The 288,358-nt window shown below is 42.5% G+C and overlaps 3 protein-coding genes across 6 annotated transcripts; 1 reads left to right on the forward strand and 2 right to left on the reverse strand.

Annotated features, from left to right (window-relative positions):
• Nucleotides 1-11,686: 11,686 nt before the first annotated feature.
• Nucleotides 11,687-154,570, reverse strand: pfdn1 (prefoldin subunit 1). Its single transcript, XM_068043545.1, has 4 exons — nucleotides 154,472-154,570; nucleotides 144,577-144,743; nucleotides 121,057-121,141; nucleotides 11,687-12,558 (listed from the first exon to the last, which is right to left on the reverse strand). The coding sequence occupies exons 1-4, from the start codon at nucleotides 154,502-154,504 to the stop codon at nucleotides 12,475-12,477; spliced, it is 369 nt and encodes a 122-aa protein (XP_067899646.1). The 5' UTR covers nucleotides 154,505-154,570; the 3' UTR covers nucleotides 11,687-12,474.
• Nucleotides 154,571-161,922: 7,352 nt separating this feature from the next.
• LOC137375897 (proheparin-binding EGF-like growth factor) lies at nucleotides 161,923-166,474 on the reverse strand. 2 transcript variants are annotated; one of them, XM_068043546.1, is made up of 6 exons: nucleotides 166,137-166,474; nucleotides 165,628-165,804; nucleotides 165,215-165,407; nucleotides 164,150-164,305; nucleotides 163,757-163,866; nucleotides 161,923-162,463 (listed from the first exon to the last, which is right to left on the reverse strand). In XM_068043546.1, the coding sequence occupies exons 1-5, from the start codon at nucleotides 166,177-166,179 to the stop codon at nucleotides 163,776-163,778; spliced, it is 660 nt and encodes a 219-aa protein (XP_067899647.1). In that variant the 5' UTR covers nucleotides 166,180-166,474; the 3' UTR covers nucleotides 161,923-162,463; nucleotides 163,757-163,775. The 2 variants fall into 2 exon arrangements, with proteins under 2 accessions (XP_067899647.1, XP_067899648.1); XM_068043547.1 differs by having other exon boundaries at nucleotides 163,757-163,851; nucleotides 166,137-166,470.
• Nucleotides 166,475-190,071: 23,597 nt separating this feature from the next.
• rufy1 (RUN and FYVE domain containing 1) lies at nucleotides 190,072-274,098 on the forward strand. Of its 3 annotated transcripts, none has more exons than XM_068043549.1 (18): nucleotides 190,072-190,338; nucleotides 192,485-192,658; nucleotides 192,751-192,868; nucleotides 192,947-193,048; nucleotides 197,740-197,863; nucleotides 207,115-207,179; nucleotides 216,541-216,606; nucleotides 216,888-216,957; nucleotides 217,071-217,172; nucleotides 222,986-223,102; nucleotides 225,668-225,835; nucleotides 234,212-234,309; nucleotides 235,277-235,396; nucleotides 247,495-247,624; nucleotides 260,826-260,920; nucleotides 262,251-262,299; nucleotides 262,653-262,730; nucleotides 273,043-274,098. In XM_068043549.1, exons 1-18 carry the CDS (start codon nucleotides 190,095-190,097, stop codon nucleotides 273,184-273,186), a joined length of 2,064 nt encoding a protein of 687 aa, XP_067899650.1. In that variant the 5' UTR covers nucleotides 190,072-190,094; the 3' UTR covers nucleotides 273,187-274,098. The 3 variants fall into 3 exon arrangements, with proteins under 3 accessions (XP_067899650.1, XP_067899651.1, XP_067899652.1); XM_068043550.1 differs by lacking the exon at nucleotides 273,043-274,098 and adding an exon at nucleotides 268,189-268,305; XM_068043551.1 differs by having other exon boundaries at nucleotides 190,227-190,304.
• Nucleotides 274,099-288,358: the final 14,260 nt, after the last annotated feature.

The raw sequence follows: 288,358 nt of genomic DNA on the forward strand, positions 1-288,358 counted from the left end.
TCGTGTCCCCTGATTTAGACTTGAGGGGGGGGACGATCTTACTGATGGTTGGCCCAAAATCTCTCTTAATGCCATCATACATTCCTCTGATGTTTCCGGTGTTAGAGGCCAGTTGAATACGACTGCATCGGTGTTGCCAGTAGTAACTTGCACAGCGCCTGGCTGTATTTGTGCAGCGCTTCTGGCTGCTTTAAGTGCTACGGATGTTAACTCGCTGGGGGCTTTCTTGTAGTTCAACAGTGCAATGCGCTTAGTGGCTATGAAAGGTTCCAGCTCTTCAAAGTGAGATTGAAACCAGTCTGCATTCTGCTTCACACGTTTGCCACATGTGGTCATTGCTGAGTCATAGATGGCGCCTCTGATGTGGGCCCACTTGGTCTCTGCATCCCCTGTAGGAGTGTTTTGAAGGCTTTTTCAAGTGATTTTAAAAATTATGTAACAGCTGTGGATAAGAATTTCTGTTAGTGTTGATACGTGGGCGGCCCTTCTGCTTGGAGTGATGCAGCTTCTTTGGTCTGAGTCTAACCTTGCTGCACACCAGGGAGTGGTTGGTGTCGCAGTACGCACTGTGAAGCTGCGTGTGATTTAATCGCTGTTTAAAGAGGCTCGCCTTGTGACGATGAGGTCCAGCTGGTGCCAACGACGTGATCTTGGGTGCCTCCAAGAAACCTGGTGACAGGGTTTAGTATGAAAGAACGAGTTGGTGATGCAGAGGTTATGATAGGTACACAACTCCAGCAGTCTCTGTCCATTCTCATTCATCCTTCCAATGCCATAGCGCCCAAGGCAGGAGGGCCATGAGTCATGGTCGGCCCCAACCCTGGGATTAAAGTCCCCCAGCAGGAACAAATGTTCGGTATTGGGGATGCTACGAATGATATTATGGAGTTCCTTGGAGAACTGGTCTTTACCTTCAAGTGGGGAGCAGAGTGTTGGAGCATAGATGCTGAGTAGGTGTACTGGACCAGAGGCAGTGAGCAGTCGGATGGACAGTATGCGTTCCGAGCCATTTGTAGGTGGCTCTATCATGCTGAGCCAAGAGTTTCTGATGGCAAAGCCCACTCCATGCTGTCTTGGTTCTTCAGGATCCCTACCCTGCCAGAAGGTGTAGCCTTGCTCTCTTAGAGATCCGCTCGCAGGGAGGCGTATCTCCTGAAGTGCTGCAATGTCCACATTGAGTCTACTGAGCTCATTGTTAATGATGGTGGTCTTCCGAGAATCGGTGATTTGTGTAAGGTCTTCCGACAGGCCAGGACACATAGTTCTGACGTTTCAGCATGCAAAACGAAGGGCTGGTACCTTCTTTCCTTTTTTTGTCGTGCTGTTTGGTGACGTGTTACAGTCCACTTGTCGGGCCATGACCCTGAGCTCCAAGCACCCATTGAAGCAGGTGGACTGTTATGGGACAGAACCTTACTGACCGGGGGCTGCCCGGTTTTGAGGCTGGCGGTAGCTGTCCAGTGAAATACGATGACCTCTCCCACCGACAAAGGCAACCCATGGCGCCCAATCGCTACGCCAATTGAGCTGGACTTATAACCCATAACTGCTGCCTTCTGTGTTGTTTTGGCCGCTGTGAGGCATCTATGGAGTGACCTCTCCATGGCGCATGCCTGGGCGGATGTATGGAGGTTGTGAATTGCCCAAGCGTCAAAGCCCCCCTCTCGGCCTTCCTGTTGGGGTCCAAAGGAGTGCAGAGCACGATGTTTGGTACTGGTATGGCTGCAGGAACTGCCGGAAACATGCCAAAGGTGGCTTTCGGGGTTCCGCTCCGGATTTTCTTTTAGGGTTTACTCCCTTCGCCTTGGTCTGTCCAGAGACACCCACAAGGCAGTGGGGTGTTAGGGTCCCAGCTCAAGGATAGGTGGATGCTGGTGGACACCAGGGGGAGGAGGTAGGGGGAAGGGGGTGCGGGGGAGGGGATGGAGGGAAGGGGGTGCGAGGGGGAATTGGGAAGGGGGGGTGCAGGGGAAGGGGGTGCGAGCGGGGGGAGCAGGGAAGGGGGTGCGAGGGGGTGGGGGAACGGGGTGCAAGGGGGGTGAGCTGGGAGGGGGGTGCAGGGGGTGGGGGGAAGGAGGTGCGGAGGGTGAGCTGGGAAGGCGGTGTGAGGGGGGAGGGGGTGGGACAAGGGGTGCAGGGGGGAGGGGGTGGAGGAAGGGGGACACTGGGGGGAAGGTGGTGTAGGGGGGAAGGGGGGAGGCATCCGGCAGGGTCCGTGGCCCTGGCGAGCGGGTCAGCCCACAGCCTGTGCAGCCTCCTCGATATCAGCATCCTTCAGGCTGACGCTGCGCTCGTGGTCGCCATCCAGCTGACGGTGGAGCTTCTTGCCCGGCTCCCAGTAGTGACGGCGGAAGGACGACCGAGGCCGGATTGAGGTCCTGAGTCTCAGCGACTGCCTCATGGGCACTTGGGCTGCCTTTCACGTCCCTGGCCAGTGCCTTCCGGGTGGGCGCGTCGTTCACATAGTGGCCGCACCAGGATGAGTAGAACACAACATTTAATGGGATATTAACTGCAAATATCTTAAACAAATCTTCCTCCTACCTTAGTCCCAATGAAATCCCCCTTTGAGTCCACCTTGCTGAAAAACTCAAACCTTAAGATGAATCTCTGATAATTATCTTGTTCTAGTTGAGTATTATGTAACTGTTATATTATGTTGTGTTGTGTGGCACTACCACCGTGCGAAATGGGATAGATTTCGAACAGATCTAGCAGTGCAAAACTGGGCATCCATGAGGCGCTGTGGACCATCAGCAGCAGCAGAATTGTACTCAACGACAATCTGTAACCTAATGGCCCGGCATATCCCCCACTCTACCATTACCATCAAGCCAGGAGACCAACCCTGGTTCAATGAAGAGTGCAGGAGGGTATGCCAGGAGCAGCAGCAGGCATATCTCAAAATGAGGTGTCAACCTGGTGATGCAACAACACAGGACTATCTGCATGCCAAACTGCGTAAGCAGCATGCGATAGAGCTAAGCGATCCCAGTACCAACGGATCAGATCTAAGCTCTGCAGTCCTGCCACATCCAGCCGTGAATGGTGGTGGACAATTAAACAACTAACTGGAGGAGATGGCTCCACAAATATCCCCATCCTCAATGATGGGGGAGCCCAGCACATTAGGGCGAAAGATAAGGCTGAAGCATTTGCAACAATCTCAAGTGCCGAGTTGATGATCCATCTTGGCCTCCTCCTGAAGACCCCAGCATCACAGATGCCAGACTTCAGCCAATTCGATTCACTCCGCCTGATATCAAGAAACAACTGAAGGCACTGGATACTGCAAAGGCTATAGGCCCTGACAATATTCCGGCAATAGTACTGAAGAACTGTGCTCCAGAACTTGCCGCGCCCCTAGCCAAGCTGTTCCAGTACAGTTACAACACTGGCATCTACCCTGCAATGTGGAAAATTGCTCAGGTATGTCCTGTACACAAAAAACAGGACAAGTTCAACCTGGCCAATTACCGCCCCATCAGTCTACTCTCAATCATCAGTAAAGTGATGGAAGGTGTCATCAACAGTGCCATCAGGCGGCACTTGCTTAGCAATAACCTGCTCATTGACGCTCAGTTTGGGTTCCACCAGGGCCACTCAGCTCCTGACCTCATTACAGCTTTGGTTCAAACATGGACAAAAGAGCTGAACTCAAGAGGTGAGGTGAGAGTGACTGCCCTTGACATCAGCATTTGACCGAGTATGGCTTCAAGGAGCCCTAGCAAAAGTAGAGTCAATGGGAATCGGGGGAAAACCCTCCACTGGCTGGAGTCATACCTAGTGCAAAGGTAGATGGTTGTGGTTGTTGGAGGTCAATCATCTCAGCTCCAGGACATCACTGTAGGAGTTCCTCAGGGTAGTGTCCTAGGCCCAAACATCTTCAGCTGCTTCATCAATGACCTTCCTTCAATCATGAGGTCAGAAGTGGGGATATTCACTGATGATTGCACAATGTTCAACACCATTTGTTACTCCTCAGATACTGAAATAGTCCGTGTAGTAATGCAGCAAGACCTGGACAATATCCAGGCTTGGGCTGATAAGTGGCAAGTAACATTCGTGCCACACAAGTGCCAGGCAATGACCATCTCCAACAAGAGAGAATCTAACCATCTCTCCTTGACATTCAATGGCATTACCATCACTGACTCCCCAACTATCAACATCCTAGGGACTACCATTGACCAGAAACTGAACTGGAGTAGCCATATAAATACCGTGGCTACAAGAGCAGGTCAGAGGCTAGGAATCCTGTGGCGAGTAACTCACCTCCTGAATCCCCAAAACCTGTCCACCATCTACGGCACAAGTCAGGAGTGTGATGGAATACTCTCCACTTGCCTGGATGGCTGCAGCTCCAACAACACTCAAGAAGCTCGACACCATCCAGGACAAAGCAGCCCGCTTGATTGGCACCCCATCTGCAAACATTCACTCCCTCCACCACCGACACACAGTGGCAGCAGTGTGTACCATCTACAAGATGCACTGTAGCAACGCACCAAGGCTCCTTAGACAGCACCTTCCAAACCCACGATCTCTACCAACTAGAAGGACAAGGGCAGCAAATGCATGGGAACACCACCACCTGCAAGTTCTGCTCTAAGTCACACACCATCCTGACTTGGAACTATATTGCCGTTCCTTCCCTGTCGCTGGGTCAAAATCCTGGAACTCCCTTCCTAACAGCACTGTAGGTGTACCTACCCCACATGGACTGCAGCGGTTCAAAAAGGCAGCTCTCCACCACCTTCTCAGGGGCAATTAGGGATGGGCAATAAATGCTGGCCTGGCCAGCAACACCCACATCCCATGAATGAGTAAAAAAAAAAATTTTTTTAACTGATTTACTTCTATGTACCTTGCAAAAACAACTACTCAAATGAATAGTCGTATATGTGTAAGGCATTTTCTGGTTTGTTCTGATATGTGTTTCAGCATTACATTTTCCTTTATATCATAATATATAGCAACTGACCTAACAATCTTTTTTAAATCTGTGTTCAGCAATTTCTGATGCACAGCAACACCATTTCCAAAAGAAAGCTGACACCTAATAATCAATCCACATGGTTAATGCTGTACTAATTTTAAAATGCACTACAGGATATAGAATCATTTGATCTGATAAGTTAGGTTTTTTTCCACCAAAGCTTTGCATCAAAGCTTATTGAAGGTTGGTAAAATATTAAAGGCTACAAAGTATTTATTAATTTCCTTGCATTCATATGGCACCTTTCATGACCACAGGATATCCAAAAGCACTTCACAGCCATTAAAATACTTTTGAAGTGTAGTCACGGTTGTAAAATAAGGAAATGTTGCAGTTAATTTGAGCATGAAAAGGGCCCACAAACAGCAATGAGATAAAAGACTAGTTCACTGATGTTGGTTGAGGAACAAATATGTGCCAAGAAACTAGAAGAACCCCGTTCTTCTTTTGAAAGGGCTGTGGGATCCATTTATGGCTCCCTGAGGGGACAGATGGCTCCTTAACTGGTGTCAACTATTTTTCATTTGGTCACAGGATGTGGGCATCACAGGCAAGGCCGGCATTTATTGCCCATCCCAAATTATCCTCAAGAAGGTGGTGGTGAAAGAGCCCGAATTACATCTTAGCCAAGACTGATAAACAAATTTAATTCTTCACATCTTTATTAAAATTAGGGGCACATTAACGTGGAGACATGCCTACCTGGAAACATTAAAATACTCTGCACTTTTCCGGTAGTTCTTATTTTAAAACAACTTATATTTATATAGCACCTTTAACATAATACAACACCCCAAGACACTTTACAGGAGCATTATAAAACAAAGGTATGACATGAGCCACAAAAGAAGATATTAGATCAGATGAACAAATGCTTGGTCAAAGAGGTAGGTTTTAAGGAGCGTCTTAAAGGAGGAAAGTGAGGTGGAGAGGTGTCGGAAAGGTATGCCAAAGCTTGGGGCCTAGGAAACTGAAGACATGGCCACCAATGATGGAGCAGTTAAAATCAGGGGTGCAGAAGAGGCCAAAATTAAAGGAGCACAGATACCTTGGAGGGTTGTGGGTCTGGAGGAGATTAGAGATAGGGAGGGATGAGGCCATAGAGGGATTTGAAAACAAGGATAAGCATTTTAAAATCAAGATGAGGCCTGACTGGGAGCCAATGTAGGTCAGCGAGCACAAGAATGATAGAGGAAAGGCACTTGGTGTGAGTTAAGACACAGGCAGTAGAGTTTTGGTGACCTCAAGTTTATGGAGAGTAGAATGTGGGAGACCAGTCAGGAGTGCATTGGATTAGTCAAGTCTAAAGGTAAGGAAGGCATGAATGAGGATTTCAGCAGCAGATGAGCTGAGATGGGGCAAAGTCATGCAATGTTACGGAGATGGAAATAGGCAGGTCTTAGTTGTTACAATCAACTAGTTCACGGTTTGCATTCATATTTTAGAAGTCACTTTTAATTTTGGGGAAATTAAATGTGTCGGTGTAAGATAATTGAAATTTGGAATACAAATGGTTGCAGGACCACCCAAAAGATTTTATTTCAAAGATTTTTCCATGTGTATTTACAAGACAGAGTTAGAAAGTTAAGAGCCATAAAACAGCAATTGAGCACATGTAGTTGGGGAACTGAAGCCAGAACGTCTGGAGAGAATTGTCCTGTCATTGTTAGCAATATTAATTTTTCATGTGTGTATCTGAAATCAAAGAGATGTTTTGGAGTTGGAGGTAATTAGCTAAATTGCTATCTGGGACATCCCACCTATACCATTTGCTGTGGAGATCGATGATGCAGGGAGATGCCTGTTGGTCAGAAGTTTTATCTTTGTGCTTTCTGACAGAAGGTCAGTTAGTTTTGAAATTAGCTGGACTTAGGACCAGGGAGGCCAGAAGGAACCAGGGGTGTTTCTGATTTGAGTGCAGCCTATATTCAGGTTGGGGAAATCTGAATACGTAAGGTTGAAGGAGAGCTGGAGGGTTGCCCAGCCGAATGCGAGAGGGAAAATCCCCAAGTAATCTCAGAAGATAGTTGAGAAACGAAGGAAAATCGAAGTGAATTCCGAAGAACTGTATGCTTTGCATTGGTCCCAAGAGCTAATGAACCGCCAAGAACCAGTAAAGTATAGGGGAACTCTTGGGTGGAAGTAAAAGTCAAACAGGGGTGTTCTGGTGAGATTTAGAGTTTAAAGTATATGTCTTCATGTTCTGTTAAGATTTTAATATAAAAAATGTGATTTCAAATTGTAGTGTTGTTAGTAGTGTTTACTTTGTTTAACTCAATGCTTTTTGTTTACAACATGAAATCTTGTGGCGTAATTCTTTCAGTAATAACTGGGAGCTCAAATTACTTTTTAAAAAGTTACTGGTCCCTAACGGGAACGTAACACAGTGATGGCACGAATATGAGGTCGGAAGCTCATCTTGGGGTCAAATGTGACACCAAGGTTGTGAACAGACTGGCTTAATCTCAGACTGTTGCTAGGGAGAGGGATGGAGTCGGCAACTAGGGAACAGTTTGGAGTGAGGACTGAAAACAATTACTTCAGAAATTTCTGCTTATCCAGTATTGGATGTCGGATAAAGACTATAAAAGAGAAAGGACTTGCATTTGTATGACACCTCATCATATCTCAGAAATACTCCAAAATGTTATGATATATTACATCATCAAGTATAAACTAAATACTCAGTGAAGTACTCTTCAACTTCCATTTACCTTCTGAATATTCCTACAATGTTTCAAGTACAAACTCATCCACAAAGGCAGTTACTACTCCTAGAATTTTTTCCAAATTCTTTACTATGTAAACTTTTCTTTCAAAAGCCTGTTAAACCTGAAAAAGATCTGCAGCCAATGCAATTGTATCTTCTCCATCTGTACTTAATACTCATTTAAATACTTCAATACAGATAGATAAAGTATTTGGATAATGGTTAATGCTGGTACTGTGCATGCATGGAGTCTTTTAACTTCCTACAGTTGGGCTCAGGAATATGGTTTTTGTATAAAATCCATTTTAACTATTAAAAACATTATAAGACGGGTATCTTTTTCTTAAAAGCAAAGTAAATTTTGTCCAATATTAGGTAACCCACCGGCAGGCATGACTTTCCTCATTATGTAGTGTTGAGCAGATCTTTTAATATAAATGCATCAATTAATTGGCTGTCTTTCCAGATATAGATGCACCCTGAAGAGTGGATCCATTTTCACATACAGTTTCAGATTAATCTAGTTTTATTTGTATTTACCTTATTCCTGAGCTTGTAGATGACAATATTTGGCAAGTAGGAGGAGCAGATTCAGTATCCCTTGTATTTAAAAAAAAATATTTAAACTCAAGTTCAAATCCAACCATGGCAATTTGAGAATTTAAATTCCGGAAATAAAAAGCTATCAAAAGTGGCCACGAAGCTGTCGGATTGTGGAAAAAAGCCAACTGGTTTACTATTACCAGTCTGGCCTATATATGACTCCTGTCCTGCACCAATGTGGCCGACACTTGAATAGATAGGTGTTTGATGGCTGGCACAGACACGATGGGCTGAAGGGCCTGTTTCTGTGCTGTATAGCTGTATAACTCTATGACCTCTGAAGTTGCCTAGCAAGCAAAAAGCAGCCCACTATCACCTTCTCAGGGCAACGTGGGACAAACAATAAATGTCAATCTTGCCAGTGACACCTGCATCCCAAGAATTAGTAAAATGCAAAGCTACAAGTAGCCCTGACATCACTGTCGAGAGTACACAATGCCATTCATCAGGTATAATGTTAGCTATCATTGTTGACTATTACATAGAGTCATTTTCCAGGCACAATGTTGAACAATGGATTTGCTCACAACATATGTCAGAGTTGGTTGAGGATTTACTCTGGAATCAACTATTCAAGTCTGAACTAAAAAAAATTTAAGCTCCTCTTTAAAAACTGAAAGAAATTAATGGAGCAAACCACAGTCTAATAAATGGTCAAAATGGGGATAGCCTGTTCATCACCAATGCCAAAATTATTAAGTAGTCCAAGACATATTCATGTCAGTATTATTTACATCCTGTAATGGCCACCTTAGTTACCATCATTCCATGACTCATGAATCAAACCATTCTTACTCAGGAACCTTGCAAAGGAGTTACTTTTTGAGGGACTTCCCAAAGCATTGGATTATCACAATTAAAGGCATTTCTTTTACACCTAGTTGAAGTCAGTATCAAATATACTAGCAGTCTCATTCAAAAGCTATTTGAATAACTAGGGTCCTACCAAATTCACAGTCAAATTTTACAAATTTCATTGTCATAGCATTTTGAGAATTGTGAATTTCACATATTTAAATTGTAAATTTCATGGTGTCGCAACAGACCATGAAAACAAAAAGGGGAGGTTTCGGCTTTCCAAATGGCATTTATTGTGTACTCAAAACTATGTAAAAAGCTGACTATAAACAGGTCACATTCTTTACTGACAGAAGTCAGTGGTTGAATGTGAGCATAGAGCAACCTGCAACTGTCTCTTTCTTCATTCCCTATCTCTGTGCTGTGAACACCTGTCCTTGTTTAGACACAGCTCTCTCCGTGTCCACAGAGTTTGCCGGAATTGTCAGACAGCGCTGTGTTAGCCTTGAAAGGTGGGGGACTCTGCATTCCACAGAGTTCCAAAATTGCAGCACAGTCAAAGTACAATCTGCATCTTTTGCAATGCTTATATGCAGGAGTCTCCAGCCTACAGTTCTTGTCAAAGGCTAGAATTGCATAAAACAAGTTTAAATCTAACCATTGACAGGTGTATTTGTGCAGGGTCAAAAATACGCACAGCTTTCAGGAACGCTGCAGGAAGTTGTTGAAACCTCAGCCGCTTTTTCTTCACCGCTTGACTCTGTCCCTGTAGCAGTAATATTGTTTGAGCTTTTTTGCCATGCATGAAAACACCTGTTGAGCACAGGCATTTAATTCAGCCTCATCAGAGTGTTGTTTGTTTGACTGTGCTTCAGCCCAGAACAGCACATTCATTACTTTATTGTAAGCTTTGTGGATTGTGATGTGTCGAGATTCAAATCAAGTGATTAAACCATCAGTCGTATAGCATTCTTGGCAACAAACTGAACGTCCTCATTAAGCTGAGCATCATTTAGAAGGGTTACAATGTCTGTTGGCACTTGTGTTTTTGGTGTCAGTGTGAGCTCTGAGACAAAGGCTGAGTAGTATTTCAGGTGAGCTGCATGATACTGTACTGCCCGAAACCAAGAATTCCAACATGTAATTTCTGGCTCTGGAGGAAGGGCGATGTTTTGTTCCCCAATTTCAGCCACATTTGCAATGTGTTGCCTGTACTGAAGCTTGCTGTTAAGGCAGTGTTTGAAGATCTTTTTATTGTAGCTGACCAGTTTGTTGACTTTACCAAACTTGCTTTTCCACAGCTCACTGACGAGAGAAATTATAGTGCATTACATGTGCTATGGACAGCATTAGGTATTACACCTTGGAGCACAGATTTGAAAGACTTTGTCATGTAAGTTGCATTGTCACTAATGAAAGCAGACCCACTTTGTTGAAATCTGCACTGTCTTTTGAAAGAGTTTAGATTATTGCTTGGGAAACTGTGGTATAATTAACAACTTTTAAGCAAGCACTATTGTTAGCTTTCCTGACCGTACATCTTCGGCCTTACCACACATAAAATCAAACAAAACATCCAGCACATAATTGTATGAAAGCAAAATACTACAGATGCTGGAAATCTGAAATACAAACAGAAAGTGCTGGAAATACTCAGCAGGTCAGGCAGCATCTGTGGAGAGAGAAGCCAAGTTAATGTTTCAGGTCTGTGACCTTTCATCAGAATTGGCAACGGTTAGAAAAGAATTAGGTTTTAAGCAAGTGAAGGTGGGGGGGTGGGATGGTGATATCATACACCTCCCCTTTTGTTCTCTTCCCCACCATCCTCCCCGTTGCCCACTGTGTGAGATCCAACAAAACATTGCAGCTCGTACAGAACAATATTCCACCATCGCCATGCAGAATTTGACTTCCAAATTCTTTCACTTTGCTGCAGTAAGGGTTGTGGCTGTTTTTGATTTGCTCATTCTGGCATTCTCACTTGTCTGCTAATACTTGAGACTGCTTCTCAAACTGCACTGGAAGTCCTCCCTCATCTACTAATTAGCAAGTTGAACCTTGTGTCAATCACTAAAACGCGCAATGTTCACAACGTGCCCAGCAATTAGCGAAGTGAGCCTTGGGTCAATGTATAAGACATGCAAAGTTCGCAAAATGGCCAATTTCACAGAGGACCCGAGATTTTACGGTCTGTGACACATTTTTCACAGCCATGTATTTTGTAAGGCCCTACTCATAACTAAGTGCGCCACAACTGTTTCATAACTTTTGTGTCTTTACTTAACTACTTGATGGTTTTGTAGGTCTGCAGGACAGCACTACATTTTATGTACAAGAGGATGAGAATTCAAGTTTTGCCTATTTTCACTGGCCACAAGTGGGAACACTCTATCATTGGTAGGGGTAAATTCACATGATTGAAGAACACTAGGACAAGTTTTTCTAAGAGTTAATCTCGTTGGCGGCTATAAAATGGCTTCACTGGCTGCAATAATGACATAGCCATAGCTATCTTAGTTGCTTGAGAAAGACAGTGTATAATCTGAATCTTTATAAAATTGGAGAATAGAACACCATTTTAAAGGATGATGTTTTATTTCCATTTTACCAGATTATTCTCAACATGTAAAACAAATAATGAGACTGTTTCAGAGCAAGACATCTCATATATTCACAGACACATTTATATAATCTTACATTCCAATGTAAAAACAGATGCCAGATTTAAGGAAGCAAGTGGTGGTGTATTATAAACCTGTCTCAAGATCAGTTTACCTATTGTCCATACTTCAGAAAACCAGACAGACAGAAAACACAGGACTGCTTTCTAAACAACACAGGCTGCCAAATGTTCAGTGTTAAAGTAACTGCCATAAAATGAAGTGAGGCTGCTTACATATACCACTAAAAAAGTTTTGCTTTTTTGATGAAGATACTGAATAACTGAACAAAAGGAATATGGTAATAAAACTGTAGGTGGATTTGGAGATCATACATGACAATCACAATACTACAGAGATCACTGGAACAATGTGCTCTTGCAAGCAAAATGATCATTTGTACAGGTAAGGTGTACCATTTCAGTTGCTTTTGTATTAACCCATGTTTTAGTTGGATTCTAGCAGACTGCTGACCATGCTACCACTTACACTACTAGAGCCAACTCCTTTCACCTGGTAGCAGGATCATAGACCCACAAAATAACTGGGTCTACAAAGTGTGCCATTGGAGAAGGATGACAGACTTAGTGTTAATGCGGGAACTGGCTGATGGACACCGGTCTCCAAGAATCCAACCTAGTGAGTACCAATATAAAAGTGGCTTCGGTTTAATTTTGAAAGCCAGTTCCCAGTAGCGTAAACTGTTATTGTCCTCTTCTGGCCATTAGCATTTCTCTGATGTTGTCTTCTGCATCTTTCACACTGCGTTCTAAGTAGGACTTTCGTTGCTGTTAAAAGAAGATAAGTACAGTTAGTTTGTTTTAAAATATCCTGATTTAGTTTTTCCTATTAATGTTTTTAAAGAGACCACAATAATTGCCAAATCTTCCTTTTAATTAAATGTGAGGATCAGTAACAAACTAAACCACTGAAAACAATGCTTCTATTCACACTCGAGTGTACAGGGCAAAACTAGTTGCCATTTGACACATCACACCAACACAGGTATTTCACTGACTGCTGAAGTGTAAACAGAGCCAGCTCAAATATTAACAATTCTGCAACCACGGGATATGTAACAAACTGCTTTGTCATCAGAGGTTAGTTTCTTTTTTAAATGTTCGCATAGAACTTTATTCTATCCAAACAAATTAGAGTTTAGTTCATGGATATTCTGTCTGAATAATTTACCCATGGTACATACCTTAATAAACATGATTTAATATATAAGCTCCATTACAAAAAAGCACAAAACATGTTTTGGCTTTCCTTTGATTTTCCAAAATTTACAGCCAGAATATACAATATTATCAACATTCTCATGTGTAATGTTATATTTTTCTATGCACGCATACACTTATTGTTTTATCTTGTTAATTCATGTAATATTTCTCATGCTATCTAAACACCTATGTTGTTTTTTCAATCTCCATCAGCTCAATTGTGATGTTATGCTGCACACCCAATTCCTGTTATGTTCAATTAGCAGATCACCAGTGCTGGAAAGTTCCTAAATCCAATGTTCCAGAAATAGATTTATTACCAACCAGTGAAAGCTACCCACCCACAGGACCCTCCTGACAATGCACAGATCCAAAAATCTTCACGTGCGCTGAAGAAGCAAAACATAGTTTCTCCGTTTGCCTATATAAGCTGGGCTGAGTAAACTATGGGTCTTGCTCTCCATCTTTGTTCGGAAAGCTATAAATTCCTTCTATTTTCCCTTCATTTCCAGAAGCCTTGCAAAACCCACAGAGAAGCGCATGTGGCCTTCAACCAGGCCTTCAGTAATGCCCTTTGAGTGGACGACTGGAAGGAGTTTCTAAGCATAGCATCTTCATGGGGCAGTGTAGAGCATAAACTTAGTGGAGGAATAATTGAACCACAAGCTACCATTCCAAACGAACAATAGCCTGGTTCTCTAATATAGCCAGCATCACAACAGTTTACTTTGTTTGATTAATAGATTCAATTAAAGACAGTCAATAGCGCTGTAGAAAATAGTTACAATTACTCTGAAATTTTTTAATAAGCTTTCATAAAGAGTGGTGTAATTAATTTTATACTTTTAACTCCAGATAAATTCATACTGGATCCCAGGAAAATTCTAAATCAAGCACAAAAGTTCAAGGTGGCAAATTACTTCCACATTTACTCCCATAGAATTTATTCCCGGTATCACACGTCAATGTATAATCCTAATTCAATTATAAAAATAATCACAAGTACTCAGGCTTTTTTTGCACAGTACACATCATCAGGCCAAAATTTTTTTAAATATAAAATAATCTGGTCAAATATTACATTCTGTATATTACAGATTTCCATATAGAATCAACTGAAATACGAGTAACTAAATTGACATTTAAATTGCTTACTCTTTGTGAACAATTATTTACAGGAATGCCTTAGCTACTAAGATCAAATTTGATTGACAGAGCGCAAAAGGGAGAGAGAGAGAGAGAAGGAAGTTGCATTTAAGCTCAATCACTATTCTAGACGACACAAAGTCACAGAATGTTGAACATCATGACTGATCAGGTAATCGTTTTTTGCAGTGGTGTCAGTTGAATGTTAGCTAACCATTCAATAACTCTTCATAATTCAATTCCACATGAAAATATATTAGTATTTGCAGTTAGACCAATTTACAATCGGATTCTACAATTATTTTAACACGGCTACACTATCATGTATTTCTGTACTTCCATCCATCAACATGTGTGAGTGAGGAAAGGCAGAACCTATCAGGCAGAAACCAAATGGACTAGGATTTTACATCTTAAATACCAGCTTCATACTGGAGATAGGGGCAACTCTGCATCAAGTAGTAGGTGGGTAAAGGAATGTGTCCCCCAGACACTATAATCTCCTGAAACTTGTTTAAATACCTTCAGGGGTCAGATAGAAACTTCCCAGAGATTCTTCTAAATTGGTCGTAGGTTTTCTCCCCCTGGTTTATTTGCCTCTCCAAGGAGATTGCGTGGCTTGTGGGCAGAGGGGAGAGCACAAGGGTGTTCATGTGTAGACAAGACATCGTCGGTGCACCAGTCAATCTTTTCATGTCCTCATTTACTTATGCTTGTAATTCAGCCTCTATTTCTTTTAAAGCTTACTGTCAATAAATTCCACTGTACACATCTACTTTTACCTGCATTTTTCAGCTTTCCGTGTATAATAACCTAATTCTAATGCTAGCTCTTACTGTGCCCATGCATACATAAATTTGGCTTTGACATGGTGCCACTCAGCTAGTTAATTTACATTCCTGCCTCGGAGGCTGCTGTGTTCTCTCATTACAGCACTCTCAGGGTTCTGTAACACTATTAAGTCCACAGAAAGATATTCATGAGAGAGAGACTGGGGAGATGCACGGATTCCAGAAAAGTAATGAGGAAAGATTAATGCAAAGATGAAGATTAGAAAAAGAGGATTTCAATGCAAAATAAATCAGCATGAGTATTATCAAACTAATTCAAATTTTACAAAATAATGCCAAAAATGAAAGATTTAAATAAACAGCATGCCCCGCCTTACTTTCTTGTCTAATTTTTCACTATGATGGCTATAACAAGAATTCAACAATATCACAGCATTATAAAGTGCAGAAGGAGGCCAGTTGTCCCATCATGCCTGTGCCAGCTCTCTGAAAAAGTTATCAATTAGTCCCACTCTACTGCTCTCTCTCCATAGCCCTAAAATAAATTTCCCTTTCAAGTAGAGAGCCTTTTGAAAGTTACTATTGAATTTGCTTCCACCACTATTCAATGTATTCCAGATCAGAACAACTCGCCGAGTAAAGAAAAAAATCTCAACTCCTCCGTGGCTTTTTTGCCTTACCTTACATGTAAAACATTATTTTCTTACCTGCTGTAACATTCCTGTTATTATAAATCAGAGCATCACGAGAGCCATGTGAAATGCCATGCAAGATCCTTGAGTTATTACATAAGCATATGAAGTGTGAAACAGAAAAATCCAATTATAGTCATAGAATCATTACGGCACAGGAGTCAGCCATTTGGCCCATTGTGTCCATGCCAGCTCTCTGTAGAGCAATCTAGTCAGTCCCATTCCATCACTCTATCCTCATAGCTCTACAAATTTATTTCCCTCACGTGCCCATCCAATTTCCTTTTGAAATCACTGATTGACCCCGCTTCCACCAACCTCATAAGCAGCAAGTTCCAGGTCATTACCACACGTAAAAATGTTCTTCCTCACATTCCCCTGTATTTCCTGCCCAAAACGTTCAATCTGCGTCCCCTAGTCCTTGTACCATTAGCTAATGGGAACAGCTTTTCTTTGTCTACCTTATCTAAACCTGTTACAATCTTGTCTACCTGTATCAAATCTCCCCCCAACCTCTTCTGCTCCAAGGATAACAACCCCAACTTTTCCAACCTAACCTATTCGTTAAAGTCCCTCATCTCTGTATTACGGCCATGTGGGTGGTCCCACTGTTCAAGTCCCCACCTGACCTCGGCAAGTGTTTTGTGATTAGGGTTTAACCTCTTTGGTGTATTATCTTTTCAAATAGACAGACAGTGTCAGGTTTTCTTGTAGGTTTTAAAAAACAGTTTATAGATCAATACGCCTTGTCACAACCGCATTCACTTACACATTCACGCGCGCGCACGCACACACGCAAGAAGACAGAGAGGGGAAAAAAGGAAAGTGACTTTTAGTGGGGTGGGTGGAGTGCAGTCACGATAAACCTGTTGAATTCTGTTGGAAATTAAGTTCTCAATGGGTGCAGGCCTGAGATGATTGTAGATTTCTCTCATGATTTAAGGTTCAGTTAAAGACAGTGGGGCACTTCTAGTTCACTGCTGTCTAATATAATCACAGTCTCATGGAGTTATACAGCACAGAAACAGACCCTTCAGCCCATCGTGTCTGTGCCGACCATCAAGCACCTATCTATTCTAATCCCATTTTCCAGCACGGCCTGCAGCCTTGTATGCTATGGCGTTTCAAGCGCTCATCTAAATACTTCTTAAATGTTGTGAGGGTTCCTGCCTCCACCACCCCTTCAGGCAGTGTGTTCCAGATTCCAACCACCCTCTGGGTGAAAAAATGTTTCCTCAAATCCCCTCTAAACCTCCTGCCCCTTACCTTAAATCTGTGCCTCCCGGTTACTGACACCTCCACTAAGGGAAAAAGTTTCTTCCTATTTACCCATCAATGCCCCTCAAAATTTTGTATACCTCAATCAGGTCCCCCCTCAGCCTTCTCTGCTCTAAGGAAAACAACCCTAGCCCATCCAGTATCTCTTCATAGCTGAAATGCTCCAGCCCAGGCAACATCCTGGTGAATCCCCTCTGCACCCTCTCCAGTGCAATCACATCCTTCCTATAGTGTGACGGTCAGAACTGTACACAATACTCCAGCTGTGGCCTAACTAGTGTTTTATACAGCTCCATGATAACCTCCCTGCTCTTATATTCTATGCCTCGGCTAATAAAGCCAAGTATCCCATATGCCTTCCAAAACACCTTATCTACCTGTGCTGCTGCCTTCAGTGATCTACAGACAAGTACAACAAGGTCCCTCTGACCTTCTGTACTTCCTAGGGTCCTACCACCCATTTTATATTCCCTTGCCTTGTTAGTCCTCCCAAAATGCATCACCTCACATTTCTCAGGATTAAATTCCATTTGCCACTGCTCTGCCCATCTTACCAGCCCATCTATATCGTCCTATAATCTAAGGCTTGCCTCCTCACTATTTACGCCACCATTAATTTTTGTGTTATCTGCGAACTTACTGATCATACCTCCTACATTCACGTCTAAATCATTAATGTACACTACACACAGCAAGGGTCCCCAGCACCAATCCCTGCGGTACACCACTGGTCACAGGCTTACAATCGCAAAAACAACCCTCATAATTTTGAACACCTTCATCAAGTCTCTTCTTGAACTTCTTTGCTCTAAGGAGAAAAAGCTCAGCTTCTGTACTCTGTCCATATATCTATAAGTCTCTCATTTCTGATGCAGTTCAAGTAAATCTCTGCAACCTCTTCAAGGCCTTGACATCCTTCCTAAAGTGTGGTGCCCAACATCGGAAGCAGTACTGCAGCTGAGGCCTAACCAGTGATTTACCAAGGTTTAGAATCACTCCTTCCCTCACTTACTTTTTTTTTTAAAACAGCCTTATCAGCTTGTCCTGTACAGCCTGCACGTCTGTACACTATATGTCATAGAGAGATACAGCACTGAAACAGGCCCTTCGGCCCATCGAGCCTGTGCCGACAATCAACCACCCATTTATACTAATCCTACATTAATCCCATACTCCCCACCATCCCTCAATTCACCTACCACCTACCTACACTAGGGGCAATTTACAATGGCCAATTTACCTATCAACCTGCACGTCTTTGGCTGTGGAAGGAAATAGGAGCACCCGGCGGAAACCCACGCGGTCACAGGGAGAACTTGCAAACTCCGCACAGGCTGTACCCAGAACCGAACCCGGGTCGCTGGAACTGTGAGGCTGCGGTGCTCGCCACTGTGCTGCCCGGTATCATGTCTATAGATGTTTTTTTTTACCTTGGTTCAATTCTGATTGATAACAGGTAGTGGTGCAGTAATTGGTCTTTGTGTTCAGGAAGAGGAAGGGAAAATCAATTTCAGGTTCATGCTCCTGAACATTGTCCTTTTTGACTTCTTTTGGAAAGGGTACATTTGTGGATGTCAAATGAGGAAGGATGTATTGAGTGAGATGTCCCAACTGTGAATCTTCTAAAGTCAAATAGCTTGCCAACGTGCAGTCTTGGCTCACAGCAAAGGATGGTCACAGTCCTTTGCAAAGTAAAGGGTGAGAGGCTGGGAATATTGAAAGAAAGTTTCTACTCCAGCTTACCTCCTAGTGCCTGGCATCAGCATAGCAAAAGCCTGAGTGTATTTTCTTGCATCAGGTTATGCTTTCCAGAAGAAGAAAAGGTGAAAAGAAGTGCAGTAAAAATCAGCAACTATGAAGGTCAAGTTACAGCAGTAATTTTATACTTCTGTGTTCTCTAACTGCTTAATACTGAGATTACAATCTCTTTTCATTATTGTTGCACTCTTTCTGACATTTTTATCAGGTGAGCAGACAAGATTCTGAAGTAGAGCTGGAAACGTACAAGCAAACCCGTCTAGGTTTAGATGAAATGTACAATGACGTCTGGAAACAACTAAAGGAAGAGAGAAAAATTCGAATGGTAAATGTTTGTAAAGGATAGTAGTGCTCTGTTTTTGAAACAAGTAGCTAATATAACTGGGGATATTAAAGTTGAGAAAATACAATTTTTAATTTGTATATTTTAGTACTGGCTTTAAAAATAATTCTTGAAAAATACCTCAACTTAACACTGGACAATTCTTTAGATACGACCATTCTTGGTTCTGATTGGCTATTCTATACAAGAATTCATATCTGTAACTGCTTCTGAAGAAAAAATAATTTCATTATGGCCAAACTCTTTCTTGGGTGAGAATATAGGTTTGAAAGCTGTTTGCATCTTTCAGTTCAGTTTTAATGGTTGAAGAGATACTTGTGGATAAGGATAAGAGTAGTCCTCGGGTGAAGGTGCTAAATTGGGGGAAGGCTAATTATAACAATATTAGGCAGGAACTGAAGAACTTAGATTGGGGGTGGCTGTTTGAGGGTAAATCAACATCTGACATGTGGGAGTCTTTCAAACGTCAGCTGATTAGAATCCAGGACCAGCATGTTCCTGTGAGGAAGAAAGACAAGTTTGGCAAGTTTCAGGAAGCTTGGATAACACGGGATCTTGTGAGCCTAGTCAAAAAGAAAAAGGAAGCATTTGTAAGGGCTGGAAGGCTAGGAACAGATGAAGCACTTGAGGAATATAAAGACAGTAGGAAGGAACTTAAGCAAGGAGTTAGGAGGGCTAAAAGGGGTCATGAAAAGTCATTGGCAAACAGGATTAAGGAAAATCCCAAGGCTTTTTATACATATATAAAGAGCACAAGGGGTAACCAGGGAAAGGGTTGGCCCACTCATGGACAGAGATGGGAATCTATGCGTGGAGCCAGAGGAAATGGGCGAGGTGCTAAATGAGTACTTTGCATCAGTATTCACCAAGGAGAAGGACTTGGTGGATGATGAGCCTCGGGAAGGGAGTGCAGATAGTCTCAGTCATCTCATTATCAAAAAGGAGGAGGTGTTGGGTGTCTTGCAAAGCATTAAGGTAGATAAGTCCCCAGGGCCTGATGGGATCCACTCTATAATACTGAGGGAGGCAAGGGAAGAAATTGCTGGGGCCTTGACAGAAATCTTTGCATCCTCATTGGCTACAGGTGAGGTCTCAGAGGACTGGAGAATAGCCAATGTTGTTCCTTTGTTTAAGAAGGGTGGCAAGGATAATCCAGGAAATTATAGGCCGGTGAGCCTCACGTCAGTGGTAGGGAAACTATTAGAGAGGATTCTTCGGGACAGGATTTACTCCCATTTGGAAACAAACGAACTTATTAGCGAGAGACAGCATGGTTTTGTGAAGGGGAGGTCGTGTCTTACTAATTTGATTGAGTTTTTTGAGGAAGTGACGAAGGTGATTGATGAGGGAAGGGCGGTGGATGTTGTCTATATGGACTTTAGTAAAGCCTTTGACAAGGTCCCGCATGGCAGACTGGTGCAAAAGGTGAAGTCACACGGGATCAGAGGTAATCTGGCAAGATGGATACAGAACTGGCTCGGTCACAGAAGACAGAGGGTAACAGTGGATGGGTGTTTTTCTGAATGGAGGGATGTGACTAGTGGTGTTCCGCAGGGATCAGTGCTGGGACATTTGCTGTTTGTAGTATATATAAATGATTTGGAGGAAAATGTAGCTGGTCTGATTAGTAAGTTTGCGGACGACACAAAGGTTGGTGGAGTTGCGGATAATGATGAGGCTTGTCAGAGGATACAGCAGGATATAGATCGGTTGGAGACTTGGGCGGAGAAATGGCAGATGGAGTTTAATCCGGACAAATGTGAGATAATGCATTTTGGAAGGTCTAATGCAGGTGGGAGGTATACAGTAAATGGCAGATCCCTTAGGAGTATTGACAGGCAGAGAGATCTGGGCGTACAGGTCCACAGGTCACTGAAAGTGGCAACGCAGGTGGATAAGGTAGTCAAGAAGGCATACGGCATGCTTGCCTTCATCGGTCGGGGCATAGAGTATAAAAATTGGCAAGTCATGCTGCAGCTGTACAGAACTTCAGTTAGGCCACACTTAGAATATTGCGTGCAATTCTGGTCGCCACACTACCAGAAGGACGTGGAGGCTTTGGAGAGGGTACAGAAGAGGTTTACCAGGATGTTGCCTGGTCTGGAGGGCATTAGCTATGAGGAGAGGTTGGATAAACTCGGATTGTTTTCACTGGAACGACGGAGGTGGAGGGGCAACATGATAGAGGTTTACAAAGTTATAAGCGGCATGGACAGAGTGGATAGTCAGAAGCTTTTTCCCAGGGTGGAAGAGTCAGTTACTAGGGGACATAGGTTTAAGTTGCGAGGGGCAAAGTTAAGAAGGGATGTGCGAGGCAAGTTCTTCACACAGAGGGTTTTGAGTGCCTGGAACTTTCTGCCGGGGGAGGTGGTGGAAGCAGGTACGATAGCGACGTTTAAGAGGCATCTTGACAAATACATGAACAGGATGGAAATGGAGGGATACCGTCCCCAGAAGTGCAGAAGGTTTTAGTTTAGACAGGCATCAAGATCGGCGCAGGCTTGGAGGGCCGAATGGCCTGTTCTTGTGCTGTACTGATCTTTGTTCTTTGAAAAGTAATCATTGAAAACCATGTCTACATCCTCCGGCTCCACACACAGATTGCCACTTTGGTCCCTAATGGGCCCTATTCTTTCTCTGGTTATCCTCTTGCCCTTGTAATACTTATAAAACGCCTTGGGATTTTCCTTTATCTAGTCAGTCAGTGCTTTTTCATGCCCCCTCTTCGCTCTAATTACTTTTTTTAGTATCCCCGCTACACTTTCTATACTCCTCTACGGCCTTCACTGTTTTCAACCCTCTGAATCTGCTAGAAGCCTCTTTTTTTCCCCTTATCCAATCCTCTATATCCCTTGACATCCAGGGTTCCTTGGACTTGTTGGTCCTACCCTTCACCTTTATGGGAACATGTTGGCCCAGAACTCTCATTATTTCCTTTTTGAATGACTCTCACTGCTCTGATGTAGACTTTCCTACAAGTAGCTGCTCCCAGTTCACTTTGGCCAGATCCTGTTTTATCATATTGAAATTGGCCTTCCCCCAATTCAGTACCTTTATTTTCGGTCCATCTTTGTCCTTTGCCATAACTACCTTAAATCTTTCAGAGTTATGGTCACTATCCCTGAAATGCTCCCCCACTGACACTTCTACCACTTGATTGGCTTCTGCTGTAGGACTTTCTACGTGCTGGCTCAAAAAGCTCTCCTGGATGCACTTTAAGAATTCCGCCCCCTTTAAGCCTTTTGCACTAAGACTATCCCAGTTAATATTAGGTAAGTTGAAATCCCCTATTATTACCCTAGTATTTTTACACCTCTCTGAGAATTGCCTACATATCTACTCCTCTATCTCTCACTGACTGTTTGGAGGCCTGTAGTAGACACCCAGCCAAGTGATTGCCCCCTTTCTGTTTTTAAGTTCTACCCATATGGCCTCATTTGAGGAACCTTCTAAGATATCATCCCTTCTTATTGCAGTAATTGACTCCAGAATCAATTGTTCAATGCCATCTCCTCTTTTACACCGCCCCCCCTGTCACGCCCAAAGATTCTATACCCTGGAATATTGAGCTGCCAGTCCTGCCCTTTCCTCAACCATAATATCGTATTCCCATGTGTTAATCAACGCCCTTAATTCATCTGCCTTACTTGTAAGACTCCTTGCGTTAAAATTGATGCAATCCAGCCTTGCATTATCCGCTTGTGCCTTAACAGGTCTATATTTATCCTGCCTTCCAAACCGACTTAGTTTCTCTTCCATATTTGGCTGTGCATCAGCCTACTGTACCTCCACTCTGTACCCCATCCTCCTGCCAAATTAGTTTAACCCCCCCCCCCCACCGCCACCACACTCCCCAACAGCACTAGCAAACCTCCCTGCAAGGATGTTGGTCCCGTTCTGGTTCAGGTGCAACCTGTCTGACTTGCACAGGTCCCACTTTCGCCAGAAACTGACACAGTGATCCAGGAAACTAAATCCCTCCCTCCTGCACCATCTCTTCAGCCACGCATTCATCTGCTCTATCCTCCTATTCCAATACCCACTAGCACGTGGCACCGGGAGTAATCCAGAGATTACAACCTTTGAGGTCCTGTTTTTTAATCTGCTACCTAGCTCCCTAAATTGTTGTTGCAGGACCTCATCCCTCTTTCTACCTATGTTGTTGGTACCAATGTGAACCACGACCTCTGACTGTTCACCCTTCCCTTTCAGAATGTCCTGCAGCCGCTCCGTGACATCCTTGACCCTCGCACCAGGCAGGCAACATACCACATCCTGGAGTCATGTTAGCGGCCACAGAAGCGCCTATCTGTACCCCTTACGATAGAATCCCCTATCACTATAGCTTTCCCACTCGTTTTCCTCCCTTCCTGTGCAGCTGCGCCACCCATGGTGCCACAGACTTGGCTCTTGCTGCATTCTCCTGAGAAGCTATCTTCCCCCAACAATATCCAAAGCAGAAAATCTGTTAGAGAGGGAAATGGACCCAGGGGACTCCTGCACTATCTGTCTAGTTCTTCTACTCTGCCTGACAGTCACCCATTCCCTTTCTGCCTGAGCAGTCTTTACCTGCGGTGTGACCACCTCCCTGTACATGCTATCCACGATGATCTCAGCCTCGCGGACACTCCACAGTGTCCCCAGCTGCTGCTCCAGATCCGAAACACGGATTTCGAATAGCAGCAGCTGGAGACACTTCCTGCACACGTGTTCGCCCTGGACACTGGAAGTCTCCCTGACTTCCCACATTGCACAGGAGGAGCACTCCATGCTGCCCAACTGCCCTGCCATTACTTACTGATATAGGATTCTACAGCAGGGTCTGTGCCTTCTGGCTTGCTGGATTACAAGCTGCTGGATGTTGCTTCCCAATCTCTCTCTCAGGCCTTAGGCTGTTTTTGTTTTTTTAAAAAGAAGTAAAGCTGTGTTACTTCTCATCTCCTGGTAGATGTTCTCATCCCTTCCCCATGGTGATCACACAATGGCCCAGGACGTGGCTACTTCAAACCATCTTAGTTTCAAAAGAAGACATTGAATTCTGGAATGTTTTAGGATGGGGTGCAATTGACACCTCTTCACTTTGATGATTTGTCCTTTGTCAGACAGTTTGAATACACAAAGGTCAGTCCCTTTTCCTTCAGTGGCCATTTTGGACCATTATTTATTTTTTAAAATAAAGGTTCATTTTTAAAAGACAGAGTCAGTTTTTAAATAACTCTTCAGAGTTAATCCATAGTTTGTATCATCGCACTTCCAGTGTGCGAGACACCTAGAACTATTCTGGTGAATCTCCTCTGCACCCTCTCAAGGACCCTCACATCCTTCCTAAAGTGTGATGACCAGAAGTGGACGCAATATTCTTAGTTGCTTCATAAAGATTCTGCATAACCTTCCTGCTTTGTACTCAATATCCCTATTTATGAAGCCCAAGATCCCATAAGGTATGCCAACTACACTCTCAATATGTTCTGCCACCTTCAAAGATCTGTGTACATGGACCCCCAAGGTCCCTCTGTCCCGGCACACTCTTTAGAACTGTGCAATTAAGTCTATATTACCTCTCCTTATTCCTTCTGTCAAAATGAATTACCTCACACTTCTCTGTATTAAATTCAATCTGCCACATGTCTGACCATTCTGCTAGCCTATTTATGTTCTGTCGCAGTTGATTTGTATCATCCTCACTGTTTGCTATACCTCCATGTTTTGGTCTTGCTCCTTCCAATAACCAAAGTATAGCCTGTGTCATCACAGAATCTACCCAACTTATTTTAACCTAAAAAAAAATGTCCAAATTTATAATTTCTCCCTATTTGGTGAAGGTACACAAGAAAAACCTGCAGGACATCAATATAACATTACAATCTATATGATTTAACCCGAACCAGTTGTACTCCAACAGATGATGACATTCCAACTGGACTGGAACCAGTCTATCCAGAGTAATTGACCTTTAAGCTTACAGACTTCAATCCTGTGTTTAACCAGATATTCATGCAACTCTTTTTAAAAAAAATAAAAACAATGCGCCATTAACTCCTTATGATGAATCTATTTTGTATATGTATAACTGAGAAGTTATCCTTCTGATCTCTAACAATAGTATCAGGCAAACCCCACACCTGCCAAGACTGAGGCACACATTATTTCGCCACATGAACACTAAAACTTAAAAATTACAAGTTCCTGATTAGAAAGACATTTGCATAGCACCAGACAGAGTGGAAACAAAGGGAGCCAGTCCCTGCCCCCAATACACAGAAACAGACCTGGTCAAACCAGTCAGTCACGTGACCACCTGCTGGCCAACTAGGGGAGTTTTAAACTGGAAAAACAGATTTCGAACTCAGTACACCCCTGTGCTCATGCAGTAAATATCTCTCCTGGAACTGAAGCAAGAATTACCTCCTTGCCTGTCCTGCTTGCTTTCATCACCTTCCCACGGAACTGAATCGTGTGAAAACACGTTAAACTCAAAGAGAGAAAGGTTTCCTACGTGAACAAAGTTTTAAGAAAGACTACTGGGCCCCAACGAAAAGCAAGACTACTTACAAAAGGACTACAGTGAGCTCAAAGCACCGTAATAAGATATTGCCTCAAACTGTTCTACTTAACTTTTCCTCTTCTCTTTTCTGTCCCTATCTGCACGTTTATATTGCGTGTGCCTGCATGCGTGGGCGCGTCATATATCCATATTAGAGTTTAAGTTTAAGGTTTAATAAATTTAATCTTTCCTCTTTAAAACCACAGAAAGCCTGTGTGAGTTGGTTTCTTTGTTTTATAATTGGAAAACTGTGAACAAGGATTGAGGGAAGGTGGGGATGGGAGAGGGAAATGGGATTAATGTAGGATTAGTATAAATGGGTGGTTGATGGTCAGCACGGACTCGGTGGGCAGAAGGGCCTGTTTCGGTGCTATATCTCTCTATGACTCTATGATTCACAAAAAGGGGAGCTCAAAACACAGTGTGTTTAAAATTAAACCCTGTTACAATAAGACCAGGTGAAGATAGTAACAGACCCCCTAGACACCTTTCGCATCTTGTCGTAACAATAGTTTGTTAATTTAATACAATACAGAGCTAGGTGGGAATGTAAGCTGTGAAGAGGGCACAAAGAGCCTGCAAAGAAATATACACAGTTTAAGTGAGTGGGCAACAAGGTGGCAGATGGAGTATAATGTGGGGAAGTGTGCTGTTATGCATTTTGGCCGTAAGAATAGAAAAGCAGAATTTTTTTTTTTAAAAAGGTCTGAAACTTCTAAATGTTGATGTTCAGAGAAATTAGGGTGTACTTATATAAGAAACAAAGTTAGCATGCAGGTATAGTAAGCAAACAGTAAGACAAATAGCATCTTGACCTTTATTACAGGGGGATTAGAGTACAACCATAAGAATGTCTTGCTACAATCCTATAGGGCTTTAGTGAGACCACACCTCGAGTACTGTGCACAGTTTTAGTCTCCATATTTAAGGAAGGATATACTTGCATTGGAGGCATTACAATGAAGGATCACTAGATTGGTTCCTGGGATATGGGAGTTGTCCTATGATAAGAGGCTGAGTAAATGGTAGCTATATTTTCTGGAGTACATGTAAGGTTCTGAAGGGGCTTGACCGGGTAGACACTGAGAGGTTGTTTCCCCTGGTTGGGGAATCTAGAACACTGGGGCACAGTCTCAGAATAAGGGCATCTATCATTCTGTGCTGAGATGAGGAGAAATTTCTTTAATCAGTGGGTTGTGAATCTTTGGAATTCTGTGCCCCAGAGGGTTGTGGATGCTCTATTGTTGAGTATATTCAAGGCTGAGATAGACAGATTTTTGGTCTCTCAGGGAATCGAGGGATATGAGGAGCAGGTAGGAAAGTGGAGTTGGGGCAGATGATCAGCCACGATCATACTGAATGGCGCAGCAGGCTCAAGAGGCCATATGGGCTACACCTGCTCCTTTTTCTTATGTATTATAGTTGTAGTTATGCACTCGCGATTTAAATCAATTTAATCCATTTAAACGTGCATTTTTTCTACAATACCCAGCCTTTCAACTTTTAAAAAACCCTAATCATGTTCCTGCTCAATTTTCAAATGAACAAAAGTTCAGTTCTGTAAGCTTTTCATTATTTTGAAGAGTTTTAACAATGATCCTGATCAATTGGATGATGTACATGCTCATCTTGTGTATCAGTAGGGGGCAGTCTTATTTCAGGAATTATATGTAAAACATGAAAATATTACTTTTCCAGTTTCAGAAAAAATGTTTGATATAAAATGGGTATAAATGCAGCCATGAGTGCTCTATTGTCTGCCAGCACAAAGAACTCTAAAGAACCTCAATGCTAAAAGAATCAGGATGACCATCAATTTCTTACAAAATATGTGCTCAACAATCTTTCCAGGAAATATTTAATTAAAGCCACAGCCTATGCAGCAGAACTTGTGAAATGACATTACAGATGAAGTGAATTCAAAGGGGCGTATTTTTGTTGTGAGGAGAGGACAAATTCACATTATTCACTAAATCAGCTCTTTATCTTTGTTCCTGGTTTCCTTAACATTACTTTTATTATTACAGGTATTTTCCATCCTTAATTTCTGTTTCCCCATCATTGGAGTATTGATACAGCTGTGTTAAAGGGAAATCTCTGAATTCTCAGAAGTACTTTTAGTGAGATTAGCTGTAGTTAGAGCTATTCTGATAAATAGCAACAACTCATGCCCAATTTATTCAGGCTCAACTAGTACCATTTATCACTCCAACAAAATTTGAGATCCCAACTAACTTACAACAAATGCTCTCAACTCCAGGATTGTGTGTTTACTGTAACATGCAAGTTGTATGTATGAATGATCAATGTGTAAAATCCATCTACAGAAAATAAAGTGGATGCAAATTGCTCATAATTGATAATCTTTTCAAGTTCATGTCCACACCCACACCAGCACTTTGCAGATTCAACACTCATCCTTACTGTACAGATTTAAATTTTATAAAATCGCTGCATTCATATTTTGTCAGATTTTAGTGCTCCAATTATTTTTTGTTTACTGTATGAAAATATAAAGTTCTAACAAAGTTGGATATGTAAACCAACACATTATTTACAATATATATTCCCAGATATATCTCAGAGGTATTTCAGCGAGATTTTGAGAACTACCCAAAAACAGCGTAACTTGATAGAACTGCTTCTCAAGCAGAAGTGCAAAATCAGAAGTGCAAATGATTTGAGTGAAACAAATTATCACTTGCTACTATGACTTTCAAATTGAAAAGAAAATCTACCATTTCAAATTAAAAACCTATTTTGTTTAAAAAAAACACCATTTTTGCGACTTCTAATAATTTCAAACGATGAAGACTACTTATTTGGCAGATAAAATTTCTAGAACTGCACTTTTCTTGGTCCTGAAGATCAAAGAATAATGCAGCTGACCTTTGTCCAAGGGCAAGCAGCTGCAGTCAACTGGAAATTAGCCAACCCAGTCACTGCCAATACATGTTCAGCTTCTTTTCACACATCTAACTCCTATTTAATGTTCCCACCCAATTCTTCAGTGATGCAACTTAACTGACTAGTGACAAAGTCAGGTACCCAACCTACAACCATATGGAATTTATTTCCTGCTGAAGCCTCCGAGCATACAATTCTGATACAGCTGCAGCATAGTAAGTCACCACATTCACAAGTCAAAACTCACACATGCAGGTAAGTAAGATTCTGCAGCATTCATATTTTGCAACCCAATGATTTGTCAAAATTAATGACAGGTCTGTTCACATACCTATGCTCATCAGATAAAACTCTCTGTAGTTGTGATGACTATCCCTAATTTACAAGCAGCTGTTCATGTGGTTAAAAGAGAAATAAATGTGCTGTCATACTGTCTATCCAGCAGGGATTTACCACCATGCATATTAAGCACATATTAACAATTGTTTAAAAAGAGCTCAAATTTTAGCCAATCCCAATGCATGTCACCACCAAGTTAGCATTTCATGAACGGCTCCCAAGACAAGCTCAGACTTCAGCAAGTTCACACTTCTGTATTTAATATTGGAAAAGGATACTGGACTTGAATTCAGTAGATTGGGGATACTAAATATTCAGATTTCAGCAAATGCACCCAGAACTTCAAGCAGGCCAAACTCCACTTCAGTCTCAAGTCCAAGGCACAAACCAACTCAGAGAAGGTAACTGCCCACAAACAGATCATTCTTGCATGTCTGATTCTCTCCTATTCATAGCCAGCTCACAGTTTGCATAGGATTTTCATGTACATACCTTGGCTGCCATGCATAATGCTTACACATGCCGAATGACTTAAAAAGTGTTAAAAAGTAAAGCTCTCACTCTTCAACAAGGCCCTGCAGCCAGCAGGGAACTGGGATAACTAAACAGTCATATTGAGGGAGGGGCAGCAGCCATATTTTCACCTCTGAAAAGAGCAATTCATGGAGGTAGGCCAACAAGGATACAAAATTCAAGTGAATTGCAGAGTCCAACAGCAAGTGTAAATAGCATTTTTCTGCAAAGCTGCATCTATAAACCTATTACATTGATTACATTGTCAACACATAATGAAGTGGTTATTTTTTGAAAGACAAAAAAAAATGAATAGTTTTGAATGCGGTAGCTCTCCTTTGTACCAGTTATACTGTTCTGCAATTACACCAACACCCAGTAAGTTTAACAGTGCTGTTCTGTATTTTGATTCAGTACATAGATACTGGTGCTGCCACAGCAGTGTTCCGAGTGAAACGTGTAATCAATTTCAATCATTCAAAGAAATATTTTACTCATTACATGGCATGCATGGAGGAAGTAAGGTTGAGTAATATCTTAGTCATGGCATGATTAAAGCTTTCAAATCTAGGTGGTAGTTACAATTGACAGGAAATGATTTATCAACCAAAAGAGACTGAATAAATAAATAATTTCTGCTTAACGGTTCAAGTCCCTCTAATTTCCAACTCTTCTGTATATGTGAATAAAAGTGACCTGAGTTCACAGTATAACCCATAAATAAATTGACAGTAAATATTGTGAATTCTACTACAAAAGCAAAATACTACAGATGCTGGAAATCTGAAATAAAAACAGAAAATGCTGGAGATACTCAGAAGAACAGAAAGAAACAGTTAACGTTTCAGGTCGATGACCTTTCATTCTGATAAAAGGTCATTGACCTAAAACGTTAATGCTGTTTCTCTCTCCACAGACGCTGCCTGACCTGCTGAGATCTCCAGCATTTTCTGTTTTCATTTGTGAATTCTAATAGGTTGGTCATCAAAAATTGTCCTTGTCTATTAGATGGTCAGGTCTTCCTATTCAACAAACATTATAACACATAGCAAAACATTTAAATGTAGTCACTAAACATTATATCCAATGGGTCCCAGTATATTTTTTATTTATTAATGTATGTCCTTTTCCATCCCAAATTTCTCCCAGCCTCTCCTCAATGCAGTTATTCTCATTAAGATATGAATGACTCCATGGGCTGAGAGTGCCCTTCACTACCTGACACAAATAACCATTTTTCACACAGGTCTAAACAGTCAGAATGGACCAGCCAATCGGCTGAGTTGAGTTCAGTATACCTCATCCAATGTCCACATAGACACTTTTCAGCACATTAGCGTATGATCGAGAAATGATCAAGAAAGAGTATGCACTGTGGTGCTGTCGATGGCCTCTGTTCCCTAGGCTAGAAAGGGGGAAATTGTTCAGTGTTTCTGCTACTGATCATTGACTAGCTTATGGGGATTTGATCAGCCTCAAGTGAGATACTGCCCATGATAAAACTGTCAGCTGCCTCATACTTGAGGGCCAAAGCACAGGATGGAGCATGAGCAACATCTGTGGGAACCATATCCAGCAAGTAGTCATGGAGAGGAGGAGGAAAGGACAGAATCATTGAATAGGTACAGCAGAGAAGGAAGCCATTCGGCCTGTTGTGTCCGTGCCAGCGCTCTGCAAAAGAAACTCAGTCCCACTACCCTGCCCTTTCCCCATTGCCCTGCAATGTTTCTCTCTTCAGGTGCTTATCCAATCCTTTTTCAAAGCCCTAAATGAATCTGCCTCACCACACTTTGCATTCCAGATCCTAACCACTTGCTACATATAAAGGTTTTTCCTCATGTCGCTGTTGGTTATTTTGCCAATCACCTTAAATCGGCGTCCTCAGGTTCTTGACCCTTTCGCCAATGGGTACAGTTTCTCTCTACACTGTCTAGATCCCTCACGATTTTGAACACCTCTATCACATCTCCTCGCAAACTTCTCTTCTCTAAGAAAAATAACCCCATCTTCTCCAATCTATCCACGTAACTGAAGTCCCTCATCCCTGGAATCAATCTCATAAATCTTTTCCACAGCCTCTCTAAAGCCTTCGCATCCTTCCTAAAGTGTGGTGCCCAGAACTGGACACAATACTCCAGTTGAGACCATAGCAGAACTTCATAAAGGTTCATCATAACTTCTTTGCTTTTGTACTCATTGCCTCTATTTATAAAATGCAGGATCCCTGTATGCCTTGCCACCTTCAATGATTTGTGAACCTATACCCCCCAGGTCTCTCTGCTCCTGCACCCAGTTTAGAATTAGGCCCTTTATTTTATGTTGCCTCTCCTCGTTCTTCCTACCAAAATATACCACTTTACACTTCTCTGAATTAAATTTCATCTGCCATGTGTCCACCCATTCCACCAGCCAATCTATGTCCTCTTCAAGTTTATCACTATCCTTCTCACTGTTCACAATCTTCCAAGTTTTGTGTCATCTGTAAATTTTGAAATTGTGCCTTGTGCACTCAAGTCTAGTCATTAATATGATTAAGAAAAGTAGTGGTCCTAGTACCGACCCCCTGGGGAACCCCACTATGTACCTTTCTCCAGTCCGAGAAACAACCATTCACTGCTACTCTCTTTCCTGTCACTCAGCCAACTTCATATTCATGCTGCCACTGTCCCTTTTATTCCATGGGGTTCAACCTTGCTGGCAAGTCTATTATGAGGCACTTCACCAAACACCTATCAAAAGCCCATAAACACCACATCAACCCCATTGCCCTCATGGGGCATCTCTATTACCTCATCAAAAAACTCCAGTTAGGAGAACACGATTTGCCATTAACAAATCCATGCTGGCCTTCTTTAACTAATCCACAAATGTCCAATTGACTGTTAATTTTGTCCCAGATTATCGTCTCTAAAAGCTCATCTACCACTGACGTTAAATTGACTGACCTGTAGTTGGGTTTATCCTTGCACCCTTTTTTGAACAAGGGTGTAACATTTGCAATTTCCAGTCCTCTGGCATCACCCCCATATTTAAGGAGGATTGGAAGATTATGGCCAGTGTCACCGCAATTTCCACCCTTACTTCCATCAACATCCTCGGATGCATCCCATCTGGTCTTGGTGACTTATCAAGTTTAAATATAGCCAGCCTTTCCAATACCTCTTTCAGTTTTTAGCCTATCCCGCATTTCAACTACATCCTCGTTCACTATGACTTTGGCAGTATCTTCTTCCTTGGTAAAGACAGATGCAAAGTAATCATTTAGTACCGCAGCCATGCCCTTGGCTCCCATGTGTAGATACCCTTTTTGGTTCATAAATTGACCCTATATCTCCTTTTACAATTTTTATGCTTATAGAAAACCTTTGCATTCCCTTCTGTGTTAGCTGCCAGTCTCTTCTCATACTGTCTTTGCCTTTCATTTCCTTTTTCACTTTCCCTCTGAACTTTCTATATTCAGCCTGATAGGTAAAGAAAAACCCCAGAAGCCAATTCTGAATGACAGAAAAAAGAATTATGAAATGTTTTCTTCTCCACCTAGAGGCGTCTCATTTATCTTCAATACTCAGCTGTTAAAGCAGTTCCAATATCCCCTTAGATGGCACCAACAGTATGACAGTCCTGACAGATTCATGAAATTCAGTGTAGGAAGTTTGTGGTCATTATCTTAATTCTCATATTTTGCAACAACTCTGACAAATGGGTCGTAGAAAAGGAAAACTACTCATTATTCTGCAGGTTGAGTTCACATAAGTTATTTTCCGTACAAAGCCACTGATCGCCACAAAAATAGATTGTTTTATCGGCTCAGTTGAGGTAACATAGGGCTGTAAAAAATAACAAGATGGGCTTCACTTTTAAGGAACTCTAAGTTTTATGGGGATAAGAAAAAAACAAATTACATTTGTTCCATTACAGGGTACTTCACAACCATGTTATTTGTTCAATCCAGCAGTAATGCCATGAAATGGAAAGACTCTTCGAGCAAGAACAAGCAAGCCTGAGCAACAGTCGAGTACGAAATCCATGTTACCACTATAGCTATGAAGCTATCCATTGATTTCAACGATGGTAACATTTTTACTTCACTTTTGGGAAGCAAGTATCATCAAAAAAGGAACATTTCAACAACTTATGGATAATGTCAAGTCACAACCACTGCAGGTTTTGTTCCAGAATTTCTAATACAAACAGAAATTAAGGATAATTGAAAAACAAAATCTAAACCTTCCCAGTAAGCGGAGTTGTTAAGAGGTCCCTTTGCTTCTGATCAACATGCTAACAAATTGATTTAATACATATTAGAATCTAATCCAGTCCAAACCAACAGGAAGGACATCTCTATCAGATAGCAGTACGATTTCTACATGAAATGAGTTACAGTAATCTCATTCCGCGGGCAAGGATCCACACCACTAAATTGTCTCCAAACGACAAAAATTAGCAATCTCACTTCAAAAGGCCACAGGATGCCTGGTGTGGCAAATGGGAAAATATCACACTGATGCAATAAAGGTTGCCTTTCTGAGACTCGGCTGAGGCACATTGGTGGGACAGAGTAGAGACAGCTTTACTGTGCATTCATTATATTATATCTTTCCTGGGAATGCTTGATGCCGACACTAGATGCCTAAAATTTAACATTCCATTCTCAACATTAACAATCCCCATCCTGATAAACACAAATAAACATTTATTTTATGATTAACAGCAAAGCCTCTATTGTTTCATTGGACTTGCAGCTTTTCATGTTTTTTCTTTATCCATTTCCCTCCTTCAGTTTGCATATAGCAAACAGTACCCAAACACAATCCACAATTTCCAAGACACAGAATACTAAAGTAGGAAAGGCCCTGCATTGAATCAAGAGTTTTCTGCAAGCTCCGTCATGCAGCAACAACTCCTGTGGTTTTAATGCCCTTGGTCAAACTAAGACAATTAGCAAGTCATTTCTTCATGAGAACTGTAGACCAGCTACGAGTGGGAATGGCTGAATTCTAGGAGTCAGTGAGCATTTGTCATCCCTGAGAAATGCCTATTAGGATGTTGAGGTTTGAGCCCAAATTTCAGTAAAAGATGTAGCAAATTAAGCTTACACTGGTTGAATCATATTTCAGTGGAGAAAGCTAGAAAACATAACAAAAATATCCCAAAAACTGGTATATGATATGCAGTTTGAAAAAATATGTGAAATAATTCAGCCACATCTATCCTCTTAGCACTGACCTATAGTTACTGACACACTGTCTAGCCTCAGGAAAAAGTGAAATGAAGGTCAGACTAAGCTCAGACTATTACAACCTCCACAATTATAAAGTTGTTCCACTGGAATTTTCTACCTCACCAACTTGAGCCACCCACTTTATTGCTGATTCAACCTTCTTTTAACCAGCTCTTTACTCAACATAAAGAACCTTAGGTTGATACAGCTGCTGAATTGAGCTTGGCACTGGAAATTTTAACATAGTTCAGGGTACAACACTGCAAAAACTGACAATATAGAAATCTGATGAAGTGGACAGAAATCTGACTACTTTGCAGACCCCTGGGATTCAACAAAGCTACTTCAAAAACTAATATCCTATGGCCTATCTCTGGAACTATTTTCCCAATCTGCATCACTTTCCTAACCTTCGCCCTCCCTTCAAAAGTCTCTTGAAAACCTGTCAATTTATCAGCTGGGCAATTAACAGATACAATATCAGGTGATAATATAATCACAACAATCTGATGGGTTTCATGACAATATTAATCATCATAGCCCTAGTTATCTAATTTGAATAATTAAGCATAGATATATGTGCTGCAAAAATAAAACATTTATCTATCAGAGGCTTGGAACAGTCCTATGTAAAACACAGTATTATACGGTGCTTCATGTACACTGTATAACTTGCCTTCTTCACCTACAGCATAACCCAGCCCTTTTGATACATTTTCAAGCACCAAGTTTCATTAAGTTCATGCAATGGAAAAGCACATGACTCATCAGTGTCAAAAAACATGAGCCTTCTGCTGTTAGTACTAGATATTTGCTATGAAAAATCTACAACAATTGGTGCTAAGAAGTAATCCTGATGAGACTTGGGTTGGGAAGGGAAAAATAACTATTAATGCTTAGTTAAAGGTCATTGACCTGAAATGTTAACTCTCCCCACAGATACTGCCAGACATGCTGAGTAAGATTTCCAGCATTTTCTGTTTTTATTTCAGGCTTGGTTAATGTTGTTTTAAGCTAACCACAGGTAGAATGGCCACATTTCATCACTGTTCTTCTAATATAAATTACAGTATGAGCTTTAAATTAACTTTACTATGATATCCATTCAACAAATGGTGACATTGCTGATCAACACATCAGAATGCAGTCCAAGAATGTGGTGGTATGAGTAGTCAATGAAATCATAGTCATACAGTCATTCATGGCCTAGAAAGAGGCAATTTGGCCCAACAAGTCCATGCCGGGTCTCCATGGTGCAATCCAGTCAGTCCCACTTCCCCACACAATCCCCATAGCCCTGCAAGTTTATTTCCCTCAAGTACTCATCCAATTTCCTTTTGAAATCACCGATTGTCTCTGCTTCCAACACCCTCAAGAGCAGTGGGTTTCAGGTCATTACCGCTCGCTGCATAAGAAAGTTCTTCCAATATTCTCCCTGCATCTCTTGCCCAAAAACTTGCAATGTGTTCCCTAGTCCTTGTACTAACAGTTAATAGGAACGGTTTTCCCTTGTCTAACCTAGCTAAGCGTGTCATAATTTTGTACACCTCTCAAATCTCCCCTCTGTCTCTTTTGCTACAAGGAGAACAACCCCAGCTTTTCCAACCTAACCTTGTAACTAAAATTCCCCATCCCTGGAAGCATTCTGGAAAATCTCCTCTGCACCCTTTCAAGGACCCTCACATCTTTCCTAAAGTATGAACCAGAATTGGATGCATTACTGTAGTTGGGGCCTAACCAGAGCTTTATAAAGTCAATGTTAATTGTATATTAATTGTTTAGCTGTGTGCAGATGATGGACATTAACTGGTTCACTTGTGCTCCCATAAATAGGAACAGACTGAAACTCTGCTGGCTAGATTATGAGGTGCATGTTTGTAATGTGTATCTCTATAAATAAATGCTTATAAGAGTGTATAAAGATTGCCTCCAGTTCTATCCTTCACCTCCTGGCTTTCTAGAATAGAACATAATAGGAGGATGTGTGCCTGAAGATGAAGGCTGGAAACGGAAAAAAAAAATTCAGACAGAAAATTGAAATCCTAGTGGTCATTGTGCAACATGGCTGAAAGCAAGTGCAAATTGTCTGGGTATGATTACCCTCCGATGTTCCAAGCAGTATGATCAGTGGAAGAATTAAGTTACATCACTACCAAAGAGAAAACGAGGTATGACCTTGGCGTTGTTGATTCATACAAGGAGTAAAATCAGAAATAAAGTATTTTGTGAGATGGATGCCCATCAGTTGGATAGTGATGAATATTTAAACCTTCTACGAAAGTTCTTAGATGAAATCTACAAGAAAGATGATTTGCTAAATGCCTATAAGGCATGGTCAGAATTTGATAGATTTCAGAAAACAGATGATGATTCCATGAAAGAATATATCATGGACTGTAACAAATTGTATAAAAGTTGTCGAATTTCAATTTAGGGACCCATGGATCAGTACTCGCATTTAAATTACTGGATTGTGCTATGGTGTTTCATACGGACGCGCAAATGGTTCAGTTCTCAGAGAAGGAGACCCTGTTGGATCAGATGTCTGCTGCCTTAAAACAAAATTCCTGGTGAATCGATCATTTCTTTGAGTTTTCATGGAACAAATGAGACATTCCGCAATGACATAAAGAATACAGGATTCAATGATTGTCAAATTTCAAAATTCTCCAGATAACGAACACAGGCATCAATACAATCAAAGGATTAAAGAGAAAGAGAATAGGAATGAAAGCATCTTTAACAGATCTAGTTCTTACAACAGGACACAAAATTGCAACAAAAATAATGGGCAAATGAATCCCAGGAATGCCAAGGAACAGGTAATAGGTGCTTTTAGGCATGATTCATTAGACATAGTATCATTATGCAGGGAACTGCTCAAAATGAAGAGGCAAAGTCCTTAAAATGACACAAGGCATGGAGAATTCTGAGGAAAAAGATGAACATAATGAATCTGAACAAATTATACTATACACAAGGAGCTTTAGTCCTGTGATGAATGTGTTAGTCACAGACTCCTTTAACTATTTAGTAGTAGGGTCATGAAAGTGCTTTCTAAAAACTTTTTTGATGACTTGTGTTTTAGAATTATGGACATTGGTTTATTTGGGAAAACTGAAAAGACTCCATGGATTTTTTTTTTTAACAAGTGTCACTGGAAGATCTTGTTTGAAAACAAACCTTTACTGGATGCCACATGCCTTAAGCTCAATAAGCAACAGACCTGGGAGAGATGTTTTCGGAGAAGTGACATGTCAAAGATTTATGAGGGTCAGGAGTTGATTTCACTTTTGAGATGTTTTGGTTCAGTTGGGGTGTGGTTTGTTGTTGAAAGCAGTTGGAGATCAGCCTGCTAAAAGAAAAACACACAGCTCATCTCGTTCCTCCCGTCACTGTGAAACCCTGCACAAATTCACTGTGCGAGAGCTAAAAACCCTGATGCCGCATTTCTTCTGAGAAGCTCCTGGAAGGCCTGCCAGATTAATTCTCGACGCTGCCTGAAAAGAACTGCTCCAGAAAAAATCCCAGTAACCCATCTACAGGTATCTGAAACCAGACTGTATGCCCTTTTGGGACACAACATATCTCATCCATTTTCTTCAAGAATGAGCAAGTATTTGGCCAAAGTATTCTTTTTTTGGGTTTTCTGTAAAATATCTTTGCAGAGAGAATTTCTTTTTATGTAACCAGTGTGTGTGTGTTGGGTATTTAAAAAGGGAACTTTCATATTTCAATCTGTGTGTTAATGCTTTGCTTCTTTATTGTATAAATCTTGTTTGATAATAAACTGATAATTTTGTTGTTTATTAAAGAAACCTGGTTGGTGTATTTTATTCGGGGATAAAGAGTAGAGTTTATGATTGACCGCATCGGTAACTGGGTAAACATTTAAATATAAGTTATGACCTGTGGAGAAGCGGAACCAGAAAAGACAGTGCACTCCTCCTGCCTCGATCGTAACACTAGACAGTGCTTGAACTTGAACAGTGGGGGACAGATTGGTTAAAATGTTATTTTGATTCACTAGGTAGTGAGGATTGACACATGGTTAAGGAATATAAAACTACTACTTGCTTTAGGTTTGGTAATGACACATTGACGTCACTAAGGAGAGTTATAATTTCATGTAAAATAGCTGGAGTAAGCCATTTTATAATGAAATACCTCTGCTGTTGAGTAAACCTATGAAAAAGACACAAATAAAACTTGACATGGAACATAAGGCAATTATTTTTGGAAAGTCAATTGATCTTCAGTTTACCCAGTCGGAATACTATTGTATCCCTTTAACAAAACCTGATGTTTCTCATCAGAGTGTTAGACAAGTATTAATGTCATCAGGTGATAAGAATCAGAGGGGGAAAAAACTGTCTCAAAGTACATAGACAATTTGCTAACCCTACTTGTCAAAGATTAAAAACCCTGTTAAAAATTGTAGGTGTAGTTAATGAAGTGATTATTAGAGATTAGTGATATGTGTGAAATGTGCAAAAAGTATCAAATGACACCACCACATCATATTGTAAGCCTTCCACTGGCATGTGACTTTAACAAGGTAGCTGACCTAAAGGTATGGGACAAAGCCAGAAATACTTTCATTCTACATTTTGTAGACCTGGTGACCACCTTTAGTCTTTCTACAAAATACATAGTAAGGACAAAATCATGGAGAAATGGATAAGGACCGGTCTTGGGACAGCAGCAAAGTTTCTGATGGATAACAGAGGAGAATTTGTCAATGAAGAGTTTGGAAAAATGTGTGAAAACAAGATCATGGTCATGAATATCACAACTGAAAGTCCTTTCAGCAATGGACTCTGAAAGGAATCATGCAGTGATCAATGAAATGCTGCATAAAATGTGAGACGATCAACCAAGTTGACAACTGCCCTAAATGGACAGCTCATGCAAAGAATTCACTCCAGATGGTTGGAGGATATAGTCCCTATCAATTAGTCTATTAGCAAAATCCCAAATTGCCTTCTGTTCTGTGTAATAGTCCTTCTGCACTAGATGGTAATACAATTAGTTCCATTTCCTTCTGCACATTTGAATGCTTTACATTCAGAGAGACAGGTTTCCATCAAGGCTGAGGTCTGTGGAAATTCAGAGAGCACTGAGACATCATATAAGACCATCTGAGATAGAGTTTAATTCAAGAGATTTGGTAGACTATAAAAGAGAGTGTCACAAGGAATAGAAAGATAATTGGTCACTATGGTAAGACAATACATATCAAACATGGCAATCAAACTGTTAAGGTTCATTCCTCACGATTAATTGGAACACATAACAAAATCTTGAACTCTGAACATCTGATAGAAGAAAACGAGGCATCTTGTACCTCAAACGCTCAAGTACTTTGTGCTGAAAACCCTGAGAAATGGAATGTGGTAGATCAAGGGCTGGATTGTGGTAACGTGAGTGATCATGACACAGCTATCACATTCAAAGGCCAATTGTCCAGAGTGGATGCTCAGGCAAATTTATTCCAGAGGGGTGTAGTCAAAGGAGGGACGTGACAATTGTGGGACGAGCAGGAAAAGCTACAAGCAAGTTTAACTAGTGGTTGAATGTTCAAGAAGTGAGGTGCATGGACTGTCAGAATGGGGTCAAAGAGTACAGAGTAAGAAAGCACAGTGCAAGTACTTACAATAAGTCCAGAAGTCATGGAGTCATAGAGTCAGAATTAATTAGCACAGAAACAGGCCCTTCGGCCCATCGTCTCCGTGCCGGCCAGCAAGCACCTAACTATTCTAATCCCATTTTCCAGCTTTAGGCCTGTAGCCTTGTATGCTATGGCGTTTCAAGAGCACATCTAAATATTTCTTAAATGTTGTGAGGGTTCCTGCCTCCACCACCCCTTCAGGCAGTGTTCCAGATTCCAACCATTCTCTGGGTGAAAAATGTTTTCCTCAAATCTCCGCTAAACCTCCTGCCCCTTACCTTAAATCTATCCCCTGGTTCTTGACCCCTCCGCTAAGGGAAAAAGTTTCTTCCTATTTACCTTATCTATGCCCCTCATAATTTTTATACCTCAATGAGGTCCCCCCTCAGCCTTCTCTGCTCTAAAGAAAACAACCCTAGCCTATCTAGTCTCTCTTCATAGCTGAAATGCACCAGTCCAGGCAACATCCTGGTGAATCTCCTCTGCACCCTCTCCAGTGCAATCATATCCTTCCTATAGTGTGATGGCCAGAACTGTACACAGTACACCAGCTGTGGCCTAACTAGCGTTTTATACAGCTCCATCATAACCTCCCTGCTCTTATATTCTATGCCTCAGCTAATAAAGGCAAGTATCCCATATGCCTTCCTAACCACCTTATCTACCTGTGCTGCTGCCTTCTGTGATCTATGGACAAGTACGCCAAGGTCCCTCTGACCCTCTGTACTTCCTAGGGTTCTCCACCCATTGTATATTCCCTTGCCTTGTTAGTCCTCCCAAAATGCATCACCTCACACTTCTCAGGATTAAATTCCATTTGCCACTGCTCCGCCCATCTTACCAGCCCCTCTATATCGTCCTGTAATCTAAGGCTTTCCTCCCCACTATCTATGACACCACCAATTTTCATGTCATCTGCGAACTTACTGATCAAACCTCCTATATTCACGTCTGAATCTTTAATGTATACTATAAACAGCAAGAATCCCAGCACTGATCCCTGCGGTACACCACTGGTCACAGGCTTCCAATCACAAAAACAACCCTCAACCATCACCCTCTGCCTCCTGCCACTAAGCTAATTTTGGATCCAATTTGCCAAACTGCCCTGGATCCCATGCAAAGGCCAGCTTGGGTCTGCAAATGAAACCCAACCCGAGCCCGACAGAACCACATCCAACCACGAGCCCGACACAGCCAGAGTCCTTCCACTTTTTCCTGCGCCCGACCCAACCATCAGTTAACCTTACCTTCTGTTTTTCACGTTGTTGCTGATCTGCACAAGCTTAAAATAATTCTAAGAAAACCATCTTTCTAGTCCAAAATTTACATCAACAGTGGAGCCACTTACCTGAAGTTGTGATAGAGCATGTCCGACCCGACCTGAGCCCGAAAGCCAGACCCGGAAGTTCGACCCAACCCAAACACGACACGTCATCGGGTCCCATCAGGTTCGGGTCGGGTAGCCGGCCTTTTAAGCCATGGGCTCTTACCTTCTTAACCAATCTCCCATGCGGGACCTTATCAAAAGCCTTAATGAAGTCCACGTAGACTACATCAACTGCTTTACCCTCATCTACACACCTAGTCACCTCCTCGAGAAATTCAATCAAGTTTGTTAGACATGATCTCCCCCTGATAAAACCATGCTGACTATTCTTAATTAATCCCTGCCTCTTCAAGTGGAAATTAATCCTGTCCCTCAAAATTGTTTCCAATAGTTTTCCTACCACTGATGTTAGACTCACCAGCCTGTAATTACCTGGTTTATCCCTACTACCCTTCCTGAATAATGGTACCATATTCACTGTCCTCCAGTCTTCTGGCACCTCACCTGTGGCCAGGGAGGATTTGAAAATTTGTGTCAGAGTACCTGCTGTCTCCTCCCTTGCCTCACATAATAGCCAGGGATACATCTCATCTGGGCCTGGGGATTCATCCACTTTTAAGCCCGCTGAAGCTGCTAATACCTCCTTTGTTTCAATGCTAATTTGTTCCAGTATATCACAATCCCCCTCCCTGATCTCTACACCTACATCGTCCTTCTCCATAGAGAACACAGATGAAAAGTAATCATTTAAAACCTCACCTACGTCCTCCGGTTCCACACACAGATTGCCACTTTGGTCCCTAATGGGCCCTACTCTTTCCCTGGTTATACTCTTGCCCTAAACATACTTATAAAATGCCTTGGGATTTTCCTTTATCTTGCCCGCCAGTGTTTTCTCATGCCCTCTCTTTGCTCTCCTAATTACTTTTTAAAATACCCCCCTACACTTTCTATACTCCTCTAGGGCCTCTGCTGTTTTCAGCCCTCTGAATCTGCCAGAAGCCTCCTTTATTCCCATCCAATCCTCTATATCCCTTGACACTCAGGGTTCCCTGGACTTGCTGGTCCTTCCCTTCACCTTAACGGGAACATGTCGGCCCTGAACTCTCACTATTTCCTTTTTGAATGACTCCCACTGGTCTGATGTAGAATTTCCTACAAATAGCTGCTCCCAGTCCACTTTGGCCAGATCCTGTTTTATAATATTGAAATCAGCCTTCCCCCAATTTAGTACCTTTATTTCCGGTCCATCTTTGTTCTTTTCCATAACTACCTTAAATCTTACAGAATTATGGTCACTTTCTCCGAAATGCTACCCCACTGACACTTCTATCACTTGTCCGGCCTCATCCCTAGGATTAGGTCCAGTAACATCCCTTCTTCTGAAGGACTTTCTACGTGCTGACTCAAAATGCTCTCCTGGATGCACTTCAAGAATTCCGCCCTCTTTAAACCTTTTGCACTAAGACTATCCCAGTTAATATTGGGGAAGTTGAAATCCCCTACTAATATTACCCTATTATTTTTACACCTCTCTGAGAATTGCCTACATATCTGATCCTCTATCTCTCCCTGACTGTTTGGAGGCCTATAGTACACTCCCAGCCAAGTGATTGCCCCCTTTTTCTTTTTAAGTCCTACCCATATGGCCTCATTTGAGGAACCTTCTAAGATATCATCCCTCTTTACTGCAGTAATTGACTCCTTGATCAATCGTGCAATGCCACCTCCTCTTTTACACCCCTCCCCCATCCCCCCGCCACTCCCCGACACACCTGAAAATTCTATATCCTGGAATATCAGGCTGCCAGTCCTGCCCTTCCCTCAACCATGTCTCTGTGATAGCATCAGAAAACAATCAATCAATCACGTACCGGACAAAGAACCTCTGATAGCAAAAGGGAGATCTTGCTGTATTAGTCCTGATACACAAAAAAGTGAAAGTGGCGGCCGCAGCTTGAATAGATTAAACAATGAAATAAAGACCACAGAGCAGTTACACAACAGAACAAGAAGCAGATGTCTTGACGATCATGAAGTTTTGGTGGCTGCTAATAAACTTGAGGATAGACTAATAAGAGAGACAAAACAAAGGGAGTTAGATTGTTGGGAGAGATTTTGGAGTTTATTCTGAGGTAGTAGATAAGGGTCAATCAGCTTTGTTGCATGGGTGGATTTCTACTGAAGAGGTCCTTGCAGATGGGTTTGATAAAGCTAAAGTGAGACTAGTTGCTAGGGGTTTTGAAGACCAACTGGGAGATATAGCTATTAGAGTAGTTTCTCCTACAGCTGCAAAAGTAATCTTAAAAGTCTTTTTTAGCTCTTTAGGCCACAGATATTTTTCAGTGTACGTCAATCAATATAAAAGCCACATTTCTGCAGGGAGATTTGTTTTTGAAACTACCCATAGAGGCAAGAGATTCAGAAGGAAAACTACTGAAATTAAACAAATGTGTCTATGGCTGGATGATGATTCCAGGGTTTGGTATTTTTTGGTGACATCTGTTTTGCTGAAAAAATGTTGTGTTCAACTAAAAGCAAATCCCAAAATGTTTTGTTGGTATCATAAAGGAAAACTTTCAGGCACCTTCATGATACATAATAATAAAAGCAAAATACTGCGGATGCTGGAAATCTGAAATAAAAACAAGAAATGCTGGAAATACTCAGCAGGTCTGGGAGCATCTGTGCAGAGAGAAGCAGAGTTAATGTTTCAGGTCAGTGATACATGTTGATTTCTTACGAGGTGGTACTGCGGGATTTGATAAGTGTGTTTTAATAACATTACAGTAGAATTTAAAATTGGGAGTAAGTTGGGGCCTTTAGAAATATTAGTTTAAATATTGAGCAAAGTAGATCTGGAATAACTTGAAATCAACAAACCTATTTAGAGAATGTTACTCCCATCAGAGAGTGTTACTCATGACAACAGTGACTACACTTGAAAGTGACTTCATTGGCTGTAAAGTGTTTTGAGATGTCCAGCTGTTGTGAAAGGCGCTACATAAATGCAAGTTTTTCTTTCTTTCTAGGTCATCACAGAAAGATGATGGTATCTTAAAAAAGAGACAGAGCAGTTTCAAAGCTTGACTGATCAGGTGAACTGGTTGGGCACTCAGACTAGATCAGATGCTAGTTTTGATGTATTGGAGTAAAATGAAACATGGTAGAGAATGTATTAAGGGGGAATAAAACATTAAAAAATTTAATCTGGATAAATGCATACTCAGGTTCCCATCCTTAAGTGACCAAAAGAACAAGAAACTAGTCATTTTCAGCGATGCTTCACATCTTGATGGGTATTCTTGTGCAGCTGGTTTCATTATATTTTTCATGGGTATGAATGGGAAATGTTGTTTAGCTTGCGAAGCTAAAACAAAAGGGTTGTTAAATGTACTCTGGCTCTTGTGGAGGCACTGGATATGGGATTCTATTTGTCAAATATTTTAAGTGAGATTCTGTACAATGAGCATACTGAAGATAGTACACCTATTGAATGACTATGTAGACATGGTTTCTTGTGAGATAATGTACACTTCATGAAAAATAAGAATGCAAAAAGGTTACAGATTTGCTGACTTGAAACAATTGCTGGAGACAAAGACAATCTCTAAAATTAAATGGGTGGTTGCAAGTCATGAATTGTCGAATTGTTTTACAAAAAGAAATACAAAGAAATTATTAGGGCTTCTCGAGGAGGAGTGTCTCTCAATGTAATGCTTTGTACTGTATATGGAGGTTTTTGATTTAATTTGTTTCACATTTTTGTTTGTAAACATAAACTCTAATTTTTATCTAGAGAGGACATTTGTTAATTGTATATTAAATATGCTTAATTGTTTGCAGATGGTGGAAATTAACTGGGGATTCACTTGTGCTCCTAGAAATAGGAACAGACTGTAACTTATTTTTAGTTATTTTTTCTTTTTACTTTATTATTTGTTTATTTTATTTTAATTTGTTTCTTCTTTTTTTTAATCATGTGCCTATCCACTTTTTTTAATGTTTGTGCCTTGGGCCAGGGCTGTTCATTTTTCTGTGCCCTCTCTGAACTAATACTTTGTCTTTCAGCACACCATTAACATACAGTTTGCCTTTGCTCCATGACCTTCTGGTCAGTTATTCTCTCTCACCCTCTGTCCTATCAATCTGTCCTTTTGTTATCTCTTGCCCCACTCCGCTTTATTTGCTTAAAACCTATTACATTTCTAACATTTGCCAGTTCTGATGAAGGGTCACTGACCTGAAACGTTAACTCTGCTTCTCACTTCACAAATGCTGCCAGACCTGTTGAGTATTTCCAACATTTCTTGTTTTTATTTCTGAAACTGTGGTTGTTGGGTCAGGAGTTTCATGTTTGTAATGTGCAACTCTGTAAATAAAACTTTATAAAAGTGTGTAAAGATTGGCTCCAATTCCATCCTTCACCACCTGGCTTTCAAAAATAGAAGTCAGACGCTCGTGTTCCGAAGTCATGGGATCCTTGTATTGGGCTTTTAGTTATTTTGAAAGCAAACTACAGAATGTCACTATAAGAATCATTGTTACAGTATATTCGATCTACTGGGGTACAGAAATCAATCAGTTTTAAAAATCCTACCGGATGGAACTTTCTGAAAGCATTTCTAAAGAAACTTGGTTTCATTCAAACCCTAGTACAGCAATTAGTGTGTCCAATTTGCTGAACCAAGCTCCCAGATTGATAGAAAATTCTAATTTCAATTATTTTGATTTGCATCTTTTCCCCATCATCCTTCAGTCTATTTTATTATGCTTCACCAATGGTGAATGGAGCAGGATTGTGGATATATAGGACTACAAAATGTAGTCACTGTGCAGTATGGTCAGAGATTAATTATTCCTCAGGCTGTAGTCAGAAGGTCTGGAACTCCCTTTCTTAAACGTAATAATGAAGTCAGTCAGAGGTTACATATTTTCTGGCTCCTGTGCAAATTATCATTTTTAATTGCTAGACAGCTTTCCCTGTTATTCCGAATAACTGCTTTGGTTTGGATTAACAAAAGTCTGACTTGTAGTGTGACGGGTGCAAAATATGTGCTGAATGTACTATTTTTGTTTTATACCTGAAAATCGCTCCCTCTGTACCCAGCACCTCTCCCTGCCCGCCCCTCACCCCCACCCCGACTATAGCATTCCTAACAGTGAGTCAGGTATCGAATTGCTGCATGGGTGGTGCTATGATGTGCTCTGGCAGAGCAGTACACATTTTTAGTGAATTTAGAAAGAAATTTGTAACGTTCCTCCCAGTGTAGCAGTGTTTTCCCTGATTGGTCCTTGGATAATAAAGTGTTTCTTTTTAACAGTGCAGCTGGATAAATAGCTATCACTCCTGCAGAAACAAAATGTTTTTTTCTAATTCTCAAAAGAAAACCAACTGTAGAACCCCTGTAGCTTCCTTGCCTTATCTGAGGTTAACTGACTCATCAAAGACCCGGAACTGACCATGGGGGGCATTCTTCATCTGTATGACTCAACACCACAAAATGAAGTGCATTTAACCTCAGAGTCATCCAAGTAGCAAGCATATCATTTGGCATATGGAATATTTCTTTTCTAAGCTCACCTAAATTAGTTAATTGAGACATAACTGGGTTACTGGCTTCTCTATGGGAATCAGCATATATATACACGTCATAGCTCAATCTGATAAATGCAAGTTAAGTGCGAGGAGCTCATGGATGTCATTGTCACTTAGATTGAGACATCAGATCATCTACCTCGGCCACCTCCTTCCCTTCCCATAGTCCACTGGACCCAACTTCCTCCGAGACTCTCCTGTCCTAGCCCTGAACTTGTTCCCTAGTTTCGGCCCCATCTCCCCTTATGCCTTCTCCTAACTCATCTGGTCCATGAGACTCAAACCTGCTCCATCGACCCTACTCCCACTAAACTGCTGACCAGACAATCTCCCTTCTTGGCTCATCTTAGTGGGTATAGGTAACGGTTCTCTCTCCCCTCAGGTCCTGTCCCCCTCTCCTTAAAATCTGCCATCACTCCTGATTGAAAAAAAAACCCTTGACCCCCCCCACCCGCCTTCCTGCAAACAATCACCCCATTTCCAACCTTTCTTTTCTCTCGAAGTCCTTGAATTTGTTGTCGCCTCCATGCCCATCTTTATCAAAATTCCATGTTTGAATCCCTCCAATCAGGTGTCCACCCATTACAAATAAAATCCTATGTGACAAATGCAAACTATCCCACATTGCCCACCTGGGTGGGACTGCATTCACCTTGTTCCATTCTTATCCATCGCCCAAGTATGATAAAAAAAAAATGTTCTCACCAAGATATCTTCACTGCTTACCACCCTCAGCTCAGGGGCACATTTCAGGGATAGTAAGATTTAAGGTAGTTATGGAAAAGGACAAAGATGGACCAGAAATAAAGGTACTGAATTGGGGGAAGGCCGATTTCAATATGATAAAACAGAATCTGGCCAAAGTGGACTGGGAGCAGCTACTTGCAGGAAAATCTACATCACATCAGTGGGAGTCATTCAAAGAGGAAATTGTGAGAGTTCAGAGCCAACATGTACCCGTTAAGGTGAAGGGTAGGACTAACAGGCCCAGGGAACCCTGGATGTCAAGGGATATAGAGGATTGGATCAGGGAAAAAAAGGAGGCTTATAGCAGTTCCCAAGCGCTGAAAACAGCAGAGGCCCTAGAGAAATATAGAAAGTGGAGGGTGGCACTTAAAAAAGTAATTAGGAGAGCGAAGAGGAGACATGATGGGCAAGATAAAGGAAAATCCTAAGGCATTTTATAAGTATATTAAGGGTAAGAGGATAAACAGGGAAAGAGTAGGGCCCATTAGGGACCAACGTGGCTACCTGTGTGTGGAGCCGGAGAACACAGGTGAGGTTTTAAATGATTACTTTTCATCGGTATTCACTATGGAGAAGGACGATGTCGGTGCAGAGATCAGAGAGGGTGATAGTGATATACTTGAACATATTAGCACTAAAAGGGAGGAAGTATTAGCTGTTGCAGCGGGCTTAAAAGTGGATACATCCCCAGGCCCAGATGAGAAGTATCCCACACTGTTACGTGAGGCAAGGGAGCTTCGACACAAATTTTTAAATCCTCTCTGGCCACAGGAGGGATGCCAGAGGACTGGAGGACAGTGAATGTGGTACCATTATTCAAGAAGGGTAGCAGGGATAAACCAGGTAATTACAGGCCGGTAAGTCTAACATCAGTGATTGGGAAAATATTGGAAAAAATTCTGAGGGACAGGATTAATCTCCACTTGGAGAGGCAGGAATTATTCAGGGATAGTCAGTATGGCTTTGTCAGGGGGAGATCGTGTCTAACTAACTTGATTGAATTTTTCGAAGAGGTGACTAGATGTGTCGATGAGAGTAAAGCAGTAGATATAGTATACATGGATTTCAGTAAGGATTTTGATAACCAGTCTCCCATGCGGGACCTTAAGATGGTAAGAGCCCATGGGATCCAGGGCAATTTGGCAAATTGGATCCAAAATTGGCTTAGTGGCGAGGGTAATGGTCGAGGGTTGTTTTTGCGTTTGGAGGCCTGTGACCAGTGGTGTACCACAGGGATCGGTGCTGGGACCCTTGCTGTTTGTAGTGTATTTTAATGATTTAGACATGAATATAGGAGGTATGATTAGATTAGAGATACAGCACTGAAACAGGCCCTTCGGCCCACCGAGTCTGTGCCGAACATCAACCACCCATTTATACTAATCCTACACTAATCCCATATTCCTACCAAACATCCCCACCTGTCCCTATATTTCCCTACCACCTACCTATACTAGTGACAATTTATAATGGCCAATTTACCTATCAACCTGCAAGTCTTTTGGCTTGTGGGAGGAAACCGGAGCACCCGGAGAAAACCCACGCAGACACAGGGAGAACTTGCAAACTCCCCACAGGCAGTACCCGGAATCGAACCCGGGTCCCTGGAGCTGTGAGGCTGCGGTGCTAACCACTGCGCCGCCCTAATGATTAGTAAGTTCACAGATGACATGAAAATTGGTGGTTTAAATACTGAGGAGGAAATCCTTAGATTACAGGGAGATATAGATGGGCTGGTAAGATTGTCAGAGCAGTGGCAAATGGAATTTAATCCTGAAAAGTGTGAGGTAATGCATTTTGGGAGGACTAACAAGGCAAGGGAATATACAATGGATGGTAGGATCCTAGGAAGTACAGAAGGTCAGAGGGACCTTGGTGTACTTGTCCATAGATCACTGAAGACAGCAGCACAAGTAGAAAAGGTGGTTAGGAAGGCATATGGGATACTTGCCTTTATTAGCCGAGGCATAGAATATAAGAGCAGGGAGGTTATGATGGAGCTGTATAAACACTAGTTAGGCCACAGCTGGAGCACTGTGTACAGTTCTGGCCGTCACACCATAGGAAGGATGTGATTGCACTGGAGAGGGTGCAGAGGAGATTCACCAGGATGTTGCCTGGGCTGGAGCATTTCAGCTATGAAGAGAGACTGAAAAGGCTAGGGTTGTTTTCCTTGGAGCAGAGAAGGCTGAGGGGGGACATGATTGAGGTGTACAAGATTATGAGGGGCATTGATAGATTAGATAGGAAGAAACTTTTTCCCTTAGCGGAGGGGTCAAGAACCAGGGGGCATAGACTTAGGGTAAGGGGCAGGAGGTTTAGGGGGGATTTGAGGAAAAATGTTTTCACCCAGCGGGTGGTTGGAATCTGGAACGCACTGCCTGAAGAAGTGGTGGAGGCAGGAACTCTCAACATTTAAGAAGTATTTAGATGAGCACTTGAAACACCATAGCATATAAGACTACGGGATTAGAATAGTTGGGTACCGGATGGCCAGCACAGACACAATGGGCCGAAGGGCCTGTTTCTGTGCTGTATAACTCTATGACTATGACTCTGCACCAAATGACTTCGCATCCTCAGTGATTTCAACCTCCATCTCAATTCATCATCTCTCGCCTCTGAGTTCACTGCCTCTTACTCTCCCCAAATCTCTCCACATAAACTCCCCAACCCATATTCATCCCTTGACCTTGCCATCTCATGTGGCCTTGCTAGTCCCATCATATCAATCATAGATAAGGCCATCCCTGATCAATTTCTTGCATCACTCTCCACACACATCCCCCTTTCATGCTGCAAGCTTACCTCCTTCCGTATCCACCCCAGAAAAAAAACTAACCCCAATTCACGTACCATTGCATTTCCAAAATCCCAGGCCTTCCATTTGCCACAATATTTCTGCAGCTACTGATTTGCTCAACTGAGCCCACTCCTTCACTTTTGATGTCGGAGTCCCCAATTACTCTCTCAAGTAATGGAGTCCCCATTACTCTCTCTCACCTGGGCTATTCTCCCAGTACAGCCCTCAGCTCCGCTCCCTTAAGTCCAAGGGGCACATACTTGAAAGAATATGGCAGCCAACAGATTTAGCATCCGCCACCACAGACTAGTCAAACAACAGCCTGACAGTCATACTCACCGAAGCATACCTGACAGCCAATGTCCCAGACTCTTCCATCAGCATTCCAGAGATGGCGGCATACAGTTGAGAGGGAGTGGCCCTGCAAGTCCTCAAAATTGACTCCTGACCCCATGAAGGCCCGTGGGACTTCAGATCAAACATAGGTAAGGAAATGTCTTGCTGATTATCACCTACCACCCTCCCTCAGCTGATGAATCAGAGCTCCTCCACGTTGAACACCACTTGAAAGAAGCACTGAAGATAACAAGGGCAGAGAATGTACTCTGGGAGGAGGACTTCGATGTCCTGCATCAAGAGTGGCTTGGTAGCACCACCACTGGCTGAGCTAGCCAAGTCCTGAAGGACATATCTGCCAGACAGGGCCTGCAGCAGGTGATGAGAGAACCAACAAGGAAAAACCTACTTGACCTTGTCTTCATTAATCTAGCTTTGCAGATGCCTCTGTCCATGAAAATACTGGTAGGAGTGACACCATACAATCCTTGTGGAGATGGGATCCCATATTCAAACTGAGGACACACTCCATCCTGTTGCGTGGCACTACCAGCGTGCTAAATGAGATACATTCAGAACAGATCTAGTAGCTCAAAACTGGGCATCCATGAGGCATTGTGGCCGATCAGCAGCAGCAGAATTGTATATAATCACAATCTCTAACCTCAAGGCCCAACATATCCCTCACTTTACTATTACCACCAAGCCAGGGGATCAACCCTGGTTAAATGAGGAGTGTAGTAGAGTATCCCTAAAAAAGAGGCGCCAACCTAGTGAAGCCACAACACAGGACTACGTGCATGCTAAAGAGGGAAGCAGCACGCTATAGACAGCTAAGTGAATCCATAACCAACAGATCAGATCAAAGTTCTGCAGTCCTGCCACAACCAGTCTTGATTGCTGGTGGACAATTAAACAACTAAACAGAAGGGGAGGCTCCACAAACATCTCCGTCCTCAATGATGGCGGAGCCCAGCACGTCAGTGCAAAACACAAGGTTGAAGCATTAGCAACCACCTTCAGCCAGAAGTGCCGACTGGATGATCCATTTTATCCTCCTCCTGAGGTCCCAACATGACAGATGGCAGCCTTCAGTCAATTCGATTCACTCCGCATGGCATCAAGAAACAGCTGAAGGCACTGGATACTGCAAAGGCTATGGGCTATGGAAAGTAGCAAATATAACACCTCTATTCAAGAAAGGGGGGGTGGGGGGAGGCAGAGAACAGGTAACTATAGGCCAGTTACCTTGACGTCTGTCATGGGGAAGGTGTCAGAATCGATCATTAAAGAGGCTACAGCTGAGCACTTCGAAAAACTCAAGGTAATCAGCAAGTCAGCCTGGTTTTGTGAAAGGGAAATCATGTTTAACCAATTTATTGGAGTTCTTTGAAGGAGTAACATGCTCTGTGGATAAAGGGGAGCCCGTTGACGTCCTGTACTTCCAGAAGGCATTTGACAAGATGCCACATAAAAGGTTATTGCGCAAAGTAGGAGCTCATGGTGTAGGGGGTAATATATTAGCATGGATAGAAGATTGGCTGGCAGAAAACAGAGAGTATGCATAAATGGGTCCTTTTCTGATTGGCAGGATGTGACGATTGGAGTCCCTCAGGGGTCTGTGCTGGGGCCTCAACTTTTTACAATTAATATCAACGACTGAGATGAGGAGAGCTTTGGCATGGTAGCTAAATTTTCAGATGACACAAAGATAGGTAGAAAAGTATGTTGCGAAGAGGACATAAGCAGGTTGCAGACCAATATAGATAGGTTGAGTGGGCAAAAATCTGGCAGATGGAGTATAATGCCGGAAAATGTGAAGTTGTTCACTTTGGCAGGATGAATAAAAAAGCAGAGTATTTCTTAAACAGGGAACGACTGCAGAATTCTGAGTTGCAGAGGGATCTAAGGGATCTAAGTGTTCTAGTGAATAAATCCCAAAAGGTTAGTATGCAGGTACAGCAATTAATAAAGAAGGCTAATGGAATGCTATCCTTTATTACAAGAGGAATTGAAAATAAAAGTTAGGATGTTATGCTTCAGTTATACAGGGCATTGGGAGACCACATCTCTAATACTGTGTGCAGTTTTGGTCTCCTTATTTAAGGAAGGATGTGACTGCATTAGAGGCGGTTCAGAGGAGATTTACTAGATTGATACCTGGAATGAGCGGGTTGTCTTATGAGGAAAGGTTTGACAGACAGGGCTTGTTTTCACTGGAGTTGAAAAGAGTGAAGGGAGACTTGATTGAAGTATATAAGATCCTGAATGGTCTTGACAGGGTGAATGTGGAGGGGATGTTTCCTCTTGTCGATGAGTCCAGAACTAAGGGTGACTGTTTGAAAATTAGGGGTGGCCCTTTTAGGGCAGAGATGAGGAGAAATTCTCTCTCTCTGAGGGTTGTGCGACTTTGGAATTCTCTGCCTCAGAAGGTGGTGGAGGCAGGGTCATTGAATATTTTTAAGGTGGAGGTAGATAGATACTTGTTAGGCAAGGGAATCAAAGATTATCGGGGGTAGATGGGAGTGTGGAATTCGAGACAGAAACAGGTCAGCCATGATCTTATTAAATGGCGGAGCAGGCTCAACGGGCTGAATGGCCTACTTCTGCTCCTAATTCGGATGGTCGTATGGGCCCTGAAAACATCCTAGCTGTAGTACTGAAGACTTTTGCTCCAGAATTAGCTGCACCGCTAGCCAAGCTGTTCCAGTACAGCTACAACACTGGAATCTACCCGACAATGAATAAAATTGCCCAGATATGTCCTGTCACAAAAAGGCAGGACAAATCCAATCCAATTAAAACCCCATCAGCCTACTCTCAATCGCCAGCAAAGTGATGAAGGCTGTCGTTGACAGTGCTATCAAGCGGTGCTTATTCAGCAATAACTTGCTCACCAATGCTCTGTTTGGGTTCCACCGGAGCCACTCATCTCCACACCTCATTACAATCCTGATCCAAACACGGACAAAAGAGCTGAATTCAAGAGGTGGGGTGAGTGTAACTCCCCTCGACATCAAGGCAGCATTTGACCGAGTATGGCATTAAGAAGCCTCAGTAAAATTTGAGTCAATGGGAATTAGGGAAAAACTCTCCACTGGTTGGAGTCATACCTAGCACAAAGAAAAATGGTTGTGGTTGTTGAAGGCCAATCATCTCAAACCCAAGACATCACTGCAGGAGTTCCTCAAGGTAGTGTCCTAGGCCCAACCTCCCTGCTCTTATATTCTATACCTCAGCTAATAAAGGAAAGGATTCCATATGCCTTTTTAACCACCTTATCGACCCTGTCCTGCTACCAAGATCTGTGGACATTCACTCCAAGGTGACTCACTTCTTCTACACTTCAGTATTTTCCTATTAATCGTGTATTCCTTTGCCTTGTTTGACCTCCCGAAATACATCACCTCACACTTCTCCAGGTTGAATCCCATTTGCCACTTTTCTGCCCATCTGACCAGACCATCAATATCTTCCTGCAGCTTGCAGCTATCTTCATCGCTATCTACCACATGGCCAATCTTTGTGTTGTTCCCAAACTTCTTGATCATGTCCCTGATATTTACGTCCAAATCGTCAATATACACCACAAAAAGCAGGGGACCCTGCGGAACGCCACCGGAAACAGGACCCAGGGAGCCCTGCAGAAACAGCCCTCCAGTCGCAAAAACACCCGACAACAATTACCCTGTGTTTCCTACCACTGAGCCAATTTTGTATCCATCTTGCTGCATTTCCCTGGATCCTATGGGATTTTTTTTTTAATAAGTCTGCCATGTGGAACCTTGTCAAAAGCCTTGGCAAAATCCATGTAGATCAACTACACTACCCTCATCTATCTTCCTTGTTACTTCTTTAAAAAGTTCGATCAGTTGGTCAGACAAGATCTTCCCTTAACAAATCCATGCTGACTATCCTTGATTAACCTGTGCCTTTCTAAGTGACAGTTCATCCTGTCTCTCGGAACAGATTGCAATAATTTTCCCACTACTGAGGTCGGATTGACAGGCCTGTAATTATTTGGTCTATCCCTCGCTCCCTTTTTAAACTGAGGTACAACGTTAGCAGTTCTCCAATCCTCCAGCACAACACCTGTATCCAGTGAGGACTGGAAAATGATGGTCAGATCTTCCGCTATTTCCTCTCTTGCTTCTTTTAATAGCCTGGGGTACATTTCATCCGGCCCTGGTAATTTATCAACTTTCAAGGATGCTGATCCCATTAATACTTTCTCTCTCCTTATGTTTCTCACATCCAATACTTCATGCCCCTCTTCCTTAACTACAATATCTACATCGTCAGGTCTAAGTTTCAAAATGCCTGCTCTTTGTCCAACACACTGATTTTTAAAAAGTCCAAAGTGAAAGCAAAAAGCCTTCCTGAGCTGATCACGTGACCATACACAGTCATTCAAAGCGTTGCCTTGAGGAGGTCAAATCCCTGGCTGGCTTCCTTGAAACTGCATGCTGTCCTATTATTATATACAAAGTCAACATCCAAAAATTCCAGCTATTTACAGGTGCCCAAGTCCATTGAAAATCCTTTTTTTCAGTTTATAAAACACACAGAAGTCTAAGATTTTAGTACAAAATAAAACCTTTTGTAACAAAATGCAGCAAAATCTGGACAACATCCAGGCTTGGGCTGATAAGTGGCAAGTAATGTTGGCACTACACAAGTGGCAGACAACGACCAACTCCAATAAGGGAGAATCTAACCATCTCCTTTTGACATTCAATAGCATTACCATCGCTGAATCCCCCGCTATCAACATCCTGGGGGTTACCATTAACCAGAAATTGAACTGGAACAGCCATATAAATACTGTGGTTACAAGAGCAGGTCAGTAGCTGGGAATTCTGTGGCAAGTAATCTAAAAGTAATCTAAAAAAAAACCTCTTGACTCCCCATCTACAAGGCACAAATCAGGAGTGTGATGGAATACTCTCCATTTGCATGGAAGAGTGTAGTTCCAACAACACTCAAGAAGCTGGACACCATCCAGGACAAAGCAGCCCACTTAATTAGCATCCCATTCACCACCTTAACCATTTACTTCCTCCAACACCAGCACACAGTGGCAGCAGTGTGTACCATCTTGCACTGCAGCAACTCGCAAAGGCTCCTTTTGCAGCATCTTTCAAATTCGCCACCTTTATAATGTAGAACAAGGGCAGCAGACACATGGGAACACTACCACCTACAAGTTGCACACCATCCTGACTTGGAACTATATCACTGTTCCTTCACTGTCGCGGTGTCAAAATCCTGGAACTCCCTCCCTAACAGTACTGTGGATGTATCTACACCACAAGGACCGCAGCAGCTCAAGAAGGCAGCTCTCAAGGGCAATTAGGGATGGGCAATAAATACTGGCCTCACCAGCGATGTTCATATCCATGAATGAATTTTTAAAAAAAACAAAGCACTGTCAGGTTTGCCTCTCGTCTGCTAAAACTGTTGACTATTCCAGGATCATCTTGGAATGCGAAGATAACACCAGGCTTCTTTTCTCTACTGTGTCTTCTAAAACCCCGCTCCCTATCTCCTCCAACCTCATGTCCAACAGCAGGTGCAAGGAGCTCATGGACTTCCTTATCACTAAGATCAAGATCATCCGATCAGTTACCTTTAACCCAAACCTCCCTTCCACCAACTGGGCCAAACTTCCTCTAAAGATACACCCTGCCCTAGCTCTGAACTCGCATCTTTCTCTAGTTTCTCTTCCATCTCCCCTCATGCCCTCTCCAAGCTCATCTTGTCCATAAGACCTACCTCCAACTCCCTCGAACCTATTCTCATTAAACTGCAGACCATCCAACTTCCCCTCCTGGTTCCAACATTATCCAATATTGTCAACGGTTCTCTCCCAAAGAGTTGCTACTCTCTCTTTTAAATCTGCTGTCATCACACCTCTCAAAATACCAAACCTTGGCCCCACCGTCCTTGCAATCTACTGCCCCACCTTCAACCTTCCTTTCCTCTCCTAAATCCTTGAACATATTGTCAACTCCCAAATCCTTGCCCATCCTTCCCAGAACTCCATGTTTGAATCCCTCCAATCAGGTTTCCACCCCTGCCACAGTACTGAAAAGGTTCCATCAAAGTCACAAATGACATCCTACATGACTGTGACAAGCGTAAACATTCCCTCCACATCCTTCTCGACCTGTTCGCAGCCTTTGATACACTTGGCCAAACCACCCTCCTCCAACGTCATCTAACTGGGTGGGACCAATCGCACCTTGTTCTTTTCTTATCTATCTAATCGTAGCCAGAACATCAATTGCTTCTCTTCCTGCTCCCACACTGTTACCTCTGGTGTGCCCCAAGGATCTACCCTTGGCACTCTCCTTTTTCCCAACCTCATGCTGCTCCTCGGCAACATCATCCGAAAGCCTAGTATTAGTTTTTACATGTAAGCTGACAACACCCAGCTCTACCTCACCACCATCTTTCTCAACTCTTCCACTATTGCTAAATTATCATACTACTTATTCAACATCTCATGCTGGATGAGCAGAAATTTCCTCCAATTAAGTATTAGGAAGACTGAAGCCATTGTTTTCAGTCCCAGTTCCAAACTCTGTTCCCTAGCTACCGGCTCCATCCCTCTCCCTGACAACAGTTTAAGATTAAACCAGTCTGCTCACAACGTTGGTATCATATTTGATCCCCGAGATGAGGTTCTGAACACATATTCGCGGCATCATTAAGACCGTCTATATCCACCTCCATAACATCGCCAGCTTCTCCGGCCCAGTTGCTGTTGAAACCCTCATTCATGCCTTTGTTACTTCCAGACTATTCCAATGCACTCCTGGCTGGTCTGCCACATTCAACCCTCCGTAAACTTGAGGTTATTCAAAATTCTGTTGTCCATGTCTTAACTCGCACCAAGTCCTGTTCACCTATCACATCTGTGCTCTCTGACCTACAGTGGCTCACAGTTAAGCAACACCTCAATTTTCAAATTCTCATTTTGTTTTCAAATTCCACCATGGCCTCATCCTGCTCCATCTCCACATTCTCTTCCAGACCCACAGCACTCAAATATCTGCGCTCCTTTAATTCTGACCTCTTGAGCATCCCCGAATTTAATCACTCCACCATTGGTAGCCTTCCTTCAGTTGCCGAGGGCGTAAGCCCTGGAATTCCATCCCTAAGCTTCTTCGCCAGTCTCCCCTCCTTCAAAATGCTCCTCAAAACCCACCTCGTTGACCAAGCTTTTGCTTATCTGCCTTAATATCTCCTTATGCGGCTCGGTGTCAAATTTTGTTTTATAATGCCCCTGTGAAGTGCTTTGGGACGTTTTACTACATTAAAATTGTTGTTGGAAATATAGTATCATAATCTACATATTGGTTATGTAGTATATTATTCCTGATGAACTTATACCTAAAGTTTTATCTGGAGTTTCTTTAAAAAGGTACATTGAACATTGTGTTCTAGTTTTCCGATTCAACCCATCAGGAATCCCACTGAGCCAGTGGTGGGCTTTGCGCCCACCCTTTTTCACAAGAGCTGACCCCATTGGAACTTCTGAGATCATGCTCACTTAAGTTTTTTGGCAGGTTCCCCCCTCAGGTAGGAAGGAGCAAAACAGCTCCAGCACTTGCCACAACAAAGCATGGCCAGCATTCTCAGAGGCTGGAAATATTTGCTGTCTGAAACTTGTTTGAATGTAGTCAATGCCTGCTATCACTCTGTTCCACAAGTGACAGACACCAGGAAGCAGGATGAACATTTCATGCTTCCACCACCTTATGTAACAGGTAAGAAAATTCTGCCCTGTGTATCAAACGGACAGGGAGACTGGCCCTTCATGACCATCTGCAACCTGGAAATCAGATTAAATTGGCTTGTTTTAAACAGAGTATGAAAAACAGTATTAAGTAGTGTTCTTTGTAAAGCTTCCATTGCGGTGACGATCCCCAGCATTTATTCTGACAGACAACAGAACACAGGGTGTAACATTACCCCTCAAACTTCTCAGCACTGGTGACCAACATATAAAAATATAGCTGCACAACATATTTAAAAAGCAGTTCAACTAAAAGACCACTCCAATCTTTCCCCTGATGAAACAACAGAGGAATGTCTCAGCATACACTTCTTTTTCAAGTATTCTGATGTCACTCTGTCCTGTATGCATGGCATGCTAATAAGTTCTCAGTTTCAGAAGAGTTAATCATGTGTGACAGAGACGTTATATGATACAACCAGAATATGTGTATGGCAATTAATAACTGCTTACATTGTACAATGTAATACACCATGTAACACTGACCAATGCAGGAAATATTTATTGCTCTGTAAACAATCCCACCAAAAATGCTTATTTGGGTCTGACATGTAATGAGTTTGGATAGTCTCAATCCAGTAGTGTGATGACCATAGTACAGGCCTGTCCTCAAACAGGAAACCTCAGAGAAATCATCTGGATTCCTGGTGTGGGAAAGGAAGAAGGGGGTGTAATGTCTGATAAACATGCAAGTTGGTGTGGAAAGTAATGGCTGCTTTTATTGCAGCCTCTGGAACATTTTCTCCGGATATAACATGCAATATGAGTGAGATCCTAGATTGCAAGTGCTATGGAATACTTGTTCCAAATGGGGGCTTTCTAGTGTTTAACTAACAATATACAAGGAGGTATAGTATGAGGTGCTCTTGAGAATTTGCAGTTAAGCCACATGGTAAAATGGAGCGTACATTAATTTTCATCTACTCACTTTGTGTATCCTGGACAACCACATGTTCAGGAAATATCATCAGCTGCAGCAGCTCGAGCTCCAGGTCATTGTGGCGAGGCTCAGTGTTTTGTGGATCACGTGTATAAAGATGTGGTCACCCCGCAGCTTAAGAGTATGCAGGCAGAGTGCAGAGCTCCCCCTCAATGCATCTCATTCTCAAACAAGTATTCAGTTCTGAATACTGGTCAGGGTGATGATTCCTCTGGGAGCTAGGTCCACAAAACCACATGTGGGGCGGAAGAAGATTGGGAAAGCAATAGTGATAGTTGATTCGATAGTTAGGGGTACAGTCAGGCATTTCAGTGGCTGTAGTTGCGAGTCCAGGATGGTATGCTGCCTCCCGGGTGCCAGGGTCAAGGATGTCGCTGAGCAGCTGCACAGCATCTTGGGAGTGGGGAGGAAGAGGGTGAACAGCCAGCGGTCGTGGTCCTTCACAGTACCAACAGCATAGGTAGAAAGAGGGATGAGGTCCTGCGGGCTGAGTTTAGGGAGCTAGGAACGAAAGTAGCAAGCAGGATCTCATACATAGTAATCTCTGGATTACTCCCGGTACCACATGCTAGTGAGTACAGAAATAGGAGGATAAAGCAGATGAATGTGTAGCTGGAGAGATGGTGCAGGAGGGAGGGCTTTAGACTCCTGGGACATTGGGACCAGTTCCAGGAGAGCTGGGACCTATACAAGAAGGGCAGGTTGCACCTGAACAGAGTTGAGACCAATGTCCTTGCGGTGCAAGTTGCTATTGAGGAGGGTTTAAACGAACCTCGCAGGCGTGTGGGAACCAGAGGTAATATTAGAGAGGGAAAACAAGGTGTGCAGAGAATTGGGAGAAACAGATAGCATGAACGTATGAAATAATAAGGTATAAGATGAGGTTTAAGTAAGAGGCAACATAATAAGGTTTAAATGAGGTTTATTCTGCATGTATGTAAATACATAGAGTGTGGTAAATAAGGTTGGTGAATTGCAGGCACAGATAGCCCATGGGAATATGATGTGGCGATAACAGAGACCTGGCTCAAAAAAGGGCAGGAACTGGGTACTAAATATTCCTGGATAGAAGGTGTTCAGGAAAGATAGGGTGGGAACGAAAGGGAGGAGGGCAGCAGTATTGATTCAGGAGAACATTACAGTGCTGGAGAGAGAGGATGTCCTAAAGGGGTCAAGGGCAGAATGTATTTGATTAGAACTAAGTAACAATGGAGGTCCATTACATTACTGGGTGTATACTATAGGCCACCAACTAGTGGGAGAGATATAGAGGAACAAATTTGCAAGGAATGTAGAGAGGTGCAAGAAGTAGTTATAATGGTGGGCTTTATCCTAATATAGTCAGGGATAGCAACAGTGTAAAGGGCAGAGGAGTGAGGCAGAGTTTATGAAATGTGTTCAGCAGAATTTTCTACATCATATGTTTCCAGTCCAATGAGGAAGCAGGCATTGCTGGATCTGGGGATTCAGGTGGGGCAAGTGGATCAAATGTCAGTCGGGGAACATTTAAGGGACAGGCATCATACGAACATAAGGTTTAGTTTAGCCAGGGAAAAGAACAAGGAACAACCCATAGGAAAAATAATTAATCGGAGGAGGGCCAACTTCAACAGGGTGAGAACAGATCTGGCCCAGGTAAATTGGAATCTAAGACTGGCAGGCAAAACTGGAATTGAACAATGGGCTGCTTTTAAAAAGGAGATATTTTGGGTACAGTCGAGATACATTCCCACAAGGGGGAAAGGTAGGACAAACAAATCCAGAGGTCCCTCAATGAAGAAAGAGATAAAGAGTAAGATGAAGCAGAAAAAGGGTGTATATGACAGATGCCTGGTGGATGATACAAGTGAGAACCAGGCCGTATATAGAAAGTTCAGAGGTGAAGTGAAAAAAGAAATAACAGCAGCAAAGACAGTGTATGAGAAGAGACTGGCAGCTAAAATAAAAAGCAATCAAAAATTGTAAATAGTAAAAAGGTGGTAAAAGGAGAAGTGGAGCTTATTAGGGACCAAAAAGGGGATTTACACATGGAGGTAGGGGCATGGCTGAGGTACTAAATGAGAGTACTCTGCATTTGTCTTACCAAGGAAGATGCTGCCCGAATCACAGTAAAAGAGGTATTTGAGACACTAGATGTGCTAAAAATTGATAAAAAGGAGGTATTAGATAGGCTGGCTGCACGTCAAGTTGCTAAGTCACCAGGACTGGATGAGATGCATCCAAGGATACTGTGGGAAGGAAGGCTGGAAATTGTGGAGGCACTGACCATAATCTTCTAATACTCCTTAGATTCAGGGGTGGTGCCAGAGGACTGGAGAATTGTAAATGTTAGAGCCTTGTTCAAAAAAGGGTGTAAGGATAAGCCCAACTACTACACACCAGTCAATTTAACCTTTGTGGTGGGAAAGCTTTGAGAGACAATAATTCGGGATAAAAGTAACAGTCACTTGGACAAATGACAAAAAATAAGGAAGGTCAGGACGGATTTGTTAAGGGCAAATCATGTTTAACTAACTTGGTTGGGTTTTTTGATGAGGTAACAGTGGGTTGATGAGGATAATGCAGTTGATGTGATGTACATGGACTTTCAAAAGGCATTTGATAAAGTGCCACGTAACAGGCGCGTCAGCAAAGTTGAAGCCTGAGAGTGTGGTGAAGGCAGATTCAGTCAATGCTTTCAAAAGGGAATTGGATATTTATCTGAAGAGAAAAAAATTGCAGGGCTACAGGAAAAAGGCTGGGGAGTGAGACTAGGTGAGTTGCTCTTGCAGAGAGCCGGCATGGGCATGATGTACCGAAAGGCCCCCTTCTGTGCTATAGCCATTCTATGGTTCTATCTTATACTATACAACAGACGCTATAAGCCAAATCGACCGAATTTATGCTGCCTCAATTATTAGCTCTCCGTACTGTCTCTAGAGTACTTTATATGTAAATCTTGCATGGTAAATTCAGTGCTTACAAGTCAATGGCTAGGTGAATCAGAGATGGGCTACAAAACTGTTGCATTGATTCTCCAAGATGTTCTCCCTTTTAGATCAGTGAACTTAGCTCAATAGCTACATAAAAGTATTTGAAAGAATTTTACAAAAAAAATCTTCCTTATCCAATTTTCCATCCTTACATTTTCTGACTCAATCAGACTCCGATAAATAATTGATCTCTCAAATTGTCTTTCTTACCTCTAAAACTGATGAATTGTTAAAGTCACTCTTATATGTAGTTGCATCACAAATGAGTGTTAATTACAGTAGGAATGTTACAAAAGGCATGATGGTGAGGTCGCGTGGGGTAGGGAAATGAACCAAGGGGTCCCGCTCCTGATTATTATCCAGCAATGTTGTTCTGGGATCAATTGGTCAGCCAATATTGACTTGTCCAAACTTGTACATGAATAACTGCCCTTCCTGGTGTATGGATGGTAGAATTATACTTTAGAAAGCAACCTGGATGAGTTGCTCACTTAGTTTGGGCTGTTGGTCATTTGATTACAGCACGAGAGCTAGTGATTCAGAAAAGTAAGGGCAGATGGGTGAAATTTTACAAAGTTACATCAACTGGGTGGAACCATATAAGCAATCTACTGAGCTACCCCAACTCAATTTCCTAGAAGGAACACTGATGGGTGTGCAAGATGAACAAGAGACACAGTTCTAAGTATAGAAACCTTACGTGCTATAATTAGCAAAGCAGAAACAGAATGGGGAATTTCCAATGTAGTATCATTAAAAGCACTCGGAAGGAAACCATGACAACAACGCAAACATAATAGTTCACAGAAATGAGAACGATCCCAACTAGATACGCCAAACAAGCCATGCATAACACTGGAGAGTTGCTGTTATATGTAATAGGTAATCATTAAAATGTCTTGAGTTAAAGACTACCTGGTAACTCAAAGATAACGGCCTGGATTTTATAGAGGCCTCGATGTCGGGGTCTGTGGCGGGAGGTGGGGGGGGCTTGAAGATTGCCCTGGATGAGGCCACCACAGACCTCAATGCCTATGACAACAATCCTCGTGGCAGCCTCCCCAGCCCCCACGATGGGACTGTAATTTAAATATTCAAATTCATTAACTTACCTAATGTGGGGACAGAGCAAAAGTAAACTAACCAACTAACAAACTAACTGTGGAGCTGTGGAGACAATTTATAAAAAACTGACAAGCAGAAGCTAACAGGACAGCTGCAGATAGCTTAATAGTAGCCTAATGTTTAATAATCAGCCTAACGTTTCAAGGAGGGGGGATGTGAAACTACTGAAATAAAACGCAGAAATAAAATGCTGGGACAAATGAACCAATCAGGAACTGACAAGAAAAGTCTGCAAACCAATCAGAAACAAAGGGGGGGCTTTACTAGTTTTGTTTGAATAACTATAAGAAAGGCTTGCTGTAGTGAGCATATGTTCTTTTGTTTTGTTCTTTTGTTTGTCTTCTTGTTCTTTTTGTATCCTTGCAATGTAACAATTACATACTGCAATAAAGTTTCTAAAAGTTACTGTCGGACGTCGTTTCTCTTTGTAACCGATGGGATCCAACAACTTGACGTAGTCGGTAGGATCACTGGAGGATAAAGACCGAAGCCCTGGACATCGGACCTATAATCGGCCCCCAGAGGTAAGGACTCCTCTTTACTTTAAAAAGTCCTCGGCCGTTGTCTAGTTTCAGTACCCCACCAAGCGATCCCGAACTTTTCCGAGGCTCGAGACCCCCTTTATAGACGTCTGACTCGGCGGTGTTCGACTGTAATACACTGGCCCAGCTGAAACGCCTCACGGCTCGAGACCCCCTCCCTACTCGAATCGATACAATGACTGTCGAAGGCAACCGACAACTACCAACCACCGTCAAAGGCGGGCAGGCCCCGCCAGACGTTTCCAAAGATGACATTCTTTGGCAGTTAAAAGGATATATAGAACAACAGTTTAATTTGGCTAAAAACTGTACTAAAATTGAACAGAAATACGGTGCCTCCAAGGGACAGAGGTCCCTGGAAGATATAAAGAGAGCTTGGGGAAAAACGACCCGTTTAAAGGATAAAGAACGGACCCAATGGTCCTTAGCCGTAATAGGCCAGATCTGACAGCGTAATGAAATTATCCAACAAGCTCAACTGTCTCAACGCAACCGCGACCTGACTAATGCGAAGGACCAATTGAAGGCGGTCTGCGAACAACTGAGTAAGGAAAAGCTTAAATTAGAAAAATTAGAGACTGAAAAACAATCTGAAAAGGAAAGTCTGGAGACTGAAATTAAAGAACTTAAAAAACAATTACGAGACGGACAGACGACCCAACCGAAGGGACCGGGAACGCCCTGCGGACCCCGCCGACCACAACCGTCTCGCCTGTACCCAGTTCTGGAGTCGTTACTAAAAGAACTACGGAAAACGCAACGGCATGAAGCCGGTATAGAGGAAGCTGAGTCCTCCAGCGAAGAAACTGATACTGATAATGAGTTTCCTTTTGCGCAGCTCGCCCCCCTTAAACAGAAAAGCGTTAAGGTCAAGCAGGAAAAGAAGACGGTAACGAGGTGATCACGTCTGAGCACACTTATTGGATGCATGTCCTGGCGGATTCTGAGAAAATTAATAAACGGTCCAAAGAATTGCCTGACCCGAAAAAGGGGGGTCAGAAGATGTGGGAACAGTTGGAACGTCTGAAGGGAATTTACCACCTCCACCCGTTGGACGGGGTACAGATGCTGACAGTGATGGTGCCCAGGCGAGCGAGGCGAATGCTAAACAGAGAGGTCCAAACTGCTCTGGGCGAGGACGAGCAATAACTAGATGCCGGATGGGTTGCGATTAGTCGGTGGCTGCGAGCGTTCTGTCCCGTAAAGACGGATTGGAATAAAATTACAGCCAGTCAGCAAAAAGGTACCGAAGAGGTGCGGGAGCATGAAGAGAAGTTTAGATCTGCTTGGCTGGAACACTCGGGGATAACGGACATTGACCCAGAGGATCTGGATGATACCCATTTTGTGTCTTTGAAGTCTGCCTTTATTGCAGGACTAAAACCAGAATTATCCAAGATGCTGAAGGCAACCTTACCAGGTTGGGAAGGCACAGGAGTAAGATACGCGCAGTTGATTGATCGATGCAGTCAGCTGGACAGGGACATGGGAGCAAAGCTCTGAGCTCTGCAGGTGGGTTGGGCACCCAAAGGCCCTGATGGGGCGCAAGACAGGCGACCCAGAGCATGCCACTACTGCGGGAAGGAAGGCCATTAGGCTAAGATGTGTAGAGTGAGGGGACGGGGAAGAGGACGGCAAGGATACAATCCGGCACCAAGACCAAGTCCTTCCCCTGAGGACGATGACCTAGAAAAATTCAAACAGTTGTCACCCCAGCAACGGAAGGAGATACTGGCGTTACTTGGTGCGGCAAAAAACTAGCGGAGCCCTCACTCGCCCCTCCGGTGCCCCTTCTGGTGCTAACAGAACAAAGAAGAGATGGATTGTATATAACTGCGAGGGTGGGTGATCAAGATATAGACTGCCTATTGGATACCGGGGCCAAATTGATGTGTCCACCTCAACGATACAGGAACTCTATCCAATGGACGGTAAAGTTAAGACCGTCTATGGGGAGAGTGGCCAAGGGTTGGTGATCAGGAAAACTCAGCCCATACGCATTGGTCTTGGTCCACACGAATTGATAACACCAGTCTGGATAGGTCCGGTGGACCAGGCCCTTTTGGGTATGGACATTCTTACCCAGCTGAACTCCTCATTTCATTTTGAAGGCAGCCAGGTAATATGGTCTATCAGAAGTCTGAAGGAGGAGGAGCTGAGGGAGCACCCAATATGGGCTCGGGATTGTGGTTACTTCAAATGGAACCAGCAACATTTACGGGATCCGCTCCGCCCTGTACTAAGCATTTATTGCAGGAATCTTACCCGTAATTAGACAATTAGAGGAGCGAGGTGTGCTGGTTAAAACACACAGTACCTCCAACAGCCCTGTGTGGCCAGTACGGAAACCAAACGGGACCTGGTGGCTTACTGTTGACTATAGAAAGGCTAACCAGTGTATTGATCAAAAGGCCCCTCTGGTAGCTGACCCCTCCACGATATTCAATGCCCCAAGGCCGGAACATGAATGGTTCTCTGTTATAGACATAGCCAATGGATTTTGATCGGTGCCACTGGCACACGAGGTCCAACCGTGGTTCGCCTTTACCGTTCAACAACAACAGTACACCTGGACCTGGCTGCCACAGGGTTTCCACAACAGCCCTACGGTATTTCATATGGCCCGACAAAACCATTTGAGGGGGTTACCTCCCATGCACTCCACAGTGATCCAGTACGTGGACGGCATCCTGTTAGCCTCTGAAACGGAAGGACAACACGGACAAGATCTGCGTACCCTGCTGGACCACATCCACCGGAGAAGACACAAGGCCAGTATCGACAAAGCCCAAAAAGAGGTCGTGTACCTGGGACAAAAGATTTCGAAAGGAAAGAGGGAACTTACCCAGGACAGGACCACAGCCATCCGAGCTGCCAAACAGCCCACCACTATCCAGGTGCTGCTGACCACCCAGGCAGCAGTTAAGGTGGAAGGGAAGAAAGCCTGGATACACGTATCTCACGTCAAACGAGAGACCCGTGACTAAACTCCGACCTGCTATCAGGACAATTACAATTTGCCAATATGTTCAGAATTTTTATTATCCTCTTTGCATGCATTTTAAGTATCTGCTTACTTTTGGCTAACCAAACCTTTCCACTTTGGGAAACTAATCGAGTGTCCAGGGAAATGCACGTTAACACTTTCCTTTACATGTTTTATACCTATGCCAAGGCAGCTAACATCTCTAGCTGTTGGGTATGTGCACACGTGCACATCCATTCCAGAGGAGGCATTCCGTTATGGCCCATACCTCTTAATACATCCCAGATGGGATGGTGGCTTCCAACCCATACGTTGGGACAGGGGGCTTGCGACCCCCCCCTTCGTATAGGTTCGGGATCCGCCAAAACCTGATATCATCCGGGTATAACGATAGCATGTGGGGCTCGTATACACCTTCCTTTAATGGTTCGAGTACAGCTCCTTATCTTGCATTGACCAATACCTCAGGAGTGGGATGGCCATTGGGAATAGTGTGCATGTCCCATGATCTGACCGATGGCTACCACCCCGTCGGTAATAGCATTTGAAACTATACAGTGCTCAAAGACGCCCCCCCCCCCGCCACCCAGGCGACAACGTCTCCATTTCCCTTTTTAATCACACAGGTCAAAGCCATTGGAATCTCACGTTTCTGCCCAAGGCACTAAATGCGTCCAAATTCACCTCCTATAATGGCACTTACTTTATTTGCGGCCACAAGGCCTATCCCTGGTTACCGAAACTTTGGACGGGATCATGTTATTTGGGTTATGTTACACCTTATATCCGTCATTTGACCTCCCTGCCTGTGCCACCTCACTGGCAAAGGATGAGGCGAGCTATCACGGAGACGGAGAGATTCTTTGCTTCTCTGGTATCGGACAGCTAAGCTGGCCAGGGAGTCCATTAACATGGCCTCTGTCCTAGAGAAGGTGGCCAACGACACCTCCGAAGCCCTGGTTAAGATAAATGCCAAAATGGTAGTCACTCAAACGGTGGCCCTTCAGAACCGAATGGCCCTAGATTTTATCCTTGCAGAAAAGGGGGTACATGTGCCTTGATAGGGCCCGAATGCTGCACCTACATTCCAGGTAGCTCCAAAGAGATCTCTAATCCGGCGGAGCACATCCAAAAGGAGATAGAGAAACTCAAACAACCCCCAACTCCAACCTTATGGGGTTGGGCAACCGGGTGGTTGGGCTCAATAGGGTCCTCATTAGTACAGGGTTTGATCTTTTTTGTTATAATTATCATTTTGTATTTTACGTTTTTGCTTATTAAGTGCTGTTGTAAACAAGTAACTGAAGCCCCTGCCAAGCTTATGCCCTTACAGAGCTCCCACCGTCCCCTCTTGTGGCACAAGCGGGCAGCATATTAAGCGCAACCCCTCCGGGTGTTGAAGGCTGTTTCTAGACAAGTAGAGACCATTAAAGGCACCTAGGTGGGATTGATGGAATGATTCTTAAAGAAGTTTGAAGAATCAAAGGGGGGACTGTGGGGACAGATCAAAAGTAAGCTGACCAACTAACAAACTAACTGTGGAGCTGTGGAGACAATTTATAAAAAACTGACAAGCAGAAGCTAACAGGACAGCTGCAGATAGCTTAATAGTAGCCTGTTGTTTAATAATCAGCCTAACGGTTCAAGGAGGGGGGATGTGAAACTACTGAAATAAAACGCAGAAATAAAATGCTGGGACGAATGAACTAATCAGGCACTGACAAGAGAAGTCTGCAAACCAATCAGAAACAAAGGGGGGGGTTTTACTAGTTTTGTTTGAATAACTATGAGAAAGGCTTGCTGTAGTGAGCATATGTTCTTTTGTTTTGTTCTTTTGTTTGTCTTCTTGTTCTTTTTGTATCCTTGCAATGTAACAATTACGTACTGCAATAAAGTTTCTAAAAGTTACCATTGGACTTCGTTTCTCTTTGTAACTGATGGGATCCAACACCTAAGTTAATGACGCTTCCATTGCCTCGTGAAGTGCCGCCGCAATCTTCATCACGGCGGCCAGCATTACCATGCCTTCGAATCGCCGTCCGGGGAAACGAGGCGCAACACCTGTGGGGGTGGGAGGTGAGGAGGTAAGTTTCTCAGTGCGGGAGGTGGGGGAGCGGGGTGAAACTGTTCTGATCGGTGGAGGGGATGGTGAGAAAAGGTAAAGTTAAAAGTTTGTGAACTTTGGGGGGGCGGAAAACGTCTGGTACACAAGTTAAGTATTTTTTGGTGGGGGGAGGGCAAAGGAGTTTATTGTTACTGGGCGGTGGGAGAGGGGCTGGAAACAGTATTACATTTAATTAAAATGATTGAAGGGAAAGTGTAAGGGCTGGAAATCCTTTAAAAATGGTGCAGTGGCGCTGGACAGCGTCATTGTGGGGGACGATCTGCCCCAGCCATGTAAATGAGCCGCCGTGTATAATATTGCAGAGTAAAACCCACTTGCGGGCCGCCATCTTTTATGGCTGCTGCCGTAATCGGCGGCGGCAACATAAAATTCAGCCCAATAAATCTATAAATTCCTGATGAGTTTCCTTTGAAAACACATCTCTGGCATAACTTCTCCAGGTTTATCTTTAACCAACTCCTACATATATAGAAGATACCACCAAAACACCAATGCTATTTCACTGTAAAAATAATAAAGATTTAAACAATTAAACTATCTATTCATTGCTACTTTTTGATTCTTACTTGCAGGTAGACATCATAATAAAATTACTTTCTAACCTTTCTTTGCTATCCACACAGTTATCATGGCACAGAAGGCAGCCATTCAGCCCATTGTGTCCACATCAGTGGAGCAATCCAATTAATCCAATTCCCCTGCTCCTTCCCCATCACCGTAAAACTTTATTTCCCTCAAGCGTCTACCTAATTTCCTTTTGAAATCATGAATTGTCTCAGTTTCCACTATCCTCATAGGTAGTGAGTTCCAGGTCTTTAAGCACTCACTGCATAAAAAAGTTCTTCCTAACATCCCCCTATATCTCTTACCCAAAACCTTAAATCTGTGCCCCCTAGTTCTTGTACCATCAGCTAATGGGAACAGATTTTCTTTGTCTACCTTACCTAAATCTATCATAATTTTGTACACCTCTATTAAATCTCTAAATGCTCTGAGAACAATTCCAGCTTCTCCAACCTAACCTTGTAACTAAAATCTCTCATCCCTGGAACTACTCTGGTAAATCTCCTTTGCATCCTCTCACATACTTCCTAAAGAACTGGACGCAATACTTAAGTTCTCTAGTTGCTTTATAAAGGTTCAGCATAACTTCTCTGCTTTTATACTCAATACCTCTATTTATGAAGCCCAAGAACACATATGCTTTGCTTACTACTCTCTCAATATGTCCCACCCCTTCAAAGATCTATGCAAATGAACCCCAGGTCCCGATGTCCCTGCAAGCTTTTTAGAACTATGCCATTAAATCTATATTGCCTCTCCCTGTCCCTTCTGCCAAAATGCATCACTACCCTATAAAATTCCATCTACCAGTTCTGCTAGTCTATCTACGTCCTGTTGCAGTGGATTGGTATTATCCTCACTGTTTGCCATACCTCTACGTTTGGTATCATGGCAAATTTTGAAATTTTAACTCTGTAATCCCACCAATGTCGATTTGAAGGACCACTCATAGGATGGCTGCACCGTGGCATGTTGGAACATAGGACTGAACTCACGACTCCCTATACAGTGGGAATGATTTTCATATGAGCGACCGACTGGTGTTGGCTGGTTGTCCACTTGTCCCCGCAGTGAAGAGGTAGCCATGATTATGAGGCCCCAGCCTCATTCAAATTCGGCAGGTAAGCGGCAGATGCCAAACAGGCGGCCCAACACAGCTCTCCGCTCTTCGGCCTCATGAGTGTCAGTGGCCAAGTAGCCAATACAGTCCTTCAGAATGGTCCTTGGAAGGGAGAGACATCAATGCGAGAGAGGCCAGTAGCAGCCAAGTTTTCTGGGGAGCCAGAAAAAATACTTCTGCTCCTTCCAGTTGCACAAAAACTTACTGTTTAAAAACTTTTGCAGTTGTTGTTGCCCCATACAAAAATAGTACATATTTCTTGTTAATTTCTTGTTTTATATTTAATTGCCCTTCCAATATATCCTAACGCTCTTGTTTGCTTTTACAATCACCTCACATCACAGGGTCATGAACCTTCAATGAGTCGTGTGCTATAAAAGAAAGTCGTTTCATTTATATACCGCCTTTCACAACCTCAGGACGTCTGAAAGTGCTTCAGTCAATGAAGTACTTTTGAAGTGTAGCCACTGTTGTAATGTAGGGAAATGCACCAGTCAATTTGCATTCATTAAGGTCCCAGCAAGATAAATGACCAGATATTGTTTAAGCAATATTGTTTAGGGATAAATATTGGCCAAGACACTAGGAGAACTTTTATCTTTTATATCCATCCGAAGGGGAAGATGGGGCCTTGGTTTGAATGACAGTATCTCCACCATTACAGCACTCTTTCAGTACTACACTGAAGTGCTAGTCCAGATTCTGTTCTTAAGTCTCTGGAGTCGGGCTTAAAGTCAGGGTTAAACCCACAATCTTACACAGGCAAGATTACTATCACTAATCCAAGGCTGACAAGTATAACCCCCAGTGTTAAGCGTGTTTATCGGGTGTTTAAATGCTTCAATACTCCCCTACCTAACCGCATCATGCTACATTTTTACATATGAAACGACATTCCCAACTGAATTTAAGTCTTCTCACAACCTACTTTTCTCATTCAAAGTCCTTATACCCACACATCATCACATTACCCACAAACCTTCAAGTGGAACCCCCAATGCCTTTAATCAGATTGTTGAAGAACAATGGTCCCAACATATGGCACTGCAGGATTCCACTAGTGGCCTGCCCTCTCTCAGAACCATTACCATTAATAATTACATTCTGTCCACAGGAATGAAACCATTTCTTTATCCAACCTAATCTACTCACCAATCTCGTAAGACTCAACTTTATTTAATAGTCATTTGTTCAATACCTTGCCAAAGACGTTTTGAAAGTCTAGATACACAATGTTAACCAGGCTTCTAACTAACAGCCAATAAATCTGTAACTTACACAGAAAAAAAAGTAGGTTTTTAGGGATCTATAAAAGCAGGTCCTACGGTGGGGAGATGTGTGGACAAATGATCTTGGGTGTCATTACATTTCTTGGCTACTCATGAACTTTACGATAATCCTGTTGCAGATTTGGATCCCATTTTGCACCATTTTGTATGGCAGCAGCACCCAAGAATATTGAAGCTAAGTACAAAATAAAAAAAATGTAAGACTGCAAATATATATTCGAAGTTTTTTTGTGGTGTGTGGCCAATTTAAGTGAGTCAGCCCTTTAAATCTTTTTGCGCGGCTATACACATGCGGTAATTTAAAGGGGCCGACATGCGCGCAGCCTGCGTGGGAACCTTCGGGTTGCTACACAACCGTGTGGCTTAGAGGGAACATTGGAGACTGTCCAAAGATAATTACTGCAAGCATTAAAAAGATTTTGAGATACTCAAAAAGTGCCTTTAAGAAGTCTGCTTAATTAGGCAGCCTTAGGATTATCTACATATCATCAGCATGCTGCCATTGCCTGTCGCCTTCCTGCTGCTGCTGGAGGTATTTTGCCAATGGCAGATGGGCACATCACCAACTAGGAAGGCTGCCCAGTTAAACCTGGCAGCCTCCCTGGGGGCTGGGACCACGACCCCCATTCCCCTCGCCAAGGCCTGACTGATTGATCCCAGCCCCACTTACCTTCTACTCCAGCCTGCATTGCTGGCTGGGTCTGGGGCTTGATGCAGTCCCAGCAGTGGCTACTGCTCCCGTTGGTGCTGCTGGGAGAGAAGAGCTGCTGGCCCTCTGATTAGGTAGCAGCTATTGGAAGCGGGACATCCTGCCTCAGAGGGGCAGAAGCCACGACTGCAGGCAATTAATTGCCTAAGCCATGCAAAATAGCATTGTGGCTTCCAGGGTTGGCGAAGGCGGGCTCACCCCCAGCTTTCTAGCCAGTGGGCGGGGCCACCACCTCCATGTTAAACTCTGGCCACCGTCTGAATTACCACTAAATTTTCCTTCAAAATAAAGAAGTTGAAGACCATTAGGCGCTGGATGGATTGCAAATCTCTTTTGGGCAAAGTAATGTTGCTGTAATTTTTTTTGAACCCAAGGGAACTTTATTGTTTAAGAAAGGTTAAGGTTCTGCTCCTCTTCAGCTAAAAATTAATCGTTGGGAGCTGGTGGCATAGTAGTAGTAATGTAACTGGACTATTAATCCAGATGCCCAGGCTAATACTCTGGAGAGCTCTCCCACAAACTAGTCAAGCAACAGCCTGACATAGTCATACTCACGGAATCATGCCTTACAGACGATGTCCCTGACACCACCATCTCCATCCCTGGGTATGCCCTGTCCCACCGGCAGGACAGACCCACCAGATATGACAGCACAGTGGTACAGTCAGAAGGGAGCTGCCCTGGAAGTTTGTAACATTAACTCCAGACTCCATGAAGTCTCATGACATCAGGACAAACATGAGCAAGGAAATCTCCTGCTGATTACTACATACTGCCCCTGCACCCCCCCACCCCCACGTTGAACAATAATTGGAAGAACCACTGAGAGTAGCAAGGGCACAAAATGTACTCTGGGTGGGGGACTTCAATGTCCATCACCAGCAGTGGCTCGGTAGTACCACTACTGACTGAGCTGGCCGAGTCCTGATGGACATAGCTGCTAGACTGGGTTGCGGCAGGTGGTGAGAAAACCAAGAGGGAAAATCCTACTTGACCTTGTCCTCACCAATCTACCTGTTGTAGATGCATCTGTCCATGACAGCATTGGTAGGAGTGACCACCGCACAGTACTTGTGGAGACAAAGCCCTGTCCTCACACTAAGTGTACCCACCGTTGTGTTGTGTGGCACTACCACCGTCTTAAATGGGATAGATTTAGAACAGATCTAGTAACTCAAAACGAGGCATCCATGAGCCACTGTGGGCCATCAGCAGCAGCAGAATTGTATTCAACCACAATCTGTATCCTCATGGCACGGCATATCCCCCACTCTACCATTACCATCAAGACGGGGGAACAACCCTGATTCAATGAAGAGTGCAGGAGGGCATGCCAGGAGCAGCAACAGGCATACCTAAACATGAGGTGTCAGCCTTGTGAAGCTACAACACAGGACTACTTGAAAGCAAAACAGCAGAAGTAGCATGTGATAGACAGGACTAAGCGATCCCACAAACAACGAATCAGATCTAAGCTCTGCAGTGCTGCCACATCCAGTTGTGAATGGTGGTGAATATCCCCAGCCTCAATGATGGGGGAGCCCAGCACATCAGTGCAAAAGATAAGGCTGAAGCATGTGCATCCATCTTCAGCCAGAAGTGTCGAGTAGATGATCTATTTCGGCCTCCTCCTGAAGTCCCCAGCATCACAGATGCCAGACTTCAGCACATTCGATTCAGTCTACATGATAGCAAGAAACAGCTGCAGGCACGGGATACTGAAAAGGCTATGGGCCCTGACAACATTCCGGCAATAATACTGAAGACTTGTGCTCCAGAACTAGCTGCGTCCCTAGCCAAGCTGTTCCAGTACAGCTACAACACTGGCATTTACCCAGCAATGTGAAAAATGGACCAAGTATGTCCTGTACACAAAAGGCAGGACAAATCCAACCCAGCCAATTACTATCCTACCAATTTACTTTCGATCATTAGCAAAGTGATGGAAGGGGTCGTCGACAGTGTTATAAAGCGGCATTTGCTCAGCAATAACCTGCTCACTGACACTCACTTTGGGTTCTGCCAGGGCCACTCAGCTCCTGACCTCATTACAGCCTTGGTCCAAACATAGGCACAAGAGCTGAACTCCAGAGTTGAGGTGAGAGTGATTGCCCTTGACCGAGTATGGAATTAAAGAGCCCTCACAAAACTGGAGTCAATGGGAATCGGGGGAGAAACTTTCTGCTGATTGGAATCATACCTAGCACAAAGGTGGTTGTTGGACGTCAATCATCTGAGCTCCAGGACATCACTGCAGGAGTTTCTCAGGGCAGTGTCCTAGGCCCAACCATCTTCAGCTGCTTCATCAATTACCTTCCGTCCATCATATGGTCAGAAGTGGGGATGTTCGCTGATGACTGCACAATGTTCAGCACCATTCGCAACTCCTCATATATTGAAGCAACCAGTGTCCAGATGCAGCAAGACTTGGACAACATCTGGGCTTGGGCTGATAAGTGGCAGGTAACATTCGTGCCACGCAAGTGCCATGCAATGACCATCTCAAACAAAAGAGAATATAACCATCTCCCCTGGATGTTCAATGACATTACCATTGCTGAATCCCCCACTATCAACATCCTGGGGGTCACCATTGACCTGAAACTGAACTGGACTAGTCACATAAATACTGTGGCTACAAGAGCAGGTCAAAGGCTGGGAACTCAGCAGTGAGTAACTCACCTCCTGACTCCCCATTGCCTGTCCACCATCTACAAGGCATGGACCAGAAGTGTGATGGAATACTCCCCACTTGCCTGGATGCATGCAGCTCCAACAACACTCAAGAAGCTCAACACCATCCAGGACAAAGCACTCCAAGCACCACTTTCAACATTCACTCTCTTCACCATCGACGCACAGTGGCAGACAGCAATGTGTACCATCTACAAGATGGCGCAGTGGTTAGCACCGCAGCCTCACAAGCTCCAGCGACCCGGGTTCAATTCTGGGTACTGCCTGTGCGGAGTTTGCAAGTTCTCCCTGTGACCGCGTGGGTTTTCGCTGGGTGCTCTAGTTTCCTCCCACAGCCAAAGACTTGCAGGTTGATAGATAAATTGGCTGTTATAAATTGCCCCTAGTATAGGTAGGTGGTAGGGAAATATAGGGATAGGTGGGGATGTGGTAGGAATATGGGATTAGTGTAGGATTAGTATAAATGGGTGGTTGATGGTCGGCACAGACTCGGTGGGCCGAAGGGCCTGTTTCAGTGCTGTATTTCGAAATAAAATAATAAAAGAAAATAATTAAGGATGGGCAATAAATGCTGGCCTAGCCAGCAACGCCCGTATCCCATGAACAAATTTTTAAAACTGCCTAACTTGTCTTAACAAGGTCACTTCATGATCATTAGTATGGAAAGTAAACTTCCAAGACATTCTTAGTCACTCATCAACCATCAAACTACATAACTAATTTTCAAAATGTTATTTGCTTTTTGCCCACTGATAATTGCATCATTGATGAGAGAGTTGGTGACAGGATGCCACTCTTAGGATGTAGATGCAGTAGCTAATACTGCTTTCAATCTTGGCCACTACTGCTCTCCCTCCCTAGCTCTTTTGAATTCAGTTGTGAAAACTCTTTTACCATAAAATCAAGTCTGTATTTTTCAAAAGGGCAAGAGCTGGACTGCATTTAGATCGATTCAGGCTGCCCAAGAAGCCATGCTGAGGTTTTTCTGAATCCCTAAAGGCACTTTCTCTTGAAACTCTTCAATATCACCACTACCTGCTCGCTGGAGATAATGTTTCATTTATCAACTATTTTAACTATGTGCATAGAAATACATGTATTTTATTCACTCAATTCGTTGTGGGGGATTGGGGGTGGGGTGGGGGGAAGCATTATCTAAGTAGCATTGCCACTAATTTTACCAGAGTATTCCATTCAAAAACACAGTGCCGCAGTGGTTAGCACCACAGCCTCACAGCTCCAGCGACCCGGGTTCAATTCTGGGTACTGCCTGTGTGGAGTTTGCAAGTTCTCCCTGTGTCTGCGTGGGTTTCCTCCGGGTGCTCCGGTTTCCTCCCACATGCCAAAGACTTGCAGGTTGAAAGGTAAATTGGCCATTATAAATTGCCCCTAGTATAGGTAGGTGGTAGGGAAATATAGGGACAGGTGGGGATGTGGTCGGAATATGGAATTAATGTAGGATTAGTATAAATGGGTGGTTGATGGTCGGCACTGACTCGGTGGGCCGAAGGGCCTGTTTCAGTGCTGTATCTCTAAATAAAAATAAAATAAAAATTGTGAAACTAAATATTCTTTTACTGGAAAGTATCTACTGACATTGAAAAGAAAACCTATCTTAAGGGTATACAAACTGTTGTGGCATACCTACGGCAACAAGATTTATCATCAGTATTTGTATGAGTCACTGTGGAAAGGTGAACAAGTATTCAAGAATGTTGCGTCATTTACTGTGTCACCTCGCTACACCTACAAGATATATAACAAAGGGCTCTGTACCATAGCCAAGTTAAAAACTATCAACTGCTACACATTCCTAAGTTATGTTTTCACACTAAGGGGAAAAAAATACAAAACCACAGAATTTGTACGGCAAAATCTTTTAAACTTCGCCAAAGGACAAGAAAAAAAAATTAGGTTAGCCTCAACTCTAAATAAACTATAAAGAAGAAATTATTTTCCTGCTACTGCAGATGGTTTAAAATTTAAAATAATTTAGAAGCATCTCAAAATGTTTCTCAAATCACTTGAAAAAGATGAATACCACTGACATGATACTTCGTCTAGCCAATCCGCCCCCAGTTAGTCTCCTAAAGGCATTAGTTCATGTTATGATACAGTTCCATGGATAAGGAGCCCTCAGACACTTAACACAAATTACTAATCTTAATCAGTATTACAGCGAATATCACTACTCAAATCATTGGATATATCTTTCCAAATTTTGATCCTGGTTTCATCAAATACCCACATAATTTCCAGATGGCAGAATATAATATCGATCAAGGACAGGAACAGTAATTGAGTTTATCCATCCTAGCCTAGGGATATAGATGCTAAGTGTCGTACATTCACTGGTGCCCAGCTGAGAAGAAATCTTCCTCAGCACAGACCAAGGATCAAACCTGCTCTGTGCATTTCAGTACAGCAACAATAATACAATAAATAGCTGAGCCACTGGAGCAGCCAGAGAAAGTTATCAGAAAAAAAAATGTGCAGATCATATTTAAGCTTCTACAATCTCTTGTGCATTACATTATTCACTCCTGGCATTTCTTTTGTGCATTAATTTTTGTTATAGTTTCATCGGATGTGAGCATCACTGGCAAGGCCAGCATTTGTTGTCCATCCCTAATCGCTCTTGAGAAGGTGGTGGTGAGCCACCTTCTTGAACCACTGCAGTCCATCTGGTGCAGGTACACCCACTGTGCTGTTAGGAAGGGATTTCCAGGATTTTAACCCAGCGACAGTGAAAGATCTGCAATATAAATCCAAGTCACGATAATGAGAGACTTGTAAGGGAACCAGCAGGTGGTGTTGTTCCCATGCATCTGCTGACTTTGCCCTTCTTGGTGGTAGAGGTTGCGAGTTTGGAAGGTGCTGTCGAAGGAGGCTTGGTGAGTTGCTTGTAGATGATGCACACTGCTGCTACTGTGCACCTGTGGTGGACAGTGAATATTTAAGTTAGTGGATGGGGTGCCGATCAAGAGGGTTACTTTGTCCTGGATGGTGTCGAGCCTCTTGAGCGTTTTTGGAGGTGCACTCATCCAGGCAAGTGGAGAGCATTCCATCACACTCCTGACTTGTGCCTTGTAGATGGTGAACAGGCTCTGGGGAGTCAGGTAAAATTCTCTCTTGTTGGAGATGGTCATTGCCTGACAGTTGTGTGGCGCCAAAGTTACTTTGTTACTTGACGCTCATCGGCCCAAGCCTGAAAGTTGCCCAGGTCTTGCTGCATGTGGACATGGACTGCTTCAGTATCTGAGCAGTTGCGAATGGTACTGAACACTGTGCAATCATCAGTGAACATCACCACTTCTGACCTTATGATGGAGGGAAGGTCATTGATGAAGCAGCTGACATTGGTTGGGCCTAGGACATTACCCTGAGGAACTCCTGCAGCGATGTCCTGGGACTTAGATGCTTGGCCTCCAACAAGAACAACCATCTTCCTTTCTACTAGGTATGACTCCAACCAGTGTAGAATTTTTCCACGATTCTCATTGACTTGAATTTTGCTAAGGCTCCTTGGTGCCACACTCAATCAAATGCTGACTTGACTTTATGGGCAGCCACTCTCACCTCACCTCTTGAATTCAGCTTTTGTACATGTTTGGGCAAAGACTGTAATAATGGTCTGGAGTCAAGTGGCCCTGGCAGAATCCAAAATGAGCATCGGTGAGCAGGTTATTGCTGAGTAGGTGCCACTTGATATCACTGTTAACAACACTATCCATCACTTTGCTGATGACTGAAAGTAGACTGATGGGGCAGTAATTGGCCAGATTGGATTCACCTGCTTTTTGTGGACAGGACACACCTGGGCAATTTTTCACATTGTCAGGTAGATGCCAGTGTTGCAGCTGTACTGGAACAGCTTGGCTAGGGTTACAGCTCGTTCAGGAGCACAAGTCTTCAGTACTACTGCCGGGATGTTGTCAGGGCCCATAGCCTTTGCTGTATCCAGCGCCTTCAACCGTTTCTTGATATCACGTGGAGTGAATCAAGTTGGCTGAAGACTGGCATCTGTGATGCTGGAGACTTCAGGAGGAGGGCGAGATGGACCATTCAAGATGCCACTTCTGGCTGAAGATGGTCGCAAATGCTTCAGCCTTGTCTTTTGCTGGTATCAAACATCGAGCAACAGGGAGAATTGTACCAGGGAAGTCACTTAAATGGGAGACAGTGATCAATTTACAAGGAATAGGTAACTTTGTGGTCGGTAAGAGATTCAAGGAGGTGGTTACAAAGTTCAAATTAAGAGGAACTGCGGGAGATGAAGAAGTTGAGAGTTGAAATGAATGGTAAGATTAAGGAAAGACAGGAAGACATTAAAGTCAAGGTACAGTGAGGGTAACTGAGGAGGCAGCTAACATAACTAAAAAAGGAGAGAGACACAGAGTTAACGTTTTAGATCTGTGACCTTTCATCAGAATATCCAGGAACAGTGAGAATTGTACCCGGGAAGAGACTAAGTGGGAGACAGAGATCAACTTGCCAGGAACAGGTAACTTTGCGGTCCGTTAAGAGAATCATAGAAGTGGTTACAAAGTTCAAATTAAGAGGAGCTGCGGGAGACGATGAAAGATGATGAAAGGTCACAGACCTGAAATGTTAAGTCTGTTTTTCTCTCCATAGATACTGCCTGACCTGCTGAGTATTTCCTACATTTTTTGTTTTTATTTCAGATTTCCAGCATCCGCAGTATTTTGCTTTTATAAAAAGGAATTGATGGAAGAATAAAAGCTGATATGGGGCTGGGTAGGTGGGAGCAGGAAGAAGGACTAAACAACAAGGAATTTAAAAGAGCAAAGATAGACAAGGGCAAAGTGCACAAAAGGAGAAAATACTGAGCAGAGACAGAGAGAGAGAGAAAGCAGTTTGGGTGGGGCTGGTGGTAGGAATGTAGTCAACCAAGGAAGATTCTATAAGAGGGAAAGAGCTGTTGCTGACTGAGGCAGTAGCGGAAGAAATGAGTGGGGCAGGGAATAGAGGTTAACCACATTAACCAGCTTTCTGCTAGGCAACAAAGAAATATATATTTGTGCGCATTTTCAAATTAAATACATAATCTGATTTTTCACACTTTAATGCAAACCTTTAATTAAGTTCTGAAAGGGTAAGTAAAATATGCCATAGTCATAACATGCAAAACATCAAAAAATAAGGATTGCTGGTTATGTTTAAAAAAATGTAGTTTCCTTGCAATGCTGCAATTTGGTCAAAATATCAAAGGCTGTTCATAATGAACAATAGGTTCTCAGATAAACTCAGCATTCATCAGTGTGTGTTATCAAATTCCATTCCACCCACATTGAACAATTCAGCATTATCAATGGCAAATGTGAAGACTAAAAGGCATCTTCCTGACTCATGGTTTTGGAACTCTAGCGAATTCTACAAAAAACACAAAATTAATTTGGATTTGAACACGACAATTTATTTTCCAGTTTCCCTTTTGTTCTTAAGCCTGAATTTTGTAATTGAATATTGGTGACACTGATTTGATTTACAAGCAAATGATAAACTACATCATTACCATATATGAAAACAATTTAGTCCATTCATATTAAACATGAAGACGGAATCTGCATTTTTCTTGATTTTCTCTGAAGTAAGCTGTTTTTGCCAGCTTCATTTCTTGTAAAGTTATCAAAAAATATGTACATCCTGACATATGGATGGCAAAAATTCAAATAGTTAGTAATTTAAGTACAGTTTTGTTGCAAAATGATATGGTCTCCCAGTGTCTTCAAACAATAAAGAGCATATTTTAAGCTGCCTGCTTTATAATGGATAGGTAAGGACAAGAACAAACGACAGCAAAGGGAATAAGAAAAGTGATGGGCAGAGAAATCAAGGGCCAGAATCAAACAGGGCCACAGTGAAAAATAGTGAGAAGGGGACAGGTAATGTTAAAAAGACAAGCCATAAGGCTTTGTGCCTTAACGCGCAGAGCATTCGCAATAAAGTGGATGAATTAATCGCGCAAATAGATGTAAACGGGTATGATATCGTCAGGATTGCGGAGACATGGCTGCAGGGTGACCAGAGATGGGAAATGAACATCCAGATGTATTTAGTATTTAGGAAGGACAGACAAAAAGTAAAAGGCGGTGGAGTTGCACTGCTGGTTAAAGAGGAAATTAATGCAATGGTGAGGAAGAACATTAGCTCTGACGATGTGGAATCTGTATGGGTGGAGCTGAGAAACACTAAGGGGCAAAAAACATTAGTGGGGGTTGTATATAGACCCCCAAACTGTAGTGGTGATGTTGGGAATGGCAATAAACAGGAAATTAGAGACTCATGTGATAGAAGAACATCTGTAATTATGGGTGACGTTAATGTGCATATAGATTGGGCAAATCAAATTAGTCACAATACCGCAGAGGAGGAATTCATGGAGTGTATACAGGATGGTTTTCTGGACCAATACGTTGAGGAACCAACTAGAGAACAGGCCATCCTAGACTGGGTAGTGTGCAATGAGAGGAATAACTGACAATCTAGTTGAGCGAGACCCCAAGATGGAGAGTGATGTAGTTGATTCTGAGACTAGGGTCCTGAATCTTAATGAAGGAAACTATGAAGGTATGAGGCGCAAATTGGCTATGATGGATTGGGAAACATTAGTTAAAGGGATGACGGTGAATAGGCAATGGCAAACATTCAAAGAGCGCATGGATGAACTGCAACAATTGTTTATTCCTGGCTTCTTACCCGCTCTTGATCTCTTCATTGAAAACTGTCGGCGAGACATTGGTCGTCTCAATTTCTCTGCCCCCCTCACTCACTCTAACCTGTCCCCCTCTGAACTTGAGGCACTCCGTTCTCTCAGGTCTAACCCCGACATGGTCATCAAACCTGCAGACAAGGGTGGTGCTGTTGTTGTATGGCGTACCGACCTCTACCTTGCAGAAGCTCAACGCCAACTCACGGACACTTCTTCCTACCTCCCTCTGGACCATGACCCCACCACCGAACATCAAGCCACCGTCCAAAGGACTGTCACTGACCTCATCTCCTCTGGAGATCTTCCCTCTACGGCTTCCAACCTCATAGTCCCACAACCCCGGACAGCCCGCTTCTACCTCCTTCCCAAAATCCACAAACGGGACTGTCCCGGCAGACCCATTGTGACAGCCTGCTCCTGCCCCACTGAACTTATTTCTTCCTATCTGGACTCTGTCTTTTCTCCGCTGGTCCAGTCTCTTCCCACCTACATCCGTGACTCTTCTGACGCCCTACGTCATTTTGACAATTTCCAGTTTCCTGGTCCCAACCGCCTCCTCTTCACTATGGACGTCCAATCGCTCTACACCTCCATCCCCCACCAGGATGGTTTGAGGGCTCTCCGCTTCTTCCTGGAACAGAGGCCCAACCAGTCCCCATCCACCACCACCCTCCTCCGCCTGGCTGAACTTGTTCTCACATTGAACAACTTCTCCTTCAACTCCATGCACTTCCTTCAAGTAAAAGGTGTCGCTATGGGTACCCGCATGGGTCCTAGTTATGCCTGTCTTTTTGTGGGATATGTCGAGCATTCTTTGTTCCAGTCCTACTCAGGCCCCCTCCCCCAACTCTTTTTCAGGTACATTGATGACTGTATCGGTGCCGTTTCCTGCTCCCGCCCCAAACTAGAAAACTTTATCAACTTTGCTTCCAATTTCCACCCTTCTCTCACCTTTACATGGTCCATCTCTGACACTTCCCTTCCCTTCCTCGACTTCTCTGTCTCCATCTCTGGGGATAGGTTGTCTACCAATATCCATTATAAGCCCACTGACTCCCACAGCTACCTTGACTACACTTCTTCACACCCTACCTCCTGTAAGGACTCCATTCCATTCTCCCAGTTTCTCCGTCTCCGACGCATCTGCTCTGATGATGCTACCTTCCATGACGGTGCTTCTGATATGACCTCCTTTTTCCTCAACCGAGGATTTCCCCCCACTGTGGTTGACAGGGCCCTCAACCGTGTCCGACCCATTCCCCGCACCTCTACCCTCACCCCTTCCCCTCCCTCCCAGAACCGTGACAGGGTTCCCCTTGTCCTCACTTTTCATCCCACCAGCCTCCATATCCAAAGGATCATCCTCCGCCATTTTCGCCACCTCCAGCGTGATGCCACTACCAGTCGCATCTTCCCCTTCCTTCCCCTGTCAGCATTCCGAAGGGATCGTTCCCTCCGCGACACCCTGGTCCACTCCTCCATTACCCCCACTACCTCGTCCCCGTCCCAGGGCACCTTCCCCTGCAATCGCAGGAGGTGTAATACCTGCCCATTTACCTCCTCTCTCCTCACTATCCCAGGCCCCAAACACTCCTTTCAGGTGAAGCAGCGATTTACTTGTACTTCTTTCAATGTAGTATACTGTATTCGCTGCTCACAGTGTGGTCTCCTCTACATTGGGGAGACCAAGCGCAGACTGGGTGACCGCTTTGCGGAACATCTCCGCTCAGTCCGCAAGCAGGACCCGGTTGCTTGCCATTTCAACACTCCCCCCTGCTCTCATGCTCACATCTCTGTCCTGGGATTGCTGCAGTGTTCCAGTGAACATCAACGCAAGCTCGAGGAACAGCATCTCATCTACCGATTAGGCACACTACAGCCTGCCGGACTGAACATTGAGTTCAATAATTTCAGAGCATGACAGCCCCCCATTTTACTTTCATTTTTAGTTATTTTTTCTTCCTTTTTTTTTTACATTCCTTTTTACATTTTTTACAATCTTTTTTTGCATTTATTTCATTTCATCTTAGTTTGTTCAGTTTGCTTACCCACTGTTTTTTTCAGGTTGTTTTTCTTCAGGTTTGCACTTGCTGCTGTTCAATATTCAGTGTATTCACACCTAATCTGTACTAATGCTTTGTCTTTCAACACACCATTAACATATTGTTTGCCTTTTCTCCGTGACCTTTTGGTCAGCTATGTGGCCTGGTCCAATCTGCACCTTCTCCTTTGTTATCTCTTGCCCTACCCCCACCTCACTTGTTTATAATCTGACTTTTCTAATATTTGTCAGTTCCGAAGAAGGGTCACTGACCCGAAACGTTAACTCTGCTTCTCTTTCCACAGATGCTGCCAGACCTGCTGAGTGATTCCAACATTTCTTGTTTTTGTTTCAGATTTCCAGCATCCGCAGTATTTTGCTTTTATTTAATTGTTTATTCCTGTCTGACACAAAAGTAAAATGGGAAAGGTAGGCAAACCATGGCTTACAAGGGAAATTGGAGATAGCATTAGATCCAAGGAAGAGGCATATAAATTCGCCAGAAAAAACAAAGACCTGAGGATTGGGAGCAGTTTAGAATTCAGCAAAGGAGGACCAAGGGATTGATTAAGAAGGGGAAAATAGAGTATGAGAGTAAGCTTGCGGGGAACATAAAAACTGACTGTAAAAGTTTCTATAGGTATGTGAAGAGAAAAAGATTGGTGAAGACAAATGTAGGTCCCTTACAGTCAGAAACAGGGGAATTTATTATAGGGAACAAAGAAATGGCTGGCCAACTAAATGCATACTTTGGTTCTGTCTTCACAAAGGAGAACACAAATATCATACCAGAAATGTTGGGGAACTGAAGGAAATCAGTATTAGTAGAGAAATGGTGTTGGGGAAATTGATGGGATTGAAGGCCGATAAATCCCCAGGGCCTGATCATCTACATCCCAGAGTACTTAAGGAAGTGGCCCGAGAAATATTGGATGCATTGGTGGTCATCTTTCAAGATTCTATAGACTCTGGAACAGTTCCTACAGATTGGAGGGTAGCTAATGTAACCCCGCTATTTAAAAAGGGAGGTAGAGAGAAAGCAGAGAATTATAGACCAGTCAGCCTGACGTCGGTAGTGAGGAAAATTCGAGAGTCCATTATCAAAGATTTTATAGCAGAGCACTTGGAGAACAGTGGTAGAATCGGACAGTGTCAGCATGGATTTACGAAAGGGAAATCATGCTTGACAAATCTACTGGAATTCTTCGAGGATGTAACGAGTAGAGTTGATGAGGGGGAGCTAGTGGATGTGATTTATTTGGACTTTCAGAAGGCTTTCGACAAAGTCCCACATAAGAAATTAGCATGTAAAATTAAAGCACATGGGATTGGGGGTAGTGTATTACAATGGATAGAAAATTGGTTGGCAGACAGGAAACAAAGAGTAGGAATAAACGGGTCTTTTTCCAAATGGCAGGCAGTGACTAGTGGGGTACCGCAAGGATCGATGCTAGGACCCCAGCTATTCACAATATACATTAATGATTTAGATGAAGGAACTAAATGTAATATCTCCAAATTTGCAGATGACACAAAACTTGGTGGGAGGGTGAGTTGTGAGGAGGATGGAGAGAGGCATCAGGGTGATTTGGACGAGTTGAGTGAGTGGACAAATGCATGGCAGATGCAGTATAATGTGGATAAATGTGAGGTTATCCACTTTGGTAGCAAAAACAGGAAGGCAGATTATCTGAACGGCTATAAACTGAGAGAGGGGAATATGCAATGAGACCTGGGTGTTCTCTTACCCAAGTTGCTGAAGGTAAGTATGCAGGTGCAACAGGCGGTAAAAAGGGCAAATGGTATGTTGGCCTTCATAGCGAGAGGATTCGAGTACAGGAGCAGGGATGTCTTGCTGCAATTATACAGGGCCTTGGTGAGGCCACACCTGGAATATTGTGTGCAGATTTGGTCTCCTTATCTGAGGAAGGATGTTCTAGCTATAGAGGGAGTGCAGCGAAGGTTTACCAGACTGATTCCTGGGATGGCGGGACTGACGTATGAGGAGAAATTCAATCGGTTAGGATTATATTCGCTGGAGTTCAGAAGAGTGAAGGGGGATCTCACAGAAACCTATAAAATTCTAACAGGACTTGACAGGTTAGATGCAGGAAGGATGTTCCTGATGGTGGGGGAGTGCAGAACCAGGGGTCATAGTCTAAGGATACGGGGTAAACCTTTCAGGACTGAGATGAGGAGAAATTTCTTCACCCAGAGAGTGGTGAGCCTGTGGAATTCGCTACCACAGAAAGCAGTTGAGGCCAAAACATTGTATGTTTTCAAGGAGTTATATATAGCTCTTGGGGCAAAAGGGATCAAAGGATATGGGGGAAAAGCGGGAACAGGTTACTGAGTTGGATGATCAGCAATGACCATAATGAATGGCGGAGCAGGCTTGAAGGTCTGAATGGCCTACTCCTGCTCCTATTTTCTATATTTCCATGTAAGTAAAAACTACCGCACAGAGTTAAAAAAAAAAGTGACACATATTTTCGATGAACAAATTTGATCTCGGCAAGGGCCAAGTTGAAAGAATCTAGGCCTGTTACTAGACTCATCACTTAGCCACAACTTGCAATAATATAGCACCTTTTAACACAATAAAACGGCCCATAGCACTTCACAGGAGCATTATCAAACAAAATTTGACACTGAGCCACATAAGGAGATAGGAGGACAGGTGACAAATAATTTGGACAAAGGTAGGTTTTAAGTAGCATCTTAAAGGAGAGAGAGATAAAAAGGCAGGGAGGTTTATGAAGAGAATTATATTGCAAAATCAGTTCAATATAAGTCAGATTATAAAAACATAAGAAACAGAAGCAGGAGTAGGCCATACGGCCCCTTGAGCCTGCTCCACCATTCGATAAGATCATGTCTGGTCCTCGACATCAGTCTTAAATATACTCAACAACTGAACAATTCATGGGGCACTGCCATCAGTACTGGGGAAAGTGGTGGCTGTACCGTTGGGATGGCCTACACCCGAACCATGCTGGGGTCAGTGTTCTAGCGAGCTGCTTAACTAGGGAAGTGGAGGGGGTTTTGAACTGAATAGTGGGGGCAAGGGATCAAATCTAGGAAGATAAGGTAAATCAAGGAGTAGAGACAAGGCATGAGAGGAAGGTATTAATATGGGAAATGATAAACAGACCGTGACAGGAAGGGACAGAGCATACAAATCTAAGAGTAAATCAACAGATAAGGCTAGAGGTTACAAAAATAATAAAAGAACAAATCTAAAGGCTCTGTATCTGAATGCACATAGCATTCGAAACAAAACAGATGAACTGAGCGCGTAAATAGAAACAAATAAGTACGATCTGATAGCCATTACAGACATGGTTTCAGGATGACACAGATTGGCACCTGACTATTGAAGAGTGCAAGGCATTTAGGAAGGACAGGAAGCTAGGAAAAAGGTGGAGGGGTGGCTCTGTTAATTAATGATGGTATTAGCACAATAGAGAGAGATGACCCAAGTTCAGGAGACCAGGATGTAGAAGCAGTTTGGGTAGAGATGAGAAATCATAAAGGCAAGAAGTTACATGTGGGAGTGGTGTACAGGCCCCCTAATGTTAACCACACTGTAGACGGGGTATAAAAAAAAATAATGGCAGCTTGTCAGAAAGGTATGGTGATAACCACGGGGGATTTTAACCTGCATATTGACTGGAAACCTCAGATGGGCAGAAGTAGCCTAGATGAGGAATACGTAGAATGTTGTTGGGATAATTTCTTGGTACAGTATGTTCTGGAGCCAACCAGAGAGCAGGCTATACTAGACCTGGTATTGTGAAACGAGATAGAACTAACTAATAACCACATTGTTATGGTGTCCCTAGGTAGCAGCGATCATAATATGATTGAATTTTACGTTCAGTTTGAGGGAGACAAGAGTGGGTCCAAGACTAGTATTTTAAACTTAAATAAGGGCAATTATGAGAGCATGAAAACAGAGCTAGCTAAATTAAACTGGCAAATCAGGTTAAGGGATAGATAGAAATGCAGTGGCAGACATTTAAGGGGATATTTCAGAATACACAGAATAGATACAATTCAACAAGGAAGAAAAATTCCAAGGGGGGGAACCCGCCATCCATGGTTAACTAAAACAGTTAAAGATAGTATCAAACTTAAAGAAAAAGCATAAAATTGTGCAAAGATGGGCAACAGGTCAGAAGAGTGGACAGAATATAAAAAACAGCAAAGATTGACTAAAAGATTGATAAGGAAGGTAAAATTAGAGTACGAGAGAAAGCTAGCTAGAAATATAAAGACAGATAGTAAGAATTTCTATAGATATTTTAAAAAGAGTCAACAAAGTGAGCATTGATCCTATAGAAAGTGAGTCTGGGGAATTAATAATGGATAATAAGGAGATGGCAGATGAATTGAGCAGGTATTTTGCATCGGTCTTCACTATTGAGGATACAAGTAACATCCCAGAATTAGCTGTAAGTCAGGAAATGGAAGGGAGGGAGGAATTCAAGAAAATTACAATCATCAGGGAAGTGGTACTGAACAAATTGTTGGAGCTGCGGGCTGACAAGTCACCAGGTCCTGATGGACTTCATCCTAGGGTCTTAAAAAAAGTGGCTAGTGGGATAGTTGATGCATTAGTTTTAATTTTCCAAAATTCCCTAGATTCAGGGAAGGTTCCGCTAGACTGGAAAATGGCAAATGTAACTCCTTTATTCAAAAAGGGAGACAGAAACCAAGAAACGACAGGCCAGTTAGATTAACATCTATCTTAGGGAAAATGTTAGAAGCTATTATTAAAGATGTTATAGCAGGGCACTTAGAAAAATTCAAGGTAATCAGGCAGTGTCAACATGGTTTTGTGAAACAGAAATCATTTTAACCAATTTATTGGAGTTCTTTGAGGGAGTTACATGTGCTGTGGATGAAGGGGAACCAGTGGATGTATTGTACTTAGATTTCCAGAAGGCATTTGATAAGGTGCCACATCAAAGGTTATTGCAAAAAAATAAAAGCTCATGGCATGGATAGAAGATTGGCTAGCTAACAGGAAACAGAGAGTAGGCATAAATAGGTCATTTTCTGGTTGGCAAGATGTAACAAGTGGTGTGTCACAGGGACCTGTGCTGGACCTGAAACTTTTTACAATTTACATGGCTTAGACGAAGGGACCGAAGATATGGTTGCTAAATTTGCTGATGACACAAAGATAGGTATGAAAGTAGCTTGTGAAGAGGACATAAGGAGGCTACAAAGGAATATAGATAGGTTAGTGGGCAAAAATCTGGCAAATGGAGTACAATGTGGGAAAATGCGAAGTTGTCCATTTTGGCAGGAAGAATAAAAAAAGCATATTATCTAAATGGTTAGAGATTGCAGAGCTCTGAGATGCAATGGGATCTGGGTGTTCTAGTGCATGAATCGCAAAAGGTTAGTATGCAGGTACAGCACGTAATTAGGAAAGCTAATAGAATGTGGTGCAGTGGTTAGCACCGCAGCCTCACAGCTCCAGCGACCTGGGTTCAGTTCTGGGTACTGCCTGTGCGGAGTTTGCAAGTTCTCCCTGTGACCGCATGGGTTTCCGCCAGGCACTCCGGTTTCCTCCCACAGCCAAAGACTTGCAGGTTGATAGGTAAATTGGCCATTGTAAATTGCCCCTAGTGTAGATAGGAGAATGGTGGGGAATATGGGGTTAATGTAGGATTAGTATAAATGGGTGGTTGTTGGTCGGCACAGACTCGGTGGGCCAAAGGGCCTGTTTCAGTGCTGTATCTCTAAAAAAAATGTTATCGTTTATCGCGAGGGGAATTGAATACAAAAGTAGGGAGGCTATGCTTCAGCTATACAGCGCATGAGTGAGACCACATCTGGAGTACCGCGAACGGTATTGGTCTCCTTACTTAAGGAAGGATGTAAATGCGTTGGAAGCAGTTTAGAGAAGGTTTACTGGACTGATACCTGGACTGGGCGGGCTATCTTACGAGGAAAGATTGGACAGGCAAGGCTTGTATCGGCTGGAATTTAAAAGAGTAAGAGGCGACTTGCTTGAAACATACAAGATCCTGAGGGGTCTCGACAAGGTGAATGTGGAAAGGATGTTTCCCCTTGAGGGAGAATCTAGAACCAGGGGTCAGTGTTTAAAAATAAGGGGTCGCCCATTTAAGACAGATAAGAAGACATTTTTTTTCTCATAGGGTCGTGAGTATTTGGAACTCTCTTACTCAAAAGGCAGTGGAAGCAGAGTCTTTGAACATGTTTAAGGCAGAGGTAGACAGATTCTTGATAAGCAAGGGGGTGAAAGGTTATCGGGGGTAGGTGGTAATGTGGAGTAATCAACTCAGCCATGAACTTATTGAATGGCGGGCAGGCTCGAGGGGCCGAGTGGCCTACTCCTGCTCCTAATTAATATGTTCGTATCCACAGCTCTCTGGGGTAGAGAATTCCAATGATCCAAGACCGTTTGAGTGAAGAAATTTCCCCTCATCTCAGTCCGAAATGGCTGTCCCCTTATTCTGACACTAGGCCCCCTAGTTCTAGTCTCACCAGCCAAGGGTGACAGCATCCCAGCATCTGCCCTGTGAAACCCTCTCAGACTCTCATATGTTTCAATGAGATCCACCCTTTATTATTCTAATCTCCAGAGAATATAGGCCCATTCTACTCAATCTCTGAGAATTATAGAGTCATTTAAGGCCATTTGGCCCATCAAATCCATGCCAGCTCTCTTTGGAGCTACGCAGTCAGTCCCACTCCCTGGCTCAATCCCCATAGTCCTGCAAGTCTATTTCTCTCAGGTGGCCATCCAACTTCCTCTTGAAGTTACTGATCATCTCTGCTTCCACGACCCTTGTAGGCAGCGAGTTCCAGGTCATTACCACCCACTGCGTAAAAAAAGTTCATCAGATTCCCCTGCATCCTTTGCCCAAAAACTTGCAATCTATATTCTCTAGTCCGTGTAGCATCTGTTAATGGGAACAGTTTTTCCTTGTCTAATTTATCTAAGCCTGTCATAATCTTGTACGCTTCTATTAAATCTCCCCTCAATCTCCTTTGTTCTGAAGAGAACAAACCCAGCTTTCCCAACCTAGCCTTGTAACTAAAATCCCCCATGCCTGGAACCATTATGGTAAATCTCCTCTGTACCCTCTCAAGGGCCCTCCTTCCTAAAGTGAACAGAACTGGACGCAGTACTCCAGTTGGGGCCTAACCAGAGCTTTACAAAGGTTCAGCATAACTTTCCTGCTTTTGTACTCAATGCCTCTATTTCTAAAGCCCAAGATCCCATTTGCTTTACTAACCACTCTCTCAATATGTTCGGCCATCTTCAAAGATCGATGCACGTGCACACCCAGATCCCTCTGTTCCTGTACACTCATTAGAACTGTGCCATTAAGTATATATTACCTCTCTCTATCCCTTCTGCCAAAATGCACCACCTCACACTTGCCGGTATTAAATTCCATCTGCCATCTGTCTGCCCATTCTGCTAGCCTATCTATGTCCTGTTGTAGGCGGTTCACATCATCCTCACTGTTTGCCTTACCTCCAAGTTTGGTGTCGTCAGCAAATTTTGAGATTTTACCCTCACAGGACAATACGCTCATTCCAGGAATTAATCTGGTCAACCTTCAATGCAGCCCATCTAATGCAAATATATCCTTCCTTAGGTACAGAGACCAAAGCTATACACAGTACTCCAGATGCAATCTCACCAAAGCTCCATACAACTGCAGCAAGACTTTCTTTCTCTTCTACTCCTTCCAATAAAGGCCAATATACCGTTTGCCTTCTTAATTACTGGCATGTTAACTTTCTGTGTTTCTTGCACAGTAACACCCAAATCCCATTTAATATCCAGCATTTAACAGCTTCTCACCAGTGAAAAAAATATTCAGTTTTTCTATTCTTCCTATCCCACATTTCGCCCACATTATACTTCATCTGCCACCATCTTGCCCACTCACTTAACCTATGTTTCCCTTTCCAAACTCTTTGGGCAGAATTTTCCTTGCCAGGCAGAACCGTGTTTCGGAGCGTGCAGGGTGGGAAAGTCCTGGAAATTGATGTTGGGTCGGGATCGCAACGTGATTACGACCTCTTTCAGTTTTCCCTCAGTGGGGTGCCAGTCCAGCAAGTAGTTTTTCCTCATGTCGCTGATGCTTCTTTTGCCAATCACCTTAAATCAGTGTCCGCTGATTCTGAATCCTTCCACCAATGGGAACAGTTTCTCCCCATCTACCCCATCCAGATCCCTCGTGATTGTGAACACCTCGATCAAACCTCCTCTTCTCCAAGGGGCATTTTCTCACACTAAAGGCACTATACAATTGCAAGTTGTTTTTGAATTGTGATGGGGAGGTGAGAAGAGAATCATAACATCTAAAAGTGGGAAAATATGGTACAAAAAAGGATATAGTAAGGGTTTTTATAAGTAAATTAAAAAGTTAGAGAGGGACTGGTTAGGATTGAAGGAAAAAAAGGATATAGTCAGGGTTTTTATAAGCATATTAAAAGTATAAGTTTGAGAGGGGTAAGGAATGAAGAAAAATATAGTTTTGGAGGATGAGAGAATGGTGAAGACATTTAATAAGGTCAACCTTTGTAAATGATGGTGAAAGTGATTAAACAATCCATTTTCATTTGTACTCCTGATGGAAATATGCGTGATTCAGCATTTTCTGTTTAGTTTAGATTTCCAGCATTTTTTTGTTTACATATCGAAGATCTTTAGTGATTTAAGAGAGGCAGTGTTGATAAGTACTCAAACTCTCCCAATTCAATGAAGTCAAAAATTGACAACTTAAACTAATTTTAAGAGAATCTATAGAAACATATTCATTACTTTTGTTTATTCCTGCTTTTGCTATGGAAACATACAGAGCAGGCATATCAGCTTCCAGATCTTTACTCTGGAAACACAGTGTACTACCAATCTCATAAATCAAATTTCTTAGAAACATCTAAGGCAACTGGCCTAACATGCAAAATGCTTAAGCAAAGCTTGTTCAGACAAGTTGCAATGACACACCGCACATCTCGACTACTTATCAACAACACGTAAAATGAAATGATAAAAAGAGTTTAAATAATTGGGAAAAAACTACATATACAGGAAATCAGAAACAGAACATGCTCAGGAGGTCTATGACTTTCTGTGGAGAGATCAGACAGGTTCATATGTAGGATTATGCCTGAAATGTTAAATTGTGTTCCTTTCACAGATACTAACTGAACTGCTGAGTGTTTTCAGATAAACTTTATTGTATATTATACCAATAGGATAAATTTGCCAAATAAAAGAAAGATTCCAGGAAAAGAGGAAGAGACTATGTGGACACCTGTGTTCATATTTTACTTGATTTATGCTTCACCAGCTTTTTTTTGGTTGTGGGGGGGGGGGGGGGGGGGTGAGGGGAGAGGGAAAACAGTATTCATAAAATGTGTTAATGTCAGGATGGACTTCCTATTGCAACATGCATTTATTATAGAAGGATCAAAGACAGCTTGCTAATTGAAGAATGCTTAGTGACACCTTGATGTACTATAGATATCAATGTAGCAAATGATAAAATATATTTGCTAAAAGCATAAATTATGAGTCATACAGAATCGTCAGCCTCAAAATGTCTGGGCTTCAGAAGCATAAGCCAGGCATGTAGGGGTATTAGAATCTGAGGTGGGACCTAATTCTATTGTCTCTCTGCCCTTTTTTTTATATATACACAGAAAAATATTATCAAATCAAACGGGCAGTTCTAGTGGCTGCTCCTTCTGTATAGACATCAGAAGAAGCAGAGGGCTGGCAGCACGACACCATCTGGCAGACATCCTGCCTGTTTCATCTCCTTTGGTGCTTACATAAAGTATGCCTGCATGATGCCAACATTCTGTCAGAAATGGGGCACAAAATGCCAGTTTCATAACTGTAACTTCCAAATCGATACTTATTCAAAGAAATCTTATGGATGTTCTTCAGTCAGAACAGTCCATCTCTGATGTAACAAGGTGCCATTCAGAAATTCCAGTGCCCCAAAAGGGCAGACACGACGATCCCCCTTAAGTGGTGTCAGCATCCACCTTTTTAGTTTAGAGATACAGCACTGAAACAGGCCCTTCGGCCCACCGAGTGTGTGCCGACCATCAACCACCCATTTATACTAACCCTACACTAATTCCATATTCCTACCACACCCCCACTTGTCCCTATATTTCCCTACCACCTACCTATACTAGGGGCAATTGCTAATGGCCAATTTACCTATCAACCTGCAAGTCTTTGGCATGTGGGAGGAAACCGGAGCACCCGGAGGAAACCCACGCAGACACAGGGAGAACTTGCAAACTCCACACAGGCAGTACCCAGAATTGAACCCGGGTCGCTGGAGCTGTGAGGCTGCGGTGCTCACCACTGCGCCGCCTTCTGTAGTATAAGGCTCTGAAAGGGTTCATGTTTGTGACAATGAGAGTAACACCTCCCACTGTGATGATATGAGAGATCACATGTGTAATGGGTTTGGGGAGAAGCAAGAAGCATCATGCAGAGTAAGAGCCAGACAAGCTTATGGAACGTGTAGGTAATCCATGTAAAAATAATCAATGAGTTACTGTTTAAATTTACGACCACTCTGAGATCTCTGTTAACCAAGCTCAACCAAGCGACTGAAATGCTAGCAAGAATATACAACACCTTCCTAAAAACGAATGCAACCCCAGGATTTTGGACATAGGTCAGGGTTTTAGGAACAAGAGGCCCTTCCAGCTGCAGAGCAGGCTCAATAAGTCCTTTTCTTCTAATAGTTAAAACAACTATAGTTTAAGGATTATAAGACACAATAGCATGTAGCTGCCTAAGCCTACAGACACATCTGTGGCCACATTTGTTACAGTAATTAATTGTAAGCTTTGTGACGTCCCAAGCATGGAAGTTATTTTTAAAATTTCTGGTCACAGAATTTTTCGCTAACATCTCACATTTCTACAGTTTTATCACACTAATTTCAAAAAGCAGAAAATGCTGTATTCCGATAAATCTGGCAAGAGAAACAATAGGCCAACATTCATATAGACACCTTTCATCAGAGTAATTTTCTTTTCCTGTGTTAACCCTCCATTTTTTCCCCTCTAGTCACCCTAGTCCACGCACTGCCTATAAACGAGCAGATCAACAACCAGATCTCCTCTTTCACCAATTTCAGTATGAAGATGCATGCAAATGGAAGATGCATGTAACTGATCTTCCTTCTGAGAGAACCTCCCCAGTGAAAGAGTTCCTTGCTTCTGTTTATTATTTTTACCTGATGTCTTGGCTGAGAATATCAGCTTTACATTTGTGGAACTGCAAATGCAAAGCTGTACTCTATCAATTTGTGCCATTTCATTGGTACTTTTACAGCTCTTATAATAACTTTGTTGCAACTTTTTTTGCATTCGCTTCACTTTACTGGAGACAAAGTGGTTACATTTTGAAACTTGGTGACTGGTTAACTGCCTAGTGGCATGAAAATTTACTGATTCACAGGAATAGGAGTACGCCATTTAGCCGCTTGAGCCTTGATGGGCATGGTGAATGTCCCACCCACCATTCAATGAAATCATGGCTGATCTGCGACCTAACTCCATATATATGTGTTATGGCCACGTGGTGTGAAGTGGGTGGTTCCTACTGTTCAATGCCCCACCTGACCACAGCAAATGTATCTGTATTAAGGGTTTAGCCCCTTTGCATTTTATTTTTCAAATAAACATCCAGTGACAGGTTTTCTTGCAGGTTTTTTAAAAAACAAGCAAGTCAATTGTTTATTGATCAATATGCTTCATCCCGAAATTGTCGCAACGGCATTCACTCGCACACACACACGCAGAAAGAAACAGATACAGAAGGGAAAGAGGTAGGTGTTTTTGTGGCGGAGAATGGTTATGATAAACCTGTTGAATTCTCTTGAGACTCAAATTCCAGATTGATACAGGCCTGTGGTGATTGTAAATTTCTCTCTCTTGATTGAAGATTCTGTTGAAGTTGGTGGGTCACTTCTAGCTCTTTCTGTGCTGTATGATGTAGATATCAGATTCCTTCCAGGAGGGCATGTGCTTTCTGGAATGTGAGCAGTTACAAGTAGCTTCACCTTCTGGGTCAGTCTCTCTCTCTCTCTCTCTCTCCCATCTCTCTGTCTGGCTATATTAATTAAAAGGTAAAATTGTCACTTCTCACCTCCTGTTCGGAGACATTCACATGGTTTCTTTCACATGATGATGGCACAATGGCCCAGGACATGGCTACGTCACACCTCCTTCGTTTTGGAAGTAGACATTCAATTCTGGAATGTTTCCATGATAGGTGTGAGATGGGTTCCATTATCAACTTTTGGCTTTTAAGATTTGTCCTTTGACTTTGTCAGGCTATCTGAATATGCAAAAGATTAATCCCCTTCTCTTCAGTGGCCATTTTGGACCATTGTTAACTTTTTAAAAAATAAAGGTTTCTTTTTTTAAAGACAAAGTCCATCTTTTCATCACTCTACAGAGTTAGTCCATGAATGTTGTATCATCGCACCTCCGATGTGCATGACCAATGCCTTTGCACCATAACCCTTAATAACTTTGGTTAACAAAAATCTATCACCCTCTGATTTAAAATTAACAATTGACTCAGCATCAATTGCCATTTGCAGAAGAGACTTCCAAACTTCTTCCACCCTTTGTGTGTAGAAGTGTTTCCTAACTTCGCTCCTGAAAGTCTAAAAATTAGAGCCAGACCTATCTTCCAGTCCCAGACTCTCCAACCAGTGGAAATAGTTTTTCTCTCTCTCTACCCTATCAGCTCCCCTTAATATCTTGAAAACTTTGATCAAGTCACCTCTTCACCTTCTAAATTCCAGGGAATAGAACCCTAGTTTGTTTATTCACTCCTAGTAACTTAACCCTTGAAGTCCAGGTATCATTTTGGTAAATCAACATTGCACTCCCTCCAAGGCCAATATCTTTCCTCAGGTGTGGGCCGGAATTCTTGATTGGGCGGGAGGACCCACCCACTGGCCAAAAAGTTGGTGGCGAGCCTGCCTCCGCCGAACCTGGGGAGCCAGGCTGGGATTTTTCGCTCCCCAGGCCCTTAACTGGTTTTGGGCAGGACTTCCACCTCCTGGAGGGAGCGGTGGCCACTGCTGGGACTACACCCAGCCATTGTAAGCGAGGTGAAAGACAGCCCCAGAAGACAGGTAAGTTTTTAGGTCCTCACCGAAGACAATCAACTGGGACCCAGTGAAGCAAGGGGGGTCTGTTGGGGGGGTGAGGGGAGTGTTGTGCATTGGGGGTGGTTGAGGCCTCAGGGGCAGCTTTCCATGGGGCACAGGGTGCCCAATCAAGAGAGCCCCCCACCCCAGCCTGCAAGGCGGCTGCCTGGTTTTACCAGGTGGGCTTCTTGAAGTTTTTGCCATCCAGCCGCTAAGAGTACAATACCCGCAGTGGTTGGAGGAGGCCCTTAGATGGTAGTTAATTGGCCGCTTAAGACCCTTGATTGGCCTGGGGCAGGCAGGCTGTTTCTCGCTGCTGCCGCCACCCCATGTAAAATTGCCCCCCTCCCTGCCTCCCACTCAATTTTATGCCCTCCTCCCACCCACCACCAGCCCACTTGTTTGAGGGCCGTAAAATTCCAGCCGTGGTATCCAGAACTGTTCACAGTACTCCAAGTGTGGTCTAACCAGTGCTTTAAATTGCTGTAGCATAACTTCTACCCCCTTGTATTGTCGTCCTCTAGATATGAAGACCAACATTCTATTAGCCTTTTTGATTATTTTGCTCTACCTGTTCATGACATTTTAATTAGCTATGTACATGGACCTCAAGTCTCTTTGAACCTCCACTCTTTTTAGCGTTTAACCATTTAGAAAGCATCAATTTTATCCTTTTTAGGTCCAAAGTGGATGACCTCACATTTGCCCACATTGAAATCCATGTGCCACAGTTTTGCCAATTTACTTAATCTATTAATTTTCTCTTTGTAATTTTATGATTCCATCTACACTACTTATACCACCTATCTTTTTGTTTCATTGGCAAACCTGAATATGTGGCTTTCTATCCCATCATCAAAGTCATTAATAAATAGTGAATAGTTGAGGCCACAACACAGATCCTGCAGGACACCACTAGTCACATCCTGCCAATTACAGTACCTACCCCTATCGTACTCTCTGTCTCCTGCTGTTCAGCCAATTTCCTACCTCGGTCAATAATTTGCCTTCAATTCCGTGAGCTACAACTTTAACTAAAAGTTTTGTATGAGGGAGTTATCAAATGCCTTCATTCCTATAAAATACTTTAGTCCACTACTTTAGTCACCTCTTCAAAAATTCAATCAGGGTTGTCAGCCATGACCGGCCCTTTACAAATCCATGCTGGCACTCTTTGATCAGCTGAAATTTTTTAACGTGTTCCGTCACCCTAACCTTAACTACAGACTTTAGTAATTTCCCAACAACAGATGTCAGACTAACTAATCTATAATTCCCTGGCTTCCCTCTCTTGCATTTCTTAAACAGCAAAGTGAAATGCGCAATTTTCCAATATAAAGGAATGGTTCGCATGGAGAAAATTTTGGAAGCCTGTATTTAGGGCACCTGCAATATTCTCACCTACTTCCTTTAAAACCCTGGGATAGAAACCATCTGGTCCTGGAGATGCGTCACTCTTTAGTGCCATTATTTTCTTCATTCGTTATTTTGCTTAAATTAACTTTGATGAGTCCCCATCCTTGATTCAATATTAGTTTTCTTCAGATATTTGGCATGCTATTCGTTCATCTACTGTAAATACTGACACAAAGTAACTTTTCAACAGGTTCGCCATTTCCTTATTTTCTTTGACAGTATCACTTAAGAGTGGGACCAGTCTCTTTTGCTTAATACAATGGTAAAAATGTTTTGTGTTGAATTTGATATTCCTTTCAGGTTTCTTTTCATGCTCTTTTTTATAATCTTAGTACCTGTCTGTCACCCTCTGCATTTCTTCGTATCTCTCCCAGTTGCCAGGATCTGTGCTAGTTTTTGCATTTTCGTAAGCTTTTCAGTATTCTGTTGTCCGTCATCTGCGTTGCCCATAGTTTTATTTCTGGCTGTTCAGGTTCTTGCCCCTTAGGGGAATAAATTGGTACTGTATCATATCAGCTGTGACGCAGTTGGTAGCACTCTCATCTCTGAGTCAGACGGTTGAGAGTTCAAGTTCCACTCCAGGACTTGAACACAAAAATCAAGGCTGACTCCAGTGCAGTACTGAGGGAGTGCTGCACTATTGGAGGTGCGGTTGTTTCGGGTGAGATGTTAAACCGAGGCTCCCTCTGCTCTCGGTGCCGTGGGATCTTTTACATTCGCTTATTTCAAAGAAGAGTAGGGGGGTTATCCTCAGCGTCCTGGCCAATATATTATCACATTGCTATTGGTGGGAGCTTGCTGTGCGCAAAATGGCTGCCACATTTCCGACATTACCACAGGGACTACACTTCAGAAGTATTGGCTTTGGCATGTCCTGTGGTCGTGTAGGGCACTACATAAATGCAAGCCTTTTTCTTGAATTCTTTTTTGAACATTTCCAACTGATATTTTGTCACTTTACACATGAACAGATTTGCCCAGTTTGCTGTGGACAATCTCTATCTCATCACACTGAAGTCAGTCTTTCCTAAATTTGAAGTCTTGGTAGCCATTTTGCGTTTCTTCATTTGAAACACTATGCTCGGGTTGAGCTGTGAACGAAATCTGGCTCATTACTCATTCGTGGTGCTGTTATTTCTTGCATCATCGTGTACTTATCCAACTTCCCTGTAAACGCATCTATGCTAATCATGTGGAAGTGAGATCCACATTTTCACCATAAGATTATATTGTAATTTCCTCATCGCTGTTTGAGAGATCTTGCGGTGCACAAATTGGCTGCCACCTTTCTCCACATTGCAACAGTGAGTATACTTCAAAAGCACTTAACCGGCTTTGAAGCTTTTGCAAGTCCTGAGGTTGTGAAAGGCACTATATCTCCAACGTGATGCCACTACCAAACGCATCTTCCCCTCCCTTCCCCTGTCAGCATTCCGAAGGGATCGTTCCCTCCGCGACACCCTGGTCCACTCCTCCATTACCCCCACCACCTCGTCCCCGTCCCATGGCACCTTCCCCTGCAATCGCAGGTGGGGTAATACCTGCCCATTTACCTCCTCTCTCTTCACTATCCCAGGCCCCAAACACTCCTTTCAGGTGAAGCAGCGATTTACTTGTACTTCTTTCAATGTAGTATACTGTATTCGCTGCTCACAATGTAGTCTCCTCTACATTGGGGAGACCAAACGCAGACTGGGTGATCGCTTTGCGGAACACCTCCGCTCAGTCCGCAAGCAGGACCCTGAGCTTAAAGTTCCTTGCCATTTCAACACTCCCCCATGCTGTCATGCTCACATCGCTGTCCTGGGATTGCTGCAGTGTTCCAGTGAACATCAACGCAAGCTCGAGGAACAGCATCTCATCTACCGATTAGGCACACTACAGCCTGCCGGACTGAACATTGAGTTCAATAATTTCAGAGCATGACAGCCCCCAATTTTACTTTCATTTTTAGTTGTTTTTTCTTTTTACTTCTTTTTTTCTTTTTTACATTTTTTACAACCCTTTTTTTTTGCATTTATTTCATTTCATCTTAGTTTGTTCAGTTTGCTTACCCACTGTTTTTTTTCATGTTTGCACTTGCTGCCGTTCAATATTCAGTCCATTAACACCTTTTCTGTACTAATGCTTTGTCTTTCAACACACCGTTAACATATTGTTTGCCTTTGCTCCATGACCTTTTGGTCAGCTATGTGGCCTTGTCCAATCTACACCTTCTCCTTTGTTATCTCTTGCCCCACCCCCACCTCACTTGCTTATAACCTGTGACATTTTTAATATTTGTCAGTTCCGAAGAAGGGTCACTGACCCGAAACGTTAACTCTGCTTCTCTTTCCACAGATGCTGCCAGGCCTGCTGAGTGGTTCCAGCATTTCTTGTTTTTATTTCAGATTTCCAGCATCCGCAGTATTTTGCTTTTATATCTTTAGCAGTACTGAGGTGAAGGGGGAGAGGATTGTTGGAAACTGGCCTTCCACCACCCTTCCTAAAAGAAAAATTGCAATTATTTAGCACCTTTTTCATCCTCAGGATATCCCTAACTGCTTGGATTGAAAATAAACTAAGCAGAGTTAAAAGTTATAGCTGGTTTGAATATGGTTAACCTGCCAGGTTTAAATGAGAATATGAAAATGTGGGAAGTTTCATATAAAAGAATAAGTAGCTGGTTTTCCGTGATGCTGCTTATAAACAAAAAGGTGTTGCTCAAATGTGTCTAGCCTTGTGATTTTAATACAAAATACAAACCACAATACACCAAATGCAAAACAAATTCCACAAAAGGAAATTGAACAGATATTGCCCAATAAAATGAATTAAAAAGTCATTTTAATATAGCCTGAGGACTATCAAATATCTAGCTTATTTCACTATAAAAGTAATAATGTGCTCTGCACTACTTTAATTTAAATTAATTGAACACAATGGCCATAGTTTTATGGCCCTCCCCACCCCCAATGGGAGCGGGCTGGTGGCGGGCAGGGAGCAGGCAGTATAATTGGGTGGGAGGCAGGGGGTGCCATTCCCGATGCCTTCCCACACCCGCTGCAATTTTATGAGGAGCGACGGAGGCAAGAAACGGCCCACCCACTCCAGGCCAATCAAGGCTCTTAAGTAGCCAATTAACTGCCACTTAAGGGCCTCCACAATGCTGCCACTGGTATTTTACCAGCGGCAGGCATGCAGCTGAGGCCCCCACAACAGCGGACTGAGGGTGGGGCCCTCCTGTGCCACACGGAGGGCCGCCCCCGAAGCCCCAACTGCCCCCACTGAAAAAAAGCTTCCCCCTCCCACCCCCAACTGAACCCCCTTGCCTCGCCGGGGCCTGGCCGATTGTCCCTGGAGAAGCCCCAAAAACCTACCTGCCTTCTGGGGCCCTCGTCCCTCTTGCTGCTGTGGCTGGGTTGCAGTCCCAGCAGTGGCCACTGCTCCCAGTGGCACTGCTGGCCTGCTGATTGGCCGGCAGCTCCATTAGGCGGGACTTACTGCCTCAAGGAGGTGGAAGTCTCACCCAAGGCCAATTAAGGGCCTTGGGAGTGTAGAATTCTGACATGGCTCCCCAAGCCTGCGAAGGTGGGCTCGCCCCTGCATTCTGGCCCCGATCTCCTGCCCAATGTAAAATTCCGGCCAATATATTTAATAATAAAAGCAAAATACTGCAGATGCTGGAAATCTGAAATAAAAACATAAAATGCCGGAAATATTCAGGTCTGGCAGTATCTGTGGAGAGAGAAGCAGAGTTAACATTTCAGGTCAGTGACCTTTCATCAGAAGTTCTTTACAGTGTTCATTTGGAGTCTCTCTGCAAACAAGTACAAAATATGCATAAACCTTACAGTACTCTTTAGGCCTGGCCTTTAGTAGGAGACTGGCTTCTCTGCTTTGACCTCACTAGCCATCCCAAATCTTCCAGTCACTCCTTCTAGGAGAGAGCACACAGGAAGGGCCATAGAAAACAGGAGTTTCACAGCTGTAGTAGGATCTGGTCACTGGTAATATTGTGGCAATAATACTAATAGTAACATGATTCCTATACAAATGAAAAATCACTGGAAGGATGGAGCCTTGGACCATAATTACTATAGCCAACCACATTTCTAGGTGACAAGGACTGAACAGGTCAATCATGTCATCAGAAGACCATCTAAGCTCAACATGTTTGCTAAGATATCAATGCATCTGTATGCTAGGGTTAAAACAATGATGGGTGTTTCTCAAAAGAACTTAATAGAAATATAAGAATCACATTGGGCACAGAAAGAAGGATCCGAAGGACTCCCCTCTCTTTAAAGCTAAGGGTGCAGTAAGAAATCTTGATAGAGTCAAAATTAAAGTGACCAGCTTCATGAACATAAAGATGAAAGTATACAGCACAGAGCATTGCAAATCAGCTCACATTTTGTCCCCATTTCAATGCTTAAATTAAATTCCATTCGACACCCTGGAGCCTTTGGAAAGAAAGAAAATCTACCCACATGATAGGATTAACAGGACATGTTAGATAGTGGGAATGCATTCTGGCCTAATGACACTGCACTAATCCACATCTCATCTGTTCTGTTGCAGGAAATTTTAGACCACAGAATAAAAGATTCCTATTTTATCTTTCACGTGGTGGTGGCAATGGGGGTGGGGTGGGAGAGAAGAGCACTGAAGTTAATAACAATTCTAGGTAGTTACAAACAAACATAATCCCAATACCAATGTCTGTAAAACTTAAAAAGCATAAAGTTCCATCAGAAAATGACTCTACTGTTACAAAGCATTATCCCATTTTTAAGATAATCAGTAGAGGACTCAAACAAAAAAGAACTTCACACAAGTACTACAGCTTTAAATAAAACTTGCAAATTCTCCAGCCAATTACAGAGGTAGCTTTGTTCACTTTAGAAAGGAATCAGTGGGGGAAAACATTCTGGGTCCAGGCTTTTGGGAAGAGACAAATACAAACAGCTGAATGCGTCAGCAGTTTAAAGAAATGCCACTCCTACCAGAAATGCGTTACTTCCCCTCTGCCCTTTTGCAAAGAACTACATTCAATGCATTACATCAGTAACCACCACCAGCCTAAAGCCCCCGCAAAGGAGATTATTTTTAGTAATTCATTCTGCACACGTCTGCCAAATCAAGTGCCGAGCATAGCTTTGTACAGAAAAGATCATGTGAACCGAACCAGCCACTGTATCAGGATCCCTAATAATCACTTTCTACACTCTTCAACATTACAGTTTTAGACAGTGACCTAAACATTAAACTAAGGAAGACCAACATTATAAGCAGTATTTATAAAGTTGCAAAACATAGATTCTTACCATGGGTCAATCATGGGATTATATTAAAAAAAGGGATTTAGCAAATTTAGCAAGTATAAAACTAGTCACTTCACAGATATTAGAAAACTGAGATTTTATCCAAAATAATTACAGGCAGGTTCAAGTTTATAATAAAAGGTAAAACTTGAAGCGAATTGATGATTACAATCATGATTACATTGTTGTACCTGTCAGTGCATACAGTGCTGTCAAAATTTGATCAGCGGTGGGCCAAGCTATTAAACTGACATATGTCAACTCACAAAAACTTGAAAACCTTTTTACAACATTGAGTTTACAAAATGTAGAGATGCTGCACTGTATTTTCTTTCCCCAAATACTTTCAGTATTATACTATATAACTAAAGTAGTCATTCCAAATGTTCCAACACCTAAAATAACAGCACGTTGAAACTTCATTTACTGCAATTTCTACATGTCGGGAAAAAACAATGCAGCACACACTCACATTTTTCAAATCAATCTTTAAAGAACGTTACAATCAAAACGTCTTAAGATGTTTGTCTATTTCAGGTAACTCACTCATTTTAGACAAGGTGTCCAACAGAATACATTAACGTGGGAATAAATGGTATTGTGCTCAATTAGTATAATTAATACTCGTAATTTGTCAAAGGCAGAAGCTACTGGGCATTAGGCTCAGAAACACAAAGAGCATCAACAGAATCTGATATTTTACTAATTTAATATCTTTTGTTAATTCAGTACCTAATCACAGCCTCTTGGAACTGCATTTCTGTGATGAGTCTTAGCTTCTTGTGAAAATCTTGTCTTAAAAATAAATCCATCTCCATTTTTTTTCTATTTGTCATGAGATATGAGCATCACAGGCAAGGCCAGCATTTATCACCCATCCCTAAATGTCCCCGAGAAGGTGATGGTGACCCGCCTTCATAAGCCGCTGCAATCCAGATATTGTTGGTGCACCCACAGTGCTATTAGGGAGCGAGTTCAGGATTTTGACCCAGTGACAGTGCAGCAACTCACCACGCCTCCTTCGAGAGCACCTTCCAAACCCACGATCTCTACACCTAGAAGAACAAAGGCAGCATATGCATGGGAACACCATCACCTGCAAATTCCCCTCCAAGCCACACACCATCCTGACTTGGAACTATATTGCCGTTCCTTCACTGTCGCTGGATCAAAACCCTGGAACTCCCTCCCTAAGAGCACTGCGGCTTTACCTGCACCAGACAGACTGCAGCAGTTCAGGGCAGTTCACCACCACCTTCTCAAGAGCAATTAGGGATAGGCAACAAATGCTGGCCTTGCCACATCCCATGAAACAAATAAAATATAGTTCCAGGTCAGGATAGTGTGTGACTCGGAGGGGAACTTACAAATGGGGTGTTCCCATGCATCTGCTGACCACCTTCTTCTGGATGGAAGAGGCCATGGTTTGGAAGGTGCTGTCGAAGGAACCTTGGCGAGTTGCTGCATTACATCTTGTAGATGTACACACTGCTGCCATTGTGCACGATGGCGGAGGGAGTGAATGTTTAAGGTGATGTAAGGGGTGCTGATCAAGCGGCCTGCATTGTCTTGAATGGTGTCAAGCTTCTTGATTGTTGTTAGAGCTGCATTAATCCAGGCAAGAGGAAGGTATTCCATCACACTCCTGATTTGTGCCTTGTAGATGGTGGAGAGGCTTTCGGGAGTTAGGAGGTGAGTTATTCACTGCATAATTCCCAGCCTCTGACCTGCTCTTCTTGTAGCCACAGTGGTCTAGTTAAGTTTCTGGTCAATGGTAACCCCCACACCCACCAAGGATGTTGACGGTGGGGAATTCAGCGATGGTAATGATATTAAATGTCAAAGGAGATGGTAAGATTTTTTTTGTTGGAGATAGTCGTTGCCTGGCACTTGTGTGGTGTGAATGTTACTTGCCACTTATCAGCCCAAACCTGAATGTTGTCCCGGTCTTGTTGCATGTAGGCACTGACTACTTCAGTATCTGAGGAGTTGCAAATGGTTCACTGTGCAAACATCCCCACTGCTGACCTTCTGATGGAGGGAAGAGCATTGATGAAGCAGCTGAACATGGTTGGGCCTAGGACACTACCCTGAGGAACTCCTACAGCAATGTCCTGGGGCTGAGATGATTGGCCTCCAACAACCACAACCATCTTCCTTTGTGCTAGGTATGACTCCAACCACTGGAGAGCTTCCCTGCCCCCCCCCCCCACCCCGATTCCCAATTACTTCAACTTTGCCAGGGTTCCTTGATGCCACCAGTTCAGCTCTTTGTTCCATGTTTGGACCAAGGCCGTAACGAGATCTGGAACTGAGTGCGCCTGGTGGAACCCAAACCGAGCATTGGTGAGCAAGTTGTTGCTGACTAAGTGCTGCTTGACAGCACTGTTGACAAACCTTGCAGCACTTTTGTGATGGAATCTGCGGTCTGCAGGACCCATGGGGAAACGTGTATGAACTCTTATCTGAACAGATGGTTTGTCGAATGCTCTGGCAGCTGCCCTGACCCTTGTTGCAAAAATTTTTTGGGGGGGCAGACAGAATTTCCAAACAGAAATTGAAAACAAATACTTCAGGTTGCTGAGCTAACTAAAACTGGTTGCAACCAGATGAAAGGGGGAGACAATGCCATCCAAGGATATGGCAGCAAGTTCTTTTTTATACAGGCAGGCTGCAGAAAGTGAAGACGGGATCTAGGAACTGTTCCTGTTATTTACAGGAACCGATTAACCAGACCTGCCATACAGTGCACAGAGTTATGGGTAAAGGGCAGGGTAACACTGGGAATCCATGCCGTCAAGCATGTTGTGAGGAGAACTGAAGATTCTGGAGAAGTACGCGGTTTTTCTTTTGGTGAAGACTGTAGCTGTGGAGTTTGGGATTAGCGAAACTGCTCTCCATTGGGAATTGTGGCTGTATCTTGGAAGAGAGGATCTGGAGACCTACCTGAGGAATTTCAGTGTTTTGAAGAACTGTGTGACTGCAATCTGGTGCCATACATGCTGAATGGACTGCCTAGTAAATCTGAGAGATCCAACTTTGTTGTATCTGATAGTGAATGTGTAATTTGTAATAGCTTGATCATGATATACTGGTACTCCCAAGTTTAATTTATGCTGATTTTGGTTCGACTGTTAAAGTATAAGGTTATAAAAGTGGAATCTTGTCCATTGGGTATTTTTGGGATCGTTCAGTAAATTCAGTTCTTCTGGTTTGTTGGTCTCCACAGGGATCATAACACTTTGCTGATGATTGAGAGTAGACTGATGGGGAAGTAACTGGCTGGATTGGATTTGTCCTTTTTGTGGACAGGACATAGCTGGGCAATTGTCCACATGTTGGGTAGATGCCAGGGCTGTAGTTGTACTAGAACAGCTTGGCTAAGAGTGCAATTAGGGGTTCTGGAAGACAAATCAATGTTGAACACTGCTCATCTGGATTCCACCTTTCCAAATGCTGACTATAACTTCAAAATCTATAATCCAAGAAAAAAAAAGTCCAATCTGTGCATTAAAAAAATGATAGCACACAGCAACATGAATCATCCCAGACTAACTGCTCTTTCTCTCTCTCTCTCCCTAGTTTGAAGACTTCATTAATGAATTGTCATGGCAGAAAGCAAGAAAGAAATCACAAATAAAAACAAGAAATGCTGGAACCACTCAGCAGGTCTGGCAGCATCTGTGAAAAGAGAAGCAGAGTTAACGTTTCGGGTCAGTGACCCTTCATCGGAACTGACAAATATTAGAAAAGTCACATGTTATAAGCAAGTGAGGTGGGGGTGGGGCAAGAGGTAACAAAGGAGGTCTAGATTGGACCAGAAATCACAAAGCTGGTTTGAATTCTACAAAAGTATCACTTTGACATTCAAATTCTGTGTCTTTTCAGTTCAAAGTGTCAACCCAGCAGCAATATACTCGCCTACACTGTTAAAAGTCATAGGTTCAAAAATTACAACTAACATGCACTAAACTTTTAAATTTACCACACTTGTCATTTTAATTGCCTTTGATCTTTTTAAAACTTCTTTCCCCCCCCGCCCCCACAAGAAATTACGACATGGAAATAAACCATTTGGCCCAAACAGTCCATGTTGCCTTATTCTCTGAACGAGCAGTAGTTTATATTCCGATTTGCCTTACCTGTTCCCGTATGCCCTTTTCCTTCAACCACCTAACAAAGTCTTAAATGTTGAAATGGTCTCTGCTTTAATCATTCACTCTTAAATGTATTGCACAGCCTCATGTGTAAAACACTTACTCCAGTTCTCTGTCCTAACTCTCGTGCATTAAATCTTAGATCTACATTCTTTCATTCTAGCCCCTTCAACCACTTGTTGCTATCTACTCTATCCCATCCTTCAGCTTTTTGATAGAATGCAGATTTACACTTGCAATTCCATAAATGTAAAACTCAGCCAGGGAAGCAGGGAAAATGATCAAACATAGGCAAGGAATTTTTCCTATCAGAAGAAAAATTATTAGCATGCATTTTCCAACAGCAAATTCGTACCGAAATTGGGGAAGAGTAGATCAAGCTGCCAACCTGCTCATTCAGCTGTAGGCAGTGCACTGACTACGGTGACAAGAAGGGAAAAATACAGATGTTAAACACAGAAAAAGAAAACAAGAGCTGAAGGGTTTCTAACTAAATTGTAATTCTATCTTTTCTCTTACTAATTGTTTCAGAAAACAGCATTTTCTATATTTTTATAAAAGTCATAAAAAGTAATAAATGTTATAAAATTTATGTTAAAAATTCAGAAATACAAGGCCTGGATTTTGCATTGATAATAATGGTGAGCTAACAGTGTGCACTGTAACAGCAGAGTAAATTGGGCAGCAACGACAGGCATCGGCACATGCGCAGTTAAATACGAAAATCTAGTAACCCTGCTACTCCACAGGGTGCCCTGTGACAGTCCTGAGCAATAGATTATGCTCTCCAGTAAAAAATGCCAGAAGAAGTTACAGCTGGTGCATTCAGGAATAAGTGAAGTTTTAACGGCATAATTAATGACAGTCTCACTGGCCTGAAAATGTAATTTTACAAGTATGGAGTCTCATTCCTTCATAAGTTAATTTTATTTTTATTTATTTATTTTTTTATTTAGAGATACAGCACTGAAACAGGCCCTTCGGCCCACCAAGTCTGTGCCGACCAACAACCACCCATTTATACTAACCCTACAGTAACCACCTACCTACACGAGGGGCAATTTACAACGGCCAATTTACCCATCACCTGCAAGTCTTTGGCTTTTAATTAGTATTGAAGATCTTAAAATAAAAAATAAAATAACTTTTTTTTGCTTTTGCTGTGTCTCTTCTAGCTTTCTCTCTCAATCCCATTTGCCTTTCTTAACCTTTATTTTTCTTTCTGCACATGACCACCACTTTCTCAAGGGCAATTCGAGATGGTCAACAAATGCTGTCCGAGCCAGCAATGCCCACATCCCATGAATGAAGAAAAATTTAAATTTACTTTATGCTTCCTGATTTAAACTTTGCGTGGCTCAGTGAGGTTTCTTCAATCTGATTGGTTGATGAGACATTGTTTCTTGTCCTTGCCACAGAACCCCTCTAGAGAGCATCACACTGAATCAGGCACCAGATTAGAGCAAGTGTCTGCTTAAAAGTGAGCACCATTCCTTCACTGCCGACCACAAAATCCGGGCCAAGGTGTTTGACCATAAGTTTTTAAAAACTATGTATTTATATAGTAGCTTACACATTTTCAGGGCATACCAAAGCACCTTTACAAATGATTTGTCTGCTAAGTATGTAAGCGAAGTTTGCAACCAATTTGTGCACAGTATTATCTTGTTTTTGGTGTCAATGGTTGAAGGATAAATGTTGGCCTAGACACCAGGAGAATTCCTCTACTCTTTTCCAAGTAGTTCCATAGGGTCTTTTACATTCACTTATGCAAGAAAGGCTTCAGTTTAATATCTCACTAGAAAGTCAGCGCTTCTGATGGTGCAACATGGAAGAAGTACTGCATCAAACTAGATTACGTGCTGTCATGCAATGGAACTTCAGCTCACAATCTAACTGACTCAAATGGAGCTTTAGAAGGTCTACAGGTAGATGACAATACTGAGGGAAAACAGCTCTAGAATGCGGAAGCATATTAGCTGCAGGAGTGGACGCTGAGGGCAGAGCAGAGCTTGTGGCCAGCAAGAATGCAAGTGGTTTGCTTCTGAACGGAAAGAGATTGCTGAGGTATGATGGAAGGAAAGACTTACAGAACAGAACAAAGACGTAAAAATTAATTCACTGAAGCCCATGCAGCCAATAAGAGTTTTACGAGAAAGGGAATGGTGCAGCAAGAACACAAATTCTGAATATGTTGTAGTTGTGGAGGGGGGGAACTAGCAAATTGAGCTCGAGAACAATCTGATCTTGTGGCATATCTTTAAAACTGCTGCATTAATTTATATGGAGCAGTTACTAAGTTTCTTCACAGCTAAAATCTTTATACAACTCTAGATCAACTTTCCATATCCAGAAAGCCACCCACATCCAGTATTACTTACAATTTAAGTCACCAAGGTAACCTCTGAACTGGAGAAGGGGAACTCAAATCTGTATTTAATCCTAATCTCATGAAAGAGCTATCTACAATTTTGAATATCTTTCTGGTTAATAATCAGTATCTTGGGATGGCATTTTAAAAAAAACAGCACACAGCTGTGCAGTTCTGTTCCCAAATCACAAAGTTTTACTGTCATTACAACAGAATTTCCTCTGACAGGATGCTGGCTTCTGCAAACATCATTCGACCATATGATGTGGTACATCCAAACTGCAGATCATGTTTACGGAAAGGATGTTTAAATTTCAAACCACACCACTGAGCATCACTGAAAAAAAATTAGGAATAGATTTGTTGTCTGAATGAGTTCAGAAAGGAGCCACATAATAAACTTTTTCAACGTACATAATGATTCATAAGATGATTTTCACTAAATTCACAATGCAATTAAATTGTCGTAACACAAAGGATATGTCATGAGACTTGCTGGAATAGATGCAATAGATGTGTCCCATAACTGATCATTTACCTGCAAGTTTTGATCAGTATCATAGTAAAATACATATTATACCCCACCTATGTGTATAATGCTTGCGTTATACATTTTAACTTAATCAGATGATGATTTAGGTAGTTAACAAAAGTGATTTTCTAAAAAAAAGTTTGCTAATTTACAAGGCTCCTTTGTGGATTTGTTCCAGTGTGCCTGGAAGAAATACAAATTTTTGTCTACTGTTGTGTGATGTGGGTTTACAGGATTTGCACTATGAATATTTTCTTCAAATAAACATTTTCTTCAAATAAAAGCCAAATAGCTCCAACTATGAGGTTCTGATGTGATAATAAAATGTGAAAAATATTAAATGGAATATTATGCATGGTATTCCTTTTATTATACCAATAAGTTGAACCATATGAATACGCATAGTTAGTCTATTTTCAAAAAATGCGCTTGAATTTTAGTTATAAAAATTTTCAGCAATAACTAATGCTTAATAATATTTTCAGAAAATGGAACAGTTAGATCGATTTTGTTATTGGCTACCTTGCTACTTAAAAATTAATATGAATAGAGAAAGCAAAGAGGAGTTGCACAAGGATAGGTAGAAGGCAATTTGCAAAATGACATGGGGCAATGCTACAATTGTTATGAATTGCACATGCTACAGACTTCATCCCTTATGGTTTACTTCTACAGGTAAGTCCATACACCACATACGCTAAAATGTGAAATAATCTCAGGTAGCAAATCGTATGGTCACAATTAACCTCCAATGAGACATACTGGAAATACTATGGATTACCACTGTACACTCACAATCTCTCCAACTGACAGAGAAATAGCGCTCAACCAACCCACATATTTCAGGCTACAACCACAGATCAAGTTTGTAGTCAAATTAAACAGAATCAAGAGTAAACAGTAGATTTAACTAGGTTGCAACACTTCACTCAACTTGCAAGACCTGCTTGAAAATTGTCATGCAGGCCCCCACCTGTCAAGAATGAGGCACACATTATTTTGCCACATGAACATTAGAACTTAAAATTGTTGCTGGGACGAAAAGAGGGCCTATCACAAAGAATTGCCAGGCCCCTCGCCGGAAAGACCTTTTTTGCATACTAGCAGACAGTGTTGGAACAAAGGAACCAGTCCCTGCTTCCCCAATAGACAGAAAACGTGTTTAATCACATGACTAACTGGCTGTTGGAGTTTTTTGAACTTGAACTTGCCACAGAGTTTTAAAACTCAGAAAGCTGTTTGCTCCCGTACTGAAAAAACCTCTCTCCAGTCTGCTCTCATCTCGCTCTCACCAGCTTCGGAAACTATTGAAGACACAGGAACTTCAAGAGAGAAAAGTCTCCTACAGTGAACAAGGTTTAAGAATAATACTGGGCCCTAACGATAAGCAAAAATTACCTACAGGCAAGAACAACCTACAAAAGGACTACAGTGAGCTCGAAGTACAGTAACAAGAAATTCTTTGGACATTGCCTCAAACCTCTCCATTATTTTTCATCTGCTCTCTTCTGTCTCTATTTGCATGTGCGCGGCATGTATTCGTAGGCATTAACCAAATTAGAGTTTAAGTTTAATAAAAATTCACTTTTCTTCTTTAAACCTAAGAAAACCTGTTTATGTTCATTTCTTTGCCTTATAATTGGAAAGTGGTGAACAAAGATTCACCAAGGGGGGGCTCAAAACACTGTTTAAAAATTAAATCCTGTTACAGTAAGACCAGGTGAAGGTTAAAAGAGACCCCTAGACACCTTTCTTACCTGGTCGTAACAAAATAAATATCTTGAAGCTGTCCTAGATCTTGGAAGTTACAAAGCTGTCTGTTTGCTGATGATTTAAAACATAGGGGCTGCAATTAGTAGTGATCAAGCAGATCACACAAAGAGGAACCCACATAATTTGGGGGACTGTGCTGACAAGTGGTGGATGTGGGAAAATGCAAGATGATAGGGAAGGTATGAAGCACTGGTTATGAAGAGTGTTAATCTGTAGGGCATAACACAGGACAGGGATCGAATGGTACTGACGGATAGCTTGTAAAAAGCAACAGCAATATAGATGGGAAACAAGATCTTGGCGTATATAGCTAAAGGGAAAGAACATAGGTTGCAAAGGCTTGTACAATAAGGCACCAATTCCACCATACCTAGAAGTGCTATGTGCAATTCTCATCTTTGTAGTACAATGGGGAAATTCTGGCATCAGAAAGGATATAGAGATGGGTAATGAAACTGGTACCACTGATTAGTTATCTGAGCTATGAGGAAAGACAAAATGACTCAAAATTGCCACCAACAGTTGAAACGACACCTTATCGGAGGTTTTCAAGATTCTAAGAGGTATAGTTAAATTGAATCCTGATAAATTGTTTGACATAGGCCAAGCCAAGGACGTAGGCTCAAATTTAGATGAGGGAAAACAAACACAAGTGACGTTAGTTGAGGGATATATATATTGACCAGGGCCCCAGGAGAACTGCTCTGTTTTTCTTTGAATAGAGCCATGGGATATTTTACTCCTTCTGCTGGTTCCAGTAGTTATAAGCAATTTCATGGAATTATCTGAAGGAGGGCTTAGAGTTCTCCAGTGCCCTGCACAACATTCCTCCCTTAAACAGACTAATCATTCATCTAATTTGTTGTTCTGGGATCTTGCTGTGCAGAAATTGGTGGTCATATTTACCTACATAACAGTGGCTCAGGTCAAAAGTAATTCATTAGTTGTGAAGCACTTTGGAACATCCTGTGGACATGACAAGGCGCTATATAATTGAAAGATCTTTTTTTCTTCACTCTCATTTCAGTTCCACACCATAAATACATTACCTCAGTAGGCCCTGGGGAGCATCTCAGAGAAAGCAACCTTAATAACTACTAGTAACATCCTTCCCTTTCGTGTTAAATATTCTTTTTAAGCAAGCACAAATACAAAATTATATTCAAGAAATAGGTTAACATTTTAAATTAGTTATTTTCAATATACTTCCTATAACACATAGCAACTGATACAAAAAAAACAAGTTCCATTTTGTCATCATGACATTCAGTCATCACAATCATCTAATCCAAATAATAATGGTTAATAGCATGATATCAAGTTTTCACCAGTCTCTGAGTGTGTCTCGGTCTACAGCTAATTATACCAGAACTTCATATAGCTACTCCAACAAATACCATGACTAATATTACCACAGAAAACTGGAAGAGCAAATCATTGTGGAGCTTCCCTACAATTATAGTCAAGATTGAAAAGCGCTTCAAGAACTTTAAAACTCCTTTTACAAGTCAAGTCACAAAAGCAAGCGGGAACAAGAAAGGCCATTATGTCCAATAAGCCTATACCTTTTCAACGGATCTCAAACCCCCTTACCTGCCATATCCATCATTGTTAATATTTCTCCAGAATAATAGCTAGTTGCTTCTTGAACTTTTGTTTATATATTATTCCCTTCAATTACCTTCTATGATAATTTATTGCACAAGGTTATTACCTAATTTTACATGTCTCCCTGGATTTGAATATTTGAAGAGCAGGTGAGTTATCCTCAGACTCCTGGCCAATATTTATCCCTCAATCAACATCATTGGTCATTTTCGCATTGCTATTTGTGGGAGTTTGTTGTGTACAAATGGGTTGCCGTGTTTCCTACATTACAACAATGATTACACTTCAAAAGTATTTCATTGGCTATAGAGCATTTTTGGACTCCATGCGGTCATAAAAGGCATTATATAAATGTAAGTCTTTTAGACCAACTTTATTACACACGTCATAAAAATTGAAATTAGGTTGCACTGATGTCTCTCTTCCACAGAAATTAGACAACTGAATATAAGAACATAGGAAATAGGAGGAGTAGGCCATTCGGCCCGTTGTGCCTGCTCTGCTATTCAAACAGATCATGGCTGATCATCTACCTCTACGCTGTTTTTCCCCATTATCCCCATATCCCTTGATGTCATTATATCCAGAAATCTATCGATTTCTGTCTTGAACATGCTCAATGATTGAGCTTCCACAGCCCTCTGGGGTAGAGAATTCCAAAGATTCACTACCCTATGCGTAAATAAATTCCTCCTCATCTCAGTCTTAAATGGCCTACCCCTTATTCTGAGATTGTGTCCCCTGGTTCTAGACTCATCAGCCACAGGATACAGGCCCAGTTTCTACAATCTCTCCGCAGAATACAATCCCGCTATCCCAGGAATTAGTTTGGTGAACCTCCATTCACCCCCTCTACGCTATGTATATCCTTCCTTAGGTAAGAAGAACAAAACTGTACACAATACTCCAGGTGCGGTGTCACCAAAGCTCTATACAGTTGCAGAAAGACATCTTTACTCCTGTACTCAAACCCCCTTGCAATGAAGGCCAACATACCATTTGCCTTCCTCATTACTTACTGCACCTGCATACTAACTTTTAGTGACTCATGAACAAGGACACATAGTACTCAAAGATGTGGTTCGATAAATGCCACTTATACTGCATTAATAAGCCTTCTTCTGATTTGTCCTCTATCCCTCTAATAAATCAACCAGTACCTTATTTTCCCTTTTCGTTATCGCAGTAGGCCAACAGTTTCAGAAATTAATCCACATTAACCCATGGCGATCTTTCCTGTGGAGCATGTACGACGCCTCCATACTCCCTCTCGATTCATTGCTGCCATGCCATACTACATTGATCCGCACGAACCTGCTACCTGCTGTCTCAGTTACTTACAGGATCCAAATACTTCTGAACATGATTCATGCTTCCTCATTAATTTTTCAACCTCCTCTTCTGGTATCAGGAAACCTGGAGACTTTGCTCATGCCTTCAAAATGTGTTTACATTGATCTCAAGGGTCCCAAGATTACATCCCAGGAACACATCCCACTTATAACCACTTCTCAGGGTCAAAGTGTCTCATTTATGGCTGTCCTGTTTTCCGATCCTAAGTCAATTATCTATCCAAAATCATATTTTAACCCCTATTCAGTGATTCCTTAGCTTAGCTTTTAGTCACTAATTGAATTGTGAATAACTTCCTGAAAAAACAAATATGCCAACCAACTGCACTTCCTATGACTCCATTTTATACCCTGTGTTATTCGGTCACTCAATAAATCATATCCAGCATTACCTGAAGTCAGTAATTAGCTTTAACAGAAAATTGCTTCCAGCTGGCAATTACAAATTAATTGCATTTAAATATGTTTAAGCCTACTGGTTATTTTGCTGTTTTGGTTCTGGAAGAACCAAGGTTAATAACCAAGTAACAATACAACCTTCAACATAAAAGAAATTCCCAAGGCACTTCACAGAGACAAAATAACCAGACATCGTGCAGTGCTGGAAATTGGAGTGGTGACCAGTTTTGAGGAGACTTTTGAAGACCAGATGAGCATTAGCAAGGCAGAAGGTAATAGTGAAACAGCCAAAAGAGGTGTGAAAAAAGGATGCTAATTAGGACAACGTTGTAAGAGTGCAAGGGTTATGTTGTAACAAAAGAGCTGAAGAAGGTTGCTGTGGTGAGGGAAATAAAGAACTTGTTAAAGAGGGCAAGGATATTGAAATTAATGCACTGGCGGATAAACAGCCAACGAAGTTTGCTGAGCACTGGGGGTGACAGGGAAGCAGGAATTAGTGTAGGATAGGATGCAAGTAATGGAGTTGTAGAAAAGTTGCAATCTGTGAAGGGCAGAACTCGATATTCAACTGCATTACTATTGCTGAATCCCCTATGATCAACATCCAAGATGTTATCATTAACCAGAAACTTAACTGGACCAGCCACATAAACACTGTGGCTACAAGAGCAGGTCAGAGCTGGGAATTCTGTGGCATGTATCTTACTGCTGGACTCCCCAGAGACTGTCCACCATCCACAAGTGCAGCTCCAACAACAATCAAGAAGCTCGACATCATCCAGGACAAAGCAGCCCACTTAACTGGCACCCCATCCACTTAAACATTCACTCCCTCCACCACAGGCATGCCGTGACTGCAGCATGTATCATCTACAAGATGCACTGCAGCAACTTGCCAAGACTCTTTCGACGGTACCTTCCAAGTCCACAAACTTTACCACCTAGAAGAACAAGGGCAGTAGGCGCATAGGGGAACATTGTCACTAGCAAGTTCCCCTCCAAGTCACACACCATCCTGACTTGGAAATAGATCACATTCCTTCACTGTTACTGGGTCAAAATCCTGGAACTCCCTCTTCACCTACACCACATGGACTGCAGCAGTTCAAGGAGGCAGCTCACCACCACCTTCTCATAGACAATCAGGGATGGGCAACAAATGCTGGCCTTGCCAGCAATGCTCACATCCCATGAATGAATTAAAAACGACAGCGAGGAAGTTGTAGGATTGATCAAGTATAAATATATAAGATAGGAAGGAACTTAGGAGCAGGAGTAGGTCTTTCAGCCGGTCGAGCCTGCTCCGCCATTCAGTGAGATCATGGCCGATCGTCTACCTTAACGCCACTTTCCCACGCTATCCCCATATCCCTTGATGGTAATAGTATCCAGATATCTATTGATTTCCATCTTGAACATGCTCAATAATTGAGCTTCCACAGCCCTCCGGGGTAGACAATTCCAAAGATTCACCACCATCTGAGTGAAGAAATTTCTCCTCATCTCAGTCTTAAATGGCCTACCCCTTATTCTGACACTATGTCCCCTGGTTCTAGACTCACCAGCCAAGGGAAAATCCTATCCACATCCACCCTTGCACATCCTGTCAGAATTTTGTAAGTTTCAATGAGATCAGCTCGCATTATTCGAAACTCTACAGAATACATGCCCAGTTTCCTCAATCTCTCCTCATAAGACAATCGCACTGTTCCAGGGATTAGTCTGGTGAACCTCCATTGCATTTCCTCTATGGCAGGTATATCCTTCCTTAGAGGAGGATCTCACCAAGGCTCTACACAAGTGCAGCAAGACATCTTTATGTCTGTACTCAAATCCCCCTGGAATGAATGCCAACACACCATTTGCCTTCTTAATTGCTTGTTGCACCTGCATGCTAGCTTTTAGTGACTCACGAACAAGGACACCAAGGTCCCTTTGGACATCAACACTTCCCAACTTCTCACCATTTAAGAAATACTCTGCATTTCTGTTTTTTCTACCAAGTGGATAACTTAAGTCACATTATATTCCATCTGCCCTGTTCTTGCCCAATCACTTAGCCTGTCTAAATCCCCTTGAAGCCTCCTTGCATCCTCCTGTAGTTCCCTGTTTTCTGTCTCCCTCCCTTCTTAAAGAGTGGGGTTACATTTGTTACTTTCCAGACATATAAAAGACCCAGATAAGGATTTCTGGGACAGTGGAGATGATGCAATGCAAGGTTGGACAATATTGCAAAGTTCAAAAACGTTGTCTTGTTGATGACCAATATCTGGGGTTTGAAATGCCAAGGTTATCCATCTTTGGGTTCAGTATGAGAGCAGCTGGAAGAAAGATGGAATTGGGGAACAGGGGAAGCTAAGGACTGAAAATTTTAGCAGGTCTTATCATTGGTGAGCTAAAGGAAGTTTCTGTTCATTCACAACAATATCAGCTAAGTTTTATGATTCCTGTGAAGACCACTGTTATGACCAGGTGAGAAAGGGGTCTAGAGTTCCTTCTCAACCTTCACCTGGTCTTAAAGTAACAGGTTTTTATTTTTAACGCACTTTTTTTAGCTCCCCCTTAGTGAATCCTTGTTCACTAAACTTCCAATTATAAGGCAAAGAAACTAGCCAAACAGGTTTTCTTAGGTTTAAAGAAAAAAGGTTGAACTTTATTAAACTTAAAATCTAATTCGGTTAGCGCTTACGGATACGCAACGCGCCCACGCTAGTATGCATACGCGATACACACATGCAGTTAGAGACAGTAAAGAGAATAAAGTGGGAAAGTTTAAGGCAATATCTGAAGATGGTTTTGGTTACTGTTCTTAGAGCTCGCTGTACATTCATTGATTGCAGGTAGGTCTTGCTTTTCATTGGGGCCCAGTATTCTTCTTAAACCTTGTTCGAAGTAGGAGACTTTTCTCTCGAGGTTCATGTGTCTTCAGTGGGTTTGGAGTTCCGTGAGAAAGAGATAGGAGCAGACAGGAGAGGTCTTTACAGTCCAGGAGCAAAAGTCTTTTCTCAGTTCAAACTCTTTGTACAATTCAGAAAAACCCAGGTTGCCAAGCAGGTTAGTCATGTGACTAGCTGGTCTGACCATGTCTGTTTGTGGATTCTCTGTCTTAGCCGACCCTGGAATGTCTCTTCTTCCACACAATACCTGGTGCTCAAAGTCCATTGTGGGTTAAATTGGAGCAGGGAATAGCTCCTTTGTCCCTCCAAGCACTGTCTGTTAGTATGAAAATGTTTTTTCCAGACACGGCTGATCTGTTTAACAAGTCATTTCCTCACTCCAGCAATAGTTTAAAATCAACGGTCATATGACAAAATTAATATATTTCATTCTTGGCAGGCGGGGTTCTGCACGACAACCACCAACAAACGAAAATAATCAAATCTACCGACTGACGCCAATTTAGGAAACCAAATTGATAAGAATTCACTTTTATAAATTTTACTATAACACTTAGACTAAAACCAACATAAATTAAACATGAAGCAACAGACGGATCACTGTATATATTACAAATTACATCTTAACTATCACTGGGCAATCCACCCAGCATATATGGTAACAATTACAGTCACATAGTTCTTTACAACTCTGCAGTTCCTCAAGCAGATTTCAACTCCTTTCTTCAAGGATTTAGTTATTGTACTTCTTCCAACAACAGTTCCCTATCACTCTGAACTCCAATGGTAGTCTTCACCACAAGGCACACTTCTCCAGAACCTCCTCAGCTCTGTTCACAACAGTCTTGATGGTGTGGATTTACCAGTCTTTGCTTTATCCAAGTCCTTCAGTGACAACCTGTGCACTGTATGCCCGTGTCTGATTAGTCAGCTACTTTCAGTAACAGAAACAGTTCTGTCTCCTTTTACCTGGTTCTAACCAGTGTCAGTTTCCCTAAAAACCTGAAGTTATTTTTTCAGCTTCTGTTTCAGTTTTGGTTTCCGTTTCTGCTTCAATTCTAGTTTCATTCTTAGTTAGGTTCTAAAAAAGAAATAAGTTTTGCAACCACGGATTCTATCACACTGAGCATATGAACAATAAAGTGACGGTCCACAAATCAAGTTAGCAAAAGTGTTGTCCTCAGCACGTGAAAACCTATGAATGATATCACCAAGAAGGGCACCAATTAATTAAGGATGGAGCCTTGAGACATACAGAAGTAGCCTTGCAGGGGCAGGAGGCACAACCATAATGAGAAATGCAATTCACTTGTTGTAAAAAGTGCTATTTCAGCATTCTTCACTCAAGTTCTATATTGAAAGCATGGTTGATCAGCACTCACCTCAAGCTCTTTGATCTTTTCTTCTGCTACTTTCTGTTTTTCAAGGAGCTGATTGTGAATTACAACCTTTGGCTGAAGAATAAACCTAAAAACAGCCAAAAAACATGATGTTTTAATTTGCAAGGACAGATTTAAAAGCGTGAGCTGAATATCACTTAACCATGAAACTTTACCCACTACCCACCCGTGCCCCCCCACCCCAGCCCAAGACCAAAACTTGCCAAACTTCCATAATCAGAGCACAGACGTTAGATGCAACTTTTCAAACATATATATGTGCGCCTCTAATTGTTACATTGCATCAAATTTCTATGCTACATGAAAGGATTTAATTTGTAGCAGCAAAAAGAAATTATAGAGCTAATGAAGCAAAAATTAACACTGGACAGACCTAGCAGGAAATAATACGTGGCATGTACTGCGTACAGCTCTGCTACTGTTTAACAATGCACCTGATCTTTTTTTTGAGAGTTTTGATTAAACCCTGCAGGACACGGGAAGTACTGTCTGGAATTAAGGTCGTAACTGGATAATCTGTTTAATATTGTGGACCGAGTCATATTACCTCAATCACTGTTAAGATATTGTATGTACAGAATGAATGCCTCAGCAAAACTATACTGCCATAGAAATGGCTTCCCCAATATTCCACAACAAAAATCTTTGAAAGTTTGATTTTTTTTTCAGCATTTTCATCCAAAATGAAGGGCTCTTGAATTTATATACAAGACATAAATCATAATGAGCATAAGAATCTATCATTTAAATTTATGTCAAAAATCAAACTATTAGGATATTTCCATCATATTCTTACCACCTTTAATTGTTTTTATTATAACAATCACTGATGATCCAGATGCCAAACTGCATTCCTAGACATTTCATAGGCAAATAAGTTTATACTATTGCGCCATACAGCTCTCCAGGGAAAAGGGGCATTTGTTACACTGCAAGGAATTTCAATTAAATTCAATTAAATATTATCCAAAAAAAAATAACATACCACTAACTATATGATTACACTAACAAGTTGTATGTTTTCATGTTTTACACAAATAATCTGACAGTACAGAGTTTCATCTTATTTCTTGACCAGACAAGAATTGGTTTAAATCTTTATATTCAAGTACTAACTTTTTGCCTAATTTTCTCAGTTTTCTCAAAAAGTGAAAACTGTATATTTTAATGAGTTCCAGTAGCCCCCTAGTACCTCTCAAGTGCAATTCTTCAGTTGTAGACAGTAAATAACAATTTGACTATGTGGACATCACAGTCAAGCTCGATCCTGTCATAAAATAGCATCCCCATGTGATTTTTTTTACTTTAAGTCACAGGTTAGTGATCAAGAGTGAAACCCTTGCCTGACTTTTCCTCTCCCTAACTCAGGGACACTAAGACCAGCCAGCCCTGATCTGCTAATTCAGCACTGTTCAGTTCTTGAACCTAGAAACTTCCTGGTCTGCATGGCTCAGCGTCACTCCAGCAAGTATACATCATAAAGTCACACAGACACATATGACAAGACCAATATGCAGACCTTATGTCGACTCTGAAGAAAATATGAAATTCTAATTTAGGTTTGGACACAGCACAAAAATGTTACTGCAGCTGTTGGATGTCCTCCAAAAATACTATAAAAGAAAAACAAAATGTTTAAACTTTCTAAGTTTTATTTTAATAAATCAGAGGATGGTGTTAAAATATATGCTTAAAATACAATAAATCATTCATTTATAGCGTGCAAGTTTATTTTAAATAAAAAAGAGGGGTTGCATAAAAGAGGATTGTATTACAAATACAAGAATTTCAGCGAGTATCACTAACAAAATATGGTCATCATGCAAGATGAGTCAAGTGATTCAGAATCTACTGGCACATTGCCAGAAGTAAGTATACTGTTATTTTTGAGTGATATTTATTTATCACCAACTCTGCAACATACTGACTTCAGGAATTATTTTTCAACCCTAGATCCAACTTGTTTTGCTGTAGTACTAAATATACAGAGCCAGGAATGTGGCTGTGTGAACAAGAATAGTATTTGTTTTTGTTTACCATCCACTTCTATCCATTTATAGCGTATTGTATTCATGTCCTTTGAGAATATAATATATTAAAGTCTTGTACATTGCATGCACATCCCATATAGGTAACACATTTACTATTTCTGTTGCACTTCACTATTGATTTTACTTACCTATTATTGAGTCAATGGCAGTTTGGTTTTCACTTACCTGTGTCCTTCCCCCATCAAAGCTGCCTTTTGTACCACCCACCCCACCCCCAAATATTCCAGAATCTGGCAACCCCAAACACCTTTAGACTTTGGACCTTTAGTAGTCCAAAACCCCTTTCCAGATCCTGCTGGACCCAGGACCCTCAAACCTAGACTTTCCCCCAATCTTAGAACCCCCATCTCAGTGGTCACATGCCCAATTTCACTTATCTCAGAGCCATCCCAATGCTCCCAGATGACAGAACTCCTCCCCCAATGATCCTAGCACCTCCATATACAGTGTTTCCTTACAAAATATAACTAGATCTGAAGACCCTTTTCCAGTACAACTGGACCCTGGCCTTCTTCCCAGTGTTTGCAAGTCACAGGCTCACTCGCAATGCTAGGTCAACCAGCATGCACTAATAATACTACTTGTCATACCATCTTTATACTTATAAAGCCTCCATCCACCATGAGCAATGCCATCGTAGATCTACTACTTAGTAAATAAAAATAAAAGACTTGCACTTATATAGCACCTTTCAGGACCACCAGACATCTCAAAGTACTTAGCAGTCAAGTACTTTTGAAGTGTAGCCACTGTTAATCAAACTTTGTTTATATCATTGATAAACAGCACCATAAATAGTCAGAGTCATTTAAGGCACAGTAGGAGGCCATTCAATCCATCGAGTCCATTCCGGCTCTCCATGGAGCTATTCAGTCAGTCCCACTCGAACCCCATAGCCGTTCAAGTCTATTTCCTTCAAGCGGCCATCCAATTTCCTTTTGAAATCATTATCTCTGCTTCCACCACCCTTATGGGAAGCGAGTTCCAGGTCATTACCACCCGCTGCGTTAAAAAGTTATTCCTCATATTTCCCCTCCATCTCTTGCCTAAAACCTTCAAACTGTATCCCCTAGTCCTTGCACCACAAGTCAATGGGAACAGTTTTCCTTGTCTAACTTATCTAAGCCTCTCATAATCTTACACACCTCCATCAGATCTCCCCTTAATCTCCATTGTTCTAAGGAGAACCACCCCAGTTTTTCCAACCTAACCTTGTAACTAAAATCCCCATCTCTGGAATCATTGATAAATCTCTGCTGCACCCTCTCAAGGACCCTCACATCCTTCCTAAAGTGTGGTAACCAGAACTGGGCCCAATACACCAGTTGGGGCCTAACCAGAGCTTTATAAAGGTTCAGCATAACTTCCGCGCTTTCGTGCTCAGTGCCTCTGTTAATGAAGCCCAAGATCCCATATGCTTTACTAACCACTCTCTCAAGACCCAAGTACCGAAGACCTTATCACTCAAAATGTTTCAACTCATTACCATAAAATCATATACAGGACAAAGTCTGTTTTTCTACACCAGAGGTTCCCAAACTTTACTTATTGTGTACCCGCTTCCAGATCTACCACCTGCCCACATATTTGTACCGTTGTTGCAGCTGTAGTCCCAAAGGACCATAGGCCTCTCTCTCTATTAGAAACACAAAGCTGGTAATGTACAGTTTGAGGGGCACCATTCCTTAAGCATGGAGCAAGGCAAGCAGGCAAGCCTTCAAGAACTACCACAGCCAGTACAGGGATTTTAGTTTAGTTTAGTTTAGAGATACAGCACTGAAACAGGCCCTTCGGCCCACCGAGTCTGTGCCGACCGTCAACCACCCATTTATACTAATCCTACACTAATCCCATGTTCCCTACCACATCCCCACCTGTCTCTTTTCCCTACCACCTACCTATACTAGGGGCAATTTATAATGGCCAATTTACCTATCAACCTGCAAGTCTTTTGGCTTGTGGGAGGAAACCGGAGCACCCGGAGAAAACCCACGCAGACACAGGGAGAACTTGCAAACTCCACACAGGCAGTACCCAGAATTGAACCCGGGTCGCTGGAGCTGTGAGGCTGCGGTGCTAACCACTGCGCCACTGTGCTGTCCCAAATTGAACCCGCGTTGTTGGCGTCTTTCTGCAACACGCTCTAGCCAACTGAGTTAACCAACCCCCACACCCGTAGCAGCATGCTGGTTTAATATTTTAACCCCTTTAATTCCAAGCATTGTACAAATTAGAATACACATATACAACTTAAACAATACTTTAATAGTATTATTCACCATTAATGAGGCGGGTGAGGTTGTTTGTTCGAGCATAGACGTATAGTGTTTGGAGTGATAGGTGATGGTTTGAAACCTTGCTTTACAAATTGGATTCTGAAGCAAAACAGCAAATTTTTGTGCATTCCACAGCTGGGCGAACAATACTTCCATTAACCCTCTGCACTATCACTCTCCTCACATCCCCAGACTATCCTTAATCTTCAATTTCTTTCAATTACAGTTTTTTGAACTGTTGGCAATGGTCTGACTATGGGAACACTTTCACTGTTTGCTATCACTCAACGCCATGTTATGGGCACAGATAAAGATGAAAGCGGCAGCCATAAACTCCACTCCCTTAGATTAATTGAATCTTACAGCACAGAAGGAGGCCATACCCAAGTCCAGGTCATTTATATATAAGAAAAGCAATGGTGACAATATAGAGGCAAAAGCAAGATACTGCAGAAGCTGGAAATCTGAAATAAAAACAGAAAATGCTGGAAATACTCAGGTCAGACAGCATCTGTGGAGTGAGAAATACAGTTAACCTTTCAGGTCTGTGACCTTTCACCAGCAATGATAAAAGGTCACAGATGTGAAACGCCTGACCCCATATCCTAACCATCATCAACACAACCTGTTTCCACTTTTTCAACATGCCCCTCTGCCACTGAAAGCCTGATCCTATCATATCTAGGCTTGATTATTCCAAAGACCTCCCATTCTCCACAAACTCCCACACGTATACAAAACACTGTCACCTGTTCTGCACGAAATCTCATTCACCCATTATTGGCCTACACCTGCCCCTGTCCCATAACACATTCAATCTGAACTACTCATTCTTATCAAATTCCTTCATGGCCTTGCTGCACTCTCCCTCTACAAAATTTTCCCAGCTTTAGATTACTTTCCGTGGCATCCTTCAGTCATTTGATTCTGATTTTAAACAGCCTCACCAGTGGTGGATCCTTTGGTGGCATGGCTCCAGTCTCCCCATAGCCTTGTCAGCGTGTCCACTGGGCTCTAATCCTTTAAAAGTCTGATAAACCAATTGTTTTGGCGAACCCCTAATAAACGCTCCCTCAAAGTCCTGCATCCCTTTCCCTGCCAAATTCAAATTTGTGAAGTCCCTCGGGGCATTCTTTTTATAACGTTACAGGTACAATATGAATGTTAACTTGTGTTTGAATTTGCTATTCAGGTAATTGTGCTATATCTTGCACATAAATCTACTAAACTTCTTTTCATTAATACAATACCCTTCTATTCATGCCATCATGCACACATTTATATAACATGTACATGATATAGTTTGTTAATGGAGTGTTAGTTAAATGATGTGATTTTCTGATTTTGTGGTAGTTAGATTAATTTTAAATAAAATGTATGGAAACTGAATTTCTTGCCTAAATTAGTGAAGTTGGCAGCAAAGGAAACTGGCCAGTCTCGCCGGCTGCTCTTGGCTCCTTTGCACAGATCAACAGTAGCGCATGCCAAAAGAACTAGACTCCTCTAGGGGGTGGATGACATGCTCCTCAGACCCCAGAGGGAGCAGCGGGTCTCCCAGTGCCGACATTGGCAGTTGAGATCAGTGGGATGAAGCTGTTGACCCGCCGCCCCTCTAGACCTTATGAAGTTTATCTCCAGCCAGGAGTCCTGCACTCTTAGGAAATGGCCAGTTGTCTCGCTTCTCCAGGCAAAAGGCCAGGTAAGTGCCGGTGATGGTCTCCTCCTCGCGAAAGATGCACGGCTCCAGATGTCCCTGCCAGTTCCAAATAGTGTGCAAGATGCCATGTCCTCCAACCCGTGCTCGAAAGCTTAAGCAACAAGCTGAGCGGTAGTGGCGACCAAATATCACAAAGACCTGTTCCCCGAGTCCCCTAAATCCACCAGCCTGTCCCTGGGCCACACCTCATGCACTTGAATTTGGCAAAAGCACAACAGGAAGAGCAAATATTGACTGGGAAGCCTCCTAACTTTTTTTTCACACAATGAAAAATAAAGACATTTTTTTAAAGAGTACGAAACAAATGTTTGCATTCGGCCTTAAATCCACCATTAGATAATCTCTTCTGCTTACCCCCAGAGATGTTTTGCGTCTCCCCAAGGGTACACGTACCACAGTTTGGGAATGCTTGTTCTGCACACTCGCAACAGATTGTGCAACTTTCAAATTGTGGAAAGAAAAAGACCAGTGTTTTAAGTTAAGGGCAAATGCTCCATTAAAATGTTTGGGGGAAATATATAGTCCTGTAGCATTATCAGCTGAATTTCAGAACAGGACTGCAATTAAACATTGCTGGTTTCCAAGAGGTTACTGTAAACAGCAACTCAAACACTGAATATCCACAAAGGAAGTTTGCAGCACATAGGCTATTGCCCACAGAGAAAAAAGAAAACTGATGTTGAAAGTTGAAGGTTAGCAAAGGCAGAGAACTCAGAGCCAACCACCTGCTCACAGTCTTGGTTGGAAAAAAGTGTATGCAAGGGAAACCTAAAAAGCAATATAAATCAACAGGAAAGGAGGCAGCATATCGGAGCACGAGCACATCTTCCCAGCCTGCCAAGCCCCTAGACCAAGGGTCCGCAAAGCGTGGCACTGGAGCCGCATGCGGCTCTTTAACATCTCATTTGTGGCTCCCAACCTTTTCCAGTTGGATTGCATTGACATGAAAAAAGCCTTGCAAAAAATTTGTGAAGATAAGTACGAGCCATGTTTTTATTGTGGGGATAAAAGGCTAATTGTTATGCTACACTTTATGGTTTCAAATGATTATTTTAACAAAAAACATCATCGCTCTCGAAATAAACCTGTTAGAGTGGTATAGGAACAGGTTTTATGGTTGCAATCATTATTGTTTCTAATATAGCTGATATGATAAATTCCGAATTTGCTATGAGCTTTTTTTTTAAATCACGAGAATCAATACTAAAAAAACTGTCGTAATTTTACTCATCTTATGTTGAAGTTTATTTTAAAGATGACTTTACTGCCAAAATTATAGTAAATAAAAAGTAAAAAAACACAATAATTCAGAGTTATGGTCTTTTTTTTTTCCTATTGATACATAAATTCAAAACATGTAGTTTATTATATATGCAAATTACACACTTCACCAGAAACACTGGCAATTTGCCATGCACTTGGGTTTAGAAATGCCAAATTTTTATCTTGCGGCCTCCACTAGTTTTGATTTTATGCAATTTTTTTTTTAAAGGCTGTTCAGGTAACAAACGTTCTAGACCCCTGCCCTAGTCTAAGTTTTACTACTATAGAGAAGCACAGCCTTCTGAGAAAAGGAGGGGAAAAAACCAGAATTCTCATCGTGTTGTGTCACATGTCTACTAGAACCAAGCCAAACACAGCACTAGAAGTAGTCTTGGAGCAAGTTATTTGCCTGCTCTCTTGATCACAACTTGGTAAGGAGGGATTGGGGGCGTGGAAACTGAAGGAATTTCATACCATTTAAAAATTGGAGATTAAAAAAAAATTACCCATGTTTAACAAAAAACAAATCCCTTGAGCTTTGTATAAGCCTTTTTATGATGTTATGTATGGGAAAGACACTGATTAAGTGCAAAAAGGACTACTCAAAATGTCAAATTTTCTTACTAATCAACAGGAGAACAAGATACAAAACAATCTTTCAGGGCTCTCAAAGCAGCGCCAACAAATGGCTAGCAAGCATGTTAACTACACTGTGTCTAGTATGATAGAAAGGAAAACACTGCCAAAAAACATAAGGTGGGGTCAATATAGCTGTATAAATGATAACACTGTTTTCTAATATGTGCACTTCCAGCTTGAATCTAAAGGGACCAGACCAACTATTTTCAAGCATGCATCAATATGATAATGCTTCTGAAGTATCTTAAGCTGCACAACTCGTTTATATATTTGTATCAGGAACCATCGGTAGTCTGTGTTCATGAAAAAAAAGCATACAATGAGATATAAGAGTCACCATATTTCTTCACATACTACTATATCATACCTGTATTGGCCACAAGCAAGGAAGCCGAATTTCAGTGTTGCCATTTGAACTGTTGAACACTCTACTCCGCGCAAAAGGCCACTTTCAGAAGGCAACCTGGACCTCTTATAACAGAAATTTAACCTTACATGTACAGTCAATGCAAACCAGCTTTCCTCACAGCTAACAATCTACCCTTTCACTGTTAAATTATACTGGAAGCAATACAGGATCCACACTGAATACTCATGATCCCTCCAAGAAGCAAGAAAACACCACAGATCGACCAAATATTTCAGGTTACAATTACAAATTGTTTATTACAGAAAAGAAATTTACTCAGGAGGTAAAAATCAGCAGATAAAATTAGCAATAGTTCTGACAGGTACATTAGACTTTTTTTATACCAGCATAATTCTTAGTTTCTTATTCATCTAAATAAGCTCTCAATAAATGTAAGCCTTCACATTCATGGAGTTCTGACTTGTCAGCGACCTGGAAATGTGTGTTAAACTGAAGAACTGCCCAACAGCTTCCTGTATTTATCGCAGCTGAAAGAGGCCTCAAAGACAGTTTCTCAAACACAAGGGAACAGACTGAGCATGACACTATTAACTGAATAATGGTTCACATTTCTTTGAGGCATTGCATACCTAATTAATTCCTTGACAAATTATAAAAAAAATATAAACAGAAAATGTTGGAGTATCTGTGGAGGTAGGAAGGTATGGTTAGTGCTACAGGTGTTCTAACAAAAGGCCACTGACCTGAAACATTAACAGAATTTCCTCACTCCACAAATGCCGCCTAGTCTAAGTGTTTCCAGCATTTTGTGTTTTCTTCAGATTACCAGCATTGGCAGTATCTTAATGTTGAGGTTACAGATTAGTTGTGGGAAAAACAGTCTGCACCTGACAAATTTGAAAATCATTCCTTCACAGTTTATTTTTTGATGTCACAACCACTGATAATAATGATGATGTCTGTAAGCGCTCTTTCCCTTATACTTGGCAAACTGAAACTTACAAAATAAAAAGCTACCTTCCAAAGATTCACAACTTGATCAGCTATAGTTCATAATGGGTCAATTCGAAGTCCACATTCAGAACAGAATTATTGTTGCTTTAGACAGGGCAAAGGTTTAGGCACCAAAGTCACCCTTAGTGCCTCTAGATCAAGAGTACAGGTCTCTCTCCCAGGGACACTGAAGGTGACTATGGTACCACACAATTGTCCTGTCTGTGAATAGCTCAATCAACACAGACCAGTTATTGAACCTGGGACCTTGCTGGTCAGTATAACGCGGCACCAATCACAAAAACGCTTTACCTACTGGCTGTCCGAAGAATCTTCAAACTAGTTTGTTGTGATTCTTTTTTCACTATTTTAGTAAGTACAAATGAAAAAGTTTACTTTTGCACTTTTATTTGAATTTCATCTGCACCACTCATGCTGGCATATGAGCGGTTCTCTAGATTCACCAATATCTGGAACACCAGCTGCTCTCATTGCTCTTTCAATTTACAAAACGACTTAAAAAGCATAGGAAATAGCTTGTTCAATTAGATCAGTACAGCAGGTGATAAAGTTTCAACTAAATACAGCTATTAAAAACAAAGCCAAAGAACACTGCAAAGAAATGCATTATTTTATTGGATCATTTAATTTATAGTTCATCATGCATTTTGTCATAGCTTGATTTACTGAGCATATGCATTTCACTGTTTATGGTACCTTCACCAACTGAAAAAGTGTCTGCTAACTTTTCATAAAATATTGCAATGATCTTTGTAAATTACTTTTCAAGTTCTGTCTGTCCCTTTGCTATCTACCCCTCCAATCCTTGAAAATAGTCATGGTATGCCCATACAGATTAATGCAATGAAGCATCATTTTCTTAGTATAGCTACAATGATGTAATTATCTCTCTGAATAGAATATTCCCAATTGGAGTGTAGCCAAGGAGATGACAAGTACATCAACTTCATATTATGTTTCGTAACATTTGTTGCAATCCTATATCCCTCGACATGTTCTGCAGCTTTCATTAAGTCCCTACATTATTTGTTTTAATTTTTTTCTCCCCATACTTTTACTTCCCACCTCCAATTAATCTGGAGAGTGGGGCATTTCTAGAGAAACCAGCAACTGGATAGTGATCATCCCATAAGGAGGAGTGACATATATGCACACCCTTCCTTCCCTGCCACTTTCTTTCCTCTATAAATATTAATTGAAATTTCAACCAAAAGCTCCTCTTTCAAAAGGAGAGTACTTCAATCCGGATTGGTGTAACAACTATAAACCTGTAATGCATGCACCCATTACAAAGATCAGCCACAAAAGCTGCTTCTAGAGGTTGTATAAATCATTCAAAAAGGCAAAACACTATAAGAATCAAATACACAGGCATCCAAGTGGTGCTGTAAAGATTGTGCTATTTTTGGAGTGCAAAATACATTGACATTTTTGCGCACAATTTTGAATTGCGCTATTTGCACTACCATTTAATGTTCAAAAAGACATGATTACACTACAAACAGAATATATACAAGTTAGTCCTTCATGCATATTGAGAAATTAAAAGGCATTTAAAAAAATCATTTATCAAATTTAATGAAACATTTTTATTTGACAAGTTAATTTTCATATAGAAGGGACAGGCACTGGCAGAATATATATCCTCCTCACACTCAAACAGGATTAAACTTGAACAGATAACAGCTTAAAACACTTACAAAAGTTAGCTTTTCCTGAGAACACATTTCTTTATTCAAGCCAGTTTCAATGTTCATTATTTATGGACACACAATGTTACATCCTTAGTTTCCAGCTTACTCATTCTTTAAACAGGAACTAAGACTCTAATGAGAGGAAGCCTCTGATCATGTCTATTTAAATATAGACAGTATTTGGCATTCCCATTGTTTGTGTGCTCAAAAGGTATGCAAATATAAAAATAAAAATGTACCTGCCCTGGGTCATGTTGGAAAACAAAAAAAACTACAGCTGCCTTGATCATTTTCTTTAAGTTCTCAGTTGAATTCAAAGTCTAGAACTAGAACCTACTTCCTAAAGCTGATAAACATTCTATATAAAAAAAAAATCACTGGCCCTGGCAGGATGTACGCAAACAATACCAATCAAAAGCTACTAAAAGTATGTAATCACATTTTAGCATTTCAACCAACATGTTTTTACCGAGAATAAAAGCAAAATACTGCAGATGCTGGAAATCAAATAAAAATAGAAAGTGCTGGAAATACTCAGCAGGCCAGGCAGCATCTGTGGAGAGAAAAGCAGAGTTAATGTTACAGGCCTGTGGCCTTTCATCAGAACTGCCACCTGGATCTGGGTATTCTAATGCATAAATCGCAAAAGGTTAGGATGCAGGTACAGCAAGTAATTAGGAAAGCTAATTGAATGTTATTGTTTATTGCGAGGGGAATTGAATACAAAAGTAGGGAGGTTATGCTTCAGTTATACAGGGCATTGGTGAGACCACATCTGGAGTACTGTGTACAGTATTGGTCTCCTTATTTATCCGTTCTGATGAAAGGTCACTGACCTGAAATGTTAACTTGCTCCACAGATGCTGCCAAACCTGCTGAGTATTTCCAGCATTTCTTGTTTTTCCATCATTGAAATACATTTTTTAAGGAGTGGACACGTGCAGCTTCTCCAGATGTATTCAGAGGCAAACATCCCTCTCTACTTAAATTTCTGCAATGTGTTCTGGCGGTGGCGTAGTGGTATTGTCACTGGACTAGTAACCCAGAGTATTGCTCTGGGGACATGGGTTTGAATTCCACCACAGCAGAAGGTGGAATTTGAATTCAATTAATAAACCTGGAATTAAAAGCTTGTCTAATGATGGCCATGAAACCATTGTCGATTGTTGTAAAGACCCATCTGGTTCACTAATGTCCTTTAGGGAAGGAAATCTGCTGTCCTTATCTGGTCTGGCCTGCATGTGACTCCAGACCCACAGCAATGTGGTTGACTCTTACATACCCTCAGAAATGGCCTAGCAAGCCACTCCGTTGTATCTAACCACTACGAAGTTAATAAAAAGGAATGAAACCAGACAGGCCACCCGGCATCGATCTAGGCGCCGGAAACGACAACAGCAAACCCAGCCCTGTTGACCTTGCAAAGTCCTCCTTACTAACATCTGGGGGCTTCTGCCAAAGTTGCGAGAGCTGTCCCAGACTAGTCAAGCAACAGCCTGACATAGTCATACTCACGGAATCATACCTCAAAGATAATGTCCCACACACTGCCATCAGTGTCCCCGGGTATGTCCTGTCCCACCGGCAGGACAGACCGAGCAGAGGTGGTGGCACACAGTAGGGAGGGAATTGCCCTGGGAGTCCTCAACATCGACTCCAGACTCCATGAAGTCTCATGGCAAAAGGTCAAACATGGGCAAGGAAACCTCCTGCTGATTACCATCAACCACCTTCCCTCAGCTGATAAGTCAGTACTCCTCCATGTTGAACACCACTTGGAGGAAGCACTGAGTGTGGCAAGGGCGCAGAATGTACTCTGGGTGGGGACTTCAATGTCCATCACCAAGAGAGGCTCGGTAGCACCACTACTGACCGAGCTCTAAAGGACATAACTGCTAGACGGGGTCTGTGGCAGGTAGTGAGGGATCCAAGAGGGAAAAACATACTTGACCTCGTCCTCACCAATCTGCCTGCCGCAGATGCATCTGTCCATGACTGTATTGGCAGGAGTGACCACCGCACAGTCGTTGTGGAGACGAAGTTCTGCCTTCACATTGAGGATACCGTCCAACGTGTTGTGTGGCACTATCACCGTACCAAATGGGATAGATTTCGAACAGATCTATCAATGCAAAACTGGGCATCCATGAGGCGCTGGGGGCCATCAGCAGCAGCAGAATTGTACTCAACCACAATCAAAAACCTCATGGCCTGGCACATCCCCCACTCTACTATTACCATCAAGCCAGGAGACTAACCCTGGTTCAATGAAGAGTGCAGGAGGGCATGCCAGGAGCAGCTCCAGGCACACCTCAAAATGAGGTGTCAACCTGATGAAGCTACAACACAGGACTACTTGCGTGCCAAACTGCATAAGCAGCATGCAATAGACAGAAGTAAGCGATCCCATAACCAACGGATCAGATATAAGCTCTACAGTCCTGCCACATCCAGCTGTGAATTGTGGTGGACAATTAAACAACTAACTGGAGAAGGTGGCTCCACAAATATCCCCATCCTCAATGATGGGGGAGCCCAGCACATCAGTGCGAAAGATAAGGCTGAAGCATTTGCAACAATCTTCAGCCAGAAGTGCCGGGGTGATGATCCAACTCGGCCTCCTCCTGAAGTCCCCAGCATTACAGATGCCAGACTTCAGCCAATTCGATTCACCCCGCATGATGTCAAGAAACAACTGAAGGCACTGGATACTGCAAAGGCTATGGGCCCTGACAATATTCCGGCAATAGTACTGAAGACATGTGCTCCAGAGGTTCCCACGCTCCTAGCCAAGCTGTTCCAGTACAGCTACAACACTGGCAGCTACCGGAAATGTGGAAAATTGCTCAGGTATGTCCTATACACAAAACGCAGGACAAGTCCAACCCGGCCAATTATCACCCCATCAGTCTACTCTCAATCATCAGTAAAGTGATGGAAGGTGTCATCAACAGCGTCATCAAGCAGCATCTGCTTAGCAACAACCTGCTCAGTGACGCTCAGTTTGGGTTCCGCCAGGGCCACTCAGCCCCTGACCTCATCACAGCCTTGGTTCAAACATGGACAAAAGAGCTGAACTCAAGAGTGACTGCCCTTGGCATCAAGGCAGCATTTGACCAAGTATAGCATCAAGGAGCCCTAGCAAAACTGGAGTTAATGGAAATCAGGGGGAAAACTCTCTGCTGGTTGGAGTCATACCTAACGCAAAGGAAGATGGTTGTGGTTGTTGGAGGTCAATCATCTCAGCTCCAAGACATCACTGTAGGAGTTCCTCAGGGTACTGTCCTCGGCCCAACCATCTTCAGCTGCTTCATCAATGACCTTCCTTCAATCATAAGGTCAGAAGTGGGGATGTCCGCTGACGATTGCACAATGTTCAGCATCATTCGTGACTCCTCAGATACTGAAGCAGTCCATGTAGAAATGCAGCAAGACCTGGACAATATGGGACAGCGTGGGCTGATAAGTGGCAAGTAACATTCGTGCCACACAAGTGCCAGGCAATGACCATCTCCAACAAGAGAGAATCTAACCATCTCCCCATGACATTCAATGGCATTACCATCGCTGAATCCCCAACTATCAACATCCTAGGGACTACCATCGACCAGAAACTGAAGTGGAGTAGCCATATAAATACCGTGGCTACATGAGCAGGTCAGAGGCGAGGAATCCAGTGGCGAGTAACTCATCTCCTGACTCCCCAAAGCCTGTCCACCATCTACAAGGCACAAGTCAGGAGTGTGACGGATGGGTGCAGCTCCAACAACACTCAAGATGCTCGACACAATCCAGGACAAAGCAGGCCACTTGATTGGCACCCCATTCACAAACATTCACTCCCTCCACCACCGACACACAGTGGCAGCAGTGTGTACCATCTACAAGATGCACTGCAGCAATGCACCAAGGCTCCTTAGACAGCATCTTCCAAACCCGCGATCTCTACCAACTAGAAGGACAAGGGCAGCAAATGCATGGGAACACCACCACCTGCAAGTTCCCTTCCAAGTCACACACCATCCTGACTTGGAATTATATCGCCGTTCCTTCACTGTCGCTGGGTCAAAATCCTGGAACTCCCTTCCTAACAGCACTGTGGGTATACCTACCCGAAATGGACTGCAGCGGTTCAAGAAGGCAGCTCACCATCACCTTCTCAACGGCAATTAGGGATGGGCAATAAATGCTGGCCTAGCCAGCGGCGCCCACATCCCATGAATGAATTTTAAAAAAACTTATTTTTACATTTCACAACATGAAATATTGAGATAATCAAGAAGATATATTCTCCTTGATATCAGCTAGTAAGATAAATGTCAATACCACTTCCAGCCTAAGTCAACTAGTACAACCATGACTCATTTTCACAGTTGGCAATCAATGATCTGTTCCTGTTAGCCATAGCACATGTCAGCAGAGAAAAAAAGTCTGAACTTGAGTTAAGTAATTGATACAATTCTGTACATTCCAGAATAACACACTTCAGTGTATTCTAAAATAGTACTAAATTTCAGGGTTGAGTTGACGTTATTTCAATTATTTTAATTACTAACAGTGAAACACTATTCCCCCAATCTGCCCACAGGCCCTGACCTCTACCAGGGCAGATCCTCACCCAAGTGGCCATATTTCATTTGTGAGTCCAGGCCATAAGTACTGGCAATTCAACAGTATAAGACATCAGATCCAAGCTCAATCTCATTTTCAAATAACACATACACAGTTCAGCAATTACGAATCGGAAGCATGGCAGTATTTTTATCCCCTTACGAACCCCACCCACTACCATTTCTAGTCAAGGAGGTCCATGTAATGCCTAAAGTGCCACCCCAGCTAGAATCATTTAACTCAGCAAAGGAAAGAAACTGAACTTGAGACATTTAGTCTTATGGCTTACACTGGGTACTATCCTCATTCCCACTGGAGAGTTTCCTCAAAATCCTCACTGAATTCAGATTACGTCACACTCAGCTGAATGCAGCTTTGATGTCAATGGCAATCACTCTAACCTCACCTCTGTAATCACACTCGTGACAATAATTGAGCCATGACTTTAATCCGGTCTAGAGCTGAGTGGTCCAGAACTCAAACTATCAATTCACTGTGAGTTATAGCAAGTTACAGTGAAGGGTCACCAACAGTACTGTTGACAACTCCTTCCATCACTTTGATGATGATTGGGAGTGAAGTGATAAGATTGATAATTAGCCAGCTCTGTCCTGCTTTTTGTGAATGGGACTAACCTAAGCAATTATACGCATTATCAGGTAGATGCCAGTGTCGTATCTGTGCTGAAAGTTTAGTTAGGGCCCATGCCTAGTTCTGGAGCACATGACTTCAGCACTGCAACTGGGTTGTTGTTGAGGCCCATAGCCATTGCTGTCTCCAGTGTACTCCGTTGTTTCTTGATATCAAGTGGAGTGAATCGAACTGGCTGAAGATTGGCATCTGAGAACAATATGCACTCCAGCTGAAGATAATTATAACAAATGCCACACTCCATTAAGATTTAGGATGGGATGTTCATGGAGCCGATATCTCTTGTTTGTTGCTCTATCTAAGAATTGCATTCACAATTGGGTCTGGCAGGGCTTTGGCCTTGTCCATTGGTTTTGTGAGACTCACTTAGCTTTGTCTACAGCATGCTGATTTTGTTGTTTAGTATCCATGTAGTCCTGTGCTGTAGCTTGAGCTGGTTCACAACTCAGTTTCAGGTATGATTTGTGCTTTTCCTGGCATGCTCTTCTGCACTCACTGAATCAGGTTGGTCATCTGGCTCAATGATGATGGAGTAGTGAGGGCATGAGGTTACAGATTGTGCTGGTATACAATTCTGCTGATGGACAACAGCACCCCATGGATTCCCAGTTTTGAGCTGCTAGATCTGTTCTTAATCTATCCAATTCAGCATGGTGGTAGTGCCACACCACAGAACGGAGTGTGTCCTCAGTGCAAAGACAGGACCTGATTTCCACAAAGACTGTATGATGATCCTACCAATACCATCATAGACAGCTGCATCTGTGATAGATAGACTGGTGAGGTCAAGATCTTAAGTTATTCCCTTCTGCCGGTTCTCTCACCACTTACTGCAAGCCCTGTCTGGCAGCTATATCGTTCAGAACTCAGTCTGCAGTGGTACTGCCAAGTCAGTCTTGGTGATGGATAGGGCCCTACCAAATTCACGCCCAAGAAAAATGCGTCACGGACTGTGAAATCTGCCATTTTGTGAACTTTGCGCGTTCTATTCATTGACACAAGGCTCACCTTGCCGACTGCTGGGCGTGTTGTGAACTTCACGTGTTTTAGTAATTGGCACAAGGCTCACCTCACTGATTGGTACACTGATTGGTACACGAGAGAGGGCTTCCAGTGCAGTTGAGAGAAGCAGTCTCAAGTATTACCAGAAAAGTGAGAATGCCAGAATGAGCAAATGAAAAACAGCCACAATCACTACATCGAGTGAAAGAATTTGGAAGCCAAATTCTGCATGCCGATGGTGGAATATGGTTTTGTACAAGCTGCAATGTTTTGTTAGATCACAAACAGTGGGCAACAGTTCAGCGCCACTTCGAGTCTGAAAGCCATCGCAGCAGAAAGAGAGCATCCGACACCGCACTGCTGGAAAAGGAACATGGAACAGAACAAGCAACAATTTCATCTCTTTTTAAGAAATCGGAGAGCTCAGCAAATCATCAGTTGGTTACAATGGAACTTGTGGATGCCTTTTGCAAGTGCTAACATACCATTGGAAAAACTTGATCACCCGAAGCTGCAGGCATTCATTCAACGCAATGTGCAAAACCCAGCAATGCAGTGTCAGATGCTCTCTTTCTGCTGCGATGGCTTTCAGACTCTTGTTTTAAATTGATAATTTTCATGGTTTGTTGCAACACCGTGAAATTTACAATTTAAATATGTGAAAATCGTAGGGCACTAGTGACGGATACTGAAGTTCCCCTACCCAGAATACATTCTATGTCCTTGCTATCCTCATTGCTTCCTCCAAACATTCATTCATCAGCTGAGGAAGCTCAGTAAGTGGTATTCAGCAGGAGGTTTCCTTGCCCATATTTGAACTGAAGCTACAAGATTTCATGAGGTCCAGAATAAATGTTAAGGAGTCGCAAGGCCACTCCCCTTAACTGTATACATTGTGCCCACATTTCTGGGGATATGTGCTGCCGGTAGAACAGAATATATGCAGGGATGGTGATGGGAAGACTCGAGTGTAGACTTATGGGTGAGTATGGCTATATCAAGCTATTGCTTGACTAGTGTGTGGGACAACGCTCCCAACTTTGGCACGAGATGTTACTAAGGAGGACTCTGCAGGGTAAATTGGGCTGGTGGTGCCTTTATTGTGTCCTGATTAAAAGCCTCGGTCTCAGCCAAGTTTTGCATCCAGTTTTATTTCTTTCTAGTAATCTGATACAACTAAATGTATTTCTAAGGGACTTCAAAGGGCAGTTTAAGAATTGGTAGTTTAATGGTGTTGGACTAATCACACATTGGCCAAACAGAACAAGGACAGCCGATCTCTGTCCCTAAACAACATTAGTGAACCAGGTGGGTTTTTGCAACATCCAACAGCTTCATGGTCCTTTTACTGGCACCAGCTGTTTACTTCCAAATTTTACTTTCTTGTAATAAATTTGAAACACAGAAAATTATATTTTCTTCTGTTTTCCCTGTTATGCACATCTCCTGTCAAGAAGATCTGGTGTGAAGCCTCCATAAATCCTGCTTTACACCAAGAGATGCGCAAGAATAGGAATTAACAGCTGGTAATTTCCCCCGATCCGCTAATGAAATACCTATTCTCTTCTCAGCAGTACAGTTGAAACTAGAAACTCTCTTCTTGGTTCATAAGTAAAGCAAGGCAGAGGAAAAACTAAAAAGGGGAACAAACTTTTAAAAAGCAACAGTAGGATAGGAGATAGGCGGGATAGAGGGGGATGTAAAAGGGGTGGGGGTGTTGCATTACTGGTTAAGGAGAATATCACAGCTGTACTGCGGGAGGACACCTCGGAGGGGTCATGCAGCGAGGCAATATGGGTGAAGCTCAGGAATAGGAAGGGTGCAGTCACGTTGTTGGGGGTTTACTACAAGCCTCCCAACTGCCAGCGGGAGGTAGAGGAGCAGATATGTAGACAGATTTTGGAAAGATGTAAAGGTAACAGGGTTGTAGTGGTGGGTGATTTTAACTTCCCCTATATTGACTGGGACTCACTTAGTGCTAGGAGCTTGGATGGGGCAGAATTTGTAAGGAGCATCCAGGAGGGCTTCTTGAAACAATATGGAGATAGTCCATCTAGGGATGGGGCGGTACTGGACCTGGTATTGGGGAATGAGCCCGGCCAGGTGGTCAAAGTTTCAGTAGGGGCACATTTCGGGAACAGTGACCATAATTCCATAAGTTTTAAGGTACTTGTGGATAAGGATAAGAGTAGTCCTCGGGTGAAGATGCTAAATTGGGGGAAGGCTAATTATAACAATATTAGGCACGAACTGAAGAATTTAGAATGGGGGCGGCTGTTTGAGGGTAAATCAACATCTGACACGTGGGAGTCTTTCAAACGTCAGCTGATTAGAATCCACGACCAGCATGTTCCTGTGAGGAAGAGGATAGGTTTGGCAAGTTTCGGGAACCTTGGATAACGCAGGATATTGTGAGCCTAGTCAAAAAGAAAAAGGAAGCATTCGTAAGGGCTGGAAGGCTAGGAACAGACGAATCCCTTGAGGAATATAAAGACAGTAGGAAGGAACTTAAGCAAGGAGTCAGGAGGGCTAAAAGGGGTCATGAAAAGTCATTGGCAAACAGGATTAAGGAAAATCCCAAGGCTTTTTATACGTATATAAAAAGCAAGAGGGTAACCAGAGAAAGGGTTGGCCCACTCAAGGACAGAGAAGGGAAGCTTATGTGTGGAGCCAGAGGAAATGGGCGAGGTACTAAATGAGTACTTTGCATCAGTATTTACCAAAGAGAAGGACTTGGTGGATGATGAGCCTAGGGAAGGGAGTGTAGATAGTCTCAGTCATCTCATTATCAAAGAGGAGGTGGTGTTGGGCGTTTTACAAAGCATTAAGGTAGATAAGTCCCCAGGGCCAGATGGGATCTACCCCAGAATACTGAGGGAGGCAAGGGAAGAAATTGCTGGGGTCTTGACAGAAATCTTTGCATCCTCATTGGCTACAGCTGAGGTCCCAGAGGACTGGAGAATAGCCAATGTCGTTCCTTTGTTTAAGAAGGGTAGCAAGGATAATCCAGGAAACTATAGGCCGGTGAGCTTTACGTCAGTGGTAGGGAAATTATTAGAGAGGATTCTTCAGGACAGGATTTACTCCCATTTGGAAACAAACGAACTTATTAGCGAAGGGGACGTCATATCTCACTAATTTGATTGAGTTTTTTGAGGAAGTGACAAAGATGATTGCTGAAGGAAGGGCAGTGGATGTTATCTATATGGACTTTAGTAAAGCCTTTGACAAGGTCCCCCATGGCGGACTGGTGCAAAAGGTGAAGTCACAAGGGATCAGAGGTGAGCTGGCAAGATGGATACAGAACTGGCTCGGTCACAGAAGACAGAGGGTAACAGTGGATGGGTGTTTTTCTGAATGGAGGGATGTGAGTAGTGGTGTTCCGCAGGGATCAGTGCTAGGACCTTTGCTGTTTGTAGTATATATAAATGATTTGGAGGAAAATGTAGCTGGTCTGATTAGTAAGTTTGCGGACGACACAAAGGTTGGTGGAGTTGCGGATAGTGTTGAACAAAGAACAAAGAAAAGTACAGCACAGGAACAGGCCATTCGGCCCTCCAAGCCTGCGCCGATCTTGATGCCTGCCGAAACTATCACCTTCTGCACTTCCGGAGCCCATATCCCTCTATTCCCTTACTATTCATACATTTGTCAAGATGTCTCTTAAACATCGCTATCGCATCTGCTTCCACCACCTCCCCTGGCAGCAAGTTCCAGGCACTCACCACCCTCTGTGTAAAGAACTTGCCTCGCACATCCCCTCTAAACTTTGCCCCTCGCACCTTAAACCTATGTCCCCTAGTAACTGACTCTTCCACCCTGGGAAAAAGTTTCTGACTATCCACTCTGTCCATGCCGCTCATAACCTTGTAAACCTCTATCATGTCACCCCTCCACCTCTGTCGTTCCAGTGAAAACAATCCGAGCTTTTCCAACCTCTCCTCATAGCTAATGCCCTCCAGACCAGGCAACAACCTGGTAAACCTCTTCTGTACCCTCTCCAAAGCCTCCACATCCTTCTGGTAGTGTGGCGACCAGAATTGCACGCAAAATTCTAAGTGTGGCCGAACTAATGTTCTGTACAGCTGCAACATGACTTGCCAATTTTTATACTCTATGCCCCGACCGATGAAGGCAAGCATGCCGTATGCCTTCTTGACTACCTTATCCACCTGCGTTGCCACTTTCAGTGACCTGTGGACCTGTACGCCCAGATCTCTCTGCCTGTCAATACTCCTAAGGGTTCTGCCATTTACTGTATACCTCCCACCTGCATTAGACCTTCCAAAAAGCATTATCTCACATTTGTCCGGATTAAACTCCATCTGCCATTTCTCCGCCCAAGTCTCCAACCGATCTATAGCCTCCCGAATCCTCTTGACAATCCTCATAAGTATCCGCAACTCCACCAACCTTTGTGTCGTCCGCAAACTTACTAATCAGACCAGCTACATTTTCCTCCAAATCATTTATATATACTACAAACAGCAAAGGTCCCAGCACTGATCCCTGCGGAACACGACTAGTCACATCCCTCCATTCAGAAAAACACGCATCCACTGTTACCCTCTGTCTTCTGTGACCGAGCCAGTTCTGTATCTATCTTGCCAGCTCACCTCTGATCCCGTGTGACTCCACCTTTTGCACCAGTCTGCCATGCAGGACCTTGTCAAAGGCTTTACTAAATTCCATATAGACAACATCCACCGCCCTTCCCTCTTCAATCATCGTCACTTCCTCAAAAAACTCAATCAAATTAGTAAGACACGACCTCCCCTTCACAAAACCATGCTGTCTCTCGCTAATAAGTTCGTTCGTTTCCAAATGGGAGTAAATCCTGTCCCGAAGAATCCTCTCTAATAGTTTCCCTACCACTGACGTTAGGCTCACCGGCCTATAATTTCCTGGATTATCCTTGCCACCCTTCTTAAACAAAGGAACAACATTGGCTATTCTCCAGTCCTCTGGGACCTCACCTGTAGCCAATGAGGATGCAAAGATTTCTGTCAAGACCCCAGCAATTTCTTCCCTTGCCTCCCTCAGTATTATAGGGTGGATCCCATAGGCCCTGGGGACTTATCTACCTTAATGCTTTGCAAGACACCCAACACCTCCTCCTTTTTGATAATGAGATGACTGAGACTATCTGCACTCCCTTCCCGAGGCTCATCATCCACCAAGTCCTTCTCCTTGGTGAATATTGATGCAAAGTACTCATTTAGTTCCTCGCCCATTTCCTCTGGCTCCACGCATAGATTCCCATCTCTGTCCTTGAGTGGGCCAACCCTATTGAGGATGGTCAGAGGATACAGCAGGATATAGATCGGTTGGAGACTTGGGCGGAGAAATGGCAGATGGAGTTTAATCCGGACAAATGTGAGGTAATGCATTTTGGAAGGTCTAATGCAGGTGGGAAGTATACAGTAAATGGCAGAACCCTTAGGAATATTGACAGGCAGAGAAATCTGGGCGTACAGGTCACTGAAAGTGGCAACGCAGGTGGATAAGGTAGTCAAGAAGGCATACGGTATGCTTGCCTTCATCAGTCGGGGCATAGAGTATAAAAATTGGCAAGCCATGCTGCAGCTGTACAGTACCTTAGTTAGGCCACACTTGGAATATTGCGTGCAATTCTGGTCGCCACACTACCAGAAGGACGTGGAGGCTTTGGAGAGGGTACAGAAGAGGTTTACCAGGATGTTGCCTGGTCTGGAGGGCATTAACTATGAGGAGAGGTTGGATAAACTCGGATTGTTTTCACTGGAACGACGGAGGTGGAGGGGTGACATGATAGAGGTTTACAAAGTTATGAGCTGCATGAATAGAGTCGATAGTCAGAAGCTTTTTCCCAGGGTGGAAGAGTCAGTTACTAGGGGACATAGGTTTAAGGTGAGAGGGGCAAAGTTTAGAGGGGATGTGCGAGGCAAGTTCTTTACGCAGAGGGTGGTGAGTGCCTGGAACTTGCTGCCGGGGGAGGTGGTGGAAGCAGGTACGATAGCGACGTTTCAGAGGCATCTTGACAAATACATGAATAGGATGGGAATAGAGGGATATGGTCCCCGGAAGTGCAGAAGGTTTTAGTTTCGGCAGGCATCAAGATCGGCGCAGGCTTGGAGGGCCGAATGGCCTGTTCCTGTGCTGTACTGTTTGTTCTTTGAGATAGCTGGAACTCAATATTAATTCCATTCTAGATGATCAAGAAAATATTACTTACATTCTACCAACACCTTCGTACATGCGCGCTTCTGCTGGCATTGTAGATATCTCTCCATCTGTTAAATGCGCATGCTTCTTGGTCCTATTTAATTGTTCAATCTGCAAATCTGCAAGTTTCACTTTCTGCTGCGTATCAAGCACCTTGGTCTGCAATTCCGCAAAAGCCTGAGGAAAGTACACAGCAATGAATTTAAAGTGTGACTGTATTTGGCTTTAAAGTTAATAACAACATTAATTAGCATTACAGTTTATGAAGATAGTATTTTGTTTTAGACATATCCTCCAATAAGTTTACCGAGTTAAAATTCCGCCTGCCCATAATTCTCTTGCCATTAATTTCTGATTATTTCTCTGCAAACTTGCAGTAGCTATGTCAAAAATACCTTTATGACTTAAGTATCACATGACATGACTGAACTTTCAGCTTTTCACAGAAATCCATAAGGAATTGAACATGATGCCAAGGATCAATTGTTTTCTTTTCATGAATCTCTGGAAATCAACCCAAGTTACTTTAAGCACACCTAGGAGAGCGTATTCTTAGTTTCTGATGGAAGATAAACCACCTCCTCACTCAACCAACTCCTCAATTTAAACTAGTAAGTCATAGGCATTAAAAGGACCTAACCTTTTTCATCTTGCATTTAAATTAAAACACAGTACATTAGTCAATGCATCCAACCAACTGGCCAACGTTCTGCAAAAGACAATGCTCCTGCAGTAAAATAGTCTCGTGACACAAACAACGTCCACAAAGATAAGCTGCCAGAGGGGGCACACCACTCATGGGAGGAATCCACACCTCCAGAAGGAGGTAGAGAAAAAAATATATAATTTTTAGAAGAAGCCATAAAACATTCAAGAGCTGACTTGTCTAGGTTACAAAAAGTCGTTTACTTCCTGGGAGATAATAGAAGTGAATAGAACAGGTATAAATGTAACTTAGTTTGGTTTTCAATTCATATTCATTTAAAGGATGCATTTGTTTGAACAGTTTAATGTCTAAGTTAACAACGGTTAATTGATCTTCAAGTTTATAAGCTTGCAATAACTCCCTGATATTTCTGACTGTTGGCAAAATATGCAGTTTTAAGCGATAAGGTTTTTTTATTCAACTTTCTTGAGCCAGTGATTGGTTGTGCTAATATGCATCCTTGATGCATGATGCATTTCAATGCCCAAAGTAACTGTTTTGGCTTTATTATTGCAGCTGTGATGTAATCCATCTAGCACATATACTATTTATTCTACCGTGCTTCAGCTAACTGAAATAACTCATTGCACACTACAGTTGACTAAATGGGTCCCCCACGACTGGAGTGAATATCCACCTATTCCATCACTGTAACACTGAAGCCACAGGATGCCAATCTACATAATGCACAACAGCAGCGTGCCAATGTTACATTGACAGTGCTCCCTTTCCCTGCAACCTCTACCACCGAATAAAGCAAAAGCAGCAACTGAAACACTATCGCCTCCAAGTTCCTCTCCAGGCCTGACACCATCCTAAGACACACAAATATATCAGTATTACTGGTTAATATCCTGGAATTCTCTATCCAGCACCACTGTGGATGTACCATCACCAACAGACTGCAGCAATTCCAGGGGAAAGCCATCAGTTTCTCAGGGCAATGAGGGATGAGCAATAAATGCAGCCTTACTGATGTCATCCACATCCTGAGAAGAAAAGCTTTTAAAAAGTTAGGTAGTTTGTCATTGTTACATGATCTTCTCAGGATCAAGATCATTGAATGCATCTTTTAAAGTGAGTTAATTAAGAACTTAATGAAACATTAAGAGCACGAAATAAACACTGATGGGAAAATATAGACCTGCTCTAGCACAAGCGAATAATGTAAGGCTGAATTGCATCTATTTTAATGCAAAAAGTCTTACAAGTAAAGCAGATGAATTGAGGGCATTGATTAACACATGGGAATATGATATTATTGCTATCACAGAGACATGTTGAGGGAAGAGCAGGCCTGGCAGCCCAATATTCCGGGGTATAGAATCTACAGGCATGACGGGGGGGGGAATGGGTGGCGTAAAAGAGGAGGTGGCATTGCACTATTGACCAAGGAATCAATTCCTGCAGTAAGGAGGGATGATATCATAGATGGTTCCTCAAGTGAGGCCATATGAGTAGAACTTAAAACAGAAAGGGGGCAATCACTTTGCTGGGCATGTACTACAGGCCTCCAAACAGTCAGGGAGAAATAGAGCAGCAGATATGTAGGTAAAGCTCAGTGAGGTGTAAAAATAATAGGGTAATAATAGTAGGGGATTTCAACTTCCCCAATATGAACTGGGATAGTCTTAGTGCAAAAGGCTTAAAGGGGGCAAAATTCTTAAAGTGTATCCAGGACAGCTATTTGAGCCAGCACGTAGAAAGTCCTACAAGAGAAGAGGTGATACTGTACCTAATCTTAGGGAATGAAGCCAGACAAGTGGTAGAAGTGTCGACGGAGGAGCATTTCGGGGATAGTGACCATAACTCTGTAAGATTTAAGGTAGTTATGGCAAAGGACAAAGATGGACCAGAAATAAAGGTACTGAATTGGGGGAAGGCCGATTTCAATATAATAAAACAGGATCTGGCCAAAGTGAACTAGGAGCAGCTACTTGTAGGAAAGTCTACATCAGACCAGTGGGAGTCATTCAAAAGGAAATAGTGAGAATTCAGGGCCAACATGTTCCCGTTAAGGTGAAGGGTAGGACCAACAAGTCCAGGGAACCCTGGATGTCAAGGGATATAGAGGATTGGATAAGGAAAAACAAGAAGCTTATGGCAGCTTCAGAGGGCTGAAAACAGCAGAGGCCTTAGAGGAGTATAGAAAGTGTAGGGGGGTACTTAAAAAAGTAATTAGGAGAGCAAAGAGGGGGCATGAAAAAACACCGACGGGCAAGATAAAGGAAAATCCTAAGGCGTTTTATAATTTGTATATTAAAGGCAAGAGGATAACCAGGGCAAGAGTAGGGCCCATTAGGGACCAAAGTGGCAATCTGTGTGTGGAGCCGGAGGACGTAGGTGAGATTTTAAATGATTACTTTTCATCTGTGTTCACTTTGGAGAAAGACAATGTCGGTGTGGAGATCAGGGAGGGGGATTGCGATATACTCTAAAATTAGCATTGATAGGGAGGAGGTATTAGCAGCTTCAGCGGGCTTAAAAGTCGATAAATCCCCAGGCCCAGATGAGATGTATCCAAGGCTGCTATGTGAGGCAAGGGAGGAGATTACAGGGTCTCTGACACAAATTTTCAAATCCTCTCTGGCCAAAGGAGAGGTGCCAGAGGATTGGAGGACAGCGAATGTGGTACCATTACTCAAGAAGGGTAGTAGGGATAAACCAGGGAATTACAGGCCAGTGAGTCTAACATCAGTTGTAGGGAAACTATTGGAAACAATTCTGAGGGACAGGATTAATCTCCACTTGGAGAGGCAGGGATTAATCAGGGATAGTCAGCATGGCTTTGTTGGGGGAGATCATGTCTAACAAATTTTGATTGAATTTTTCAAGATGACTAGGTATGTAGATGACGGTAAAGCAGTTGATGTAGTCTACATGGACTTCAGTAAGGCTTTTGATAATATCCCGCATGGGAGATTGGTTAAGAAGGTAAGAGCCCATGTGATTCAGGGCAATTTGACAAATTGGATCCAAAATTGGCTTAGTGGCAGGAGGCAGAGGGTGATGGTCGAGGGTTGTTTTTGTGATAGGAAGCCTGTGACCAGTGGTGCACCGCAGGGTTCGGTGCTAGAACCCTTGCTGTTTGTAGTGTACATTAATGATTTAGACGTGAATATAGGAGGCATGATCAGTAAGTTCGCAGATGACACGAAAATTGGTAGTGTCGTAAATAATGAGGAGGGAAGCCTTAGATTACAGGCCAATATAGATGGGCTGGTAAGATGGGTAGAGCAGTGGCAAATGGAATTTAATCCTGAGAAGTATGAGGTGATGCATTTTGGGAGGACTAACAAGGCAAGGGAATATACAATGGATGGTAGGACCCTAGGAAGTACAGAAGGTCAGAGGGACCTTGGTACACTTGTCCATAGATCACTGAAGGCAGCAGCACAGGTAGATAAGGTGGTTAGGAAGGCATATGGGATACTTGCCTTTATTAGCCGATGCACAGAATATAAGAGCAGGGAGGTTATGATGGAGCTGTATAAAACGCTAGTTAGGCCACAGCTAGAGTACTGTGTACAGTTCTGGTCACCACACTATCGGAAGGATGTGATTGCACTGGAGAGGGTGCAGAGGGAATTCACCAGGATGTTGCTTGGACTGGAGCATTTCAGCTATGAAGAGAGACTGGATAGGCTAGGGTTGTTTTCCTTAGAGCAGAGAAGGCTGAGGGGGGGTGGGGGGGGGGGCCTCATTGAGGTATACAAAATTATGAGGGGCACAGATAGGGTAGATAGGAAGAAACCTCTTCCCTTAGCGGAGGGATTAATAACCGGAGGCATAGATTTAAGGTAAGGGGCAGGAGGTTTAGAGGGGGCTTGAGGAAAAATGTTTTTCATGTAGAGGGTGGTTGGAATCTGGAACACACTGCCTGAACAGGTGGTAGAGGCAGGAACCCTCACAACATTTAAGAAGTATTTAGATGAGCACTTGAAATGCCATAGCATACAAGGCTACAGGCCAAGAGTTGGAAAATGGGGTTAGAATAGATAGGTGCTTGATGGCCGGCACAGTCACAATGGGCCGAAGGGCCAGTTTCTGTGTTGTATAACTCTATGACTATGACTCTATGAAAAATACCCCATGATGAATATCTTCCCTTCATCAAGGAGATAAAAGTAGTAAATGCTTTAAGAAATAAAGTCAATCAGCATTTAAAACAGCAAAAAGCCACGAAAGGTCCCGCCCAAAATGATCTGTTTTCTCTTTCAGATACTGATCATACTGATAAACTCCGCAAGCATGACCCCGAGCTTCCGGTTCCTTGCCATTTCAACTCACCACCCTGCTCCCATGCCTGCATTTCTGTCCTTGGCCTGCTGCAGCGTTCCAGTGAACATTGTTACGACCAGGTGATAAAGGTGTCTAGGGGTCCCTCTCAACCTTCACCTGGTCTTGCCGTAACAGGGTTTAATTTTAAACACACCGTGTTTTTAGCTCCCCCTTGGTGAATCCTTGTTCATCGCTTTCCAATTATAAGGCAAAGAAACCAGCACAAACAGGCTTTCTTAGGTTTAAAGAAGAAAAGTTGGAATTTGTTAAACTTAAACTCTAATTCGGTTAACGCCTACGGATACACGACACGCCCACGCTAGCATGCATATGCAATACACACATGCAAATAGAGACAGAGAAGAGCAGAAGAAAAATAATGTAGAAAGGTTTGAGGTAATATCTGAAGTTTTTGTTACGATTCTTTGAGCTCATTGTAGAGTCCTTGATTGTCGGTAGATCTTGCTTTTTATTGGGGCCCAGTATTCTTCTTAAACCTTGTTCGCTGTCGGAGACTTTTCTCTCTTTGAGTTCATGTACCTTCAGTGGATTCAGAGGCATGTGAGAAAGAGAAAGGAGCAAACAGGAGAGAGATCTTCTCAGTCTAGGAGCAAACAGACCTTCTGCCCAAACTGTTTGCACAAATTCAAAAATCTCAAGTTACCCAGCAGGTTAGTCATGACTAGCTGGTTTGACCATGTTCGTTTGTATATTCGGCCATCTTAGCAGTCAACCTGGAATTTGAACTCCCCCACCTTCAACGTCTGGTGATCAAAAATCCATTGTAGGTTGAGTGTGTCAGGGAATGGCTGTTTTGTCCTTCCAAACACTGTCTGTTAATATGCAAATGTATTTTCCAGCCACGGCTGATCTGTTTTAACAAGTCCTTTCTTCACTCTAGTAACAGTTTAAAATCAATGTTCTTGACAAAATCAATAGGCCCCCACTTGTCAAGAATGACGCCAACATGACAACATCAATGCAAGCTCGAGGAACAGCACCTCATTTTTTGATTAGGCACTCTACAGCCTTCCGGACTGAACAGTGACTTCAATAATTTCAGAGCATGACTGGCCTTTTGTTATTATTTTATTTCATCATTTTTTACCATTTGCTTTTGGACAGAGCTGTTCATTATTCTGTCATTAACACTCTCTCTGCACTAATGCTTTGTCTTTCACCATACCATTAGCACACTCCCTTTGCCCCATGACATCACTGTCAGTTAATCTCTCCTGCCCTTTGCCCTATCACACACCTTCCCTTTTGTTTTTTTCCCCCACCCCTGCTTCACTTGCTTAAAACCTGTTACATTTCTAACCTTTGCCAGTTCTGATGAAAGGTCACAGACCTTAAACATTAATTCTGCTTCTCTCTCAACAGATGCTGCCAGACCTGAGAATTTCCAGCACTTTCTGTTTTTATTATATTGATAAACTAATTGTGTGCTTCCAACATTTTGTTTTTAAACAATATTTGCATGTAAAAATAAACATTCACAGAATCATTACAGTGCAGGTGGCCATTTGGCCCATCATGTCCGCACCAGTTCTCTGAAAAAGCAACTCCCTCAGTTCCATTCCCCTGCCTTCTCCCCATAACCTTTCACATTCTTCCTTTTCATATAACTGTCTAATTCCCTTTTGATTGCTTCAATTGAACCTGCCTCTCAGGCAGTGCATTCCGGACCTAACCACTCGCTGTGTGAAAAAGATTTTCCTCATGTCACTTTTGCTTCTCTTACCAAATACGTTAAATCTCTGCCCTCTTGTTCTCGATCCTTTCATGAACGGGAACAGTTTCTCTCCATCTACTCTGTCCAGATCCCTCATGATTTTGAATACCTCTATCAAATCACCTCTCAGCCTTCTCTTCTTCAAGGAAAACAGTCCTAATTTCTCCAATCTATCTTCATAACTGAAATTCCTCATCCCTGGAACCATTGTCGTGAATCTTTTCTGTACTCCCTCCAATGCCCTCATGTCTTTCCTCAAGTGCGGTGCCCAGAATTGGATGTAATACTCCAGCTGAGGCCGAACTAGTGTCTTATACAAGTTCAACGTAACTTCCTTGCTCTTGTACTCTATGCCCCTATTAATAAAGCCCAGGTCACTGTATGCTTTATTAACTGCTCGTTCAACCTGTCCTACCACCTTCAATGACTTATGCATATATACACCCACCTCCCTCTGCTCCTGCACCCCCTTTAGAATTTATTCTATATTGTCTCTCCATGTTCTTCTTACCAAAATGAATCACTTCACATTTCTCTGCATTGAACTTCATCTGCCACCTGTCTGCCCATTCCACCAACTTGTCTATGTCCTTTTGAAGTTCTACACTATCCTCCTCACAGTTCACAATGCTTCAAAGTTTCGTATCGTCTGCAAACTTTGAAATTGTGCCCTGTACACCAAGGTCTAGGTCATTAATAGATATCAGGAAAAGCAAGGATCCCAACACTGACCCCTGGGAAACTCCACTATAAAGCTTCCTCCAGCCCGAAAAACATCCATTAACCACTACTCTTTGTTTCCTACCATGCAGCCAATTTCATATCCATGTTGCTACCATCCCTTTCATTCCATGAGCTACAGGTTTGCTCACAAGTCTGTTGTGTGGCACTGTATCAAATGCGTTTTGAAAGTCCAAGTACACCACATCAACAGCATTGCCCTCATCAACCCTCTCTGTTACCTCTTCAAAAAACTCTAACTAACTTGCTGAATATGATTTTCCCTCAAGAAATCCATGCTGGCTTTCCTTAATTAACCCGCAGTTGTCCATGTGACTATTAATTTTGTCCCAAATTATTTTTACCAGAAGTTTTCCCACCACCGAAGTTAAACTGACTGCCCTGTAATTGGTGGGCTTATCTTTACACCCTTTTTTGAACGAGGGTGTAATGTTTGCAATTCTCCAGTCCTCTGGCACCACCCCCGAGTCTAAAGACGACTGAAAAATTATGGTCAGTGCCTTTACGATTTCCACCCTCACTTCCCTCAGTATCCTTGGAAGCATCTCATCTGGTCCTGGTTCTTAATCCACTTTAAGTACAGACAGCCTAATACTTCCTCTTTATCAATTTTAAACCGCTCTAGTGTCTGACTTACCTCCTCTTTCAACATTGCCTGGGTTGCATCTTCTTCCTTGGTAAAGACATATGCAAAGTTTTCATTTAATACCTCTGCCTCGACATGTAAATCCCCTTTCTGGTCCATAATCGGCCCCACTCCTCCTTTTGCCACCCTTTTACTATTTATATACCTACAGAAAACTTTGGGATTTTCTTTAATGCTAACTGCCAGTCTCTTTTCATGCACTCTCTTTGCTTCATTTGCTTTTTCATTTCCCCTCTGGACCTTCCATATTCAGCCTGGTTCTCAATAGTATTTTCTATTTGGCATCTGTCATAAGCACACTTTTTCTTCTTTATCTTAATCTCTACCTCTTTTGTCATCCAAGGAGCTTTGGATTGGTTTACCCTACTTTTCCCCTTCGAGGAAACAAACCTCGACTGTGCCCGAACTATCTCTTCTTTGAAGGTAGCCCATTGTTCAACTGCCAGTTTTCCTGCCAGCTTTTACCTCCAATTTATTCGCCCCAGCTCCATTCTTACCCCATTGAAGTTGGCCTTCCCCCAGTTAATTATTCTTACCCTGGATTGCTCTTTGTCCTTTTCCATAGCCAGCCTAAACCTTAAGATACAATGATCACCCTCCCCTAAATGCTCTCCTACTGATACTTGATCCACTTGTCCCACCTCATTCCCAAGAACCAGATCTAGCAGTGCCTCTTTTCTCATTGGACTAGCAACATACTGTTGTAGAAAATTTTCCTGAACACAGTCTAGGAACTCTTGCCCCTCACTGCCCTTTACAATATTATCCCAGTCTATGTTTAGATAATTAAAGTCCCCCATTATAACTACCCTATAATTTTTGCACCTCTCTGTAACTTCCTTGCAAATTTGTTCCTCCACGTCCTTCCCGCTAGTTGGTGGCCAAAAGACAACACCGAACAATGTAACTGCACCTTTTTTGTTCCTTAGCTCTAGCCAAATTGATTCTGTCCTCGACACCTCTGGGACATCCTTTTTCTCCAGCACTGCAATGCTCTGCTTAATCAATACTGTCACCCCTCCCCCTTTTTTCCCTTTCCCATCTTTCCTGAACACCTTGTATCCAGGAATATTTAAGAGTCTCTGTTATAGCCACAATATCATATTTCCACATTGCAATCTGCACCTATATCTCACCAGTCTCATTAACAGCACTCTGTGCATTCACATACATGCACATTAATCCTGATTCAGACTTTATTACTTTCTCCCTTAATCTGACCCCACCTAATAACTTACCATTCCCTACTCTCGTGCTATCTATCTCCCCCAGTATTCTGTGCACCTTGGTATTCCTCTCTGATACTTGCTCCTGCTTCCCACACCCGACAGGTTACCAGTTTTGCTTCCCTCCAATCTGAGCACTCTCTCAGGTTCCCATCCCCCTATCAATTCAGTTTAAACCCTCCCCAACGTTAAGTCAACAGCTACATTGACATAAAAGTGGTCTGTTTTTTCAACAGTTCCTTAGAGAAATGAATTGCGCTTTTGCCAGAACGCGGCAAAACCTTGTAAACTTAAGCTCTTAGAAATATCTCGGTCCAGGAAAGTCAGAAGTACTGTTGTTGCTGGTGTTGATTATACACACATAGAATATTTCTACTTGACAGCGTGAGGAAGCGTTCACTGTAAACGGGCCTGCAACACCTACATGCTTTTAATGCCGCCGAACACAAAGCAAATGATAAAAACGCTCCCTGACAGGTGTATTTTTACTTTTAGCAACTTAAAGACAACAATGAATCATCGAAAGAGAATACAAATGCCACGCTATAAGCCACCACAGCCTGTCTCTACCTTCTTCAACTCAAGGTCCACGGGAGCCGCCATCTTTAGAGGATGTGAGCATGCGCAACTCCTCAAGTGCCAGACTTCCTCCAAACGCAGTCGGGGAAGGAAAGGTTTGCAGCAGAACAATGCAGTTAGCTCAAGATAGAGTTTTGTTAAGCTTTTTTTGTGTTTATCCTTTTCCCATTAAGAACAACACAAAACTGAGCTTGAAACAGGAAGATTCCCACGTTCAGTTAGCATTGTGGATTGAGTAGGATGGCTTCAACTAAGACAGTAGTCGTGGCCCCACGATTCAGACCTTCTGAGCTGGCGAGAGGACAAAAGTAAGCGTTCTAATGGTCCCTGGATGTGGGTGTCGTGCTTGAGTACAGGAACGGACTCAGTTATCAGCTCCCTACAGTTTAATAATCTGTTGACACTGTTTAGGTCTATAGAGAATGGGACACTCACGTGAAGTAAATGGAGTTGGCTTCCATATGTATGCTATTGACTTCCACCACTTTTTTCAGCTGTCACTTCCTGCTGTAAAATTGCATGTCTGAGATGAAGGAGCCACCATTTCCTCCAATTAAACATTGGGAAGACTGAAACCAGCATATTTAGCCCCACCAAGAATAACATTTTACTAATGTCCTAGAGGGAAGGAAATCTGCCATCCTTACCTGGTCTGGCCTACATGTGACTTCAGATCCACAGCAATGTGATTGACTCTTAAATGCCATCTGAAACGGAAGCTCGGGTTCGTGCTTTCTTATCAGACACCAAGAGGGAAATAGAAAGCACGACCCCGAGCTTCTGGGTTGCTTGCCATTTCAACACTCCCCCCTGCACACATCTCTGTCCTGGGATTGCTGCAGTGTTCCAGTGAACATCAACGCAAGCTCGAGGAACAGCATCTAATTTACCGATTAGGTATGCTACAGCCTGCCAGACTGAACATTGAGTTCAATAATTTCAGAGCATGACGGGCCCCCCATTTTACTTTTGTTTTTAGTTTTTTTTTTTGTGTTTATTTTATTTTATCTTAGTGTTCAGTTTGCCTACCCACTTTTTTTGTATGTTTCTGCTTGTGGCTGGTAAGTTTTCAGTCCATTAACACCCTATCTGTACTAATGCTTTGTATTTCAACACACAATTAACATATTGTTTGCCTTTCTCCATGACCTTCTGGTTGGTTATTCTCTGTGACCTTGTCCCATCTACACTTCCTTTGTTATCTCTTGCCCCACCCCCACTTTACTTGCTAAAAACCTTTCACATTTCTAATATCTGCTCATTCTGAAGAAGGGTCACTGACCTGAAACGTTAACTCTGCTTCTCTCTCCACAGATGTTGCCAGACCTGCTGAGTATTTCCAGCATTTCTTGTTTTTATGTAAATTGGGATACCTTTTTTACAATAATGACAACATCTTGTATTTATATGCCTTTAAAGTAGTAACATCCCGCGGCACTTTACAGGAGAGTTATCAAACAAAATTTGACACCGAGCCACATTAGGAGATGTTCGGACCCATGACCAAAAGCTTAGTCAAAGAGGTAGGCTTTAAGGAGTGGCGTAAAGGAGGAGAGCGAGCTGCAGAAGCAGAGAGAGTTTGAGAGGGAATTCTCGAGCCTAGGGCCCAGGCAGCTGAAGGCACAGCCAACAATGGTGGAGCAACTAAATTGGGGGTGCAGAAGAGGTCAGAGAGTTGTAGGGCTGGAGGAGGTTACCGAGATAGAGAGGCCATGGACAGCTTTGAAAAGAAGGATGAGAATTTTAAAATTGAGGCATTGCTGGACTGGGGGTTAATGCAGGCAAGCAAGCATAGGAATAATGAATGAACAGGACTTGGTGCAGAGTTTTGGATGAGTTCATGTTTATGGAGGGTGGGAGATGGGAGGCCAGTCAGAAGAGCATTGGAGTAGTTAAGTCTAGAGGTTTCAGCAGCAATGAGCTGAGGCAGAGGTGGAGACTGGTGATGTTTTAGAGGCGAAAGTGTGCAGTCTTTGTGATGGAGCAGATATGTGCTTGGAAACACATCTCAAATAGGACACCAGGATTGTGAATGGCTTGGTTCAGCTCAGACAGCGACTGGAGGAAGTGATGGAATCGGTGACCAAGGAATGGAGTTTGTGGTGTTGGATCGAAGACAATGTCTATGGGCTTCCCAATATTTAGTTGGAGGAACTTTCTTCTCATCCAGGACTGGATGTCGGACAAGCTGTGTGATAAATCAGAGATAGTTGTGGAATCAAACGTGGTGTTGGTGAGATGAAGCTGGATGTCGTCAGTGTACATGTGGAACCCAACCTCATGTTTTCAGATGATGTCATCAAGAGCTGCATGTAGATGAGAAATAGGAGGGGCAAAGGATAGGTCCTTGAGGAACTCCAGAGGTAACGGTACGGGAGCAGGAAGAGAAGCCATTGCAGGTAATTCTGAGGCTACGATTAGATAGACAAAAATGGCACCAAGTGAGGGCAGTCCCACTCATATAGATGACTGACGAGTGGAGTTGGAGGTGTGGTCAACCATGTTGAAGACTGCAGAGAGGTCAAGAAGGATGACCACAGTCACATAGGATGTCATTTGTGACTTTACTAAGGGCCATTTCAGTACTGTGGCAAGTGCGGAAACGTGATTGGAGGGATTCAAATAAGGAGTTGCAGGAAAGATGGGCACCGATTTGGAAGGACTTTGGCAAGGAAAGGGAGGTTGGAGATGGGGCTACAGATTGCAAGGACATAAAGGTCAAGGGTGGGTTTTTTGAGGAGAGGGGTAAGGACATCAGATTTGAAGGGGAGGGGGAGCAGTAGCAGAGGAGAGAATCGTTAACAATATTCACTAACTTGGGGCTAGGAAGGGAAGTTGGGTGGTCAGCAGTTTGGTGGGAGTAGATTCAGGAGAGTAGGAGGTGAGTCTCATGGACAAGATGAGCTTGGAGAAGGTATGAGGAAGATAGTAGAGCAATTAGAGCAAGAATCAAGTTCAAGGCAATGGCAGAGGGGAACCTTGATGGGAAGTTTGGCTTGCTGGGCTAGGGGAAGGGAGGGGGGCAGCTGAACCAATAGTCTCAATCTTAGTGACAAAGAAGTCCATGAACTCCTCACACTTGTTCTTGGAAGTGAAGATGGAGAAGGCAAGGGAGAGGGCTCTATTCCACCACCAGTGACAGAACTATCAACGGAGCACCCTTTCTAAACTCCACCTACTCATTCCTCTCTGCCTGCTGTAAACAACATCTCAAAACCTAATCTATCAGACAATTTCTTTGATTACTATTCCTAATTCCATCATTTAAGATGGTGTTTCTATTATCTGTGAAGCGTCTGGGACATTCTTTGCATTAAAGGAGCTATATAATTGCAAAGTTGTTGTTGCTGTTGCTATCTTCTTCCAAAAAATCTAATGTTTTCATGCTTAACTTCATAAATGTCCTTAACTTCGTAGATAAATGTCAAAATAAATTTGAAAAGTTTATGAATTAAGATCTGTTTCATATCAAACAACATTTTCAATGCACACCATTTAAAACTACAATTTTTCAGTGTGGAATGAGTGTTTTCTGTATTTCATAACACATGGGTGTGGGTGAAATCTCATTGTCACAAATTTATGAAGCCAACAAACTCATTCTTATCAAAGGTTCATCTGACAAGGTTTGCTTCGTGTGTTAATGTTAAAGCTTTAGCTGGTGCCAACAAGAAAAGATTTACTAAAATGGGAAATTCCTAGTTTGTTGTAACATGGTTCAGCTTTACTGCTCCTTTAAGCAGTTTAGGATTGCACTACAATTGGAGCAGTCGCTTTGATCATGCAGAAAGTGGTTCCTTATTACACATGTTTCTAGATGAGGCCCAATTGCTCAGTCTAACAAAATGTTCTTGAGCTAGCAAGGCAACTCCTATAAAACAAGTTAATATTTGGTGAAGTTTTCAAGAGATATTCAACCCACAGCACAAAGATAATTGCTGCTGACCTTCCTATTGATGGTTAGAAGTCTGGAGAAAGATGCAGTCACATTGCAACACCAGCATCTCTGCTAAGCAGTTTTCACTGTTCCAGTGACACTAAAGTTGTACTATGAATTCAGAGTTAGGACTGACTTGGTTTGACACTACATAGGGTATAATTCCAGTGCAATGTCAAGTTGGATTTAAAAAGTCTTTTGAAACCTACCTGCACTTAATTTAAATGTTTAGACAATGCAGACTCTGTTGCCTATATGCACAAAATATTTTCATTTTAATTGCTTGTGGAGGAGGTCTCTCCTGAGTTTAAGAATCAAAGCTCCAGCTCGACCATACGAACAGGATATCGTCTAGCTGGAAGCCGTGAAATAATGAGTAGGTGTAGGACAAATGCCACATTTGACATATCTGAACAAGTTACCACTGAATGTCTGAAAGTTTCCAAAATATGAAAAGCCCCCAAAGTTATGCTCAAAAGGGAGCAGCCATAGGGCAAAACATTGGGGCGGCGCAGTGGTTAGCACCGCAGCCTCACAGCTCCAGGGACCTGGGTTCAATTCTGGGTACTGCCTGTGCGGAGTTTGCAAGTTCTCCCTGTGACCGCATGGGTTTTCGCCGGGTGCTCCGGTTTCCTCCCACAGCCAAAGACTTGCAGGTGATAGGTAAATTGGCCATTGTAAATTGCCCCTAGTGTAGGTAGGTGGTAGGGAATATGGGATTACTGTAGGGTTAGTTTAAATGGGTGGTTGTTGGTCGGCACAGACTCGGTGGGCCGAAGGGCCTGTTTCAGTGCTGTATCTCTAAATAAAATAAATAAATAAATAAATTCTAATTACTGACATACACACTCAATAAGTGTTTTGTATCAAACACGTTTTTCCTCAATTTTTTCCCTTTTCTCTTACTGACTCGGGCTGAAATACAGTTCTAGGCACACCTGCAGCTTTCCAACATTTTGCCTAAGTGGTCATTTCTTCTTTAAGGAACCTTGACCAGAAGTGCCCAAGCCTGTGGGCCACAAACATGTGTATCGTGGAGCTTCAGGGACAAAGAAAACTCCATATTCTCATTAATAAAAAATACAGAAAGTACTGGAAATACTCAGGAGGTCTGGCAGCATCTGTGGAGGGAGAAGCAGAGTTACCATTTCAGGTCTGTGACCTTTCATCAAAACTGGCAAAGGTTAGAAATGTGATAGGTTTTAAGCAAGTAATGCAGGGGTTGGGGGAAAGAGAGCTAAAGGACAGAGGGCCAGAGAGATTAACTGACAAGGAGGTCAGAGGGCAAGGAGACTGTGCTAACGTTGTGGTGAAAGACAAAGCATTATTGCAAAGAGTGTTAGTGACAGAATAATGAACAGCCCGAGCCAAAAGCACAAACATTGAAAAACCCAGTTTAAGGAACATGGTAAAAAATGATAAAACAAAATAAAATAAATAAAAAAGGCACCAGTCATGCTCTGAAATTATTGAACTCAATGTTTAGCCCGGAAAGCTGTAGAGTACAGTGCATGACTGGTCTCTTTTTTATTATATTTTATTTTGTTTTATTCTTTTTTTACCGGGTGCCTGTCTTAAACTGAGTTTTTCATGTTTGTGCTTTTGGCTCGGGCTGTTCATTATTCTGTCATTAACATTTTCTCTGCACTAATGATTTGTCTTTCATCACACCATTAGTACACTCTCTTTGCCTTTGCCCCATGACCTCCTTGTCAGTTAATCCTTCTAGCCCTCTGTCCTATCACACACCTTCCCTTTGTTCTCCCCCACCCCCACCCCCACCCCCACCCCCACCCCCACTTTACTTGCTTAAAACCTATTACATTTCTAACATTTGCCAGTTCTGATGATAGGTCACAGACCTGTAACGTTAACTCTACTTCTCTCTCCACAGATGCTGCCAGACCTGCTGACTATTTCCAGCACTTTCTGTTTTTATTTCAGAATTCCAGCCTCTGCAGTATTTTGCTTTTATTCCATATTCTTATTAATTTACTTATATCTTAAGTTGCTGATAACAGATTTTGATGGTCTGATTTAGAATTAATTAGAGCAATGCTTTGAAAACTTTAAGCTCATAAAATTTTTACAGGACAAACTAGTGAATCAGAAATTAGGACCGAGTTCCCTGGGCTTCAAGAACCAAGTTTCCAGTGCTTGGCTTGCATATGGCTATGGAACAGAGTTCGTCAATACATTATTGAAACATGAGGCATCCAGCTAAACTTAATCCTGTCCTCATCTGCTGTCCACATGCAAGCACATTCCAGCAAGGATCATTGGAAAGTGATCAGGAGTGGGAACCCTCCCTGCTTTTTCTACTTACTAGCCCAAGAGACCAATTGCAATGCTTCTACAGCTATCCAGGGTGAGATCAACAACTTCAGCACAGACAAGGGATCAAATCCTGCTTTTGCTTCAAACACCATCTCTTTTGGAAAGTTAGCAACTATTAGCTTCTAAAATTTTCATGTGCTATTTTATGTTAGTTTATATTCTGTCACATTCACCATAGTATGCAGCTTATTATTACCTGAAAAGTCTTGACCACCAAAGGCCATATTATCAGCATGCACAATAACATGTTTAACTCCTGCAGTTATTATAATAGAAGGGGTTGAATGCATGAATCCCTGGATAGCAGTATATTGTGGTAGTTAATTCTTCCAAGCCAGCCCAAATATTATAGCTATCTTCAATAGGAACCCAAGCACATGGAGGTGCTTATAATATAGGATGAGCAGACTGCAGACAAATGTAGACACTTGTGTTTTTAACATGTGACTTTTTTGCATTTTGCAGACAATAATCTACATAGTTAAATTTCTGTTCTCTCTGCCCCCTTCTGTCCACCATTTCCACTTCTATTTTAACTCCATGTCCTCCTCTCCTGAAGATGGCAACTGTTAGTGGTGATGATCCGACAGACTCCACTGGTAGTCTGGTATCTCATCCAAGTGACCATTCTTCATGCCTAGGTCTAGACAGTGAGTGTTGGAAGGCTATTTGAATCTAGAGAGTGGTGCCCAATTCTATCCTCACCCAACATCCATGCATGCACTGTTCCAATAGCAACTGTTCCATAGCTAACAGAGTAGGAACTTTGACTGCATTTTTCTCTCCTTATCCTGTATTTATTGAGGCCAACAATAGCGTCCCCAGCTTTAACTGGCTAATATAGCATAGAACCAGAGATTCGGCTTTCCAAGCCGATTTGTCTAATGGACATATTAAATGGTGCATTTACCAATTAGCCATTGAGAGAGTAGGCTTGCCCCACGTCCTTCAGATGTGCATGCATATAGAGTTCATTTACATTATTACTTTATTGAAAATAACCAATACAAAAAAGCTTTGCGCATTGGAGTATTTCAATATCCAGTATTATGATTTAACATTATAACAAAATATAAACCAGTGGTTTTCCCTCTCTGCACTTGTGTTACATCGGCTTTCTTGGGCGATGATTTCTTAAATTGTTATTAGTAAAATAAAGCCAGTCATATTTATACAAAAAGAACAAATTTATTTTACACCAGCAATTCATATTGTTCACTTGTTTTAGGATGGGTATGGTTCTTGAGAAACTCATTTAAATATTTCCAATGAACACATATACACAGAACTAAAGCAAGGACATAACACACATTGATCATTTAATTAAAAGGTGTGCTTATAGACTTCAATGACACTGTAATGCAAATACAGCAGCAGAAATCACATGCTTTAAATAATAAGCTGCAAAAAACCTAAAATAAGTTAAAATATAAAATACTAAAATAAATATATACTGACAATTTAAGAACAGGATATAAATAAGTTGCTATAAATATTAACAGCATAATAGGAAAATGTAAAAGATGGATACACCTCTACATTTCCAGTCTCCCCAGCTGCTGGAGAATAGATATGCACCCAATGGATGCAGTCATTTTACTCATTCAGTACATGAACAATTTGACTTTTTGTTTGTTGTCTTTTTATGTCACTTCTATTCTTCCATGATTTCTTCCATCAATGAGGTAGATTTTGTAGCCATTTTGTACCTGCAATTAAAAAGTACCCATTGAATAGATCATTCTAAAACAGTGATAGCTTGTATTTTAATTTGATACGCTGACATACTGCCTTATACATATTTTTGCCCTAGCACTGCGGTTATGGGTGCAGCTAGAAAAATAATTTGTCACCCTACCCACCCAACCAGCCCGCCTTGCAGCAATAATTTTTTGCAGCTTTAAGTTTCCATGCTGTTGCAAAATGTAAGCACTACCACAGTGGAATATGCATGTTAACCATTGAATATTGCCTAAAACTGGGATCAGTCAAAATGCAATAAGTCTCATCCCTCAGTTTTAAGATTATTACTTTCTATGAAAGCAGTACCATCTTTTGCTTTATTTCAAACATCTATATGATCTATAGATCACTTTGATTTACAAGAAAGTCACTTGGATAAAACCCTATAAAAACAAAATTAGATTTGTGTAATCTTACTCTAACTTGAAATTAAATAGACCACCAAAAGCTTGATATTGGGCTGGAGAATTAAAGCAAGGACATTAACACATATTGATCATTTAATTAAAAAGTGTGCTTCCAGACTTCAATGACACTAATGCAAATACAAAACAAGCTGATATTATCCCACATCAGCAAAAATGTTCAATATATCTGTGGTTCTGTGATATAAATATATATTTCAAAAGAGGAAAGTGGAACTCATGAATGTAGTCAGAATATCAGGAATTGTTGATTAGAACTGTACTGATTGCACAACTATATCGCAAAAAGGAAATACATAGACAGATGCATTTTGGATAAAGTGGGCCATTCACAGCCTATGAGCCTCAAGTTCCACATTGCTGATTCTAACCTTTGAACAGTAAAACAGTGCATTATGGTATATGGTACTGTTTGTCTATGCCCAAGGCTATGTGACATTCTTGAACTTTTTTATGGACAAGATGCCTGCTTTATAAAAGTAGCTTTCCTGCACCATGTGTCTTCCCATCCCAAAAAAGATCATGAAGCAGCTTTCTCTCAGTCATGCTGTGCTGCTACTCTGGCACTGACTGCCAAGTGACATGCAATGCTAACAATCCTTAATTTTCCTTGAGCTGTAGTGAAACACGAGGTCTTTGCTTGAATCCTCCCCATAGCAGCATACTGGGTTTAGGAACTCATTGTAATGAGGGTAACAGGCATGAATCCACATTTTTTAAAAACTCTGTGGCACAACATATTGATGCCACAGTACTTTGCACCACACATCATTTTGCACGTAATTTCTTTTAATTGTATTTCTTATGATTAACACTAAACCTCAGACCCAATACCTTATCATTTCTTTTGAAATCAGTGACTGTTGTTATTCCCAAGTTTAATCTTTTCTTCATTTTTTACATCATAACTGGCAACTCGCCTGTGATACCTATCAAAAAACAGACTGTAAAGATTTATAAACCAATAACAGTAGCATATTAAAAATATAGCTTTTGTTTTTACACACGAGCATTTCTTCTATCAAGCTTACATTTGATTTTTTTTAAATCCATTTTAAGGACCACTTATACTTATCAAAAACTATTTTGATGCACATTTTTTAAATATTGAACAGGTTGCTTACTAAGATTTCATTTTCTCTGTTTAAACAGTACATTATAGATTTTAATGGTCATTTTACAATGTACTAGAATTAAAACCAGTTTTAAAATCCTAAGATAACTCACCCACGAACCAAAAGGACAAGGATTACAGTGAGACTAAGGGAGGAAAGCACCACTGCCACAATAGCCAGAGTTGTTGTGTTGTCATTTGGATCTTTTGGATGTTCCACAGCTAAAATGAAGCTACTACATCTTACTCCTTCATATCCTGAAAAGCATCTATAAAGAAATCAAGAAGTACATTTTATCAAAATATAAAAATAAATTATATGCAACTATGACATGCATTTGGTTTCTTCAAAAAAGAAATTGATTTGAAATATCTCTGGTAAGTACATTAAGTCATCAAAACTTCTTGAAATCTGTGTAGATACAGTGGAAAATCACGAACTAAAAGTCTGTCTGGATTTTTGTCTTAAATACAGTATCCATACATATATTAATGCTGCAATATTTTTGATTAAATATTAAGCTTTAATGTAATTTTAAAGTACATAATATATTAAATAATGCGATTAAAATATTTTGAACAAAAATCGTTGTACTTTAACATGAAGGAAAAAATAAAGTTTATCTGAGGACCACCACTGATCCAATTATCCTAAGCGGAGTGTGAATTACCTGAACAGCAGCATTTCATTCTACTCGTAATGAAACACATTTGTTCTTTCCGCATTTATGGAATTTGATTTCATCAGGTGCAACATTCATTTCTAGCCTTTCTGTTTGTTTAAAAATTATCCTTTTAATTTTCAGAAGCTTGTACTTAAAGGTATGTGTATATATCAGCTTGAATAGTTCCAAGTACGTACTTCCAATTAAAATACCTGTCTTTTTGCATCAACGACAGCAGGACAAATAAAACTAAATTGGCGTTGTTAAACTTCAATGGTTATCAGTTTCTTTGTTTACTTCGGGACTCTGAAGACATCCGCTTTGTCCGGACATGTTGGGCACAGGTATATGTAACGTTAGCTATCTACTGTCGTCATTGTTTTACACTCACAGCAAACCTTTTGATGGTATCTACGTGGCCAGATTTACCTGAACTCCCCATTCCCCAGCGAATACACGAAATCAATACTTCAACTACAAGATGAAACAGGGGGGGAAAAAATGACCAAATACCTGCATGCTACCTCTTTGATATGTTTCAAGTATCGGCATTCACCATGAATGCAGAAATCCTTGTATTTTCTATAGCATGGATTCTTTTTACCCTTTCCCTTGCCACGTCTGTTTTTTCTTCCACGTTTTCCTTTGCCTTTGCCTTTCCCCACTTCAGTCGCAGTCGAGTTTTCCGCAGATTTATAAAAGGCCACTAGTTAAAATAAACAAAGCATTGATGTCTATATGATTTTCCTAAAAGAGACAATACAAACGGCTCGAGTTTCCCGGAGCTTTCACCACCACCACCACCACCACAAAAAAGCGCTTTGTTCAACTTTGTTCAGGCAGAAGAAATAAAATCAGCACTTTCTGACCGTATACATTTATGACTTCCAGTAATGAAAGTCGCGGAAATCTTCCTCTAGCATTACCTTGTGGTATTTCAGGGGCTCGGTCACTGGGTGGACGCTCGACTGTTTGTACAGTCGGTTCTCCTTCAATAACCTCTCCGAGGATTGTCAGAATATCCTTCTCCCCTCTCCCGTGACTCCGAGTTACTTCACTCTCATAGCCTTCAATCGCCGCTCCCACCGCAGTACGGCAAGAAACTGCACGAAAACAATGCGATCCATGAAATAGCAACAGTAATGGAAACTCGTGCAAAAAATATCCTTTCTTATAAGCAGGTAGAGAGAGATGCAGCAGCTGCTGTTAGTGTAACGTGAACTAATAAGTGCCCCAAAAATGAAAGCATTAAACACAGTTATTCCGGAGATCCTCTACTCAGAAAAGCAGCCGCTTCTCTATCTGATAAGATGTCCTCCTTTGCCACTGCCACGTTCTGATCAAAATTCAAGCATTACAGCCTCGCCCAGTCGGTTTAACACGACGACTCTCCTACTTTGAAGACAGACGTTAAGTTTGAGTAAAAGTCACTTACCTGCGGCTAGAACAAGAAGCACTGCTGCTATCGAAATCCTCATGTTGAGCTGCGACCACTTGGAAATTACAAACTATCCGTTTCCTTCCAAGTTGCTCAACACAAATCAGAAGTATCTGCCCGTTGGTTTGATTGAAGTTGCTGTAGTTCTCAGAAGTTGCCGAAAGAAGTCCTGCTCCCTAATAACCAGTGCAGCTTTGGCACCTTAATTTAAATTGAGTTTGCGACGGCAGTCAGGGGCCGGGGCAAATCCAGACAGGCGATTTGTTAAATGTCTCGAGTACTATTCATATTCCTTGCAGCCTGGCGGCGAGTTAAGAATAACTGCAGCCTTCTGGATATATAGGCAGTGAGCCGAACGAAGATGACGCCAGGCTGACGTGCCTCTTTTGGAAAGCACAGCACAGTGTGAAGCTTTGTTGGGGCTGGCAGTTCCTACCGGGCCTTTGACCAAAATGATCCTGTTTGTTTCAGTGCAGCAAACCTTTACACTGTCAAATTATTTGAGGGAAAAGCTACTTGACACTAAGAAACCGAACCAAAGTGAATAAATATGGAAATACTGCAGTTTAAATACTATTTCTGTTAAATGATAAATACTGGCAGTTTCATAGCTAGTTATTACTCATTTAAGGTATATGAAATAGCACTAGCCTTCTAGACTTGGTGTAGCCCACTGCTCCTGAGTGGGAGTACTGTATGCACTGAGATTAAATTTATGTAGTTGGGGGCGGGGAGGTGTGTTGATCCTATGCAGAGCAGAGTTTAACCAGGGTTTTCCTGTGCATTTCTGTGGTACCTGGGCGCCCTGCCATAGTTTATCCAAGGTTATTTTCTTAATTGTAGTATTGCTGTTTATTTATTTAGGTACAAAATATCCTGTGAGCATTGGCATGGGAAATGCTGGGCACAACTTTTCTGAAGCCCCACTCCACTGCTGTCTTGAAAGTTTCAATTGATCCAGCATTCATGGCCTTTTGGGTAGAAGAGTTCCATTTTGCCGCTACCCTTTGAATGGCCTAACTACTTATAAGATTTTAAAAATTAGTTCTTAGGATGTGAGAATCACCGGCAAGGCCAGCATTTATTGCCCACTCCTAACTGCCCTTGAGAAGCTGATGGTGAGCTTGCCTTCTTGAACAGTGGCACAGGGGTGGGACAGTGGCACAGTGGTTAGCACCACAGCCTCACAGCTCCAGTGACCTGGGTTCAATTCTGGGTACTGCCTGTGTGGAGTTTGCAAGTTCTCCCTGTGTCTGCGTGGGTTTCCTCCCACAGCCAAAGACTTGCAGGTTGATAGGTAAATTGGCCATTATAAATTGCCCCTTGTATAGGTAGGTGGTAGGGGAATATAGGGACAGGTGGGGATGTGGTAGGAATATGGGATTAGTGTAGGATTAGTATAAATGGGTGGTTTATGGTCGGCACAGACTCGGTGGGCCGAAGGGCCTGTTTCAGTGCTGTATCTCTAAAAAAAAAACTGCTGCAGTCCATGTGGTGTAGTTATATCCACAGTGCTGTTAGGGAGGGAGTTCCAGGATTTTGACTCCGCAACAATGAAGGAACAGCAATATAGTTCCAAGTCAGGATGGTGTGTGGCTTGGAGGAGAACTTGCAGGTGATGGTGTTCCCATGCATCTGCTGCCCTTGTCCTTCTAGGTGTTAGAGCTCGCGGGTTTGAAAGGTGCTGTCGAAGGATCCTTGGCGAGTTTCTGCAGTGCATCTTGTAGATGGTACACACTGCTGCCACTGTGCACTAGTGGTGGATGGGATGCCGATCAAACGTGCTACTTTGTCTTGGATGATTTTGAGTTTCTTGAGTATTGTTGGAGCTGCGCTCATCCAGGAAAATGGAGAGTATTCCATCACACTCCTGACTTGTATCTTGTAGATGGTGGACAGACTTTAGGGAGTCAGGAGTTGAGATACTCGTCACAGAACTCCAAATATACTTGTTACTTACCAACCCAAGCCTGAATGTTGTCCAGGTCTTGCTGTAAGCCGGCACAAGCTGCTTCTGTATCTGAGAAGTTGTAAATGGTACTGAACATTGCTCAATCATCAGCGAAGATCTCCACTTCTGACCTTATGTTGGAGGGAAAGTCATTGATGAAGCAGCTGAAGATGGTTGGGCTTAGGACACTACCCTGAGGAACTCCTGCAATGATGTCCTGTGGCTCAGATGATTGGCTTCCAACAACCACAACCATCTTCCTTATTGTGAAGTATGACCCCAACCAGTGGAGAGTTTTCCCCCGATTCCCATTGACTTCAATTTTGCTAGGGCTCTTTGATGCCATACTCGATCAAATGCTGCCTTGATGTCAAGGGGAGTCACTTTCACCTCACCTTTGGAATTCAGCTCTTTTGTCCATGTTTGGACCAAGGCTGTAATGAGGTATTGAGCTAAGTGACCTTGGGGGAGCCCAAGCTGAGCATCAGTGAGCAGGTTATTACTAAGAAAGTGCCACTTGATCGCACTGTCAACAACACCTTCCATCACTGTGTTAATGTTTGAGAGTCGTCTGCTGGGGCGGTAATTGGCCAGATTGGATTTGTCTTGCCCCTTGCTCTGGATTGCCCCACCAGAGGAAATAGTTTTCTGTATCAACTCTATCAAACACTTTGTAATTTTAAAACATGTCAGTTAGATCAGCCCATCAATCTTCCAAACTCAAGCCAAGAAAGATAAGTTCATGCAATTCAGTAGGAAGTTGAAGGGGTAGGTGAGCAATGGGAGTGAGAGAGAAGAAGATGACTGGGGCAAGGGATGGGAAGAAAGCTGTTGAGAGCCACATTTTCCCACTGCCTTCACCTCAAAAACAGCCTGCAACCATTGATGGCTCCTTTCACAACCACATGGCACCATATTACCTACCACCTCACACTCAAAAGGAAAGAAGAAATGAAAAAGACAGCGAAATAAATAGAAAAAGGACAGAGGATAGGGTTCCCAATCCTCATGGAATGACTGGGAGTTTCTTGAATCAGGGTTCCTCGCTGCCTCCAGCAGCATGGATGATCAGCAATTTAAATCTCCTACCACAGTGCATCCTGCTCCCCCCAACTCCGTAAACTGTTAGAGCAGCCTCTGTCTTTAATTATGTCCCTGCACCATAGAGAGGCTCAGCCATGTGCTGCACTGTCAGGAGGGGACTAGATAGTTGGAGTCAGGGATGTCAGGAATTGTGAGTGTGCTCTGAGATCGGGAGGAATCTCTGAAATCAAGGAGTCTGTGAAATCGGAGGTCTTTGGAATTGGGGATCTCTGAAATCAGAAGGGCCAAGAGTGGAGGAAGAGAAGAAGACTGGGAAATGGGGGCTTGGGTGAAGAAGACTGGGAAATGGGGATCAGAGGGAGAGATGAAGACTGGGGAATGAGGTGGGCCTGGGCCCAGAATTTCCCACAGAGCTGGGAGCAGCATCAGCACCATGGTGAGTGGAAGTGTCATCAAGAGAGGAGCAGCCAATAGAGGGGTGAATAAATCCTGGAGACTTTACAGTGGGTAAATAGTGAAAGACTATTTCCATTGATGGGTTAATGGGGAACTAGGGAATGGAAACCATGGATTCTCACTGGAAGAAACCAGGACAAGGCGGGAGGAAGGCTCATGAACTGAGGGCTATTAGACTGTGGGATACTTCACATGTAGCTATTGAGGTACAGATTAAAATGCAATTTCAAAAGGAATAAGTTAATTATTTGAAAAGGAGGAATATAAAAACATCTGGAGAATGGGGTTACAGGAGAGAGTGCCAGCACTGGGTGTCAAATGTCCTCCTCCTGTGCTGTAATTTCTGTAATTCTATGAAAACTGCCATTTGTTGAGTTTGAGCTCATGGATGGGTTTAGAAATGTTGGTGCTTGTGATGTGCACTGTGGGAAATGCCCCAGATAGGGAGCATGCTGCCCTTAGTGTGATCTCTCAGTTTGGTTCCGATCAGTCTGTGCAGCCCGGTATTGACATGTGAAGTCCAAGTACAGATCAGCTGACAGGTTCCCAGTTCAGAGCTGTCATCTTCACACTGAATTGGAGTCCAAGCCAGAATCCAAGGAGAGAGAGAGATAGACTGGGTCTGATAAAAGTGACATCGACTGGGAGCCTGACTGCACCTTGTGCAATGCAGGGGGATTCTGGCTATGGTTTCAGGATGAATATCAGCAGGCTATAAGATTACTGCTTGTTACAGGTAGGATATAAAGACTTTACACCTATTACTACCAGTTACTTATAGACTGTTACTGGTGGTTATGAGGGGAATCTGAGTGTTACCATGATTACTATTAGTTGTCAGTGCAATTTCAATGAGTTACCATTAGTCACTGGTGGAATCAAAGTTCCTCCCACCTCTGGTTTTCCCTCTGTGAATCGGTCACCACCCAACCTCCCCCGCCCCCCCCCCCCCAACCACACCCACTTGGTTTTCCTTTTCCCCAGACTCGGTTTCCCCTCTTTGCCTTCTAGTTCTCAGATCTTGACCAAAACAGTTGCTGGCATGAAACTCCAAGCAAAAATACTCAACCACAGGGGTCCCAACCATTATAAGGTCAATGCAATAACATTCGTAGAAGTGATCAGATGTCACGTAGGCAGAATGTCACATGATCAAACTTCCAGGAATGCCTCCAGCCAGAGTTGGAAACACTAACAGAGACAGTAACAAAAGAAATTAGAGGAAAAGAAGCAACCAAGAACAGAAAGAAACAGAGCAAAAGAGGAGAGACAAAGAATATTTGCAACAGAAAGACACCAGAAATAGTTAAGAGTGTTTCCATTCTCCAAATTATCTTGAACAATGCCATGAGAGATTGAATAGCATATAAAACAATATTTATATGTGATAGTCCAGATGCCAGATTTTGTTACAGATGCAAAAATAAACACTGACTTGCAGCCTGAAATTTCCATGCAATTTCCAGCTTCTTCACCAGAGAATTAAACTCGTGATTGACCTGGAACTTTATTTACTTAGTAACAGTTAGATATTGATACATTAAAGGGACATATTTTCATTCTAGTAACCGATTAATACATTGTGGATCACAAGGTATAACTTCTTACAAAATTACACATGTACTGTGTGCAGTGCTACAGGAGATGCATTAATATGTATTGAAATGGTCAGCTGTGGGAAGTGTTAACTTTCAGCATCAATTTATACCAAATATTAATATAAAATGTGCTAACATATTCATCATACATTAAGATGTTTTGAAATAGAATTGGGCTTCAGCGTTATTTTATTCAAACACAATCTAATCAATGTTTGGTTAGTTTCATGAAAAAGAAATAAACTGACTTCTCCCATATCTGACAAGATTGTAATTATTGAACTATAATAGAATTCAAAGGGTTGTACCTTTGAATTTAATATCTTGGTTATGCTTTAGCACAAAATGAACTAATTTTCAGATGTTGTGTATAGGGTGAGCCCTAAAGATAGCACCTCTACATGGCAAGCAACCACACCCACCCAGCAGTTGGTCCTGATGACTCAACAAGCTCTCACTAGTGGCTCCCAGTGCCACACCTTCCACAACCTTGCCTTAGTTGGCATGCTAAACCTAGAAAGTAGACAAGGAATACTGGTTGAACACCTGACAAATTCCAGACCTCTGAAACTGAATGAATTCTGAAAGATGAGAGATAATTCACACCATTAAGTAATTGTCAGATAAACACGGACCAAGGTGGCAGCAAAAATATTTTAATTAGTATAGTGCTAAGTACATTTATTAGGCTGGATGAAAAATCAAGAATATTAATCATGACAGTATCCCACTAAACTTTGGTTTAAAATAAAGTATTCGTCTTTCTATGTTTTCCTATGCAACAAAAATCTGGAATACGATATACATAATTTTTTTTGGTACGCATCCTTGCGTATATCATACACTATTCAGTATAACCTCATCTACATGTATTGTAGATGGTTGGGCCAGGATTCTGGCTTTTTCTAATATATGCAAATCAAATGAAAAGGTATGGATTTATTCTTTGGCTTAATAATTTAAATTCTATTTGCATTTATCACTGGAATCAGTTTGTAGAGCCCTATTCTGCAAAAGATCTTCATGTTTTTTATAACTATATCTTTATTTCAAACACATTCATTTTGAATTACAATAGTTGCTAAGCAGTCACTGTAATTTTTACTACAACCATTTTCTGTTGTTACGCACAACATATACAGCATTTACATAATAAATAGTACAGAGAAAAAAACAACAATTAAACTTTTTGAGCCAGGAGAAAGGTTTTTCCTTCCTCTTTTTCCACCAGTTTTCTCTAATCCCCTTCACGTCCCTGAAGGCACTGACTTCTTGCTCAGCTACCTTTCTGCAAGTAAACTTTGACAATAATTGCCAGCAGGCTTTCCACTGCCGATGTTTCACAGCTTATCTACAGCCTATCTTCACCCAAAGGGGATAAATTTGACTTTGAAAGATTGTGTAAAACGACGATATTGGATCAGCCAGCAACATGAAGTGGAAACCAGAGTTAAGAGGAAGTTTGATTTCACCAGTAACAATAACCTAATAGTAACTCATTGAAACTGCACTGATAACTAATAGTAATCCTGCCATAACCAACAGTAACACAATTATTCACTGACAGTCTGCACGTAACTGGCAGTAATAGGTATAATGCTCCAATATCCTACCTGTAACTAGTTGTAATCCTATACGTTATATTCCAGAAAGCCAGTTTTTAAAATTCATTTGTGGAATCTGGGCTTCTCTGACTAGGCCGGCATTTATCGCTCATCCCTTATTGCCCTTGAATTGAATGGCTTTCAGCAGACATTTTAAGTGTCAACGACATTTCTGTGGGTCTGGAGTCGCATGTAGACCAGACCAGGTAAGGACAGCCGATTTTCTTCCCTACAGGATATTAGTGAACCAGATGGGTTTTTACAACAATCAGCAATGGTTTCATGGTCATCATTAGACTAGCTTTTTAATTCCAGATTTATTAATTGAACTCAAATTTCACCATCTACCATGGTGGGATTCCAACCCATGTCACCGGTGCATTAGACTGGGCTCTGGATTACTAGTCCAGTGACATTACCACTATGCCACCATTGAAGACTTGCATCCACCCATTTAATTTTAGAGATTGCCTTTCCAGCATTTGTTTCAAGCCAGCAAGGTCAATCTGTAACCTCTTCTCACTCACTTTTCATAGAGTGCATCTTATCCCACAATTATCTACATAACCATTCAATGGGCATATTATTTTCAGTATGCCCAATGACAGAATCTCACTTAAAAATTTTGACAAATAGAATCCCATATCCACTGCCTGCACAAGAGCTGGTGTTTCAGTGTCCAAAGTACTTTTAACCCCTTTTTATTTTCTTAGCTTCTCGAGCTAAAGGACAACATTTCCCATTCTCACCCATAAGAAATATGCATCCATCTCACAAAATACTTTATTTCTGACTTTACTTCTTGTAGAAAGTGACAACACCAAGGCCATAACCTTGTTTCCTTTTTGGTAGGGATGAAATCCTTTTCCACATACTCACTTCATTCTTTCACTGGTTATATGGTTCAGACTCCGAGAATATCAATGGTAATCATACCCAATTTACACTTGCTTTCTGCCATTTTCCACAATGGCCACTAAGATTATAGTGTTTGGTCTGAATTTTCTTTTCTTAGTTTCCACCTTCACCTTTAGGCAACCATTCTCTGCTGCTATGTGATATTCCAGAAAGCCAGTTGGTGAATGATAGAACTGGAGCTAATCTTTACCACTTTTATAAACATTTATTTATAGAGTTACACATTACAAGATGCACCTCCAAATCCAACAGAGTATTAGTCTGTAATAAAAGCAAAATATTGCAGATGCTGGAAATCTGAAATAAAAACAAAAAGTGCTGGTATTACTCAGCAGGTCACGCAGCATCTGTGGAGAGAGAAGCAGAGACTTTTCATCTGATGAAAGGTTGCAGGCTATTAGTCTGTGTCTATCTATAGGGCACAAGTGAATTCCCAGTTAATGCCCACCACCTGCATACAATTAAACACAATTAATATACAATTAATGCTATATCCCTCTGATATTCACCTCGAATTCCCCCAAAATCCTCCCTCAATTCCTGAGGAGTGGTGAATTCACTGACCTTGAGATTTGTCGAAGCAGCAACTAATGACATCACAAAACAGTGGGGAAATTTAAAGTGTAAAGATCTTCTGGAGATCCATGCTCCATTCCAAGAGACTCCTAGGCGATCCGGGAAGCTTAGCAACCTTATGTGGGACCCTTGGAGCACTCAGGCCAATTGAAGTGCTGTTACTACTGTCAAGTGTTATTTATTTTTAATGTAGATTTTTTAAAGGATATTTTTCATGTCATCTGAACAGTATTCCAGCATTAGGGGATTTGTCAGCATTGTGCGTGTTTGTGAACTGTTACAATGGGGGGGGGGGGGGATTTTTAACCCAAAGGGCAGCATATTCCCTAAATTTGGGAGTAGTCTAAGAGTTTAAGCTGTTTTTCCTGGGTTTATTTCTTCTCATGCTGTTTGTGCCTCAAAGCATAAAATGGTGAGAAAACGCAGGGATTTACCTAAAGGAACTCCTTCAACCTCCAAATTGGCGAGTGATCTGAGCTGCAGATACAATGTTGAGCACCCTCTGCTGGTTAATTTTCAAACAGACACCCAATAGTATTCATCTTAATATACGAGAGAAACAATATCGGGCTTATAGTTCCAAAAAAGGTGAATTCCCAACTTAACCAGGATATCAGGAGAGGCATTGAGTAAAAGAAAAACAAATGAGTTCAATTTTGAAAGCAAGCAAAGGCTCCACTTCTCACATTATAACCTGTATTTGTGAGTAAACATTCTATTAGTTACCTGCAAGACAGAGAAAAAGACAGTTAGACAGAAAGATACACACAAATAAAGGGCAGCATATAGACTGAGAGAGATAGACACAGATACACGTCCAGAAACCTATTACAAAACACCAAGTTTATTGTTTGTTATGATCTTTTAGAAAGTTACAAACTAGTGTCTGCCATACCTGGAACCATCTGCTCCCAAGACTGTGTGAAGCCCATGCTATCCTTCTCCCCTCACTGCTAACAGACACCAAGAGGTTAAAATTCCAGAATGCATTGGAGATTCATGGAGTGGAAGTGCCACAAGCTCACTTACCCTCACTTTTGCTCAGTCCCAAATTCCGGGGACAGGGAAGTTGAATATTAGATGAGGATGCTCACACCAATACCAGTGTTACTAAAGTCCCATTTCATGGCGCTAGCAGGATTGCAGAGCAGCACCTGGTTAGTCTGTTGAGGGGAGCACAGATCGGTCTCACCATTAATATGTAATGATCTTCTTTGATGTTGCTTCTTCACTGGTCTCCTGATATCCTAACTGCAATCGCTCTCTTGGATCATTTGCCACATGGATATGCCATTCAAGGGCCCCCTTACTACCTGGTATGCTCATGGATGTTCAATTTGGGTTCCACCAGGACCACTCGACTTCAGACCTCAAAAATGGACAAAAGAGCTGAATTCCAGAAGTGAGGTGAGGTGATAGTGACTGCCCTTGACAACAAAGCAGCATTTGACCAATACCAAGGAGCCCTTGTAAAATTAGAATCAACGGGGATCAGAGTGAAACTCTCGACTGGTTAGAGTCGTACCTAGCACAAAGGAAGATGGTTGTGGTTGTTGTAGGTCAATAGTTTCAGCCCCAGGACATCACTGCAGGAGTTCCTGAGGACAATATCCAAGGCCCAACCAACTTAATTTGCTTCATCAACGACCTTCTCTCCATCATTAGGTCAGGGATGGGGATGTTCGCTTAAGATTGCACAATGTTCAGTTCCATTCACAGTAACTCAGATAATTTATTTTTATTTAGAGATACAGCACTGAAACAGGCCCTTTGGCACCGAGTCTGTGTCGACCATCAACCAGCCATTTATACTAATCCTACACTAATCCCATATTCCTACCACATCCCCACCTTCCCTATATTCCCCTACCACCTACCTATGCTAGGGGCAATTTTTATAATGGCCAATTTACCTATCAACCTGCAAGTCTTTGGCTGTGGGAGGAAACCGGAGCACCTGGCGAAAACCCACACGGTCACAGGGAGAACTTGCAAACTCCACACAGGCAGTACCCAGAATTGAACCTGGGTCGCTGGAGCTGTGAGGCTGTGGTGCTAACCACTGCGCCACTGTGCTGCCCAAATGATGCAGTTCATGCCCGCATGCAACAAGGCCTGGAAAAACACCCAGGCTTTGGCTGATAAATGGCAAGTAACATCTTAGCCACACAATTGCCAGACACTGATCATCTCCAACAAGAAAGAGTCTAACCACCTCCCCTTGACATTCAATGGCATTGCTATCATTGAATCACCCATCCTCAGTATCCTGGGGGTCACCATTTACCAGAAATGTAACTAGACCAGCTACATAAATATTGTAGCTAGAAGAGCAAGTCGGAAGCAGGAGTGATTCACATCCTGACTCCCAAAGGCTTTCCACTACCTACTAAACAAAAGTCAGTATTGTGATGGAATGCTCTCTACTTGCCTGGATGAGTCAACTTGATCGGGCACCCCATTCACTACCTTAAACATTCACATCCTCCACTGCCGGTGCAATGTGGCTGCAATGTGAATCATTTACCAGATGTACTGCAGCAACTTTCCAGGATTCTCTGACAGCACCTCCAAAACCTGCAACTTCCACCACAAAGAAGGACAAGGGCAATAGGCACATGGGAACACCACCACCTGCAAGTTTCCCCTTCAAGTCACACACCATCCAGACTTGGAAATATACCGCCGTTCCTTCATTGTCACTGGAATCCTGAAACTCAGTACCTAACAGCACTTTGGGAGGACCTACACCACACGGACTGCAGCGATCCCAGAAGGTGGCTCACAGCCACCTTCTCAAGGTCAATTAGGGATGGGCAATAAATGCTGTCCTTGCCAGTAACACTCCAGTCCCGTGAATTAATATAAAAAAAGCACCAGGGAAACAGATGGAACTCAAAATTCCTAAACCCTACCCAGATTACACTAATTCCACAGTGAAAGCAGCATGGGATATCTTGGCCATGAAATTCATCATTGAGTCAAATTCAAACCTGCCCCTTTCCTACCAGTTTTGTTAAACCTTAGGTTCAGTCGAGTTTGGCTCATGCTCCCCCTCCTGCGATGCTGCCTTATCAGCCTGCTGTTCCTTCTCTCCTTCCTTCAACAAATAAATGATTAAGAGGGGAATCCCCATGAGAAAAAATATTTTGCAACTTTCTCCTTTATTTAGGGAGTTTCCACAAACAAGAAATTGTTTCCAGGGAGACTTCTAAATGAAACTTGAAATTCTTTCCAATAAAAATACTCTAAATTAATGTTTTATATATAACATCTAAATGAATCATAACAGATAAACTTTAAGATGCTAGAATTAGCCCTTCTCAGCTGTTGTTCTAAGTTATCACTAGTTTATAGTGTCATAAATTATATCAGTGGAAATGAGCTAATTTAGGTTGGATTATGTCATCCAGGCCTCAACCTATCATTTGCATGGCTGCACTCTGGCTAGGACTCATGCATCTTACACCCTCCCTCACTTCTAACAGAATTTAGGCAGAACTTAAATTGGGAATAAAACCAGCAAATCCTCTCTCCACCATCTTCTGACGTTGCCCGCCACCATATATATCCAACAGGTATATGACTGCCCAGGGGTTAGGACCACTGCTTTTCTTGATTTATATTAATGATTTAGACTTGGGTGTACAGGGCACAATTTCAAAGTTTGCAGATGACACAAAATTTGCAAGTATTATGAACTGTGAGGAGGATAGTGATAGACACTAAGAAAGATCATACACAGGCTGGTGAAATGGGTGAAACAGAAAAATAGGAGCAGGAGTAGGCCATTCGGCCCTTTGAGCCTGCACCGCCATTCAATACGATCATGGCTGATCGTCCAAACTCAGTACCCTGTTCCCGCTTTCTCCCTGTATCCTTTGATCCCATTAGCCCTAAGAACTATATCTAACTCTTTCTTGAATATATTTAATGATTTGGCCTCAACTGCTTTCTGTGGTAGAGAATTCCACAGGTTCACCACTCTCTGGGTGTAGAAATGCCTCCTCATCCCAGTCCTAAATGGCTTACCCCTTATCCTTAGATTGTGACCCCTGGTCCTGGACATATGGTGGACATATGGAAGGTGAAATTTAATGTAGAGAAGTGTGAAGTGAAAAATTTTGGTAGGAAGGACAAGGAGAAGCAATATAAAATAAAAGATACAATTCTAAAAGGGGTGCAGGAATAGAGTGACCTGGGGGTATATGTGCATAAATCGTTGAAGGTGGCAGGGCAGGTTGACAAAGTGGTTAAAAAGGCATACAGGATCCTGGGCTTTATAAATAGAGGCATGGAGTACAACAGTAAGGAAGTTATAATCATCTTTTATAAACCACTGGTTAGGCCTCAACTGGAGTATTGTGTCCAATTCTGGCCACCTCACTTTAGGAAGGATGTACAGGCTTTAGAGAGGGTGCAGAAAAGATTTACAAGAATGGTTCCAGGGATGAGGGTCTTCAATTACGTGGATAGGTTGGAGAAGTTGGGGCTGTTTTTCTTAGAGAAGAGAAGGTTGAGAGGAGGTTTGAAACAGGAGTTCAAAATCATGAAGGGATCTAGGCAGAGTAGATAGAGTAAAACTGTCCCCACTGGCAAAATGGTTGAGAAGCAGAGGGGTAATTGGCAAAAGAACTAAAGGTAACTGAGGAAAAGCTTTTTATGCAGTGAGTGATTAGGATCTGGAATGCACTGCTTGAGCATGTAGGGGAGGCAGATTCAAAAGGGAATTGGATAAGCACCTGAAGAGAAAAATGTTGCAGGGCTATTGGGAAAGGGTGAGAGTAGGGGGTGGTGGAACCAGCTGAGCTGCTCCTGCAGAGAGCCAGTTTGGACATGATGGGCCCAATAGCCTCCTTCTGTGCTGTAACCAATCTATGATTCAATGACATACCTGGACAATTTTCCATTTTGTTGGGTAGATGCCAGTGTTGTAGCTGTTCTGCAACAGCTTGGCTAGAAGCATGTCAAGTTCTGGAGCTGGAATATTGTCAGGCTCTTGGTCTTTGCTGTATCCAGTGCACTCAGCTGTTTCTTGATATCAAGTGGAGTGAATCGAATTGGCTGAAGACTAGCATCTCTGATGGTGGAAAACTCAGGAGAAGGCCGAGTAGGATCATCCACTCAGTACTTCTAACTGAAAATGGTTGGAAACGCTTCAGTCTTGCCTCTTGCATTCACGCGCTGGCTCTGCCATCATTGAGTATGACGATATTCATAGAGCCTCTTCCTCACGTTAATATAAAATGAAAATACTGCAGATGCTGGAAATCTGAAATAAAACCAAAAAAAGTGCTGGAAATACTCAGCAGATCTGGCAGCATCCACATGTTCTGATGAAAGGTCACCAACCTGAAACATTAACTTTGCTTCTCTCTCCACAGATGCTGCCAGATCTGCTGAGTATTTATGCACTTTTTTGGTTTTATCTCTTCCTCACATTAATTGTCCACCAACATTCATGACTGGATGTGGCAAGTTTGCAAAGTTTGATCTGTTCCATTCGTGGTGGGATCACTTAGCTCTGTATATAGCATATTGCTTAAGCTGTTTAGTATGCATGCAGTCCTGTTGTAGCTTCACCAGGTTGGTATCTCACTTTTGGAAATGCCTGGTGCTGCTTGTGGCATGCTCTCCTACACTCCCCATTGAACCAGGGTTGGTAATGGTAGAGTGAGGAACGCGCTGGGCCATGAGGTTACAGATCGTGGTGGAATACAGTTCTGTTACTTCTGATGGCCACAGCACCTCATGGATGCCCAGTTTTGAGCTACTAGATGTATTCTGAATCTATCCCATTTACATGGTGGTAGTGCCATACAACACGATGGAGAGTGTCCTCAGTGTGAAGATGGGGCTTCGTCTCCACAAGGACTGTGCAGTGGTCACTCTTGCAATACTGTCATGGATAGATGTGTCTGCAATAGGATGATTGATAGGATACAATATACAGGAGGAACTTAGACTAAGATATCACAGAAGAATTTTGTTTCCAACATATGGATATCAGCTCTACATGTTTTAGATATGACACTGTATGTGATAGCTTTCATTTTTAGGGATGAATAGTAGGGTGGAATTGTCTTGGTGGTAGTACCTGGGAGATTGTTTCATTAGAATGTGAGTGGGGAGAAATTGAAAGTGGGAAGAAAATTTTAGCCTGGTGGGTGAGAACAAAAATAGAAAATAACCAATTAATAAGAAGAAAACCACAGGGGCCCAAATGTACACGACAGACCCAAAAAATGTTGGACACAACAAATTATTTGAGGTGATCAGCAAATTAAAACATTGAATCAAAGGTTCTGCAAGCTTGTGTAATAAATAGGATACTGTGCCAAATTTTGAGTAAGTTGCTCTGGAATTTCTGGAATGTGAATTGGACTACAAAAGTCATAATTTTATTCAGAGTTTTACTTTTGTGTCCATTGATGTGGAAACATCAATTACTATGGTTGTTAATTAAGTTTTATCAGAAAAGAAATGTCAGAACTGATGTTGCATAATATAATTAACAAAATAACAAAGGCCCAATAATCTCTCATCTGTCCCTTCTACCATGCCCAAATCAGTTTGGATTTGGCAAAATGTAGCAATAATAGCCAGCAACTAACTCTGTACATCACTGAAAAGTCATCATCAAATGAATAATGATAATGACAATCTTGATCAATGGAATGTTCATTTTGGGATCCTTCACGTCACCAGCGGGAACTTGGGGTGAAAAATACTCCATGAAGCTATGACATACAATCCATTTCTATTTCACTGATGTTATGGCTATCTATTCATTTTACAGTGAAAGCCATATGGTTTTCCATATGTACTTACAGTACTAAAGATTGCAAACTTTTTGAATGTATTGTTTTTTGACTTATGGTTCTTTCTCCCGACGTTTTCAGTCATCCTGCCTGCAGGTGGAGAACCTCTGAGACTGTTTGCTCCTGGCCTTGGCAAAATCAGCCTTCCACAAGTCCACAGTGGGAAAATCGTCAGGAAATGTATCTCTGACTACTTGCCTGCAAACATATGATGCCTACAAGTTTGCCAGAACATTCTGTGATCAGTGGTGCCATGCAAACTTAATGATAGTATCGACCCAGGTTTGATATAACTGGACACTGATTCTAGTTTGGACTGACTACACATTTCAATTTATTACTGATATATTACTTTTCAGAAACAGTTGCAGATGTTCAGATGGGTCTTGGCTTTGTCTAATGCCACAGCCATTAATTATGTACAAAACAGTGATTTTGATCTAGTGCAAATGTGGGCCACCAGGGGGAGATGTCTACACAATCATCATCAAGAAACCTGCCAAGTCTATAGATTTTACATACCAAGGTCAATTCAACCAAAATGTAAGAACTGAGATGGAAAACTAAACAATAGGACAAATATATTCTTCCTTACTAGATCGATGTATAAGAAGGAGAACTCTAAGAGAAGAAGTGGGAACTTTAAAAGATGCAAAAGGACAGAACTGATGATGAGCATTGGATAATAAAAATTCTGAATTATTAATTTGATAAGATAGGAACAATATTCCTTTGCCAAAAAGAGTGCCAAGACATAATTCAACTTCATTATAAATGAGATTGACGTCCTACAAAAGCTAAAAGAAATTAAAGCAAATAATTCCCCAACGTTAGATGGTAATAATCCCAAAGTGTTGAGAAAGATGAGAGGAAATTTATGATGCATTGACAATTATAAGGGAGTCCGTGTACACTGGGAAGGTTATCAGTAGATTGGAAGTAGGCTATTAAGATTGCCATATTCAAAAAAGGTGACAAAACAGACACAGTTAATTATGGACGCATTACTCTTACTCTAATTTCATGTAAAATTATGAAATTGATTATCAGGAGTATATTTGATGATTATCTTTTTATTTGTTTTCAGGATGTGGGCATCACTGGCAATGCCAACATTATTGCCTATCCCTAGTTACCTGGGAAGGTGGTTTTGGGCCTTCTTGAAATATTGTACTGCGTGCGTTGAAGGTGCTCCCACAATGTTGTTAGGTAGGAAGTTCTAGGATTTTGACACAATGACAATAAAGGAACAGCGATAAATATTCATGTCAGGATGGTGTGTGACTTGGAAGGAAACTTGAAGGTGGTGGTGTTCCCATCCGGTTGCTGCCCTTGTCCTTCTAGGTGTAGAGGTTTCAGCTTTGGAGGATGGTGCCAAACAAGCCTTGGAGAGTTTTTTTTCATTCATTCATGGGATGTGGACTTTGCTGACTAGGCCAGCATTTATTGCCTATCCCTAATTGCCATTGAGAAGATGGTGGTGAGCTGCCTTCTTGAACCGCTCCAGTCCTAGTGGTGTAGCTACACCAATAGTGCTGTGAGGAAGGGAGTTCCAGGATTTTGACCCAGCGACAGTGAAGGAACGGCGATATAGTTCCAAGTCAGTATGGTGTGTGGCTTGGAGGGGAACTTGCAGGTGGTGGTGTTCCCATGCATCTGCTGCCCTTGTCCTTCTAGGTGGTAGAGGTGGCGGGTTTGGAAGGTGCTGTCTAAGGAGCCTTGGTGTGTTGCTGCAGTGCATCTTGTCGATTGTTCACACTGCTGCCACTGTGCATCAGTGGTTGAGGGAGTGAATGTTTGTGAATGGGGTGCCAATCAAGCAGACTGCTTTGTCCTGGATGGTGTCGAGCTGCACCCATCCAGGCAAGTGGAGAGTATTCCATCACACTCCTGACTTGTACCTTATAGATCAAGGACAGGTTTTGGGGAGTCAGGAGGTGAGGTACTCGCCGCAGAAGTCTCAGCCTTTGATCTGCTCTTGTAGCTACAGCATTTATGTGGCTGGTCCAGTTCAGTTTCTGGTTAATGGTGACCCCCAGGATGTTGATAGTGGGGGATTCAACGATGGTAATGCCATTGAACATCAAGGGGAGATGGTTGGATTCTCTCTTGTTTGAGATGGTCACTGCCTGGCATTTGTGTGGTGCGAATGTTATTTCCTGCCATGCATCCTGTACATTGCAGGGAATGGACAACAGCCTAGTTGTCAACTAGTTCTCAATGTGACTTTAGATAGGGAAGATCCTGCCTCACCAATCTCCTTGATTTCTTTGAGGCAGTGACAATCTGTGACTCACAAGGGTTTGAGCCTCACTCCAGACTTGAACATATGCGGAAACATCTTGGCAAATATTTCAGTGTCATACTGAGGGGAGTTCTATCTTTCAGATGAGTCATTACACTGCCTGCTCATGTGGATGTAAAGATATCTGATGGCACTATTTGAAAAAAAGCAGGGGATTTCCCTTGGTGTCCTAGCCTACATTTATCCCTCAAATAATATTCCTAAATCAGATTATCTGGTTATTTATCTCATTGATGTTTGTGGGGTTTTGATGCGTACAAATTGGTGACTGTGTTTGTTTATATTCAACACTAACTACACCTCAAAAGCAATTCATTGGCTGTGAACGCTTTGACTTTTAAAGTTCTTTTTCTTTAACTTTTAAAGTTGACTGTGGTAATCTCCAACAATGTTGTGTTCTAAGACTTCCAAAAGGCATTTGATAACATGCCACACAAAAGATTACTGATTAAGTATTAAGCTGTCAGGATTCAAGGCAAAATGTGGATATGGATAAGAAACTGGTTGAAATGTAGAAAACAGTGGGGCACTGGTTAGAGAAGTAATGTTAGAGTGGGGAAGGGATGTACTGAGCAGGGTTCAGCAGAGCCAATATTGGGACCACTACTGTTCTAATTTACATTCAAGAGTCAATACAAATTGGTTACATTTACAGATGGTACCAAACTCGGAAGCCTATGGAATCAAAGAAGCAGCCCAAAATCTGCAGAATTAGTTACAGTGAGCCAAACAATGTCAGATGAAATTGAATGCCAACTATGAACTACAACAACAGTTCGTATGTATATAATGTTTTTGGTGTAGTAAAACGTCCCAAGGTGCTTCACAGGAGTGTTGTCAAACAAAATTTGACACCAAGCCACATAAGGAGATATTAGGAGAGATGATCAAAAGCTGGGTCAAAGAGGTAGATTTTAAGGAGCATCTTAAAGGAGGAGAGGTAGAGAGGCACTTTGTACCAAAATAGTAGAATATAAGTCAGAGGAAGTCTTGACCAAACAGCTCTGGTCAGGTCACACCCTGAAGTCTGTGTCCAGTTTTGGTTACCCTGACATGGGAGACATTCAAGCACTGGAGGCAGAAAAATGATTAGAAGGTTGATTCTTATGCCCAGTCATTCCACACAATGAGTCACAGTAGATTTGAGCCCAAGAGTCATGAGTTGCACCAGCCAATGCTCTGCAGAACTAAATCCATCAGAATGTTCTCAGTCAGCTTATTTGCACATCTCTTGGAAGATCCACTGGCACATAAATAGGGTGTTTGGAAATTGGAGAAACTGAGCAATTGTCACCTTTGTAATAATAGAGAGCAGTGCAGACAGATGACTGTGGCTACAGGCCCTCATGCAGTACTGGCAGAGCTCCCCTACTGCTTCGTTGATGAAGTATACTTGCCCAATGCACATCTTCTTGCTCACATCCTCACATGACTTGCCCAGTTTATTCTTTTGAGTGGAGGCAATTTCTGGTAGCATGAATCCACCTTAAATACTGACATATTGCCTTTTTCTCAATTCTCTCCTGCTCCTCTTCATGATAAATATGACATACCTGCTCCTGAGAAGCCCTCACTGTGAGTAGACGGGTATCAAAATCTCCCAAAGGTCTCAAACCCCCATAAGCAGTCACAAACAACTTTAATGGTGTCTGGGTAAAAATGTTGTTCCCAGCGGCATTAGTTGCCATTCAAACATTCATCAGTTTTTTGGTTCAGGAACTCCTCACTTCCACCTGTCTCAGCTGATCCTGGCAACAGCTACACTTTACATTTCTCATTCTGACTTATCCCTAGTGTTGTTTGAAATTCAGGGCTGCAGTGCTAATGTGCTCATTTATATATATTAAAATTAAAATGACAGAGTCACAGAATTATTACAACCCAGGAGGCCATTCAGCCCATCGTGTCTGCACCGGCTCTCTGAATGAGCAGTTCACTTAATGCCATTCCCTGCCTTCTCCCCATAACCCTGAAAATTCTCCCTTTTCAGATAACTGTCTAGTTCCTTTTTGAATACCTCGAATGAATCTGCCTCCACCTCACTCTCAGGCAGTACATTCCAGACCTTAACCACTTGCTGCGTGAAAAAGATTTTCCTCATGTTGCTTTTGCTTCTTTTGCCAATTACTTTAAATCTGTTCCCTCTAGTTCTCAATCATTTCATGAATGGGAACAGTTTCTCCCTATCTACCCTGTCCAGACCCCTCATGATTTTGAATACCTCTATCAAATCACCTCTCAGCTTTCTCTTCTACTAGGAAAACAGTCCCAACTTCTCCAATCTATCTTCATCACGGAGGTTCCTCATCCCTGGAACCATTCTCTTGAATCTTTTCTGCATTCTCTCTAATCTTTCATAAAGTGTGGCATCTAGAACTGGACACAATACTCCAGCTGAGGTCGAACTAGTATCTTACACAAGTTCAACATAACCTCCTTGTTCTTGTACTCTATGCCCCTACTAATAAAGCCTAGGATACTGTATGCTTTATTAACTGTTCTCTCAATCTGTCCTGCCATCTTCAATGACTTATGCACATATACACCCAGGTTCCTCTACTCCTGCACCCCTTTAGAGTTGTATACTTTATTTTATATTGTCTCTCCGCGTTCTTCCTACCAAAATGAATCACTTCACATTTCTCCGCGTTGAACTTTATCTGCCACTTATTCGCCCATTCCACCAACTTGTCTATGTCCTTTTGAAGTTCTACACTATCCTCCTCACAGTTCACAATGCTTCCAAGTTTTGTATTATCTGCAAATTTTGAAATAGTGCCCCGTTCCTCAAGGTCTGGCTCATTAATATATATCAGGAAAAGCAAGGATCCCAACACTGACCCCTGGGGAACTCCACCACAAACCTTCGTCCAGCCTGAAAAACACTGATTAATCACTACTCTCTGTTTCCTGTCACAAAGCCAATTCCGTATCTATGTTGCTACTGTTCCTTTTATTCCATGAGCTATAACTTGCTCACAAGTCTGTTGTGTGGCACTGTATCAAATGCCTTTTGGAAGTCCATGTACACACATCAACAGCATTGCCCTCATCAACCTTTTCTGTTACCTCTTCATAAAACTCCAGCAAGTTAGTTAAACACGATTTTCCCTTAACAAATCCGTGCTGGCTTTCCTTAACTAACCTGCATTTGCCCAAGTAACTATTAATTTTGTCCTGAATTATCATTTCTAGAAGCTGCCCACCACTGAGTGGCCTGTAGTTGCTGGACTTATCTTTACACTCTTTTTTGAACAATGGTGCAACATTTTCAATTTTCCAGTCCTCCGGCACTACCCCTGAGTCTAAGGAAGACTGGAAAATTATGGCCAGTGCCTCTGTGGTTTCCCCTCCCACTTCCCTCAGTATCCTTGGACGTACCTCATCCGGTCATGGTGCTTTACCAACTTTATGTAGAGACAGCCTATCTAATACCTCCTCCTTATCAATTTTAAATCCTTCCGGTGTATTAATTACCTCCTCTTTCATCGTGGCCAGGGTAGCTACTTCTTCCTTGGTAAACACAGATGCAAAGTATTCATCTAATACCTCAGCTATTCCTCCTGCCTCCACATGTAATTCCCTTTTTGGTCTCTAATCGGACTTACTCCTCCTTTTATCACTTTTTAAATATTTATATGCCTATAGAAGACTTTGGAATTCCCTTTTTTGTTAGCTGCCATTCTCTTATTTGCTTTTTCACTTCCCCTCTGAACCTTCTATATTCAGCCTGGTTCTCCATTGTATTATCCAACTAACATGTGCCATAAACACACTTTTTCTTCATCTTAATCTCCAACTCTTTTGTCAGCCAGGGAGCTCTGGATTTGTTTGCCTTACCTTTCCCCTTCAAGGGAACATACCTTGACTGTGCCCAAACTATCTCTTCTTTGAAGGTAGCCCATTGTTCAGTTACTGCTTTTCCTGCCAACCTTTGATTCCAATTTATTCGGCCCAGATCCATTCTTACTCCATTGAAGTTGGCTTTCCCCCAGTTAATTATTCTTACTCTATATTGTTCTTTTCCCTAGCCAATCTAAACCTTATGATACAACGATCACTGTCCCCTAAATGTTCTCCTACTGATATATGATCCACTTGGCCCACTTCATTCCCAAGGTCCAGCAGCGCCTCCCCTCTTGTTGGACTGAAAACATACTGCTGTAGAAAATTTTCCTGAACACCCTCGAGGAACTCTTGCCCCTCTCTGCCTTTTACATTACTACTATCCCAGTCTATATTCCGTTCCAATTATTTTTTTAAAGCCTGCCAGAAAACCGCAAATCTGTCCGAAGTTTGGAAATCGCTGTTTCTGCTCTCAGCACCTGTCAGCTGTGAATATGGAAGGAGTGTTAATGAGCATTAGATAAGGATCTGAGCTTAGAAATTCCAATTCAGCTGTGAAATTGACAGTGCAACTTTTCAAAAAAGTCAGTCTGGTGGGAAAGAAGAAGCCAATGGGAAATTTCTCATCCCTGAAATTACCAGTCACGGACCCCTGGCAAGGATGAGGAATAGCTGGGTACAGTTTACATCCATGGGCCAGATGGAAACTTTTGGCCCATAGGCTGTATGTTGGAGAATACTGCTCTACATCCATTCCACTACTTGGTGGCCTATAAACAACTCTGAGCAATGTAATTGTACCTTTTTTGTTCTTATTAGCTCTAGCCAAATAGATTCTGTCCTTGGCCTCTCTGGGATATCCTCTCATTGCAGCACCCTAATGCTCTCCTTAATCAATACCGCCACTCCTCCGCCTTTTCTTCCTTTCCTATCTTTCCTAAACACCTTGTATCCAGGAATATTTAACAGCCAGTTGTGCCCTTCTTTGAGCCAGGTCCCTGTTATAGCCACAACATCATATTTCCACATGTTAAATCTGCACCTATAACTCACCAATCTTATGAACCACCCTCCATGCATTCACAGACATGCACATTAACCCTGTGTGTCGGAAACCCCACATACCAAACGGAGATATTAATTCCATCGTGTGGAACTTTGCCTGAGATTTTTACTGGACATTGTTGCAAATAACTTTTAAAAACGGAGCAACTAGCAGCCAAGATGGCCATGCACAATTTGCATATGAAAAAAACAAAGAATCAGGCTGGAGACAGATCTGATTATTCAGCCTAGCCAGAAAAATGGGGTGCTTTTTGATTCACTTATCTGAGATAGCCTTATCAATGGGGGTCGTCGAACGCCATCGACACCCATTGACTTTGGAAGAGCCAAACCACCCCCACCTGCCGCCTCTACCAAGTATGTCTGAACAGCCTTGAATTTCAAAGATCATTCCAGAAAATGCTAATTCAAACACAAAAAGGTGGTCACATCACATGACTGGTTGGGCCACTCTGGAGATTTGTGAGTGGTGACTCAGAAGTCAGACAGTAACTGAGATCCAGCAAGAGAACATCCCTCCTCTCTCTCCAGTAGAGATCCTGAGAAGCCTCAAGCTGCAGCTGATGGAAGATAAGTCTGCAGATCCTTACAATCAGCAACCAGGGGACAAGGAAAAAGCCCCTCTTCTGCCTTCCGGAACCTGGGAAGCAAGCCCGAACTGGGTGTGGCCCAGCGAGGACTTTAGGATTACAACTTCAACTATGGACTCTGGGACTAAACATCAGTATTAAATTCCATTTTTATTAAGGACTCCAGTTCAATCTCCCAACTCTTTTTTCTCTTTATAATCTATTTGTGTGCGTGTGTGTGCCTCTCGTGTGAATGTGAGCATGGGTGCGTTGTGTATTTTAGTCATTTTAACTGTTTTAGAGCGATAAGGTTAATAAACTTGTCTGATTGGTTCATTTGCAATTATTTTAGAGGAACAGGAGCAAGTACTCACTGAGGTGGTAAGTTAAATCACTGTGTTAAAAGGATAAACTCTGTCGTGGTCAAACCAGAGAAGGGGTGAAAGGGGAGCCTGAGACCCCCTTCCTCACCTGACCATAACACCTAATTTAGACTTTATTACTTCCTCCCTTATTCTGACCCCACAATAACTTACTATTCCCTACTCTAGTGCTATCTATTGCTCCCAGTATTTAGTGCACCTTGGTATTTTTCTCTGATATTTTTTCCTGGTTCCATACCCCTGCCAAATTAGCTGGCTGTTGACTTGATTGGTGGATTATGGAAGGGTCAAGTGGCATTTGGAAATTTTGGGTTGGTGAGGAGAGCAGGAGGTTGGAAATGGCTTCTGCCTCAATTTGGTGTCCTAAAAACAAGTTGTCTTAACTTTAAAAATTATAAACACACTGAAAACAACATGTAATTTAGGGGTGGACAGCCTTAGTGTCAAAGTTTTGAATTAAGAAGGAAGATCATAGAAACTTCACTGTGGAAGTTAGGCACCTGTACTTATAGGGAATAAGGAAACGACTTTAGTTAAAATGTAAGAGCGGGACCAAGGATGGGCTCCTTCAAACTGGTAAATAATCTTAGAACTGATATCAAATAATTCTTCTTCAGGGAATAGCAATCAATGTGCGGTGTACACTTCCAGATACACTGGACGCGCGAAATGCCGGAAATGATTCGCAAACCTATTTTTCTTATTACGCCTGCGCAGCTCCGCCGATTGGTGAATTTCTCTGGGCTCCACTGTCGGGGCTGCGTGACTGTCGCTCGATTTCTTGGGGAGCGATTGCACGTGTCTGTGTCACGAGTGAAGATGGCGGATGAAGTTGAGGATTTGAGTAGCGCCCTGAGCAAGACGGAATGGGAGACTGAGTTGCCCTCGTCACCGGCTACAAGTGGTAGGGGCGCGGAAGAGGGCGGCTGGTCGATCCCCATTCTATCGTTGGCCAAGAAAGCGTCGGAGACCCTGTCGGTGAACTACGGAAGTGCTTTGAAATCTGCAGCAGTGGGATTCGCGACCAAGGCGAGCGGCGGTGACAACAACACTATGAGCAAAAGTAGGGTTTGATTGGGTGCGGCCACTAGTGGGGGTGGGGCCAAGAGGGGCAAGAGAGAGGAGTGTGAGAGCGGGGCGGAACGAAACGAGCGAGGCGATGGGCAATGATGATCAGGGGCGGGACGTTCAGCAGCCCTTCCACTCCATTCCAGCTGCTGTGGAACTGGCTAGCTGGGAGACCGTGCGTTATTCATAGCTGTCAGGCCGGCGCAGTGGTTAGCACCGCAGCCTCACAGCTCCAGGGACCCGGGTTCGATTCTGGGTACTGCCTGTGTGGAGTTTGCAAGTTCTCCCAGTGTCTGTGTGGGTTTTCCCCGGGTGCTCTGGTTTCCTTCCACACGTTTCAGTTCTGAAGAAGGGTCACTGACCTGAAACGTTAACTCTGCTTCTCTCTCCACAGATGCTGCTAGACCTGCTGAGTATTTCCAGCATTTCTTGTTTTTATTTCTGACCATGCATCTGTGCCATTGCTATGATCACCTACTTCTATCTCTGTAATATCACTCAACTCTCTCCCCGCCACAGCTCAGCTGCTGAAATCCTCATCAATGCCTTGGTTACTTATGGACATAACTATTCTAATGCACTCCTGGCTGGCTTCCCACATTCTATCCTTAGTAAACTTGAGGTCATCCAAAGTTGTGCTGCCCATGTTCTAATTTGCACCAGGTCCTGTTCACCCATCACCCCTGTGCTCACTAGCCTACATTGGCTCTTGATCAAGCAATGGCTTGATTTTAAAATTCTCATTCTTGTTTTCAAATCCTTCCATGACCACATATTTCCCTAACTGTGTAATCTCCTCCAGCCCACAACCCTTTGAAAAATCTAATCTGATTCTGGCCTCGTGAGCATCCTTGATTTATTGCTCCACCATTGGTGGCTGTGTCTTCAGCTGCCTGGCCCTAAACTCTGGAGCTCCCACCCTAAATCTCTCCACCTTTCTACTCTTTCCTCCTTTGACACATATTGAAACTTGCTACTTTGACCAAGCTTCTGGCTATCTACCCCATAATTGCCTCGGTTGCAAATTTTGCTTCATAATGCTCCAGTGAAGTGTATGAGATGTTTTATTACATTAGATAGCTGTTGAAGATGTTAGAAACCTTTACTGTTGAGTCTTTATATTAGTTGAGGGTAACAATGCATCACGCAATGTAATTGAATTTAATTTAAGGATGGATGCATCTAATTATTTAGGGTTACATTTGGCATAAAATCTTTGCTCTAAATTCATGTTTGTTTACTTACAAAGTTGCGGACTTGCATCTTTTCTCAATGGAACCCATGCAAAATGTACAGTCGTATTTCATCTTTAATTGGATGACAGAAAATGTCGGTGAACTGGACTGGGTATAAAGTAAAGGAGGAAATCTGTTTGCTTTTTTGTTGGGGAAATATTGATGGATTTCAGTGATTTGCAGCAAAACAAGCGTGTAGTCATGTGGTTTTGATAATTCACAGGTAGCAGAGCTAATGGTACATTGACAGCTGTGTCTATCGTGTTCAAGTTACTCTTGTATCTTTAAGCCCAGTTACTACCCTCTTTCTACAGGTGAGATGATCTTTGTAATGCATGTGTGTAAGTGAGAGAGACAGACACTAGTTTTTTGTAGTTTAGCATTGGAAAAACTGGCGAGATGGGCCTTAATAGATGAGAACAGCTGTCTATATTCAGTGCCTGGCAACTAGTGACAGAAATGAATGGCCTCAGCAAGGATAAGTGGCACTGCAAATTAGATGAGGATTAGTGGTTTTTTTGCAACAATGGGGAATGGCAGATTACAACAATAGAGAAAACTAGGCCTGAAAGTTGAAGGAACAGTGAGGTTTCTGCGCAAAGTTTTTATGGTGGTTGGTTCTACCAGCAATATGCAATACTTTTAATGTGGTATAAATGTGTTCATTTCAGCAGATTATGATAATGCTTTTAGTTATCATCTTCTCTTCTTTGGCCTCCTTGTCTCGAGAGACAATGGGTAAGTGCCTGGAAGTGGTCAGTGGTTTATGGAGCAGCGCCTGGAGTGGCTATAAAGGCCAATATTAGAGTGACAGACTCTATAACTAAAAGCATTATCTTAATCTTTGCTTTGCGTTATAGCGAACAATTATCTGCTATTTCTAATTAGTTTTTATTCTTTAATTAGATGTTAATGAGCATGCGAAAAATGAGCGAGTCAACCTCATGAATATGATGAAGCTAAGTATTAAAGTGCTTATTCAGTCTGCATTAAGCCTGGGAAGAACTTTGGATGCAGATTACCCTCCTCTTCAGCAGTTCTTTGTGGTAATCGAGCAGTGTCTCAAACATGGACTGAAAGGTACAGAATGATTGTTATTTTAGTGGGCTGTACTTCAATTACCAAAAGATCACAAGACTAATAAAATTTTGTGTTTTTTTTTTACCTCATAGTAAAGAAGACTTTTCTTGGTCCGAACAAGTCATTTTGGGGTCCTCTGGAGCTAGTGGAGAAACTTTGTCCTGAGGCTGCTGAAATAGCAACTAGTGTTCGAGACTTGCCAGGGCTTAAGTAAGTTTTTGTAAATTTTTTTGTGTATGGTGCTTCATTTTGATTGGAAAGCATTAAACATAAATGTTTACCTTTCAGAACTCCAGTAGGAAGAGGAAGGGCGTGGCTTAATCTTGCTTTAATGCAAAAGAAAATGGCCGATTATTTGAAGGCCTTGATTGATCGGAAAGATCTGCTGAGGTGATTTTGGCTTTTTTTGTATGAAATTATGCCTTTGCTGGGATGGAGTTGGTAGTTGTCACTCTGGCAAAAATCTAGTAGAGTGGAATGATTGCTGGAATACCTTAACACCTGGTTAATAAAATAAAATGTAATCATAGAATGTTACTGCACAGAGACTGGCCATATCCCATCAAGTCTGCACTGGTATTTTTCACCATAAGCCACCTGGTCTAATCCCATTCTGCTTGATCACATACCCCTTAATATACCTTATTCACGTAACTACTTTTTCAAAGAATTTATGGGTCTTTGTTTCAACAACATGGGGCAGAAAAATCTACATTTTACCCATTCTTAAGAATTTTTTCCAATTGATTTTGTTAAATTTGTATCCTCTGTTACAATCTTATGGAGCAGTAAACAACCCATCACTATTTCACATACCCATTCACTGTTCTGAAGAATATCAGGTCACCCCTTGTCAGGATGGGGCGCTCTAAATTCTCAAGTCTCTGGTTGATTTGTAAGCCCTCATTCTCTATCCTCTGTATACTTCAGCTCACCTAATACACTGCCCATATCCTGTCCTGCACTCTTTATTGCTCACCTATCATCCAGTCCTTGCTTTGGTTTCTGGTCTCCCAATGCCTCAAAGTTAAAATTTTCACCTGTGTGTTTAAATCCTTTATGGTCTTGCTCCTCTATATCCCTCATCTTCTCCAGCCCTACAACCCCTACCACCCAGCACTGTGTTTCTTTGAACCTGGCAGTGTTTGTTTGGTTCCCCCCCCCCCCGCCCCAGTCCTCCAATTGAAAGCTGTTCCTTCAGCTACCTAGGCCCCAATCTCTAGAAGTTGCTCTTTTCTAAAGATCCTCCTTTAAAACTCATCCCTGATCAAGATTTTGGTCACTCTTCCTGGTACTGCCGCCTATGTTTTGACATTCATTTCTTCCTTACACCTCTGAAATGCCTTGGGACATTTTTTTTTCCTACATTAAAGGAGCTATAATGTAAATTGCTCTTTAGCAACTCCACCTCCGTTGGATCTACAGTTTCACTTCTAAATATTGAAGCAAAGTACTCATTTAATCTGACATACTCACATTCTGCTGCAAACTTGTTTCTTAAGCAGTCCTATCTCTAGCTTGATTATCCTTTTGCTATTAAAGTTCCTGTAGAAACTTTAGTTCCCCTTCTGTTTCACTAATCCGCTTTTGTACTTTCAGTAAATCTAATTTTTTGTAGATTTTCTATATTTTTTTTGTCCCAAGATAAACATGTGAGGAAGGTCTTCCAGTCTTCCTAAGTTAATAAAGACCCTACAGTTTCTTTGACATTCACCCCCCCCCCCTCCCCCCCCCGCAGCATTGTGGCACCTCATTGTAAATAACGTTTTGCCTGCACTACTTGTTCCCATGTGTCAATCACTGAAGATAAAAGTCCTGACTTTGCTTTAATTGTTTCCTTGTACTACTCTTGCAAAAAAAATTCAAACTAAATTGCATCAACCTTTTTCATGCCATTTACTGTGTTGCATCTCTATGAAATTGCCAGACAATCACCCCCTTTTTATGCTGAAAAGCGCAAAAAGTCTCGCCTTGCACCTCAGTCCTGACGCTGAACTCTTGTGGTTTTTCTTTGAGCTGTTTCCAGTGCCTGAATGTCCCTCTGCAGTCTGACCAGAGCACTATACAGTTTAAGCATAACTTCTCTAACTTGTACTCTCTTTTGGCTGTACATGGGTGGCGCAGTGGTTAGCACCGCAGCTTCACAGCTCCAGGGACCCTGGTTCGATTCTGGGTACTGCCTGTGCGGAGTTTGCAAGTTCTCCCTGTGACTGCGTGAGTTTTCGCCGGGTGCTCCGGTTTCCTCCCACAGCCAAAGACTTGCAGGTTGATAGGTAAATTGGCCATTGTAAATTGCCCCTGGTGTAGGTAGGTGGTAGGGAATATGGGATTACTATAGGGTTAGTATAAATGGGTGGATGTTGGTCGGCACAGACTCGGTGGGCCGAAGGGCCTGTTTCAGTGCTGTATCTCAAAATAAATAAAAATAAAATAAATATAGTTTGTTGATAGCTGCTCTGCAGCGATTGGAGAATTTTAGCAGCCATCCTACGAGAACCCCTAGGGCTCTGAAATTCATCCTTGGCTCATATGGTGCCATTCGTGGACTAATTGTCTTGCCCATTTTCTTCATACTCAGCAGTATAAAGTTGCATCTTCCATGATTCTACCCACTAAAATACCTGATCCACCTCCTATATTTGCCATATTACTTCCACAATACTGAGGGAATGATGCACTATCAGAAGTGTTGTTTTTCGGACGAGACATTAAACCAAGGCCCCATCTCTCAGGTGGACGTAAAAAATCCCATTTCACTATTTCGAAGAAGAGCAGGGGTGTTAACCCTCGTGTCCTTGCCAATATTTAACCCTCAGTCAACATCACAAAACAGATTATCTGTTCAATATCACATTGTGTGAGCTTGTTGTGTGCAAATTGGCTGCTGCGTTTCCTACATTACAATAGTGATTGCACTTCAAGAATACTTCAGTGGCTGTAAAGTGCTTTGAGATGTCCAGTGGGGGTGAAAGGTGCTAAATAAATGCAAGTCTTTTCTTTCCACCGAATTATGCTTTGTAATTTGATATCTGGAAGCATAACTGATTAGCAAGTTGAGTTTCTGAATGCAAGTAGTTTTTCTAAATTAAAACAACAGACCCACTACCGTCCCTGGGATGCCTCATTCATTCACCATAGTGCCTCTCTCCAACACCTGTGATTGTCTACCTGTCTGCATTTTGATGGTTTACTCAGAGCTCCTGATACTAAATTTAAATAGTAGACTTTCATGCAAAACATCATACAATTGCTTTTTTGAAGTTAGGTACACTGCATTGTAGGACCTTCTAATGTCACCTTGGGGGGGGGGGTGGGTTTAGTAGTCTTCATTTCTATTCTCTTTCAGTGCAATTTTTTTTGTTCAAATTTAATTGTTCCCCTATTCATAAAACTTCAACCATTGCACTCCACAGTATTTTATTACTGGGATATACTTGACTCATACCCATTTTCACCTCGATTTATGGTTCTGCTGACCATTTGTTTGCTTTAATTTAGGCAAGGTATCATTTTATTTCACTATCACTTACTTATTAATTTTTTTTCCCTTTTTTAATACTTGGCATTTAATTGTGGTTGCTGCTTCCCAAATGTTCCACTTTTACATCGCCTACTTTCTCTATTTTATTCCCCAGCACCAGGTCAAGTAGTGCTTCCTTCCATTTTGGAGCAGCAGCATATTGACTCGGGCTGTGGTGGGGGTGAGGGAAAGCTTCCCTTTTTTATTGTAATTATTTTCCCTCTCCTATCTTTTTTGGATAATTGAAGTCTTTTACATTTATAACTGTTGTTACCTATTACTCTAACTTGTCTATAATTTCATTCTTTTCCTTCCACTATTTGGCAGTCAGCTTCCAATAGTTCATCAGATCAATGCAAAACAATTCTGTTCATACCATTTCACACTTTAAATCCTTACTCTGCAGTGCTCTACCCACCCCCTCCTGAGAATTTTACACTGATCTATATTTAATTGTTGATCTTCATGTAGATGCAACCATGCTTGTTGTGTGTGTGTGTTCCTTTTCAGTTTTAATCAGCTACTCTAGTTCCTCGTTTTTGTTATACTTGGATATAATTGAACAAGGCAAGCTAGTTGCCCAGTTGAAACTACAACATTTAAGAATGCTAGTTAATCTCCCATGCATTTCACATGGACCGTTCAAGACTAAATGCAATATTCTGTTCAAGTGGGATTAGAAATATTTGGCCACTGGTTGAGGGGAATGGAGGTGGTGAATAAGTAGGTGGTCTGATAGGACATTTTGGGGTGGGGTGGGTAGAAAGAGGCTCTAGTTCTCCCCGTGCGTGCTATATGGTTCTCTTCAGCCAGATTTATTAACAGCTTTTTGTTGGCATACCTTTTTAGTATTTGAAGCTGATTGAACATCTTCATTTTCCTCCTTTTACCATCAATATTGGCTTCCGTTTCCACCTCTGCCTCGAGCATCTGTCTCTGTGTCTCCATTTTGATATTCTCCACAAACAGCAGCCTTTCAAATACCTGTGCAATCTTCCTGAAATGTTTTAGCTTTAGAATTTTAAGGTGTTCACCATTAATGAGCACTTATACTGTTCAGCAGTCTTTTTTGCTTGTCCTGATGGTCCCTGTGCTGCTGATATTGCTGAATATTTTGGAAGAGGTAGAGGTGGGATTTATGTAGGGTGCTGTTTGGTTATCGCACATCAGGTTTGGTTCTGTTGATTAGTGTCATAATGCTACATTGAGAGCACCACATACTGATACCACATCTTTGGAATCTTGAGATCATTGTTTTTGTTATTAGATATGTGAAAGATGACATGGACTTTATGTTTTGTAATGTTAAATTTTAAAATTCTTAATTGAGATCAGTTATTAACCCAATGCTGTGCATGGATACAACTTTGCTTGGTTTAATAGTGGTGTATTTCCTCAGTGAAATAGGAACATGTAAGCTGCTAATTTTTAAAAAATAGAACAAATGTTGCCTTTTTTGGCTTGTTAATACTGTTCAATAGTAACATGACTGCCAGTTGTCAAATGTAAGTTTGTAACTATGTACTTTGTGTGAATTAAATGATGTATTCTTTTAATGCAGTGAATTCTATGATCCAAATGCACTGATGATGCATGATGAGGGAGCAGTTATTGTTGGTCTACTGGTGGGCCTAACAGTTATCGATGCAAATCTTTGTTTAAAAGGAGAAGACTTGGATTCTCAGGTAATATTTAATATGGTGTCCTAGCCTTTAAGAAGAATTTGTTAATGTTGCTGAAGTATTCTGGAATTTACGAACTATTCAACAATTTGTGAATAGCTGCTTTACAAAGAGTTTATTTCTAATTATCTAGAATTCTGTGTCACAAAGCCTTGTCACCAGCATACTGTTCGATTTATCCAGGGCAAGAAAAAAATCATTAGGCCCATTCGTGCTTGCTCCCATAAAATGTGGTAATTAGCAGTGTTCAGTGACTTAAGGAAGGAGCTTATACCTTTTTAAAAAACTTTTTTCCAACCCTTTTAGGGATATGAAAAATATAGGGATATTAATGAAGAATGTTGCATTCTATAGTTGTGCTATCAGCATCTTAAAATAGCTTAAAGTGCTCCAGCATTTAAATGAGATCAGTGAACAAACCTGATATGTATTAGTGAGATGTTCTCTGATTAATTTCATTTGAAGGTTTTCTTTTAGTTTGAGTGAGTGTGAAAACAATTTCAGATGAACATACTGAGTTAGAGTAACTGTAAATATGCAAAAATAATTTTTTTATTTTTGACTATGGATTGTCACTGAATAATCAGAAGCAGAACTTTTTTATTCACCTCTGTCTAGCCTGGAATACTGAGATAGTTGTGCATGTACTGGTGACATGGTTCAGATCAACAAACCTTGCATAGACCAGGGGTTCTCAACCATTTTGCTTCTGGGGTTCTCGTTCCCATGTTATAAAAATTTCATGGACTTGATGTGAAACGTGTTGCTGGCTCTGAGCAAGAATTCTGTCGAGACTTGGAAGTATATTTGACAAGCACATGCGCACATCATGATCAATGTTCATCCTGGCTCGGTACTTTGTTCTCATTTGATGTTGCTGAAAATCCAGCTTCGCATAAGTAGTTTATACTAAATGGAATGAATATCTTTCAGTGCTGCAGAAGAAGCAACGTTGTATTCAGTTGCCCCACAGGATAACATGGTCCTGTTTTATGTGATTTTGACATGTGCACTTTGCCATTCAGTAACCTTTGCTGGAATTGGGAGAGTGAATCTTGGCTGATTTTACTTTACCCTTTAACAGATGTTGGAGGTACATTTATTGCCATTTGATTCAGGATAGCTAACTGAGCACAGCCCAGGGATCCAACCAGGACACTCCTGCACTAGTATCACATTAGGTTAGTGCGTTTACCCTGAGATTCATCCATGAAGGCCTGTATATTGGCTGTATATTTACATGTATTACGCAACACACTCTGCCAGTGTGGGCATCCCATTTAACAGGATGTAATGCCAAGCATTACTTTGGTTAGACTGTCTGAGCACATCAGCTTTGTTTTTTTTGTTGGTGAAAATGTCTAACCCATGCACACCAGGAGCTCCTATACCACATCTGGCATTGTTTGTACCAATAGTTACACCCTGTCTTTATCCCCCATATATATCTTATATGCACTCCACTGTGTATTTGCATTGAGGCGTATCCATCAAACAAAGAAAAATCGAATGAGAGAAAGAAAATGAAAGGACATATTCTAATTTGGGAAAAGGATAAATGATTGGATTGAAAATATATAGTAGACTTTGAGAAAATGGAAAAGATGGGCGTTTTTTGGCTTGGTCCCTGTGTGTTTTTTTTTCATGCAAAAGTAATCTGAACATTGAGAATTTTTTAAAACAAAAAAAGTCATCGGTGATCAAAGATTGTTGAACAGATATTAAGGGTGGAACGGGTTGTCAGGAAGGAGGGGAAATTGTACATTTCCCTCCCAAAGAAAATGATTGGTTAAAAACAGGCACATGTTTAAAGCAAGTTTTAGAGGGATACAATTAAACCAGCAAAAGCAGAGGTGAATGGGTAAACTTGGAGGAAACAGTTAACTGTAGCTTGGGGGGAGGTGGGTACAGGGAAAAGTTTGTTTTTGATACCCAATCAGAACAGCTTTGCTGATATTTCTGGTGATTGGAGAAAGAATGCAGAGGGAAATATAGCAGTTTCGTAAGTTTTTAAAAGACGCTCCTTGTAGCTGGGGAAGAGACAAAGTCATGATGAAACCAGTTCTGGGACTTGTAGATAGGGCTTTCCATTTACAAATGAAGATCTGTCTCCTGTAATTATTTCTGATGGACCCCTGGGGGCCACAGAACCTCAGTTGAGACCCCTGGCATAGACCTTGGTTCTTGCAATCAATATGCCTCTGCTGCATCTGGGTTTTACCAAATCAGCCATTGGGATAACTTTTGTATACAATAAATGTTGATGGGGAGTCATCAATGTTTTGATTCTCTAAGGTTTCAGAACCCTTGCGTTTTGAAGGTTATGAAGCTAAACTTGTAGCTTCTGCATCTACTCCTGCAATTAATAGCTTGCAGAAGAACGATTGTAAAAGGCCTAGAATCTTTAGTCCTTTTTTTCAGGATATCGCACACCTACATGATGGACGTGCTTTCCAAAATGGGGTTTGGGGAGGGAATCTGAAATTGGATCAAACTGCTCTACACAAACATCAGTAGCGCAGTCTCAATCAATGGGTGGGAATCGGAAAGTTTCCCGATCCAATCTGGAGTCGGACAGGGCTGTCCTCTCTCCCCGGTCTTGTTTGTTTGCTGTATTGAACCCTTTGCTGAGTCTATTAGGAAGGATGCGAGCATAAGAGGGGTGATGATCCCAGGCAGCGGAGGCATTCAGTTTGTACAAATGCAAAAATCTCAGGTTGCCCAGCAGATTAGTCATGTGACTAGCTGGTTTGACCATGTCCGTTTGTTTATTCGGCCATCTTGGCAGTCAACCTAGAAAGTGAACTCTCCACCTTCAATGTCTGGTGATCAAAAGTCCATTGTGGGTTGAATGTGTCAGGGAATGGCTGCTTTGTCCTTCCAAACACTGTCTGTTAATGTGTAAATGTATTTTCCAGCCGCGGCTGATCTGTTTAACAAATCCTTTCTTCACTCCAGTAACAGTTTAAAATCAATTTGCCTCATTCTTGGCAGGTGGCGGCCTAGCATGACAATCCAATTACAATCCGTTTAAATAACTTGACCTGTTTCTTCCATCAGGATATGCATGCTTAACATTTACTTTCATTAAAAAAAAAATCTGAAATAGTCATTGGATGCTGATAGGTGAACAACAGGTATGTCAGCATCTGTAAAGAGAAGAGTTGAATTAATGTTTCAGCGTTTCTGTTGAAAACTTCCAATTTTCAGTTATGAAGCATTCAGCAGCATTTCGTTTTAACCTATTTACTATCACTGTCAGCTGTCATTCCATTTCACTCCACTTTTGTAGTGCAGTGATATTTACATGTTAATTTTGTTTCTAAACTCCTGATTGATTTTTGTTTTATATTGGTTATGGTCCAACCAGATGAATGCAGAGAAAGGACATTTAAAATCAACAAGTGGTGGGGCTGAAATCTGGCAGGAGAGTTGCCATTTAAATATCAGTACATTGGAGGAACTTAGAAGTACTGGTTGAAATGAGAAGGAATTTTGAGAGAATTTATTTGTGGATGCCAGTTGACATGAAGGTGTGCCCTGGAGGCTTTGTAATGGTGACCCTCAGTTTTAGAGTCATAGATTTTTTTTTTTGTTTTGTGGTTGGGATTTTGAGTGTTGCCTTGTATGTGGACATCTTGTACACCAGTATATATGGTACCACTAAGTCAGTGGTTCTCACTTTGTTTTTTTTTTTGGTTGAAGGACCCGTTTTCAAATGAATTAATAATCATGGACGCCCATCTAAATTATACCATGTAATAGTCAATGGGAAAGTGCTGCATGTATACAGTGTTTTAATGCTGTTTAAAGTAATTTACAGTAGCAATTTTGAGAACTACTTCACTGATGTAAACAGTGATGGAACAAACCAGACAAACCAGAGATAAAGAAGTGTGACTCCACTAACATTCTAGTGCATGCCAATCGAACTGCTTTTAATATGGTTAAAGATTGGGTATGTATGCCGTTGGTAGGTAATCAGTTCACAGATCACATCCAATACAAACAGCTATTGGTAAAATCAATATTAACAACAATCTCAGGATTTTTAGATATTTAATGAGCTCAAAGCAGGTTGCTATTTCATTCTTTAAAGAAGCTTCCTATAAACATATGAGTTTTGTCCATTCATGCCTTCATTACCTATTAACTATTCCAGTGCACTCCTGGTTAGTCTCCCACATTCTACTCTCTGTAAACTTAAGGTCATTCAAAACTCTGCCTGCGTTTCAACTCATACCAAGTCCTGTTCCCCTATCACCCCTGTGCTTGCTGACCTACATTGGCTCCTGGTCAAGCAACATCTTGATTTTAAAATTCTTATCCTTGTTTTCAAACCTCTACATGGCATCGCCCCCCCCGCCACTATTTTTTTCCCCAAAAATATGCTTTATTCAAAAAATTGATAAAATACATTACAAAACAGTTCAAATTGGACATTTGGAGAAAATGCAATGAAGATCAGTTTCTTTCAATACAAAACATGAGGTGCCTCACTACTCTTGCCATTCCGTTATATAAATCTCCTCCAGCCCCACAACCCTCCAAGATATCTGCCCTCTTCTATGTACTGAGTTCTTTTCTGTTGTCTGATGCAACATAAATGAGTTGCATGGAGCCCAGTTTTACTGAAGATCTCAAACAGGTTTATTGCATCTAAATATTGTATACAGTACAGAGCTAACTACAGAATATTACTCTGGGTGTTACAGTTGCAGAGTGACTCTGGCACTGAGTCACATGACTGCATTCTAGGACTTGGCTCATTAGCATACTAAGATCTTAAAGGGACATCAGTTTTGAAGGCAATCATCCAACATCCCCCTTGTTTCCAAAGATAAGTCTTGTATGCTAAAGGTAAAAACACATAACCTTGGATAACATCAAAATTATTTACACAGGTATAGAGATTATGAACTTTAGAAGTGCAGAGGCTTAAAAGTCAGTGACAATTCTTGCTTGGGGAATTTGTGTCTCATCTGTTGCTGTTTTTTCTGAAGTTTCTCCCTCTCTGCATTCAGTTTCTGTTGCTCTGCCTTCAGCCTGCTAATATACTCTGTTGCTTTTCTCAGGATGACCGCTTTTGAGGTCTTGTCATTTTTGGAAAGTTCTGGCACCTCATCTCGAAGAGCTAACAGACAATGCTTCAACTCATTCCTCCTCTGTCTTTTCAGGACATTGCGTGTCCTTCACTTCTCATCCTCCGCATCTGAAGGCCTCTGGCTCAAGGTTGAGGAGTACTTGACCTCATGGAGGTATCTGTCAGTTCTGGCTCGTTTCCCTAGAAAGCAGAAGTGAAGGTGCGGCATGTTTGTGCTGTTGCTCGACTTCCAGACTGCACCATTTGATGCTGGCCAGAGTCTGCAAGCGTGTTCCAGTCCTTTGGAGATTTCCCCTTGGTAATGCTCTCGTGGATAGTTATATGTTGAGGTCCTTGCACTCTGGTAGTCCTGCCACTGTTGGTCTGTCATGTCTACCAGGTAGAATATTTGTGGTTTCCACGATGACTTGCTATAGCTGCATTGCATTTAGTGTGCCACTGCAAGGGATGGTATGCAAATAACTTGACAGTTGTCCAATGAGTCCAGTACATATCCTTCAGAATTCGAACTGGTAGGATATTTGCACTAGCTCTGGTATGGGTTTTAACCCTGAGTGCATATTTGCCAGCTTTCTTTGGGCATGTGATTTTAATAGCAAAAGCTTCCAGTTGTTTGACTTCATCAACGTGGTGTGTCAGGTTCACAATGTGAAATGCCTTCTCATCTTCTGGCTGAGAATTGTTTCTCTCTGAGCCTTGTCTCAGGTCTGTTTCGCTGTGGATCTCTTTTATCTGCTTGTGTTTATGCAGGTCTCTGGTGTTTTCCTTGCTCCTGTTGCTGCACCTGCTGTCTGCTTGTTTGTGTCCAGCTCTGACTTCTGGCAGTGTTGTTGGAGCCACATTTCTTGCATAGTGGGCCCAGTGTCCTTTTGCACCACATTGTCTTGCACAGGTCATGAAATGCAGAGCAATTTCACTGTGAGTGGGATAGACCGCACTTACCACACAACTTGCTTGTTCTTTTCAACTTGGTTATGGTGCCGATTCTGTTGGCTGCAACTACTGCTTGCTGGTGCTGTTGTCCAGCTACAATGACTTTGTACTTCCTGCCCTATTCCAGCAGCACATAAATGTTGTGACCTTTCTTTTTGCCCCAAGAAGTCTTTCTGAAACGTTTCAATGGGTGTCGATACAATCACTAGCTACATTATTCGGTCCGACGGCTCAGTTTCTGAGAAGTCTCATTCGTTGCCCTTACTACAGTATCTACTGACAAATTGGTCTATTGATTCCTGTGGCTGTTGCCTGTAGGACATGAATTCTAAAATGCACTTTTAATTGGAGCTGATCTTCTAGCATTTTCGATATCTTTGCAGGATCTTTCTGATCCTCGTCAGATAGTCCAGAGGTGTTGATTCTGTGTAATCCCTCATTTCCAACTGCTATTAGTATTTTTACTACCTGTTATTCTGGTTCTACAATTAGTTGATCTGTGAAGAATAACTGCATTCTTTCTTTGAACAGTTGGAACTTGGATAGGATATCAAATGCCTTCCAGTTCATGCTGGAAAATTTGGTATCAATATTTCTGCTGTACTTGTGCTTTAAAACTTGCTTTGAGACGTGTTCTGTGATTCAGCACTGTTTCCCCCTTCAAGAAACTTTTATTTTATACCAGCTGCTTCGATTGACTGAAGCAGGTATTTGCTTGTGCTGTGTTTTTATCTTGCTTCCAGCGCTTAAACTTCTGTTTACACAACTTTTCAATAGGCAGTTCAATAGGTTTTGTTTTGCCAGTTTATGATCACACTCGAGTGGGTTTATGAGTTTCTTTTTACTGTGGCTTCGTGAATGGAAGCTCTTATCCACGCACGAGTGGTTTAATGGTTTTTTTTAAAACTTGGGCTACATGGATGAAGGCTCTGCAGTGATCAGGTTTTCCCGTGCTTTTTTTCCATAACGGAACCTCCTGTAATGGTGCCAACCTCGATCAGCCTGGGAGGGAAGTCAGGTCTCTCTTTTTTCACATGCTGTTTTTGAAAAAAGTCGATCTTTTGGAGGACTTCAAAGCTTTTTTTTTTAAAGCAGTATCCCTCGCTGTCGAAACAATGACTCGCCCAATTTACTTGCAGCCTTTTGTTCTGTGTTCTGTCTTCTACAGCTTGAAGTTATTTTTCTTTAACTGTTTGAGCCAGTATTTCTGTGGAACTTTCTCCCTTTTGGCTCTAGGAAGGTCGTTTTCAAAGCATCTTGACTCATGGTCTTCAACTTAGACTTTGTCTTCTCACCACAGTTGCCACTATGTAATGAGTTCTTCATGTTGTCTGATTGTAGTTGGTCACATTTGTGCTGACCAAAATGCAACAAATCGATTTAGAGCACATCTTCCACATCAGTGTCCATACAGTCCACTTGTAGATCCAGTGAGACTTCTTCATTCTTTCTCTGGTCTGGCAATCTACTCAGTGTATCCAAGGTGACCATTTTGGTTCCCGGTTTGTAGTAGACATCAAAGTCGTACCCCTGGACTTTCACTAAGAGCCGCTGTAGTCGAGGTGGTGTGCTTGGCAATGGTCTGCACCAGATTGTTTCCACCGTGAACTGCTTGCCATGCAGGTAGGTGTGGAACCTTGTGATCCCAAGCATCAGAGCAAATGGTTCACTCTGTTTGAGTAGTTGGACAGTGCTGAGGATAAACATTTGGATCCGAGTGCAATTGGCATGCCATCCTGTAGGATACACACTCCTAGCCCTTTCTGTGAGGGGTCGACTTCCAAGATTGTGTTCCTTGGGTCGTAGTACTCCAGGGTACAGGTTTCTGCTGACGATGCTTGTTTGAGACACGCAAACAAATGCTGATGGTCCTCCTGCCTCTCAGCGATGATGCTTTACCAGAAAAATTTGGAATGTATGGTGCCAAAAAGTTGAAAACTCCAAGACATCTCTGGAGTCTTCCTTATCTTGTGCGGTAGGCATATGTCTTACATCTTCGACTTATGCATGGAGTCCAGTTCTGAAGATCTCAAACAAGTTTATTACGGCTTAATATTATATACAGTACAGAGCTGTTTACAGAACAATTACTCTGGGTGTTACAGTTGCAGAGTGACTCTGGCTCTGAGTCACATGACTGCGTCCTGGTACTTAGTTCGTTAGCATACTAAGATCTTAAAGGGATATTGCTCTTAAAGGCAATCATACAACACTCTAATTCTGGCCTCATGAGCATTCTTGGTGCTTGATTTCCTTCACTTAAATTGCTCCTCTATTTGGTTCTTACACCTTCAGTTTCCTAGGCCCCAAGCTCTGGAATACCCTTCCTACACCTCGCTTTCCTCCCTTTAAGATTTTTTTTCAAACCTACCTCTTTGACCAAGCTTTTGGTTAGCTGACATATCTCCTTTTGTGGCTTGGTGTCATACTTTGTTTTATAATGCTTCTGTGAAGCACCAAGAGATATTTTATTATGTTAAAGGAACTATATAAATATAAATTGTTGTTCACTTTCCTTCCCTCCAATTCTGTTGCAGCATACTCAATTGAATGACATTCTCTGAAATATTTTACAGACCTGTGCAAACCCAGCCCAGTTTCTCCGTATTATTTAATCATGCAAGGAATTTACATTATGGCATCAAGTAGAAGATTTCAGTAAACCAAACAAAAGACAATGTTTTCACGATTATAAGAAACAAACCAACAAGAAATTGATATATACGTATGAAAATGTGGGAAATACTCAGCAGGTCAGGGAGCATTTTAATGGTACTTGTTCTGTGAGTCCAAATTGAATGCATCCTAGTATCACAGCAGCAGATGGCATCCCACTTTCCCTTTCCTCCCGTCAAAAGTAAGTGCGGGATTCACTGCTGAAAACCATCTTGTCAGCTACTAGTGGGGGACAAACGTTAGTTGCCATTAACTTATGCAAGGTGGGAGGCTTGCCTTTTTCCTCGTGTTTTTCTCACACTCGCTCTCTCAGCTGCTAGAGAGATTATTTTGCAGACCCCCGGAAAATCTCGACGGACCCCACAGAGCTACGCAGACCCCAGTTTGAGAACCCTTGCTCTAAATGTCCGAGTCAACTGAAAATATTTTTGTTGCAAGGCCAAAAAAATTTTTGATTTTTGGGAAGAATTTGAGCTCAATTCTGCTTTTTTTTGCCTCCGATATAGTTTGTTCTAATAAATTTTTTGGCCATGACTTTTAGGTTGGGGTGATTGACTTCTCGCTGTACCTTAAAGATGGAGTTCAGAACAGTACTGACCCCAAACAGTGAGTAGTCAAATTTAACATCTATGTAAAGCTTTTTAAATTAGTGTTTTTATTTTACTTTGACAGCTTAACAATGATAAAAGTGTCTGCCCTTACATATCTTTACATTTTTGCATAGTAATCATTTGCTTTAAATATGAGTAGGAGCTAGTTTATACCAAAATTCAAGTTATTATCCAGCAAGCTGTTTCTGTAATATTACATCTGACGCCATTCCAAAAGCAACATTTCCATTGTGCTGTAAAATGGGATTTAACAATACAGACTTTGTTTAGCTTTTTGCTTTTTATTTACTTTCTATAACTGGTATGTTTTATCTAGTATAAGTTAATAACAAGTCAGTTCGTGTATGACTGGTCTGTGCGCTATCAAGTAGCGGCCTGCTCAGGTCAGGGGGAAAAAAACCAACCCGAACCCGACAGAACCACATCGGACCCAGCCCGAGTCCTTCCTTTTTATTTCCCGCGCCGAGCCCGACCCCACCACTGGAATGTTCGCTTTACCTAACTTCCGATTCCAAATCTGTTTTTCACTTTTTCAGTTTGAAATGCTTGCTGCAAGTTTATCCAGTGAGCAGTTGAGATGCAGAGACCGGGAAGGTCCTGAGTGATTAATTATTATAAAATATGCAGTATTTATATAAAAAATATAAAATGATCGCTGTCAGGACTCTAGTCTACACATTACTGTATGTATAGGCTAGAGTCCTGACTGTGATCATTATATATTTTATATATATAAATACTGTATATTTTATAATAATTAATCACTCAGGACCTTCCCGGTCTCTGCATCTCAACTGCTCACTGGATAAACTTGCAGCAAGTATTTCAACCTGTAAAGCTGGAGACTAGGTAATGTATAATATTTTCTGAGCCTTCGGGCAATTGCTGTGTTTATTTTAAGCAATACCGATACTGGTACAGTGTGGCACAACCTGTCTGGGCACAACTCCATGGGTTTCTGTTTAACTCGTGACCAAACCATCACTGACATCGTGGCTCCAATTTTCATCTTTTTAAACAACCTTTCAAGTCCAATTAATACAGTGTATGTCCGAACCGGACCCGACCCAAGCCCGAAAGCCGGACCTGGAAGAGTGACCTCACCCAAACCCGACACGTTGTCAAGTTCAGGTTGAGTAGCAGGCCTTTACTACCAAGTGTGACAAAGATTTTACTTGAATTTTTATCCACATCCCTCATCTCCTGAAGGTATTGATGTCCTTTTTAATAGGGTAGGATTTCATGGAAGGTTGTGCCTGTATGTTTTGAGAATCACCTGGTTTGACTGGCGGGGAGGGGGCATGGTTGTTATGTTTTCCTTTCTCCTCCCCCCACAACAGAAAATCTGAGAATCAATTAGCTGTGTTCGAAACAACTTGGAATATCTTTCTGAAACTTGAAAAGCTTGCTTATCCACTTTGAGTGTGGAACAGAACATATTCAGGGGAACCTTTTCGAGGGGGAAAAAAGAACTTGGAACAGGATGAAAAATTAACTTGAAAAAAGGTGAAGCTTAATGCGTTTCTCTGCAAACAAGGATTGTTTCTAAGAATTTATCTCTGGTAGATGCCTTCATTCTGAATCTGAACTTAAGAGCAGCCTTACCTTTGAGGAATCCCCTGATTGATAGAAACTTGTGTGGTATTTCCTGCCTTAGACACGGGGAGAAACTGAATCATTGTATTCATTTCCCGTATTTTATTAAAATCTCCCCTACAAAGTCTGCAATCAAACATGTCCATTGACATACAGAACGTAAGAAATAGGAGCAGGACTAGGCCCTTTGAGCCTCCTCTGCCATTGAATAAGATTGTGTTTGAACTGCTACATTAGCTCTACCTTCCTTCACTATCCCTATATCCATTGATTCCCTTAGAGATTGATAGATTTTTGGATACTGTCTTGAACATTCTCATGACTGAGCATCTACAGCCTTCTGGATAGAGAATTCCAAAGATTCACATCCCTTTGTAGAAATATCTCCTCATGTTGGTCCTAAATGGCTGACCCCTTATGCTGAAACTGTGACCCCCCTAGTTCTCGACTTCCCAGCATCTACCCTGTCAAGTCCCTAAAGAAGCTTTCTATGTTTTAATGAGATCGCCTCTTATTTTTTTTTAAACAGTAGGGAATATAGGCCTAGTCTGCTCAATTTCTCCTCAGCCTCGGAATCAATCTAGTGAACCTTCATTGCATTCCCTCTGAGGCAAGTATGTCCTTCCTTAGGTAAGGAGACCAAAACTGTACACTCTACTCCAGGTCTGACCAAGGCCTTGTATAATTGCAGGAAGACTTTTACTCTTGGCCTTTATTTCAAAGGGATTGAAGTATAACATGCCATTTCCCTCCTAATTGCTTACTGTACCTGCATGTTAACTTTCTGTGATTCTTGGATAAGGACACCCAGGTTCCTCTGAATATCAATATTTCCCAGTCTCTCACCATTTAAAAAAATATTCTGTTCTATTTTTCCAACCATAACTGGATAACTTCACAATTCTCCACACTCTATTCCATCTGCCCACTCACTTAACCTTTCTGTATCCCTTTACAGCTTCTTTATGTCCTCACAGCTTACTTTCCCATGTAAATTGGTATCATCAGGAAACCTGGATACATTACAATTGGTCCTCTCATCTAAGTCATTGCTCTAGATTGTAAATAGCTGAGGCCCAAGTACTGAGCCTTATGTTGCCCTGCTAGTTACAACCTGCCAACCTGAAAATGGCGCATTTATCCCTAGTCTCTGTTTTCTGTCCGTTAACCAATCCTCATTCCAGGCCAAAAAAAATGACCCCCCCCCCCCCCCCCCCCCCCCCGATCCCAAGAGCATTAATTTTGTGTAATCTCTTGTGTGGCACCTTATCGAATGCTTTTTGAAAATACATTACAGCCGCATGTTCGCCCCCCCCACCCCCCGCCTTACCCACTCTGCTAGGCAGTTTGCTAGTGCTATTGGGGAGGGTTTAAACTAAATTGGCAGGAGTATGGGAACCAGGAGGTAATATCAGAGAGGATTACCAAGGTGCGCACAATACTGGGGGAGACAGAGAGCACTGGAGTAGGAAATAGTAAGGTATTAGGTGGGTTCAGAGTAAGGAAGAAAACAAAGTGTAAATTAGGGTTATTGTGCAATCATGTGAATGTGCAGAGTTTAGTAAATATGATTGGTGAGTTACAGGCACAGATTGTCATGTGGAAATATGATGTGGCTATAACAGATCTGGCTCAAAGAAGGGCAGGTCTGGATGTTAAATATTCCTGGGTAAAGGTGTTCAGGAAAGCTGGGAGAGGTGGCAGTATTGATTAAGGAGAACATTGCAGTGCTGGAGAGAGAGGATTTCCCAGAAGGGTTAAGGACAGATTCTATTTGGCTAGAGCTAAGGAACAAAAAATGTGCAGTTACATTGTTCAATGCAGTCTATAGGCCAGGTGGGAAAGATATAGAGGAACAAATTTGCAAGAATTTTAGAGTAGTTATAATGGGGTCTCCAGTTATCCAAATAGCAACTGGGATAGTAGTAGTAAGAGGGGCAAGAGTTCCTAGAATGTGTTCAAGAAAATTTCCTACAGCGGTATGTTTCCAGTCCACTGAGAAAGGAGGCATCTGATTCTTGGAAATGAGGTGGGCCAAGTGGATCAAGAATCAGTAGGAGTGCATTTAGGGGACAGTGATCATTGTATCATAGGTTTTAGTTGGCTATGCGTTAGAGATTAAGATGGAAGGTTCAGAGGGGAAGTGAAAAAGCAAGTAAGAGAAGTAGAGAGAGAGTTTGGAAAGAGACTGGCAGCTAATTTAAAAGGGAACCCAAATGTCTTCGATAGGCACATAAAGAGTAAAAGGAGGAGTGGGCCTGATTAGGGACTAAAAATGCAGGGAGGCAGGGGACATGACTGAGGTATTAAATGAATACTTTGCATCTATTTTTTAGCAAGGAAAAAGATACTGCACAGGTCATGGTGAAAAAGGAGGTAATTCAGATCTTTGAAGGGTTTAAAATTGACGAGGAGGTGGTATTGGATGGGTTATCTATACTTAAAATTGATATGGCACCAGGACCGGATGAGATGCATTCAATGATACTGAGGGAAGTGAGAGTGGAAGTTGCTGGAGGCATTGGCCATAATTTTCCAGTCTTCGACTCGGAAGTGGTGCCAGAGGACTGGACAATTGCAAATGTTACATCGTTGTTCAAAAAAGGGTGTAAAGATAAGCCCAGCAACTACAGGCCAGTCACTTTAACCTTTGTGGTGGGGAAGTTTTTCGAAAGGATAATTCAGAACAAAATTAATGGTCACTTGGGCAAATTCCATAATTAAGGAAAGCCAGCACAGATTTGTTGAGGGTAAATAGTGTTTAACTTGCTGCAGCTTTTTGAGCTAACAGAGAAGGTTGATGAGGGTGATGTTGTTGATGTGGTGTACATGGACTTCCAAAATGCATTTGATAAAGTGCTGCACAACAGACTGGTGAGCAAAGTTAAAGCTCATGGAACATGAGTACGAAATTGGCTGAGTGACAGGAAACAGAGTAATGGTTAATGGATTTTTTTTTTGGAAGGTTTGTAGTGGAGTTCTCCAGGGGGTTAGTGTTGGGACCCTTGCTCTTCCTGACATATATTATTGACCTAGAGCTTGGTGTGCAGGGCAAAATTTGCAATTGATACAAAACTTGGAAGCATTGTGAGGAGGATAGTGCTGAACTTCAAAAGAACATAGACAGGTTGGTGGAATGGGCAGACAAGTGGCAGATGAAATTTAATGCAGAGAAGTGTGAAGTGATTCATTTTTGTAGGAAGAACGCGGAGAGACAAAATAAAATATTCAAAATCATGAGGGGTTGGGACAGAGTAGATAGGGAAAAACTGTTCCCATTGGTGGAAGGATAGAGAACAAGCGGGCACAGATTTAAGGTAATTGGCAAAAGAAGCAATTGCAACATGTAAAACATTTTTTCACAGAGTGGTTAGGATCCGGAATGCACTGCCTGAGTGTGCTGGAGGCATTCAAGAGGGAATTGGATTGTTATCTGAAAAGGAAGAATCTGCAGGGCTACAGGGGGAAGGCAGGGGAGTGGTACTAGGTAAATTGTTCCTTTGGAGAGCCAGTGCAGATATGGTGGGTTGAATGGCCTCCTGTGCTGTACCAATTCTATGATTCTAGTTAAAATCGCAAAATCTTTTAACAGATTTGTCAAATGCTATTTTCCTTTCATAAATTTGTGTTGGGCAGAGCCGATCATTGGTGTGGAATTGCAGTAGTAGTAATGGTAAAACTGTCAGCATTCCCCATTACTCCACTGAAACTGACGGAAACTTCTGGAGTACACACAAGTGCAGAATTATGTAGAAATCCAGAAGTTGTCAGCAATTCTATGCTTTTCACAGAGTGTGCTGTTATGGCACCCCAAGACTGCAATAAATGGGAAATTAATTGAGTTGACAAACTTCCACTCCTCTTCTCCATCTCACTGTAAAAACGCTTGAAAATGTTGCACCTTGTTAAATGAGGTGTAACTGGTTTTTAACGGCATACTAACTTCATAAATACTGCTAAATGTCCTCACTGATCCTGTGAAGCTAATTTTATATTTGTGGAATGTCAATTTTCTCCATTTTAAAAAAAATCTGCATTTTTAATTTTAATTCTTTTAGTTTCTATGTTAATCCAATCTAAATAATTATTTATTCTCCTATCTGAAAATTTAAAAGTGAAGGATATAAATGCTTTTCCCTTTCTGGTTTGCAGTGTGTGAATTCTTTAATGTGATTTAGCTAGTTTCATTCTTATCAATCTAATTGTAGCCAGAGAATTACCTGCAATGGCTTCCCTTTCTGTTCCCACACAGTTACCAGTACTATATGTGTGTAGACTAGAGTCCTGACAATGATCATTTTATTTTTTTTAATATACTATATATATAATCACTCCGGACCTTCCGGGTCTCTGCATCTCAGCTGCTCACTGGATAAACTTGCAAGTATTTCAACCTGTAAAGCAGGAGTCTAGGTAGTGTATAATATTTTCTGAGCCTTCGGGCAATTGCTGTGTTTATTTTAAGCAATACAGATACTGGTACAGTGTGGCACAACTCCATTGGTTTCTGTTTAACTCGTGACTGACCATAGCTCCAATCTTCATCTTTTTAAACAACCTTTCAAGTCCAATTACAGTTGTTGTTGCTTATCTGCACAAACTGAAAAAGTGAAAATTTGATTCGGAATCGGAAGGTAGGTAAAGTGAACATTCCGGTGGTTGGGTCAGGCACTGGAAAAAATGGAAGGACTCCGGGCCGGGTCAGGCTCTGGTCCGATGTGGTTCTGTCTGGTTTGGGTCAGGTTTTTTTTTCCTGACCTGAGCAGGCCTTTATTTGTTACATCTAGACGTAACTATTTCAACACACTACTGTCCAGCCTCCCACATTCTTCCCTCTGAACTTAAGGTCATTCAAAATAATGCTGCCTGTGTTCTAACTTGCACCAAGCTTCATTCACCCCATCACCCCTGTGATCGCTGACCTACATTTGACTGTCTATTAAGCAATGCCTTATTTTTCATTTTTTTTTTTTAGTTTTCATCCTTGCTTTCAAGTCCCTTCCTATCTCTGTAATCTCCTCCAGCTCCACAACCCTCCAAGATATCTGCACTCCACTACTTCTGACTTCTTGGGCATCTACAGTTTTAATTGCTGGCCATGCCTTCAGCTGCTTCGGCCCTGAGCTGTGGAATCTCTTCCCAAACCCCTTTGCCCCTCTACTGCACTTTCCTCTTTTATGATGCTCCTTTTGGTCATCTGCCTTAAAATTTCCTTATGATTTGCTGTCATACCTTGTTTCATAATGCCCTTGTGAAGCACTTTGGGCCATTTTATTATGTTAAAGGTGCAAGTCATTGTCGCTGGCACCACTGTTGCTGCACACCGACATCTCCTTGACTTGGCACCAGATTTAAATTGCTGTTGGGAAAGAGGAAAACCTTGCCACAGAAACAAGTAGATCTTTTGTGGGCAGCTTTGTTCGAGGTCAGCAGCGAGCATAGTTTCATCACCACTGACCACAAAATCCAACCTATTATGATTTTCCACATGCCCTGTTATGTCCCAAATAATCGATTCTAGTGTTTTCCCTAACACTGATATCAGGCTAACTGGCCTTTAGTTCCCTTTTTTTTTTTTTGTTTTCTTCTCTCCCTCCTTTCTTGAATAATCAGGTTGTTTGCTACTTTACAATCCATGGGAACCGTTCCAGCATCTAGGGAAGATCTAAACCAATGCATCCACTATCTCTGCAGCCACCTCTTTATTAAAACCATATGATGTAGGCCATCAGGTACAGACGATTAGTCAGCTTTTAGTCCTGCTAATTTCTCCAGTACTTTTTTTTTTACTAATCCTAATCTCTTTATGTTCCTCAATTTCACAAACCCCTTTGCTGTCCACTATTTCCATAATGTCTTCTACGGTGAAGACAAAGTACTCTCTTTAACGTTTCCTATTTCCTATTATAATTTTTCTGCTCTCTGCCTCTAGGGGACCCATGTTTACTTTCGCTAATCTCTTCCTTTTTCATACCTATAGAAGTTTCTCCAATCTGTTTGTCTTTTGCTAGTCGGGTTGATCGAGGTGAACCAGTAGATGTAGTATATTTGGATTTCCAAAAGGCATTCATTAAGGTGCCACACGAGGTTAATACGCAAGATGAGGGCTCATGGAGTTGGGGGTAATATATTAGCATGAATGGATGATTGCTTCCTGTCTATTAACCAAACCGAGATAAACTGGGCATTTTCAAGTTAACAGGCTCTAATTAGTGGAGTGCCACAAGAATCCGTGCTCGGGCATCAGCTAATTACAAAGAGGTAGATAATGTATCTAAGTTTGCTGATGATACAAAGCTATGTAGGAATGCAAGCTGTGAGGAGGACAGAGGCTGAAAAGAAATTGGATGACAGATGGAATATGATGTGGGCAAGTGTGAGGTTATTCGCTTTGGTAGTAAGAACAGAAAAGCAGAGTATTTTTTAAAAGGCATGAAACTTTTAAATATTCAGATGGACTTGGGTGTATTTGTACATGGAACACAAAGTTTGCTTGCTGTACCTTACTGCATGCTATCAGGACGGCAAATGGCATGTTGGCTTTTATTGCAAGAGTGTAAGAATAAGGAAGTCTTGCTAGAATTATGCAGGGCTTTGGTGAGACCACACCTCGAGTACTGTACACAGTTTTAGTCTCAATATCTAAGGAAGGATATACTTGCCTTGAAGGCAGTACAATGAAAGTTCACTAGGTTGATCCCAGGGATGAGAGGGTTGTCCTATGTGGTGAGAGGCTGAGTAAATTTGGTCTATATTCTCTGGAGTTTAGAAGAATGAGGGGTGGTCTCACTGAAATATAGAAGATTCTGAAGGGGCTTGACAAGGTTGATACTGAGAGGTTGTTTTCCTCTGGCTGGGAAATTTAGAACATGTGTGCACAGTCTCAGGATAAGGGGTTGACCATTTAGAACTGAGATGAGGAGAAATTTCGTCACTTAAGGGGTTTGGAATCTTTGGAAATCTCTACCCCAGAGGGTTGTGAATGCTCCATCGTTGAATATATTTAAGGCTGAGATAGACAGGTTATTGGTGTCTTGGGAAATTGAGGGATATGGCGAATGGACGGGAAAATGGAGTTGAAGCCGAAGGTCAGCCATGATTGTATTAAATGGCGGAGCAGGCTCAAGGGGCCGTATGATTTTTCTCCTGTTCTTATTTCTTGGGTTCTTGTGTTCTTGTGTTCTTATGTTCTCTTTCCTCTTTCTTTATCAAATTTGTTGGTCATGCTTGGCTGATTCCTAAAATAGTTCGGCTTACTACTTTTTTTTTTGCCAACATAAGCCTCTTCCTTTAATCTGTACATCTGTAACTTCACTTGTTAACCATGGTTAGACCATTTTTCCACTGTGATTTTATTCTTTAAGAGAATGTGTAGTTTTTGCAAATTATGAATTGTTTCCTGAAATGTTTGCCATTACTTACCTGTCATATTATCTTTTAATCCAGTTTACCAATCTGTCTTAGCCAGCTGGCCACTCATACCTACGTTGTTTGCTTTGTTCATATTTAAGACATGGGTTTCAGACTTGAATAAATCACTCTGAAGTATAAATATCATGTTATGATTCCTCTTCCCCAGAAGCTCCTTTGCTACAAGATTATTAATTAAAATTTTTTCATATAGTATATGATATATCTGGGAGCATAATTGTTCTTGAGCCATTCAAGTTAAGTCTGAATTTGAGAAGAGTTGCTGAGTTCAACTTGACTTGGAGATGTTTAAAGATCAATAGTCTATGATTCTATTTCTTGACCTTCAGGGATGCTGAACTCACTACAATCCTAGACCAGAAACATTATGTGGAAGAACTCAACAGACACTTAAGGTAAAACCCCAAAAATCCTTTTTGTTCTTTCACATGTCCTGTGTGCAATTTTTAAAAATTTATCTCTTGTTAATGCCATAAGCACCCTAAGTACAGTAATGTCTTCTGTTTAAAAATACATAAGCTTGAATGTGATCTATGGTGTTTTTGCAATAACACAACGAAAACACTTGTTATTAACTGTAACCATTTGTATCTTGACCTGATGACTTAATCAGAGTATTTTGATGTCATGCATTAACTAAAGACAACATTCAACGGAATCTCTTTCTGCTCAACAGTGGTACAGTTTCTGATCTGCAGACAAAACTGGATTTATTGGAAAAAGCTAATGCAAAACTAATGGAAGAGGTGAATAATGCAGACTAGATCATTTCCTGGTGTTTTTCTTGTAGTTCCATTTGAAAATATTTTTATTTCAAGTCTGTGATCTAATTTGATGCTTGTTCTTAATACTCTTGCAGCTTGCAGCAGCAAATGACCGAATTCAGTCACTTCAGGATGAGCAGGATCAACTAAAGCAAGAAAATTCATCGATCCTTGAAAAAAGTGAACGTCGAGTAGAGGTTAGTCAAAAGAGCTAATGTAATATTCTGAGATGCTCTAAACTGGCTTCCACCAGCCTGTATCTGCTGTGGAAAGGATATATGTGCTAACAAAAAAGAATTCGTTTTTTTTTCTCTAGTAAGACAAAGTAAACTTATTTGGAAATGTGTGAGTTAATCAAGGAGAGCTAGCGCGGATTTGTTAAAGGCAAATCATGTCTGACTGACTTGATTCAATTCTTTGAGGTTACAGAAGATTGATCAAGGTGGTGCAGTGGGCAGGGGGGGTGTATGTGTGTGTCTACACTTTTGGAATGCACTCGACAGTGCCACACAGGAGTAAAAATATAAAATGCTGGAAATACTTGGGTCAGGCAGCATCTGTGGCGAGAGAAATAGACTTAATGTTTGAGAAGGGTTTTGATGAAGGGTCACAGGATTGACCTGCTGAGTATTTCCAGCATTTTCTGTTTCTTTCTTATTTCAGATTTCCAGCATCTGCAGTAACCTTGCTTCTTCCACACAGAAGACTTGTTAAGATGGAAAGTGGTGGTATAGATGCAAAATCTTCTCAATGACGGGAAATAAAGGGTAGTGGTGGATGGATGTTTATCAGATTGGGAAGTGGTTTGCAGTGATGATCCTCAAGGGGAACTTTTTTTTTTGCAGTCTTGGGTTCGTTACTCTCCAATTTTTATGAACAGTCTAGACTTGGGTGTAGGGAGCAGCATTATAAAGTTTGCAGATGATACTAAACTTAGCAATGTAGTAGTTCATGATGAGGATAGTTACAGGCTTCAGGGCGGCATAGTCAGGATAGTGAAATAGGCAGAAGCATGGCAGATGGAGATCAATGTAGAGAAATGTGAATAATGCACTTTGGGAGGACTAATGTGGAAAACAGTATAAATGGCACACGATTGAAAAGTACAGATGAACAGAGATACCTTGGTATCCATATGCATAAATCCTTAAAGTAGTAGGGCATGTTGATAAGTTTAAGACAATATATATGGGTTACTTGGGTTTGTAAACAGAGGCATAGAATATAAAAGCAAAGAAATAGTGCTAAAACTTTATAAATCGCTGGTTAAGTCTCAGCTGGAATATTATGGACAATTCTAGCACTACATTTCAAGAAAGATGTAAAGGCCTGAGGTTACAGAGGGGGGTTTATCAGAAATGAAGGGCTTTAGTTATGAGTAGAGTTAGGACTGTTCACCTTGCAACAGAAAAAGGTAAGGGGTGACCTTATAAAAGTTTTTGGGAGAGGCTTTGATAAGTAGATAAAGGCTGTCCTCTGGGTCAATAACCAGAGGTTATAGATTTAAACACATTGTACAGCGAGCTCGCCACTGGTATCAGACCCACCGGCTGTCCATGTCTCCGCTTTAAAGAGGTCTGCAAACGTGACATGAAATCCTGTGACATTGATCACAAGTCGTGGGAGTCAGTTGCCAGCGTTTGCCAGAGCTGGCAGACAGCCATAAAGGCGGGGCTAAAGTGTGGCAAGTCGAAGAGACTTGGCAGTTGGCAGGAAAAAAGACAGAGGCGCAAGGGAAGAGCCAACTGTGTAACAGCCCCGACAATCAAATTTTTCTGCAGCACCTGTGGAATAGCCTGTCACTCTAGAATTGGCCTTTATAGCCACTCAAGGCGCTGCTCCACACACCATTGACCACCTCCAGGCACTTACCCATTGTCTCTCGAGATAAGGAGGCCAAAGAAGACAATAGATTTAAAATCATTGGCAAAAGATCTAGAAGGGAGATGAGAAGAAATCTTTTCATTCAGAGTTGTCAGGATCTGGAATGCTTTACTGGAAAAGGTGGTAAAAGCTGATGCCATAAATTAATTTTAAAAGGGAGTTGGTCAGGTACTTAAGGAACTTGCAGAGTTATGGACAAAAAGTGAGGGTGTGGGACTAAGCACGACTCCTGTTTCAAAGAGCCAGCACAGGCTGAATGACTGCCTTCTGTGCTGCAAGTTTCTAATGCATGAATCTTAAATGCATTAAGATTTCTGCTGAGTGTATGTGGCAATACATTTTACATTAATATTTTGGTTTCATCAGAGAACTATAATTTTCACGGAATAAAAACAAAACGCTATAAATACTCCGGTCAGGCAGCACCTGCGGAGAGAGAAGCAGAGTTGGATGGAAAGGTTCTGATGAAAGATCACAGACTTGTAACGTTAACTTTGCTTCTCTCACAGATGCTGCCTGACCCGCTGAGTATTTCCAGCACTTTGTTTTTATTTCAGATTTCCAGCATCTGCAGTATTTTGCTTTTATTATAATTTCCATGGACTTGACAGATTTGAAATGCGCTCGTGCAAGATGATTGTCATTAGATTTTAGTTTGGGTAGTGGCCAGGCAGCACAATTGGCCTCAGCAGCCCTGGGCTAAAAGGAGCAAAAGTCATAAGATTGCCTCGTGATATCTGTTGATGTGTGGGAGGTTAGATGCTGTGCGAAGGCATGGTTGGGCTCAGTTATGGTGAAACAGGCTGCTTGATTTTTCTTGAAGCATAATCTAGCATGAATTGCCATCTTCAGAAGTACAGGGGAGAATATAAGTTTTTTTTTAAATTTTATTTTAAAAAAGACTTTTGCTGTTTTTAGAAGGTTATCAAGGAAGCATTTAGCTTTTTAAGAAGTGCCAATCTTGTGAAACCATTCTGACCGAAAGATCCAAGATCCATTTCCCACTGTGTTAGCTGATTGAGCCAAGGTATCAATTGAGGAACTATTAAGTTAGCTCCTGGTTGAGGGAGTGTGAAAAGTTAGCCATAGTTACTGCTTTTAATCGCCTCTTGTTGCAAAGTGAACTTAACAGTTAGGGTGAAGATTAGGCTGATAGGCTGGACTTGGTTGCAGTGCCCCTCCACAATGCCTGCTGATACTCATATTGGCTCCGATTTGAATAATGGTTACCTTAGTGAGTACTGGAGGACTGCCAGCTTCCAAATGAATAATTGTCCAGATCCTTAACTGATATGCATTTGGTTTCTGTTTCCTGGCATATTGCAGTCTCTGACTGGCCCTTCTCAAGCATCGTAGAGCACAGAAAGTGACCATCTGGCCCAGTGTGTCTGCACTAGATGTTAAACAGCCATCCAATTAGTCCTACTCCATGCTCGTTACCCAGAGCCCTGCAAGTTCTTTCCTTTTCAGATATATATCCAATTCCCTTTTTAAAAGTTTACTATTGAATCTACCGTTTCATGCACTGCATTCCAGATCCACATAAATTTCACGGGATGTGGGCATCGCTGGCTAGGCCAGCATTTATTGCCCATCCCTAATTGCCCTTGAGAAGGTGGTCGTGAGCCACCTTGAACCGCTGCAATACATGTGGTATAGGTATACCCACCATACTGTTGGGGAGGGAGTTCCAGGATTTTGATCCAGCAACCAAGGAATGGCGATATAGTTTCAACTCAATGGTGTGTGGCTTGGAGGGGAACTTGTAGGCAGTGGTGTTCCCACGTGTCTGCTGCCCTTGTCCTTCTAGGTGATGGATGTCACCGGTTTGGAAGGTGCTGTCTAAGGAGCCTTGGTGAGTTGCTGCAGTACACGCTGCTGCCTCTGTGCGTCGGTGGTGGAGGGAATGAATGTTGAAGGTGGCTGGATGGGGTAGCATTCAATCGGGATGCTTCTTGAGCGTTATTGGAGCTGCACTCATCCGGGCAAGTGGAGAGTATTCCATCACACTCCTGACTTGTGCTTTGTAGATGGTGGACAGGCTTTGTGGAGTTGGGAGGCGAGTTACTCAATGCAGAATTCCCAACCTCCGACCTGCTCTTGTAACCACAGCACTTATATGGCTACTGCAATTCAGTTCCTCGTCAATGGTAACCCCAGGATGTAGTCAGTGGGAGATTCAGCGATGCTAATGTCAAAGGGCGGTAGTTGGATTCTCCTTTCTTTGAGATGGTCATTGCCTGGCACTTGTGTGGCGCAAATGTATAACTTGCCACTTATCAGCCCAAGCCTGAATGATATCCAGGTCTTGCTGCATATGGACACGGACTGCTTCAGTATCTGAGGAGTCACAAATGGTGTTGAACATTGTGCAACCATCAGCGAACATCCCCACTTCTGACCTTATGATGGAGGGAAGGTCATTGATGAAGCAGTTGAAAATGGTTGGGCCTAGGATACCACCCTGAGGAATTCCTGCAGTGATGTCCTGGGACTGAAATGATTGACCTCCAAAAACCAGAACCAACTTCCTTTGTGCTAGGTATGACTCCAACCGGCAAAGAGTTTTACCAAACCCCTTTCCCGCCACCTCCCCCCCCCCCCCCCCCCCCCACCGATTCCCATTGACTCCAGTTTTGTTAGGTGTCCTTTGATGCCAGGCTCTGTCAAATGCTGCCTTGATGTCAAAGGCAGTCACTCTAGCCTCACTTCGAGTTCAGCTCTTTTGTCCATATTTGGGCTGTAATGAGGTTAGGTGCAGAGTGGTCCTGGTGGAACACAAACTGAGTGTCAGTGAGCAGGTTATTGCTGAGTAAGTGTTGCTTACTGTGTGTGCATGCGCTCGTCTCCCCTCCCCTCTAGTTCTTGACCTCTCCTGTCATTGGAAACAGTTTCTTATTATTTACCCCTATCAAAAGCCTTCATAATTTTGAACACCTTCATCAAGTCTCTTCTTGAACTTCTTTGCTCTAAGGAGAAAAAGCTCAGCTTCTGTACTCTGTCCATATATCTATAAGTCTCTCATTTCTGATGCAGTTCAAGTAAATCTCTGCAACCTCTTCAAGGCCTTGACATCCTTCCTAAAGTGTGGTGCCCAACATCGGAAGCAGTACTGCAGCTGAGGCCTAACCAGTGATTTACCAAGGTTTAGAATCACTCCTTCCCTCACTTACTTTTTTTTTTAAAACAGCCTTATCAGCTTGTCCTGTACAGCCTGCACGTCTGTACACTATATGTCATAGAGAGATACAGCACTGAAACAGGCCCTTCGGCCCATCGAGCCTGTGCCGACCATCAACCACCCATTTATACTAATCCTACATTAATCCCATACTCCCCACCATCCCTCAATTCACCTACCACCTACCTACATTAGGGGCAATTTACAATGGCCAATTTACCTATCAACCTGCACGTCTTTGGCTGTGGAAGGAAATAGGAGCACCCGGCGGAAACCCACGCGGTCACAGGGAGAACTTGCAAACTCCTCACAGGCTGTACCCAGAACCGAACCCGGGTCGCTGGAGCTGTGAGGCTGCGGTGCTCACCACTGTGCTGCCCGGTATCATGCCTATAGATGTTTTTTTTACCTTGGTTCAATTCTGATTGATAACAGGTAGTGGTGCAGTAATTGGTCTTTGTGTTCAGGAAGAGGAAGGGAAAATCAATTTCAGGTTCATGCTCCTGAACATTGTCTTTTTTGACTTCTTTTGGAAAGGGTACATTTGTGGATGTCAAATGAGGAAGGATGTATTGAGTGAGATGTCCCAACTGTGAATCTTCTAAAGTCAAATAGCTTGCCAACGTGCAGTCTTGGCTCACAGCAAAGGATGGTCACAGTCCTTTGCAAAGTAAAGGGTGAGAGGCTGGGAATATTGAAAGAAAGTTTCTACTCCAGCTTACCTCCTAGTGCCTGGCATCAGCATAGCAAAAGCCTGAGTGTATTTTCTTGCATCAGGTTATGCTTTCCAGAAGAAGAAAAGGTGAAAAGAAGTGCAGTAAAAATCAGTAACTATGAAGGTCAAGTTACAGCAGTAATTTTATACTTCTGTGTTCTCTAACTGCTTAATACTGAGATTACAATCTCTTTTCATTATTGTTGCACTCTTTCTGACATTTTTATCAGGTGAGCAGACAAGATTCTGAAGTAGAGCTGGAAACGTACAAGCAAACCCGTCTAGGTTTAGATGAAATGTACAATGACGTCTGGAAACAACTAAAGGAAGAGAGAAAAATTCGAATGGTAAATGTTTGTAAAGGATAGTAGTGCTCTGTTTTTGAAACAAGTAGCTAATATAACTGGGGATATTAAAGTTGAGAAAATACAATTTTTAAGTTGTATATTTTAGTACTGGCTTTAAAAATAATTCCTGAAAAATACCTCAACTTAACACTGGACAATTCTTTAGATACGACCATTCTTGGTTCTGATTGGCTATTCTATACAAGAATTCATATCTGTAACTGCTTCTGAAGAAAAAATAATTTCATTATGGCCAAACTCTTTCTTAGGTGAGAATATAGGTTTGAAAGCTGTTTGCATCTTTCAGTTCAGTTTTAATGGTTGAAGAGATACTTGTGGATAAGGATAAGAGTAGTCCTCAGGTGAAGGTGCTAAATTGGGGGAAGGCTAATTATAACAATATTAGGCAGGAACTGAAGAACTTAGATTGGGGGTGGCTGTTTGAGGGTAAATCAACATCTGACATGTGGGAGTCTTTCAAACGTCAGCTGATTAGAATCCAGGACCAGCATGTTCCTGTGAGGAAGAAAGACAAGTTTGGCAAGTTTCAGGAAGCTTGGATAACACGGGATATTGTGAGCCTAGTCAAAAAGAAAAAGGAAGCATTTGTAAGGGCTGGAAGGCTAGGAACAGATGAAGCACTTGAGGAATATAAAGACAGTAGGAAGGAACTTAAGCAAGGAGTTAGGAGGGCTAAAAGGGGTCATGAAAAGTCATTGGCAAACAGGATTAAGGAAAATCCCAAGGCTTTTTATACATATATAAAGAGCACAAGGGGTAACCAGGGAAAGGGTTGGCCCACTCAAGGACAGAGATGGGAATCTATGCGTGGAGCCAGAGGAAATGGGCGAGGTGCTAAATGAGTACTTTGCATCAGTATTCACCAAGGAGAAGGACTTGGTGGATGATGAGCCTAGGGAAGGGAGTGCAGATAGTCTCAGTCATCTCATTATCAAAAAGGAGGAGGTGTTGGGTGTCTTGCAAAGCATTAAGGTAGATAAGTCCCCAGGGCCTGATGGGATCCACTCTATAATACTGAGGGAGGCAAGGGAACAAATTGCTGGGGCCTTGACAGAAATCTTTGCATCCTTATTGGCTACAGGTGAGGTCCCAGAGGACTGGAGAATAGCCAATGTTGTTCCTTTGTTTAAGAAGGGTGGCAAGGATAATCCAGGAAATTATAGGCCGGTGAGCCTCACGTCAGTGGTAGGGAAACTATTAGAGAGGATTCTTCGGGACAGGATTTACTCCCATTTGGAAACAAACGAACTTATTAGCGAGAGACAGCATGGTTTTATGAAGGGGAGGTCGTGTCTTACTAATTTGATTGAGTTTTTTGAGGAAGTGACGAAGATGATTGATGAGGGAAGGGCGGTGGATGTTGTCTATATGGACTTTAGTAAAGCCTTTGACAAGGTCCCGCATGGCAGACTGGTGCAAAAGGTGAAGTCACACGGGATCAGAGGTGATCTGGCAAGATGGATACAGAACTGGCTCGGTCACAGAAGACAGAGGGTAACAGTGGATGGGTGTTTTTCTGAATGGAGGGATGTGACTAGTGGTGTTCCGCAGGGATCAGTGCTGGGACATTTGCTGTTTGTAGTATATATAAATGATTTGGAGGAAAATGTAGCTGGTCTGATTAGTAAGGTTGGTGGAGTTGCGGATGAGGATTGTCAGAGGATACAGCAGGATATAGATCGGTTGGAGACTTGGGCGGAGAAATGGCAGATGGAGTTTAATCCGGACAAATGTGAGGTAATGCATTTTGGAAGGTCTAATGCAGGTGGGAGGTATACAGTAAATGGCAGAACCCTTAGGAGTATTGACAGGCAGAGAGATCTGGGCGTACAGGTCCACAGGTCACTGAAAGTGGCAACGCAGGTGGATAAGGTAGTGAAGAAGGCATACGGTATGCTTGCCTTCATCGGTCGGGGCATAGAGTATAAAAATTGGCAAGTCATGTTGCAGCTGTACAGAACCTTAGTTAGGCCACACTTAGAATATTGTGTGCAATTCTGGTCGCCACACTACCAGAAAGACGTGGAGGCTTTGGAGAGGGTACAGAGGAGGTTTACCAGGATGTTGCCTGGTCTGGAGGGCATTAGCTATGAGGAGAGGTTGGAAAAACTCGGATTGTTTTCACTGGAACGACGGAGGTGGAGGGGTGACATGATAGAGGTTTACAAAGTTATGAGCCGCATGGACAGAGTGGATAGTCAGAAACTTTTTCCCAGGGTGGAAGAGTCAGTTACTAGGGGACATCGGTTTAAGGTGCGAGGGGCAAAGTTTAGAGGGGATGTGCGAGGCAAATTTTTTACACAGAGGGTGGTGAGTGCCTGGAACTTGCTGCCAGGGGAGGTGGTGGAAGCAGATACGATAGCGACGTTTAAGAGACATCTTGACAAATATATGAATAGGAAGGGATTAGAGGGATATGGGCCCCGGAAGTGCAGAAGGTGTTAGTTTCGGCAGGCATCAAGATCGGCGCAGGCTTGGAGGGCCGAATGGCCTGTTCCTGTGCTGTACTGTTCTTTGTTCTCCATATGTGTAATTTCTATTTAGGAACTAGAGAAAGAACTGGAACTACAGATGAGTTTGAAGCAAGAAATAGAAATAGCCATGAAGCTACTAGAGAAGGACACGCATGAGAAGCAGGATACGCTTGTAGCTCTCCGACAGCAGTTGGAAGAAGTCAAAGCCATCAATTTGCAGATGTTTCACAAAGCTAAGGTAAAGCATTAAAGAAGATGGGACTTTATTGGCATTCCTTACTTAGCAAATAATTTTCGACCGTATAGATTGCGGTATTTGGTTAATCTTATCACCATGTGTCTTATTTACAATCAAAACTATGATGTGATAAGATAATCTAAAACCATAGAAATTTACTATATTATGTTTTTATCTATTTGCTCCCTGCTGCTCACTCAATAACTATTTTAAATTAATGACCCCTCTTCAAAGATACCAACTGGAGGAAGTAGCCTTTCCATATTAATCCCATCAAAGCAAATGCTCTATTTAATACCTTTTGGCGTTTTCTGCCAATGGAAGTTGTTTTGGCATCTCGAGTCTCTGCTCTTAACTATAGTTTCTTGCCTTGGTGAATCTATATACTGTATGCTCTGTCTGGCTTTCATGCCTGTTCTATAATAGGATGTTAAAAACTGCACATATATTCTTTAACTGTGGCTTAACTCCTGCCTGTATAGATTACAAAGTTCCTCATTATTGTATCTCAAGTAGTTCTTCCTTAAGGAATTGTGTAATGAGCGACTTGGTCATGAATGTCAGTGGGAGGGGCAGATGATGAACCAAGAAGGAGATCCAGCTGAGGCTGTTGGTAGGTTTTCAGTGGATTACGATGGGGAGGACAGATGTGGCTGGGGTGCAGATTGGCTTTTGTGTAATGGCTGGGCAGTACTGAAAAGCAACATGAACGTAAACTTGCTCCGTAAAATAGCTATTACGGAACTCCATCACATCGGCACCATATTCTTTCCCATCATATAACATCTTCACTTGTACCCCTGCTGCTCTCCCTCAGTGCTATTTTCTCTCCTTTTAGTAACCATGTCCCTCCTACTCCCCACTTCCAACCCCCACCCACCTGTTTTAAGCTGATTTCCCAATACTCAAGTGGGAAACCAGCAACTAGTTACTTAAAGCTCACTGTGCTATAAATATAGTCTAATGCAATAAGTGCATTTAAAGACAGTTGGCAGTTTCATAACTTGTTACTGAGAAAACAGTGCAAAACCTGGATACAAGGGGCTGAATTTTATTCTCTTGCTGCCAGGGTGGCAGCAGGCGAAAAAAAAAAGGCAGCCCACTTTGCGACAATCTAGTGTGCGGCAGCTAATCTGCATGCAGTAGGCGTCTGCCCCCAAATCAGGTGGCTGGGGGCAGGGAGGGTGGGTGAGCAATGTGACGCCGCTAACGGCGTCAGCTGCCTCTGCGCAGGCACTGCTGCCATTTTTTAAAGGGCTGCCAGACCTGCACTGTTGAAGCCCGTACCATCCCACCCCCCAACCCCAATACAAAGAACATAAATGGCTGCCCCATTTTCTCGTCCCTTCCCACCCCACAACACTTGTATTTAATACATGACCTTGTCCCACTGCCCCTCACCCACAACTGCACGAAGTGCAGAGGTCACCCCTTCCATCCCTACCCCCTATATGACACATGCAGATTTGACCTCATTCTCCCACCCGCCCCGCCCCCCCCCCAAGCCCACAATAACTTCACTCCACAAAAGTTGTAAGTTTCCCCCTTCCCCACCTCAATGGCGCCAGCTTCCCCTGGATGGGAAAGTGAAGGCACAGCCTCCGCACGCAAGATCGCAGTGAAAGGTATGTTAATATAGTCATGTCCTATATTTAAGTATTTAAAGTTGGGTCCCGTCACCAAGCGGCAGGGGAGCTGCCACAGAGCCTTGCCGCCCGGAAGATCGGGCCTGGCAATTCCAGCATCGGGCTCCATGGCAGGCCGCTGCCTCAGCAATCTTCCAGCACCCCCTGCCTCGGAGCCAGACGTTTGGAGCTCAACAAAATTCAACTGTGGGATGGAGGCTCAGACTGCTTGAGCATTGGAAATGGGAAAGTGGGCCAGCAAGGGGAATTTTGGCACTTGACAGATGTATGAACAGGAGTGTATTGGGAATGGGGAATGATTGGGAATCAAGCAAATGGACCTCCAATGATGGAGGTGGCAAATATGTTAATACAGGTGGTGCTGCAAAGCCACCTAAATTCTGGACCCTGAAAGGCAAGTATGGAAAAACTATGAACCTTGTATTTGAAATTCTTTTCTCGATGTTACAGGCATGACCACCTGGTGTAACAAAATTGAGCCACATAGAATGCACTGGAAGTGTGCATTTTAAAAGCATGTCTAAGTTATTGGACAAGAGGTCATTTTTAAATGGAAACTTAGTTAATTATTAAGATTTTATTGTAAAATGAGTTAAGGTTCTGAATTTTTGGTATCTAGGAATAGCTCTGGATTATTTCTGGCCACAGTAACAATCAGTTTGAAAGAATAAGTTCGACTCATTTGTGTATTGCAAAATTAACTTCATTTTGATACAGAAACCCAAACCTTGCTGTACTTGCCGATCTAATTTCAAAATCCCCGTAATCTAAACTGGTTTGTATTCCAATATTGCCTACAGTTTCTATGTTTTTAGCATTTAGCAGGATGGCCATAATTTTTTTTTTTATTCATTCATGGGATGTCGGCATCACTGGCCAGGCCAGCATTTATTTCCCATCCCTAATTGCCCTTGAGAAGGTGATGGTGAGCTGCCTTCTTGAACCGCTGCAGTCCATTTGGGGTAGGTATACTCACAGTGCTGTTAGGAAGGGAGTTCCAGGATTTTGACCCGGCGACAGTGAAGGAACGGCGATATAGTTCCAAGTCAGGATGGTGTGTGACTTAGAGGGGAACTTGCAGGTGGTGGTGGTCCCATGCATTTGCTGCCCTTGTCCTTCTAGTTGGTAGAGGTCGCGGGTTTGGAAGGTGCTGTCTAAGGAGCCTTGGTGCATTGCTACAGTGCATCTTGTAGATGGTACACACTGCTGCCACTGTGTGTCGGTGGTGGAGGGAGTGAATGTTTGTAGATGGGGTGCCAATCAATTGAGCTGCTTTGTGCTGGATGGTGTCGAGCTTCTTGAGTATTGTTGGAGCTGCACCCATCCAGGCAAGTGGAGAATATTCCATCACACTCCTGACTTGTGCCTTGTAGATGGTGGACAGGCTTTGGGGAGTTGGGAGGTGAATTACTCGCCTCAGGATTCCTAGCCTCGGACCTGCTCTTGTAGCCACGGTATTTATATGGCTACTCCAGTTCAGTTTCTGGTCAATGGTAGCCCCTAGGATGTTGATAGTGGGGGATTCAGCAATGGTAATGCCGTTGAATGTCAAGGGGAGATGGTTAGATTCCCTCTTGTTGGAGATGGTCATTGCCTGGCACTTGTGTGGCGCGAATGTTACTTGCCACTTATCAGCCCAAGCCTGGATATTGTCCAGGTCTTGCTGCATTTCTACACGGACTGCTTCAGTATTTGAGGAGTCACGAATGGTGCTGAACATTGTGCAATCATCAGCGAACATCCCCACTTCTGACCTTATGATTGAAGGAAGATCTTTGATGAAGCAGCTGAAGATGGTTGGGCCGAGGACACTACCCTGAGGAACTCCTGCAGTGATGTCCTGGAGCTCAGATGATTGACCTCCAACAACCTCAACCATCTTCCTTTGCGCTAGGTATGACTCCAGCCAGTGTAGGGTTTTCCCCCTGATTCCCATTGACCTCAGTTTTGCTAGGGCTCCTTGATGCCATACCCGGTCAAATGCTGCCTTGATGTCAAGGGCAGTCACTCTCACCTCACTTCTTGAGTTCAGCTCTTTTGTCCATGTTTGAACCAAAGCTGTAATGAGTCAGGAGCTGAGTGGCCCTGGTGGAACCCAAACTGAGCGTCACTGAGCTGGTTATTGCTAAGCAAGTGCCGCTTGATGGCACTGTTGATGACACTTTCCATCACTTTACTGATGATTGAGAGTAGGCTTTTGGGGCGGTAATTGGCCGGGTTGGACTTGTCCTGCTTTTTGTGTACAGGACATAACTGGGCAATTTTCCACATTGCAGGGTAGATGCCAGTGTTGTAGCTGTACTGTTTCAGCTTGGCTAGTGGTGCGGCAACTTCTGGAGCACAGGTCTTCAGTACTATTGCCGGAATATTGTCAGGGCCCATAGCTTTTGCAGTATCCAGTGCCTTCAGTCGTTTCTTGATATCACGCGGAGTGAATCGAATTGGCTGAAGTCTGGCATCTGTGATGCTGGGGACTTCAGGAGGAGGCCAAGATGGATCATCAACTCGGCATTTCTGGCTGAAGATTGTTGCAAATGCTTCAGCCTTATCTTTCGCACTGATGTGCTGGGCTCCCCCATCATTGAGGATGAGGATATTTGTGGAGCCACCTCCTCCAGTTACTTGTTCAGTTGTCCACCGCCATTCACGGCGGGATGTGGCAGGACTGCAGAGCTTAGATCTGATCCGTTGGTTATGGGATCGCTTAGCTCTGTCTATCGCATGCTGCTTATGCAGTTTGGCATGCAAGTAGTCCTGGGTTGTAGCTTCACCAGGTTGACACCTCATTTTTAGGTATGCCTGGTGCTGCTCCTGGCATGCCCTCCTGCACTCTTCTTTGAACCAGGGTTGGTCTCCTGGCTTGATGGTAATGGTAGAGTGGGGGATATGCCGGGCCACGAGGTTACAGATTGTGGATGAGTACAATTCTGCTGCTGCTGATGGCCCACAGTGCCTCATGGATGCCCAGTTTTGCATTGCTAGATCTGTTTGAAATCTATCCCATTTAGCACGGTGATAATGCCACACAGCACGATGCACGGTATCCTCAATGTGAAGGTGGGACTTCGTCTCCACAAGGACTGTGTGGTGGTCACTCCTACCAATACTGTCATGGACAGAAGCATCTGCGGCAGGCAGATTGGTGAGGACGAGGTCAAGTATGTTTTTCCCTCGTGTTGGTTCCCTTACCACCTGCCACAGACCCAGTCTCGCAGCTATGTCCTTTAGGACACGGCCAGCTGGTCAGTAGTGGTGCTACGGAGCCACTCTTGGTGATGGACATTGAAGTCCCCCACCCAGAGTACATTTTGTGCCCTTGCCACCCTCAGTGCTTCCTCCAAGTGGTGTTCAACTAGTACTGAGTCATCAGCTGAGGGAGGGCGGTAGGTGGTAATCAGTAGGAGGTTACCTTGCCCATGTTTGACCTGATGCCATGAGACTTCATGGGGTCCAGAGTCGATGTTGAGGATTCCCAGGGCAACTCCCTCCTTACTGTATACCACTGTGCCATCACCTCTGGTGGGTCTGTCCTGCCGGTGGGACAGGACATACCCGGGGATGATGATGGCAGTGTCTGGGACATTGTCTGTAAGGTATGATTCTGTGAGTATGACTATGTCAGGCTGTTGCTTGACTAGTCTGTGGGACAGCTCTCCCAACTTTGGCACAACCCCCAGATGTTAGTAAGGAGGACTTTGCAGGGTCGACAGGGCTGGGTTTCCGGTGCCTAGGTCGATGCCAGGTGGTCCATCCGGTTTCATTCCTTTTTATTGACTTCGTAGCGGTTAGGTACAACTGAGTGGCTTGCTAGGCCATTTCAGAGGGCATGTAAGAGTCAACCACATTGCTGTTGGTCTGGAGTCACATGTAGGCCAGACCAGGTAAGGACATTAGTGAACCAGATGGGTTTTTACAACAATCGACAATGGTTTCATGGCCATCATTAGACTCGCTTTTAATTCCAGATTTATTAATTAAATTCAAATTCCACCTTCTGCGGTGTTGGGATTCGAACCCATGTCCCCAGAGAAATACCCTGGGTCTCTGGGTTACTAGTCCAGTGATAATACCACTACACCACTGCCTACCCCTTTGTACTAGATATTGGGAGTGACAGCAGCCTATTGCATTTGCTTTTGTGTTTTCATGTTGACTATTTTCTGCCTTAACGCAGCTTTATTTAATGTGAATCATTGCTATGCTTTTCATTTTCTTTTCTGGAAGATTGAAGTACTGCTTAATGACTAATTGTTTCATTGGTGGGAGGGGATGGAATGGGACTAACCACCATTATATTTGATATGTTTTTTTGAGAAATTATCCTAAAGTTGAATTTACGATGTTTGGTGTCTTGTTTATATACTTCTGGTGAAATCTTGCTGGAAGTCCATCTTATTAAGAAGTTCAAGTTCATGCTAGACTTAGTTTTGCCTTGTTTCCTGTTTACTCTTCTGAAGACAGTGGACAAGTGGTGGTGGCAGTGCAGAATTGAGTGGGAGGCCTGTGGTGGGGGGCAGGGGGGTGGGGGAAGTGGATCGTTCCCAATGCCTTCCCGCCCCTGCTGCAATTTTATGCAGGGCGGCAGCAGCGAGAAATGGCCCACCCACCCCAGGCCAATCAAGGCCCTTAGGTGGCCAATTAACTGCCACTTAAGGGTCTCCTCCCTCTCCCACCACTGCAAGTATTTTACCCACGGCGGGCAGAAGGCAAAGCCCCCAAGACGCTGCCAGGTAAAAGCTGGTGGCTTTCTTGTGGGCTGTTGGGGGGGGGGTGGGGGTGGGGGAGCCTCCTGATTTGGACACCCTATGCCCAAAGGAGGGCTGCCCCGAAAGCACCAACTGCCCCCACTGCACAACACCTCCCCCACCCCACTCCCAGCCCCAACTGTTCACATGGATCTGGCCGATTGTTGCCAGCGAGGCCCCAAAAACTTACTTTCGTTCCGGGACAGTCCTTCACCTTGTAATGGTTGGGTGTAGTCCCAGCAGTGGCTTCCGCTCCCGGTGTCACTGCTGGGACTAAGAGCTGCCGGCCTGCTGATTGGCCAGCAGCTCCATTAGGCGGGACTTGGGCTGCTTCCCTCCAAAGCCAGTTAAGAGCCTGGGGAGTGAAAAATCCCAGCTTGGCTCCCGGCGGAGGTGGGCTAGCCCCCCCAACTGTTCAGCAGCTTGGCGGGGCCTCCTGCCCAACATAAAATTTCGGCCAGTAATTCAGTTAATAAATGTACCAACTAATGTAGTCACTGAATCATACATACCAGGAAAGATTTGATTTGAAGTCTTAATAGAGTTAGCCATAATCTAAACTGAGCAGGAAAAGGTTGTATTGGGCAGAACTCCTACTCATGATTAGAGGTACTTGGAATGTCCATGGAACTTTATTCAGATTGAAAACCTACGTCAACACCTTAATGAACGAGGTAAAGGTAAGAAATCCGCAAAGCACTAGCAGAAACCTGCAAAACATTTGTGGTCAAATTAGTATCTTTATTGCAACAGTACTTCTTTAAATACAGGATTTCTATTAATTTTCACCAAAGACTTTACCAGAATCAAAACATCTCGCTCTGGGCAAAAGCTACATAAAACAGCCTGTGAAAAAACAGGCCTAGGAATATCAATACAAATTTTGTCACCAGTCTGGCCTTGTGACTTGTTTATAGACAGAATATGACAATCTAATTGGGAACTGCTTTCTCCTAAGTTGAAAAGGCACGTTTACATCTGATGGGCTCAATATCATTCAAGGAATAAACACTCTGCTTGAAATTTGCCTCTTATAATATCAGCACCTATCTTTGGAAAAAAAAACAACCTCCTAACTATCAATCTTGCTCCATGACAAAGTCCTTGTTTAGGATTTGTTTCGTAGCAACATTATAACTGCTCCTTCCTTGAGTCTAAGTTTGTATGATGGCATGCCTTTGGAGTTAGACTGTGTAGAAACTCTGGAGGGTATGGACTGTTCTTATCGTCCTCGTCTGCAGAATCAATGCTGATGAATTCTTTTAATTCACCTGACCAGTTTTTCTAAAACTTCATTAAAATTTCGTGAAACTGCATTTTTAGCACAATAGCTTTCGAATAATAAGTTGTATCAAATAATTGTCCCTGCTGTTTTGCCACACTTAACCAATTCCATCTCATCCACCCTGCCCGTTACCATGCCCATCCATTAATCCTATCTCATCTCTCATGGAAACTCTCCAGTCAAATTAACTTTGTTGTTGGACTCCCCTTACCTTCCACTGTTTTTGTTCTCCACCAAACCCCCTACTGCCGTCGCTACCAATCGTTCACAGCATGTGCAGCACTCTCTCCAGTCTCGCATACACCAGGCACTGCCCACCAAATAAACCCACCAACAGACACACCCCTTTAAACTGACCAACCAAAACAATCTATAGCACTTAGTTTTTGTCTGTCTGGACTATTATTGTCTCCAACAATAAATTAAAATTGCACTGGTAACTACATTATTCTGCCTTCAGAATTGACAAAATAAAGTTATGGAAACTCTGAAATGACAATTTAATTTTGCCCCATACTCCTTCACTCATCAAGATCAGAGAAAATGGATATTGGTGCAACTTTAATGAATTCATGGTCTATAAGTTTCTACAAGAGCAGGTACACATTTAAAAGATGTCAGACAAAGATCTTGTGAAATAGATGTAAAGTACTATAGATGTGACCTATACTCGTTTTTGTTTTTGATGAATTGTCTTTAGAACTCTGAAGGGACAGCACAGCAGAAGGCTGAGATGATAAACTCTCTGGAACAAAAGACAAATCAGATGATTGATGCCACAAAGCAAATGGAGGAAAGGTACAGTAAATATGGAACTTGTATAAATTTTTTCATTCACATACTACATTGATGTATTCAGAGTTGAAAAAGGTTCTAGTGATTCTCCATGTTAAATTTGTCTTTGCAGAACTATCTGAAATGTTGCTACTTTTCCACGGAGAAGAGTTAGTTGAGACTGTTATTGATAGATTTGACTTTCCAATCTGAAATATTCATTTTTGGCACATTTGCCTAAACTGCATAACAAAAATTAAAAAAAAAAGAGGTACAATTACATCTTACCACAATTTTGTGCAATCAGCCCAGCGCTCAAATCTGTGATCTTGCTGTTCTATGTGGTTCAAGACCAGACCGGATAGTGCACCATTTTATTTTTAATAGTCCAGTTGAAATCAAAACATTGATATTCTCATGGAATAGCTGTTTTCTAAAGTTGATGCAAGATAAAGGGCATCAAGTGCAGTGTGTTGGAAGACCACTGTGTTGTCAGGTCATGGAGCACAGATTGTTTTTTTTATTTTTATTTTCTCCACCCCCTAGCCCCAGTCCTCAATCTGCCCCAGCCTCCATACTTAATTCCTGATCTTTGCTGTACTGCTGTATGTTGTACAGTGTGAATATTGGGTCGTTACCCAAAGGGAGTAGGGAACATGATGGCTGTTCCTGAGTACACTAATGCATATTATTAGCTAAGCTAAAGCAGTATTGGTGGATGCCTGGATATAGAGGCTAAAGTTGATATCAGAGTTCATGTACTCAAAAGGGGTAGTGAAGGAGCTGTTTAAGACCTAAATGGCAAGAGTTCATAGTTAATTGGGAGGAAATCCGAACAATGTTACAGCAAACAAGAGTTGAAAAATAATTAAATAGATAATTGCTAAATTATTGCTATATTATTCCTAGTAATTTCTGTGCAAAAAACTATTTCTGATGTCTGTGCAATTTAATTCTGCACCCATTGCCTCTACTTTTGTTTAATCTTTAGATTGCAACAGTCTGAACAAACCAAACAGTCAATGGAAGAAAAAAATCGAAAGATTGAACAGGAATTTATCAGGAAGATTGCGAACCTCCAGCAGCAGCTCAGTGAACTGGACAAACAACGGTAAGAAATCAGAACGGCTGCATTATGTCAAACAAAAGGAGCTAAATCATTGCCTCAGTACTGGGAGCTGGTTTCAACTTGAGGATATGCAGCTAATGGAATCAAGTGGACAGTTTATTGCATGGAACCTCTGTAGGTCTATAGAAAATTTTTAGGTAGGAGAATTGAGGGAAGGTGGGGATGTGAGAGGGAAAAATGGGATTAATGTAGGATTAGTATAATATGGGTGGTTGATAGTCGGCACGGACTTGGTTGGCCGAAGGGCCTGTTTCGGTGCTGTATCTCTCTATGACTTTAATTGAAAGATTTTTACTAGATATAAATTTAAAAATGTGCAGGAGTAGGTTCTAATTCCTTCAGTTCTAGCCTGGTGACTTGATTTGAAATTCCTCCCATTCTGCATGGTAGCGTTTCTTCATGATGAATACGAAGCTTTGTCTTTTATGGTATGAAAATTCTGTTAATACAAATTTTTAGCTGAGCCAGTGTAACCAGGAGCTTACTCGAAGGATTTCCTTTTTGTCCTTTGGCTTCAGGTTAGAAATGGAAATAGAATACAGAATAGGAGCAAAAGAAAATATTGGGGATGAAAACTTTGCTGACCTCACACAGAGAAATCATTAATTACATCAAGAACTGGCCGTGTTGTGAGAAGTTATACGAGAGGTGGCACGGCACATTTAGCTTCAATGGATGACCTGTTGGGGAAATACTGCAATGTAGAGGTAGTTGTCTCAAAATTAATACCTCTGCTTTGAAAGGTATTTTGAGATACGGATCCAACAATAGCTATCCATTAGGTGTTTAGCTGAATTTCTATGTCATAGCAGTGAGACATACATTTCAGGATTTGTGATATCCTTTCCATTGAAAGGATTTGGAAATGAGTTACATTTAAGTAGTTTTTTTATTGAAGTGGATTTAGAGGTTTTAAAGTTGTCCTCTTCTGCTGAGATGGGTTTATTTGCTCATGGGATAGGCAGTGAAGATGTGTTCCATAATGGCTGGGGGTAATTTATTTCATTTTGGACTTCCTGTAAACATGCACCCTTATTCTTTGGATATCCATATTCATTGCCTGGGGATGGGGGCAGAGAGGAGCTACCTAGGTTTTAGACAAATTGAGCTTCCTGGCAATCACTAGAGTCATAGTTATACAGCACATAAACAGGCCCTTCGGCCCACCGTGTCTGTGCCGGCCATCAAGCACCTAACTATTCTAATCCCATTTTCCAGCACTTGGCCCGTAGCCTTGTATGCTATGGCGTTTCAAGCACTCGTTTAAATGCTTCTTAAATGTTGTGAGGGTTCCTGCCTCTACCACCTCTTCAGGCAGTGCGTTCCAGATTCCAACCACCCTCTGGGTGAAAACATTTTCCTCAAATCCCCTCTAAACCTCCTGCCCCTTACCTTAAATCTATGCCCCCTGATTATTGACCCCCCTGCTAAGGGAAAAGGTGTCTTCCTATCTAACCTATCAATGCCCCTCATAATTTTGTATACCTCAATCAGGACCCCACTCAGCCTTCTCTGCTCCAAGGAAAACAACCCTAGCCTTTTCAGTCTCTCTTCATAGCTGAAATGCTCCAGCCCAGGCAATATACTAGTGAATCTCCTCTACACCCTCTCCAGTGCAATCACATCCTTCCTATAGTGTGATGCCCTGAATTGTGCACAGTACTCCAGCTGTGGCCTAACTAGCGTTTTATGCAGCTCCATCATAACCTCCCTGCTCTTATATTCTATGCCTCGGCTAATAAAGGCAAATATCCCATATGCCTTCCTAACCACCTTATCTACCTGTGCTGCTGCCTTCAGTGATCTATGGACAAGTACACCAAGGTCCCTCTGACCCTCTGTGCTTCCTAGGGTCCGACCATCCATTATATATTCCCTTGCCTTGTTAGTTTCCCCCCCCCCAAAATGCATCACCTCACACTTCTCTGGATTAAATTCCATTTGCCACTGTTCCACCCATCTTACCAGCCCATCTATGCCATCCGGTAATCTCAGGCTTTCCTCTTCAGTATTTACGACACCACCAATTGTCGTGTCATCTGCCAACTTACTAATCATACCTCCTATATTCGTGTTGTAGGTACTGCCTGTGTGGAGTTTGCAAGTTCCCCCTGTGACCGTGTGGGTTTTCGCCGGGTGCTCCGGTTTCCTCCCACAGCCAAAGACTTGCAGGTTGATAGGTAAATTGGCCATTGTAAATTTTCCCTAGTATAGGTAGGTGGTAGGGGAATTGAGGGAAGGTGGGGATGTGGTAGGAATATGGGATTAATGTAGGATTCGTATAAATGGGTGGTTGATGGTCGGCACGGACTTGGTGGGCCGAAGGGCCTGTTTCAGTGCTGTATCTCTAAAAATAAAAAATAAAAAATTTTTAAATCATTAATGTACACTACAAACACCAAGGGTCCCAGCACCGATCTCTGTAGTACACCACTGGTCACAGGCTTCCACTTGCAAAAACAACCCTTAACCATCATCCTCTGCCTCCTGCCACTGAGCCAATTTTGGATCCAATTTGCCAAATTGCCCTGGATCCCATGGGCTCTTACCTTCTTAACCAATCTCCCATGCGGGACCTTATCAAAAGCCTTACTGAAATCTATGTAGACTACATTAACTGCTTTACCCTCATCTACACATCTAGTCACCGCCTCGAAAAATTCAATCAAGTTAATTAGACATGATCTCCCCCTGACAAAGCCATGCTGACTATCCCTGATTAAGCCCTGCCTCTCCTAGTGGAGATTAATCCTGTCCCTCAGAATTTTTTCCAATAGTTTCCCAACCACTGATGTTAGACTCGCTAGCCTGTAATTACCTAGTTTATCCCTGCTACCCTTCTTGAATAATGGTACCACATTCGCTGTCCTCCAATGCTCTGGCACCTCTCCTGTGGCCAGAGAGGATTTGAAAATTTGTGTCAACTTCCAGTGTCCAGGGCGAACACTCGCGCAGGAAGTGTCTCCAGCTGCAACTACTCGAAATCTGCGTTTCAGATCTGGAGCGGCGGCTGGAGACACTGTGGAGCATCCGCGAGGCTGAGATCATCGTGGATAGCACGTACGGGGAGGTGGTCACACCGCAGGTAAAGGCTGCTCAGGCAGAAAGGGAATGGGTGACTGCCAGGTAGAGTAGAAGAACTGGGCAGATAGTGCAGGAGTCCCCTGGATCCATCTCCCTATCTAGCAGATTTTCCACTTTAGATACTGTTGGGGAAGATAGCTTCTGAGGGGAATGCAGCAAGAGTCAAATCTGGCACCGCAGGTGGCTCAGCTGCACAGGAGGGGAGGAAAAGGAGTGGGAGAGCTATAGTGATAGAATCCCCTATCGTAAGGGGTACAGATAGGTTTTTTCTGTGGCTGGAAACGTGACTCCAGGATGGGATGTTGCCTCCCTGGGGCTAGGGTCAAGGATGTCACTGAGTGGCTGCAGGATATTCTGAAGGGGGAGGGTGAACTGTCAGAGGTCATAGTACACATTGGTACCAACGTCATGGGTAGAAAGGGGATGAGGTCCTGCAACAAGAATTTAGGGAGCTAGGTAGCAGATTAAAAACCTCAAAGGTTGTAATCTCTAATTTGGTGGGGGTTGGAATACAGAGTGGAGGTACAGTAGGGGGGTGATGAACAGTCAAATATAGAAGAACAACAGTCATTCTGGAAGGCAGAGCAAATAAAGACCTGCCAAGGCACAAGTGAAAAATGAAAGGCTGGATTGCATCTATTTTAATGCAAGGAGTTTTACCAGTAAGGCAGATGAATTGAGGGCATTGATTAGCACATATTGCTTTCAGAGACATGGTTGAGGGAGGGGCAGGACAGGCAGCTCAATATTCCAAGGTATCGAATCTTCAGGTGTGACAGGGGAGGGGGTAAAAGTACTGCATTAAGGAGGGATGATATCTTAGAAGGTTCCTCAAATGAGGCCTTTTGGGTAGAACTTAAAAACAGAAAGGGGGCAATCACTTGGCTGGGAGTGTACTACAGGCCTCCAAACAGTCAGGGAGAGATAGAGGAGCAGATATGTAGGCAAATCTCAGAGGTGTGGTAATAATAGGGGATTTCAACTTCCCCAATATTAACTGGGATAGTCTTAGTGCAAAAGGCTTAAAAGGGGGAGAATTCTTAAAATGCATACAGGAGAGCTTTTTGAGCCAGTACGTAGAAAGTCCTACAAGAGAAGGGGCAGTATTGGACCTAATCTTACGAAATGAAGCCGGACAAGTGGCAGAAGTGTTAGTGGGGGAACATTTCGGGGATAGTGACCATAACTCTAAGATTTAATGTAGTTATGGAAAAGGACAAAGATGGACCGGAAATAAAGGTACTGAATTGGGGGAAGGCCGATTTCAATATGATAAAACAGGATCTGGCCAAAGTCGACTGGGAGCAGCTACTTGTAGGAAAGTCTACATCAGACAGGTGGGAGTCATTCCAAGAGGAAATAGTGAGAGTTCAGAGCCAACATGTACCCGTAAAGGTGAAGGTTAGGACCAACAAGTCCAGGGAACCCTGCATGTCAAGGGATCTAGAGGATTGGATAAGGGGGAAAAAAGGAGGCTTAGGGCAGATTCAGAGAGCTGAAAACAGCGGAGGCACTGAGGAGTACAGAAAGTGTATAGAACATAGAACATTACAGCGCAGTACAGGCCCTTCGGCCCTCGATGTTGCGCCAACCTGTGAAACCATCTGACCTACACTATTCCATTTTCATCCAATGACCACTTAAATGCCCTTAAAGTTGGCGAGTCTACTACTGTTGCAGGCAGGGCGTTCCACGCACCTACTACTCTCTGAGTAAAGAAACTACCTCTGACATCTGTCCTATATCTATCACCCCTCAACTTAAAGCTATGTCCCCTCGTGTTTGCCATCACCATCCGAGGAAAAAGACTCTCACTATCCACCCTATCTAACCCTCTGATTATCTTATATGTCTCTATTAAGTCACCTCTCTTCCTCCTTCTCTCCAACGAAAACAACCTCAAGTCCCTCAGCCTTTCCTCGTAAGACCTTCCCTCCATACCAGGCAACATCCTAGTAAATCTCCTCTGCACCCTTTCCAAAGCTTCCACATCCTTCCTATAATGCGGTGACCAGAACTGCACGCAATACTCCAGGTGCAGTCTCACCAGAGTTTTGTACAGCTGCAGCATGACCTCGTGGCTCCGAAACTCGATCCCCCTGCTAATAAAAGCTAACACACCATATGCCTTCTTAACAGCCCTATTAACCTATGTGGCAACTTTCAGGGATTTATGTACCTGGACACCAAGATCTCTCTGCTCATCTACACTACCAAGAATCTTCCCATTAGCCCAGTACTCTGCATTCCTGTTACTCCTTCCAAAGTGAATCACCTCACACTTTTCCGCATTAAACTCCATTTGCCATCTCTCAGCCCAGCTCTGCAGCCTATCTATGTCCCTCTGTAACCTACAACATCCTTCGGCACTATCCACAACTCCACCGACCTTCGTGTCATCCGCAAATTTACTAACCCGCCCTTCTACACCCTCATCCAGGTCATTTATAAAAATGACAAACAGCAGTGGCCCCAAAACAGATCCTTGCGGTACACCACTAGTAACTAAACTCCAGGATGAACATTTGCCATCAACCACCACCCTCTGTCTTCTTTCAGCTAGCCAATTTCTGATCCAAAGCACTAAATCACCTTCAATCCCATACTTCCGTATTTTCTGCAATAGCCTACCGTGGGGAACCTTATCAAACGCCTTACTGAAATCCATATACACCACATCCACGGCTTTACCCTCATCCACCTGTTTGGTCACCTTCTCAAAAAACTCAATAAGGTTTGTGAGGCACGACCTACCCTTCACAAAACCGTGCTGACTATCGCTAATGAACTTATTCATTTCAAGATGATTATAAATCCTATCTCTTATAACCTTTTCCAACATTTTACCCACAACCGAAGTAAGGCTCACAGGTCTATAATTACCAGGGCTGTCTCTACTCCCCTTCTTGAACAAGGGGACAACATTTGCTATCCTCCAGTCTTCCGGCACTATTACTGTCAACAATGATGACATAAAGATCAAGGACAAAGGCTCTGCAATCTCCTCCCTGGCTTCCCAGAGAATCCTAGGATAAATCCCATCTGGCCCAGGGGACTTATCTATTTTCACACTTTCCAAAATTGATAACACCTCCTCCTTGTGAACCTCAATCCCATCTAGCCTAGTAGTCTGTATCTCAGTATTCTCCTCGACAACATTTTCTTTCTCTACTGTAAATACTGACGAAAAATATTCATTTAACGCTTCCCCTATCTCCTCTGATTCAACACACAACTTCCCACTACTATCCTTGATTGGCCCTAATCTAACTCTAGTCATTAGGGGGGTACTTAAAGTAATTAGGAGAGCAAAGAGGGGACATGAAAAAGCACTGGCGGGTAAGATAAAGGAAAATCCCAAGGCATTTTATAAATATATTAAGGGCAAGAGGATAACCAGGGAAAGAGTAGGGCCCATTAGGGACCAAAGTGGCAATCTGTGTGTGGAGCTGGAAGACCTAGGTGAGGCTTTAATGGTTACTTTTCACCTGTGTTCACTATGGAGTAGGACGATGTAGGTGTAGAGATCAGGGAGGGGGATTGTGATATCCTCGAACATTGGCATTGAAAGGGAGGAAATATTAGCAGTTTTAGCGGGCTTAAAAGTGGATAAATCCCCAGGCCCAGATGAGATGTATCCCAGGCTGTTATGTGAGGCAAGGGAAGAGACACTAGGGAAGGAGTTGCATAGACAGTCACTCCACTTATCCTCTACGTCCTCATGTTTTATTTATAAAATAAAACTTGTTAATTTCCAAAAAGCCTCATCTCAGTAGTGTTTGTTAAATTTGCCTACTAAAAGATTGAAGAAACGCTCATGAAAGGATGTCTCCAAGACAGAATCCAGTTCAGATCACAAGAAGTCCTATTGATAGACCCCTGGGTGATGCTCTTCAATAATTAGTGGACAGTACAAGCAGACTTGGTGGAGGGGAAGACTGAAAGTTGTTAGGAGAAGAGTGTAGTTTTAATAGATCAAGCTTTTTACTGCTATTATTGTTCATAAGCTTGTGCTGTTCTGCATTTTTACTGGCTTGCTCATTTTCTGCAAATAAATTCAATTAGAAAATTCTGAATCTCAGCCCAGCTCTTGTGTAGTTTGATGATGCCATCTTCTGGAGTGGTTTGGGGAGATGTTGAGTTTTTTTTTGTTTTATTCATTCATGGGATGTGGGCATCGCTGGCTAGGCCAGCATATATTCCCATCCCTAATTGCCCTTAAGGTGGTGGTGAGACGCCACCTGGAACTGCTGCAGTCCATGTGGGGAAGGGAGTTCCAGGATTTTGACAGTGATACTGAAGGAACGACGATATAGTTCCAAGTCAGAGTAGTGTGTGGCTTGGAGGGGAACTTGCAGGTGATATTCCTGTGCATCTGCTGCCCTTGTCCTTCTAGGTGGTAGAGGTCGTGGGTTTGGAAAGTGCTGTCTAAGGAGCCTTGGTGCATTGCTGCGGTGCATCTTGTGCATCAGTGGTGGAGGGAGTGAATGTTTGTGGATGGGGTGCCAATCAAGCAGGTTGCTTTGTACTGGATGATGTCGAGCTCCTTGAGTGTTTTTGGAGCTGCACCCATCCAGGCAAGTGGAGAGTATTCCATCACACTCCTGACTTGTGCCTTGTAGATGGTGGACAGGCTTTGGGGAGTCGGGAGGTGAGTTACTTGCCTCAGGATTCCTAGCCTCTGACCTGCTCTTGTAGCCACTGTATTTATATGGCTGATCCAGTTCAGTTTCTGGTCAATGGTAGCCCCCAGGATGTCGATAGTGGGGGATTCAGTGATGGAAATGCTATTGAATGTCAAGGAGAGATGGTTAGATTCTCTCTTGTTTGAGATGATCATTGCCTGGCATTTGTGTGGCGTGACTGTTACTTGCCACTTATCAGCCCAAGCCTGGATATTGTCCAGGTCTTGCTGCATTTCTACACGGACTATTTCAGTATCTGAGGAGTCACGAATGGTGCTGAACATTGCACAATCATCAATGAACATCCCCACTTCCAATCTTATGATTGAAGGAAGGTCATTGATGAAGCAGCTGAAGATGGTTGGGCCTAGGACACTACCCTGAAGAACTCCTGCAGGGATGTCCCAGAGCTGAGATGATTGACCAACAACCACAACCATCATCTTTTTTGCTAGGTATGAGTTTTCCCCCTGATTCCCATTGACTCCAGTTTTGCGAGGGCTCCTTGATGCCATACTCAGTCAAATGCTGTCTTGATGTCAAGGGCAGTCACTCTCGCCTCACTTCTTGAGTTCAGCTACTTTGTCCATGTTTGAACCAAAGCTGTAATGAGGTCAGGAGCTGAGTGTCCCTAGAGGAACCCAAACTGAGCATCACCTGAGCAGGTTATTGCTAAGCAACTGCTACTTGAACTGTTGACGCACCTTCCATCACTTTACTGATCGAGAGTAGACTGATGGGGCGGTAATTGGCCGGGTTGGATTTGTTCTGGTTTTTGTGTACAGGTTTCCACATTGCCAGTTAGATGTCAGTGTTGTAGCTGTACTAGAGCAGCTTGATGTGGGGGGGGGGGGGGGGCGCGCCAAGTTCTGGAGCACAAGTCTTCAGTACTATTGCCTGATGGTGCAGGATAGCAAGACTGCCAAAGAGCAGGAGTCCTCTGGAGGAGGCAGAAGAAAACTGGGGCTTAGCTTCTGGATTGTAGGAGATGTCAGGTCTGCCTATAGCATGTAACAAGACCACTGCAAGAGTAAAAAGCAAACAGCTTATAATTGAATTGTCTTCCAAAGAAATGTTAATTAGAATTTGATCTTAAGCATCTCCACAGATTTTTGGTGTTCAGTTGTAATGAACACATTGATGCACTGTTTACTTTTACTATAAATGCTGATCCTTGGTTCCAAAGACAGGTGATTTAGGATACCTTACCAACATTTATCATGTTACTCAAGTACCATGAACTTTTAATGCCTCGAAGACCTATTACACTTTATTCCATCTGATTTTTAAATGGGCACAGAAAGTATTAGACCCTTTTTGTTAGCAGTAATAATACTTCAGCTAAGATCTGTTAATGAATCTGAAGTTACTTAAAGAAAAAGTCTATTAAAATAAAACTAAGTATCTACCCATGGTTACTTCAACTCCAGCTTTTAATCTTACTTTGAAGTTTTACCCTTCAAATAATCTTTGCTGACATGATTGCTCCATGTATTTCCTAATACATGGAAGAGACTTGAAAACCCTTACAAATCATATCCCAGGTCAGTATTGAGACCAATAAATAGAGAACCTTAGAGTCATAGACTCATTTACAGCACAGAAAGAGGTCATTTGGTCCATCGAGTCCATGCCAGCTCTCCATGGAGCTATTCAGTCAGTCCCGCTCCCCTTCTTGATCTCTGTAGCCCTGCAAGTCTATTTCCTTCAAGCGGCCATCCAATTTCCTTTTGAGGTCATTGTCTTCCCTTCCACCAGCCTTCTGGATAGGGAGTTCCAGATCATTACCAGCTGCTGCGTTTATATAAAAAAAAGTTCTTCCTCATCTTCCTCCTTCAATTCTTGCCCAAAACTTTCAATCTGTGCCCTTTCATCCTTGTACCATTAATTAGTGGGAACAGTTTTTAACTGAAATTCCTATTCTGTGGAGTAAACACTGAAGGGATTCCTTCTGCTTGGCATGATCCAATGCATGGAATTTATATGCTGTTGAAAGAAATTGTAAGGGTTTTCAAGTCTCTACAGAGGAACTGCCGTAAAGTTTATTGAAAAGAAAAACATTTAATGTATAATTCATATATTTCAATAAGTTAGTGGGTAGGTTACTACAATGAGATACTGATTAATGAAGTGCTTAATTTTGTGAATTTATGCTTACTGGGGGAAAAGACAAAAATAGTTTGAAGGGGTTTCATCTATACCTAACCTGATCTTTCATTAAGAATCGGTGAAACCATTTATAACCATATTTAAGAAATTTGATCTTAATGATTACGATAAACTTACTCTCCTTTATGGGATTTGATCCCTTGTTGCAATGGGATTTTAAAATTTGCAATATTTCCCCTTGCATAGAATTTCCAGCACAGAAACCAGTCTTTCAGACCAACTGGTCGCTGCTGGTGTTTATGCTGCACACAAGGCTCCTCCCACTGCATTGCATTGCAGTTGATCATTACCTTAAGCATGAATTTCCAGTGGAGTCCTCGAAATAGCAATCAGGAATGGGACCCTTGGCTTTCCTCTGCCAACCACCCCCTCTTCACCACACCAAAAAAACAAAACTGTTCCTTGGGCATTGGGATCTACCAAATCTTTATGGATCCAACAGAGAGGTTTTGCTTCTGAACCATTTGGATAGGTGTATTAAATAACTACAAAAGTGTAATTATCGTATTAATTACAAGTTGTAATCACATCCGTTCAGTTCTGGGCACTGCATCTCAAAGGATATATTGGCCTTGGGGCTACAGCGGAGTCAGCAGAATGATGCCAGAGCTAAAAGGATTAAATGAAGAACAGGTTGCATTGAGTAGGCTTGTATTCCCTTAAGTATAGAAGATCTAAGTGAGGTGTTCAAAATGATTGAAAGATTTGATAATGTAGATAGAGATAAACAATTTCCTCTGGTGAAATCTAGAACAAAGGGGCTTAACTTTACAATTGAAGCTAGGTCGTTCAGGGGTGAAGTTAAGAAGCACATCGTCACATCAAGGTTAATAGAAATCCGGAAAACGTTTCCCTCTGTCCCAGAACCCCCAAAAAGCTGTTGAGGCTAGGTCAATGGAAATTTTCAGAACTGGGATTCATAGATTTGTGTTGGGTAAGGGTATTGAGGAATATGAAACCAAGGTGGGTGAATGGAGTTAAAATATAAATCAGTCATGATCTATTTGAATGGTGGAACAAGCTTATGATGCTAGTTGCATTGGCTTAAGGAAAATGCCAATTGAGCTACCTTTTTTTAATTCTTTTAATGCTTTCTCTCCTTTCCTTTCTTTCCCCTTCTCTTTCTTCTGTCCCCCTCTCCTCCCCCTGCCTCCCCCGCACCCCTATCAGCTTAAAAGTTAGAGGCCAAAGATATTTGCAATAATTTTTGCATACCAATTCCTCTCATTTTTATTGACCGGTTGGATGTTCCTTGGTCTTAAATAAACTTGCAACACAGGAGGCGGCCATTTGGCCCATCATATCTGAGCTGACTCTTTGAAAGAGCAGTGTTGCTTAGTTCCAGTTCCACTGCTTTTTGTCCAAAGTCCTGCAAGTTCTTCAAGTACCTGTCAATACCCATTTAAAAAAAAAAATGATGAATCATTTTGCATCATTTTTGGGTAGAGCATTTCTTCTTCTCCCTTCTAGATCTTGTGCCAATGATTATAAGTCTATGATGTCTTATTATTGACCCACTTGCCAGAGGCAATTATTTTTCTCTTTTTTTTACCCTATCAAGACCTCTTGAAAATCTCTTCGACCACCTCTAACTTTCTCTGTTGCATGGAGAACAGTTCTAACTTTTCCAACCTCTTCTCTCAACTGAAATCCCTCATCCCTGATCACAGCTGATTAACCTCCTCTACCTATTATAAGTCCTTTGCACCTTTCCTGAAATGTGGCCGAGTCATAATGTTCTAGCGTGATCTCTTTGCTTTTATATTCTGTTCCTCTATTTATACACCGAAGTAACCCATAGGCTTTTTTAACTACTTTATCAAACTGCCCTACCACTTTTAAGGATTTGGTTCTTCCCCACAGTGCATTCACCCACGCAGCTCTATATAGAGTGAAATACCTTTACTTAGATTTTAAATACCACTTTAAAGGATGTGCCTTGTGATAACAGTGTGAACAGCAGTTTCGCTGTTGGCAACACGCTTGCAAAGTGTTCCTTGCCTCTAGACATGGCATCATGTTGGCTGTGGAGTCATGAATTGGGCAGGTAGGCCACATTGTCAATAGTCTGTACTTTAAAACTGGCAAAAGAGACTAATTTTGGAGTTAACAACAGTAAATTTTATTTTCTCAAAACTATAGCGCTATTTTGGATTCTGAACTTAAAACTGAGAAGGAACAAAGGCAAAGTCTTCAGCAACAGTTGCAACAAGAGAGAGATGCAACGTCTCAGTTAAAAGCCCAACTGCAGCAGAAGTCGGGGTTAGAGAAGGTAAATATGTGAATTTTCTGCTAATTTCTTGTTTTTAAAAAGACACTGAACATTCCAGAAAATTCCAGCTTTTAGTACAAAAATGCGTGGCACAATATGTTAAACCCCCATAATGTTGGCTTACATGCTTTCTCTTCTGGTTGAGAGAAATCTCTGGGGTCCTAAAATACACTTCTGGATTTCACTGGGACAGGCCTGAGAACAGACTACCCCATCTGCCCCTTCATCTGCAGTTAATTTATGGTTCAGGAAGATCAGAGAAAAAGGCAAAAAAAAAACTAGTTGGAGAAGGAGGGTTGAATTTTTGAGCTCTGTGCTCACCTGCACTGTTTAAGCCAGTTAAATTTTAACCAATGTTCCTTCTAAGTTGCGCGACTGCGCAGCAACCGAAAAGTTCCCACCCAGGTCACACATAAGTCGGCCCCTTTTAAGTTACTGCTCATGCACAGCTGTGCAAAAATAAATTGAAGGACCTGTGCACTTAAACAAATCAGCCACGTGCTACAAAAAAAATAGAGGGTACTGTGTAGATTTATACCTAAGCTGTCTGGACTAGGCTAAGTGGGGTGCAATTTTACAGGCAGAAAGTGAGTACTTAAAATCAGGCAGACACTTTGTGATAAAAGCAAAATACTGCAGATACTGGAAATCTGAAATAAAAACAAGAAATGCTGTTCTGATGAAGGGTCACTGACCTGAAACGTTAACTCTGCTTCTCTCTTCCCCAGATGCTGCCAGACCTGCTGAATATTTCCAGGATTTCTTGTTTTTATTACTGCTTTCTGTGAATTTATCAGTACCTTAATTTGAAAACTCTTGCACACGTTGATAAATTTCTGCATTTGTCACACTTGAATGGCCAAAAAAACTGCTGCAATCAGTTTTTGCCCACTTTTTTCACTGAATTATTTCCAGAATTCTCTTTGCCTCAGGGCATGCCTTTCACCTTTTTGCACTTTCAGGTTTGTTTGCTCACTCTTACTTTCTGTTTTTTGCTTTGCTCTCACACACTCTTTTCCTGTACATATGCATGTGTTCCCTTGCTTGTTTTTGCATTCGCGCTCTCGTTCTCGCATTTGCTCTCTTCGCTCTTGATTCTCTAAAGTCAAATACTGGTTTCATTTAATCAATGTTTGAGCCCTTGTGAACTGGTTAGATGAAGTCAAGAACCTATGACGTTCACAGCTCCTATTTTAAATACTCATGGTTGCCAGCAGTTTATTGCTGGAAGGGTAGTTATAAACTAATTTGGCAGGAATTGTTAGCACAACAAAGTATTTTTTAGCTTATGCCAGAACAGAAGGAGCTGCCCAGAATATAACTTCAAGGCAGCTGTACCATCCACACCCCATACCATCACCGAATATTGTTTAGGGGTTACATCTTATAGTGATGATGCAGTTTTTAGCATTTTGGTCCTCAAATCTGGTTTTGTAGTTAATAAAAGTATTGGTCTCTAATTACTTACTGTGATACAATAGTGTAAACGCAATAGGGAAAATGTATCCAAATATACCCATTAGGTATGATCTTCCTAATACTTTCTCGAAGTGATTTTCCACATATAATTTATCCTTTTTCCACTTTTTCTCCTCCCATTTGGAGATTTATTTGACATATTACTCAATTGATCCAGCAGCATTCTATTGAAAAGAATGGAGGAAAAATGATATGCTAAACCATGCAACAATGTGGGAAGACATCTCTCTGGGGCCCACTGTGGCGGGAGCAGGGGAGAATTCTTTTTAAAAAAAAAAGTCCTATGATTTTCCTCCTCTCCCCATCTACCTCTTAAATGATAACTTTAATATGTGATGAATAATTCAGGAATGCATGCTTCTAGACTGGGTCTGCAGCAGGTGGTGAGGGAACCAACCACAGGGGAAAAACCTACTTGACCTTGTCCTCACCTCAGATGTATCTGTCCATGACATTATTAGTAGGAGTGACCACCGCACAGACCTTTTGGAGGCAAAGTCCCATCTGAACATTGAGGGTACCCACCGTCGTGTTGTGTGGCACTACCACTGTGTTAAATGGGATAGATTTTGAACAGATCTAGTAACTCAAAACTGGGCATCCATGAGGCACTGTGGGCCTTTAGCAGCAACAGAATTGTATTCAACCACAATCCGTAACCTCATGGCCCGGCATATCCCCCACTCTACCATTACCATCAAGGTGGGGGACCAACCCTGGTTCAATGAAGATTGTAGGCGGGCATGCCAAGAGCAGCCCCATGCATATCTCAAAATGAGATGTCAGCCTGGTAAAGCTACAGCACAGGACTGCTTGCATGCCAAACAGCAGACGTAGCATGCAATAGATAGGGCTAAAAGATCCCATAACCAACTGATCACATCTCTAAGCTCTGCAGTCCTGGCACATCCAGCCGTGGATGGTGGTGGACAATTAAACAACTGACAGGGGGAAGAGGTTCCACAAATATCTCCATCCTCAATGATGGGGGAGCCCAGCACATCAGTGCAAAAGACAAGGCTGAAGCATTTGCATCCATCTTCAGCCAGAAGTGCCAAGTGGATGATCCATCTCTGCCTCCTCCCGAGATCTCCAGCATCACAGATGTCAGTCTTCAGCCAATCCAATTCTCTCCACGTGATATCAAGAAAAGGCACTGCATACTGCAAAGGCTATGGGCCCTGAGAACATTCTGGCAATAGTACCGAAGACATGTGCTCCAGAACTAGCATGCCCCGAGCCAAGCTGTTCCAGTACAGCTACAACACTGGCATCTAACTGGCTATATGGACAATGTCCTTTGCACAAAAAGCAGGACAAATCCAACCCGGCCAATTACCGCCCCATCAATCTACTCCCAATTATCAGCAAAGTGGTGGAAGGTGTCATCAACAGTGCTATCAATGCACATATTGCTCAGCAATATCCTGCTCACTGACGCTCAGTTTGGGTTCTGCCAGGGTAACTCAGCTCCTGACCTCATTACAGCTTTGTCCAAACATGAGCAAAAGAGTTGAACTCCAGAGGTGAGGTGAAAGTGCCCTTGACATCAAGGCAGCATTTGACCGAGTATGTCATGAAGGAGCCCTAGCGAAACTGGAGTCCATGGGAATCGGGGGGGTGGGGGGGAGTTGTGGTTGTTGGAGGACAATCATCTCAGTCCCAGGACATCACTGCAGGAGTTCCTCAGGGAAATGTCCTAGACCCAACCATCTTCAGCTGCTTCATCAATGACCTTCCCTCCATCATAAGGTCAGAAGTGGGGATAATCACTGATTGCACAATATTCACCATTTGCGGCGACTCTGATACTGAAGCAGCCCATATCCATATGCAGCAGGACCCACGCAACATCCAAGTTGGGTTGATAAGTGGCAAGTAACATTCGGGGCACACAAGTGCCAGGCAATGACCATCTCCAACAAGAGAGAATCTAACATTTCCCTTGATGTTAAATGGCGTTGCCATCACTGAATCCCCCACTATCAACATCCTGGGGCTTACCATTGACCAGAAACTGAACTGGACCAGCCATATAAATGCTGTGGCTACAAGAACAGGTCAGAGGCTGGGAATTCTGCAGCAAGTAACTCACCTCCTGACTCCCCAGTGCCTGTCCACTATCTACAAGGCACAAGTCAGGAGTGTGATGGAATACTCTCCACTTGCCTGGATGGGTGCAGCTCCAACAACACTCAAGAAGCTCGACACCATCCAAGTCAAAGCAGCCCACTTGATTGGCATCCCATCCACCATTCACTTCAACATTCACTCCCTCCACTATCAACGCACAGTAGCAGCAGTATGTACCAACTCACCAAGGTTCCTTCGACATCACCTTCCACACCCATGACCTCTACCACCTAGAAGGACAAGAGCATGGGAACACCACCACCTGCAAGCTCCCCTCCAAGCAACACATCATCCTGACTTGGAACTATATCACCATTCCTTCACTGTCGCTGGGTCAAGATCCTGGAACTCCCTTAACGGCATTGTGGGTGTACCAACACCCCAAGGACTGCAGCGGTCAAGAAGGCAGCTTCACCACCACCACCTCAAGGGCAATTAGGGATGGGTAACAAATGCAGGCCTAGCCATTGACGCCCACATCCCAAAACGAATAAAATAAAAGCTACATATAAGTTCATTTCAAAAGCACTTCTTCCAGAGCATATTTAGCATCAAACTGAGCACTAATTTTTTTTTTTTTAAGGGTTATGCGCTGTAGATGAGCATGTTGTTGTCTAGAGCCCAAGATGATTTTCAGTGTCTTAAGTAAGAGTGGCCTAATGTTTTCACTATGCACAGGCATTCAAAATACAAAATCTAGAGACTTGTTGAGCATCAAAGTTCCTATGAAGCATCTATGTCATCATCCTTTGCAGCAGAGAAGAAGGCCATTTGGCCCATCTAGTCCATGCTGGAACTCCATGGAGCAATCCAGTCAGTTCCACTCACCTATTCGATTTCCCCGTAACCCTGTAAGTTTATTTCCTTCAAGTGCCCTTCCAATTTCCTTTTGAAGTCATTGATGTCTTGCTGCCCACGAGGGTGGTGGAAGCAGGATGTTTCCTCCCATTCCTCCTGCATCTCTTGCCTAAAACCTTCAATCTGTGTCCCCTAGTCCTTGTACCATCAGTTAATGGGAACAGTTTTTCCTTGTCTAACTTACCGAAGCCCCTCACAATCTTGTACACCTTTATTAAATCTCCCCTCAGTCTCCTTTTGCTTCAGGGAGAACAATCCCAACTTTTCCAACCTAACCTTGTAACTAAAATCCCCCATCCCCGGAACCATTCTGGAAAATCTCCTTTGCACCCTCTCAAGGACCCTCCCATCCTTCCTAAAGTGTGGTGACCAGAACTGGAAGCAATACTCTAGTTAGGCCCTAACTAGAACGTTATGAAGGTTCAGCATAATTTCCTTCCATTTGTACTCAAGACCTCTATTTATGAAGCCCAAGATCCCATATGCTTTGCTAACCTCTCACTCTCACAATATATCCTGCCACCTTCAAAGATCTGTGCACATGCACCTCCAGGTCCCTCTGTTCCTGCACACTCTTTAGAACTGTGCCATTAAGTCTATATTGCTTCACCCTATCCTTTCTGCCAAAATGCATTACCTCACACTTGTCTGTATTAAATTCCATCTGCCACTTGTCTGTCCATTCTGCTAGCCTATCTATGTCCTGTTGCAGGCGGTTCGTATCATCCTCACTGTTTGCCACACCTCCAAGTCTGTTATCGTTCGCAAATTTTGAAATTCTACACTGCATTCCAAGATCTAAGTCATTTATATATAGCAAAAAAAAAAGCAGTGGTCCTAGCACTGACCCATGGGGTCACCACTGTCCACCATCTTCCAGTCTGAAAAACAACCATTTACTACAACTTGCTGTCTTCTGTCCTTGAGCCAATTTTTTATCCAATTGGACACTGACCCTTCTATTACACAAGCCTCAGTTTTGTTAACCAGCCTTTTATATACTTTATCAAATGCTTTTTTAAAATCCATTCCTTCATCAACCTTTTTTTTTTACTTCATCAAAAAATTCAATTTGATTAGACAAGCATGACCTTTTTACAAATCTGTGCTAGCTCTCAATTAATTCAAACCTATCCAAGTTCCTTTTTTTTTGTTCCCCTGATTATTGTTTCTAAAACCTTACCCACGCACTGATGTTAAACAAACTGGCCTGTAGTAGCTAGGACTGTCCTTACACCCTTTCCAGAATAAGATAGTCAGATTTGCCACTCTGCAATGCACTGGCACCTTCCCCATATCTAGGGAAGATTGGAAGATTATGGCAAGCCCTTCCGCTATCTCCACCTCCACTTCCTTTAACAACCTGGGATGTAAGCCATCCAGACCCGGTGACTTATCTACCCTAAGCATAGCCAGCCTTTCCAGTACCTCCTCCCTCTCCATCTTCACTCTATCCATTGCCTCTACTTTCACCGATTTTTATTTTGTCAGATTCCTCTTCCATAGTAAACACTGATGCAAAGTACTTGTTATTGTAGCCTTGTCCTGTGCCTCTATCCATATATTGCCCTCCTTGACCCTAATAGGTCCCACTCCACCTCTTACTACCCGCTTACTATTTACACGCCAGTATATGATTTTTGGGTTCCCTTTTTACATTGATGGCCATTCTATTCTCATTCTCTCTTTGCCAGTCTTATTTTTCTCTTCTCTTCCCCTCTCAACTAATTGTAAGTGGCCTGGTTCGCACTTGAAGTCACCTGACATGCATCATTCACCTTCTTTGTTTTTTTATTTCATCATAATCTCTATCTCCCTCATCTAAGGAGCCCTGTTTTTGGTTCCACTACCTTTCGCCCTTGTTGGAATGTACCTAGCCTGTACCTGAAGCATCTCTTCCATAACGATAACCCATTGTTCCTTTAGAGCTTTCCTGTCTGTCTTTGGTTCCATTTTATTCTAGTTAGATCCCTTCTCATCGCATTGAAATTGGCCTCTTTCCAATTCAGCGGTTCTACTTTATATCATTTCTTGCTTTTCTGCATTAAGAGGCTAAACTTTATGAAACGATGATCAATCTTACCCAAGTGCTTCCCCACAGACACATAGTCCATTTGGCCCACCTCATTTCCAAGCACAAGATCCAGTAATGCTCCTGAAAGCATACTGATCAAAGAGGTTCTCCTGAACACAATCCAGAAATTCCTTCCTTTCCCTTTACTCTGAAATTATACCAATTGATATTTGGTAATTAAAGTCCCCCAATGTCACCATTCTATAGTCCTTGCAGGTCTGTGATTTCCATGCAGATTTGTTCCTCTATCTTTCTCTCTATTTGGAGGCCTATAGAATACTCCTAGTCGTGTGATCATACCCTTTTTGCTTCTCAACTATAACCAAATGGATTCTGTCCTTTTCCCTCTTTCCAGCACTACAGTGTCTTCCCTAATCAATACTGACACCCCACCTTCCTTTTATCCTTCTGTATATTTTTGAGCACTTTATTAAGTATATTAAGCACCCAGTCCCCACCATTTTAAAGCTACATTTCAGTAATTGCCACTAATCCTATTCCCATACTGCTATTAGTGCTTATATCTCACCAGCCTTATTCACCACACTGTGTCTTTACATACATGCATTGTAATCCTGGTTTTGCATTCCTCATAGTCTTTCTTAGTCGGTTTCTATCTAATACGGAACTGCTCCCTTCTCTAGTACTGTCCAACACTCTGACATTATGCACCGTCCTCCTCTTTTCTTTTTCTATATGCTGGTGCACAAACCCCTAGTGAACTCCCCACAAGAGCATTGGTCCCAGTTCTGTTGAGGTGCAACCCATCCCTTTTGAATAGATGTCTTCTGTCCCAGAGCTGTCCCGGGGCGGCACAGTGGCGCAGTGGTTAGCACCGCAGCCTCACAGCTTCAGGGACCCGGGTTCGATTCTGGGTACTGCCTGTGCGGAGTTTGCAAGTTCTCCCTGTGTCTGCGTGGGTTTCCTCCGGGTGCTCCGGTTTCCTCCCACATGCCAAAGACTTGCAGGTTGATAGGTTAATTGGCCATTATAAATTGCCCCTAGTATAGGTAGGTGGTAGGGAAATATATAGGGACAGGTGGGGATATGATAGGAATATGGGATTGGTGTAGGATTAGTATAAATGGGTGGTTGATGGTCGGCACAGACTCGGTGGGCCAAAGGGCCTGTTTCAGTGCTGTATCTCTAAACTAAACTAAACTAAGCTAGTCCCAATGCCCCAAGAATCTGAAGCCCTCCCTCTGCACTATGCTTCAAGCCATGCATTGATCCTCCCCTGTTTCCTATTTCTACTCTTGCTAGTGTGTGGCACTAGGAGTAATCCAGAGATTACTACCTTCGAGTTCCTACTCTTTACCTTCCTCCCTAGCTCCTGAAAATCTAACTGTAGAGCCGCAATACCTGCTCTTGCTGTGTTGTTGGAACCAATGTGTACCCAACTTCTGGCTCACTCCCCCCTGCAGAATATCCTGTACCCTCTCATTGATGTCCTTTACCCTGGTACCAGGGAGGCAACACACCATATGAGACTCATGATGATGATTACAGAAATGCCTGTCTGGCCCCTTGACTATGGAATCTCCTATAACAACTGCATTTCTACACTTTGCTGCTCCCTCCTGTACAGTCCCTTGTCCATTGGTGCCATGGTCTGGACTCCTTCAGGGTATTGTCACTATCCGCAGTCGCCAATGCTGAGTACCTGTTTCAGATGGCCCACACACCCCAAAGACCCCTGCACCTCCTGCCTCTTCCTAATCTTACGGGTGGCCACCCACCTCGGGGGAGATGGTGACATGGTGGTAATGTAATTGAACTAATACTCCAGAGACCTAGGCTAATGCCCTGGGGACACTGGTTCAAATTCGTATAAAGCCAAAAGACTTGCAGGTTGATAGGTAAATTGGCCATTATAAATTGTCACTAGTATAGGTAGGTGATAGGGAAATATAGGAATAGGTGGGGATGTTTGGTAGGAATAGGTGGGGATGTTTTGGTAGGAATATGGGATTAGTGTAGGATTAGTATAAATGGGTGGTTGATGTTCGGCACAGACTCGGTGGGCCGAAGGGCCTGTTTCAGTGCTGTATCTCTAATCTAATCTAATCTAAATGGGTGGTTCATGGTCGGCACGGACTTGGTGGGCCGAAGGGCCTGTTTCAGTGCTGTATCTCTAAAATAAAAAATGGCAGCTAGTGGAATTTAAAATCAGTTAATAAAAATCTGCAATTGAAAGTTAGTCTTAGTAATGGCAACATTACTATCATCCGTTGCTGTAAAAACCATTCTGGTTCACTAACCCACTTCAGTGGAGGAAATCTGCTGTCCTTACCCGGACTGGCCTACATGTTACTCCAGCAATGTGGCTGACTCTTAACTGCCTTCTGAAATGGCCTAGCAAGCCACTCAGTTGTCACGGGCAATTAGGGATGGGAAACAAAAGCTGGCCTTGCCAACGACGTCCATATCCTGTAATGAGTTCTTCATGTTGTTTGATGCAACATAAATGAGATGCATGCAGACCAGCTGGTTGAAGATCTCAAACAAGTTTATTCCAGCTAAATATATATAGTACAGAGCTAACTATTTATAGAACCTTCCTCGAGGTGTTACAGTTGCAGAGTGACTTGGGCTTCGAGTCACATGACTATGTCCTGGTACTCCGCTCATTAGCATATTAAGATCTTAAAGGAACATCACTCTTAAAGGCAATCATACAACATCCCATTTCTTTCCAAAGATCAGTCTTGTATGCTAAAAGTACAAATGCGTAATATTAGATAACATCAAAATTATTTACACAGGTATAGGAATTATGAACTTTAGACATGCAGAAGCTTAAGACTACATATATTGTTTCAGTGGTTTGACAACTCTTGCTCAGAGAATTTGCATCTCTTGCTGGTTTTTTTTCCTGAAGTTTCTCTCTCTACATTCAGTTTCTGTTGCTCTGCCTTTAGCCTGCAAGCATACTCCGTTGCTTTTCTCAAGATGACCGCTTTTGATGCCTGGTCATTCTTGGAAAATTCCGGCACCTCAGAGAGCCAACAGACAATGCTTCAACTCATTCCTCCTCTGTCTCTTCAGGACATAGCGTGTCCTTCGCCTCTCCTCATATTCCGCGTCTGAAGGCCTGAGGTCGAGGACTTGTTTGGGAAGGAGTACTTGGTCGGGAAGGAGTACTTGGTCTCATGGAGGTACCTGGCTCATTGTGGTACTGGCGTTTCTCTAGAGAGCAGGAGTGAAAGCGCGGCATAGTTGTGCTGTTGCTGGGTTTCCAGACTGCACTGTTTGATGCTGGCCAGAGTCTGCGAGTGGGTTCCGGTCCTTGGAGATTTCCCCTCAGCAATGCTCCCAACAGCCAGACTTTCCTTCCTATTAGTGACCACGTCAGTCTCTTCTGCTGTAATGGGTACCTTGGTGACCTCGTGGATGGTCACTATGTTGAGGTCCTTGCACGCTGGTAGTCTTGCCACTGTTGGTCCGCTTGTGTCTATCAGGTAGAATATGTGCAGTTTCCATGCCGAATTTCCATAGCTACATTGCATTGTTAGTATGCCACTGCAAGGAATGGGTGACCTGTTGTATGCATATAACTTGCCAGTTGTCAGTTGATTCATTGATTTCCAACAACTCTGGTACCTATCCTTCAGGATTCGGACTGGTAGGATATTTGCACTAACGCTGGTGTTAATCTTAACCCAGAGTGTATTTTTGCCAGCTTTCTTTGGGCACATGATGTTCATAGTGGCGAAAGCTTCCAGTTGTTTGACTTGATCAACATGCTGTCAGGTTCACAATGTGAAACGCCTGCTCATCTGCTAAGAATTGCTCTGCTGAATCTTGTCTCTGGTCTGTTTCGCTGTGGACGTTGTGTATCGGCTTGCATTTATGAAGGTCTTTGGTGCTTTCCTTGCTGCTGTTGCCCTGTTTCTGTGCCTGTAGTCGGTTTGTTTTTGTCCTACTGTGACAACTGGCTGCGTCTTTGGGGCCAGATTTGTTGCATAGGCAGGCTCAGTGTCCTTTTGCACCACACGCCTTGCACAGATCTTGAAATACAGGACAACGTCGTGGTGAGTGGGACCAACCACACAGCTTGCTTGGTCTTTTCGACCTGGTTATCATCCTGATGCTGTTGGCTGCACCTAATGCTTACAGGTGCTGTTGTCCAACTACAATGGCTTCATATTTCTTGCCGTCTTCCAGCAGCGCATCAACGCTCTAACCTTTTTCCCTAAGAGGTCTTTCTGAAATGCTTCAATGGGGGTTGATATACTCACCAGCTCCATTATTCGGTCCAACAGCTCAGTTTCTGAGAAGTCGCACTCGTTGCCCTTACTAATGCATCTACTGACAAACTGCTCTATTGATTCCTGTGGCTGTTGCCTGTAGAATGTGAATTCCAATTTTAAAATTCACTCTTAACCGGAGCTTATCTTCTAGCACTTTTCATATCTTTGCGGGATCTTTCTGGTCCTCATCAAATAAGCCTGAGGTCTTGATTCTGTGCAGTCCCTCACATCCAACGGTTAGTAATATTTTCACAGCCTGTTTTTCTGGTTCTACAGTTACTTAGTCTGTGAAGCATAACTGCATTCTTTGAAAAGTTGGATATGCATTGCCTTCCAGTTCATGCTGGGAAATTTGGTATCCATCTTCCTGCTATTCTTTTGCTTAAAACTTGCTTTAAGACTTGTTCAATGACTCTGCACTGTTTCCCCTTTTTTAAAAAAACTCTTGTTTAGACTGGCTGCTTTGATTGAGAGGAGCAGGTGTTTTACCTTTTGTGTTTATCTTGTTTGCGGCACTCGAACAGCTGAGAAAACAGACCTAATACACAGTTCAGTTTGTTTTTTTTGCTAGAGTTTGTTCTTCACGCTTGAATGGTTTAATTGTATTTTTATAGCTGTGGCTGCATGAATGAAAGCTCCTCTTCATGCTTGAGTGATTTAACGAGCTTTTTTTAAAACCTTGGCTGCATGGATGAGGCTCTCCAGTGATTGGAGGTTTTCTTGCACCTTTTGCAATTGGCATAATGACTCACCCGATTTACTTACAGCCTGTCATTCTGTACTCTGTCTTCTACAGCTGGAGGTAAGTTCTTTTTTTCTCTTCACTGTTTTGAGCTAGTATTTCTTTTGTGAACTTGCTCTCTAGTGGCTGTAGGAAGGTCATTTGCAAAGCTGTTTTACCTGTGGTCTTCAACATAGACTTTTTTCCTCACCACAGCTGCCACCATGTTACGAGTGCTTTATGTTGTCTGATGCAACATAAATGAGATGCGTGGAATCCAGTTGGTTGAAGATCTCAAACAAGTTTATTACAGCTAAATATATACAGTACAGAGCTAACTATTTACAGAACCTTCCTCTAGGTGTTACAGTTGCAGAGTGATTCAGGCTTTGAGTACGTCCTGGTACTTAGCTCATTAGCATTCTAAGATCTTAAAAGAACGTCTCTCTTCAAGGTAACCATACAACACACCCCATGAAAGAAACTTAAAAAAAAAATCCGGAACTCTTACTGTCTAGGGTGAACACCTCCTGGAAGGTACCATCCAGGAAAATTTCCTGCTCCCTGATACTCCAGTCACTACAGCTACCCCTCAAACTCGAAAATCCTCAGCTGGAGAAGCTTCTTAGACATGTGAAGTGTCCTGGAGTTCCCACATGGCACAGGAATTGCAAGCAACAGGTCACAGCAGCTCATCCATGTTCTTTTTTTAAAAAAACACTCTGTTCCCTCTTAGAATCTAGTTAGTACCTTGTTTAAATTATTAATTTTAATTAATGCCTCTAGACGTGTTCTGTACTACTACTCATTTAATTCACTTACCCTGATTGAGGTTAATAACTTACTGGTTCCCAATTTGAAAGACTGCTCTACTTTACAGAGAAAGAGAAATACGTGCCAACCATTCACTTAGCTGCTTTCCTGTGACGTCACACTTTGATTTTTTTTTTCCCCTCTGTTTCTTCTCCGTGCTCGCTCGCTCTCTGCTGCTACTTTATCCCCGTTGTACTCTCTGACCTTCTGCTGTTCGCGCAGTGTTCGTGGTCTCTCTGCCACTGCTGTATCTCGCAGTGCTCTTGGACCTTCTACTGTTCTCAGCCATGTTTTCTATAACTGATTATCCCATCTTCCCTCTGCTAGTATTTAATACATTTGACTTTTTGTGTCCCCATCCATTATAGTCTATAAAAACCTTTGGTACCTGACAACTCATGTACATAGGAGCTCGGCCAGTCACAAAGTGTTCTTTCGTTGTGCAGCTTAATATTTTAAATTTAAAATATTTTATGCTGAGGATGGTAGTTTATTGGTATCCACTGTGTGACCTTCTAGGGGAATTTTTAATGCAATGTGTGATGCCATAGATTAACACCTGCATAATGCACAAAATAGAATGTCCAAACTGTAAGGTTGTTGTCCTGTATGAATGTGCAACAATGAAAGATGAAATTGACCATTTTTAGTAAGCTTTATGCATTTAAATTGACATGTAATATGAGAAAGAAATGGAATAAATGGATGATGTATATAATTCTGTACATTTGAGCTCTAATAAGATTAAAATATTCCACATTCGAGAGCGATGTCATAAACCTGGTAAAGGCCACATAATGGTATCAATGGAGTATTGCACAATTTGCAGTAATCTTTCTTAAGAGATCGAAATCTTTTCTTTTGTTGCAGGAAATGCAGAAGTTGCAGGATGAGAAAAAACAACTACAGAAGATCTGCGAAGAACAGGAACAGGCGTTACAAGAAATGGGACTCCATCTTAGTCAGTAAGCCACTCTTTTAGTATATTTCTGGTACTTGTTTTCAACTTAATGTTACGACCGAGGTGGGAGGAATGCACTTGGCTTTTCTAGTTCCACTTCTCCACTGGTCACAACATAAATTTAAATATTTGCCTAGTTACCGATACAGTCAATCATATACTCTACTCTCTATCCCAGAATAAAACACACCAACCAGGTTTCTTTAATAAACAACAAAATTATTTATTATAAAACAAGACTTATCAAGTAAAGAAGCGAAGCATTAAAACACAGATTGAAATATGAAAGTTCCCTTTTTAAATACCCCCCCCACACACAAAAATAAATTTTCTCCGCAGAGCTCTTTTACAAAAAAAGACAAAAAAAACCAACTTTGGCCAAATACTTGCTAATTCTTGAAGAAAAAAAGAGAAGATATGGAAGGATGTCTGTTGTCCCTTTTGGTCTGGCGACTGAGTATAAGGAGACAGGGTCACTGGGATTTTTTCAGATGAAGTTCATTCTGGAGATGTTGAGCAATAGTCTGGTAGGCTTTCCAGGAAAAATGTGGCATCGGGGGTTTCAAAGAGGTAGAGAAAGAGGAGCTGACACACTAGATTTCTCTGGGTCTCTTAGAGAGATACAGGAAAGATGAGCTGGGGGTTTCTTTACAGCAGGCTACAAAACCAACTGCTTTTCAACACTGTCCACATCCCAACTGAACCAAAACAATATCTCAGAAGCAAAACCACCTCCTGACCCTCATAAATCTTGACATGTCACTTCTCTGTAAACATCTCCCCCAAGTCACCAAGGTTTCTGTTTTATTTATCTTAAGGCATGTGATATCCAATAAAGGTTGTTTTCAAACACAACATCTCGTGTCCTTTCAGTGATCTTACAACAACAAAATTCCAGCATTTATAAAATCTTCAGCCTTCCAAAATGAATCAATTTCCACAATTTAAGTGAGTCCTCAAAAAAAATTTCACAAAAAATGGATGCACTTTCATAACAATGTTAATTTTTGCCCTTTTTTGAAGACAAAAGGCCTAAAATATTGAATGTAATACTTAGCTAAAAGGATCCAGATGTATGTTTGTGGCTAATGTGCTGATTAAATTTAACGAATTTAGAAGTTTAACAATTTTAAAATGTAGACCTCAATCTATCCATAAAAATGAAAACACTTTTAAGGAAACTTTGTTTTTTTTTAATTTAATACGTTTTTGGTTTAAATCTGAATTTCATGGTTCAGGCATGGGCTTTTCTATTAAGAATTGACTTGGTTATGTCAAATCCATTAAGATGGTTCAGCTAAATCAAGAATGGTGGTATTTAACTTTTTTTCCAGATCAAAATTGAAAATGGAGGACATTAAAGAGGTCAATAAAGCATTAAAGGTATTTAGTCTGGCAATGTCTTGAAATCTTCTGCAATTCATTAGAGCTTTGGAGCATCATGGTGAATATTTGGCTCAAGTATATTTTTTCCATATAGCCTTTTTTTAAGGTTTCTTTTGTAACAAACTATTCAACTTGGTATCGTTTGTGGAGGTAACTTTAATCTTTTGGTATTAGTTAAAATTATCTTGCACCTTTTTTTGGTAACTTAGTTTGCATCAGTAAAGTACAACTGGATTAAAATACCAAATTAAATATAGGTAATGTAATGCCAAACTAGTTGATCATCACTTACTAGTTGATCATCACTTGGTTTCTTGCTGAATTATGGTGCAAAACTGCTTTGTTGACAGGGAAATGCCTGGCTGAAGGATGATGAAGCAACATCCTGCAAACAATGTGAGAAGGAATTTTCAATCTCGAGAAGAAAGGTATTGCTGAAACAGTTACTGAATTTTTCATCCAACTAATTCTTTTTCTTCTTAAGGTCCAAAAGTGACTTCAAAGTGTAATATTGCTAATTTTAATTGCACTTCTTTAAAGGGAATGTTGTCATGTATAAATCCCATCTTTATGATCTCTTTAATCTTACATCCCTGCTGATATCCTTTACTCTTGTATTGGAGTACTTATTTCTCTATCCCCTTCACTGCAGTATTGGCAGCATCTGTCTCCCTCACCATTCCCTTTTCTCAGTCTGCATGCCCTCATCTGTTGTCTTATTTTTCTTCCCTAATCAGTGCCCATTATCCAGTCTGTGAAGCACTTTGACATGTCTTCCTAATACTGTTCTAAATAAACATTTTTTTTCTAATATCATCTCAGCATAGTCTAAACATTAGAATCAGAACTTTAGGAGTGAAATTAGGAAACCTTCCTGCATGCAAAAAGGTGGTAGAAGTTTGGAACTCACTTTTGCCAATTGTCTAGTGTTACTTAAATCTGAGATAGATTTTTGTTAATCAAAGGTACAAAGGGATGTGGGGCAAAGATCCATATTATGTAGTTAGGTTGTAGATTAGCCATGATCTCATTGAATGAAAGTTCTGATTCTAATTTTTAGACTATGCTCTTTGTCCTAGACTTGCCAACCAGCAGAACTAGTCTCTCTCCATCTACCCTATCCGTTCCCCTCAATATTTTGAAAAATTCGCTCAAATCATCTCTTCACCTTCTAAATTCCAGGGAATACAATCCCAGTTTATGCAATCTCTCCTTTGTAATTTAACACTTGGAGTCCAAGTATTAGATTAGATTAGAGATACAGCACTGAAACAGGCCCTTCGGCCCACCGAGTCTGTGCCGAACATCAACCACCCATTTATACTAATCCTACACTAATCCCATATTCCTACCAAACATCCCCACCTGTCCCTATATTTCCCTACCACCTACCTATACTAGTGACAATTTATAATGGCCAATTTACCTATCAACCTGCAAGTCTTTTGGCTTGTGGGAGGAAACCGGAGCACCCGGAGAAAACCCACGCAGACACAGGGAGAACTTGCAAACTCCACACAGGCAGTACCCGGAATCGAACCCGGGTCCCTGGAGCTGTGAGGCTGCGGTGCTAACCACTGCGCCACTGTGCCGCCCTCATTCTTATAAATCTATGCTGCACCCCCTCCAAGGCCAATATATCCTTCCTAGGTGTGGTGCCAAGAACTGCTTACAGTACTCCCAGGTGTCATCTAAGCAGGGTTTTGCATAGTTGTAGCATAACTTCTACTCCCAGTATTTTAGTCCTGATTATCTCTATATAATATATAAAATATGCTAGTGTTCCATTAGCCTTTTTTGATTATTTTCTGTACCTGTTGGTGGTATTTTAATCTATGTACTTAGGCCCCCACTGTTTCTAGCTTTTCATCATTTAGAAAGTACCTTGCTTTATCCTTTTTAGGTCCAATGTAGATGACCTCACATCTGCCTACATTGAAATTCATTTGCCACAGTTATACCCATTCACTTACTCTGTTAATATTTTTGTCACTTTATGCTTCCATTCACACTGCTTTACAGTGCCGCCTACATTTTTGAGTAATCGGCAAACTTAAGATATGTGGCTTTCTATCCCATCAGCTTGGTCGTTAATAAATGGTAAATAGTTGAGGCCCCAACACATCCTTATGGAACACTACTAGCCACATTCTGCCCATTAACCCAACGTGTCTCAAGCTGCTCAGCCAGTTTCCTAACCAGGTCAATAAATTGCTTTCAATTTCATGAGCTTCAACTTTATTTAAGTCTCTTATGAGGGTCTTTTATCAAATGCCTTCTGGAAGTTCACATAATAAATTCATAGACATTCCCCTGTCCAGTACTTTAGTCACCTGTTCAAAAATTGCAATGCGGTTTGTTGGGCATGACCTCCCCTTTACAAATCCCTCTGATCAGCTGAAAACCTAAGGTGTTCAGTCACTCTATTCTTAATAATAAACTCTAGTTCAATTTCTCCAATCTAAAGGAATGGGTTCTGAATCAGAACATTGGAAGATTAGTTAGGGCACCTGCAATGTTCTCACCTATTTCCTTTAAAACCCTGGGATGGAAATAATGGGGTTCTGGGCAGATTCTTCACTCTTTAGTGCCTTTATTTTCTTCTTTACTGTTTTTGGTTGTGTTAATTTTGGTAGTCTCTGTCACAGGTTCAGTATTAGTTCCCTTGGGATGTCTGACATGCTAACCTCTTCCTCTACAGTAAATACTGACACAGGGCGGCACAGTTGGGCAGTGGTTAGCACCGCAGCCTCACAGCTCCAGGGACCCTGGTTCAATTCTGGGTACTGCCTGTGCGGAGTTTACAAGTTCTCCCTGTGACCGCGTGGGTTTTCGCCGGGTGCTCCGGTTTCCTCCCACTGCCAAAGACTTGCAGGTGATGGGTAAATTGGCCATTGCAAATTGCCCCCAGTGTAGGTAGTTGGTAGGGTATTTGGGATTACTGTAGGGTTAGTATAAATGGGTGGTTCTTGGTCGGCACAGACTCGGTGGGCAGAAGGGCCTGTTTCAGTGCTGTATCTCTAAATAAATAAAGTAATTACTTGAAGCATGTCCACCATTTTCTTATTTTCATTAACCATTTTCAGTTTAAGAGCCCACATTTGTTCATGACTACCCTCACTTTCCTAACATAATAGTAACAAAAATGTTGTATTCATTTTGATATCATTTGCAAGTTTAGAAACTTAGGAAATTGAGCAGGAGTAGGCCATTTGGCCCCTCGAGACTGCTCTGCCATTCAATTAGATCATGGCTGATATACCTCAATGCCATTTTCCTGCTCTATCCAGAAATGTATCTGTTTTGAATGTAGTCAATGACCGAGCCTCCACAGCCCTCTGGGGTAGAGAATTCCTCATCTCAGTCCTAAATGGCCTACCTCTTATTCTGAGACTGTCTCCTGGTTCTAGACCCCCCTCCCCCCACCCCAAGCCAGGGGAAACATCCTTCCTGCATCTACCCTGTCGAGCCGTGTAAGAATTTTGTATACTTCAATGAGACCATCTCTTACTCTTCTAAACTCAAATTCAGGCCCAGCCTCCTCGATCGTTCCTTTATAGGACAATTCCACCATCCCAGGAATCTGTCTGGTTACTCCTCGTTACATTCCCTCTATGGCAAGTGTATCCTTCCTTTGGTAAGGAGAGCAAAACTGTATACAGTACTCCAGGTGTGGTCTCACCAAATGCTCTATACAATTGCAGCAAGACTTCTTTACTCCTGTTCTCAAATCCTCTTGCAATAAAGGCCAACATACCATTTGCCTTAATTGCTTGCTGCACCTGCATGTTAGGTTTCAGTGACTCATGAACAAGGACACCTAAATCCCTTTGGACATCAACACTTCCCAATCTCTCTCCATTTAAGAATTTCTTTTGCGTTTGGAAGCCTGTGATCAGTGATATACCGCAGGGATCGGTGCTGGGACCCTTGCTGTTTGTAGTTTACATTAATGATTTAGAAGTGAATATAGGAGGTATGATCAGTAAGTTCACAGATGACACAAAAATTTGTGGTGTCGTAAATAGTGAGGAGGAAAGCCTTAGATTACAGGATATCTAGACGGATGGTAAGATGGACAGAGCAGTGGCAAATGGAATTTAATCCTGAGAAGTGTGAGGTGATGCATTTTGGGAGGACTAACGAGGCAAGGGATTATACAACGGATGGTAGGACCATAGGAAGTACAGAGGGTCAGAGGGACCTTGGTGTACTTGTCCATAGATCACTGAAGGCAGCAGCACAGGTAGATAAGGTGGTTAGGAAGGTATATGGGATACTTACCTTTTTTAGTCGAGGCATAGAATATAAGAACAGGGAGGTTATGATGGAGCTGTATAAAACGCTAGTTAGGCCACAGCTGGAGTACTGTGTACAGTTCTGGTCGTCACACTATCGGAAGGATGTGATTGCACTGGAGAGGGTGCAGAGGAGATTCACCAGGATGTCCCCTGGGCTGGAGCATTTCAGCTGTGAAGAGAGACTGGATAGGCTAGGGTTGTTTTCCTTAGAGTAGAGAAAGCTGAGGGGGGACCTGATTGAGGTATACAAAATTATGAGGGGCAAAGATAGGGTAGATAGGAAGAAACTTTTTCCCTTAGTGGAGGTGTCAATAACGGGGCATAGATTTAAGGTAAGGGGCAGGAGGTTTAGAGGGGATTTGAGGGAAAAAGATTTTCATCCAGAGGGTGGTTGGAATCTGGAACACACTGCCTGAAGGGGTGGTAGAGGAAGGAACCCTCACAACATTTAAGAAGTATTTAGAGTACTTGAAATGCCATAGTCAGTCTTGGCTAAATCTAGAATCTTAGTAGCTGTTTCCCATTTTTCCCTTTCAAACACTACTTGAATTCCATTATATGATCGCTATTAGATAAATGTTGATGCTCCGTTATGCAGTTAACTAAAGCTGGCTTATTAACCATTACTAAATGTAATATGGCCGGCCCTCTTGTTGCAGAAAACAATTTGAATGTTACTCTACGTTTTCCTTTTTTGTTTCAAACTATTATTTGCACTACCTTTTCCACCTAAGCCCTCTTTTTTTTTTCCACCGCCCCTCCCCCCACCGCCCCAGCACAACTAATTTAAACGTTTTGTGACCTCCCTATTTATATTTTCTGCAAGGTTCCTGCTCTGAATCCATTCCAACAGTACAATTCTTTTTCTGTTCCAGTACTGGTGCTAGTGTCCCATAATATGGAACCTCTTTTTCACGCAACACTCCTTGAGCCACGTATTCACCTGTAATCTGCTTCTCCCTATGCCAATTTGCACATGGCTCAGATAATGATCCAGAGATTATAACACTTGAAGTCCTGTGTTTAATTTAGCTGCTAGTTCCTGGGACTTTCCAAACAGGACCTCTTGCCTATGTTGTTGATCCAAACGTGGATCACAACAACTGGATCCTCCCCCTCCAATATCCTTTTCAAGCTGTTGCGAGATGTCCATCACCCTAGCACCAGGTAGGCAACATACCATTTGGGATTCTCAATCCTCCTTCCAATGGATGCAATCTGTCCCTAAAATTATTGAATCCCCTACAATTATAGTTTGGGGGTTGGTGGGAAAGCAAATTGACCTTCCTCCATTTCGTTTACTCAGTGGTGAGGAAGAGCACTTTTTATGCTCCAAGTTTCGGCTACGAGCCTACACCTATTGGAAGGAATCTGATCTCTTTGCGTCCCTCTTTCTGTGTGAAGTTAACACAGCAATTGCACGCAAATGTTTGGGATCATAACTCATTGGGCAGGAAGCAAAGAGATACAGACCCTTAGAAAATAGGCGACATGTTGAGATAAAGGATCTGGATCGGCGCAGGCTTGGAGGGCCGAAGGGCCTGTTCCTGTGCTGTAATTTTCTTTGTTCTTTGTTCTATTCTAGAAATTAACTGGCTGGATAAACAAGGACTTGAAAATCTTTCATCTGCTGTCACTGCTGTAATTTTGTTTTAAAATCTTTCCCTCCTCTGAAGCTTCATTGTGTCCTAATTTGACATCCAAAAACATAGTTGTAGTTGCAGTAGAACTAAACTTTACCAAGCAGGGGCTTGTTCACTAATGGGAACCATAGCTGACTCTTTTCCCTAGCCCATGGCACTAAAACTAATGATAAAATCCTTGCCACCATCCTGACGGTGATCAACTAATTCAGCAGAGTAAGTGATGAACCTGGGTCTTTCCGCACTCTTGCTCAGTTTCACAAGAGGGTGCATACCGGCTATTGTTTTTCTTAAGCTAACAAGGTGCATAGGTGTAAATGAACATTGTATCTAAAGATAAAGGACTTCCTCTATTTGGATAACTCTTAAATTCAAATGCCTCCGAGGCCTCACCACTCTCTATCTCCTTGGTTTAGCCTCAATTTGGAAAGACAGGAACTTTTTCTATACAGTGCAGCATTGTTTCCACAGAATACACTGAAGCACTAACCTAGATTTTCTGCTTAGGTGAGTGCCAGCACTGAGCCAAGGCTGACACTGGAACAAAAACAAAAAGTGCTGGAAATACTCAGGTCTGCCAGCATCTGTGGAGAGAAAAGCAAAGTTAACGCTTCAGATCTGTGACCTTTCATCAGAACTGGCAAAGTTTGGAAAAGAATTGGGTTTTAAGCAAGTAAAGGGGAGGGGGGTGGGGGAGAGAACAAAGGGGAAGGTGTTTGATAGGGCAGGAGAGATTAAATAACAAAGCTGTCCTGAGACAAAGGCAAAGCATCTGTTAATGCTTGAGGTGAAAGACAAAGCATTAGTCCAGAGAGATTGTTAATAGTGGAATAATGAGCAGCTCTGACTAAATGAAAGCAGGCACACGGTTAAAAAATAAAATATTTTAAAAAAGGTCAGTCATGCTGTGAAGTTATTGAGCTCAATGTTCAGTCCGCAAGGCTGTAGAGTGCCTAATCAAAAGATCAAGTGCTGTTCCTCGAGCTTGCGTTGATGTTCACTGGAACACTGGAGCAGGCCAAAGACAGAAATGTTGGCATGAGAGCAGGAGGAGTGTTGAAATGGCAAGCAACTGGAAGCTCAGGGTCATGCTTTCGGACTGAACGGAATGATCAGCAAAGCGGTCACCCAATCTGCGTTTTGGTCTCCCCAATGTAGAGTAGCCAACATTGCGAGCAGCAAATAGTATACTAAATTGAAAGAAGCAAAAGTAAATCGCTGCTTCGCCTGAAAGGGAGTGTTTGGGGCCTTGGATAGTGAGCAGAAAGGAGGTGAAAGGGCAGGTAGTACACCTCCTGTGATGGCGTGATAAGGGGACGAGGTGTCGGGGGTAATGGAGGAATGGACCAGGATGTCACGGAGGGAACGATCCCTTCAGAATGCTGACGGAAGGGGAAGATGTATTTGGTGGAAATGGCAGAGGATGATTCTCTGGATGTGGAGGCTGGTGGGGTGGAAAGTGAGGACAAGAGGAACCCTGTTGTGGTTCTGGTTGTGGGGGGTGCGGGGAAAGGCATGGGGGAAGGCGCGAAGGCAGATGTGCAGGAAATGGGCCGAACACTGTTGAAGGCCCTGTCAAGTACAATGGGGGGGAATCCTCAGTTGAGGGAAAAGGAAGACATATCAGAGGCACTGTTGTGGAAGATTGCATCATCAGGGCAGATGCATCGGAGTAAAGGCCTGCTCAGGTCTGCAATAAAAACCGACATGAGCCTGAGAGAACCACATCCGATCCAACCCGACCATCAGTTAACTTGCCTTCCGTTTTCACTTTGTTGCTGATCTGCACAAGCTTAAAATAACTGTAAAAACACCACCTTTGTAGTCAAAAAATTACATTAACAGTGGAGCCACTTCACTGCGATGGATAGTGTCCGACCTGACCCGGATGCTGGACCCAGAAGTGCAACCCGACCCGAACCCGAAACGTCGTCGGGTCCCATCAGGGTCGGCTCAGGTAGCAGGCCTTTACGTCGAGACAGAGAAACTGGAAGAATGGAATGGAGTCCTTACAGGAGGGAGGATATGAAGAAGTGTAGTCAAGGTCGCTGTGGGAATCGGGGGCTTATAATGAATATTAGTGGATAGCCTATCCCCAGAGATGGAGACAGAGAAGTCGTGGAAGGGAAGTGTCAGAAGTGGACCATGTAAAGGTGAGAGAAGGGTGAAAATTGGAAGCAACGTTGAAGTTTTCCAGTTCGGGGCGGGAGCAGGAAACAGCACCGATAGTCATCAATGTACCAAGAAAAAAAGTTGGGGGAGGGGGCCTGAGTAGGACTGGAATAAGGAATGTTTGACAAATCCCACAAAAAGACAGGCATAACTAGGACCCATGCGGGTATCCATTGCAACAACTTTTGGGTTCCATAGTGATGAAATAATTGGACTGAGCTATGCAGATCGAGTTCCAAATTGAATCCTGGGCCACTGTGGAGGGAAGAAAAACTTTTTCACACATAGAGTGGTTAAGGTCTGGAATGCGCTGCCTGAGTGTGCGGTGGAGGCAGGTTCGGTTGAAGCGTTCAAAAGGGAATTATACTGAAAAGGAAGAATGTGCAAGGTTATGTGGGGGAATGGCACTGTGAATTGCTTGTTCGGAGAGCCGGTGCAGACACGATGGACCAAATGGCCTCCTACACTGTAACAATTTTGTGATTTTGTGGAGATTGCTACGACTGAACTGTATGTACCTTGGCTGGAAGGGTGGGGGAAACCAGCAAAGCTTCTGCTGTGAAACTATCCAATGATTACATGTCTGAATAAAAGCAAAATACTGCAGATGCTGCGAATCTGAAATAAAAACAAAATGCTGGAAATATTCAGGTCTGGCAGCATCTGCAGAGAGAGAAGCAGAGTTCACGTTTCAGGTCAGTGACCCTTCATCAGAACCAACAAATATTACAAATGTAAAAGGTTTGAAGCAAGTAAAGTAGGGGGTGGGGCAAAAGATAACAAAAGAGGTGTTGATAGGACAAGGTCACAGAGAATAACTGACCAGAAGGTCATGGAACAAAGGCAAACAGTATGTTAATGGTGTGCTGAAAGACAAAGCGTTAGTGCAAAGAGAGTGTGAATTGACTGTAAAGCACTCCAAATACAAACATTAAATTTTAAAAAAAAACAGAAAAAAACTAACCAAACTAAAAAAAAAACTGGTGGATGGGGACTGGTGGGGCCTCTGTTCAAGGAAGAAGCGGAGAGCCCTCAAACAGTCTTCGTGGGGGATGGAGTGGTCGAGAGATTAGATGTCCATAGTGAAGAGGAGGTGGTTAGGGGCAGGAAACTGGAAATTGTCAAAATGACGTAGGGCATCAGAAGAGTCACTGATTCCATTCTCCCAGTTTCTCCATCTCTGCGCATCTGCTCTGATGATGCTACCTTCCACGACAGTGCTTCTGATATGTCTTCCTTTTTCCTCAACCGCGGATTCCCCACCACTGTGGTTGACAGAGCCCTCAACCGTGTCCGTCCCATTTCCCGTACCTCTACCCTCACCCCTCCCTCCCAGAACTGCGACAGGGTTCCCCTTGTCCTCACTTTCCACCCCACCAGCATCCAGATCCAAAGGATCATCCTCCAGCGTGATGCCACTACCAAACGCATCTTCCCCTCCCTTCCCCCGTCAGCATTCCGAAGGGATCATTCCCTCCACAATATCCTCATCCACTCCTCCGTTACCCCCACTTCGTCCCCTTCTCACGGCATCTTCCCCTGCATTTGCAGGAGGTGTAATACCTGCCCATTTACCTCTTCTCTCTTCACTATCCAAGGCCCCAAACACTCCTTTCAGGTGAAGCAGCAATTTATTTGTACTACTTTCAATTTAGTATACTGTATTCGCTGCTCACAATGTGATCTCTACATTGGGGAGACCAAATGCAGATTGGGTGACCGCTTTGCGGAACACCTCCGCTCAGTCCGTAAGCATGACCCCGAGCTTCCGGTTACTGGCCATTTCAACCCCACCCTCCCCCGCTCTCGCGCTCACAGCTTTGTCCTGGGCTTGCTGCAGTGTTCCAGCGAACATCAACGCAAGCTCGAGGAACAGAATCTCATTTACCGATTAGGCACGTTACAGCCTGTTGGACTGAACACTGAGTTCAGTAATTTCAGAGCATGACGGGCTTATGTTTATGTTTTTTATGTTTAGTTATTTTTTATCTTTTTTCTTTATTTGGTTATTTTATTTTAGTTTGGTTAGTTTGTTTCTACTGTGCCTACCCACGTTTAAAAATTTTAATGTTTGTGCTTGGATTGCTTTGTGCTTTACCGTCAATTCACACCCTCTCTGTACTAACACTTTGTCTTTCAGCACACCATTAACATACCATTTGCCTTTGTTCCATGACCTTCTGGTCAGTTATTCTCTGTGACCTTGTCATATCAACACCTCTTTTGTTATCTCTTGCCCCCCCCCCCCCTCCCCCGGCTTTACTTGCTTAAAACCTTTTACATTTCTAATATTTGTCCGTTCTGAAGAAGGATCACTGACCTGAAATGTTAACTCTGCTCCTCACTCCACAGATGCTGCCAGACCTGCTGAGTATTTCCAGCATTTCTTGTTTTTAGTACATGTCTGAATGTTGGGCGAAGAGAAATCTGGCTGTAACACTCGAATAATCTTCCAGCACTTTCTGGGATCATAGAATGACATTAGGACGTGGGAAGGTATCCCAGCACAAGTTGCTGATTTGAGAAGAGTAGGAAGAGTAAAGAGAAACTGAACACACCTATTCGTCAGCTTAAACGTACCTTATTCTAACCCTTTCTTTTATCATCCCTTTCCATACCCCCAGCATCACTGTAGAAACTGTGGTGACATCTTCTGCAACAACTGTTCCAGTAATGAATTGGCACTTCCTTCTTATCCTAAACCTGTGCGGGTCTGTGACACTTGCCATACCCTACTGCTACAGAGGTGTTCTTCAAATGCTTCCTGAGATGATGAATTCAGCAAGATTGTACCAAGCCATCAGTGCTACTTGGTTTAGCTCTACTGCATCAGTAAAGCTGTTAAATAAATTTAAGTTCTATATGCCAACACTTTTTTCTGAAACTCGAGTTGAATATTTCATGTAATTGTTCAAACAAAAGGGCTTGCATTAAGTGATTGACCAAATTGACTCTTAAAGGTGGAATACTAGAAATGTAACCAAAATTTTGATATTTTGCTCTACATAATATAAAGTCATACACTCCCTTTAATGCAAAATCTGTCGAGAATTGTAATGTAGAATCCCATTAACCTTCATTTCCAAATATTGGCTTTATTTCTGGCCTGTTTTCCCCTTTCATCCCACCCAAAAAAATGGTTTTTAAGTGGTGACAAGCCTGATTAAGCTTTTATTACATAATTAATATCAACTGATGTATCCTCCATTTAGTTATGGTCAATACTATTGATTATGTAAAATATCCAGCTTGGCTGAAGTTAGAAAAATTTTTTTTTTTTTTCTGGTTTGCAGTGCTATAATATATTTGTACTTCAAAGCTATTTTTATGGCTCCATGTGCCTTTGTTGGATAACAAATTGCAATACCTGTATTCATGCTATAGAATAATGTGGTCCATTACACTGCTAGAAATAAAATATTGTGAAGCTCTCACATGCACCTTGTGAATGTCAAAACGGACAATCAAAACATAGCTTTGCCAAAACGAGGCATAAGGGTCTGCTTTTCTGGTACAGTAGGAAAACAGTAAGTGTATGCATGTGAAAAACACAATTGTATGCATTTAGTTGAGACTCATCTTTATACTTCGTGCAGAGGTTTTCCCTGAATGTATTAAATCCTTTATGTACTATTTTGTATATTTCTAATGTCTGATCTATTTCAATACATAAAAAAAAAAATTGACTTTAGATTCAGTTCATTCTTCCTGGACTGATATTTTCACTAACTTAAGATTTTGCAAAGTGGCATACAAAACCTATCTTGGAAATTACACTTTTAAACATTACTGGTTACTTGTTCTGCAAATAACTTTATACCTTTAATCACTCAGCAGAGAACAGGATAAAAATACTATTGCTTAGATATCTAAGATTTAAAGTTATGCAAATGCAGAATGGACACAATGTTGTTGCTTTCAGGGGACCAATGAGTTATGGCATCCTAGCTGAACACCCAGCCTTAGAATTAATATAATTACCTAAACCCTATGTAGGAATTAAATTATTTCACACAAACTTTTGAATTTCATGAAAAAGCAAAAAACCTAATGGACTACTGTTTCCATGAAAGTAAATTCTATGCTTTTTAAATTATGAAAGCAATTGGCAACCATCAATCCCTGTTATAGCCTTCCCCCTCTTCTGGAGTTTAGTACTTGCTGTGCTGCTTGTATCAGGGAAAAATTTCAACAGAGTCAAAGTTTTGGAAGTGCTATAGTAGGTCTTTGCAGAAAGAAAATGCAAGACATTAGAAAACTTGCAGACTGGGTGTTAAGTGGTACTGAATTTTAACATTGATATATGAGATGATGTATTTTGGTAGGAAAAACAGAACATTACTTAACACCATAGAATATAAGAAACTGCTTGGGATAGAAGAGGAAAGGGATCTAATGAGAAAGGTGAACAGATCATTAAAAGCAGCAGCATAGGTTAGCAAAGCAACTAACAATACTAACGAAGCACTGGGATTTATTTCTAGGGGTATAGAATTCATAGCCATCAACAAAGGTCCACCAAGAGAAGACACCCCATTTAAATGAGTTGTTTGCTGCGTGTCCATCATCTTTCATGACTGGAAGGATGCCAAGCAGCCAGATGCTACATTTTATACTTAATTATATTATGTGGCTCGTTTCCAAATGGATGGCTCATAATGCTAAAACCTAATGCTCATGTGGGAGATTGAAATACAAAAATAGCTATATACATCCCTCCCTAAAACAGAAGCCATCACTAAGTCCAAATTTAATGCCAGTAAGCATTGATAAGAATGACAAATTTGGATCAATAAAGCATTTAATTAGTGCCAGTGTCCACTGGTTGCAGGCAGTTTCTAGTGAATACTATGTAGTTATAATGCAGTCATTTAGGTACATATTAAGGTTGAAATATAGGCAAGAAGAATGAGACACTTAACTTTCTTAAGCACTGTATCTTAGTGCACTGACTTTTGCTTGAGATCCTTTGCCTAGTTTGTTCTGCAGTGAGTGACAAATAAAAATTGACAAGTACAGCCAAAATTCAGCTTGGATAATGGACTTAGCTGCTGCAAGTACATAGATCAAGTTAAGGCTGATTAGTCATTACTAAAAAAACAAAGCTGTTTGCAGGGCGCATGAGTCTGCTAAGTGTGCACTGGCTTATTTTCCATCCATTTGCAGTATTGGAAAGTCAGGACTGTAAATTACTTAACATTACTTGTGAGTGATGTACCTTCTAGTACTGCCCACTCAGGAAATAATTCCTAATGTCTCATCCTGGCTGTAGAGTGAAAATGTAACCAGCACAGCAGTGTGTCCATTCTCCATTCAAAATCCCCAATTCTGCTGGAAAAGGATCCTGATAATATCCTTCTACTAGGGACCCTGCCCATGTAGACGATAAGGCCTAGAATGGAGCAGCTCATCCATATTGCACACTTAAGATTCTTGTTAGATATTGCCTCGTAGTTAATCTGCATACAAGTCTGAAGAATTCCAGTCCCTAGTGCACCCCTTTTGCCACAAGTTAACTCTTACCCTCCCTAATGGTAGAGACCCACTAAAACTGGTTCTCAAGACAACAAACAAGAGGGTGAGCTCTCAATAGTTGTATGCATCAAGTATCAGGAAATTGTGAGAGCAGCACAACTGACCATAATGCAAACACATTGCCGCAATTATTCTGACCACTCTATCACTACGTCCACCTCTTGGAGGTACTGCAATGTGAATGCATCTCTCTGCCATTTCAAATAATGCCACAAGCTATCCTATACATTTCCTTCCAATTACTCCACAGGCAGCCAGAATAACTAATAAACATGTTCTAATGATCCAGTTACCAGCAAGATTCTGAAATTTTCAGGCTCACGAGTATCCCCATCTTGTGGATACAAATGGTAACTGCAGTCTGGAATACTGCTAGGATTTTGTCTGAGGGACATATAACTATTTGGAGGGACAGTTCTAGAACGAGTTGATCATTCTAATACTGTTCAAGAACACCATTGTAGAGAATTAATGCATTGAAGCTATGTGGTTGCTTATTTAAAAAATCAACATGGGACTGGGTTAAACAATTTAGAATGAAATCAATAAACATTATTCCAAGAAATATCTGCTCTCAACAGCCAAGCTCTCTCATTAGAATCAGGCGAGGCCCTGATAAAGAATTTGTTCTGACATCGATGACTCCTAGATTAGATTTTTTTTTTAGATTAGAGATACAGCACTGAAACAGGCCCTTCGGCCCACCGAGTCTGTGCCGAACATCAACCACCCATTTATACTAATCCTACACTAATCCCATATTCCTACCAAACATCCCCACCTGTTCCTATATTTCCCTACCACCTACCTATACTAGTGACAATTTATAATGGCCAATTTACCTACCAACCTGCAAGTCTTTTGGCTTGTGGGAGGAAACCGGAGCACCCGGAGAAAACCCACGCAGACACAGGGAGAACTTGCATAAAGCCATAGAATTTTGAAGGAGACCAGTCAGGCCATCTTGTTTACGCTGGATCTCAAGAGCTATTCAGTCCCCTTTTGCTGCCTTTTTAAAACTTTTTCCTCAGGGTTTGAAGGAAAATGAGAGAATTTCAGGTACTGTTCAACTCTGGAATGACTGAGAACCATTGTTTCTGAAGAATGGAGATCAGAAGGGAAAAGTAACCCTTACACAATTTCCAAAAGAAAATAATTTAGCTTTTAGACTGACTTGTCTATGGTTCTTGATTCTGTGAAATTAGTTTGGTAATGCTAAGAGTTCCAACAAGTCAGAATCACAATCGTTACAGCGCAGAAGGAGGCCATTCGGCCCATCGTGTCCGCACTGGCTCTCTGAAAGAGCAATTCTCTCAGTTCCACTCCCCCGCCTTATCCCCGTAACCCTACACATTCTTCCTTTTATTATAACTGTCTAATTTCCTTTTGAATGTTTCAATTGAACCTGCCTCCACCACGTTCTCAGGCAGCGCATTCCAGACCTTAACCAAGTTTTTCCTCATGTCACTTTTGCTTCTCTTACCAAATACTTTAAATCTGTGCACTCATTCGCGATCCTTTCACAAGTTTATTTTTATTCATTCATGGGATGTGGGTGTCGCTGGCCAGGCCAGCACTTATTGCCCATCCCTAATTGCCCTTGAGAAGGTGGTGGTGAGCTGCCTTCTTGAATCGCTGCACTCCATTTGGGGTAGGTACACCCACAGTGCCGGTAGGAAGGGAGTTCCAGGATTTTGACCCGGCGACAGTGAAGGAACGACGATATAGTTCCAAGTCAGGATGATGTGTGACTTGGGCGGGAACTTGCAGGTGGTGGTGTTCCCATGCATTTGCTGCCCTTGTCCTTCTAGTTGGTAGAGGTCGCGGGTTTGGAAGGTGCTGTCTAAGGAGCCTTGGTGCATTGCTGCAGTGCATCTTGTAGATGGTACACACTGCTGCCACTGTGCGTCGGTGGTGGAGGGAGTGAATGTTTGTAGATGGGGTGCCAATCAAGCAGGCTGCTTTGTCCTGGATGGTGTCAAGCTTTTTGAGTGTTGTTGGAGCTGCACCCATCCAGGCAAGTGGAGCGTATTCCATCACACTCCTGACTTGGGCCTTGTAGATGGTGGACAGGCTTTGGGGAGTCAGGAGGTGAGTTACTCGCCTCAGGATTCCTAGCCTCTGACCTGCTCTTGTAGCCACGGTATTTATATGGCTACTCCAGTTCAGTTTCTGGAGTCAATGGTAGCCCCTAGGATGTTGATAGTGGGGAATTCAGTGATGGTAATGCCAATGAATGTCAAGGAGAGATGGTTAGATTCTCTCTTGTTGTAGATGGTCATTGCCTGGCACTTGTGTGGCGCAAATGTTACTTGCCACGTATCAGCCCAAGCCTGGATATTATCCAGGTCTTGCTGCATTTCTACACAGACTGCTTTGGTATCTGAGGAGTCACGAATGGTGCTGAACATTGTGCAATCATCAGCGAACATCCCCACTTCTGACCTTATGATTGAAGGAAGGTCATTGATGAAGCAGCTGAAGATGTTTGGGCGTAGGACACTACCCTGAGGGATTCCTGCAGAGATGTCCTGGAGCTCAGATGATTGACCTCCAACAACCACAACCATCTTCCTTTGCGCTAGGTATGACTCCAGCCAGTGGAGTGTTTTCCCCCTGATTCCCATTGACCTCAGTTTTACTAGGGCTCCTTGATGCCATACTCGGTCAAATGCTGCCTTGATGTCAAGGGCAGTCACTCTCACCTCACCTCTTGAGTTCAGCTCTTTTGTCTATGTTTGAACCAAGGCTGTAATGAGGTCAGGAGCTGAGTGGCCTTGGCGGAACCCAAACTGAGCATCACTGAGCTGGTTATTGCTAACGATCTTATATGTTGCCATCAAGTCGCCTCTTACTCTTCTAAATTCCAGCAGATACCAGTCTAGCCTGTCCAACCTTTCCTCATAAGCTAGCCCGCTCATTCCAGGGATCAGTCTAGTAAACCTTCTTTGAACTGCTTCCAACTGCATCGCAGTGTGCAGGTGGACATCAACAAGTCGAGTATGGCTATTTCTGGTCCATATCGGTGCAGTGCACTCAGCTATGGAGAATAGGCCATCGCTGATGTCCAAAACACTGATGCGCTCCAGCTGGTGCTCATCAGTGTCTGGAGCTGGTTCACCCAAGTCTTCATCTTGGTGGTTACTTTTTTTTCAGATGGTCATGGAAGGTTAGCATGCAATCTACCTTCACGTGGGGTCACGTTACACAATACAGGTCACTTTGAGCATGTGTTTAGCATTCCTGTCAAGATGGAATGCGGTGACCTTTTGTGGGAGCTTGAGCTTCCATTTCTGAAAATATTCCTTCATGGTGTTTTTAGATCCCCATTCAAGCTGGACTCATCACTGAAGGTGGATGATTACATTGCCAGGGAAAGGTCATCCACACATATGCAGATTTTCTTGACTTTGTTGACAGCATGCTACTGACAGAAGTTGAAGAGTATTAGTGTGAGTATTGCTCCTTGTGGCAGTCCATACTGAGGAACTTGGTGAAGTTGACTGTCGCTCAAATGGATAGAGCTGACTGCTCAGCACTGTCCATAGCAGGCATAATGTTTCAAGGCAGGGTCGATCCTTGCGAGCTTCAGCATTGGTCCTTTAATCCAGACTGCTGTAGGCCAATGGCAGGTCTACAAAGGCTGTGCCAGCTTCGGATTTTTTCCTGGAATCTGACCTTGCTGTGTGCAACAAGGGCCAAAACTTGGATGCAGCATCTGCGATTAGGCTGGAATCCTGCTTGTTCTTCAGGGACTAGAGAGCCGATTCTACAGAGGATAATATGTTCCAGGAGTTTATAGATCGTACACAGGAGTGATATCGGGCTATAACTTCCCAGGTTGTCAGGCGCCTTGCCCAAAATATGGCAATGGAAATTACCTCTCGCAAGGCCTTTGCTGTGCATCTGGAGTCCATGGTATTGATGTACAGCCATTGGAGTCCCTTGCAGCCCACAATGAGAGGCTGAGTAAATTTGCCCTATTCTCATTGGAGTTTAGAAGAATGAAAGGTAATCTCATTGAAACATACAATTCATCTGTGTTGATCATAGTGGGGTCTTGAAGGAAGAGGATATTGTCTGGCAGTTGACAACCTGGGGAGACTTTGGCCTGATGGGGAAGGCAAATGGACTTAAATGTGGGAGGCATGATTGGGAAATTTACCGATGACACAAAAATTGGCTGTGTCGTTGATAGTGAAGATGATAGCCGTAGACTCCAGAATGATATTAATGGTTTGGTTGGGTGAGCAGAAAAGTGGCAAATGGAATTCAATCCAGAGAAGTGTGAGGTGATGCATTTAGGGAGGGCAAATAAAGCGACGGAATACACAATAAACGGGAGGATATTGGAGGGGTAGAAGAAGTGAGACACCTTGGAGTGCATGTCCACAGGTCTCTGAAGGTGGCAGGACAGGTAGATAGAGTGGTGAAGAAGGCATATGTAATGCTTTCCTTTATTGGCCGAGGTATAGAATACAAAAGCAGGGATGTAATGCCGGAACTGTACAAAATGCTGGTTAGGGCACAGCTGGAGTATTGCATACAGTTCTGGTCACATTACAGATAGGACATTATTATTCTGGAGAGAGTACAGAGGAGATTGACAAGAATGTTGCCGGGGCTTGAAAGTTGCAGCTATGAGGAAAGATTGGATAGGCTATAAATGAGGAGGCTGAGGGGTGACTTAATTGAGGGGTATAAAATTATGAGGGGCCTAGATAGAGAAGACAGGAAGGACCTGTTTCCCCTAGCTGAGAGGTCAATTACCAGGGAGAACACATTTAAGGTGATTGGTCGAGGATTAGAGGGGACATGAGGAAAAACTTTTTTACCGAGAGGGTGGTGGGTGTCTGGAATTCACTGCCAGGAATGGTGGTGGAGGCAGAAACTCTCAATTCTTTTAAAAGGACATGCACCTGAAGTGCTGTAACCTGAAAACCTATGGACCAGGTGCTAGAAGGTGGGATTAGATTGGGCGGCTAGTTTTTTCTGCCGGAAAGGACACGACGGGCTAAATGGCATCCTTCTGTGTCGTAATTTTTCTATGGTTCGAATGGATCTGTTGCTTGGAGTTTTTGCTGAGCTGTCCTTTTATAGTCACCACCAGTGTGGAGGCTATGCAGTTGGACTGAACTTTTTACCTCAAATTCCATTGGATTAGTAGCAAGACATCAGAATACAAGCATCCTGATTAAAGTAAGAGTCCAGCCCTTCAACACGCTCAATCCCTTGCTGGTGCCTGGCTGAGTCTAGAGACACCAACAAAGCCTTCAGAATCAGTGGGCTGCTCAACTGGTTGTATTATAGGAGCAAGTCCTGGATACTTTTGGCCAGCAGTGGGTGTATTCTACCCAGAAGCCCCAAGAGTTGCTCTTGGAAGCAGCTGTTAGACCAACAAGCCCATGATTACATTATTTTCTGGGGATTCTGATCAGTACTTTTGATAGTTTTCCTATAGGAGCCCAGTTGGCTTAGGCCAGGTTCCACTGTGGCATTCACCAACAATCACAGGGATTTCAATATCAATGTGGGTGATGGGCCAATGCTGGCTGTTGGGAAAGCCAGGGGAGTATTTTCTGGGACATGTGTTCCTGGGACATAGTTTCCTTTGGAAACTATGGTAAGATCCAGGTAGTGGTCACGTTGCCAGAAAGTTGCTCGCAGTCCAGTCCATGAGGTCTTTGCCGTGGCTTTATTGTCCTACATAGTGTGATAGCTGTTAAGTCACTAACCCTTGTGGTACTGGTGCACTTTGCAGGACTGACTTCAGCCATTTCAAATTAGGGGCTTTTGCCACTTCCCTATTTTGACAGTGGGGGAGATGCCTTCTTTAAATTGTAGGGTGTAGGGGGAGGAAAAAAAGACATCAAAATGGATGATGGTGTATTTGGGTGGTAATGGCTAGCCGCAAGATTGTATCCATGGAAAGGGTAGCACTGTACTGATCAGTGGCGATGTGGGCGTCTTGGAGTCCAAGGATGCTGACATTACATGCCGTTGTGTGGAAAAATACCTCAATGTTGTGTTGGAGAATCCTGTGTGGCTGGGCCCTGAGGTGGGTGAGTTGTTGCTCTGGAGACCAGATTGTTGCAGGAATGGAAGATGGCAGGCTTCACACAGCGCAGGAAATCATAACTAATGCCATCAACCTGGCAACTGGCCATCGATCTCCTGGTTTTCAGAGCAACAAATCAAGCCACCAATAAATGGCAGAGGAGTCCGTAAATGCAACAGAGTGAAAATTAGGTAAGGCACAGCTGAGCAGGTGGATTAAGCAAGCAAAGATTTTTGTTCGTCCAGGAGAGACATGGATAATAAACAAAAAAAGGAGTTGACAGGGAAATAGTTACAGGAATGCATGATGCAAAATAGTTGCCCATTAATGACAAACCAGGAAGAGAAGACAGAATACGACCACCAGAAGGAAGAATGCTCGGGATTGAAGTGGCAGCAACATGCAGACATAGAATGATAGAGACTATGCATGTGTCCTGTGATTTTAAGCACAGGAATACACCAACTGCCTTAAATGTGAAGGACAACAAGGGGTTAACTCCATGTTTGAGATTCTGAAGTTACAAGGTTTCAGTGGAAACAGACAGCCAAATTAGTCCAGTTAAAAATCAAGGACACAAAACATATATGTCTTGCAACCACCATAGAAGGGATTAGCGCCTGATGACCTTAAGAACAAGACAATGGAAGGAGATGGGCTCAAGTACTGTGTTAATCTAAGGATTGATGAGGTCTGGAAGACTGGCCTTCCTGAAATCGATCAGCAGGATATAGGTGATAAAAGCAAAATACTGCGGATGCTGGAAATCTGAAATAAAAACAAGAAATGCTGGAAATACTCAGCAGGTCTGGCAGCATCTGTGGAGAGAGCAGAGTTAACGTTTCAGGTCAGTGACCCTTCTTCAGAAGCTAATTGTGTCTTTCACAGAAGACCTTTTTTGAAAAAAAGGTATATCTAGAATGAGGACATAGGGTGCCAATCAGAACTAAAGGTTTGCAACATTGCCAAATTTGGAGGTGAGATGGCCCAGCCAGCAGCAAGAAATGTATAAAGGTACACGGCGATCAGGATATGTTACTGTTCCTGCAGGCAGTCAAGGAAGACGGTAGAGCTTGGTCAACTCCACCGAGGGACCTACAAACACCATCAGCAGACCTGTTTAACCTATGTTTAGCCTCTAGCAGGACAGGGTCCTGGGTCACTTAACTGTAGTTGCAACTGTAACTTGTGATTGCTGAGTGTAACCCTTCTATAAGGATTGTGGATAATTAAAAAAAATGATTGCAAGTTATCAGAAGAAACTTGTCTTGTTGGTTATTCTGTTCAAGTCATAGATTTGTAATTCTGGTGTCACAAACCCGAGTGTAAGGGGGTGGGTCTTTGAGTGAGTAAGAGAATCCCCTAGTTTCCTGGCGACCACGAGAAGTGACATCAGTAGGTGATATAGCTGAACAGATGGCACAGCAGACAAAGTGAGGGAGGAAAAGTGACCTTCCCATAACAATGGAAGTGAGGTTACAGAAGTAGATCTGTGAGGAGTTAAAGCCAAGCGAGGTTTGGCTAAGGGAGATAACTAGCTTGGAGGATCTGTTAGGTCGGGTCAAGGGGTGGACAGAATCGTCCCAAGGAAGGAAGAAGATAGAAAAGGTGATGTGGTTGTATGGATACAACCCTCAACACCGTAAAGATCAGTGCGAAAACATTAAACTCCGACAGGAAGTAGAAACTCTGAGAAAGCAAGCCTCAGACAGGGAAGCGGTAGTGACCGTTTGAAAGAACTTGACGAACACAGTAAACCAGAAAGGGCCATCATACAGTCAGGTCATGAACAGACCGTGAGCTATTACCAGGGCCAGGTCTGCAAGATAGAGGAGAGAAATGAGCATCGGAAGTTGTATTTATGAGGTCGATGCGCAGGACCTTAAGAGTAAGTATGACGGTATGAAGACAGCTTACCATCTGATAAAGAAACAGAACAATAAGTGCACAGATCAGGCAATTGCAGGAACAGGTCATGGCACAACAGGGTATGTTCAAACTAATGGGGGAGGGAAATGAGGGAGCATCTCCGGAATATGGGGACACCCAGGGAGGAGGAGGTCGTTGGCTGCCGATGGCCCCCTTAACGCGGAAAAAGTTTGGACTGGTGCCGCCAGCCACGGGAGGGGGTACAACCACCAGCCCCCATTACTGCACAGTATACAAGGTCGTATACCACTGCTGAATTAAAGGAACATCTATCGGGAGTTACTCCCCTCGAGCCAGGAGGGGAGGTAGTGTTCTTTATACAGCATATGGAACAGATGAGAGACATCCACCGTTGGGATGATAAAAAGGGCAGCTCTGATGATCCTGCATCCCTCCTTGTTTGGGACATTGGAAGGGGAACTTGGGTTACTTGGGGCGAGAGTGGGTGACCCTTTTGAACTAGTGACAGCCACCAAGCAGGGCAGTTAGGAAGCCAGAGACAGTTACGAAGAGCGAAAGTGGCAAGTATATAGCCAAATGATGGGAGGGAACCTGGTGAGGAACCAATTGAATGGGGAATCCCGAACCAAGTGGTTAAGGTCCCTGAATAATGGGCTTCGCCTGGGGGTAAAGGAAAAAATGGAAACCTGGTATAACCTCGGTGATCATACTATAATGGAGGGTCAGGCTGCCCTAATGTATAAAAACAGCCCCCTTCTGAATGGGCACAGGGAAGATTCACACAAGGCAGACAGGAAAGGGATCAGCCGCGGGGAGACTCCCGCGACATGGAAACAGGAAGGGGCTAAGCCGAGGATGGCTCCCTCAGGGATGATGGGGTCCTGTTATAATTGTGGGAAGGCAAGACACTTTGTCCGAGATTGCCGAGCACTCCAAAGGGGAGGTAAAAGCCAGGCAAATTGGAAACCTAAGGAGAAACAGGAAGGGTCCACCGTGGAACAAACCAATTCGGGGACCAAAAGTCAGGATGAGATGGTTAAAATGCTGGCGGCAGCCATGCAACTTAACCAACAAAACCAAGCGGCGGTGAGTGCAGTGACTGGTCCCCAGAAGGGTTCCGGAACAGGAACCGCACCCTTGATCCAAAGGAGCCGCACCCAGCCTGAGCACTTGTGCCCCCTCATGTATGACCTGTGGGGTTGACCATGTGTAGATTTGAGCACTAGCCAAACCGATTTTAGATTTTTGGTTGATGGGGGGGCCTCTAGGACAGTCGTCTAAGTATAGGTGCCGGATCGATGATCATGGTCAAGTGGGAGCCATATAGTTTAAAGGGCTTCACGGGAAGATCCAAGGCTAGGGCGGTATCCAAACCTTTGGAGGTCTGAGTAGGACTCCTTAAGACCCAATGGAGAGTAATATTGATGAATGCCACACAAATCGGACAGGGGGTCCTGGGAGCAGATTGGTTACGCAGCAATAACATCATTGTAGATTTGTGTAATATGTGTCTGTGGCAGACAGGAGAAGAAGCAGAACTGATTGTGATATCAGGTGAAATGGGGTTCATCCAGATGGCGGGAGGGAATTATGACATGGAACAGTCCATGGGGAACGTCCCGACTCCCTGTCAGTCACTGTGGAAGGAACACCAAGGGGTTTTTGCTGTCAATAGAAATGACTGTGGTAGGATGGAGTGGAGGTCCACACAGAGGGAGAGCCCAGGGCAAGCCTCAGACAGTATCATAGGAACAGGAATGGGCCATGCAGCCCATTGAGACTGCTCCACCACTCAATATGATCATGGCTCATCATCCACTTCAGTGCCTTTTTCCCACACTATCCCCAGACCCTTTATGTCATTGGTAGTTAGAAATCTGTCAATCTCTGCTTCAAATATACTCAATGACTGAGCTTCCAACAGCCCTCTGGGGGAGAATTCCAAACATTCACAATCCTTTGAGTGAAGAAATTTCTCATCTGTCCTAAGTGGCTTCCCCCTTATTTTGAAATTGTGACCCCTGGTTCTACACTCCCCAACCCCAGGAAACATCTTGCCTGCATCTACCTTGTCTATCCCTTTAAGTATTTTGTAGATTTCAATGAGATCACCTCTCATTCTTCAAAACTCAAGAGAATACAGGCCCAGTTTCCCCAATCTCTCTTCAGAAGACAGTTCCACCATCCCGGGAACAAGTCTGGGCGGCACAGTGGTTAGCACCGCAACCTCACAGCTCCAGCGACCCGGGTTCGATTCTGGGTACTGCCTGTGCGGAGTTTGCAAGTTCTCCCTGTGACCGTGTGGGTTTTCGCCAGGTGCTCCGGTTTCCTCCCACAGCCAAAGACTTGCAGGTTAATAGGCAAATTGGTCATTGTAAATTGCCCCTAGTGTAGGTAGGTGGTAGGAGAATAGTGGGGATGTGGTAGGGAATATGGGATTAATGTAGGATTAATATAAATGGGTGGTTGTTGGTCAGCACAGACTCGGTGGGCCGAAGGGACTGTTTTAGTGCTGTATCTCTAAATAAATAAATAAATAAAATAAAAATAAGAACCTTCGTGGCACTCCCTCTATGGCAATAATATCCTTCCTAAGGTAAGGGGACCAAAACTGCGCACACTACTCCAGGTAGTCTAACCAAGGTTCTATACAGTTGAAGCAAGACTTCACTACTCCTGTACTCAAATCCTCTTGCGATAAAGGCTAACATACCATTAACTTTTATAATTGTTTGCTGCGCCTGCATGCTAACTTTCCGTGACGTATTGACGAAGACATCCAGGTCCTTTCGTACATCTAAAATTTCTAATCTCTTACCATTTAAGAAATACTCTGCACATCTGTTCCTCCTACCAAAGTGGTATTTTTTCCACATTATATTCCATCTGCCATGTTCTTGCCCACTCAGTAAGTCTGCCAAATCTCCTTGAAGCCGCTTTGCATCTTCCTCAATACACAATCCCACCTAGTTTTGTGTCATCCACGAACTTGGAAATATTACATTTGGTCCCCCACATCCAAATCATTGATATATATTGTGAACAGCTGGGGCCCAAGTACTGATCCTTGTGGTACTCCACTAGTCACAGCCTGCCAACGCGATGTAGTATCGATATAGTAGTCGTAGTAAACTCCCTGTTGGAGCAAGGAATCCTGAGAACCATATTAATTCACCTATTTGGCCAGTAAAGAAACTCGATGGCTCATGGAAAATGATCGATTACCAAATAAGCACAAACCCCCTTGCTCCCCTACCATTGCAGCCGTGGGGGAACTGGTAGCCCAGATCCCAGCATCAGCTCAAGTGTTCAGTGTTCTGGAAATCTCGAACGGGTTCTGGTCCATCCCAGTGAGAAAGGAAGACCAATACAAGTTTGCATTTATGTTTAAAGAACAGCAATATACCTGGACTTGCCTGCCGCAAGGGTTCCATCATAGCCCCTCCATTTTTCACCAGTGTATGGCATGGGCCATTTTAGTCAGCCAAAACAGCTGATACAGTATGTAACGGCTTACTGCTGTTTACAGAGGGGGAACAAGAACAGTTATTAGAGAAGTTATTAGGACTACTCAAAGAAGTGGGGCTTAAGGCAAACCCGAGGAAGGCACAAATAGGACAGAAGGTACAGTTTTGGGGCCTTACATTCTCCCCTGGGGAGAAGGGAGTAGATGCAGCCAAATGACAAGCAGTACAAGATCTCCCAGTGCCTGAAGAGGCACATGGGCTGCGGTCCTTTTTAGGTTTAACAGGGTACTGATGAGAGTTCACAGAGGACTATGCGGCAATCACCAAGCCCTTGAAGGTGTTACTGAGGAAGAGAATTGAATGGAGATGGGGAGAATAGAAAGCTTTTGAGAAAACTAAGAGGTCCAGGTAGCACCTGGGTTAGGGACAATGGATCCCTTGCTACCTTTTCAGCTTGAGGTAGCCACCTTAGATGCAAGCCTAAGTGCAGTCCTCTTGGAGTAGCACGATGGGATGCCTCTAAGATGCTTACTGCCGTGGGAAAAGGCCTACTCCATTTGTGAGAGGCACCTGCTAGCCATTTACTGGGCCGTTAAATATTTTGAGGTGTTCACTGGAGGGCAACAGATTACACTGCTCACATGCCATACCCCAACAAGGTTGTTATTGGAAGGGAGAATACAGGATGGTACTGTCAGTAATGCCAGGGTGGCTAGGTGGACCTTATCACTTAGTCAGAATCAGATCACCACAGAATGATTGTCGGAACCCAAACTGGCAGCGAATTTACTGTACCCTGAGAAACAGCACGTGCACTGTAGATTGAGTGTGGGACTCCAAGGGAGGTTTCGGGGCGGAGATACACACCAATGGCAGGGATATTTATGTCGATGGATCAAGTTATGTGAAAAATTATGAAAGACGGGATGTGGGATATATGATCCAGAGAGGCAGGTGGAGGTAAAATTAAAGCTACCTGTGGGTGTGAGT

This window comes from Heterodontus francisci, chromosome 12, assembly GCF_036365525.1.
Source record: "Heterodontus francisci isolate sHetFra1 chromosome 12, sHetFra1.hap1, whole genome shotgun sequence".
Taxonomy (NCBI): domain Eukaryota; kingdom Metazoa; phylum Chordata; class Chondrichthyes; order Heterodontiformes; family Heterodontidae; genus Heterodontus; species Heterodontus francisci.

Bases quoted from the DNA above. Each gene is read 5' to 3' on its own strand.
- pfdn1 (XM_068043545.1), bottom strand. From the start codon at position 154,504: ATGGCGGCTCCCGTGGACCTTGAGTTGAAGAAG. The intron at 144,744-154,471 runs GTAGAGACAGGC...TACTTTCCTCAG, and splicing joins TGGACCTTGAGTTGAAGAAG to GCTTTTGCGGAATTGCAGAC. The intron at 121,142-144,576 runs GTAAGTAATATT...GGCTGTTTTTAG, and splicing joins TACGAAGGTGTTGGTAGAAT to GTTTATTCTTCAGCCAAAGG.
- LOC137375897 (XM_068043546.1), bottom strand. From the start codon at position 166,179: ATGAGGATTTCGATAGCAGCAGTGCTTCTTGTTCTAGCCGCAG. The intron at 165,408-165,627 runs GTAATGCTAGAG...TATTTTAACTAG, and splicing joins AGCCCCTGAAATACCACAAG to TGGCCTTTTATAAATCTGCG. The intron at 164,306-165,214 runs GTATTTGGTCAT...ATTTCTTTATAG, and splicing joins ATCAAAGAGGTAGCATGCAG to ATGCTTTTCAGGATATGAAG.
- rufy1 (XM_068043549.1), top strand. From the start codon at position 190,095: ATGGCGGATGAAGTTGAGGATTTGAGTAGCGCCCTGAGCAAGACGGAA. The intron at 190,339-192,484 runs GTAGGGTTTGAT...TTCTTTAATTAG, and splicing joins CAACAACACTATGAGCAAAA to ATGTTAATGAGCATGCGAAA. The intron at 247,625-260,825 runs GTAAATATGTGA...CTTTTGTTGCAG, and splicing joins AGAAGTCGGGGTTAGAGAAG to GAAATGCAGAAGTTGCAGGA.